This window comes from Macrotis lagotis, chromosome 4 (assembly GCF_037893015.1).
Source record: "Macrotis lagotis isolate mMagLag1 chromosome 4, bilby.v1.9.chrom.fasta, whole genome shotgun sequence".
Lineage (NCBI taxonomy): Eukaryota > Metazoa > Chordata > Mammalia > Peramelemorphia > Peramelidae > Macrotis > Macrotis lagotis.
In genome coordinates, this window is record NC_133661.1 from 31,850,066 (window position 1) to 32,136,477 (window position 286,412).

The 286,412-nt window shown below is 46.1% G+C and overlaps 5 protein-coding genes and 1 pseudogene across 9 annotated transcripts; 3 read left to right on the top strand and 3 right to left on the bottom strand.

The window, feature by feature from the left end:
• Positions 1 to 7,712: 7,712 nt before the first annotated feature.
• NPFFR1 (neuropeptide FF receptor 1) lies at positions 7,713 to 17,234 on the bottom strand. The gene is made up of 4 exons (XM_074236164.1): positions 17,198 to 17,234; positions 15,083 to 15,391; positions 9,418 to 9,517; positions 7,713 to 8,604 (listed from the first exon to the last, which is right to left on the bottom strand). The coding sequence occupies exons 1-4, from the start codon at positions 17,232 to 17,234 to the stop codon at positions 7,713 to 7,715; spliced, it is 1,338 nt and encodes a 445-aa protein (XP_074092265.1).
• A 17,304-nt stretch (positions 17,235 to 34,538) lies between these two features.
• Positions 34,539 to 102,795, bottom strand: LRRC20 (leucine rich repeat containing 20). 4 transcript variants are annotated; one of them, XM_074232454.1, is made up of 5 exons: positions 102,712 to 102,795; positions 96,963 to 97,121; positions 80,372 to 80,521; positions 57,590 to 57,757; positions 34,539 to 34,807 (listed from the first exon to the last, which is right to left on the bottom strand). In XM_074232454.1, the coding sequence occupies exons 2-5, from the start codon at positions 97,042 to 97,044 to the stop codon at positions 34,650 to 34,652; spliced, it is 558 nt and encodes a 185-aa protein (XP_074088555.1). In that variant the 5' UTR covers positions 97,045 to 97,121; positions 102,712 to 102,795; the 3' UTR covers positions 34,539 to 34,649. The 4 variants fall into 4 exon arrangements, with proteins under 4 accessions (XP_074088555.1, XP_074088554.1, XP_074088556.1 ...); XM_074232453.1 differs by having other exon boundaries at positions 96,963 to 97,124; XM_074232455.1 differs by lacking the exon at positions 102,712 to 102,795 and adding an exon at positions 101,485 to 102,182 and having other exon boundaries at positions 96,963 to 97,124.
• Positions 52,080 to 53,093, top strand: LOC141520696 (large ribosomal subunit protein uL10 pseudogene; annotated as a pseudogene).
• A 19,606-nt stretch (positions 102,796 to 122,401) lies between the features above and the next one.
• On the top strand, positions 122,402 to 146,929 carry EIF4EBP2 (eukaryotic translation initiation factor 4E binding protein 2). Its single transcript, XM_074232456.1, has 3 exons — positions 122,402 to 122,607; positions 139,539 to 139,715; positions 140,517 to 146,929. Exons 1-3 carry the CDS (start codon positions 122,436 to 122,438, stop codon positions 140,546 to 140,548), a joined length of 381 nt encoding a protein of 126 aa, XP_074088557.1. The 5' UTR covers positions 122,402 to 122,435; the 3' UTR covers positions 140,549 to 146,929.
• Positions 146,930 to 151,088: 4,159 nt separating this feature from the next.
• On the bottom strand, positions 151,089 to 158,457 carry NODAL (nodal growth differentiation factor). Its single transcript, XM_074236165.1, has 3 exons — positions 158,295 to 158,457; positions 153,962 to 154,653; positions 151,089 to 151,241 (listed from the first exon to the last, which is right to left on the bottom strand). The coding sequence occupies exons 1-3, from the start codon at positions 158,455 to 158,457 to the stop codon at positions 151,089 to 151,091; spliced, it is 1,008 nt and encodes a 335-aa protein (XP_074092266.1).
• A 28,373-nt stretch (positions 158,458 to 186,830) lies between these two features.
• PALD1 (phosphatase domain containing paladin 1) lies at positions 186,831 to 278,966 on the top strand. 2 transcript variants are annotated; one of them, XM_074232458.1, is made up of 20 exons: positions 186,831 to 186,895; positions 223,825 to 224,037; positions 226,965 to 227,067; positions 229,369 to 229,548; positions 230,775 to 230,939; positions 232,421 to 232,581; positions 234,494 to 234,569; positions 235,011 to 235,162; positions 235,885 to 235,984; positions 236,202 to 236,300; positions 240,147 to 240,242; positions 242,217 to 242,351; positions 243,172 to 243,288; positions 243,397 to 243,579; positions 243,936 to 244,118; positions 246,095 to 246,235; positions 246,569 to 246,640; positions 249,598 to 249,738; positions 271,546 to 271,701; positions 278,658 to 278,966. In XM_074232458.1, exons 2-20 carry the CDS (start codon positions 223,847 to 223,849, stop codon positions 278,805 to 278,807), a joined length of 2,601 nt encoding a protein of 866 aa, XP_074088559.1. In that variant the 5' UTR covers positions 186,831 to 186,895; positions 223,825 to 223,846; the 3' UTR covers positions 278,808 to 278,966. The 2 variants fall into 2 exon arrangements, with proteins under 2 accessions (XP_074088559.1, XP_074088558.1); XM_074232457.1 differs by lacking the exon at positions 186,831 to 186,895 and adding an exon at positions 187,375 to 190,647.
• The last annotated feature ends 7,446 nt before the right edge of the window (positions 278,967 to 286,412 follow it).

Sequence of the window (286,412 nt, forward strand, 5' to 3'; positions counted from 1 at the left end):
TTTTGTCAGACACTAGCACAAACATAATGAAAATGTCCTTCTTGGGGCAGGGGGAAACATATTTTTGAAAATCTCAAGTAAATCTTATCTTGTTTTCAAAACTACTAAACGATAGTTTTTTTTTTAACTTAACATGCATTGTACATAGGGCAAGGTGATGGGTACAGGGGTTGTAGGAGGTGGGAGGGGGGATATACAAAATTTAGATAAAACAGAGGATTTCTACTCCCTGACAGAGTTTTTGACATCAACACAGTCACAGTAATACGCACTATTGCACAATACTTACAACAGAGTGGTACAGAGCCAAGGGAAACACAAGGGGCAGAGTCCTTCCGTCCAGGTAACCAGGAAAAGCCTCATAGAAGAGGTGTCATTTGAAACAGATTTTAACGCTTAGGTAGGAATACCATAGTTAACCCGGGGAGAAAAGGTATTCGAGGCAGAGGGAATAGCAACAGAAGAACCACGGAAGCAGGATCACTAGATAGATTCAGGTGACAGTTTGCCAAGAGTGTTGGTAGAAAGAGAGTAGATCACCAGATTATAGAAGGCATTGAATGCCAGACAAAGGACAGGACTTTTCCTTTGTTGACAATAGAGGTCAGAAGAAAAAACAACAAATAAGACATAGGGAGAAGCAGATATAGGCTGAGTACAAGGAAGAATAGCATCAGACTGATCCACAGTTGGAACAGGCTGCCTCAAGGGATAGGGGACCACCATGCATTGTAGATTCCCCAAGCAGACGTTGGAAAATCACTTATCAGTATGAGCTGGTGCAGAGGGCTTCAGAATTCTTTGCCAGTTTTGAGATACTGTGACTCCCTAGGGAGCTTTGACCAATAGGCCTCAAGAGATACATTAGGGCTTTAGAGATGATGATGATGACAAGGAAGATAAATATGGTGTTGAGGAAAAGGAGTGGAGAAAGAATGGAACTTTCAACAGCCTTTTATAAAGGAAGCAATCTCTCCTCACCCAGAAAGACTTGAGAGGGTCATTGACTATTTGACAGACTAATTTACCCAAATCAGCAATATGTTGGGGGGGGGGGGTTCTGCCCACAACCATCCATTCATGGGCATCTGAGCAACTGCTATTTTTTTTTCTAAAATGTACGTTAAACATTAAGCCCCTGTCCTGGGTCCTAAACTTCTACCTTGGCAGGCTTGACAAGCTTCCATCTTACAATGACAAGTGCATGTAATGGAGAGCATTTTTTTTTTGATAGTTCAGCACTGTGTAGCAACAAGCCATTTACACCTTCCCCTGTTTCCTAGCAATTTAAAAGACCTAACATATGAGTCTCTGGGAAGTGAGTTCTATAAGAAGGTAATTTTAGGGAGGAAAATAATCCCTTTGGTGCCATGATTTATTAGGTTCTAATTTCAGTATTACAGGTGTCTGGCATTAGCAATCAGCCAACAAGAAGTTATCACCCACCAGCTATTCTGCTAGTCACCTGAGAGGTATTTGGCCTACAGAGACTAAAATGATCCAGTCCCTGCCCTCAAGGAGCTTCCATTCTCCCAGAGAAGACAATATAGACCCATAATGAATCAATATTATATAAATATATACAAGACAAATAAAAAGGTCCCACAAGGGCAATACTGGTTGAGGGTAAGGTAGCAATGTAGATCATCAAAGGGCTGGGTTCGATTCTTGCCTCTGAGATTAATCAGAGATGGGGTGGGGATGGGGGACTTTGCTTCTCTGAGCCAGTTTCCTTATCTGAAACAGGATAATCTGTAACCTAGAGAAACTTCCAGAAAAGGTGGTTGTGAGGAAAGTACTTTGCTAACTTCACTATGCCCTAGAAATGTGAATTATTATTGTTAACCTAATCTCTTTCCCTTCTCTGATCCTGTTTTTCTTATGTCCAAGGTAGAAGAGGGAACCATTATTACACCTGTCTAATTATTTATGAATTAATTTATCAAATTTGGAATTTCATTATTAAATTTGGAATTTCATTAACATTAAAAGCAACATGGTGGAACTCAGTTCAGTTCAGTTCAACAAACAGGTCTTAAGCATCTTTGGTGGACAAGGCATCCTAGGCCAGCCATCGAAAATACAAAGACAAAAACCAAACTGTTTCTGCCCTTGCGAAGCTTACTCTAAAAACCGTTGCACTTAGCATCATAAAGCCTGGGGTCAAATCCTAACTAGCTCACTTCCATGCTGCGTGACTCTGGACAAGTCTCTTTACTTCTCTAGGACTCGGACTCCTCTTCTGAAAAAGAAGATGCACCTCCAAGGTCCCTTCTACCTATAGATTTCATTATAGATAATATTAATTATACCTAAGGACAGGAAAAATGAGAAATGGAGGTGGAGGAGATGGCACTTATCCATAGAGCAGAATGTATAAAGTTGAATGAGGAAAATGAGAACTTGGGGAAGGGATGGGGGGATTGCTGTCACTAGCTATGGAGGATGAGGACTGGGAGAAGTTTCATTTAAAGAAGGAATGCAGGAAAAAGGTCTAGACCAAGGAACAGAGTTGAGTTTGGTTGGAACCCAGAGGATATGAAAAAGAGTTGTATGAAATAAAGGTTGGGCAGGGAGGCTGAACCCAGATAATGAAGGGCCAGAGCCAGAAGATGAATATCCTTGCCACCAACAAGCAACATCATATCTGATGTTGATTATATATGAGTTAACCTGTGACATACCTGAATCCTCCACTTAACTCTATGATATATACCTCCTGGAGAGATTTAACTTTGGGTTTTCAAAAGGATATAATCTCAGTTCAAAAAAGCTCTAGCAGGTCCAGGAAAGGCAATATGGCATGTTGATTAGAGTGTAGGACTTGGAGTTAGGAAAGACCTGGGTTCAAATTCTTCCTTCTTGTGTGATGGAGTGAGTCATAAAACTTTTCTAAACCTCAGGTTCTTCATCTGAAACATGGGTTGCTACTTTACAAGGATATTGTGAGGATCAAATGAGATAATGTCTAAAACATGCTTTGCAGACCTTAGAATGGCTCCCACCCGGGAGGTGTCTAATCAAGTTTGCCGATTGGTGGACTGTCTTTGTAACCCCAAAATTTAGCATAGTGGAGGTCTTGAATGATGCCTATTGAGTTGAAGTGAAATGAATGGCCAGGTAGCCTTGGCCTCCAAAGGATGAGTTCCTTCACTATGGTGGCTCCCATATACCCTTGCCACGACATAGAAAAGACTAGATCTGCATTGTTGGAAAGTCCCGAGTTGATGAAATCAATGCACTTGGACATATACAACAGCCTCTATTGGATTTACTATATTTGTCAAGCCCCAAACCTCAGAAGAGAGCTGAATAAATCCAAGGAGTTAAGACAGGGTGATCTGAGGCTCCATCCTTGATGACATGTCACTCCCTAAAGATAAATCACTCCATAGCAAGAGAAGCAGGTCAATATTTGGTTGTTCAACAATGAGCTCGTTATTATGAATTCAACATGGTTCTTCTATAATGGAGCCCATTCTAGTTGCCTTCTCATCTATCTTTATTGGTGTGGCTTCTGTTTGGGTGATTTAAGGAAAGAGATGTGAGATGCTACAGTTAAATAGGAAATGTTTTGTCCATAGGAACACTTGGTTTGGCTTGCTCTTTGCTTTGGAGATGAATGAACAGAAGTCGTGGTTGGGGTACTTCTGTCCACCTTGCCTGCTCCTCCCTCTAATCCAACTCCAAAGAAGCCATGTGGCTTTGCTTCCTGAAGAGAAAGATCTAAGCCCTTGGGTTGGGTGGACTGTGGTTTGTGGGGCTGGGATGACCTGGGGCCGGGAGGTCTGTCGCTAAACTACTTTGGGCCAGAATGGTTCTGTTTGTCCTGGGAGAAGCGGAGAAGGTCCTTCATTAGCCAACGCCCAGAACGAGAATGGCCATTTGTCCCAAATTAGATGTGGCCAGAATTTAGAGAAGCAATGAGGCCATGACCAGTGGAACTGGCTTGGGCCTGTGGCTTCCTTTTCCACATACCTCCTCAACTAGGGTTTCTGCCCATGAAGAATGTTACCTTAGGATACCTACCCCTACCCTATCCCCCTCTCCCCCCAGTCAGCTTCCCATCAACACTGTGCCTGGAGTGAAGCATATGGGGAAAAACTCACTCACAATGTTCATTCTTGGTTATCTTGTAGGGGCTTAGCACATAGTAGGCACTAAATAAATATTTGTTTCCTCCTGCCTTCCTCCCTCCCCCCTTTCCTTCCTTCCTTCTTCCTTCCTTCCTTCCTTCCTTCCTTCCTTCCTTCCTTCCTTCCTTCCTTCCTTCCTTCCTTCCTTCCTTCCTTCCTTCCTTCCAAATACAATAAAAGCTACCTTGGGCACACTCTAGGGAGCCAGCCCTGGGATAAGCTAGTCCCATATCTAACATCTGGTGCCAGAGCAGAAACATAGAGTCTCTTTTTGCCACGAGTCAGTTTAGATTGGTGGGGCAGACCCCCAAGGGCAGGGATAGTGAACCTTAGCCAGGAGTTCTTACAGTATTTATAACAGATCTTAGAATTCATCAAAGCTGGAGTTTTTAACCCTTTTTGTGTCATGGACTTCTTTGATATTCTGATAAAATCTCAGATTACTGCAGTTTGCAGCCTGAATTTCATTATTAGAGATTAGTGAAAAATAAAGATGTGATTTTTTTTCCCCATTCATAGGCTTCTGAAGTCATATGGGGTCTAATGATCCCTAAACCTCATTTTATAGAGAGGGAAATTGAGGCCCAGGTAAGGGCCATGCCTAAGGTCCCACAGTGGATAATGGAGCAGTTAGGACTGGAAGCCAGGCCTTCTGATTCTAAATGCACACTCTTCCCAGGGCTTCCGTTACCATCTCCTTTATTAAGATGGATGGGTCAGGGAGGAGGATCTGTTAAAAAAAAAAAGGTTAGTCCACAGCAAAGTAGATGGAGCCTCTGGCTGGGTCCCAGCCAGTCTGAGGGGACAGAGGGAGCCCTGAGGTGACTTTTCCTCTGACTTATTTTTAAAGCCCTGAACCAGAGGCCTATGAATAAACAGCCAGCTCCCAGCCCTCCACACATAAGCATGGCTGTGATGGAGTCAGGAAGAAGACTTCTGTATGTCAAAAATACACTTTCATGGAAAGGGTTGTATCCCCCCAGGGAAGCCAGAAACAGTGCACAAGAAACAAATGCACAGATATCTTTCCTCTTCCCCAGTGAGGACAGAATCACAGAACCCCAAATAAGAGACCTGACACAGAATATCCAGGCGTCCCCTGGCCTTTCAGTGAAGCTCTCCAGGGATGGGGACTCACTTCCCTCAGTAGCTGCCTCATCTTTAGGGACCCTTCAAAGCAGCTTATACCTACCCAGCAGTCCTGGCTCTGTTCTGGGCCGGGGGGACCAAACAGAACATGAGTGATTCCCCTTCCAATGATGCCCTCAGCTTAGGAAGCACCAGGACCCTCAGATTCATAGATATCATCCATATTAATGGTTCACATAAGAAATTAGTACCTCCAAACCTCCCCAAACCTAGAAGCTTAGAGAATGATGTTCTAATTCAGGGAGATTTTAGCCAAGCCAGAAAGACAAAATGGTTAAGAATCTTTCTCTGATGTCCATGCCACTTTCCTGCCTCTGGAAGCAAAGAATGAAGACTGTCCCAATTGTGCCCCTGGTGGCTGATGGAGACTGTTCTAAGGGTCCCATGGACACCAATCTGTACATCAACTAACCAGTCTCTGGGATTGCAGATGGAGAAATTGTGGGTGATCCTCTGAATTTGGATTACCCCAAGATACCCTATAGATATATTTTTTTTGATTAAATCTCTCTAGCTCCTGAAAAGTTCTGCTCTGAGAGTCTGCCCCCTCTGGTAGAGATGACTCACATAGTCCAAGGCTATGGATTATAAACCCAGAAGCTGAACCCATCTGAAGAAACTACCAAACTGGAAAAGCTTTGAATGTAGGCCCAGGTCCATGCTATTTGTCTGTTTTCTGAGGAACAGTCCAACTAAGTCCAGAGAAGGTCCAAACGAAATCAGTTCACCAGGTCCTAACCTTGGCAGCTCAGGTACATAGCAACTAAGTCCTGGAATAAGTATCTGGAAAAAGTAAAAAGTGACCCTGTGACCAAATCACAGGTCCTTGAAATATTCGCTTAGAATCTACTTCTCTAATTTTCAATTTTTTCTTATTTTCTCTTTCATAAAACTAAATGTCAATAAATGAAAACTTCTAGTTAACTGAGGCTTTATTCTATGATCCTTATTTTCTTCAAAAACAAGGGTTGGTATTCTCTATCCTGGAACTCTGTCTAGATAGAAGTCTAAATTCCTTGAGGCCAACACCCTTTTTTGTTTTTTAAACAAATCTTTATGTAACTCATTGCTGCATGCATGTCAGACAATCAATAAACATTAGTTCAGTTGACTAATAAATGTTTGTTGAATTGAAACCCAACAGTGAAACTCTCCTGGGAGAGAAGTCCCTTTAGAAATACAAACAGGATAGGATGTCTTAGCTCACATTCCAGGTCGAGGATGATGGGAGTAGGTGTAGACAAGGGAATTCCTGTGTTTTTCCTTTGAGCAGACTTTGGGTCTAATCCAGGATGAAATATTAGGTCATCAGTCCTTTAGGGACCAGGACAGAAATCTAAATGGCTGACATGTTGCCAAACCCCAGGGATTTTCAAGATAGGGCTCAGATTTCAGGAAATGACTGCAGTCCCAATGAGCTTCAGAGATTCTAAGGGAGTTAACAATTCCCTTTTCTTCTCAACCTCACATTTACAAGAATTAGCAGAAATCATACACGATTCCCAAGAGCAGCCTTTGTGCTGCCTTTCTCTTCTCATTGCGGGGTGTGGAGGAGGACAGGGCTGGGTGGCAAGGTCTGACAATAGCTGCCCCAGCTCTGGTAATGAGGGTCAGAACAGACCTAGGTCCCTCTTCCTTTCTCTGGCCTCAGCCCAACAACCTGGAAATCTCAGGACATTCTCTGGGTCCCCAAACCAGGTGTCACTGGTATGATAGAGGTAACTAAGACTACAGAGTTCCCTTTATTGGAGAGGAATTAAGCTTTGACCTTAACTCAGGAGACCTGGGCTTGAATCTCAGCTCCAATGCTGAGAGTGTATCTTTGGACAAAGCTATTCCCCTTGCCAAGACCCTCTGCCTCTGTCAAGATGAGATAGAATACTTTCATTATGAAGTTTGTTCTTCATTCCCAAAGAAGACCATGACATCAGGGAGGTGATGCCACAAAAAGCTCATGAATTGGATTTGAGTGTGGGGGGGGTACTCCCTCCGGATGCTTCCTCAGGAATCATCTAGGTCCAGTGACCAGATATGAAGCAGGATGACTGGAAAAGGCCCTGGATGCAAGGCAATCAGGGTGAAGTAGTTTGCGCAAGATCACACAGCTCCTAAGTGACAAGTGGCTGAGGCTGGATTCGAACTCCCATCCTACTGACTTTCATTATGAAGAGACCCAATGCCAAGGGTGGCATGTGAGGTGCTACCTAACCTGTAGCAAAAAAGGTCCAGGTCGTCCTCCAAGAAGATATAATCAGATCTCTCTTTTAGCTCGGTTTCAATGATGAAAATGACCTCACAGGTCAGTTGAGAGGAAAGCATTTTGTAAATCTTAAAGTGCAATGGAAAGCTGAGTAGTTTTGATGAACACATTTTCATTCAAGTACATCCAACCCAAAGAGTCTCTGCTGCCAGCTGCTGCCACCTACCTCAGCTGCCCCATGCTGGGATGCTAAGGGGTATGTGGGAACGGCCTTGACCCTCCAGGTCTTCCTTTACCAGCCGGGGATGGGCCATCCAAACGCTCCGCAGGGGGAAGCTTCCCATCCTCTGGACATCGCCACTCTGGCCCGACTCAGTGGGCAGGGCTGAATCACTGGGTTGTACCTCTACGAAGATTCGGTTGCGCAGGCCCCCGGCCAGGAGTCCACCAGGCCTCTCAGAGTAGGTTCCCCTGTGATTTCCCCACTTGAGGGAGCAAAGCTGTGTCTGGAAGGCAGCCCGGAAGCCTCTGCGGAAATTCCTATTGAAGTAGCCGTAGATGATGGGGTTGGCACTGCTGTTGAAGAAAGCCAGCCAATGAGCAAAGGGGAAGACATAAACACTGACCAGGTACAGCTGCTGCTCGCTGAGGTGGCCGTAGTCAGTGAGGAGCAGCAGGCACCACAGAGGGAGCCAGGAGAGGGTGAAGAAGAGCGCCACGATGATGAGCATGTGTACAACCTTGGCCTTCCGCTTGGACACGTGCTGCCTCTCCATGGAAGCCTCATCCGACTGGGGGTCCCGGGACTTGAAGAGCTTGAAAGCGATGCGGGCATACATGATGATGAGTAGGGCCAGGGGGGCCGCGTAGATGTGGGAGAAGAGCACCGTGGTGTAGATCTTCCTCATGCCCTTCTCAGGCCAGGCCTCCCAGCAGGAGAAGAGGGGGTAGGAGTGGTTCTGGGCATCTACCATGAAGTGGTGCTCCTCCCGTGTGACCGTGAGAGTGATGGCTGATGGGCACATGATGGTCAGTGCTAGGACCCAGATGATGGTGATAGTGACCAGGGCCTTCTTCAGGGTCAACTTCTGGCGGAAGGGATGAACGATGCAATGGAACCTGTGCAGGAGGAGAAACAGGAACTGTTGGTGGTGGCAAGCCCCAAAGAAAAATAGCAATAATGACAATTATAATTATCTGAGATCTTGATATCTGCCCTTCCAGCCTTACAAGGAGCTTTCCCCATGATAACACTGAAATGGGCTGGTTCTTTTAGCAGTTTGGTCATCCTTAAAGCACCAGCCAAATGTCAGCAAGATTGATGGTGGTGATGGTAGTAGTAGTAATGGTTGTCATCCCCATCTCCAACTCCATGCCTGCATCTCTCCCCTAAGCTCAAAGATTTGATTGCTCTTATACTCCTGTCCATTGAGAACTAGACTCAAATGCTCTTTACTCACCACCAGGAACAATAAAGATATTCTTACCATGAACCCAATTTTTAAATGGTTGTCTTTTTTTGTGCAATAGAACATTGGATTTGGGGTCTAAGAAGGCCAATCCAATTCCCATTTCTACCACTGATGTGTTTTTATTTTCCATTTCTCTTGGGTTTTGGGTTCTTATTTGTATCACAAGAGGGGTCTTTTCCAGTTCTAGAGCCCAGATCCTGCATTAATCATGAACTTCTTAGGGCCCCAGACAGTTCTCTAAGGTGGTAAATTGTGGAGGAAATGCCAAATTACATAAAAGAACCCCCCCCCCCAGATCAAGGGAATCACAGATCCTGATAAAACAACAGGATCTTATGAAGCTCAGCCTCTGGACCACAGTGACTCAGTCTTTCCTCCTGGGGGATTCATCAAGGGGCTCCCAATGATGGGAAATGGTTGCATCTCTGGGTCATAGTTATGGGTCACCAAACCTACTCACCTTTCCACAGCAATGGCCACCAGGGTGAAGACTGAAGCCGAAACCGACATGCCTTGGACCAGGCCGCTTATCTTGCACGTGACATTATCAAATGGCCAACCTGGAAGGGCAGAGATCCCAGGAGGATGGATCTGAGAGCTGGCGGGAGCCTCAGAAGCCATCTAGTCTAAGCTTCCCATTTCATAGAGAAGGAAATGGACTTAGGGAGGTCAAAAGAGTAGGAAGAAAATGGGAGAGATGGCTAACACACTGAACCACAGGACAGGGTGCTAATAAGGACTGATTCTGAGGTCAGTGGACTTGGGGTCAAGCTTATGACCTGGGTGATCTTATAGAAGATACTAAGCCTCATAGGCCTCAATTTCCTCATCTATAAAATGAGAAGATTGTACTAGATGGTCATTTCCAATTCTAGAGTTGGGGTGAATCAGTCATGATGATCTTTAATAGAGATCAATGGGGTTGCTAGATGGCTCTGTAGATAGCTCACAAGACTTGGAGTTGAGAAGACTGACTCATCTTTCTGAGTTCAAATCCATCCTCAGTCACTTACTAGCTATATGACTTTGGGCTGGTCATATGTAAAGTCCTACACTGGGGGGGGGTCACAAAAGGAATTAAACATATTTAGGAAAGATGGAATGTGGCTAAATAATAATTCATGAGAAAAAAGAGGAGGGGGGGTCTTAGTGACTGGCAAGTTCAATAGGAGTATAGTGTAACGTGGTGAACAAAAGCTAGAGTGAGCTAAATCACACTATAACAGAAGACGCTTTGTTCACAATGGGCTTAGTAAGGGTCATGGTTCATAGATTTAGAGGAACTTGAAAATCCTCTTTAACAACTTCCTCACTTTCTAGAAGAGGGAACCGAGATCTAGAAAGTGGTTTGGCGAGGATCACAGAGGCTCCAAATCCTAGGATGTTCCCATCTCATGGTTTTTCTTTGCCTGTTGTCTGAGCAGACCCTACCTGTGGATTGTGCTGAGTTCCAGGGCTGTGTTTTAGGGAGGGTATTGATTGGTGAACAGCAGAGCATCATGGTGAAGGGAATCAGGAGGGTCAGGCCAGGAAACCAGCATGGGAGGAAGGCTTGAAAGAACTGGGGAGACTGAACATGAAAAAGAGAAGACTTTGGGACTTCATGGTCCTATGATGGGCTTCCCAGGGTTAAGCTGGGACTGAAGCTGCAGAGAACAATTGAAGTTCAGTAAAAGGAAAGATTTCATAACAATTATGGTAAGTGAAAGTGAAAGAGGCTTCTGGGTATGGGTCATCGGAGAAGAATGAGGAGTGGTTTCCTTCACTGGAGAAGTTGAAAGAGAGGGCTTCCCATTTCAATGGAGATGAGAAAAATAGCAAGGAGCAATTACAAAAACCTGAAAAAGGCCTGCCTCCAAGTCTTCCACTATACTTGCTTTTGGTTCTGCCACCTTAGAGCCTGAATTGAGAGCCTGGTGACATCATTGGTCTGGTCTTCTTGGAAAAGGAAGAAGGAACAATAACCAAGTGAGATGATGGAGCTTTGCCAAAGACCAAATTAATTTCTCAGAAACTGAGAAAGAACTGAGGTTAACATTTGATTTGCACGGATGGTCATCTAGCAAACTTCCCAGAAGGCTCCCTTCCCTCTTGGCCTTCCTGTCAGCTTGAGAAGGTGCATTTTGGGCTTTTGGACATGGGCGGGTTTGTGTAACGTGCCTGGGGCACCAAACTCTCTAGTTCCTGCTCTGGTTCTACCCTAACTTTATGTGGGAAAGAGCAGAACAGGAACCCCACCCTGCATTGGCCTCTCCCCTCATTTGTGACTTCATTTTGTTTTCAAAGACAGCTAACCCTGAGTTAGTAAGATTTTACCAGGCTGAGCCAAATAGGTCAGGATGACACATAAGAGGGATAAATAAAACCAAAGCAAGCCCTGTCCTCAAGTTCTAAGGCAGAAGAACAAAGTTTCTTCACTGCTTAGTGCCCATAGAGCACGGTGGGAAAGGCTGGAGAAAGCCTCTTTAAGAGTGTATGGCCAGAATTTACAGATGAGGAGATCAAAGCAATCCATAGCCATATGAAAAAAATTCTCTAAATCATTAATTATTAGAGATATGCAAATTAAAGCTTCACTGAGGTATCACCTCACACCTCTCAGATTGGCCAGTATGACCAGGAAGGATAATGATCATTGTTGGAAGGGTTGTGGGAAATCTGGGACACTATTACACTGTTGGTGGAGCTGTGAACACATCCAACCCTTCTGGAGAGCTATTTGGAACTATGCCCAAAGGACAACAAAAATGTGCATACCCTTTGACCCAGCAATACCTATACCCAGGTCTATACCCTGAAGAGATGATGAAAAAGGGTAAAAACATTACTTGTACAAAAATATTTATAGCAGCCCTGTTTGTGGTGGCAAAGAATTGGAAATCAAGTAAATGTCCTTCAATTGGGGAGTGGCTTAGCAAACTGTGGTAATATGTATGTTATGGAACACTATTGTTCTATTAGAAACCAGGAGGGATGGGAATTCAGGGAAGCCTGGAGGGATTTGCATGAACTGATCCTCAGAAAAACACTGTATACCCTGACAGCAACATGGGAGTGATGTTCAGCCTTGAAGGACTCGCTCATTCCATCAGTGCAACAAGCAGGGACAATTTTGGGCTGTCTGCAAAAGAGAATACCATCTGTATCCAGATAAGGAGCTGTGGAGTTTGAACAAAGTGCAAGGACTATTCCCTTTAATTAAAAAAAAAACAGATATCTTATTATCTGATCTTGTTACCTCTTAGACTTCTCTTCTTTAAAGATATGATTTCTCTCTCATCACACCCAATTTGGATCAAGGTACAACATGGAAACAAAGTAAAGAATGACAGAGTGCTTTCCGTGGGGGTGGGGAGCAAGATTGGGGGGAAAATTGTAAAACTCAAATAATACCTTTAATAAAAATAAATTTTAAAAAAAGTGTATGGCCAGGGAAGCTGGGTGGCACAGTGGATAGAGCACTGGCCTTGGAGTCAGGAGTACCTGAGTTCAAACCCTCAGACACTTCATAATTACCTAGCTGTGTGGCTTTGGGCAAGCCACTTAACCCCATTGCCTTGAAAAAAAAAGAGTGTATGGCCTCCTAGGCAGGGCTGTTAGGTGATGCAGGATGAGGTCAGGAAGACCTCAGTTCAAATTCAGCTTTAGATACTCCCTAACTGTGTGACCTGAGCAAGTCATTTAACCCTGTTTGCCTCAGTTTCTTCAAAGGAGTGGAGAAGAAAATGGTAAATCACTCCAGCATCTTTGCTATAATAACCCCAAAATAGGCTCGAGAAGTCAGACACAACTGAACAAAAACAAAAGACCTCCAGGGGAATAAGTTACTTCTGTAGCTAACTAGATTGTAAGCACCTTGAGAGCAGGGACTATCTGGATTCTTTTTGTATCCCTCTCTTCAATCTCAGGCCAAAATAGGCACTTGAAGAAAGGGCTTCCTATGTCAATGGAGATGAGAAAAATAAGGAGCAATTACAAAAAACCTGAAAAAGGCCTGCCTCCAAGTCTGTTGATTGAGTAATTAGAGCCCAAAGTAACTCAAAGGATTATCAATTTAGAGCTGGAAAGGGTATTACATTAGATCCAACCCAATTAAATTTTTAATAATCGTTTTCAATTATATGTAAAGGCAATTTTTAAGATTTTTTTTTGAAATTTTGAGTTTTAAATTCTCTTCCTGCCTCCCACTCCTCTCACCTTCTTAAGACAGCAAACAGGGGACAGCTAGGTGGTGCAGTGAATAGAGTGCTGGTCATAGAGTCAGGAGGACCTGAGTTCAAATTTGACTCATACACTTAAAAATTACCTAGTTGTGTGACCTTGGGCAAGTCGCTTAACCCCATTGCCTTGCCAAAAAGTCCAAACAAAAAGGCATCAAGCAATTTTATATAAGTTATACATGTGCAGTCATGCAGAAAATAATCTCATATTATCCATGTTGTGAAAAAAAAAACAGATACATACAGACCACACACACACACACACACACACACACACACAAAATAAAGTAAAAACCAGGAGGCTTCAATCTGCATTCAGACCCCATCAGTTCTTTCTCTGGAAGTGGAGAGCACTTTACATCATAAGTTCCTACCCATTTATAGATGAATAAATTGAGATCCATAAAAGGGAAGGGACTTGTCTAATGCCTACAGCCAGGCCTGTGATTTGATTTCACTGATATAAAGAGCCCCTAATGAGGAAACGCCTCCCTCAATATAGATCACCGCCCCCTCCGTTTTGCAGTCTAAGAGTCAATCAAAGGTAGTGACTTTCCTAGGATCACATAGGTCTTACAGACAGTGGGTGATTCATGAATGCCTATCCCAGAGCCATCCCCTCCATGATGCGTTAACCTATCCCAGAGTCATCTCCTCCATGATGTGTTGGCCTGTCCTAAAGCCATCCCCTCCATGATGTGTTGGCCTGTCCCAAAGCCATCCCCTCCGTGATATGTTGTTCTATTCCAGGGAAATCCTGATGTGTTAGCCTGTCCCAAAGCCATCTCCTCCATGATGTGTTGGCCTGTCCCAAAGCCATCTCCTCCATGAAGCGTTGGCCTGGCTTAAAGTCATTCCCTCCATGGTGCATGGGCAGGCTGGTCAGAGCCCAACTCTGAAGCGTTCCATACTGGACCTCTAGGGGTCTCCATAATCCAGGCATCTTTTGGTCCATCACACTTGTTCAAAGAACCTCCACACGAGAGCCGCTCTGAGGCCAGACGGCCCCTCTTCTATGTCTTGTTCTGATTAAGGGGTGGGAGAGTGTGTGTGTGGGGGGAAGCTGGCTCAAGCTAGTCCACCACTCTCTCTTTAAAGAGGAAGGGAAAGGCTTTGCTAGTGTCAGAGACGGGACTCAATCCCAGGTCTCCTGATTCCAAGTCCTGCCTGTGTCAGTCAATGAGCATTTATTAAATACTTGCTGTATGCTAAGCTCCAGGAATGCAAAGAAAGTCAAAAACTGTCCCTGCCCTCAAGGAGCTCACAGTCTAACAGGAAACATGACCTGAGTGTGTGTGTGTATGTGTGTGTGTGTGTGTGCGCGTGTACAAGATACATGCAAGATAAATAAGGAGTAATCGCAGAGGGGAGGCATTAAAAAGGTGACTCTGAGAAGGAGGGAGGGCTTTCCACTGAGTCCTGAAGGCAACTGGGGTTCTAAAGGGCAGAGATAAGGGGAGAATATTCCAGAAATGTCAGGTACAAAGATGGAGGATGGAGGGTTGTAAGCAAGGAACAACAAACAGCTCCCTAGAACTGGATGATGGACTTTGTAAAGGGAATCAAGAGTAATAAAACTGGGAAGGCAGGAAGGAGTCAAGGTATAAAGAGTCAACAAAAAAGTTGATATTTGATTCTAGAGGTCATAGGGAGCTACTAGAGTTTATTGAGTGAGGGGTGGGTGAGGGGAAGAGAAATAGGATTCATCAGACCTGCACTTGAGTTGCATCATCTTTAAATGAAAGGATGGGTAAGATGGTCCCTAGGGCTCCTTGTGACTCCAAATCCTAAGGCTCTCTCTTCGCGTTCCCTAGCCATGGTCAAACGCTACAGCTTCTGATTCTCCTTCCTCACTATGCCCAGTCCTTCACCATGCCACCCTCCAGATCCCCCCACCTTACTCACCTGTGATCAAGTTGTCCACAAGGGTTGTGGGCATGCAGAAGACACCCACCAGTAGGTCACTGACAGCCAGGTTCAGGATGAACATGTTGGTGACTGTCCTCATCTGCCGGTTCTTCACCACAATAAAGCAAACTAGGCTATTTCCCACCAAGCACATGAGGAAGATGAGGATGTAGGCCACAATGAACATAGCTGCCACAGGCCACGAGTGCTGGTAGTAGGAGGAGAAGGTGAGGTTCCTAGAAGATGCTTGGGTGCCGCTCTCATTGTTGGCAAAGGATGAGTCATTGACAGGTTGTGTGGCTCCTTCTAGGTCCAAGGCAGCACATGAAAGTCAAGAGGTCAGACACATGAAAAGACCAGACCTAAGGGTATGTGATCTATGTGATTAGGTAGAGACATCTTATAACTCACTTTCTTCAAATAACTCTGACCATTTACTCAATCCTGATTATGCTCTGGGGATCCACCCTGACTCTGGTCATCTCCTCTAAACCACAGGCTCACAGACAAGTTGGAAAGTACTATAGAGGTCATCTTCTCCAACTGCATTATTTTACATATGAGGAAACTGAGTCTCAGAGAGATCACATAGTGAGGGACAGAGTAAAGGTTGAAACTATTTCTACAATTCTAATTTCACCCCCATTCCATTATGGATCACTGATGCCTTGTTTGCTAAATTGTCAACAATCATTTACAAAGTTCCTATTTATACTTCTGGGCACCACAGTGTAAAAAGGACAGTCATAAACTGAAGAGGGTAACCAGCCTAGTGAACAACCTTGAGTCCATGTCCTGTGAAGGAACTGGAGATATATAGCCAGAGAAGAGGAGACTCAGTGTGCTTAATCATCAGAACTCAAAATAGGGCAGACCTCCATCTCTGATCCCAAATTTGAGACAATAATGGCTAACATTTATATTTTTTTTAGTTGTTTTTTTTTTTGCAAGGCAATGGGGTTAAGTGGCTTGCCCAAGGCCACACAGCTAGGTAATTATTATGTGTCTGAGGCTGGATTTGAACTCAGGTACTCCTGACTCCAGGGCCGGTACTCTATCCACTGCACCACCTAGCTGCCCCTGGCTAACATTTATAGTGCACCTACTATTCGACCAGTACTGGGCTAAACACTTTACAATTATTATCTCTTCACAAGTCTGGGACATAGGTATTGTTTTCATACCCATTTTACAGATGAGAAAACTGAGGCAAACAAAGCTTAAGTGACTTGTCCAGAATCCTCCATGAGGTCCCTTCCAACTTTAAATCGATGATTCTTTGCACTAGACCATGTCCTCTCCTGGCCTGCTCTTCCTCCTGATCTCCCTAGCTCTCTTGTGCTCAGCTCCTGCATCATCACATCCTTTTCCTTCCTTCTACTTACCATTTCTCAGTATTTATTTTTTATTGACATCTCTGCACATGTTGTTTCCAGGCATTAGAAGAGAAAGTAGAGGCTCTTCTCTGTTTCCTCTTTCTATCTCTAATTGACAGTCTAGTGCCAGGCTCTTAATAATCTAATCAATTGAGTTCATATGGAAAGTGCTATGTAAATCCTAAAGTGTTTATTATCATCATTCATACTACTACTAATAATACCAATTCTGTTGAATTGAATTAAACTAGTTGGTAGGGCCTCCTCCCCTCCCCCCCCCTTGCACAGGAAGCATGGGGGTGGGGGGTGGACCTGGGAAAGGCTGCAAGATTCATTTGTGCTTGAATTGTAAGGGATGGGAGCTACAGGGAAGCTGCCAGTCATTTTGCAGCAATAAGGGACTTGAAAACTTTGGTTGGCTCTGTCTCTTTTATTCTGCTTACCTTCTTTCCCCAAAGCCCAGTGTCCTTCTGGTTAAGCCAATCTATCTTCTTAAGGGTAAAATAAGCTTGGCGGGGGGTAATGCTGGTTCTATCTTTGGGGCCTTTCTTTGGGTATTCAAATGAGAGTCAACCCCAGAGGCTGCAAAGGAAGCTCTGAGGTTGTTAGTGAAGGCCAGAGATGGAACAGGAATTTGTAAGCAGGTGGGAGGCATGGAGCAGGGGGTTGCAAGCAGGTGGTAGAGTTGGAAAGGCAGCAGGGAAAGATCCTAATGCCATTCCTGCCCCTGACTCACCCCATGGCAGGGAGCTGTCATCCTTCTGCTGTTCCATGACTCAGTTTCCTTATTCATGGAGAGAGAATTTCCCATCTGCAGGACACTGACCAGCCCAGTAAACTTCTCTCCTCTCTATAGTGTGGAAAGAGAAAAACAGTCTAACATAGTAAAATGGAAAAAACTGAGGACAGACATCTAGACCAGATCCTACCAGAGTAGCAAGAAGCTTCAAAGAAGGAATTCTTGGATTTCTGAGGGAACCTCATGTGAACATAACAGGTTAGAGCTGAGAAGGCACTTAGAGTTCATCAGGATTAAAATACCTGAGTGTACAGAGGAGGAAACTGAGGCTAAGAGAGACCTAAGAACATTGGTTGGTTATAGAATATCAAAGGGGAAAGGGACCTTAGACATCATCCCGTCCAACCCCTTCATTTTACAGAGGAATAAACAGACTCAGAAGACAGAAGGGTCTTACCCAAAGTCATACAGATTGTTAACAACTGAGAAAGAATTTGAACCCAGGTCCTTTGATGTCAAATACAGTGATCTTTTCACTAACTAATGAATCAATACTAATTAGGAAATCAATCAATAATCAAACATTAAGTTAACAGTTACTGTGCACTGGAAACTGTTAGATGTTAGGGATCCTTAGCCAAAAACAAAATAGTCCCTGCATGCAATAGAGGATACATACAAAGCAGTTATAAAGTAAGCCTGTGAGGGAGATGACTGTAGCTTGGGGGACCAGGAGAGACCAAGAGAATATCCTAGAATCTCAAGGCTGGAAAGGACCTCAAAGGTCATCTAGTCCTATCTCTGATTGGAAGCTGGATCAACAACATCCCCAATGGGTCATCTCTGTTTTGAGATGTCACCTCCAGTGGAACAGAGGACTCATCAGTCTCAAAGTGGTTCGTTCCATTTAGGTATAGTTCCAATGAGACCAAAATTATCCAATTGAATGAGGTACCATTCTCTACACGTGAATCTCTTAGCTCCTAATGTTTACACCCTACAGATGCCCAACTCTTGGCCATGCCTGTCATCTACCTTCTCCAGTTCAAGCTAAAAACTGTAGCAGGAAATGACAAAACCTTCCAGGCAGTATCTCCTACAGTTCATGTTCTCTCATCCCATTTAAAATCTTGGCATTTGAGACACTTAACCTTTTTTGCCTCAGTTTCCTCCTCTGTAAAAATGAACTGGAGAAGGAAATGGCAAAGCACTCCATTATCTCTGTCAAGAAAACCCCAAATGGAGTTGTGCAGAGTCAGACACAACTGAAAAATGATTCAACAACTACTTTTATTCTTCCCTGATTGATGTTGAATTGGATTTTTTAAAACCATCTCTTTCCTCCTGAAGTCCCCAAATCCACCCCCGCCTCTCACATCAAACGACATTCCCTGCTCCTTTACTGTGAAGACTGAAGCTATCTTCTCAGGCTTCCTTATCTCCCTCATCTTTACTTATTACCATCTTCTCCCCAGTCAGCTTCCCAGCCCAGCAGCTGGCCTCAGAACAAAAACCATTCCCTAGGGGATGTAGTCTTTCCTCCTGGAGAATTTCCCTGATTCCCTACCCTGTCCTTAATAGTGAGTGACTCACCTGGTTCACTGTATCTAAGTCAGTTGCAGTCCTGTTATATCCCTATTCATCTTCCTTAGTTTCCTCATCTGTAAAATGAACTGGAGAAGGAAACAGCAAACCCTTTGACAAGACCCCAAATGGGATCATGAAGAATCAGACATGACTGAAAAATGATTGACCACTACTGCCAACAAACCATCTCTACAGTTGTCTTGCTACACTGCAGGTATGTATGCCTTCTCTCCTCTACCCCTTGCCCATTTCCACTTCTAGATACATACTCAAATGAATATTGTCATTTTTCCTAGAAGGGGGCTGTCAAGTCACTCACCTGACCAATCCTGTAGCCTTCCGAATCAAATCTCTCTGGTTGTTACTTCCCTTTATAGCTTGTCTCCTCTGTCTTGTTTTTCATATTCATATCCACAGTTCTTAGGGAACTGGGAAGCATTTCCTAAATGCTTCTTTCCTTCACACAAATCCTCCATCCCGAACAACCTCCCTACAACTTCATTAGCCCTTTATTCTACCTTCAGGGGATGATGTGGTTCTCCTCTAGCCTTCTAATCCTGAGAGCAATCCCCTCCTCTTGCATTTCTCTTAGGAGCTTGTCCCATGAAGCATTCCTTTTCTCTCATTTTATTTTCAGTCTCTCCTCTTCTATCTGCTCTTGTCTGCTGTCTGAAAACTTGCTCAAGTGCCCCTTCGTTTTATAACCTTCCCTTTACCCTCGTACTACCAGCCCATTATACAGACAATATAAGCTCCTCGAATGCAGAGCATAGTTTTGGTTTTGGCTTTTGTGCCTCTTGTTTCTAGTGCAGAATTGGAATATCGTCATTGCTAGTCGATTGATTTAAAACCACTGATTGCAAGCTATTGTGGTTGAACTCTTAGGTCTCTTGATTCCTAGCTGAAGGATCTTTTTACTCCTTTTCACTGTCTATGAGAGGAAGTTGAGCCTGGATCTGGAGAAATGAGACAGTTTAGCTTTTTGTCGAGGATCCCTACAGTCTCTAGCCTCCTTTAGGGAAGGAAACTCTCCAGTTACCCAGATCAGGCATGTCAGTAAGTCTAAGAACCTCCATTTGATAAAAAAAAAAAAAAAAAGAAAAAAGATGTCTTGGAAATGATGTTGTGCCTTCTTGATCAGTTACATAATTCTTTTTTAAAATGTATTTTATTTATTTATTTTTTCAACCACATGTTAAGACAGTTTCCAATGATCATTTTTTGTAAGGTTTTGAGTTTCACATTTTTCTCCCTTCCTTCCCTTTCCCCTCCCCTTGACAAAAAGCAATCAAATATAGGTTATACGTGTATAACTATGTTAAACATATAGCAATATTAATCATGTTACATAATAATTTATTTCCCTCTACCCTGCTCCTCCTGCCAAAAAAAAACTGGAGAAACTGGATCTGTTATCCCCAGGACCATGCCTCCACACCCACCCAGGACACAGTGATGATAACTGTCTTTCAGAATGTCAGAGTTGAGGTGAAAGAACAGAGAACAGAGAACATACCAGGGCTCAAAAGGACCTTAGAAGAGAGAATATAATATGTCCGAGTTGGGAGAAAACTCAAGATCATCTAGTATCTTCCCTCATTTTACAGAAAAGAAACTGAGGCCCAGAGAGGGGCTGTGACTTGTCTAACCAGTAACAGAGGGGGATCTCAGGGTAGAAAAAAAGATCGGTTTCTTTAGTCAGAAGCTTCTGACTCTTACCAGCTCTGTGATTTTAAACTAGTATTTTGCTTTTCTGTACCTCAGTTTGCCTATGTGTAAAATGTAAAGATGGTATGATCTTCTTTGGACAACGCAAAGCCAGCTCTTCGGACTGTAAGCTGCAGGTATCTCCCCCCAGTTCCTCCTGGTTGGGCAGCACAATTTCTTTCTCCCCTTAGCCATTGCCCCACTTTGCCACCCACCCTCCACCTTTGCATCCTGAGTGCATCAGCTCGGGATGATGCCGGTTGGAATGGAAAGCCACTAACCTTTCATAGTATTCTGTCTGGGCTCCATCCTCCCATGCTCTGCGCTCTCCTCTCCAACAGATGTTGCTTGGGCAGAAGGATTTTTGGGGGTGGGGGAGAGGGGGTTCCTTTGAGAGGTAGGAATGAGCTTCCTTGAGGCGATTCTCTCGGGTTTTGAGGGGGGAAGGGGCAAGAAATGCCTCTCTCCTGAGACCCTCACTGATCTTCAGGTTGGGTTCAATCTTTGGCTTCTCTTTTCTCTGCCTCTCTAATTGGGTTACAGGCAGAATCCTACTGTAGATAAGCCAAAGTTTGGATCAGGTTGGGAGATCCCAGTTTAGCCTCTTGGGTGGCAAGTGTGTAGCCCCCCAACACTCCCCCCAAGCTCTTTGTGGATTCCTGAGTTTGGACGTACCTGGAGAAGAGAAAAGTCTCCCACTGTCCCCACTTCAAGGAACGGTTGGGCAGCTTTGGGCAGTTGTCGGGCAGCGTCGGGCAGCGGTTGGGCAGCCGGAGGGCACCGGGCGTCTGGACTCCGGATCACGCGTTGGCCCCTTGTCCTCATCCACCCATCTCCAAGGCGCCTCCTGTATCCTGAACCTCTCGGCCGCGGCTCCGGGGTGGTGGGGCGGCTGGAGCTGTCCAGCCTGCGCTCTGCCCGCCCGCAGAGCCCGGCCGACCCTCCCGGGCCTCCGGGGTTCCCTAGAGCTTGGCCGGGGCTCTCGGGGCGTGCGCTGGGTCAGACTCCGCCGCGCTCCAGGGTGCAGCCGGCGGTGCGCAGCGAGTCTCCTTTCTCCCGGATAAGTAGGGGCAGTCGTGGTACCCCGTCGTCATGGTTACCCGCGCACCTGGCCGCAGCCAGGCACGCCAACAACCGGAGGGCAGCTGGGGGCACCCGAAGGGTGGGCCAAACGCCCAGGACCCCCGAGAAGGCTGGAGGCTTTCCTCCCACTGCCTCCCCACATCCAATCAATCCAACAGAGTCCTGAAGATGAAGCGAAATTAAAGGCCACTTCCTCTCCAATCCTTCTCTGCTGGCTGCTGCTAGCTTCTCACTCTCTCAAGAGAGCTTTCCAAAGGCAGGAGTCAGAGTTACGCCACGGGGTCCAACCCCCTCATGGGGAAACTGAGACCCAGGCAGGAGGAAATGACTTGCCTAGTCTGGGTCTTTTGACTCCATGTCTAGGGCTCTTTCCTTTATAACACATTGCCTCACTTAAAACCATAAACACACACACACAAACACACACACACACACATACACACACACAAACAAACAGCTTTATTGATAGGGTTCAAGTACAGGGGATTGTGGATGTAGCAAAGAGAACACTTGTACGAATATAAAGCTTTGGTGTCAAATTAGCTGGGCTCAAATACTGGTTCTGTCACCTGGATGATTTTAAGTTTTGTTGGGTTTTTTTCTTTTGTTTTTTTCTAAGTGACTTGCCCAAGGTAACACAACTAAGTAATTATTAGGTATCTGAGGCTGCATTTGAACTCAGGTTCTTCTGACTCCAGGGCTGGTCCTCTATCTACTGTGCTACCTAGCTGTCCCACCTGTATGAGTTTAAATGAGTAATTTAACTTCCTTGAGTCTCAATCTCCTCATTTGTATATCATAATAGCATTGGATTAGGTGGCCCCTAAGCTTGCTTCCAACTCTAACATTGTGATTTTTTTCTTTCTTTTTTTTTGCATGGCTAGATTTAAGGGTGGTGGATTTCTGCTTAATAAAAAGGAAAGACTTTGTAATTATGAGAACTCTAGTCAAAAGTGGAAAGGGTTGGGCAATCAAATTGTGTATATACCTTTTGATCTAGCAATACCACTACTAGGTCTGTATCCCAAAGAGAGCATAAAAAAGAGAAAACGACCCATATGTGCATCAATATTCATAGTGGGTCTCTTTGTGGTGGCAAAATATTAGAAATAGAGGGGCTGCCTATCACTTGGGAAATGGCTGAACAAGTAGAGCAGGCAGACTTTAGAAAAATCCAAAAAGAATTGTAGGAACTGATGCAAAATAAGCAGAACCAGGAAAACAATGTATCCAGTATCAGCAATATCGTATGAATGACTTGGCTCTTCTCAGCCACACAAGGATACAAGGCAAGTAAAAAGGACTCACAAAGGGACATCCTATCTATATCCAGATAAAGAACTGATGGACCCTGAATGATGGCCCTTGAAGTATACTTTTTTCACCTATTTATTCTTTTTTTTCTCCCCTTTGATCTGTTTCTTCTTTGGTATAAACCAAACCAAATTGCCTACCATTTTAGGAAGTGGGGAGGGGAGCGAGGGAGAAAAATGTGGAATTAAAAAAATCTTATAAAAATGAATGCTAAAAATTATCTTGATATGTAATTGAAGGAAAAAATTAAAAAAATACAATTTTATTTATTTAAAAAAATTTTTTTTGCAAGGCAAATGGAGTTAAGTGGCTTGCCCAAGGCCACACAGCTAGGTCATTATTAAGTGTCTGAGACCGGATTTGAACCCAGGTACTCCTGACTCCAGGGCCGGTGCTTTATCCACTGTGCCACCTAGCCACCCCAAAAAATACAATTTTAAAAAGTGGGAAGGGATCCCTTGAGTGGTGAAAGGTGTGTCCTCCCTGGAGTTCTCAAAATTAATACTAGGTGATCACGTGTATAAAGGGGATTCTTGCTGCAGACATGAAGTAGACTATGATAAGAGGACACAAAGTGAAAACCATGCTGACTTTCAAGTCAGAAGGACAAGGTTCAAACCCCAGCTTTACCAAAAATTTCAAATCTCACCTACTTTTATGAGTTGGTACAGATCATGTTATCTGGACCTCTGTTTAATAACAGCCTTCTACATGAGTAATCCTTGGTAGCTTCAATGGCACTTCATCCAAAATGATTCCCAAGCCCTTCTCTTAGTCACCTTCCTCTGGGTTCTCTCTAGTGCTAATAGTCCTCTTCAAATGTGGTGCTTAATCTTCTATGATAGTTCTGCAGGTATGGACTGTCTGTGGTCAATGCTCCCTTCATTCTGGGCTTCTCGGAATTCTGTTAGTGAATAGCTTTTCTAGTAGCCACAACACACATTGCTGGCTCAAATTCATTTGTAGATAGATAAAAACCCAAGATCCTTCATGCGTGAATTGCTGGTTTTCATCCTTTTCTACTCTTTTCCTTCTCCTCTTTCCTTCTTTATCTCTCCTGTCTCTTCTTGGTCTTTTTCATCCATCTTTTCTTGCTCACTTGCCTGTTTCCTCTTCCCTCAATTTTTTCTTTCATCTTTTCCTTTTCTTCTTCCTCTTCATCTCCCTTATCCTCCATTTCCTTTTCCTCTTTATCTACTTTTCTCTTCCATTCCCTCCCCATCCTTCCTTTCTTTCCCCCTTCCTTCTCTCCTCCTTCATTTCCTATTCTTTCCTCCATTTCCTTCTCCCTTCCTTTTCTTCTCTTCTTCTACCTCCTCCTCCTCCTTTCTCTCTTCTGTCCTCTCCTAGTCCTCTTCTTCCTTCCTATATCTATTCTATTTACAACCATGAATCTCAGTTTCCTTCTCTGTAAACTGAGGAGGGTGGTCAACTCCAAATCCAAATTCTATAATCATATAGAATTTATGGGTTCAATTGTTGGGGGTCTGAGAAGCCAAGAAGAATTTGACTTTGATTCATACATAAGGGGAAAGATTAGAAGGTTAAAACTTAAGGTATATAGAAATGTCAATCATACCTTCCTTACTGTCTCAAAGCATTTTGACAAATATGATCTCATTCATCTTTATGGTAGCTCCACTGCAATAGGCAGTGTTTGGGCCTCTACTATGGGATAAGGCACAGTAATATAAAATAATCCACAAAAAACCAGTAAAAAAGTCCAGAATGGGGGCCAACTTTTCTTCCATACCAAAATGTATACATGTATATGTGCATATGTTTGAATTTATTTCTCAGTTCAGAGGATCACAGAATCTGAGACCAGAAATGTAAATCATTATCACTCTGAAGGCATCAGCTCAGTATTCTGGATAGAGATCTGGGAGTCCTGAGTGCAAACAGTTCAGAGCTTAAACATTGGCTGATTATTAATAGAGGAGCCAGAGTCCCATTCTGCAGGCCTTCTTGTTTTCCCAGATTTCATAATTGGTTGACATTTGTTTACTAGGAGGTTTGGGGGGGAGTGTTGGCCGCTTGCCCTGGAGAGATGCTGTATTCACTCCCAGCCCTGATCCACAAAAGCAACAGTAATGAACAGCAGGAGTGTCTTTCACTGTGAGCAGAATTACAAAAGGCCAGCCAGTGATAGCAGAGCTGTGGGAGCAGAATATCTACAGGGGGGGGGGGGGGGGACAGAGAAAACAACAGTTAATAACAGCTCTCGTTTCTAGGCTGCTCTAAGTACTGTAGCAGAGAAAGGAAGGAAGGAAGGAAGGAAGGAAGGAAGGAAGGAAGGAAGGAAGGAAGGAAGGAAGGAAGGAAGGGAGGGAGGGAGGGAGGGAGGAAGGGAGGAAGGAAGGAAGGAAGGAAGGGAGGAAGGAAGGAAGGAAGGAAGGAAGGGAGGGAGGGAGGGAGGAAGGAAGGGAAGGAGGGAGGGAGGAAGGAAGGAAGGAAGGAAGGAAGGGAGGGAGGGAGGGAGGGAGGAAGGAAGGAAGGGAGGGAGGGAGGAAGGAAGGAAGGAAGGAAGGAAGGAAGGAAGGAAGGAAGGGAGGGAGGGAGGGAGGGAGGAAGGGAGGAAGGAAGGAAGGAAGGAAGGAAGGGAGGGAGGGAGGGAGGAAGGGAGGGAGAGAGGAAGAAAGAAAGGAAGGAAGGAAGGAAGGGAGGGAGGGAGGGAGGGAGGGAGGGAGGAAGAAAGATAGGAAAGAAGGAAGAAAGCTAAGGGTTTTATCAACATTAGCTCATTTGACTTCACAACAAACCTGGAGGGGGTAGATGCTGTTATTATCCCCATTTTTTTACAGTTGAGGAAACTGAGGTAGATAGCAGTTAAGTGACCTGCCAGGGTCATACAACTAGAAAGTATCTAAGACCAAATGAGGAGCAGCAAAGACTTCCATGATTAGTCTCCTGGTGTAGAAGGAAATAACAGAGCTGAGGAGTGGAGAGAATTCCAAGATGATAAGCTGGCTCTGTATACATTAGGTGCTTAATAACTATTTGTTGAGTGGAATGAGTAAAACAGCAACCCTCTCCCTTGATAGCTAAGAGCTCTCATTGCCATGGCTCTTCCCAGAGTGAGGCTGTGAGAGAGGCTGTCCCAGTGTGAATGGCCATCCTCACTCTATAGAGGAGGAAATGAAGCTCCAAGTTCAAAGCCAGCTCCCTTGCTTCTAAATCTGAGGCTGTTCCCACTGTCCTCAGTCCCCTCCCTTCTCTGCAGCCCATCTAGGGTGGGGAATGCAGGTGTTTGACCAAGAGCTCTGGGCCTGCACAGTCACTGCAAATCCATGAACCTCATTCAACCTCCTAGCTGCACCCCTTCTCTGGAGGCTGGGTCTCAGTGAGTGTGCTCCATCACCCCTTGGGTGGCTCTCTTGTGCTCAGTCTGCCCTTTGTGGGGAGTCAGACCATAGGGTCTAGTCTACCATCTTGCTGCTCCTGTGACAAGACTTTGTAAATGGAAGAACCAAGTGGTTGGCTGGGGAGGGGAGATGAAACGTGGAGCAAGGGCCCCTCCCCATGGCTCCTAAGACTCCTGCTCTGCTCACGTAGAGGGCAGTTCAGGAAGGGAGAACAACCCGAAGTTGTTTTCAAGACCAACCTCTTAGTCATAGGCACAGACGAGGCCACACGAAAAGTGCCCCATAGATCTTAAAAGCATCTTAAAAGGATATCATTTACCAAGATTATCATCATCCTAGTCATCGCCACCATAGAGAGGCCTGTGGAGATAAACTAAGGCAAAAATTGAGGCTCAGCTCTTAAGTAACTCATTGCCTAATGACCCCTAGAGGAGAGTTGGTTTTCATTCCAAAATGCTAACAGCTTCCCTTACTGAGCTGAACCAGATAGGGAAAGAGGAGTTCTGGCAGGGAGGTGTCTTTGAAGAGGCAGAAAGGCAGAGCTTGGGGGAAAGGGTCTTACACAGGATGGGGTGCTCTCTCTCCAGGGGCAAATTGGGAGAAAGACAGCTTGGAATTTTAGAATGCTTTGTGGTTCCCAAACTACTTTTCTCACAGTAACTCTGAGAAATATCGCCAGTGATATTCTCCCCATTTTGCAAATGGGAACTTCCATGAGCCTCAGTTTCCTCTGCTGTCTAAAGATCATCTATGGTTCCTCTCAGATGGATAATCTGGGTTTCCCTTGTAGACTTCACAATTCCATCAAGGGTTGACCCCAGACCCCGACCAACAAATGGCCTCCTTGGCCTCCAGAAATTCCCATGTGCCCATTTCTTCAGCCCCCAAAGCTCTGATTTAGACTTTGCTGAGCTAATTGCTACATCTCTGAGCTCATCACGATTACTAGACATTAGTATAATTTTCTGAACTTTCAAAGCAGCACATCTTCACTGGAAGCATCCCTCGTCAGAATTTCAATTTCTCATTTTCAATCAAACTTCAGCATTGCTCATCACAGCCTCCAAGGACCCCTTAGAGGTTATTTAGCCTAACCCCCTCATTTGACAGAGGCCCCAAAGCTCCAAGAGGGGACAGAATTTGGCTGAGCAGAGAGCTTCAAAATGGGGTTTGAACCCAAGTCCTTGGAGTCTTCCTTCTGAACACAGACTCTTACACTCTGATTAGCTTCCATTTTCTCCTGGGAGACACGGTCTGGTCTTTCTCCCTTTTAATCTACTTCCTTCTCAGTGTATGTCCCATTTCTACATTTGTCCCATAATGGCCCTTAACTCACTTATTCATAGGCGTTCAGCATCCAAACCAGGAATATGTTGGTAAATATTTAACCACCAGCTCCTCAGAGGAAAACCTGTATGCATTTTAAAGCTGAATCTGCATCATTAGCATTTTCTCCATCACTTTCTCAGTCTAGACAATGAACAAAACAACAATTGTGTCCTGACTTATAGCGTTTGTTGATTTTCAAGGGATAAATGCTCCCAATGAATTTAAAATTTTTTTAGTTAGTTTTAATTTATGGTATAAAATAAGCATTTTCATTACATAGTAAAATTAAAAAAAGATAATTGCATTTGAAACTACAAATCTATTATGTACAGCTTGCTATTCCCTTTAAATGTATTAAGTTATCATATATATTTCTTTTTTTCTCTCCTTCCCCCCCCCACTCCATTAGCTGTTGACTTACAAAAAACCCAAAGACCTTATCTTGTGGTCTAGCCGAATCTCGCCCATCCCGTTCTTGTGAAGTGGGGAGTGTGAACCCAAGTGGACTTGGTTTTATACAATTGGAACAGAACTGTGCATAGTATGGAGATCTTGGTTTGATCCTTCATCCTGCTCCAGCCAGACCCCATGGAAGAGGTAAGCATGGTGGCAGCCCCTTACCTGCAGGGAGGTCCAATGAGCCAACCGTGCTCTCCACTGAGACACAGGTTGCAATGTTTCTTTGTCCTGCACAGCCTGTAGATATTAGTCCTGGGTAGTTCACCAGTCCCAGTGTCCTAGCTGTGTGACCTTGGGCAAGTCATGTCCACTCTCCAAATCCCCCTCAATTTCCTCTTTAAAATGCAGATGGTAGTTCTGCTGGGAGGCAAGCTTTGGAAAACATGCATCACTAAGAGACACAGGAATTGTCATTATTAGATAGAATGAGGTAGATGGGAATAGTTATCACTTCTTTTGTGGGGGATAAGCCTGGGAAAACTTCATGGAGGCTCTGAATTTCACTCAGAATCACTCAGACAATCCCAACTTGTACAACTCTCCTTGAATTTTCAGAAACCCAAGAATCTGCTTCATAACAAACTGAAATCCATATTTGCTTCCTGGGGTGAGGAATCAGTTTCATTTTTCTTTTTTTCTTTAGAAAAGAATCAGAGATTGATTGGGAAATGGCTAAACAAGCTGTGGTACGTGAATGTAATGGAAGATTATTGTGTTGTAAGAGATAATATGATGAATAGGGATTTTTTTTTTGAAAAGGAAGAAAAAATCAACAAAAGTAGATAATACATCAAAAGAGTGATTGTTATATGGAATATGGGCTCCCATGGGCCTCCATTTCTGCAAAGGAGCAGGGGTCAGGGAAGTGTCTTCTGTCTCTTTTTTGAGGCCCATGCTCAGTCATTAGACGTTCACAGAATTCATTTTTACCTCTCTGGAGCTGTTTCCTCAACAGTAAATTAGGGGATTAGCCTCAATGGCCTCTAAGGTTCTGAGACCTCCAAGTTCTAGGGCTAGGGAGTTAGAAGAGAGATCAAGACCTTCTCTGCAAATTAGACTCGTACCTAGGGGCTGGGGTCACACTGCCAGTAGGTATATCTTTAATACACCTGTTGTATTGAAGGTATATTGGTCTGGAGAGATATTCTTTGCCCTTCCTTCAGGAGCAGATTTCCAAAAACTGTCCATGATCAATGGGGTAACACCACTTCAGAGGGGCCTTCCTCCTTCTTACCTTCCTGGGGACTCTGAGTCTCCCATGAGGTTGCCAACAAGGAGAAGGTTGCTATGTTGGCTGGGAGGAACCAGTTCTGGGACTTGGGCAAGGGGCTCTGCTTCCAGTCCAATCTAAAGGCATGCCAGGGAGAAGCCCTTGTGGAAATGTTACCTGATTATTACTTCTTCAGGTGGTACAAACTCCTCCTCCTCTTCCTCCTCCCCTGCCCTCCTCTGCCACAGTTACTGATGACTCGGAAAGTTCTGACGACCAAAGTCAATGGCACTTTCCAATGGCTTAGGGTCAGAATGGTCACCATTTTATTACCATTGGGAGTAAAGATGCCCCATAGTCTCTTGTGCCACAGTCCCCTAAGGACCACCAGGCCTTTCCATCCACCCAGCAGCTTCACTCTCCTGTATCTGTTGCTTCCCGCTGTGAGAATGGAAGCACCAGGACAGCAGGGACTGTCCACTTTTGTTTTTATCTTCAGCTCATACAAAGAGCTTAATGAATCCCTATTTATTTCTCCTTCCCTTTGGTCTTTCCTTTCTTTCTCCCTTGCTTTCTTCTTTCCCTCCCTTTCTTCTCTCTCTTTCTTCTTCTTTCCCTATCAGGTCTGTACTGGCAGCTTTGGCAGCTTGGGTGGACCAGTCATGGCTTGACCCCCACAGATACAGCCCTTAAGAACTCAAAGGCCCTTCCCCATTACAATGCAGCACCCAAGGACTTTGGTGAAAGTATAAAAGCCAAGACATTGAAAAAAAACATTTAAAGGCATAATTGGCTTCATACGAATAGACCATTGGCACTAAGGCAGGACAGACAATATAGTAAAAAGCTACTAGATTTGTAATCAGATCACTGAGTTTGCTCCTCACTCTGTCTCTTCCTGCCTTGTGACCCTGGGTGAGTCACTCCCCTTCTCTCAGCCTCCTCTTCAGTAAAATGAAGGGTGCAGACTCCAGGGTCTCTTCAATGTCTTCCACTCTAAATCTCCCACAAGTAGGGTCTCAACATTCAAACTGTTCATGGAAGCTTTTTCTGGAAGTATCCAGAGCAAGAAAAGTCTGGTGAAGAAGTTGAGTCAGATCCCCCTGGACACAGAGGCTTTGGGGAAATGTACCATTCCATGAATTAGCCCTGGGAGCCAGGCTTTGCCATCGAGAGGGAAGTTGGAGACCTGAAGTCAGTACCTTCTGGATAGTCTTGTAATAGCTCTGGGTCCCCGGAGGGGCTACTAGTCACGTGGGTAGAGAGTCTGGGCCGGAGAGGGAGGACATCCTGGGCAGTGATGTCAACCCCACTCCCTATGAGGACCCATACTTTCACATTGCCTTATCTGTACTGGCAGGGAACAAGACTCATCTATGGAATTTTAATAGTTGTAAGTGGCCATAGAGATCATTTATTCTCATGTACCAAAAATCCAAAGGATATTACTTAGCCTAATCCCCTCATTTACAGTAGAGGAAACTGAGGCCCAAGAAAGGAAAAAGGGACTTGCCCAACTCACAAGCTAATTAAAGGTAGCATTTGAACCAAGGCTTCTGGACTCCCCAGCCACTCTTCTTTCCTTGGAGCATATTGCTTTTCTGATTTTAAAATGAATTCAATCTATGATTTTAGGGACTTTGTGCTTTATCCCTTCTGAGAGTTATTTTCATTTTATATTCTATGTTTATTTTGGTTATTTGCATTTAAAGAGAACTACAGAGAGAAGACAATGCTTAACCCAAAGGAATGAATCTCCAAATGGTGGAATATCAGGCTTTGGTAAAGGTTCTAATCATCCCCAGGCCTTGGGACCAACCCCTTCTTCTCTGACATAAAAAGTAGGGCATGCCTTCTTCTTCAGGTGACCTTCTGGGGTCTGGGCCAGTCAGCCAAGAAACATTTATTAAATATCTCCTACGTACTGACGTTGTAGCTAGGTGCTGGAGATACAGATAGGTAAAAGATGGTCTCTGTTCTTGAGGAGATTCCAGTCTATTGGACAGATTACTTCAGACTTTAGATGGGTCAAACAACCCCCCCCCCAAAAAAACCTACCCAGTGACTGCACAGGTGAAATCAAGATGTCCTTTATTGCAAACCCAAACTAATCAAGCACATTTCACACCACAAACCAAAGGTTTCTCTGGCCAAGTTTTCAGAAGTGAGCAAGGAAGGAATTTCATTTTCCACAGGTAAAACTTCCCAAGTGGCAGGTGGAAAACAAAGGTCACTCCTTGTAACAAGGCAAGGGTGCAAAGCAGGAAGCTTCTGCATGTGATTGGGTGGACTGCCTTTAGTCCGGAAGCCAAGATAGGATGGTGCAGTGGGGAAAAGGGTTCACACCTGGCCCTGTGGTTGGTCTTGGACGAGTATTTTCCCCTCGGCTCCTCTAGCTCTAGGCTGAGGGGCTGCTCCTTTTGCTTGAAATCTCAGGCTCTAAGCTTAGGTGGGGTAGAAATTGCACCAGGAGATGTGCTGACCAGCCCTGGTCCTGACTGACCTGAGCACCCGGAGGCCCGGCCCTGACTCCTGGCCCCGGAGTCCCTTCTTTACTGCACTCCTACCCCGTTGTCCTTTCGGCTGCACCTGCCTCCCCTCCAGTTAAGGATCCGAACTTTTCTTCCTGGCTGAAACCCTTGGCTTATTGCTCTGGACTCGAGTGTTCTTGCTTCAGACCCACCTAGTTAGTGAGGATGACAGCACTGATGGAGTTGGGGGTTGGAGATCGATACCCTCGAGTTACAGTGGACTAGCCTGAGGCCACAGAAATGGGATGTCACTGGACAGCCCTGGCCCCAGGCCTGCTGACTCCAAGTCTGCTGCCTTGTCTGTCAGAGCCTGGAGATGGAGGGAGGGGGAAGAATTGTGATCCAGAATGAGGGGAGGTAGGCAGGTGGTGTGCTAAAATGTATGGCTGGGGTAGAAACGCGAAGGTGGTCATCGGTCAATCCATGTGGACTGCAGTCAACAGTCAATCCACATGGACCAGATGCTAAGCACTAGGGATACAAGAAACAGCCTGGTTTCCGCCCTCGGGGAGTGTCCATACTAGGGGTCCAGGTACAAGGGAACTGTGGTGTGTTGGGATGGAAGGCCAGGATAAAGGTAGAAACAACAGAGGAGGGAGCTCAGGTGTGATTCCCCAATGATACTGAGGGGGTATCAGGAAGGGTGGAGTCTTGGCATTGATGGGAGAAAGTCTAGGGTTGGTGGGTTCTAAGGCTGGGGAGGGGAACCTTTTTTTTTCTGCCAAGGGTCATTTGGATATTTATTACATCAATCGCAGGCCACACAAAATTATCAACTTAAAAATTAGCCTAATTAACTCACTAATGTGAGTTGCCTGTGGTTGTTGTGGTAGTGTCAGACCCGTGATTTCTTCGGCCTTATGCCAGAGGACCCCTGCCCTAAGAAGAATGTGTGTGGGAGGGGCTCTGCAGAGAGCAGAGAGTTGGGACATGTCCTGGGTTCAGGGATGCCCTGGCACCACCTGGACCCCGTCCAATCAGATTCACATTACCAACGATGGGCACATTTCTGTAAAAGAGTGTCTGGTAAAGGGGGTGCACAAGTTGATGCAGAGCGTGGAAGGGTCAGAGAGGGCGTGTGTCAATATCCCAGGATGTTTTTCTCTTCCTGGGACACCAGGCTGTGCCCCCGAGCCAATGGTTTACAATGACCAGGATCCTGGAGTGGCCCTGCCAGTGGGCCCTGGTGGTCCAGGTCCACACAAGTTAATTCTCAGGGATGCCTCACTTCCAAATCTACTTGAAAAGCAGGTGGAAGGAGGCTAAGAGTTGGGGAGCAGCTCCCCCTTTTAGATCTCTTCAGAGTCCAAAGGTGTATATTTGAGGACCTCCATTTTACAGAGGGGGAAGCTAATGAGTGGTCTTTGGCACCAGAAGCATTTACAGAACAGCCCAGGGTCTCCCCTTACAGGGAGGGAGGGGGCCCCTACATTACAGGGGTGTTACTAGTCCGGGCTCCAAGGTGCAGGGATGGCCTCAGGAAGGAGGAGGATGTCATGCCAGCAGAGCTGATGGCTCCTCTTTGATCACCTCTGAGAACGTCTCATCATGGTGGAGAAGACACTGACTAACCAGTGACTTTATAGGGTGCCTCAGTGCTTATGACTTGTGCCTTTTCCTATTGCCAGGCCTTTGCACAGGCTGTGCCCCACACCAGAATCCCTCCTCCTCACCTGAGTCCTTTGTCTATGGTTTGAATCTCCCTCCCCAGGACTCCTGCAAGCCCCTCGAGGACAGGGGCTGGGGCTGAGATGGACAGGGCCTGGCATGCTGGTAGCCCCTCATCAATGCTCACCAACAGTCCTATTTGGGGTTCACCACAACCCTCTGAAAGGCTCCTCTTGGCCTAAGCAAGGCCAGATTCTGGCCCAGCTCCCCATGCTCCTCCTCCCGAGGCTGGGGGCAGCTGATCTGCCTGTGGTGCCACTTGCTATTGTTGAAACTGGAAGGGCCAGAGGGCGAGGGATGACCACCTGAGCAAGCTCGGCTCGCTCCTGAACCGCAGCAGTGACGTTCTGATGCAGCTTTTCTGGCCTGGTCTTTTCCGGGGGCTCTGGAGTTGGAGGTCCTGGACTCAAATGCTGACCTTGCTCACTGTGGGATTTCTTTGGCCTCGGTGTCCTCAAGTTGGACCCAAGGTCACCTTCTAGCCTCAGAGCCCAGGACCAGCCCCAGCCCAGTCACCCCCTCCTGGGTGGAAGGGTCAGACTCTTCCCTCTCTGGGCCTCAGTTTGGTCCTCTGTCAAGTGAGAGGCTGAGATCACCCCTCCTTTTCCCCAGTTCTACCAGCTTGGGTGTCTGAGCTTTGGCAGAACAAATGACTAGAGAAAGTGGTGAGAGGAGCAGACCCCCCACCCCCAAGGGGCCAAGGAGCCGAGAGGAAGAAAAACTGAAGTTCAAAAAAAGATTCCCAAGCCCCTTCCCCACAATAGCCCAGGGGGCAGACATGGGGCCTATAACCCCTTCCCACCAGCTGCTTCCTAGACTATACTGGCAGGAGAAGCCAACAAAGCCACTTCTCCCTTATAGCCAGATGAGGCTTGAGGTTCAGAGGGAGCAGGGTGCTACCCAGAGCCAGCCCCAACCTAGTGGCACCAGAGTCAGAGCCTGGCCTTCACACCTCTCCCTCCATCAAACCATCCTCCACCACTGCTTCTGGGGGTCTAGCTACAAGGCTAACACACCCATCTCATAAAGCTGCAACCCCCCCCACACACATCCTCCCCTCCCCAATCATGCCCACACCCCCTCCCCAATGACTCTATCCTGCCCCTCACTGGAGACTGCAGTGAAGGTGCCTGCTGCAGTGCCCACCAGGGTCTGCCTCTCTGGAAGCGGGTCCAGTTATGTCAACCCTGAGCTCCCTAGGGCGCTGAATCACTCAGGGCTCCTTCTGGGGACATCAGGAGATCAAACTTGATGAGCGGCTTGGCAATCACCCTCACCTCTGCATTCAGGGGGTTCAGTCGGAGGTTCACACTTTTCAGCGAGGGCATCATGGCCAGCTTCTCCACAGGGACATCTGTTGGGAGAGAGGAGACATGCTGCCCTGAGATCTTATGAACCCCAATATCCCTGGAAGCCCAAGGGGCTTCTCTCCAGCCACAGGTGGGGTCCAATCATTGTGGGGGGAACTGCACATGCGATCAGATGTGGTTATAATGGAATGACCTGGGTTCAAATCTCTCTTCATTTAGTGCCTTTAATGCTGCTGTCTCTCCCACCCACCCCCCAAGTCCCAGTTACACTGGGCTTCATTCATTCCCCCAAACCACCATATCCTTGAACTCTTGGAATTTACCCATTAGTTTTTATTGCTGACGCTACTTCAATGTAATTGGTTTCCTTTGTAATGCTATGGATTATATTTTAGGCATAAGCCAGATTTCCCGTGGAGTCTCTGATTCCCCTGAATTGAGGTCATGGGCAGGGGAAGAGCAGGGGGAGGGATGTGAACTCAAGTCTTAGGGAGGCAGAGCAGGGACGATGGCTCCCAGCCCTTTCTGCCAAGACCCAAAGAACAGGAACCAGGCCCGGGTGGCAGGAACATCCCTCATTGCCCAAACACCTAATCTAGATTCATCTGCCTGGACACGGCCAAGGATGCTCAGTCAGGGCTCTGCCACTTGGGTCTCACCAGTCCTGCTGGTGGCTGGCACCTCCTCCACTGTCCCCCTCCAGTTGACTCCCCACTCAATCTCTCAGAGCCAGACACTCAGACTCTATAACTACCTCCCTCCTGACTCAAGCGTGAGCTCTTTGTGGCCCCAATCCAAATCGGGGCATGGACGGTCAGGAAATGATGGAAATAATAGAGGCAGGAACCTGGGCAGCCAGAGGGCCTTCAAGACTTACTCAGGGCAGGTGGAGTGAGGGCACCCTTTCATTCAAGGTCTCCCGGGCTCTTTCCATTAGCCCAAGGCCTACCCGCAGGATTTCTGGGGCTCTTTTCATTTCCAATAATCTAGGATTAACACAATTATCACTGCTATTTGTGCTGTGGGTGGGGGAGAGGTGGGTGCTCTGTATTAATTAATGTATCTGGGGGACAATGGGGCCAACCTTGAACAAGCCAACCCTGCAGGGGCTGAGAGGGGGTAGAAGTGCCAGTGAACCAAAGGAAAAATAACTCTGAGTGTTGTTTGGTCTGCAACGAGAGAGACAATGAGAGGCTTTGCAAGAGCTGCCCACGTGTGGTTCCAAACCTCCTTGCCTCTTGTCAGCGGGGGCTCCAAGGGAAGTAACTCTGACCCCAGCAGGCAGTTGGAGGGGCCCCTCATTGGCAGAAGCCCCAGACAATGGGTGAGGGCTGAGTGGAGCTCAAAGATCTTTACTCCAGGATTTAGACCCTTGCCTTGGTCACCCAACTAGTCTTGATGCCCTGGCCCTCTTGTTAGGCAACTGCTCCCCCACTTTCTCTCTCTCTCTCTCTCTCTCTCTCTCTCTCTCTCTCTCTCTCTCTCTCTCTCTCTCTCTCTCTTTGTCTGTCTCCCTGTGTCTCTGTCTCTGTCTCTCTCAATTATTTTGTATAAACTTTATCTTGACTAATTTATACACATGCCCTGTCTTCCCAACAGAATACAAAGTCTTTGAGGGCAGAAATTCATGTCTGAATGGAAACTAACAAAATACCAAAATTCATTTTCATCTTTGACGGCTTAACCCAATAGCCCCTTGTGGCTGATGTGGAGTGGAAGACGACTTGAAGGCCGGATGGTCTCAGGTGGTGAAGTGACTTTCCCAGGGTCACTTATGCTGCTGCTAAGCATCCGAGGGGTGGCTGAATTGTGTTCTGGGGTGCTCCCCACCACCCGGACCCCTCCCGATGTGTGTGGCATCTAACACAGAAGGCTGAATGAGGTGCCAGCCCTTTTCAAGTCCGTCCCAGGCTTCCCTACATTTTTCCTCTTCTTCACAGAAGAGGAGTTGAGGGGAGAGAAAGGAAATGTAACTGGAAGAATGAAGATTATTAAAATTAAAAAAAACCCTAAAAACAATTTCTGAGCTAGATGGAGAATAAAGGGAGCACTAGGGAGAAGGTATTTACTGGTTATTCCCAACCGAGGGGCTCCAGCACAGTTCTCCAAGGGGCTAATCCAAAACCTTCTTATCATTAGCAGTTTTGTAATGGGCCACAATGGATGGACAGGGTCCCACATGGACCATGGAGCTGGGAGCCCCTGCTCTAAACTCAGCTCCCCCTGAATCCTATTTGTCTGGGGCCCAGGGTCCCAGGGTCCCAGGGTCCCAGGGTTGGGAGAGGCCTGAGCACCAAGGAGGCTCAAGGCAGGAACGAGCAGCAGAGTCTGAATGGCTCTCTCAGGTCTCCAGTGAAGCCACCAAAACGACCCACGGGGGCAGATGCTTGGCTCTGCTGCCTGGGCTCCTGAGACACCTCCCCATCATCATTCTTTACCAAATACAACAGGCCCCAGCGGATACCAGGTCAGTCTACTTCTGTGATTCTCCTCCCCCCTAGACTCGGCTGTCCCTGGGAAAAGAGACCTCTCTTTGCTTCCTTTCTTACCTAGCCTCCATCAGACTGAGACCTGGGAAGGACCCTGGCTTAAAAAGGCTACGGTCTCCCACTGCATCCAGGGCCATCTCTGGTTGCCCTGATTCCAATCTGGCCACTGGACTCCGATGGCTCCAGAGGAGAGAGGGAGGCTGATGACCTAACACAGTCCCTCCTGCACACACATCCCTACCTCACATCCAATTCACTTGCAATGAAGGACAAACAACCACTTCTCACTACAAAGTGTGGGGCGAGTAGTATTATCCTATTTTAAAGATAAGGATGTTGAGGCAGGCAAGGGTTAAATGACTTGCTCAGGGTCACACCAAACTCATCTGCTAACTCCAAGTCCAATACTTTATTTGCTGCCCACCCAGCTGTCAAGTGACATGTAAGGTCATGTAAATATGATTCTGTATCATCAGCCATGTTCAGTGCTATATCCTAACCCTGGAAGGTAGGAAGGACGACCACTGTTCCCCTATTTGACATATGAAGAAGCCGATGCCCAGAGACCTCACATGGACATCCTTAGAGGCGCCCAAGGTAGCATCTTATTCTAACTTAGCATCTTCCATGTCTCTTGCAGGTGTGAATTTACACCCAGAACTGTCTCTGGACCCTTGGATCTAGATTGGTCAGTCCTCTCTAGGTCCGTCAATGCCTTCCCCTAAAATGGGGCATCCAAGATTGATCACAATACTCCTCAGGTGACAGCTGGACTTGGGTGAGAAAGCCTTGCCTCTGACGGGGCCCACCTCTACAAATGGGTGCTTGTCCTGGATAACTTTTGAGGTATCTTCCAGTTCCAAAGCCAGGGATGCTGTTGAAGAGGCTTGGATGGCTCCACCCTGCCAGGGGAGAGCAGGAGGCAAGTCCACCCCTTGACCCTGCAAGGGATACCATGGGGCACTACCATTACAAATGAGGAAACTGAGGGGCAGAAGGAGAAGGAGTGTGCCCAGGGTCACAGGCAGCAGCACCACAAATCTCACTCCTTTCATTCCTCTTCTCTAAGAGTTCCCTGTGATAGGAAACACCACCCCCCACCTCCCAAAGTTGCCCAGTTCTGACCATTAAGAAGTTTTCTTGACATTGAACCTCAACCTGCCTCAGAAGCATCCAGGCATGTGCTCTGCATCTGGGTAGTTCTCCACTGTGGACCTCCAAGGGTGCCCCAGGAGGCTAAGAACTCCAAGTGGAATTCCCACCATCAAACAGTCCTTGACAAGGTGACTGTATCCTCCAAAGGCTTCTCTTCTCTCCTCAGTTTCCCTCTATGCTCAGGATCCATTACATCAACCCAAAGTGAACTGGTGGTTTTCCTGGTTAAATACCCTTGGGGACTCCCCCACCTCATCAGGGTCTCATGCCACAGGCTCTGCAATCCCGAGACACTTGGACCCTTCATTCCCCATGGGCCTTCATCTCTGGCTTTTTTTTTTTGCAAGGCAATGGTGCTTGCCCAAGGTCACACAGCTAGCTAGTTGTTAAGTGTCTGAGGCTGAATTTGAACTCAGGTCCTCCTGTCTCCAGGGCCAGTGCTCTATCCACTGCACTACCTAGCTGGCCCTCTGGCTTCTTTTTCATTCCAGATGAAGTCCAAGCCAATCCTCCTTAATATTAGAACTGTCCTACTGAGACCAGACCCAGTGGAACCTGGATTGATTGCCTTTGTGGCTGTCTCCCCCTTGCGCTGCAGGCTGCCTGAGAAAGGTCCTGGGCTCTGCCCTTCTCTGCAGAGACTGGCATAGCACAGGTCCTTCATGAATGTCAGCTGCTGGACTAAAACCAAGCATACTTACAGAGAGTTCTCAAAACATTAAAAATATATTCATGAACCCCCAAGTTGAGAAGGTCCAGACAAGGAGCTCACAAGTCCCTGCTTGCGTTTCCTCACCATCAACCAAGGGGTGGCCCCAGTGCCCTGCTTCTCCCAATCAGAACATCCAGAGAAGTCTTTGGCCTCCTCACTGTCCTCTTCACTGATTGCCTCTGGACACTCTCAGGGCGGAAAGATCATCCCTTCTACACCTGGTCTGACCCTCTGCTCCCCCCTCACTCATGTCATCACATTCCCAATCCCTCTGGCCTTCTGATGCCCAAGAGAGGGGTTTGAAACCCTTAAGAGGCTCTTCATGGTCAAAGGCCATAGCCTTTGACTTGGATTCCTTTCCTTCTCTGCTTGGGTTAACTAGGGATTCAGAGAGAGGGAGCCACTATGCTCCATGGGCAGGTGGCTTTGTGGATGTCCCTTACTGGCTACCCCAGCCCCAAATGGTGCTGAATGTTCTTTGGTCCTATGGGGTGGGGACATAAGCTAGGACTTCCTGCCACTTCCAGAGGTTGAAGTGACGAGCTGAGGAAGCCCCTCTCACCTCACACAGACCCCTGGAAAGTGGGATGTGGGAGAAAGATGGACCTGTTTTACTTATTCTTTCTCCTTTTCTTCCTTTTATCCCTGAATTCAGATTCAAGGGAGAGGAACAACTTCCTTCCACCATCTCAGCTCCCCCTTCTGCCCTCCTATTTCAGTGTGCCATCTAGGTTCTTTGCTTCTCTCTCCCCACCCCCTATCTCTTTATGTTGTTCATAACCTTTTGTGCGACAGGCTGGAGAAGCCTATAACCCCTTCATAGAATCAAATTTATGAAGACTGGAAGGAAATGCTAGATTTCAGTTAGAAGTTAGTGAAAAATCAACATGTTTTTTAAGAGTCCCTCTAAAATCTATCCCCAGCTGTCTGGGGTAAGCTAGATATCTACTGACCATAAGCTCCTCAACTCTCCAAGCCCCAAAGAAATCCATTGTCTTTCTCCCCAGATACCTCCAAACATCCCTGCTTCTGCCTAAGGCATACAGCAGCAGCCCAGATTTGTAACCTTGGAGACGTCCTTGACTTTGCCTCTCCCTCCCTCTCCATCCCACAGTCAATCACTTGCCAAGTCTGTTTTTATCTTTAAAAACCTCCCATAACTATTTTTTTCTTTCTACTCACAAGACCCCCCACCCTATTTCCTAGCTTTCATTGTCTTCCACCTGAACTATTATTATTTCCTAATTTTTCTCCTGCTTCTAAGTTAGTTTTAAGAGTCCAGATGACCTGGGTTCAAATTCTAATTCTAACACTGATTAGTTGTTTGCCCACAGACCTCTTAAGGCTCTTCACCCAAGGGCACAGTCTGCAGCTCCCTCATCTGTATTGCCTTTTGGGTCAACTTCAATTTTATTCTTCTATGATATCAGGAAATCCGGTGAACAGTAAGGTGTTAATATTTGTTTGGAACAAACAGATCTCATTCCACAAAACCACGCAAAGCTGACAACAGGGCCATACCAGCACCTTTGTTGAACAGACCCCAAAGAGGATGATGTCCAGGTGAAGCTTATGAAATGGCTGAGGTTCAAGAGTTGAATCAAAAGCCCCCCCCACAAGAGCACCATACAAATGGGTTGAGTGACACAGAGTTGTTTATAGAAATAGGGAGGCTTATTATAGCAATTTAGGATCAGATCATCATGGCCATCTGAAATTTCCAAATCCATCCTCTAAGAATCAGGATTTACCAATCAAGGCAGATTATACAATGAAATGGTGCAAACTGGACAAGAAACCGTGAAGGCCACAAAACTTGAGCATCTACTGGATAAGTGAGGAGCAGATAGAACGCCTCCCCTTCACCCTTTCAGAAATGTTAAGAACACACTTAAAATGCATCTAGTTTGAAGTCTTTGAACTAACCTGAAATCTTTATCTTGCTCCCCCTCTCATCATCAGCTGGTGACCCAACAAAGACAAGCACAAGGACCTCTCGACTGCTCCCCTTAAGACTCCCTCAAGGGGGTCAGATCATGCTTCCCCCTAAGAGGAAGAAGAGGTCTCTGCCTGGTGCAGATCACCTTCATCTGGAGTGAGGATAGGCTGGGGGAAGAGAGAACAGCCCCAGAAGAAAATGGTCATGGGGAGGGAGTTGATCAGTTTTAGGAAAATTATTCTTCAAGGTAAAATGATGATTTTTAGACTGATGAAGCAAAATTTATCTTTCAGACAGGATGAAACATGGAACTATGCTTTATTATTCTTTACTTTTTCCTTTATTCAGGATTCCTACAAATATGACTTCAAATAAGTCTTGTGTTGGAGACACATTATCTAGGACAGAGAGTCCTCTAATGCTTTGGACAAGTCTCTCAAGTAGAACAGTATTTGAAATAAGATCATTATGAGTGAATCAAAAGTGTTTGTGCTTAAAACCAAGAGTATGGTTCTGATGTTTTTTTCTTTGACAAAACCTAGAAAAAAACATGATCAAGTGGCTAGAATTGTATACCTGAAACTTCTACAATGGAGCAGAATGTGCAACAAAACCATATCTCAAGACATCCTTGAGAATTCAACAAAGAAAATGTTCTGAAATCAGAGAATCCTCAGAGACAGACCTTCTAGCCTCAAATATTTGGATACGAAATTCATCTGTATAAATAATCGAAGTAGCATCTTTTCAATGGGCAACTGTCATACTAAATACACATCACCTCCAAAACCCAGGGAATGAAAAGCCTTCAGGATGGAAGGACAAAAGTACTCCAGCACTTGTAGCCACACAAAGGAAATCGCCATCAATTTGGGCATAGGCTAAACCAATTATATAATCCATAAATGTAATGGAAAATTATTGTGCATGAATGCGATGGCTCTGGAGGAGCATGGGCTTGCATGGACCAATGCAAAAGGAAGTAGCCGGAGAGGTGCCAGCCCCATCAGAGCCTGTGCCTCCCTGGCACTATTTCCCTGGGTGGACTCTGAGCTCCTTGAGGTCAGGGGCTGTTTCCATCTGCTTAGCAGAGTGACCAGCAGATAGTAGGGACCAATAAAAACTCTTTACACTTTTAAGAAAATGAAGCTTAAAAATTGTCTTTGCATGGAATTGGGGGCGGGGGGAATGAACTATTATTAAAATATATATTTAATTTTTGGAGTAAAGAAAACCTCAAAACAATCAATACTGAATATTTCAAAATTACAAAGAACAAGGTTGGCTCTAGAGAAGAGACATATATGAGAAGACATTCCTCCCCTATCTGCTGCCTCTCAGACTTCTTTACAGAAGTGAGGGTCTATGGAGGCAGAACATTGCAGACCAAGTCCAATCTTGTTCCATGTGTAGATTAGTTTTGCTAATTTTTTCTTCTCTTCCCCTTGTAAAATTCTTTTAAAAATATATATACAATTATATATTATATAAAAATATTATAAAATTCTTATAAAACTCATTTTATAAGAGACAGCCTTCTGGGAAGGGGCAGGGGAAAGGACACTGGCCAATGTTGACTTTAGAAAAAGGAAAGATACCAATAAAAATATAGTAAAAACAGAGAGACCTCACAGAACGAATGAAAAATCCATGGGGATAGGAGCCAACACATGCCCTCCCTGGGGAGCTCTCAGGACTCGAGCTGACGCCTGCAATGGGCCCAAAGGACCACATATTCCCTATTCCTCAATCCTATGAGTGAGACAGCATTTATACCAATACTTTAATTCAGTGACAAAAAGGAGCTGTTGGATCCACCCCATACTAACCCACCCAATAGTAAATGTCACAGTATTAGGAGAGCACCCATTCAAGACAGATATAGGAGGTGGCAGACACCTGCCAAGTCAAACCCTCCATGTTGGTCATTGTTCCAGGACATAGTAAAGGGCCCTAGGTCAGATCCCATCCTCAATGCTCACGAGCTACGAGCCTCAGCACAAGTCACTGAACGTCTCTGAGCCTCAGTTTCTTCATTTGAATAAAAAGTATAACAACAATTTACTACCTGCTTCACTGAGTTTTTATGATCTTTGTCATTCCTGCTGCGACTTGTGTCCTAAAGGCAGAGGCCAAATGACTCTGGGCTCCTCAGGGGGCTCATGATTTGACAAGGATGAAGCCTGGGGAATGAAAAGAAGCCAAACATGCCAAAGGCTCTTAGCTTAGAGAAGTCGCAGGAGGAGTCTGGCTGGCAGCGGTGGCTCTGGATGCCCAAGTCATGGTTGCCATCATGCTCTCCTTCCTCCTGGCAGCCAGTCCTTTCTAATTCAGTCTCATTGCTGCTCTATGGCTGGGCACCAGGCACCGATTCCCCACTCTGGGGGCAGGCTGGAAGTCTTCCACTCCCCATGTCGCTTATCTTCCTGAAGGGCTAGTCTTCATGCCTAGGATGGCCATGGCCTCTACTGGGCATGTGAGCAAGAATGCAAGGGAAGGAGCTGCTGTGATGAACAGAGAGTGGAGAACCACCAGGGACATTAGAGTCCATCGAGTCCAATCTCTTCATTTTGAAGATGAGGAAGCTGAGGCTCAGAGAGGTCAAGGGACTTCTCAAGATCATTTGGTGAGAAGTAGCAGATCTGAATCTAAGTTTTCTGATTCCAAATTCACAGACCTCAGAGACCATCACCTGCCCTCTTCTTACACATAGGGAAACTGAGGTGCAGGGAGATTTAAGTAACTTGTCCAGGATCAAAAATGAGTAAGTGTCAAAGGTGAGATTTGATCCGAGTTCTTCCAGACTCCAAGGCCCAGCAGACTGTCCACCATACCAGGTGACCTGTCTTCAGAGTGGCACTGGGGGCACAGAGGATAATAACACCTATTTCCAAGGTAGTTGTGAAGATCAAAGGAGATAATAATTAGGAAGTATCTGGCCCATCGGATGTGCTCCAGAAATGGTGTTGTCCTAGTCATCGTCATAGCACTTAACACAAGGCCAGGGGAAAGGCTATTATTCCCTTTCGTCCTTCTTCCTCCCTCCTTCCTTTCTTCCTCTCTTTTTTTCTTTCCTTCTTTCTTCCCTTCCTTTCTTCCTTCCTTCCTCCTCCCTTCTCATCTTCCTTCCTTTTCCCCTTTCCTTCCTTTTATTTTCTCTCCTCTCTTCCTTTCCTCCCATCCACCTTTCTTCCCTTCCTTCTTCATTCCTCCCTCCCTCCCTTCTCTTTTCTCCCTTCCTTTCTTCTTTCCTCTTCCTTCTTTTCCCCCTTTCCCTTCATTCCTTCTTCCTTCTCTTCTCTTTTCCTCCCTCCATCTCCCTCCTTCCTTCCTTCTTTCTTTCCTCTCTCCCTCTCCTTCCCTCCTTCCTTTCTTCCTTTCTTCCTTCCTTCCTTCCCTCCCTCCCTCCTTCCTTCCTTCCTTCCTTCCTTCCTTCCTTCCTTCCTTCCTTCCTTCCTTCCTTCTCTTCCTCCCTCCCTTCCTTCCTCTTTGCCAGAAGAAGTTGTCCTTCAGTCACCTGCGAGGTGGGCATCCAGCTACTGATATTGCCCTTCTACAGAGGAGGAAGTGGCAAGTCTTGATGCTGCGGCGCCTCTAGGACAGAGTTGGCCCAGAGACCATTTATAGAGACAGATGCTGAGCGTAGACAAGCATAAATCTGTTCTCTTATGGTTGACAGAGGCATGAAGAAGACTTTGGGTTCTCAGGCTGATGATGACCTCTGTGCCTCCCCGAAGTGGGAAAGGGCCCAGGTCAGGAGGGAGGTCATTAGGTAGGAAACCATCTTGCAAGGCAGGACAGGCTCATGGAAAGTGCCCTGAACTTGTAGTGCTGGGACCCGAGTTCAAATATCAGCTGGGCAGTTTCTACCTATGTGACCCTGGGCAAGTCACTTCATGTCCCTGGGACTCAGTTTCCTTGAGAATAAAATCTTGGGGGGGTGGACTCGAAGTTTTCTTGGTTCCCTCCCAGCACCATATCTATGAGCCTGTGACCCTCTGTGGAGGAAGCAGTCCGAGGGCCCTTCTGGAGGCTTTCAGGGCATCATGGCAGAGCAGACGAAGGCCAGCCTGACATATCCTGGCTCTGGGACCCTGGGCAAGTCTCATCGGGCTGACAGTGCACGGTGTGGTGGGGGACAGGGTCTAGGGTGATGCCAGAACCACTTGCTCGGACTTCTGATCAGTCATGCATCCAGTGGCCAAGGAGTGAGTAGCCCCAGGGGTCACATCCTGCAGGGCCTCTGTGACGATGGCCAAAGTCCATCGCCTTTCGGAACCTGTCTCCTATAAAACAGGGAGAAGGACAGCACCCTGCCACTGACCTCTGGGATAATGCTCTACAGAAGAGTGAGAGCTGTGGTACAGTGGAAAAGTCTGAGGACCTGGGTTCAAAGCCCAGTTCTGCCCTGTTACCTATGTGACCTTACACAAGTCACTTTCTGTCTCAGTTGCTCCAACCATAAGATGACAGGTGTTGGTGTGGAGGACTCAGTTCTCAATCTATTACTACCATGAGGGGACACTGAGGGCAACAGGGGCGAGCCTTCTTTCTCCTTCCTGCCTCTATCAGGGGTTCAGAAAGGAAATTGGAGGTCCCGAGCTGTTCACCGGAGAGGGCTTTGCTCTCTCCAGACCCTGCCTCCTCCACTGGTCCGAGCTCCTGGCAGAAGAAGGCAAGAGCCCCCTAGAGTGACAAAACTGACCATTCATCCTTTGCCACAGCTCAGAGCTTTACCCTTCCCTCTCAGGCCAGTGGCCAGCCCAGCCCCCCAACGTCTACAGAGAGGATAAATGTAGAAAAGGGGAATCCTCACTTGGGGTGCCACCCTGCTACATGGGACTAAGAGATCTGATAAGCACCAGGTCCCTGTTGCCACCTCAGCTCTTCCATCCATACCCTCACGTCCAGTCAGGATGGACAAAGATCCTGACTCAAGGCCGGGACGCATACTTCACACTCCCTGGGATGAGCTAATTGGCGTTCTTTGAGCTGCTCCAAGCCCATATCATCAGTGGCCAGGGTGGAATGTGACTCCTAACTGCTGAACTGACATAGACTGTGTCGTTGAGGCAATGTGGTTTGGAAGACAGAGGACTACACTGGGGAGCAGGAGGCTGAAATTCGAATCCTAACGTACTTTGGGATCTTGGACAAGCCTTGTCCCTTTTCTGGGTCTCAGGTTGCTTGACCTATTTTAAAAAAAGAATAGAGGGGGAGGCTGGCCTAGTCCCCAAGTTCTTAACCTTTTTTGTACCATGGACCCCTTTGGCGATCTCCTGAAATCCATGGACCCCTTCTCAGAATGATGCTTTGAAATGTGTAAAAGAAAATTCATAGGAAACCCAAATTCAACAATCAAGATGTATTTTTTAAAAAATCATAGATGGGGCAGCTAGGTGGTGCAGTGGATAGAGCACCAGCCCTGGAGTCAGGAGGACCTGAGTTCAAATCCAACCTCAGACACTTAATAATTACCTAGCTGTGTGGCCTTGGGCAAGCCACTATACCCCATTGCCTAGCAAAAATCTTAAAAAAAAAATCAGAGCCCCTGACATCCCATAACTAAGAACCCATGGATGAAATGATCTTGAAGCTTTAAAAATCTATGGTTCAATCTTGTCCCCCTACAATTGAACTGTCTGGAAAAGGTCAAGAGAACCTGCCAGGCTGTGTCCAAAAGGGGTTTGTCCTATCCCCCAAGTGGAGAGAGGTCTGTCTTCCGGGGCCTCTGAAGGCAGGGAGGCGAAAAGTCACTGCCTTTCAAATAGTCCTTTGTGGCTGGCACAAAGATGGCTCTTGGATTACAGTGGGGGAAACTCAGGCTCTGTGAGGGGAATGACTGGCCCAGGCATCCAGCTCAGTGTTCTTGGGGACCCCTGCCTCTGGAGGGCACTAGCTGCTCAATCCATCCATCAAGAGACATGAAGTGTCTACACTGTGCCAGAACAATCCCTACCCTCTAGGAGCTTCTACTCTACCAAGAGAGACAATGCAAATGTGCCTATGATATGTGTGTGTGTATTCATACAGACATAAATATATATATGTGTGTGTGTGTCAATACACACACAAACACACACACACACACACACACAAACGAACACCCAAGAAATCTGAGGTCACTGGTCTCTAGGAGATAGCCCTTGGCCTGGGCTTTGGGAGAAGCCCAGAGATTCTGGGGGGACAGAGGAGAGGGCATAAGAGCATGGATTGTTTCATTTTGGGGGTCTTCTAACAGTGCATGGAACAGGGACCCTGAATACACTGGATTGGTTAATTCCAAGCAATGGGAGACAATCTGTGCAAGGATGAGGGAGGGTCCCCTGTGAAGAGAACCAGAGGCTCTGTCTATTTGATTAGAGGAGATGGGTATGGTCTGCCTCCCCGTCTCTACCAGGCTGTCCTCTCTCCTTGGGGAACATGAAGGATCAATAGGAGAAGCCTTCTATGTAACGCTGCTACAATGTGCACCAGCCAATATGCCAACTCAGGTTTAAGGAAAAAGGCTGCTTCATGGTTATCCCAGAATGACAGAACCTCAGAGTGGGAAGGGATGCTGGGGGACATCGTGTCCAGCTGTGACCTGGACCAGAATCCCAGATGAGAGGCCATCCAGCTCCTGGCTGAAGACCCTCAGTGGCGGGGGGCCTGCTCTCTCCCATGCCCAGCTTGTCTTTGGGGGGCCCTTCCTCTCAGATTGTCCTCCTCCCTCCTGGTTCTGCCTGCTGGGACCCATCTCACGCAGTCCAATGCCCCTTCCATCCTAGAGCCCTTCAGACACTTGAATTCAATTCTCTTGTTCTACCCCAAGTCTTGTCCAGACCAAACAGACTGAACGTTCCTTCCAGTCAGTTCTCACATGGCAGGATCTCAAGACCCCCTACTAACCTGGCTGCCTTCCTTTGGACCCTGTCTATCTAGAAGGAAAGACAGTTCTCTGGAAACAGAAGCAACATTGTCCACCTGGACTGAAACATGAATTAGATGAAGAGGATGGGAAATAGAACATGAGCCTGGTGCAGACACATGGTACGGTAGGGGTCTGCGCCTCAAGCTCTCCCTCTCCTCCTCTCCATCTACCTAGTCTGGTCACAGTGACAGGGTGGCTCCATCTACAAGTTACCCCGAACAAAGCTCACTGGCTTTTTTTAAACCAGCATTACTGGATGGGGAATCAGATGAATGTTATAAATGTACTTTGCCCAGATTTTCTCAAAGCCTTCATCTGTGCTCTGCTTTATTGGAGCCTAGAGGATCATCCATGGAGGTATGTTTGGGACTGGAGGGGTGGGCGGCACCCAAAAAGCAGACCTTCAGAGTACAGGCTGCTTGGGAACCCCGAGCACCCCAGGATCTCCATTTGTTCTGGTTCTGTTCCCAGTACTGATCAGTGATTTTGACAAATGCACAGGCAGCAAGCATATTTATCAAACCTGCCAATGACACAAAGTGCACACACTGAATGCTCAATACATTAAACTAACATTTAATCTTGCTGGGCCTCCCTTTTCTCACTTATATCATAAACTATGTCATTTCTGCGGCTCCTACCAACTAGAAATCCTAGGAACCCCTAGTTTCAGGGTGTCAAGTGAACGTGACGGTGACTTCCAGCTGCCAGCCTGGACAAGTCTGGTGTGTGCTCTGGGGCAGGGGGAGACGGCAGTTCGTTGCAATGTCCTCTCCCTCTTCCTGCCAAGTTGAACTCAGGTCTCTGAATTTGAGGGGGAAGTATTCCCTGAAGAACAGAGGCCTTTGGATATGATTTCTCTCTCATCACATTCAACTGAGATAAATGTATACCATGGAAACAATGTAAAGACTAGCAAACTGCCTTCTGTGGGGGGAAGCAAGAATGGGGAAAATATTGTAAAATTCAAAATAAATAAAACTTTTTTTTAAGGTTTTTGCAAGGCAAATAGGGTTAAGTGGCTTGCCCAAGGCTTTATCCACTGCACCACCCAGCCGCCCCCTAAATAAAACTTTCTAAAAAATAAAAAAAAATTAAAAAACAGAGGCCTTTGGTCAGGTTATTTTCTAGACTTAGGATGTTTCTCCATCCTTCATTCTTTCCTATTGACCTAATTCTACTCATCATTCATGGCCCAGGTCAAGTCTTTTCCTCCAGAAAGTCTTACCTACAAGTGAAATTTATCTTCACGCGGGGCCCTTCCTTGCCCCTATACAGGTTGTCTCCCATTCCCAGAATTAACTAGTCAAGTCTTGAGATCCTGCCATGTGAGAACCAACTGGAACTAGCTGTCATTCAGGGCCCAGCCAGAGTTGGAAGTGGGGACCCCAAAATGAAACAATCTCTGCTCTTGAGGACCTGATGCTGGTGTGGGAGGAGGGAGAGAGGGAGGGTCTGGCTCACAGCTTATGGCCTGTGAGTATGCAGCAGATTGCTTGACTTTGGGAACTATTTAGAAGAAGATGTCTTTCCCAAACATCTAATGTTCCTCAACTCTATAACTTCTCTGAAACACCAAGGCCCGAGTTGGTAAGTCAGCCAGGAGGTGATCCCCAGGCTTTGCTTTCTGTCTAAGCTTCCCACCAACCACGAGATCTCGGCTTCTTGCGCAGGCACCAGCAGAGGAAGCGGAAGGGCTTGGTGAGATAGCAAATGATCCCAGGGTCATCAATTTGGGATCCGAGTGGCCAAGATCATCCATGGTCAGCAGCAGTAGTGGCATTTCATCCCTGTCCTCTCCAGCGAGACTCAGGGCCCTTTCTGGGCTCCTGGTAGAATGGAAAGGGTGAGAGGTCCAAACTCTTTTTTTTTTTCTTTTGGTAAGGCAATGGGGTTAAGTGGCTTGTCCAAGGTCACACAGCTAGGTAATTATTAAGTGTCTGAGAGCGGATTTGAACCCAGGTACTCCTGACTCCAGAGCCAGTGTTCTACCCACTGTACCACCCAGCTGCCCCAGTCCAAACTCTCTTAAGACCCTTCCTGGGACTCTTCCTTCCCTTCACTCTGAGCCTTATCTCCTTCACTGGCAAAATGAAGTACATGATTACTTGGATTAGCTCCTCTGGGGGGAAAGTACTCTGAAAACCTTAAACTCTAACAAATGCCAGCTCTTAGCATTTTAGCTGGAATAACCTGGAGAGTCTCTGCCTCCAGGGTGACTCATCTCATTAATCAGCCAAGAGATTAATGAGAACACAGAGAGAACTGCGTTTGTGGTGGGCACAAATTATTTGTTCTTTTAGAAGAGGACCCAGACATCAGGAAGGCGATGTCATGACACAAGAGATGCAAGAGAATTGGATCTAAGTGGGGAGGAGCAGAGCTGGGCGGAGTCTCCAGCCTCATTCTCCCCTCCGGGGCCCTCTGGGACTGGTGGCCTGGGTAAGGGAGGTCCTTCTTTGCCTCATCTCTTACCTAGCTTTGATCACTGAATGGACGTGACCTCAGACAAACTGGTCACCAGAAGGGTTCCTCCTGTTACCACCCACCAGGAAGACATGAAGACCAAACTTCAGCATCCTCTGGTAGGAGAGTCTGGACAGAATGGTGGGAGATGGTCCTAGATGACCGAGACCAATTCCTGACTCTCCAGAGAGGGGAGGCACTTTCTGGTCATCAAGGCCATGTCCTTTTATAAATAGGATTCAGTTTGGCACTGGAGATATGGAAGTCCTTGCTCTACCACCATGAGGCAGGCCCAAGAGCTTCCTTGTCTCTGGATCCCCCTAGAGAAGCAGCAGCAGCCCCACCAGCACCCAAACACTGGGCTTCAAGGCTGGCAAAGGCCTTTGCAGACATTGTTTGGAGGCTCGTCTCCAATCCCAGGGCTGCCCCTATTACTCTCTGGCTTCTGTGTCCTCCTCTGTAAAATGAGGGGGTTGGACCAGCTGGGCCTTGGGGTCCCTTTTGGCTCTAGAACAATCATCATAGTTGTAGTCAATGCCTACAGACTATTTTAAGATTAGTATCTCTTTTGGATTCTGGGACCTTATGGTCAATCCTGTGAGGGGAAGCTCAGGCACAGGCAGCGCTACAGGGTGGAATCGGAGCCTGGCCCTGTTCCCGGGGGTCATGCTGGTTCCTGGGGTGCTAGTGGTGATGCCATCCTTCATGAGTCACATTTGTCCCTGTCACTGCATCAATTCCCCCGGTCTCACAGGCTGCCTCCATTTCAGAAGCTCTTTCATGCAGTCTGTCATCACTCAGCACCCCCTGCCTCCCCCCACCATGCACTACTGCCCTCTGGCTCTCCCACAGTTCTAACCTCGGCATGAAGGATTAATAGATGTGATCTAGACAACCTACAATCTGGCCCTGCACCTGGCGGGCACCTAATCTGTATATGGTGAATTTCTCTGACTTATAAAAGCAGGGGGGGCAGAGGTGGCTGAGGGCAGCTTTGGGAAACCCACTTAGAGGGGTGAGTTTTGGAAGGAGCCACCTGGGCTCCAGCCCAGTTCTGTCCCTACCTGTCTTGACCTTGAGTAAACACCATCTCTGTGCTTCCCCTACATAGGAGATGCTCCTCCTAGGGTGGCAGTAAGAAAAGAACTGAAATGGGGGGTTCTCCTTCACCTGGACAGAGCCAGCAATCCCTTCTGGCTACTCTGAGCTCCTCCCTCACAGAACTGCTTGTCATGCATGGAAAGCCTGGAGTAAAGACATCCACCATGATTCTATTCTTCCATCACTTCCCCTGGGGAAACAGGAAGGGGAAATAAGGTGTTTAAAATCAAAATGCCAGATGGGATTGTCCCATCTAGTAACTGCTGAGCTAAGGGGCATGAGTGGGGATGTAGATGCCAATGCCTCCTGGCAGCTCCCCTCATGCCAGCCCAGCCCTTCCCCTGGTTACCCAGATTCCTGGGATTCTAGACTCTGATTCAGGAGACCTGTCCCTTATCTTTCTCCAAATCCTCCCCTCCCTCTGCCATCCCATTCTCCAGGGTCCCCTGGGTCTTGTTTGGGTGGCTAGATTGAGAGGATGGATGGGAACAGGTGTTTCTAGCTTGGTTTAAAGAATAATTGGGCTCTCTCTCCAGGCGTCCTCGTGCGAGTGACATCGTCTTTAAACCCCAAGTGGCAATCCCTGAGGCACCTTCGAGATGCCCAGGGAAGACAGGGCTACCTGGAAATCCAATTATTTCCTCAAGATCATCTAACTTTTGGATGATTATCCAAAATGCTTCATTGTGGGAGCAGACAACGTGGGCCCCAAGCAGATGAAGCAGATCCGGATGTCCCTCCGTGGGAAGGCCGTAGTGCTGATGGGAAAAAACATTATGATGCGCAAAGCCATTCATGGGCATCTGGAAAATAACCCTGCCCTGGAGAAACTGCTGCCTCATATCCGCGGGAATGTGGGTTTTGTGTTCACCAAAGAAGATCTGACTGAGATTAGGGATATGCTTCTGGCCAATAAGGTACCAGCTGCTGCCCATGCTGGCGCCATCGCCCCATGTGATGTCACGGTGCCAGCCCAGAACACTGGTCTGGGTCCTGAGAAGACTTCCTTCTTCCAAGCTCTGGGTATCACCACCAAGATTTTCAGGGGCACCATTGAAATTTTGAGTGATGTGCAGCTGATTAAGACTGGAGACAAAGTGGGTGCCAGCAAGGCCACTTTGTTGAACATGCTGAATATCTCCCCGTTTTCCTTTGGGCTGATCATTCAGCAGGTGTTTGACAATGGCAGCATCTAATAACCCTGAAGTGCTGGACATCACAGAGGAGACCTTGTACCTTTGCTTCTTAGAGGGTGTCCGTAACGTTGCCAGCATCTGTCTGCAGATTGGCTACCCAACTGTTGCATCAGTGCCCCACTCTATCATCAATGGGTACAAGCGGGTCTTGGCTGTAGCTGTGGAGACTGAGTACAGTTTCCCGCTTGCTGAAAAGGTGAAGGCCTTTCTGGATGACCCTTCAGCCTTTGCAGTGGCTGCCCCTGTGACTGCAGCTCCAGCCAAAGTAGAAGCCAAGGAAGAGTCGGAAGAGTCCGATGAAAATATGGGATTTGGTCTGTTTGATTAGCCCATGGGATACAACTATTTTGCCAGTTCATTTGTGGAACAAAGAAATAAAAATGCTCATTATCTCTGAAGAAACAAAAAAGAATAATGGGCAAAAAAGCCAGAGCAGAGGTGGCAGACCTGGGGTTGACTCCTGGGAGGCTCTGCCCCTGATTAGCAGGGGGGGGGGCTAGGAAAGACCCCCAGGGATCATGGTCTGAAGGCTGGAAAGGAGCTCCCCACCAGCCCCAGGCCACCCATGCCCAAAGGAATCTGGGTCTGCCTGGGACCCTCTCGTGGTGAGTAGCTTGCTCCCCTGTAGACCCAAGTCTGTCTCTAAGGCCCTCCAGCCACTGCTCCTGGTCTGCCCATGGGGGCCAAGCTTCTCCCACATCAGACCCTTCCAGAGATCAGCTCCCCAGTTCTCCCTGTCCCCACCCCCCCAAAATGGGGCTGCTAATCTTGGCATCCCCACTAAGACCTCTGGGCTGGGGTCACCTGAATGGGCTCTGACCTGGGGCTTGAGAGCCGGTGTGCAGGTTGCTCTCTTGGCAGCAGGGCAGCTGGGCACAACCCAGGCTCTGCGTCCCAAAGTCAATGATGGCTGAGTTCTTGACCACCCTTTCTAGACTATTCTGGGGACTTTTTTTTCCTCTCACCTCAGCCAGGTCTGGGCCAGAGGTCTCAAGGATCCTGACTAATGGACACAAAGGGGAGGAAAAATGGCTTTTTTGCCTGGAGTCATTTTTTTCCTGACTTTTTAAAATTTTATTTATTTTGAGTTTTACAATTTTTCCCCTAATCTTACTTCACCCCCCCCCCCCAGAAGGCAGTCTGCTAGTCCTTACATTGTTTCCATGGTATACATTGATCTAAGTTGAATGTGATGAGAGAGAAACCATATGTTTAAGGAAAAAAACATAAAGTATTAGAGATAGCAGAATTACATAGTAAGATAACAGGGTTTCCCCCCTCTAAATTAAAGGGAATAGTCCTTGGTCTTTGTTCAAACTCCACAATTCTCTCTGGATACAGATGGTATTCTCCATTGCAGACAGCCCCAAATTGTCCGTTTGTTGCACTGATGGAATGAGCAGGTCCATCAAGGTTGATCATCGCCCCCATGTTGCTGTTAGGGTATACCTTGTTTTTCTGGTTCTGCTCATCTCATTCAGCATCAGTTCATGCAAATCCCTCCAGGCTTCCCTGAATTCCCATCCCTCCTGGTTTCTAATAGAACAACAGTGTTCCATGGCATACATATACCACAGTTTGCTAAGCCATCCCCCAATTGAAGGACATTCGCTCAATTTCCAATTCTTTGCCACAAACAGGGCAGCTATGAATATTTTTGTACAAGTGATGTTTTTACCCTTTTTCATTATCTCTTCAGGGTATAGACCCAGTAGTGGTATTGCTGGATCAAAGGGCATGCACATTTTTGTTGCCCTTTGGGCATAATGCCTGGAACCATTTAAAAAAATTACAAACAGTCCTTTAAGTGGAAGCTTGCAGCAAGTTGCTGAAATGCTGGCAAGTGTTAAAGTAGGCATCTGGTTCCTTTCCATCCCAAACCTCCCTTTAGAAACCTGGGGAAGGAGGGGGGTCCAAGTGAGACTGAGAGGGAAGTAAGAGGTATGTGGAAGGGGGTTCCAGAATCCATGTTAATCAGATCCCATTGGACTAAGGATGGGGAAGAGCTCAGCCTAAAGAACGGGGTGCAAGCTGGCATCTGGAGCTGGATGAGGCCGACAGCATGCCAGGGTCAGGAGGGGATTTCAGAGGTCATCGGGTGAACCTCAGGTTGTAGGCAAACTAATGGTAGATCAGAACCTGTCCTTACCCAAGAAAATATGAAGAGACTTTCCCAAGGTCAAGCTGGACTTAACTGAGATTAGTGGGACTACAGCCCAGGTTCCAGTATGCTACGTCTGATTATTCTCATTTCATGGAGGAAGACACTGAGCCTTAGAGGGCTAAAGCCATCTGCTCAGTCATCGGGGATGGAACCTGATCCCGATGGGTTCCTGACCCATTGTTCCTGCCCAGCGCACACACCTTGCTAGAACTAGCTCAGGATTGGGGAGGCTCTGAAAGAAAGCAGGGGAGAGAAGAGATATTAGACTGACGACCAGACTGAAGGCCGACAGAGGCATTGTGCTGACCTCATGGCTCCATGCCTGTGAGACCTGAACAGTCTACCAGTGCCATGTCAGGAAACTGAATCGCTTCCATTTAAATTGTCTTAGGAAGATTCTGAAGATCACCTGGCAGGAGAAGATCCCGACACCGAGGTCCTTTCTTGAGCTAAACTGTCTAGCATTCCAAGATGACTACAGAGAGCACAACTATGATGGGCTGGACACGTGATTAGAAGCCAGATGTATACTTGTCAAAAACCTATTTTATGGAGAACTCACCCAGGGCAAGCACTCACAAAGGGTCAGACAAAGCGACACTGAGACACCTGAAGGTCTCATTGAAGAACTTTAGAATTGACTGCACAGCATGGGAGACCCTGACACACGCCCAGCATGGTGTTACCTCAGCAGTGAGGGGGCTGCACTCTGTGAGGAGGGCAGAATTGAAGCAGCTCCAAGGAAACGTGACATACCTAGGTTTAGAATACCCACCCCAGGTGTTCATATGGACTACGGGGAACAACCTGTGGTAGAGCATTCTGAGCCGTGTATTGATCTAGTCCGTCACAGTCAGACACATTGAAATAATTTGTCTCAAATATAGTGATGTCATTTTAGACTTCTTTGATAACAAAGGACAAGAACCAGCCACCTGCACACACTACCCTGTCCAATACTAGCAAATGAAGACTCAGACACAGAGAAAGAACCCAGCAGACACCTGAGGAGGTGACGTGTTCACAGGGCAGGAATAGGCAAAGTCCTGCCAGCCCTGGGATCCCTCTGACCCCAACAACTTCCCAGGTTGCCAGTGTGCTCTCACCTCCCTCATTCCGCCATTAGGGTAGGGGTCCCAGAGCCTCTGCCAGGTCCTCTTCTCTATGTCTGTCTCAGGGACCTCCTCAGCACTCGTGGCTCAATGATCATCTCCAGGGAGATCCTTAGCCCTAAGCTCCAGGCTCATTTCTCCCATGGTCTTCTAGACATCTCCCATCTGACATCCACGAGCATGCCAGATGTCCAACTCAACATATCCCCGATGAAAATCATCCCCTTCCTCCCAAACTCGGGGTCCTTTGGATCACCCCTGTCCTTGGCGAGTCATCCTCGGCTTCCCCTGCCATGAGGGCCAGCTGTCCGGCTCTTTCTCTACCTCGGCCCCAGAAACCTTGCCTGAGCATAGTTGGCGAGCCACCCACCCAGCTGCCCGGCACCACTCTAAGCCTGCAGGAGCTGCAGCCTTTCTCTGGGCTCTTTACAAGCAGGGACTGTCCTGCTTCAAGCTTTCTCTCCAGAAGGACAAGCAGCAAAAATAACTGAATCAATACTTGTTCACTGACAATTTAAAAAAATGAGCATGCATTTCTTTTCTCCTCTTCTCACCTGCTGCCCCTTCCACTCCCACCTCAAACTGAGACAGACAAACAAAACCAAGTGACTTGCATATGGTCACAAAGCCAATCAGAGGCAGACTCAGAATTTGAATGCAGGTCCACTGGACCCTAAGTCCCATTCCCTGCTCCACTCCATCAGACAGCCCCCGAGGTCTGGCTCTCAGATCAGTACAGCAACACACTGCACCTCCCTACACTCCTCCAAAATTGGCAGTCCCCTTCGCCACAGATTTCAAGGTCACCTCAAGGCATCCTGGCAGGGCAGAATCACAAACATCAACAGCCCTGATGTTCAATGACCTCTGAGAGTTGTCCATCTGGCAAGCTGGCATTCCTGGCTGCCAAGTGGTGACAAATCCTGAAGACCTTGGTGGGGGAGCAGTGCCAAGAGAGAGTCCACCTGGGAGGCCCCAGAGTCCTGAGTTCTGGGCAGCTCTGGGTGATCTGGGGAGGGTCAGAGCCACTCCCCGGCCTCTGTATGCTCTCCACAAAATGAGCCCATGGATCAGACGATAAGGAAGAGGCATTGCTGTGGTCCCTTCTAGCACCGACACTGACATTCTGGTGGTTTTAATTTTTTGTACAATTAACATTCATCATTCTCCTAATGTTGGACCCTCTGTGAATCCCTGCGATAAATCTAACTGGGTCACAGTAACTCTGTTAATGTGTGTGTGTGTGTGTGTGTGTGTGTGTGTGTGTGTGTGTGTGTGTTGTGTGTGTGTGTTGTGTGTGAGAGAGAGAGAGCATGTGTGTGAGGTCTGCATCCTTTGGCAAAATGTCTGAATTGTTGCTCATTTATTAGTAATAATGGCCTATTGTTTTCTTTCTTTGTTCCATGCTTTCCTGTTTCAGGGACAAGGATTATACTTGTCTCCTAAAAGGAATATGGTAGAGTTTTCCTTCCTTTGTTTCTGAGATCACTTAGGCAAAGGTTTGACAGAATGTACCTGTACATCATCGGATGATCTATGATTCATCCATTCTCCAGCCCTCCAGTCCAGGGTCACTCACCCACAATTGCATTCTCCTCAAGGTTGATGGTCTCAAGGGCCTGAAGGGCAGTGAGCTTCTCAGGAAAGTCTTTGAACTGGTTGCGGGACAGATCAATGGCCTTGAGGTGCTGTAGGGTGCTGACCTCATCGGGGAGCCGGTGCAGGGCGTTTCCTTCCAGGCGGAGCTCTGGGAAAAGAAAGACCAGGTAAGGTGGAGGAAAAGGGAAAGAGAAACATTGAAGAGTTCCCCACACCTCCTCTAGTTTAGGGGTAAGAGCCTGGTTCTCAACCTGGTCTCAGATTCTGTTCACTTACTATCGCTGTGTCTTTGGGAGTCACCTCCCCTCTCTGGATCTCACTGGCCATCTGTCTAAGGACCCAAATTTAAATCCTGTTTGTGTGACCTCGGACAAGACACTTAACCTCTTTTCTTTATGTAGGCCTCAGTTTCCTTAACTAAAAAATAAGGCTCCTTCTAGCTCTAAACCCTGTGACTACCTAACTGCCTGCGTCCACAATAACCTAGTCCCCCCCACCCCCGCCATGGGGAGGACACATCACAACTAGGAGGTAGCTACTTCCAGATGTTTCTTTGGAGGTCAGAGCTCATCCTGGGCAGCACCAGTTCTTCTCATTTTCACTAGTTTTCAAATAATCAATAATCACTTATTTAGCTCTTCCCTAATATTTGCCAAGCCCTCTGTTAAGCACTAGAGATTTAAAAAAATAGTCACTACCGTCAAGAAGCTTATAATCTAAAGGATCTTACAAATGAGGATTGTCCACAAATCACTACTCATTTAGTGAATTTTGCTTTAACTTTTAAAAGCTTTAAAAAAATTAACTAGGGGAGGCTAGGTGGTGCAGTGGATAGAATGCCCTGGAGTCAGGAGGACCTCAGTTTAAATCCAGCCTCAGACACTTAATAATTGCCTAGCTGTGTGGCCTTGAATAAGTCACTTAACTCCATTACCTTAAATAAAATGACAAAAATAAAAATAAACTTTATTTCTATCATTTGTTTCAACATTTCCCAATATATCTCCTTTTCCCTTTACTTCTCAAACGATAGTCCAATGCTTGAAAACCCATAAATTCATAAGCATTTTAAGGGTTTTGAGATTTGATCTGGGAGTGGGGGAGCTAGGTGGTTCAGTGGATAGAGCACAGGCCCTGGAATCAGGAGGACCTGAGTTCAGATCTGACCTCAGACACATATTATTTACCTATGTGACCTTAGGCAAGTCATTTAACCCCATTGCTTTGCAAAAACCAAAAAAAAAAAAAAAAATAAGATAAAATAAAAAGTAAAAGAGAAAGAAGAGATTTGATGTGGGAAGAATGTTTGGAGACTGTATGAACAGCAGACCCACATCACTCTGGCATCAACAAATAATCCTTTCCTTGGGTACCTACCTAGTCCATACTGGGTCAAAGATGACTAGGTGACCTGGTTCCTTCTCTTCAAAAGGCTAGAGTCGAACTAGAGAGAATGCCCCCTCGAGACCTGGTTCCTTTAGCAATTTCCCCAGAGGAGTGCTGTTAAGTCAGTGGTGAAATCAAAATGATCCCATTTTACAGATGAAGAAACAGAGGCTCTGGTTGGGTGATTTGCCAAGGGTTACAAAGGTAAGAATTATCACTTGGTGAATTTGAATGGAAAGCCCAGGTTTCAAGGGCACCATATCCCAATGCCTTTTATAGGACATGTATTATCAGCATGTCATCATGGGGAAAGAATTTGACTTGGAGTTGGGAAGATGTGGGATAGAAACATTTCAGAGTTTAACGACCTCTGTGATTGGTCGGTCCCTGAACCTCTGTGCTCAGGGATGTTAATATTAATCCACCTCACAGGATCATTATGGGCTAAATAGTTATACACACTTTAAAGTGCTGTATCAATGAGAACACTTATTATTACCCTCAATTTTACAAATGAAGAAACAGAATCTCACTGAAGTAGTTTCACTAAAGACACTCAGCTAGGGTCAGAGGGGAGACAAGACCCAGCTTTTCTGACCCATGTCACAAACTCCCCATTTGATGAAGAAGCACTCCTAAGGAAGAAGGTAAGACTATCCTTGGTAGTCCATGGTGGCATCCACCTTAAGCCTGATCCTGCAGAGATGGCAGCATCCCCACTAACCTTCCAGGCAGGTCAGAAGCTGGACCTGCCATCTGACACAGTCACAAAGGAGAAGCTCCCCAAGAGGAGCAGGACCCTTAAGAATAATGCCTGGGTGGGGTGGCTAGGTGGCCCAGTGGATAGAGCACCGGCCCTGGAATCAGGAGTACCTGAGTTTAAATCCAGTCTCAAGACACTTCATAATTACCTGTGTGGCCTTAAGCAAGCCACTTAACCCCATTGCCTTGCAAAAAAAAAAAAAAACCTTAAAAAAAAAAGAATAATGTCTGGGCCTTGAAATGTGAGAGTTCCAAGAGGGATGAGCGTGATCCAGAATTCCAACTGCCATAGGAAAAGATGGTCTGGATCCAAGGACAGCAAGAGAGGGCCTGCTGAGTTTCCGGGGTCCTGAGCCTCTCCACAGGCACCTAGGCCTCTCTGCCTCCAGCTTTCTCCTGGAGAATGGGAGGGCTGGAAAGGACCAGAGCTGTCACCTAATCCAGTCCATTTCAGCCTGTGCTGACCCAAGGCTTTCTTCAGCAGGACCTCCAGGTTCTGCTCAAAATATCCAGTGATGGAGCCCATGACCAGACAGGGGAGCTCCCTGCCCTTTTGGCCAACTCAAAGTTTATGAGGCTTTTCTTTACTTCAAGCCTCAGTTTTCTTCTTTATGCTTTTTATCACCACTAGATCCCTCTCCTCCTTTCCCTCCTCCTCCTCCTCCTCCTCCTCTTCTTCCCTTTCTCCTCCTCCTCCTCCTTTTCCTCCCTAAGGCTGAGCAGGTCAAGACAAACTGCTCTTCAAAGCGCCAGTCTTACAAACACTAGAATGGAGCTCACAAATCCCCAGAATTCTCTTTGACAAGCAGAACGTGCCCACTGAGGTCATCCTACAAACAAACGGTCAGCCACAGTGTCCAAGGCCACAGAGTTCATCAGCTGATGGGCTTTGGGCTCTCTGCGCTTTCTTGAACTCTAGTGTCCAGGACCAGGAGGCTAAAGTTCATGAGTCCATGGTCTAATCAAGCCCCAGGAAATACAAAGACAGGATGGTCAAGAGGAGCCAGGTGACTGCCTTAAAAAACTCACCTCCCCAAAGGAGAAGCATAACCTTTCTCGTCCACATACTCTTTTTTTGGGGGTGGGGTGGGGTTGCAAGGCAATGAGGTTAAGTGGCTTGCCCAAGGCCACACAGCTAGGTCATTATTAAGTGTCTGAGGCCGGTTTTGGACTCAGGTCCTCCTGACTCCAGGGCTGGTGCTCTAAGTATGGACGCCTCACCATCTCTCATTCTACCCCCATCCCCCAGACCTGTCCATTCCACCTTTGCACCCTCTCTCAAACCCATCCCTTTCTTTCCTCTGCCATAGCCCCCACCCTGGTGAAGGCCCTCATCACCTCACTCTTGGACTAATTCAATAGCTGCCTCAAGTCTCTCTCCACTCCAAACCATTCTCTATTCAGCTGATAAAATGATTTTCTTAAAGCACAGCTCCAACAGGCCACTCCCTCTCTCCATAAACTCCAATGGCCCCTGGTACCTCCAGGAGCTCTTTTGGCATTCAGAGTCCTTTACCACTTGGCCCGCTCCTCCTTTTCCAGGATCCTCTCTCTTACTCTCTGACACACATCCTTCAGTCCAGTAATGCTGGCCTCCTGGCCATGAGGAGGGAGGAGAAGAGCATTAGGAGAGGGTGGAAGCATCCTTGATAGAATAGGGGAAACAGGGAGGTGCAGGTTTAGGGAGAAGAGAAGGGCTTCTGAATCAAATCAGTCAGCAAGCATTTATTGAACACCTACTGTGTCCCTGCAGGACTCGAGGTGGTGCATAAGAGAATGTGGTCTCATGGCAGGAGGACCCGAGTGCAAATACAGCCTCAGAAACTGAATGCCTGGGTCCCCCTGGGTGAATCACTTTACCCTGTTTGCCTCATTTTCCTCCTCTTTAACATGAGTTGGAGAAGTTGACAAACCCCTCCAGTGTCTGCTAAGAAAACTCTAAATGGGGGTCCCAGAGCGACAGACATGACTAAAACAACTGAACAACAATGGGCCAGGCAAGCATAGTGTTCAACTTTTTTAGGGACGAAAGAAGGAAAAGCCAGGCCCTGCCCCCAAGGAACCTTATGGGAAGATGACACAAACATATAAGCAAGGCAAACTATATACAGCATAAATAGAAAATAATTAATAGAGAGAAGGTTCTGGAATTAGGAGAGGCTAGGAAAGGCTTCTTATAGAAGTGAGATTTTAGATGGGACTTAAAGGAAGCCAGCAAGGTAGAAGAGGAAGAGGGAGAACATCCCTGGCCTGGAAGACATACAGAGAAAATGTCCAGAGCCAAGAGATGGAGGGTCTTGTTTGATCAGTAGTCAGGAGGCCAGTGCCACTGGAACGTCTGGAGACCACAAGAGCCTTCTCACAGGTCTCCCTGTGAGGTCAGTCTATTCTTTATATAAATGTCTTGTTAATATTCTTTTTTATGGTTTATTTTTTAATGTTACAAAGCAATGAGGTTAAGTGAGTTGCCCAAGGTCACACAGGTAATTAACTGTCTGAGACTGGATTGGAACTCAGGTCCTCCTGACTCCAGGGCTGGTGCTTTATCCACTGTGCCACCTAGCCGCCCCTCTAGTTAATATTCTTAAAGAACAGGTCTAGCCATATCATTGATCTGCTCAAGAGGCTTCCTCACACTCCTCATGGCCTCCAGGGTAAAAGGTCAATACAGTCTTCAGGGTTTCAATAGAAAAGACAGTTCTGCCTCTCCTTCTCTGACTTTACCCTCCCCCAAAGTGGCCTGCTGGCCTGGCCTGACTCCAGACCAGAACTCTCTTAGAAGCCTGATTTCTTTAAGCCTCAGCCCAGCCTCCCCCCCCATCTCCAATCACCACTCATCTACTGTGCACATTCAGTCCCCACAGGGGAGCTTGGATGGCTCTGCTTTCTCTTTGTATCTTCAGTGCTCAAATATGGAAGGCTCTTGTTTGTTTGATGATCGAAATCCAGGCACGACTCATAGGATTTAAAGTTGGAAGGAGCTGAGAGATCACACCATGGTACTTGCTGTATCAGATGGCTCAAAACTCAACATCAGCCAAGCCATCACACTTAATTCCCACCACTTCCTCTCAGGACGGTCCTAACAAAAAGGGGTTCTGTGCCAATTCTGGATATTAAATCAGGATCTTTTGGCTATATTTTCTTACCCACCATGGATGAGCCGTCTCTAACCTCTCTTCTCTCCCTGAATGGGCTCCGGGAGTCTAATTAGGCTGGCCTTTGGGGCCTTCTCCCTTCAGGCTGCGCCATGGGGTGCCTCTCCTTCTCACTGTTCCCATCACCATCTCACATCCCAAAGAGCAGGCCTCCCCAGTGATGGAGGACAACTGCTGCTGATTATTTCTAATAGCAGTCATTGGGAAGCCTAGGGTGTAGCTGTCCACCCTGCCCCCAGCTCCTGGACCAGAGCTCAGAGCTTGCAGAGGAAGAAACACCAGAATTCCCCATGCAACTGCTGAACCGATATTAAAACACAGGCCCTGTTTAAGAAACTTCAAAACTTGCTCTAAGATAGCATCTCTGGAGGGAAACATAAACTCCCCAGTTTGGGATTTCATGGATTTCTCAATGAAACATCAAAAGGACCTGAGGACTTTTTGGTGGGTTCTTGGGAAGCCATGATCAGAAGGGTGGTTGCAACAGGGGCCAATCTTGCATCAGGAATGGTTCCCCTGACTCCAAATATCACTCCTAAGAGCTCACCAATCCAAGAGTCATCTGGGTCAAGGAGCATCCTCTTTTATAATGGAAAAAGATAGGGCTAAGGGTGGCAATCCTCACCTTGGAAAGGCTAGGAATTAGTTTATGCGTCTTGCTCTCCCCAACATCTCAGTAAAAGGAACATTTTAATGATACAGAGCATTAGGGCTGGGTGGGAAGGACAGGTCTAAGTGTGGTATGGGAGCTGGAGGGGGGCTAACAGGCTGGTTTGTATGACCAGAAGGAAGGAGAAAGATGCTGGGAGCCTAGGCTGGAGCAGCAGAAGAGACCGAAAAGGGAGGGGTGAGGGTACCTGAGGGGCATTACAATAGAGAGGAAACACTGCTGGGTTTGCCTCTTGCCTCTGCCTCTGCCAAATCATTCCCTTACTCCCTCCTGCCCTGCCCTTCCTGGTCAGCTCTGGGGCTTCCTTCTCTCTAAGGCCCCTCCTGCCCCCTACCCCCTTTACTGTAGTTCACCTGATATGGATTTCCCACAGGAGAATGGGAGCACCAGGTCCGGGACCCTCCTCTTTCTATCCTAGAATATTGCCTTTCTTACCCGTAAGAGTCATCTCAGAGGGGCCAGCTGAGCTCATGACATGGTCACTTCTCCATCACTGTGGGTCTTTGAGTTGAAGCTGGGGGATGCAGACATGATATTGGGGGATACAAGCATGGGGATGCATGGGGACACACACGCACACGCACACTCACATACACAAAAATACTCGCACACTCTCACTACTGTAGGTCTATCAAGGTATAGACTGGCAAAAGGCCAGTCGGCTGAAGAGTTCTGAAGGGGGAATCCTGTGTAAGAAAGCTGGGAAGCTCAGGTGGGAAGAGGCTGGGAAGGTTCTGGAAGCCAAAGAGAGGAGCTGAGGGAGGGATGGTTTCGATGAGCTCAAGGTCCCTTCCAGCCTGAGGATCCCCAAGATACAAGCCTCAAAGCCCAGGCTTCTTTCCAAGACACATAATGTGACCCTTGGGCCAATTGTGGAAGAGGAGAGGATAGGTAAGGCTGAGATAATAATGACAAGTCCAGGGGAGAGTGGCACCCCTGCCCCCTCCCCATTTAGGCACCCCCCCTTCCTCTGGCTGGTGGCTCCTAGATGGCCAAGGCCAGGCAATGTGAATCAGAGAAGCTTCTTTTGCATGACAAAACAAGCCCCAGCTCCCTGACAGTCTTTGTAGTTTGTCCTTCATATTTATGTGAAGCTTTTTAATAATTGTACTGTCAGGTTTTTTCCCCCCAAAGCCTAAATGCAGAAGACTAAATAAATAAATAACAGACTGAGTCTGTCCCAGAGGCTGCACGAGGAGAATCATGGGCCTTGGGCTTCGGCTGCGGTCCCTAGGCAGAGCCAGCAATGCTGCCAAATTACTCTCTGTTCCCAATTAAGAATTGCTCCTGCCCACCCCGGCTCCTGCCTATCAATGAAGCCACTCTGGGGCCAGCGCGCAAGGGCAGCATGTTCTGTTCAGATCAGTAGCAGGTCTTGCTCCTCAGTCCCTGGGTCCTCTCTCCAGCTGGGGGGCTCACCCTTCCTTCCGGGCCACTCAAGCTCCATTACCATGGAACCATGGAAGGATTACTGTGAAATAAGACCCCAAGGAAGGTGGCCACCAAAAAAGCAGGAGTTTCAACCATATTACGTGTGCTCTGGGGATGGGCTTGTTGGTTTGGTTTTTTGGGGGACAATGCTCTTTGCTTCTTTTCTGCCTCAATCACTGAGAAGACTTGGGTCTTACCCTCCCAACACTTTTTCCTCTTCTTTTACTGGAAGTGGCCATTCTTGGCCCCTTGGCCTCCTCTCTTACCTAATCTTAATGGTGTTCCCTTGGTCAAACTGAGACCTGGCTCTAAAAAGCCAAGGTCTCCACTGCATCCAGGGCCAACTCCAGTCGTCGTGAGCCATCTCTGGCCACTGGATGTGAGGTGGTCAGGGGAAAGTGACTTGGCAGAGGTCACACAACTTGTGGGGGCCTCCTGACTTCTGGTTCTACCCTTTGCACATTCCAGCTGCAGTGGATTTATAGGAAGGAATACACTGGTTCAAATCCTGTCTCAGGCCTTTGCTGGGCAAGTCACTTAGCCCTGTTTGCCTCTGATGGGGAAGTGGCCTTATCTGCCCTTGATTCTCCCTTCTCCTTTTCTCCCAGAAGATTATCCTTCATCATCATGTCCTTCATCATTCTCCCCCCACCTTCAACCGCTCTTTATCAATTGGTTCCTTCTCTCCTGCCCTCAAATAAACCCAAGATTCCCCTATCCTTAAAAAGCCTCCACTGCCTCCTCCTGTCCTGTCTCCTTCCTGAGCCAGACTTCTTGACAAGCTGTTCTAATTCCCCTCCTCTCACTCACTTTTGGAGGCTAAGAGGTCCAAGTGAACCCAAGATTAAACGGGATTGTTTAGGTACTTTTGACTTACATTGGGACTGCCATCTACTAAAACCTCCAGGCCTTTTTCAGAGAAGACTCTGTCCTGACCATCTCTCCCATCCTGTGCTTGGGTTTAACAAATCAATCCTGCAAGTGCACGTCTCCACTCTTAAGCAGTAGTGCTGAGGATGGACCGGAAGGGGGCCAGATGGGAGGCGGGAGGACCCAGGAGCCTGAGCCATTTGTCTGAGTCTGAGGGGAGAGGAGCCAGGTGTGTGGGAGCTAGCATCGGGAGAGGATGGATGAGACCTGTCAGCTAAGTGACTGCAACAGGAAGGAGTGGCGAGGCTGAATCATGGACGCCTGGAGGATAGAAACGGGGGTGGTGTGAATTAGCTTGGGAGCGCCTGCAGCAGGCTCTGACCTTGGCCTTTCTTTGTACCCTGAACCACTGGCACACAGTAAGGGCTTCATAAATGCTGACTGACAGCAAGGTCCCAGAAGGTGGCTATCCTGACATTAGGCCACATCGTGTCTTCCTTCACAGTCACCAGGGCAGATTTCCTTAAATTTTTCGTCTGTCATCAGTGGACAAAGAGCAAGGAAGAAGGCTGGAATGCTCTGGAGGGGAGATCTCCTCACAGCCAGCCCCTGTCAACACATGGTCACAAGGTTCTGCCAAAAACCAAAGGGGGCTCTCCCCGTTTCAGCTTTAATTGGCCCCTCCCACTCCACTGGGAGGTCTAGGCAGGCCCTTGATGGAACAGGTAGTGACTCTGGAAGCAGGACGGGACACTGGACTTGACACTAGAAGGGACCTCAGTCACACAGATATGATCAGATAGGATTACATAGATATGATCAGAGACCCCCCATCCTCTGCTGGGGTGGGCACCAAAACTGGGCCTGGCTCAGGCACTGACAAGTCATCAACTGACATGGGTCTCAGTTTATTTATCTGTACAATAAGATGTTTGGCACGAATGACTTCTAAGATCCCCTCCAGTTAAGGCATGTCTTGTTCTTGAGACCCTTCCAATGTCCTAAGGGCTCTCCAAGCTCTGACCATCTCTGTGAACCCATACTTTTAGGAATGGTACAAATTCCCTCATTTTTAAAGATACATTGTCTAAGGTCCTCTTAGCAGTAAGTGTCAGAACCCCAGGAGGGTTCCTCTCCTCAGATTCAGCACACTCTGACCAAGCCACTTGCTCTAAGATGCCCTCCAGATCTGACATGATTAATGGTAATAATGATAATAACATTAAAGCATAATTGATGAATGACTGATATTACTGTACAATTGTCATCTTTTTTTCTCAGGGTACAGTAAGACATGGTCCTGGGACAGGTCACTCACTATACTGCTGCAGTCTGATGCTGAACGATCGATGTATAATGACAGTAGGAGCTGATGTTTACCAAGCCCTTTACTTCTATTGGCTCCTTAGATCCTCCACACAGTCCTGGGAGGTGGATGCTCTAATTGTCCTCCATTTTATAGATGAGGGAACTGAGGCTGGCAGAGCATAAGGGACTTGCCCAGGGTCCCACAGAGGAAGTGTCTGGGCTGAGTGGGCTCTGAGGCTGGGTCTTCCTGAGCCACTCTGCTTAAGGTCCTTCTCACTCTCTCGGCTCAAAACCTTAGGCCTCCCGACTGACATTTTAGGAGGCTGCCGCCATCTCTGATGCAAACTCTGATGCAGGCGGGTTGCCTGGCAACGATGCCCCCCCACCCCATCCACTCACAGTGGGCTGCTGCCTTTTTGAGCATCTCTCTCTCTCTCCTCATTACCACAAAGAGCAGATGGGCTTGCGCAGTTTCTGATGTTTACTTTTTTAGCATGTTGATCAAGGCAGACCCTGACCTCTAGGCAGAGTTTCACCAGGGCAGGAGGACTCAGACCACAGCATGATGTCCCAGCTCCTGGACTTGTGGGCACGATCAATCAATCACCATTCATTAAGCATCCACGTCCCAGGTCCACTAACTGCTCCGAGGCATTTCCAGTTCAGTAAAGGTCATCTCTGTTGATGCCTAAGGAACCAAGAATGACTCAGAAAGAAAACTTGGGATCCCCCTGGCTGGGTTAAAAGGCCCAACTTCAATGGCTTTGGTGTCATTCCCTAAGAAAGCTGGTCAGACAGAAATCAGAATCATGAAGCTCCTCTTTCTGTCAACAGTCAGTAGAATGACAGTTCTGGATGGCCAGGCACTGTTGGCTTTTCTGGTTCCTCTGAATCTGGAGCATGGAGAGGTTCCATGACTCAGCCAGGGTCTCACAGCTCCAAATGAACGATTCTCAACTATCCCCAGCCTGGCTCTCTTCTCACCACGCCAACCATAGCCTGGCAGCCTGGCCTTGTCAAACTCTCAGAAGAGCAGGTGAAATATCTTCTCCAGAAACTTCCCAAGGATGCTTCCAAGGTTTCCCACTTGTGCCGGGTTGGGAAACCATAATGGTTTTCATTAATGTGATCTCTTTGGATGCATGGGCTCTCTGTATCATTTACCATCTCCTCCCACATCACTCTGTGACTCAGAAGGCTCTATCGGGCTCCTTCCCAATGTGCCAGGGCAACAATGCACTTCTAGCAGGGCTGCTGGCCCTTCTTGGCATTTCCAGGGCTTGGCATAGAGCCTAGCTGATGGCAGGTACTTAACATTAGCTTCCTAGAAGACTGAAGAGCAGTCTCCTGAAGAAGGAAACCTGCCTTTAGTCAGAGCCTATGACCCTTCACACCATCAGGATCCAGGCGCTCTGCTTCTTTCCAGTTTACAGACTGAGACAGACAAACAGAGTTCCTAAGGGTCTGAGGCTGGATTGGAACTCAGATCTTCTTGACTCCAGTTGCCGAGCATCCAGTTGACTACAGTTGGGGCCTCGACTAGCTCTCCTCTCACTCTAATGAACTCCTGAAATCAGCTTCCAACCTTATCATTCCCTCCCCACCCCCTGCTGCTCTCTCCAAAGTTACTAATGGTCACTTAGGTGCCAAAGCCAAGGCCTTTCTCCCTCCTTATTCTCCTCAGCCCTTGACATGGTCGGTCACCCTCTCATACTTCATACTCTCTTCTCTCTTCTTTTCAGGTCACCACTCCCTCTCTCTCCTCTCCAGCAGCTTCTGCTCAGTCTCCTTTGCTGGGTTCTCATCCAGATAATACCCCCAAAACCCAAGGTGTAGGTGTCCCCCAGGGCTTTGTCCTGGCCCCTCCTCTCCTCTCCCCCTTCCCTCTTCTCCTCTCCTCTGCTCTTCCTCCTCTCCCCTCCCTGACTCTTCTGTCACTATTGCTTTCCTTGGTCACTCATCTCACCAGCTCTCATGGATTTAATGATTCTCAAGCCTGCCTTTCTTGCCCCACTCTCTCCACTGACCTCCAACTCCACACCTCTGGCTGCCTTTCAGACATCACAAATTCAATACACCCAAACCAGAACTTAGGAGCTTTCCCCCCTAAGCATCCCCATCACCTTCCCTATGACTGTGGAGGGCAGCACCATCTTGCCAGGCTCCCATGCTCCCAACCAAGAAGTCAGTCTAGACTCCTTACCATCTCTTGCCCCCACACACATCCAAGATTTGGCCAAGGGTTGAGGATTTCATCTTTGCACCCTGTCTCGAACCTATCCCTTACTCTTCTCTAACACAGGTCCCCACTCAGTGCAGACCCTTACCACCTCACTCTTAGATGACTGATCTCACCTTTGGGGAGTCTTTCCCCATTCCAATCCATCTTCCATTCAGCCTCCAAAGGGACAGAATCAACCCTCGGCTCTGACTGTGCCCTCCCCTCCTTAATAAGCTCCTAAGTCTGAGGCCCTCCTTAAGACCTCTGGGAACACATTCAAAATTATCTCACAGGGGTTTGAAACTTCACAACCTGGTCCCACCCTGTCTTTCCCTTTCCCGCTCTTGCACTCTGTCCACAGTCAAGGGCCATCTCTCTGGCCATCCCCCATGCTAGCAATGCCCACCCTTTTCTACTCCCATTACTGACCTCCCTGGCTTCCATTAAGTCCCAACTAAAACCTTACCTTCAACAGGAAGCTTTCCCCAGCCTCTCAACTCCAGCACCTTCCCTTTATTAATCATTTCTTATTTAGTGTGTGTTTGCTTGCCACCTCCATCAGATCATGAGTTCCATGAGGGAAGGGGTGGCCTTTTGTGCATTTTAGCGAATAAATACTTTCAAAGTGACTAAGTTTGAAAAGTTCCAATAAAGCCAGATTAAAGAGGCCCTTCAATGCTACAGTGGCAGGAATTTATCACTTATCCTTCAAGCAGGAGGCTGGGCTAACTAAGCTGGGTCAAGGAATTCACCTAAAGATTCCTCTTTGGAAGCCATCTATGGTGTCATAGCAAGAGTCACATATCTGGAAACCAGGATAGTTGGGCCCAAACCAGAGTTCTGAAGGGCTCACTGGCCCCTCCTTAGGGTCTCTACTGCTTACCATCTCTAGGAGTCCCAAACCCACTAGGCCTCAGTTTCCTTGTCTATAAAATGACAGGTTTGGACTGCATGACCTCCAGGAGCATTGAGTTGTTGAGGAGTCTTCACAGGAGTCTGTCTCTCACCTGCCATCTTCTAAAGCCCCCTTAGTGCTATGAGTGGGGGGAGTGACCAGGTCAGAGAGTCACTGGGTAGAGCGCTTGGGCCTCTGTGTGCAGGAAGGCTCAGCCACGGGGCAGTTGCTCCTGCCGTTCCCCAGGCTTCTTCCAGAGACTCTCATTTCCCATCCTTACTTTATCTTAATTGCCTCTCCACATCCTAATCGTGCTCCTTTGCAGAGATTTGTGCCTTCTCCCATCAGTCCCATGGGGCTGATTGGCATGTGCTCATGTGCTCTGTATTTGCATATATTTACCACACACCCCAGTGGATGGAAGTCTCCGTATTTTCCATGAATTCTAAAAGCCATCTGCAGTTTGAGAGGAGGAGACAGAAAGGCTCCTCCCACTCCCACAATGGCTGGATGATAGGACAAAGCTGTCCTCTCCTTCCTGAGTGACCTTGGTCAAGTTTCTATGGTCCTCTCCCACTCCTGAATTAGGGCGGCAGTTGGCACCACTGTGGCCAGAGGATCAGGCCCGGAGTCAGGAAGACTCATCCCCTTGAGTTTAATTCCGGTCTCAGGTTCTATTAGCTGGGTGTCCTTGGGCAAGTTGCTTCACCCTGTTTGCCTCAGTTTACTCATCTATAAAATGAGTGAGTGAAGAAAATGGCGGGGCGGCTAGGTGGCTAAAGCACTGGCCCTGGAGTCAGGAGTACCTGGGTTCAAATCCGTCCTCAGACACTTAATAATGACCTAGCTGTGTGGCCTTGGGCAAGTCACTTTAACCCCATTTGCCTTGTAAAAACCTAAAACAAAAGGAAATGGCAAGACCTCTGCCAAGAAAACCCCAAATGGGGGCAGAGAGAGTCAGATATGACTGAAAGGACTCAACCACAACCACTGCACTATTGTATAGATGGGTGATGAGCTAAGTGGAATGAACTTGCAGGACTTCCCATCCCTCCCACCAAGGAGAGGTGACAGGCCTCTGGAAGGGGAGGGGCTGCACAGGGATAGGAACAACTCTCCCTGAGGAGGTCTACAGTGGTGTTGAACCAAGAGCAGGGAAGAGAAGCCCCAAGCATGTTCTGATCCTTTTTTAGAAATGAGCATCCTCCTGGAGAGTAAACTCCACATAGATGCAAGCAATTGCCCACCCCTTGGAAATTTAAAGACAAAATTGTCTTTAAAATGGCAATAAAAAGGCCCAAAGGGCAGTAAAACTCTACAACCCTTGTGATCCGGCAATACCACTGCTAGGGCTGTATCCCAAAGAGATCACAAAAAAAGGGGAAGATTCACACATTCAGAATTATTCACAGCAGCTCCTTTTGTAGTGACAAAGACCTGGAAATTGAGGGGATGTCCATCCATTGGGGAATGGCTGAACAAACTGTCCCATAGGAATGCAATGGAGCACCACTGTTCTGTAAGAAACTAGGAGTGGGCGAACTTCAGAAAAGCCTGGATGGATGCTGGCTGAAGTCAGCAGAACCAGGAGAACATCATCCATAACAACAACACCACCAGAGGATGAACAATTATGGTAGACACAACTCCTCTCTAAAATTCAGTGATCAAGGATGATTTAAAAAAACTTGTAGGGCACCTAGGTGGTACAGTGGATAGAGCACTGGCCCCGGAGTCAGATGTACCTGAGCTCAAATGTGGCCTCAAACACTTAATAATGACCTAGCTGTGTGGCCTTGGGCAAGCCACTTAACCCCACTGCCTTGAAAAACCCCCCACTAAAAAACAAACAAGCAAACAAAAGACTTAGGATGGAAAATACCAGACACATTCAGAGATGCAGACCAAAGCAGACTATCTTCACTTTTTAAAACTTGTTTTATGTTTTTTTCTTTCTCAAGGGGTTTTTTTCCCTTTAGTTCTGATTCTTCTTTCACAACATGATCAAAATGGAAATATGTTAAACATGACTACCCATGTATAACTTATATCATCAGATTACTGGCTGTCATGGGGAGGGAGGAGGGAAGGGAGGGAGGTAGAAAAATGTGGAACTCAAAAGCTTAGAAAAAGAATATGTAAAGCTATCTTTGTATGAAATTGGAAAAAATGACATTAAAAAAACTTTAAAAAATAAATACACATATACGTAAAAGGTTGAGATCAATTTGAGTCAGAATTTTGGCCCATTCAATGACTATGCCGATAACTATACATAATGAGAAATTACCTTTTACCTCATTTTCCTGTGTCTGCCTGATTAGGATGAAGCTCTAACAAATATTTTCCTTTCAATACCTATGCTTTATTTTCCACTATTATAAAACCAGGACAATGGTATCTGAGCTACTTCCTTCACTCAGATTGTGAAGATGAAACAGACAGTCCTTTGATTATCTTGGTATTTATTAACTTTGTACCATAGAGACTTTCCATGGTCCCTCCCCAATCAGAAGGTATGTTCTTTAGGAGCAGGGATTGATTCCTTCTTTGTTTTTCTATCTCTAGACCCTGGCACCCTGCCTGGCAGCCAGCAGGGGTTCGGGTGCTCAATACTTGTTGATTGATTAATAGAAGACTGTTTTGCTTGGCTACATGTATTTAATAGGATTTTTCTTTTCTTTTTTTTCCCCAGTAAAGAAGGGATAGATGGGAGAGAAAAATAAGTGGTTGTTAATTAGAAAAAAAATCCACTTAATCAAAAAATAAAAAAAGAAGAGGCCTTTAGAAGAAAGACATAAGGTTACCTCAGGGCTATTCTCACTATATGAATCTGAGAAGTAATTGTAGCCCTGCTGAGAGAGGCAGCTTGGATTAGAGGAAAGAACACCGCCTAGGAAGCTGGAAGCCCAGAGCTCTCCACACACAATCACAACTTTACATGGAAAATAACCATGAATTTTCCAGTGTGAAGAGACAGTGTGTTGCTATGGGAAGATGATGGAGTTTGAGTCAAATTCTGCTTTTGTCACTTCCTGTGTGACCTTGGGCAAGTCACTTCCGGGGGTCTCATGGTTTACCAAGTCCTAAGGGTACAAAGAAAGGGAAAAAGAGTCCCTCATTTAAAGGAGTGTAGTGAGTGAATAGATCTGTACAAACAAGAGCTATCCACAGGATGAATCAAAGGCAAGCTTGAAGGAGGGCTTGAGCATAAGAGGAGTGCAGAAAGATTTCTCCCAAAGGTGGGGCTTGAGCTGAGACCTGAAGGAAGAGTTGGGGAAATCAAGTACAAATTAGGGACAGAAGTCAAACCAGACAAGGGCATCAGAACACCGTAAGAAGGCTAACGGACATGGCAGTGCCATCATTCGGCTCCAAGGGTTCCCCATGGTGAAAGCCATATCCGTGTGCTGCCTGGATATACACAAAGAAGTTGAGATGTGGGTCTGGCTCAACAAACTCCTAGGCATCCCATTTGGAATCAGGCCCTGTAAGCCAGATGAGGAAAGAGGGAAACCAAGACCATCTGGCTATCACTGATAGCCAACAACGAAGGTTCAAAACTAAGAGGTCATTGACACCAGCTCTTGATGACTGACATTACCCAGCCTTACTCAGTTCTGGCAATTAGATGGGCCTCCCCCACCTCCCCACCGGGTTTGGTCAATGAGTTGTGGCTCACTAGAACCAGAGTCAGTCAGCCACCTGACTTTTGCTTGGCCAGATGAAAGAGAAAGGTAGGGTCTGGAAGGAAGACTGTGGAAAGACTTGCATGAACTGATGCAGAGTAAGGTGAACAGAACCAGAATACTGTACACGCTAAGAACAACATTGTGAGAGGGTCATCTATGATGGACTTGCTCATCTCAGAAGTTCAACAAAGACAATTTTGAAGGACTTTTGATGGTAAATACCATGCACAGCCAGAGAAAGAACTGTGGAGTCTGAATACAGACCAAAGCTTACTATTTTCAATTTTCAAAATTTGTTTTATGTATTATGTTTTTTTCCCCCTCTCATAGCTTTTTCCTTCCCTTTTTGATTTGATTCTGTTTTCATGACTTCATTAAATAGGGATATATGTTTAACACAGTTATACATGTAAAACCTATATCAGGTTGTTTTCTGTCAGAGGGAGGGGAGAAGGAAGGGAGAGGAAGAAAAATGTGAAACTCAAAACCTTGCAAAAAATTGGTTTTTGAAAATTATCTTTGTATATAATTGGAAAAAATAAATAAAATTTAAACAATAAAGGAAAATTAAAAAATAAAAAAATGAAATAAAGGTCAGGTGAGCTGGGTAACCACTTCATGGAGAATTGCCAGTGGTGGCTAGGCCCATGCTATTAATGGTCCATCCTGTCTGAAAAAAAATCTATTTTGCATTTAGGAAAAGAAGTCAAAAATTAAATTTTTATTTCACAATGAGATTCTGGGGACATATGCACTCCCAACTGGAATCTAGACTCAGGCAATTCTACTATGGTGCCCACACACTAGAACACTGCCCACCAAGGCAGCACACTAGCATTAGGTCGTCTCCATGCCAGGCCTAGCTCAACACCTGATTAGCTGTGTGATCAAAGGTACATCATCATTTACCTGCCTGAGCCTCAGCTTCATCCTCTGTAAAATAGAGGGATGCCAATTTGTGCAAACCTACCCCACAAAACTGCTGTTCCTCCTAGGGCTTGACAAGCTTCAAGATCTGTAGAAATGGGTGGGATTATTTGGCCTATATCTTCCTACCATGGAAATGACATCTGTCCTTGCCAGGGTTCCCACCCATTCTTGTGCAGAGTAGGACTCACTTGCTTGAAGCTGAAATGGGGGAGCAGGTTCCTCTCTATGCTACCATTAGTATGGCATTCCTGGGGGACAGGAGAGACTGAACAAGGAGAGATACTATCCATCAAGCCCTTGCTATTCCCTTACATTGTGTGAGACCCTTCAGAGAAAGAAATAGAAACAAACACTCCCTGTGAGCAATAATAAGCCCATTTTGGGAGGAAACAAGAGCAGGTAGGGGAGACCCAATGGCTTCCTGCCAAAGGCCATGCCCAAGCAGAACCTCAAAGGCTCTGAGGCAGAGGACTTCAGGCCAGGGCTCAGAAGGCCAAACTGAGCATTTTTAGATTTGAGTCCTGGAGGTAACTGGGGGTCAGTGAAATGCACTGACTAGACAGTTGGGGGTGGGGAGTAGACACTATCATTACCATCATCCCCATCATACAGCTGAGGAAACTGAGGCCGAGAGAGCAGAAGCCTTGCCCACATCACACAGCTAGAAAGTATCTGGCGGGGGGGGGGGGGGGTTCTTTCTACTCCAGTTCGCAAAGGCCTTTATAAAGAAGAGGAAAGCCAAAGATCAAGTGATTTGTCCAGGGTCACCCAGTCGGTAAGGATCTCTGAACTGAGCAAGAATCAAAGATTTAGCAGAGGGTCTTAGAGGTCTTCCGGCATAAACCCCTCACTTTACAGATAAGGAGCCCAGAAAAGAGAGGTCACTTGTCCAAGGTCACAGAGTTGGCCAGGGGTAAAAACTCAGATTTAAACCAATGTCATCTGACTCTGTTGACTCTGAAGACAAAAAATTGAGGACCACAATCATTTCACAGTATCTGGACATTATTGTAGAAATTCCCCAGTCATCAGATGGCCTTGCAGTACAAAGTGAGGACGAATCACATGAATAATGAACTTTGTAGAGGAGATCCTTTCAGCCACTGTTTTAAAAACCCCTCATCCTTGGCTGGGAGAGATCTGCAGCCTGTTTGAAGGTGCTCCAAGTCCACTCTTGTCCACAAGGAGTTCGTTCACAGATGGAAAGGATTTGGCCACCTCTCCCTCCCTCTTGTCTTTGAACATAGAACATCCTCTCAGTCTGACAAACCCTGCTAGCTGCAAGGCAGAAATTCCTCCAGAAGATCCCACCTTCCATCTGGAACAAGTCTCTCCTCCTCCTCCTGTAGAAGGTCTGGCTTCACTCACCTAAGTTTCCAGAACATTGCCCATCAGCCCCATGCTCTGTGGCACCCTCAAAGTTAGACAAACCAACCTATACCCTAGGAAGCTGAAGTGTCTTTCTCTTTCCACTTTCTCAGCATTCAGATAGGATTCTCTGCTTCGGTCTGGTGTTCTTTCTTTGATCCACAGTTGTGGGACCCTGCTGAGGCTCTTCCCAGGAGCTGCCTTCTACTGGGGGAGAAGATTCCGGGACAACACCATGGTAATGCCATCCCTGGACAAGCTATAGGAACTCTTTCCTAAATGGAGGAGCTTAGAGGTTGTGCTCTTCCCTTCTCTGGGCCTGGGAGGGGGCCGGGGTGATACCATTACCATTAATCATCCTGCACTCTAACAATTTTTCTGGTCTAGACACTACCTTCTTTTTTTTTTTAATAGGAAGACTGAAAACTTTATGAATTGTCTTTGAGGGAGTCTTGTCAGTGAATTTAATTTTTCTTCTTTTTTAAAAAAATTATTTTTTCCAATTATAGGCAAAAACAATTTTAAAATTCATTTATCAATAACATCTCACAAATCACCCTAGCAGGTGGATGGTAGGTTTGTTCCTATTTTAAAGATGAGAAAACCAAGGCTGATAAGGGTGAAATTGCTTACTCAGCATTACACAGATAATTAACTAACTTATGATCCAAACTCAGGTCTTCCTTTTTTAGTTTATTTATTTTTGTGCAAGGCAATGGGGGTTAAGTGATTTGCCCAAGGTCACATAGCTAGGTAATTATTAAGTGTCTGAGGTCGGATTTGAACTCAGGTCCTCCTAACTCCAGGGCTGCTGCTCTATCCACTGTGCCACTTAGCTGCCCCAGAACTCAGGTCTCCCTAATACCAGGTCTTATGTTCCATCTACTGAAGCACCTACCTGCCTAAAAGAGAGACCATGCTCAAGATATAAAGCAATTTTAGTTGTCTCTGTGGTAGAGCACCAAGAACACTGCCAATGCAACAATTCAATGACCTAACAGTAAAGGAGGCTAATTTCCTAATCCTGAAAAACAGTGGGCACCCCCCCCCAGTGAATATAAGATGAAGCAGCAGGATTGCAGAGAACCACCAAAGGCTGGCCAAGAGATTCTACTCCACCTTCCCTCTCCCAGAGCCTTGGAAAACCAAGAGGCAGAAGGTGGTGGCTTCTACAACAGGACTCAGCTAGAGATCTGAGGAATGGAGGAGCTGGGGGACAGCAGGCAGGTGGGCAGGGGGAGGTGTTCCACTCGGTCTAAGGGAAGCCCCCAGCATCCAAAAGTCCCCTCAGGCATAGACTGAGGCTGGTCAGGAGAAGGGAAAGATAGCTTGTAGGTCTATCCACGCAAAACTCCTCTGAAAGGGAAAGAGTCAAAAGGGGAATGAAAAGGAGCCACCAAGGGGAGGAGGGGGGCACTGAAATAATCAAAGGCCTAACTACCAAACAAAAGATCAAACTACCAAAACGCTAAGTATGTGACTATTACTACCTCATGTGATCCTCACCACAACCCTGGGCAGCAGGTGCTGAGAGAAAGAAACAGGCAGGTAAAGCGTCGCCCAGCTAAGCGTGATTTGGCTCAATCTGTACTCCAGGCCCAGGGCTCAGGGCACTGTCACTGAGCTGCCTTGAAAAGCTTCTCTAATGGAGAAGGAGCACTCTTCCTTTCTTAAGCCAGCCCCTTGCACTCTTTCCTGGGGGGGGGGGGTGTCCTATACATATAATTTATACATATAGATGGAACCCTGCAGTTTCTATCATGACTTTCTTTTAAAATGGACTGGTTCCAATTAACAGCCTCTATCCCAAAGACCCCAGGCCCCAGAATAGGCTCCACATACGGGACTAGGCCCCTGCAGCCACCACAAGTGGATGACCCAACAGCCCCAAGTGATCAGGGGTGGAAAGCGTGCAATCCTCTCAGAGCATTTCCCCTGTACCACCGTCCAAACTGTCTCTCTGGAGAAAGAATCTGATCAATTCATTAATGTGAAGATAATGAGGCTTAAAGCTGCCTCTCTCTGGACCACTGACATTTACAAAGAGAACAGAGCCTAAAGTCAAGGGAATTAGCCATAATTAGGGTTTTCAGACATCAGGCAAAAATGAGGCAAATATGGAGAGAGCATTTGGGAAGAGGCAGACAGTCCTGGCACAAGGCCCATGATACAAGGCAGCTTTCACCGTCTCCTACTGCTATTCCAAATAGAGAGCCAGGTACAACTTCACCTATCTTGGCCTCTGCTTCCTCATCTAGAAAATGAAGTGTGTGTGTGGTGTATGTTTGTAATGTATGTGTGTATGTGATGTGTGTGTGTGGCATGCAGGCATGTGGTGCATGTGTATGGTGTGTGTATGTGTGTGTGGGGGTGTATGTATGTGTGTGACAGAACAACTTGGTACAAGGCAATAACCGCCACCCATGGTCTTGAGCTGTGGCTGTCTCCATGGACCCTATCAACTAATGCTGCTCATGGGGTTTTCATGAGTGGGGGGCCCTTTCCTCCTCTGGTAGGGTAAGGCAAACAGAAGTGAAGTGACTTGCCTAGGGTCCCCCAGCTCTTATGTATCTGGGACCAAATCTGGACTCAGGTCAGTCTGATTCCAGGCCCAGGTGCCCCTACAGACATTCTCTGTGAATTCCTTGAAGAAAGGGGTCATTTGACTCCTGCCACTGCATCCTGAGCATCCCACTCAGTGCTTGGAACATGTGTTCAGGCTGAACTGGACAGAGGCGACAGTGGTAGACTTGTAGGTAGAAGGACTCTGGCTCAAATCCTGCCTCTGACACTTCTTAGTTGGGCAGTCCTGGACACATCACCTCATCTGTCAAATCTATGCCCACTCTCAATCTGGGGTCCTCTGCATCCCAAGCAGCACCTGCCTTCTGGCTGCCTCATCCCTCCCTACAGAGCAATAAGCAAAGGCCTGAACAAGGGCCATGGATGGCCCAGCCGGAGGATGGAAACCCTGCAAGTGGAACTGAGGGCAGGGGTTGCAGTGAAGCCAAGGTCCAGGAGTCGGGACCCAGGTTCGAGTCCCAGCTTCTTGAACACCTACGTTCAGTGGCCACAGTAGAGAAAGGCTACATACAACCCCAGTCCCCCAACAGTGGTGGTGAATTCAAATGGGGCAGCAGAAGAACGACGCCAATTGGCAGAGACAGCAGGGTCCATGCCAGGCCTCCCAGTGCTAGGGCCATCCCCATCTAGGACATGACCTGAAGCTCCAAACCTTACATGGGCCAAGGCCCCTTCACAGAACAAGTTTGAATGGATGCTGTAGAGGAGCCTTGGCCTCCAGGGCTGACTCCAGAACAGAAGGGAGCACCCCCTGCCCCGGCAGCCCCTCCGGGCTGTCCCATGTTTAGTCTTGGGGAGCTTTTCCTAATCCCAGCAAAGCAGAATGAACTCTTCTAGGGGTCCAAGGCTGCCCCGGGACCCTGCGTGAGCCACATCCTCTAGTACACAGCAAGCAATGACGGGTCCACAGCGAGATCTGTGTGGATGCTGGCGTGTGGACACTGGGCTGGACTAAAGCCGGGGGGGCACCCACTTGAGGGCCCAGGGGTGGGGGGACAGCGGGCTCCCATGGTCTGTGCCATGCTCCTTCCTATCCTGTCCCCAAGGCTGGCCTGCCTAACCCACCCTTCTGCCCCCTGCTCTCCCCCAACTTTGTTCTGAAAATCATGACCACAGGAGCAGTTTGAAAGTCCAAAGGGACCCCCAGGCCTTGGAATCCAAGTCCCTCATTTGTCAGCCCAAGAAACTGGAGTTCAAGAGCTGATGGCTTGCCTTCTGAAGGAGGAGGAGGGGCTGAGGAAGGTCGAGACAGAACTTGGAACTCAAAATTTTAAGAAATGATTGTGAAAATGTGTTATGTGTGTTGGGAAACATTTAATGAAACAAAAATAATTTTTAAATTGTTGACTGACTAAAGTGATGCAGCCAAGCTCATGGAGCTGGAAGGTGGTGGAGGTAGGACTGGAGCCCTAGTCCTGAGATACTGGGGCACCCCACAAGCACCCTGGAAGGGGAGAACAGGATTCCCCCAACTGCCTGGGCACCTACCTTGGAGCTGGCTGAATGTGGTCATGAACCTGCTGGTGAGGGACTGGAGCTCGTTGTTGGCCAAGACGATGAGGCGAATGTGCTCAGCAACGTTCCGGAGGACTTTGTAGATGCCCACGGGGAAGGAGACGAGCTTGCACTCGGCCAAGTCTGCAGCAAGAGGACAGTGGGACCCGGAGTCACAGAGAGTGGGGGCAGAGCCCAGAGGGAGTCCCTCCCCTGCCCTGCCCCAAGCAGCAGCCGTCAGGGCCATGAGAAGAGCCCGGAGGCAGTGCCCAAACTGCAGGCCGGAGAGCTGGGGGCCGGGGAGCAAACTCAGCTTCAGGCATTGACCCTAGGCAGTTGCTTCACCTCTGTTTGCCTCATTTTTCTCATACATAAATGAGAGGGGCGGCTAGGTGGCGTAGTGGATAGAGCACCAGCCCTGGAGTCAGGAGGACCTGAGTTCAAATCTGACCTCAGACACTTAAGAATTACCTAGCCTTGGGCAAGCCACTTAACCCCATTCGACTTGCAAAAACCTAAAAAAAAAAAAAAAAGTAAATGAGAACCAAAACAGCTTTAAATGAGTTCATATGGGTGAAGGGCACAAGGGAGACAGTTAAGCCAGCCGGCCTTCCTCCCTTCCTTTCCTTTCCTTCCTTCCTCCCTCCTTCCCTTCCTTCATGTTACTGTATCAGTTATATCCAATTCTTTGTGATTCCATTTGGGGGTTCTTTTGGCAGAGACCCAGGAGCAATTGGCCCTTTACTCCAGGTTATTTTACAGATGAGGAAACTGAGGTAAACAAAGTGAAGTGACTTGCCCATGGTCACTCAGCTAGTAAGTGTCTGAGGCAGGATTTGAACTCAAGGAGTCCTCCTCCCTCCAGGCCAGCACTCTGTCCACCATGCGCTCTAGCTGCCCACCTTTCCAGTCCTGAGCTCCTTCCACTATACTAGGCAATCATCTTTAAAGAAAAACAAGAATGAGGGGAGGGAGGAGGAGAGGCGAGGGAGGAAAGGAAGTCCAAGAGGCTCAGAGTCCAAGCGCCCCTGTGTTTGGGGGGTTAGGGTCAGAGAAGACCTGGGAGGGGCACAGGCCTTTATAGTGCTCCCACTGCGTTCAGGTCTAGGTAACACATTTCAAGAAGCTTCACGACGAGGGTGATGAATCTAGAACAATGTCGAGAGAGGCACTGAGGCACAACGGACCAGGTTGGGTGGCACCTGAGAACACAAAATGTCAGCAGTAGAAGGGACTATGGAACACAGGATACAAATGGCAGGGTTGAAAGAGACTATCAGAAATGATATATTCCATACCCTTCAGTCTACAAAAGGGGAAACTAAGGCTCTGGAAATTAAATGATTTGCCCACAATGGTACAGGTAGCAAACCCAGAATTCAAACTCCAGTCCTTTGACTTTAAATCAAAGACTTTGCCCTCTATTCTTTTGTTGTTCAGTCATGGTCAATTCTGCATTGCGCCACTTGGGGTTTTCTTGGCAGAGATACTGGAGGCAAACAGGGTGAATGACCCACCCAGGTCACACAGCAAGGACACGTCCAGGGCCAGATTTGAACTCGGGAAGATGAGTCTTTCTGACTCCAGGTCTATTGGGCCACCTGGCTGCCCCTTCCCTCTAAAAGCATCACTTTTTTCTTTGCCACATTAGACTATGTGGTCCTTGGAGGCTGGCGCTAGTAGCACAAAGAATAGTTATCCTTGTAATCACGATTGTTACTATAAGACAGGCAAGAGGCACGACCTAACACCTTGAATAACGGCAGGCTTCGTATCATTAAAGGCATCCTTCGATGCAGAAGGGCAGGGAGGTTGGCAAACATTATCTTGGTAATCCCAATGAAGACCTAATTAGAAGTCACTGTTGGGCTGAGGCTCCACAGCAGTGGAGGGGAGAACCGGTTTAAACATGCCTGCTTCTCCAGTAAATGAGTCTCAGGCTCAATCTCTACAGAGAAGTAATGGAAAAGAGGATGGGTGGCCCGGCACCACGGCGAGCCTGGGTCGGGGGGTCATTAAGGGCAGACAGGACAGAGCACGCTTCCACTTAGCAATCTGGGCATATACCTCTGGGGTAGGTAGAGTCAAGGAAGAGTGGTGCCAGAATAACAAAACATTCCTTGGTGATTCTCCTGGCTGGATCGGAGAACTAGAAACAAGATGGTGTCTGCTGATTGGGATCTAAACATACTGGAATGTGCCTGCGACCTAAGAAACAATGACTACAAAGAAGAAGCACGGGAAAACCTGTTGGAGCCAACAAAGGGTAAAAGCAGGCAGAACCCACACCCCCAGCGACCACAGAGCAGAGCAAGCCTGAGCAATGGCCAATGTGTAGGAGAGAGGGAGGAAAGGAGGAAGAGGGGTGCCAGGTCCCACAGGAGGGGAAGGTGGAGACTACAGGTGGACAAAGTCCCATCCACTGTCACCTGAGGTCTCCTGCTTTGATATGGGGGGCCGGGAGGGTTGGAAATGACTGGCAGGAGCTCAGGGAGACAGGAAGGAGGGCAGAGGGGTGACTGGTCGATGGCAGCTTCCAGAGTCATTGTGTCTTCGGGGACCCGGGGTGCCAAGGACGTACCCTTCTATAAGCTATATTTCAGTAGCCCCCAAGAGGAGATGGAAGCTAGACTTCTCTCCCTGAGTTCAAATCCAGCCTCAGACACTTCTCACTTCACCCTGTTTGCCTCAGCTTCCTCATCTGTCCAATGAGCTGGAGAAGTGAATGGCAAACTGCTCCAGGATCTTTGCCAAGAAACCCCCCAGCGTGGTAGGAAGAGTCAGCCGTGCCTGAGAACGACTGGCCGACAACCACAACGTGAGCCAAGGTGTAGCCTCGCATTCAGCAGGGGCAAGCTCGACACCTTCCTCCTCAAGGAGGCTCAACAACCCCCATTTGTTAAGCTCCCAGGTGGGGCGAGGCCCTAGGCCCAGACCCCTGGAGCCCTTCTCCTTCCCCTCCTTCAGTGCACGGGGCGACACAAGCAGGCTGACAACAACAGCCATGGCCCAAACAATCAGAATAATCAAAGATCCCGACAGGGATGACTTCTGGTCTGTACCTGCCCCCCTCAACCAGAGGGGGGCTGGCCCAAAGTAGCCAGTAGATGGAGCTGTGATGGTCAAAGGCTTCTTGGACCCTGGGAAGATCAGGCCACACACACTGGTCCGTGGGCTCCCCTCTTTCAAGGGAAGGCAACCTCCCTGAATTGGCAGACATGGGGCAGGCGTGCCCTCTGGAGGGGCAGGGCTCGCCCCCCCAGGCTCTCCCTTCTCCCTCTCCTTCCCTTCACCTCAAGTCTACCTTCCCTTTGACTCCTCCCTGACCCCCCCACAGGTCCACACTGCCTCATCCTTTGGAAGGTGAGCGCCCAGAGGGCAGGAGGAGGAGGTGCTTAATAACACACTTCTCTCTTGGAAGGAAGGGAAGGGAAGGGGGGAGAAAATGGAGAGATTGGGGTCTGAATTCTTTAAGCAGCACTGGGGAAAAGAACTGAGCCCTGAGAAGCAGAGCGGGAACCTGAGCCCAATATCCAGGATTCAAATCAAGCCTCTTGCCAGCTGGAGACCTGGGCAGCTGTCACCGCTGGCCTAGATCCGGAATCACAGCTGCTCCACTGCCCTAGGCCAGGAGACTCTCACCTCGAAGCCTTGTCCAACTCAGATGGCAGGGAGATGATCTGCAGCCCCGGAGCCCCAGGAGGCGAGCTCCGATCCGAGCAAAGGAGACAAGAGCAAAGTCACAAGTTTTCTTTTTTTTTAGTTTTTACTAGGCAATGGGGTTAAGTGGCTTGCCCAAGGCCACACAGCCAGGTAATTATTAAGTGTCTGAGGCCGGATTTGAACCCAGGTCCTCCTGACTCCAGGGCCGGTGCTCTATCTACTGCACCACCTAGCTGCCCCTACAAGTTGTTTTCTTAAGGGGTCTGTAATATGATGAAGGAGAAAGGAGGCATTACGTGTTCAAAAACCCCTAAACCCTTAAGAATACATGGGAGGTCCTCAATTCATAAATGGTCAAAGGCTAAAAAATAAGCAGTTTCCTGGAAAGAAACCAAAGCTATCGAGAGTCAGATGGAAAAATACTCTAGATTACTACTTAGAGAAATGTAAATTAAAATAAATCTAAGGTACCACCTCCCATCCATCACAGGGAGGCTAATGTGACAAAAAGAGGAAAACATGGGATGCTGGAGAGGAGGTGGGAAAACTGGGACAGGACGCACTGTTGGTGGAGTTGTGAACTGATCCAGCGGCTCTGGAGAGCTATATGGACCTGAGTCCAAAGGACTATGAACTGCATACCCTTTGATCCAGCAAGACCACCAGAGAGAGGACAAAAAAAGGGAAAAGGGTCCATGTACAAACACATTTCTTTTTTGGTTGTTGGGTTTGGGTTTTTTTTGGGGGGGCAAGGTAATGGGGTTAAGTGACTTGCCCAAGGCCACACAGCTAGACAATTATTAAGTGTCTGAGGCCACATTTGAACTCAGGTCCTTCTAACTCCAGGGCTGGGGCTCTATCCACTGCACCACCTAGCTGCCCCTACAAATGCATTTCTTTGTGTGGTGGCAGAGCACTGGCATCAAAGGCTGCCAGTCAATGAGGGAGCAGCTAAACCGGCTGAAGGATGAGATTGTAATGGGATCCTATGGTGCTATAAGAAACAGCAAGCAGGACAACTTCAGAAAAAGCCTGGAAAGACAGGAACTGAGGCTGGTGAAGTGAACAGAATGGGAAACCCAACACACAGCGATACCGTTCCATGCCATCGTCAGTCCCTCAGGACTGGCTTGGGTCTTGTTTTGCTGAGGAGGCTGAGACGTTCACCAATACAAGACCCAAGAGCCCTGCCCCTCCAGAGGGCACGCCTGCCCCACATCTGCCAATTCTGGGAGGTTGCCTTCCCTGGAAAGGAGAGCCCGTGGCCCAGTGTTGTGACCTGATCTTCCCCAGAGGAGGGGCTCCCCCTCTGCCTGTGCATGTCTCAGCCTCCTCACCAATACAAGACCCAAGTCAATCCTGAGGGACTGACGATGGCACCTCCCATCCGCCACTGCTTCTTGGACAAAATGACCAACTGCACACATATAATCTCTATCTGGCTGCTTGCCACCTCAGGGAGTGGGAGGGAAAGGAGGGTAGAATTTAGAAATCAAAACTTTACGTAAAAAATGTTTAACAAAAAACACTGTGGAGGTGGCTAGGTGGACGGTGGATAGAGCACTGGCCCTGGAGTCAGGAGTACCTGGGTTCAAATCCAGCCTCAGACACTTAATGTGGCCTTGGGCAAGCCACTTAACCACATTGCCTTGCAAAACCCTAAAAAACAAAAAACAAACAAAAAAGAAACCACTGTGGTGGAGAGAGCACCCTGGAGTCAGGAGGACCTGAGTTCAAATCCTGTCTCAGACACTTAATTACCTAGCTGTGTGACATTAGGCAAGTCACTTAACCCATTGTCTTAAATAACATTTTTTTTAAAAAGAAAAAAGAACACATGGGACTACATGAAGGCAGTATTGATGGAATAGTAAATCGTACAACCATTGTGGAAAGCAATCAGGAATTAGACAAATGGCTAAAATGCCCTGAGGCTTCCCCTGCTAAACCCATATCCAAGAGGTCATTGATAAAAAGAAAGTCCTGAGGATACACAACTATTCAGAGCAGCATCGGTGGGGACAGCAAAGCTTTGGAAAGAGCTGGCACTACTCACTGGGTAAGGCAGAAGAAAACTCTGGCCTCTAGACACAGCAGCTCTGTGGAGTAAAAGCCATAAGCACGCTGACAGGAGAGGCGTGTGGAAGGACTTGCTGACCCCAAGCAATGAAGCAAGAAAGCAACAAGCCGGGCAAAGACAGCAATGTCAACAGAACCACCCCCGTGTCCCCGGGACCCGAGAACAAGCAGGGCCTGAAAGCGGACCAGAGGACGGCACCTCCCTCCGACACAACGGATGGGACATCACAGAATCTCCAGATTTTTATAATATGCTAATCAGGTTTTGTTTTGTTTTTTTAATTTTCTTTTTAAAAAGAAAAATCCTGTTATATGGGGTGAATCTCTGAGAAGGGTAAAGAAAAGGGATAAAGAGGGAAATGTAGGCAATGGCAAAAGAAAAGAGCCATAAAGATCTATTTTTTAAAAATGGCTGCAGGTTTTTCCTCTTTTTAATTATTTGTTCCCTTAGTGGGTTCAGTGAATGGGAGAGAAGTGTAGGTCACATGGTAGAGGGGGTGTGGGCTGGAGCCTGGGTCCAAGGATGGAAGGAGTCAGAGAAGACCCATCCTCTTAGTGACCAAACACTGGGGCCCAAGCTAGTCCCGGATGGGTCTGACCTCTTGCTGGAGGAGACGCCGCGCAGGTGAGCAAATGGGGAGGAGGCATCAGCAGCTGGGCAGTCAGGAGAAGGTCCAGGAGGAATTGGCCCTTCAGATCAACATCACTAGGACTCTGAGGTGGGAGAGCAGAGAGGGCATGCCAGGAGTCTGGGGCAGCCAGGCAAGGGCCCAGAGATGGGGGGTGCGCCTGCCCACCTGCACCACTAGAGAAGCCTGGCAGGGAGGCAAGTCTTTGTCACGTCCAGCTGAAGAGTCTGGACACCGATCCCAAGACAAGAGGGAACCACAGAGTCTTCTTGAGGAGGGGACTGACCCAGGACGGCCCCCCCGCCACAGACACACAGAATGGAGCTAAGCTGCTGGCCTGAAACTGAGCTCAGCCACAAGGTCCTCTTGGCCCCCCCAGGTGCCAGGCTCAGCCCTCGGGGCTAGGGGTCCCTAGAAGAGCTGACCCCCTCGGCAGGCAGAGAAGTGGTACAGCCTGGGTGCCCAAGGGTGGCTCCTGAGCAAGGCGCTGAGCTGCTCTCTGCCTCAGTTTTCTCAGCTGTAAAATGGGGATGACGTCTGCCTTCTGGGACCATAGAGAATTGTTCGGCAAACGCCCTTTAGCCATCGTTAGTCGCGGGGGCCCTTGAGAGCAGGGTCTGTCTCACTCCTCATGTCCCCAGCAATGAGAGCCTGGCATCTTCCATAGCCAGAGTTTCATGTCTACCTTCCCTTCCTTCACAACAAGCCATCGACTCAGGAATCTCACCATCAACTACATCCACTCTGACCAGAAATGCCAGTCTGGCCTGGGCGTCACTCAGGAGAAAGGGAGAGATGAGGGTGGGCATCAAATCTAGTTTGGGACATTAGTGTGGGAAGTAAGTTGATTTTCAAACTACAAAAACACCTCCTCTTGCCATGAGGTCCTTCACCAAAACCCCAACAACATGGCGAAGACGAGACTATTCTCCAAGACTGCACCAGGCCAAGCAAACCTCCAGCTGGCACCACTCACCACCCCCTCCCCCTGGTCCCATGCCACCTCCTAGTTGTCAGTGCCCTCCTTCTGTGACTCCCAGGTGGGGCTGCTGCAGGACCCTGGCACAGAGGAGTCCTAGCCAAGCAGAGTTGTAGGGGCCCCCAGGGGCAAGGAGGAGGGGTCCCATTTACAGATGAGGAAAACAAGGAGTGCGGACAGAGCAGGTTCAGGAGCTAGACCCCGAGTCTTTCTCAATCTACTGCCCCAACCTGGCAGGACAGTGCACAGTGTGCCAGATGTGGAGTCAGGCCTGGCTAGAGCTCTCTCTGCCTCAGTATCCTCACCTGTAGAATGGGGACAACCACAGCACCAAGGCTGTTCTGAGGATCAAAGGTGGCCCTCACTGGACAGGGCTTTGTGACCACGGCTAGCACTAATTGCTAGAGTTCATTCAGTTCCTAAAGGCAGGGATCACTGGCCTCCTGGGTGCCCTGGACCCCACCTCTGGCTGTCTGGGATAGCCAAGGGACCCTTCTCAAGAACATGTTTTCAAATGAATAAAATAAACACAGGATTCCCAAGGAAACCAATGATAGTGAAATGGAGTTATTAAAATAGTTTTTAAACAAGTTTGCAAATGCCAAATTTAAGAACTTCCCCCCAAGTAGAATCATCAGAATTCTTGCTCGTCTGGGACATAAGATCAGCCTGTAATTGGGGGGGGGTCCTATGGAAAGAGCAGCAGGGTCAGGGGCCTCTTGTGGTCCTCATGGCTGTATCCTCACCTGCCTGCCTTCCTCTCACAATCACCTCATGACTTGATCTTAAGAAGTCTTCTAAAAGACGTCTGAAGCCATCCCTGCTGGGCTGAACCCTCTCACTTTTCACCAACAGCTGCTTCTTTGATGACACCAAATTACGCCCTTGCTCCTTTCTCTCTCCGACAGAATATTTTCGTTCTGTGGCCGGTATGGGATTTTTTGATGTTAGAAAACTAGCTAATTATCTCCCTCGGAAGCAGAATACTCTCTCCTTCCCTCAACACACTGATGACTTCTCTATGATCACCTTGTCCTTAGCATCGAGTAGGGGTGCCAACCAAAGCTCACTGAAGGAGTCACAGCTGTGGGCTTCATGAGGTTCATGCTCCCCCTCCCAAGCTTCAAGTTCCAAAGGCTGGGGGAGAGGCAGGGAAGGCCCGCCAGCCGGACACCCTGATCTGGAAGTTGGGAGAGGCGCAGGCAGGTGGGGGTAGCCTTGCCAGCAAAGGGGAGTCAGTGGGAGGGGCTGAAGCTGGGGGAGCCATGCTAGAGGAGGACAAGCCTGGGGCAAATTCCCTCCTTAGGATGGCTCTCTAAGTGGACCAAGGTTCACTTCCTCCCTAGGAATCTCAGAGAATCAGAGGGTCCAGGGACTTATACAGAGGAGACTTAAGACAGAGCGAGGGGGACCACACAGGAAAGAGGCTCACTGCATCCTTGCTCTAAAACTGTCAGAATCTCAAAGGTCATCTGGTCTGACTCCCTCACTTGGCAGATGAAGAATCTGGGCTGAGGGCTTTGGATTTCCAATCTTGCAAGGGCACTGCAGAGCCTTCCAGGCCCCTCAGCGCAGGTGAGCAACCTGATAATTCTCAGCCCAGATCCAGGGAAGGGTTTTCAGGATGTGTGGCCGAAGCAGCAATGTGTCAAGCCCCAGTGAAAGCAGGATTCCCCACAGACGGGGAAGATGACATCCAGCCCCGGAACAACTGGGGAGCCTCCTAGGAGAGTTTGAGTTCATCTAATCATTCACACAAGAAATGCCAAGTGGATGAACAATGGTGTGTGTCCACACACAGAGCTGGTCCCTGAGCATCCCCTGGATGGGCACTGGAGAAGAGAAAGAAGAGGGCGGGTGAGCCCGCTGGGGAAAGCACAAGACTTTCCTAAAATAAAGGCCTATCTGGGGCGGCTAGGTGGTGTAGTGGATAAAGCACCGGCTCTGGAGTCAGGAGTACCTGGGTTCAAATCCGGTTTCAGACACTTAATAATTACCTAGCCGTGTGGCCTTGGGCAAGCCACTTAACCCCATTTGCTTTGCAAAAACCTAAAAAAACAAAACAAAACAAAATAAAGGCCTATCTTTCCACCATGGAAGCTCTTCAGTCAATCAAGACAGTCTCCAAAGAAGAAGAGGGTTTATTCACCAAAGGGAGACCCAATGGGGGAATGGCGAGCACGAGCAGATACACATCACCAAGGGAGAAGCAGCATAAGGCTTATCATCAAACAAAAGTTCTCGGGGGGGGGGGGGGGATTGGGCCAATAGCAAAGAGCGAGAGTGCCTCAACGGACAGGCCACAGATCCCACCGATAGCCTCTCAACATCCCCAAAGAGGAGGGAGCTCAGAATGGGGGGGGGGGGACAAGAGCCAAGAGGAGGCTCAGAATGTGAAGGGGGGGATAAGAGTCAAGGGGGGGGGCTCAGAATGTGGAGGGAGGGGCACAAGAGTCAAGCAGGGCGATCTGCTGCAGATGGGTAGAACCATCGTGACGGGGCCACAAAGCCACCATGGCAGACCCAGCTTAGTCATACTGGGTTTTTTTGTATTTTATAGAACCAGAGAATCTCAATTGGTTAAGATTCAAGCTGTTGGCAGGCATCCAAGCTAGGCCCCTGCCCTCTATCCACTGCCGATCCTCGGGCTCCCTCCCTGTCCTCTGATCTCCAACTTCTCTGGGAGTCTGACCACAACGGGCTGAGCCAGAGGACATCCTCGAGGCCCATGAGGACCCCTACTCCACCTATAGCCCCTGCTCCCGGGCAATGCTCTCAGGACAGCTCCTGGCCATCGCAGGCACTCTGTGGACACTGCCGGCCCTGGCACTCTTCCTGAGCATTAAAGCTTGAGTCAGCAGGGCAAGCCCTTCGACCCCTACAGCATCAGTGCCTCCCCCCTCCCCCTCTAAGGAACCTATGCCACAGCAGGAGAGATGCCATCCAGCCTCATCCCTCCTCCATCCTCCTCCTCTCCCCAGCCCCACTGACATCTGTGCCAAGCTCAGCCTCTGAGACCTGGAGAAGGCCGCCACCTGCTGGTCGTCTGCAGTCAAGACCCAGGAGGGCCGGGGAGAACTGGCCTCTGGTCCAACCCCAGCCCCTCCTTGGGGCCCAGGAGCCTTCCAGAGAGAGAAGCGACCCCCTCCCCAAGATCCCTGGGGCAGGAAGGGTCAGAAGCAGAACTGGGAACTGGGCTCGGGCCACAGAAAGGCCAGGGGGGCAGAGCTTGGACCCTGACCTTCCCGAGGGCCAGGCAACACTCATCCACCATGAGCTGCCCAGACGGAGCCGCTGCTTCATAAATGACTGTCGTTCCATTCCTAAAATTCTAACCCTAACCAACTGCAAATCACGAGGCTGTTTCCAAAAATGTTACAGGACTGAAGAGGCCGGCCAGGCCAGTGACGAGCCTCTACCGCGTGGGGCTGCTTCCTGTGGTCTCTGACCGCCTGGCATGCTGCTGTCAGAGCCTTCCTGCTCCTTCTTGTCTTCTGTCTCTTTTTTGGGGGGCGGAAGAGGGGAAAGGGGAAAAAATTAAGAAAAAGCCCTTATTACAAACTTGCCCCAAATCACCCAGGGAGGCTGCAGAGGGCAGGCCCTTCCCTGGGCAGGATCTCCCAATGTAGGCAACCACAACAATACCGAGCCCCAGAGCCCTGCCTGGATGGGGCCCAGAGGGCCAAGATGCCGCTCCATCCTAGGAGGTGGGAGAAGCGGCCCGAAGGCAACAGAGGCTGCCCTGTCTGGAGGGGGCACCCAGCCTCTCCCACTCTGGGGCCTCCTGGAGGTGGCCCACAAGAGCCAGAGCCAGAAGCCTGGGCCGGGCCGGGACACCGCCCCTGGGGCCGCGAGAAGCCAGAAGGCCTGGGGAGGTTCATGCAGGGGCAGCTGCCGGCTGGCACACACACACGTGCTCGCGCACACACACAGAGGGCCTGATTTCAGACCAGCCCAGAGACTCTTTACCTGCTCTGGGTCCTGGCCCCCTTGGGCAGGGGCTGGTGCAGCCCCTGGACACCCAGATTAAAAAGAAAATCAGTTCTTCTGAAATACAGTCATCAGGTGAAGCCCCTCCCTGTGTGGTGCTGAATTGGAGCCTCTCCCCAGTGAGGCTCAGCTTGCACCCACCCACACCAGCTCGCAGTGCACACACACCAGCTCACAGTGCACACACACACACAATTTACACACATACACACATAAGCTCGCAATGCACACGCACAAGCTTACACACACACGCAAGCTCACAGGGCGCACACACATTTATACACATGCACACACATAAGCTCACAGTAACCACACACAAGCACACAAGCTTGCAGTGCACACATATAAGCTTGCAATGCACAAGCACACCCACAAGCTCAGTGCGCACACACATTTACACCCACAAGCTTACAGTGCACACATTTACACACACGCACACAAGCTCACACATCCACACAAGCTAGCCATGCACACACATAAGCTCACAGTGCACATCCACACAAGCTCTCACACACATACACACGTACACTCAAGTTCACATGTGTATACATCATTTACATGCACACACATGCCCACACACACCAGACACAGCAGTCGGGGTCGCCTCACAGGACCTGGCAGAACACCAGACAGCGGAGCCCTAGGGAACTCTCAAAGACAAAGGAAGAGAAGGAAACCACCTCTGTCCTATAGGAACTGACTCCTTCCCAAGCCGGAGAGTCTGGGATTCTAGACTGGATCCATCCATTCATCCATCTGTGGCCCAGTCCCGGACCCTCTGTGGGCCTTGGCTTCCTCATCTATAGAATGGGAGGGGGACAGAAAGGCCTTGGGCTCCCTTCTGGCTGTAGAGCTCTGGCCATTCCACGTTTCAGTTTAATCCCACCAGCACTTAGGAGGGGCCTGGGAAGTGCCGGCACCTTGGGGGGCTCTGGGGCCACCAAGGCAGAATGACCAATGCTCCCTGCCTTCTGAGGGCTTCCATCCTATGTGTGGCCACCACACGTGAGCAGATGAGAAGATGAGAAGAGAATGAGACTAATGGGAAGGGGCTGCTGAGAAGCTTCCTGAAGGAGTTGCCCTGTGCTGAGGCCCAGGTGAGGAGGATGCTGCCCAGGCCTGCTGGGCACCTGGGCAAAGGCCCCGAGACCAGGAAGAAGGTCAAGTCCAGGGAGTGGCAAATCAGCCAATTGGGCCACAATGTGGGGGTGTGATAGGGAGCCCGGCACCAGACTACAGTTGGCTTTCAATGCCAGGCTATAATAATGTCTGTCCTTCATTTCTGAAGACTACATCTTGGAAGTGATGCCATGACAAGCACATGAGCTGATTTGAGGGCAGAGGGCTGTGCTAGGTCACCAGCCTCACTTTCTTCTCCGGAGCCATCTGGGTCCAGTGGTCAAAAATGAATCAGGACAACTGCAGATGGCCCTGGGTGTGAGGCAGTCAGGGTCAAGTGATTTGCCCATGGTCACACAACTAATCAGAGTTCAGTGTCTGGGGCACTCTGCCCACCTCCACCAGGCAGCCTTCAAGTGCTTAATAGGGAATAATCCCAACCCTCCCCCTTGGGTCCTTCCATGACATTGTGTCGGCCCTTATGGACCCCAGGATTGGACATTTGCAGTTTAAAAGAGTCCTGGGAGGCCACTGATCACATCCAATCTGAGAGTGTCTATTAATGATAAAGGTCAAAGGTTTTGATGGAAGAGATCCAAAGTGATCCACAACCACCTAAAAATGCTCCAAATCACTAATAATTCAAGAAATGCACGTTTTGAGGTTCCCCTGGTGCCCAATAAACTGGCAAACGAGACAAAAGAAGAGACAACACTCACTGGAGGGGCTGGAGGAAAACGGGCAGCAGAGGGGGCCAGGCTGGGCTCTGATTTAGCCAAGTCCGAAAGCATTGGCAGCCAAAATCTCCAGAGCCAAAGCCAGACAGAGGTGGTCAGGTGGGATCCCCACAACCACCCTGGGAGGGGGTTACCACTGTCACAAGGAGACGGGGGCAGCCAGAGCTTAAGGGACATACTCACCCAGATCCCACTATTAGGACAGGGGCCAAAGTGTAGTCCAGGCACAGCGCTGGACCCCCTGCACCCCTGGCTGCCCAAAGCAACCTGGAAGCACCAAACCTTAACTGTCACAGATGCCTGTGGGGCCCATGCCCCTGAGAGGTCAAAGGAAAAAAGCCCCCGCTACAAAGAGGTCATCTGGCTCTTTTCACACCAATCACTCTGGTAAGTCTAAGAGGCTCCTGGGGCAGCACCTTGGTAATGTTTGCATTACTGAGCTCCAAGAAAAGAGGGCATAGGGGTGGAGAGGAAACTGGGAGACTGGCTGACCCAAGGCAGGCTACAAAGCTCACTCAATTAAAGAGAAAAACATCAGGGCAAGACTCAAGAACTCTGATCCATGCAAGGATAAATCAGAGTCTGGGAAAGCCTGGCAGTCAGTGCCTCAGCACCCCGGTCCCTTCCTCCAGTCAGGCAAGGAATGGAGAGGAAGCCCCCCCCCCCCCCCGTTTACCTTGAGAGGGGATGGACTTGAGATGTCAGAATACATAAGGTCATATTAAGGACTTTTATTTTTCTGGATATTTTAAAATTTGCTCAATGGAAAGGGGAATGGTGTGTGTGTGTGTGTATGATGAAATAGTAAGTGACTGAGGCAAGATCTGAATCCAGGCCTTCCAGCTGCAAGTGCAGTCCCCACGCCCCATCTACTCTGCCACTATGTGGCGTTGGCAGGTCCTGCCCTTCTAGTCCACCCCATCTTGCCGAGGCCACGTGACAATCAGCACAGACCCTGACCCTCTGGATGTGGCCGCCCAGCACGGGACAACAGGCTGGGGGCTGCTCTGTGCCGCTGCTCACTGACCCACCCAGGGTCCAGCTGGCTTGGGCTAGCCCCTTGTCTCTTCTCCAAACAGACCCTCCCACTGATCCTTGTGCACTCCCCTCCCCGTGGCAGTCCATCAAGCTCACCCCCTCTTTCCATCACCCTTTCCTCTTCCTTGTTGGACCATCCAGTTCCCGTCCCCCCACCCCTCTCCATGACCTCCCCACCTTCACCCTGTTCATCACACTCCACCCTTGGTTCCTCCTCCTGTTCTGTTGACCCCCAACCCGGCGTCACTCCCACCATCTGGTGTCGCTGCTCCTTCTCCCACAATGAGGCCTCAAAAGGAAGTCCCAGGCTCTGCCGACTAGAGCACCAGAGGCTAGGTTACCTGACCCCTGGGCCCACCCTGCTGCCCAGCAAGGCTTCTCTTCCCTATTTCAGTGACTGCCCCAAACCTCCAGACTCTCCTCCTCGGCTGCCCCAAGGGCCCACTCACTCTCCCCCCACTCCTGCCAGTCATTTCTGAGCTGTCCACCCGTTTGCCCCATCCCTTGTCCCCCTACCACTCCAACCACAGCCGGCCCTAGCAGAGCTGGGGGAGCCTCCACCTGACCTTGCTCAAAGTGAAGATCTAGAGCTGCCAGGGGCCTAGGAGGCCCGGGGGTTACAAGGGAGCAAACTGAAAGGACTTGTCCCAAGCCACCCGGGCAGCAGGTCTGGGGGGAGGGGGAAGGGGGCTCTGACCCCAGGCCTTCCTCAAGAGCAGCCCCTCTGCTGCCTGCACAATGCATGGTACACAGTAAGTGCTTTATATGTGCTTTTTCATTTGAAAACTCACTCATTCACAGGGGAGGGCTTCCCTCTCGTCTCCTGTCTCCTGCCTCTCTCATGGGTTCCAGGGCTTGGTCCCTGGCCTCCCCAAGGCTGCTCCCCTCTTCCCCTGGGCTGGTCCCTTGGATCATGGCCCTTCGTCTCCCCACTGACTTCCTTCTTCCTCACTTACTTGTACTGGCACAGCAACTGCTTCTCCCTCGACTCTGCCCCCCCCTCCCTTCCCAGCTGAGCCCCAAGAGCCCATCTCTTCATGGTCTCAGCCCCCTCCCCACCTCTCGGGGGCTCCAGCTCCCCCAGCTCGGGCCTCAGCTGATGCTATTCTCTCCAAGGTTAGCGTAAACTCACAGCTGCTCAAGGCTCTGCCCAGTCCTTGCCATCCTGGACTATGGGGCACCTTAAATGAATTTCAAGCTCCCTCAGACACACCAGCCAAGAAAGAGTTTGGTCTGGCTAAAGGGCTCCAGTCCTGCCCCAATCCTCCTCAGATACTTCGGGGGCCTGTGCCTGTGGTCCATCTCCTCTTCATTCCTGAGGCTACCTCGTTCCCAGCTTTCAGGGCTCAGCCCTAAAGCCGTCTCCCAAATCCTCCCACTGCTAAGCGCCCCCCAATTCCTGCCCATCATCCCACTTCCCGGCAGGACATCTAAGGCGTTTCTGCTGAATTAAATTGGATGATTGTCCATCTTCCTGGAGAGCCTGTTCCTCCTGCTCCCTCTGCAGGCTCTGCCCCTCTGCTTGATGCCATACTCCCAAATAACTCCTCCTCAGGGTCACTGAGGACCAGGCCAGCTCCTACCAGCCCCTCCTCTAGAGACTCTCTCCAGGAGGCATATCCTGCATTACTCTAACTGGACTCCAACGTAGCGGATGCCCAACTCTGGGGGACTCCTTCCAGAACAAAGGTCAAACAACCGCAGCCCTCCAGAGACCTCCCCCATTCTCAGCCCAGACTCCCCAGTGAGTGTGTTCTAAGCAGGTCCTTACCCTGGAGATCTCAGATTACTAGAATGCAGGGGGAGCGAGAGACCCACAGGAAACCTTGATGGCAAAGCCAAACATCTCTGGAGCTCTGGCAACAGTCCCTGGGCACCCCCTCCCCTCCCCCAGAGAAATACCAGAGGCCTGCGGCACAAAAGATGCTCTGGACAAGGTCTCTAAGTCACAAGGTCACCCACAAATGCATCCTTAATAGCTCCTGAGTCCTTCCAGATCTTCACTGGCCTCAGTCAGAGCCTGGGAAAGCCTGGCAGTCAGTGCCTCAGGACCCCGGCCCCTTCCTACAGCCAGACTAGAATTCAGAACCTTCCATCAGATTCTATCAATAGGATCTCTCTGTTTCCATCAGGCAGACCCTCAAGCTGGTGGCTACTTATGCCAAAGAGGCCTTTTCCTTTCCTAAGGAAACACAGGGAGCGGGGATGGTGGGTTTATAGCAAAGATCAAATGGGACAACCTCTGTGAAAGCAGCCTGAAGAAGACGGAGCAGTTTCCCAGTTCTTTTTGTACACACTCTCTCTCTCTCTCTCTCTCACAAAACCCCCCTGACTCAGACTCCCTCACTCACCCAAAGTATCTGATTCATTCTCCACAGTCTCATTCACCTTCCTGGCAACTCTGGCAACGGCTTCACCCATTTTCTTCAGCATGCAGACAAAGTCCTCTCTGTTGGGGAAGCTTGGCCAGTCGGGCGGGCGTTCAGGGAGGGAGCCCTTGAGAGCACCTACTGCTGAGGAAAAAGGAGAAGGCCGTGAGGATTGATTGTCGATGCGGGCCCAAGCCTCTGAGGGCCAAGTCACCCACAGACACACAGACAGGGGTCTGGGGGGGGGGGTCTCCCAGGAGGGACTGGAGCCACCAGTGCCCACCCGCACCATCCCACTGCTTTCCCTTGGGAGAAGAGGAGGAGGTCGGGTCATACCAGTCTGCTGAGAAGACAACACTGTGATCTCACCAGCAGCCAGAGCCAGGGTGAAACCAGAGCCGGCAAGACGAGGGCAGGCGCTGCTGGCACCCTCGGGTGTGGCGGAGGAGTCCGGCTGCCTACCCCAGAGTTGGAGCCGGGCTGGCTGAGGCAGGGCACACCTCTGTGACTCCTCTGGGGTGTGGGCAGGAAAGCCATTAGGCTGAAATGGGATCCTAGCCCCCGGGCAGGACACCCAGATGCCCCTTGGGCACAACCCATTCCACTCTACCTTCTCACCCTATCTCTGGTACCACAGAAGCCTCTCCCTACCCAAATGAGACCAATTCCTTTGAAGTATCCAACTGTAAAATGAAAATATTTGGTGTGAACTTCAAGTTATTACTAGTCATTACCACTGTCAAATCTGCTTGGACACTTCCAGAAGTCCAGAGAATGAACCAGAGCTCCAGGGGTCAAAGGGGAAGGAGGAAGGAAGAAGGTTGGAGAAAGAAATGCTTCAGTATCTATCCTCCCAAGGGCAGCCAGGGCTGGGGCCTCAACCTAGGGATTAGAGAGGGAGGCCCCAGAGAAAAATTGCAGGAGCAGCATCCGAATTCTAACGCCCGGGAGGACTCAGCATCGTCCCTTTGCGATGAGCAGATTTGGGTCAATGGGGGGGGGGGGCGCGGGGGAATAAGCATTTCCATAGGAAGACTACAGAGATACCATGGATTTGGTTCCAGATCACTGCAATAAAAAAAGTCTCGGAAATTGTTTGGATTTCTGGTGCATTTTTAAAAGTATGTTTATACTACATTTAGGTTATTAAGTGTGCAACAGAATTAGGTCTAAAATACAATGTACACATCTTAATTTAAAGTAACTTTTTTGGTATTTTATTTTTCCATTTACATGCTATGAAAGTTTTTAACATTCGTTCATTTGCACAAATATGTCATACATCTTTCTACCACCCTCTCTTTTCACCCCCTTCCCATCAATGGCAAACAGTCTGGTAAAAGTTGTACATGTGCATTTGTGTTACACAGGTTCATATATTAGTCATTTTGTGTATGAGGAATTAGGATTAAAGGAAAAGAAAGAAAACCATGGGACAGGAAGGAAAAACCATAAGAGAAGTTTTAAAAAAGTGAACATAGTGTTCACTCAGATTCTGTTTTGTTTTCCCCTCTGGACCATAGCTGGTCTCCCAGGGTTGTCCCGCCTGGAGGAGCTGCATCCATCAAGGAGGATCATCTCACAATGTTGCTGTTAATGTGTACATTGTTCTCTTGGTTTCACACACTTAGCTCAGCATCAGTTCCTGTAATTCTTTCTACTTCTCTAGTGTCCGACTACTCAGGGTTTCTTATAGAACAATACTACTCTGTAACATTCATATAACCATAACCTCAATTGATGGGCATCCCCTCAATTTCTGATTCTTTGCCACTACAAAAAGAGCTGCTATAAATATTTTTTAACATGTGGAACTTTTCTATTGAAAAATACTTTTTGCTAAAAAATGCTCCCCATCAGACCCTCCAGAAAGTCATAATCTCTTTCCTGGGGAGGGTCTTGCCTCCATGCTTCTGGTTGCTGCCTCAGCAGGATGATGGTTGTTGAAGGTGGTGGTGGCTGTGGCAACTTCTTAAAGGTAACAATGAAACCTGCCAGAGTCTTCCTTTCACTGGCACAATTCAAAGTCATTGCAGAGTTATCAATTGCTTTAATTCCAATATTGCTGTTGTGTTTCAGGGAACAGTGGCCCAAAGAGTGGGCAGGAGGCCTGGAATGGCCAGTTATGGAGTTATCCAGAACACACCCAACTTTCTTTTTTTTTTAGGTTTTTGCAAGGCAAATGGGGTTAAGTGGCTTGCCCAAGGCCACACAGCTAGGTAATTTTTAAGTGTCTGAGAGACTGAATTTGAACCCAGGTACTCCTGACTCCAGGGCTGGTGCTCTATCCACTGCACCACCTAGCCACCCCTCACCCAACATTAAGTTTACCATCTAATATGGGCAAGTTTTATGGCTCTCCAAATTACAAATGGAACACTGAACATCACTGATCACAGATCACTATAACAGATATAATTATAATGTAATAGTTTGAAATATGGCAAGAATTACTAAAATGACAGGAGCTTGTGCTGGTGGAAAAATGGCGTTGTAAGACTTGTTCAATGCACGGCTGCTACAACTCATTTGTACAAAAAATTTCTCTGAGAATTGTGATAAAGCAAAGTGCAATAAAGTGAAGGATGTCTGTATTGGTTGTTCAGTTTATGGGACTTTTCCTCTTGGCTCAGTCTCTTGACCATTGAGGCCCAGCCCTGGCTGCCCTGGGGAGGGTTCCGAAGCATTTCTTTCAACAGTCTTGTCTTTTCCTTCCTCTTCCCCCTCTGCCCCTTGGAGATTTATCTGGACCCTTCTCTTTGGGCCTCTGGAGAGGCCTAGTGAAACAAAACCATCTGGGATTTTCTTGGCAGATGTTGGAGATATTGTTTGCCCTTTCCTTCTCCAGTTCATGTTACAGATGAGAGAACCGAGGCAAATGGGGTCAAGTGAGCTGGCCAGGATCACACAGCTAATGGAATCCTTACAAGATGGAATCCTTGCCTTTGGTGCCCAATGGGGTCCAATTGGTATAAGGCCAGAGCTCAAAATCTTTTAGGGGCTCCTTGCCAAAAATAGACTACTGCTCAGGATTCCTTTCCCCAGCACTCAAGGCCCTCCATACCTGGGCTCCACCCTACTGGTCAGTATTGTCCCACAGCAAACCTTCCAGGAACTCTCCATTCTAGTCAGACAAGATTCCTCTCCATCTGCCATACAAATTCCTCACGTCTCCACCTTAGTGCCTGTGTTCCTGCTGTTCCTATTAGTTCTTCTTCCCCCTCCTTTAAGTCTGGCTCTGAGGTCACAGCTCTCTGAGCCCCCCAAGAACAATGACCTTGCCCACTGCAGCTCACGTGGCTTGTTATTTCACTAGTCTACCACAAAAGGTACCATGGTAGAGCAGATGGGAGAGCTGGCCTCGGGATCAGGGCAGGCTCTGTGTCCCCCATCATCCAATTTCTCCCTCATGGTTCCTTGGCAACAGGCTTACGCGGGGGCCACTGTTACCCAATTATCCAACTGCAGCTGGGCCTTCCCTTTGGCTTTCTTCCCTGCAATGATCCTTTTGCCCCCAGCTCCAATTGGGGAACCTCCATTTTAAGGAAGTGCCTGGGCCATGTATGCTCCCTCCTTCCCTCTCCTGACATAGGTCGTGGACTTCCCCATCCCACCCCGACTTAGTCGAGGTCTTATCTATTGGGAATGTAATCCCCTTTGGACTTCAGAGAAGTCTGGAAAAACCTATGTGAACTGAGGCTGAGGAAAGGGAGTGGGACCAAAGGGAACACTGTCTACCCCAACAGAGCATGGGGAGATGGTCAATTATGATGGACATTGCTCCCCTCAGTTCAGGAACCAAGGACAAGCCTGAGAAACCTGGGAGAGAAACCACTCTGGAGGCTGATGGCAGAGCCAAACATACTATGTCCACGTTGAAAAATGTGTTTTATGCTTTATGGCTTATCCCTCTTGTGACTTTTTTCCCCCTTTTGTCCTGATTCTTCTATAATATGACTAATATAGAAATAAGTTTAACATAGCTGCACATATCTAACCTATATCAGATTACTCGCTGTCCAGGGGAAAGGGTAGGGAAGGAATAAAATGTAGAACATACAACCTTATCAAAAAAATGAACATTGAAAACTATCTTTGCACATAGTTGGAAAATATAAACAAATTTATTACAATTAAAAAAAAAAGAAAAAGCCCCTAGAGGGCAGGGACTATCTTTCTAATTGCTAGCGGTTTCCCAGTGACTAATACTATGACTGGCTGGTAGCAAGCCTTTAATGCAGGCTCATCACCTTGACTCACTCCCTAGTGATGACACTAGGATTGTCCCTGGACCACTCCCAAGGTGGACCCCCTCCCCCCCTTATTCCTGCTCCCCTCGAGCAGACCATCTCCCACTCTGAGCTCCCTCTTCTCTCCCCCATCCCGTCAGCTCACAGCCCCCCCTCCCCCATGACCAAAAGCCGATGGACTCGAGTCCCAGAGAGAGGCAAGGTCTGGCCGCGGGAGGGAGAGATTTTTATAAATTAAAGTAAATGACGTTTACCAAGTCTGAGTCTCTTTGCTCCTGTCTCAGAGGATGAGGCAGGTGTCCTTTTCCTTACAAAGGGCCCCCCCCACCGGGGCCTTGTCCCCTCCCATCAAGTCACCCGGCTTGCCCCTGGATCATGCCTCCGGCTCCCTGGGTTTCCATCTCTCCTCAGGCAGGGCCTCTTCCCCGCCTTTAAGAGCAAGAAGTCAATGAACTTCACCGCGAGGCGCCCAGAGCCGCCTCCGGGCTTCCTTTCTCACTTTCCTACTTCCCAGTGCAGAGAAGCCCGGCTCTACTGAATCCTGGTGTGATGCGGGCCCTGCCTCTGGGGGCCAGGCCATGAGTTCGAATCCCAGAGCTGACGCGGCCTAGCTGTCCTCGGGCCCAGCCTCGCTTCACCGGGATCTGCCGTCGAGTCGGAGGGTGGGCACAGCTCCCTGAGCCAGGGAGGGCTGGGGCTGGACTTGAACTCGGGGCTTCCCGGCCCCTCCTCCTCCCCTCCAGGAAGGCTCCCGGGGCGCCCTCAGGCCTGGGCCGGAGGGGCGGGGCGCTGAGAATGTTCTAGAACTCCACTTGGAAGATCCTCCTCGGTTAACCCGCCGATTCGGAGCCGGGCTCCGGGGGCCGCCCCAGCCCGGGCCAAGAGGGTCCCGCGCCCACAGACAACGCGGCCCCGGCCCAGCTCCAGCTCCGGCCCCGGCCCCAGCCCCGGTCCAGCCCCGGTCCCGGCCCCGGTCCCGGCCCCGGCCCCAGCCCCAGCCCCGGCCCAGCCCCGGCCCCGGCCGCCTCAGCTCCCCGGGCGGAAGGCCCCCAGGGCTCCATGCCGGAGCCGCCCAGCCCCACGCAGGCCCCGGGCCTCGGCTCCCTGGCGCGTCCTTCGGGCGGCGGAGGCGGGGCAGAGCGCGGCCCGGGCCGGGCGGGCGCAGGCGCGGACGGCTCTGGAGGGGGGGGCTGGCCCCGCCCCTCCCCAGCGCGTGGCCCCTCCCCTCCCCAGCACGTGGCCCCGCCCCTCCCCAGCACGTGGCCCCGCCCCCGAGCGGCGCGCCGGCCCGCAGAGCGGGGGGCGGGGCGGGGCCGGCCGGCGCTCCTCCTCCTCCTCCCGGCCTCCCTCCTCTTCCCCTCCCCCTCCCAGCTCTCCCCGCGCCGTTACGTCACGCGGCGCTTCCCTCTCCTCCCCGCCCCCTCCGCGTGGTTCGGTCTGTTCAGGCCAGGCCGCGGGCAGGGGCCGCCTTCTCCACTTACAGCGAGACCGGCTCCGGCCCCGGCGCAACCGCACTTCGGCTCCCGGCGCCCGCTGCCCCCGCCCCCGGCTGCGGGAGCGGCGGGCGGGCGGGGGAACGGTAAAGGGCACGCGCCCGCCCCGGCCAATCCGCGACCGCGAAAGACTCGGAAGGCCCGCCTTCAGTCCACTAACAGCCAATCGGCGCTCTCCAGCCCCTCGGGCCGGAGGAGAAAGGAATCGAGAGAGAACGGAGAGCGTGCTCCCCCTCCCCGCCCCCTCCGGGGCAGCCTCGAGCGCCCCCTGGCGGAGGGAGGGATGGTGACTATGGAATGATGGATGGATGGGTGGATGGTAGGTAGATGGATGGAAGGGTGGAGAAATGGAAATGGTGACTCTTTGGAATGATAGCTCCACCGATGGGTAAGTAGATGGATAGAGGGGTGGAGGAATGGAGGGAGGGAAGAATGGTGACTACAATGATGGATGGATGGATGAGTACGTGGAGGGATGGAGGAATGGTGACTGTATGAAATGATGGATGCATAACTGCCAGAAGGGAGGGAAGGAGAAAGGGAACGAGAGATAAATAGATTCCTGGGTAGATGAATGGATGACATGTATTATTAAGTGGTTTCTGTGTGTAAAGAACTGTGCAAAGCTGCTCTCAAGGAGCTGATATTCTAAAGGAGGGGACAACCCATATGGATCCATACTATAGGTTTAGCATTGTTATAATGGCCAGCATTTATAGAGCATTTTAAGTTTGGCGAAGCATTTTACATTAGTTATCTCATCTGATTGCAGTGAATATAACCATTTTACAGATGAGGAAACTGAGGTTGGGAGAGGTTAGTTAATATTGGAGTTTAAATTCAGATCTTCTTGACTTCTAGTACTGCTCTCTATCTACTTTGCCACCAAGGATTCAACTAAATAAAGAGCCAAGAGTGTGATTTGTTGGTATTATTCTCTCTGGAGCATCAGGGTTACACTGAACCATTCATTCTCCCTGCAATACCTTATATGAGTTAGACCACTCTAAGTTTTACAGAATGGCCCGGGAGAAGGGAATCCCACACTCTGGGATTCTGCCAAACTGACCTACTTATGATTTCTTTGAATTTTTGCTATTCCTGGATGATATTCCCTCCTCACTGCAACCTCTTCAAATCTGTACCTTCCTTCAAGAGACCATGTTCTGTAAAAGGTCTTTATTTTAATGACTAGTATTCCTCTTTCCCTTAAAAGCATCTTGGATAGAAAGGGATTCAGAGAAACATGGGGAAACTTGTATGAACTGATGTAGAGTGAAGTGAGCAGAACCAGGAGAGGTATGGTAACAGTGATATTGTAAAGACAAACAACTTTGAAAGATTTAAGAACTTTAAACAACAAAGAGAACTGATGATAGCAGAGAGGTGATGGTCTCATGGTGAAAAATAAGACCTACATTTTTTTTAATTTGACCAATGTAAGAAGTTTTTTGATTGACAATGCTTATTTTTTTTTTTTAACAAAGGTTTGTTTTTGCTCCTTTTTTTCAATCCGAATTTGGGGGAAGAGATGGTAAGGAGAGGAAAATAAATGGTTTACATTTTAAAATTATCTTGTATAGCGTTACCTATATATACAGGCCCTTCTGTAAGCCTCTCAAGGCCAAGTAATATTTTTCCTTTATTTCAGTATGTCCCAACCTCTAACATAGGATCATGGTTCAAGAGCTGGAAGAGATTGTACAGGTCATCTGGTAATATGGTACTTTGCACAACTACATGCCAGAGTGGGAAGGAGTCCTATGTGCTGTGTGTGCTGCAGACATACTGGACAGAGAAGGTCAGAGATGAGGGTTCTTTCCCACTGAAAGATTTCCCAAAGCTCAAATAAAATATCTATTTTTTCTTGGATTTCTTGGAGGCCAACATACACCTGAACAAGATTCCCCTCTGCACCATAATTCCCTGTCTACATCAAACCCACTAAGTTCTTTGGTCCTACTGGACACAGAAGCATCTAACTAGAGCTGGAAAAGACTTAGGCACTTCATGGATCTTCCTTATTTTACAGATGGGAAGTCTGAGGTGCTTAGATGTTAAATAGCTTACTTAGCATCACATAGGTAGTAAGTACTAGGTCTAGGATTTGAACCCAGACCCTCTGACTTCAAATTCTAGATGCTTCCCACTGAACCATCTTTAGAATGAAAACAAAACAGGAGACGTTCTCATTTGAGCCTAACCACTGTTCTTCATTTTCATTCTCTTTATCTTCTGACTACTAGTACACTGGAGCTGAAATAGACTCCACATGATCAGACTAGGAATTTTTATACCCGGACAATCTGCAGAAAGTTCTTTTGTAGGATCAGAGCTCTAGTGTTGCAAGGGATTTTGGAAGCCCTTCATTTTTTAGCTATGGAAAAGTAAGCCTAGAGAAGTTTCCCTGACCAAGATCACCCATGCAGGAAGTATCCTGGGTGGAATTTGATGCCTACAAGCCCCATGTTCTTTCTCCTCTACCATAATGCCACCATAGTGTGTTTTGAGCAGGACCATGTCCATGGGAGGGAGATCAATGCTTCTATTTAGACCTGACAAGGAAGAAGAAAAGAGAGAAGAGAATCTCAGCCCACCACTTGGTGGTTTCCTAATTAGTTATTCCTACTAAATGGATGTTCTACACCACTGAAGGACTACAAGTCTTTTCGTGGTTTAAATCTGGTGTCCTGGGCAAAGTCTCAGTTGCCCACCCTCTCATCTCCACCATGAGTCTTTCTGTTCCAGGTCACCTTTATATGGGATTGTGAAGACCAAAGGAAAGGATGCTGGCCCTCCCAAAACTGGGCATTCTCAGAAATCAGATATCTCGGTTCTTCTAGAAGAGAGAATCAATTCAATTCAACAAATGTCTTTTAAGAATACATGCACTAATGGGGCGGCTAGGTGGCGCAGTGGATAGAGCACTGGCCTTGGAGTCAGGAGTACCTGGGTTCAAATCTGAGCTCAGACACTTAATAATGACCTAGCAGTGTGGCCTTGGGCAAGCCACTTAACCCTATTGCCTTGAAAAATCTTAAAAAAAAAAAAAAGACATGCCAGGCACTGTGGGAGACACTAGGAATACACTGCTGGAACTGAAATGATCCCAGTTCACAAGGAAGAAGCCTGGACCAACTCCTCAGCAAGTATCAGTACCCTGGGCCTTTAGCTCTTGGGTCATGAATTTAGACCCAGAAGGGATCTGGGCCATCCAATCCAACCCCCTCGTTTTACTATAGAGGACAGGAGCAGAATGGGCCTCCTTTACAGTAAAGTGCTTAATGATTGTTGTGAGATGGGGGCGGCTAGGTGCCGTAGTGGATAATGCACCGGCCTTGGAGTCAGGAGTACCTGGGTTCAAATCCGGTCTCAGACACTTAATAATTACCTAGCTGTGTGGCCTTGGGCAAGCCACTTAACCCCATTTGCCTTGCAAAAAAAAACCCCTAAAAAAACCCGAAATAATTGTTGTGAGTTCTCTGACATTTTTTGTAAGTTGTTTTTTTTATTCTCTCTCTCCCTTCCCCCATGCAGTGAGAAAGCAAGAAAATCAAAACCTTTACAAATAGTCATGCAAAACCAATTCCTCTACTAGCCATGTTACCAACCACCCTACTGCCACCCCACAGCCCCATCCCCTAAAAGAAGAAAATACCTTTCAAGCTCCACTCTTGAATCCATCAGTTCTCTATCTGGGGGTGGGCAGTATGTTTTATCATGAGACCTTCAGAATTGTGGATGGTCCTGGTGCTCATCGCAGTTACTAAATATTTTAAAGTTGATTATCTTTACACTAATGCTATTGTGTACAGGCTTTCCTGTTTCTGTTCCTTTGACTTTGCATCAATTCAGACAGGTCTTCCCAAGTTTCTCTTCATCATTCTCTATTATTCTTTATATCTGCTAACATCCTTTATATCACTCTCCCTATCCATGTTGTAGGACCACAGATTTCATGCTGCACAGGATCTTCAGAAGCATCTGATCCAACCCCCTCATTTTATAGGAAGCACCTTCCCCAAGTCACACGGATAGTAACATAGCCAGGGTTTGAACCCAGAGTTGAGACTCTTTATGCCCATTGGATGGATCTTCCCATTGTCCTTTGGGGATCTCTAGCTTTACCCCTTTGGAGGTTCTGAGCCAAATGAGAGCAACAGAGGAATATTAATGTTATAAACCTGGGCAATGGGGTTAAGTGGCTTCCCCAAGGTCACACAGCTAGGTAATTATTAAGTATATGAGGTCAAATTTGAACTCAGGTCCTGCTGACTCCAAGGTCAGTGCTCTATCTAATGTGCCACCTAACTGCCCAACACAAGACTACATTACATGCCCTCATGGTGGGGCAGCTAGGTGGTGTAGTGGATAAAGCACCGGCCCTGGAGTTAGGAGTACCTGGGTTCAAATCCAGTCTCAGACACTTAATAATAACCTAGCTGTGTGGCCTTGGACAAGCCACTTAACCCCACTTGCCTTGCAAAAAAGCCCTAAAAACAAAACAAAACAAAACAAAACATGCCCTCATGGAACTGGGAAGTACATGCAATGAATGGAATGCTTGGAACAATATGTAACTGAACCGGCCTGTGAGGGCAGTGGCATCGTCCACTCCACATTCAGATGAGGACTATAACAGGACTTGAGTCCAATTTCCAGAGCCCAAGGCTGGGTGTGTTATAAGGTTAGGTCTTAAAGGCACACCTGTGGCAATTCTATCTCTGGTTCTCTGTGTTTGTTTCTCTCTTGGCTTCTGCCTCTGTCTCTGTCTCTCTTTTCCTTTCTCTCTCTCTCTCTCTCTCTCTCTCTCTCTCTCTCTCTCTCTCTCTCTCTATTTTTCTCTGATTTTCTGTCTCTGTCTCTATTTCCACTTTCTCTGTGTCTCTCTCTAGTTTCTTTCTCTGTGCTCTTGAATGATCTGAACTGGGAGAATGGAACAATTGGTTTGTTGAAAACCAGACTATGATAAAGGTCAAGGGAAGGGAAGAGAAGGAAAATATCAGAAGGAAAAGTTAACCTTAGATAGAACTGGAAATCTAGTGTAAATCTTTAGAGAATTAAGTTTATTGCCCAAAGGGCAGTTATGAGTAAGAGATGGAAATTTTAGAGAGACAAATTTCCCTAAAATCTGAGTTTCCTCAAATGGACCATGCTGCTTTGGAAGGGAGGGGGAGCCCTAGCATAAACTAGGCTAAAGAGACTTAACAGTTTTCACATCATAGGATCATGGAACTCAGATTTCAGAGTATTGAATCCAGGCCTTTAATTTGACAGATAATAATAATAATAATAGGCATTTATAGTGTTTTAAGGATTGCAAGGCATGTTACATAAGTTAACAGTCTATTTTACTACCTCTGTGAGGTAGATACCATTATTATCCCCCTTTTAGAGATTTAGGAAACACAAAGACTGCCCAGGGTCATAGGTAGAAAAATGTTTGGGCAGGATTTTAACCTAGGTCTTTCTGGCTCTAAGCTCAGTTCCCTTCCCACTGTACCATGTTTCCCCCTGTCTAATCCTCTCATTTTACAGTTAAGAAAACAGAAACCTAGGAAGTAGAAATGGTTTGCCCAAAGATACAACCCCAAGTTGGATGGATACCCACTCCTCAGATTTCAAATACAGAATCTTTTGCTTTCTTATAAATTTCTGTCCCAGTAATCTACAGCTAATTTTCCACTGCAAAAAAAAGTGAGCTTTTTTTTTATGGCCTCTCCCTACCATCAGAGGCCTTCAATAACTGAAAAGCTCCCCAATGGCCTATCAACTCACCATCTATTTGCACTTGAAGTCACTTGACTTCAAAGAGGATGCGAGCTTGGCTCTTCCTCCTCATCCCTCCCTTTTCCCTTCTTCCATCTTAGAATGAATAATGCATTATTCTGACAATCTCAAGAGAAAATCATTGGGGACCTTATCTCCAGAAGCCTTTCTGGGAGTTCCCAAGGAAACCATAGCATTGAGGAGAAAGCACCAGATTTAGAGTTAGGACACAAGGTCAGACTCTATCTTTACCACTTCAGTAGTTGTATGACTCAGAGTAAGCCATAAACACTCTCCATGTTCAAATTCAATCAAGAAGTATTTTGTTGATCATCTTTGCTTGACACTGTTCTATTTGAGGAAGCTACAAAGATGAAAACCCAAGCCATTCTCTGCCCTCAAGGAGCTTATGTTCTACCAAGGAGATACAGGTTTATAGATTGATGGACATGTAGGATAAATACATGTAGCCTATATACTGGATCCCAACTCCTACATGCACAGATAAGACAGCCTGGCCTCCAGAGTAAGACTGACTACATCTCTCCCTGAAGATTGTAGGATGACCTTTGAGGGGTTGAGAGTTTTTAAATTGATATTTTATTTTTCCAAATATGTTTTGAAAGATTTTCACCATTCATCCCTATGCATGTGCATAATTTTAAGTAACATAATTTCCTTCTACCCTCCCTTCTCACTGTTATACATCCCCATTTGTGTTTAAAATATTTACAGATTAGTCATTTTCTGTATGAGGAATTAGGATTAAGGGAAAAGAAAGAAAACCATGAAATAGGAAAAAAATACGAGAAATTTTTAAAAAGTGAATGTAGTGTTCATTCAGATTCTATCGGGTTTTTTGGTTTTTTTTTTCCTTCCTCTGGATTGGATAGCATTGTCCATAACACATCTTCCAGGGTTGTCCTAGCTCTTTGAACTGAGAGGAGCTGCCTCCATCAAGCTTGATCAATTCATAATTTTGTTGTGTACAATGTTCTTTCAGTTCTGGAGATTTAAAAAAAAACAAATTATTTCCAAATATTTTCAGTTCCAAATTATTTTTTTATTCTTCCCCATCCTTGAAAAGTCAAGGTAAAATACCCATTATAAATGTGTTGTTAGTTATGAAAAACAATTTTCTCAGGGCAGTTAGGTGGCACAGTGGATAGAGCACCGGCCCTGGAGTCAGGAGTACCTGAGTTCAAATCCGGCCTCAGACACTTAATAATTACCTAGCTGTGTGGCCTTGGGCAAGCCACTTAACCCCATTGCCTTAAATAAAAAAAAACAAATTTCTCCATTAGCCATGGACAAAATAAAAACAAAAACAAACAAGAAAGAAGAAAAGCATTCTTCACTTTGCTGAGTCAATCAGTTTTCTATGTGGAGGTAGATAGCATGTTTCATTATGAGTCTTCTGGAATTATGGTGGGTCATTGTCTTGATCAAAGTGCTTAAGTTGTTTATCCTTACAATTTTTTGTACTGAATATTATCTTCATCAATTTATTCAAGTTTTGCAAGGTTTCTCAGAAGTCATCATTTTAAAAATAAATTTAAATTTATTTATTATTCCAAATATATGTGAAGATAATTTTCAACTTTCATTTTTTATAAGATTTTGAGTTCCACATTTTTCTTCCACCCTCCTTTCTCTCCCCTCTCCCCTTGACAGAGAGTAATCTGATATAGATTAAATATGTATAACTATGTTAAATATATTTCCATAATAGTCATGATATGAAAGACTAATAAGAACAAAAGGGAACCAAAAAAATTAGAGGGTAAAAAAGCCCTGTGAAACTTAAAACAAAACTTTCTCTCTCTGGATGCGGATGATATTATCTATTACAAGAACTGTAGAATTGTCTTTGATTATTGATCTGCCTAGAGGAGCTAAGTTCATTATATTTGATCATCACACAATGCTGCTGTTAATGTGTTCAAAGGTTTTGCTCATTTCACTCAGCATCAGTTCATGTAAGTCTTTCCAGGTTTTTCTGAAGTCTATCCATTCATCATTTCTTATAGCATAATAATATTCCATAACATTCATAAACCACAAATTGTTTAGCTAATCCCCAATTGTTGGATACCCTTTTAGTTTCCAAATTTTTGTCACTGGGAAAAGAGCTGCTAAAAATAGTTTTGTACATTTGGATCCTTTTTCTCTTTATTTTATGTCTTTGAAGTATAGACCACAATGGTTAGATTAGATCATGGCTCTACCAAGAATGTATTAGTGCCTATTTTACCTATTTTCCCATGTTCTTTCAGCATTTGTCATTTTCTTTTTTTTGTCATCTTAGTCAATCTGATGGATAGGAGTTGGTATCTCTGAGTTGTTTTAATTTGCATTTCTCTAATTATTAGTGATTAAGAGCATTTTTTCATATAACAACTGATAACCTTGATTTCTTCCTCTGAAAACTCCCTATTCATATTCTTTGACCAATTACCAATTGGGGAATAATTCTTATTCTTGAAATTTTGACTCAATTTCCTATTTATCTTAGAGATGAGACCTTTATTAGAGAAACCTGCCACTAAGATTCTTGCATGCTCGCCTCCACTCCCAGTTTCTTGCTTTTTGCTTTTATTTTAACTGCATTGGTTTAGTTTTAGCAAAAACATTTTAATTGTTTGTAATCAAAATTATTCATTTTTACTTCCTGCAAACCTCTCCATCTCTTGATTAGTCATGAACTCTTCTTCCATTTATAATTTCTTTCACGCTCTGCTAATTTGTTTATGATAGTACTCTTTCCATCTAAATGATATACTCATTTTGAACTTATCTTGATATATAGGATGAATGTTGGTGTATGCCTATTTTCTACCAGATTGCTTTCTAGTTACCCAACAGTTTTTGTCAAACAGTGAGTTCTTGACCCAATACCTTGAATCTTCAGGGTTATCCAATAATAGGTTACTGTCATCACTTGCTTCTACATATTGTGTATCTAGTCAGTTCCCCGAATCAATTATTCTATTTCTTAGCCAGTACCAAACTGTTTTGATGATTACTATTTTGTAGTATAGTTTGATATCTGGTATTTTCTTTTACTTTTTTAAAATTGATTGCCTTTATATTCTTGATCTTTTGTTCTTTCAGATAAATTTTGTCATTATTTTTTCTAGTTCTGTAACATAATTTGGTAGTTTTATTGGCACATTACTGAATAAGTAAATTAATTTTGGTAGTATTGTTATTCTTATTATATTGGCTTGGTCTTCCTATATATAATTAACATTTGCCTAATTGTTTGGATCCATCTTTATTTCTATGAAGAATTTTTGCAGTTGTGTTCATAAAGTTCCTGTGTATATCTTGGTAGCTAGACTCCCCAATTTTTTAAAATGTCTGCAGTGGTTTTAAGTGGAATTTCTCTTTCTCTTTGGAATTGTCGGTAATATACAAAAATGAGTATTATTTATATGGGTTTTTTATGTCTTGCAACTTTGATGAAGTTTTAATTATTTCATTTAGTTTTTTTTAGCTGACTAAAATTCTTCAAGTACTGATTCTAAGATGATTTTGTACTGATTCTAAGATGATTTTCTTAGATGTTGTCTTTATGATAGTTCATCACATCATCTTCAAAAAGTGATAGTTTTGTTTCTTCTTTGCCTATTCTAATTCCTTCCATTTCTTTTTCTTGTCTTATTGCTATGCCTAGCATTTCTAATACAATATTAAACAATAGTGGTGATAATGGACATCCTTGCTTCACCAACCCTGCTCTTACTGGAAAGGCTTCCAGTTTAATCCCCATAGCATTTCTCCAGTATCCCCATTAGTGAGATAGTGCTCTCACGGTTTAGATAGATACTTCTTATTTTCAGAAAATTCCATTTATTCCTGTGCTTTTTAGTGGGTTTTTAAAAACATGAATGGTTATAATGTTTTGTTAAAAGCCTTTTCTGAATCTGTCTTATTTAATTATTTATATGATGCTCTTTCTGTTCTAGAAATTGTTCTATGTACTTTGCAATCATTATCTCATTTGGTGCTTACAGCACCCATATTAAATGAATGAACAGGATCCCACAGCTAGTAAACAAGTCTGGATTTGAATTTAGGTCCTCCTAATCCCAGCCCAGGACTCTATCCACCACACGACCAAACTGTTAAGGGAATCATTGGAAAGAGATCCTGGACATAGAGCTGGTCAGGACCTCAGAGGTCATTTAGTCCAAATCCCAATTATTTTACAGAAGAGACTGGATATCACAAATTGAGGCAGCTAAGTAGTCTAAAAGATTTTAGGTATAAAAGTCCATCAGGAAGACTTGACCAGGAAGACCACAAACCCATCCTGTCACTTAGCCTTCAGTTTCCTCATCTATGCCTCAGTTTCCTCATCTATGAAATGGAAATAATAATAGCCCCCATCACATAAAGCTGTTGCAAGGACCAGTAAGATGAAAGATGTAAAGATCCACATAAATGTTGGCCATCACTTTTCTCCCTGAGGAGATAGGGTGGTTTTTCCAAGCTCACATGGGCATAGATCAGAAGCAGGATGGAAGTGAATGGTCTGCCAGGGTTTTCTTTGGCAGCCTTGGGTTCCCTCCAAGAGGGGGCAAGGTTGCTGCCCAAGGATTCTTGGCAGATGCCTGCTCTTGGGGCTAGTCCACTGTACATGGTGTGCTCTGCCTTTGGGCACAGACTGGCATGGGGTGTGGCCCATCTGCCACTCTTATGATGACAGGATGTTTCTTTTTGCAAAGGGCTTTGCTCCAGTCTTGGAAAAAGTTCAGCTGAAGTGTTCTCTCCCTCCCCTCTAGCAATGTTAGCATTTGGGGTGGGGAGTGGGGGGGGGGGGAGTCAGAGGAAGAGGAGGGGAGAAGCTCCTTCTGGACTCCCAATTGCCCTGGCACTGCCCAGGCTAGGGAGCTTACCCCCCCCCCCTGGACTCCAGTTCCCAGGCCATTTTCCCCAGCTGCTCCTCTGGGTCCTTCTGGGTCATTTCCATTATCCTCACCTCTGCTTGGCCTTTGCAGTGATTCAGTAGTTAATCCTCAAAGCTCCCTTGGGTGTGTCTATATTGATGCATGGGCAACTCCCTTTCTGCCTGAGTACAAACTGTACCATCACCATCATCACCACAATAATAATCATAATCATAATAATAAAGATGAGGAAAAACACGATAACAATGATAACGATAAATGCTGGTCCATCAAGGATTGCCATCAGTGTCTATCACCACATCTCCACACCTTAGTAGACAGTTTTATGAGGTGTTGTAGCCAAAAACAACTCCTGCTCCGGTGGCCAGGATGCTGGGGGTGGATCAGCCTCTGCCCTCGATGGGGCAGGTCCCTCTATGAAGTGAACCAGCCACTGACTGGCCCATCCTCAAGTGTTGAAGGACCCGATGGAACTTGTACTCAGTAAGTCAATAAGCATCTATCAAATTCTACTAATGCATCAGACCCCGGGGGTTAAGGGGTGCAGGGGACCCCGAGAATGGCAAAGACAGTCTCTGCTCCAGAGGAGTTCACAATTTATTGGAGGAGACAACCCCACCTGCAGACAATACGATCCAAGCAAGGATTAATTGGAAATAACCATTGAGGGAAGACTGGCATTAGAGGGATCAGCAAATACCTCTTGTTGAAGGTGGGATTGAGGATCCATATTACATAGTGGGGGAAAATCCCAGCTCTGAAACTGGAGGATCTGGGTTCAAATGCTTGTCCCCTTGTTCCTATCTGAGCCTCTCTTTCCTCTTCTGGGAAATGAGGGGATTGGACTAAATAGATGATCCTCTCTAAGCCTGTGGGGTCCAAGATGACTCTAAGAGAACAGAACACTACTAACTCCCATATTTGTAGCTCATTAGTATTGTCCAAAGCATTTTCCTTGCCACAGTCATGGAATTGTAGAATTAGTGTAACTATTTCCACTTTACAGATGAGGAAACTGGTCCTTAGAGAGATGGAGTGACTCCCTTAGAGTTAAGTGTCGGAGCAAAGACTTCAATTCAGGCCTTCTGACCCCAAGTCCCCTACCCTCACAATAATTATAATAATTAACACCTTCCATCTTTATAATAATTTTAGATTCACTGCTATTATCTTATTTGCTCTCCACCACAATCTAGTTTCTTGTGTAAGAAGCATCTCTTTCCAATTGGATTGAAAGCTCCTTGAGGGTAGGTGTCCCAACCATGTCTGCATCCCCACTTTGAGTGCATCCTACTGTTGTATAGGATCAACGATTTAAAAGATTTAAAGGAATTCTGAGGAATTCCTCACAATTTGTAGATAAAAAAGCTGTAATCTGTGTCAGCTCACACATGAGTACAGTCGGGGGTGGGATTCAAATAAATTAACAACCAGTTCTCTGCCCTAATGATGATTTTAAGTATTCAAAAAATGTACTGAAAAGTAGTTTTGTTTTTCATGCATTTAATACTCAAATAAGAACAAAAAAGAGGTACACAAAACTAGATTATTTTATTTTACAGCAAGGAAATGTATCTCTTTTTGGCTGTACACATTTATTTATTCATAATTGTTATTTTACTTTTCAAAATACATGTTATGAAAGATTTTTCAGTGTCTTATCCATATGCATATGTATATTTTGAAGTTACATAATTTCCTTCCACCCTCCCTTCCCAACCCCCTCCCGTCAGCAGTGAACGGTCAGGTGAATATTGTAATATACATTTGTATTTAAACATGTTACAAATTAGTCATTTTTGGTATGAGGAATTAGGATAAAGGGAAAGACATACATAAGAGATAATTTTTAAAAAAGTGAATGTAGTGTTCATCAGATTCTGAAAGGTTTTTTGTTTGTTGTTTTGTTTTGTTTTGATTTTCTTCCTCTGGATGGGGATAGCATTGTCCATAACTGGTCTCCCAGGCTTATCTTAGCTTTCTGAACTGCTGAGAGGAGCTGCTTCCATTAAGGATGATCATCTCACAATGTTGTTGCTAATGTATACATTGTTCTCTTGGTTCTGCTCCCATCACTCTGCATCAGATCCTATAATTCATTCCATGCTTCTCTAGTCTGACCATTTATAATTTCCTTTAAACAATAATATTCCATAGTATTCATGTACCATAACTTGTTCAGCCATTCCTCAATTGATGGGTATCCCCTCAATTTCCAATTCTTTGCCACCACAAACAGAGCTGTTATGAATATTTTGGAACATGAGGGATTTTCCCCATTTTTTATGATTTCTTCTGGATATTAGTCTAAAATTGGAATTGCTGGGTCAAAGGGTATGATTTATTGCTCTTTGGGCAGAGTTTTATATTGCTCTCTGGAATGGTTGGATCACATCACAATTCCAGCAATAATAAATTAAAGTCCCAATCCTCCCACAACCTCTCCAACATTGATCATTTTCTCTTTTGGTCATCTTAACCAGTCTGATAGTTGTTTTTTGGGTTTTTTTTTTTTTTTAGGTTTTTTTGCAAGGCAAGTGGGGTTAAGTGGCTTGCCCAAGGTAATTATTAAGTGTCTGAGACTGGATTTGAACCCAGGTACTCCTGACTCCAAGGCCAGTGCTTTATCCACTATGCCACCTAGCCACCCTGATAGTTATTTTAATTAAGCAAATGTGTCCTTATGGAGAGAAAGCAGCCATGTGAGTACAGTTGGAACATATGCTGAACCCAAACTCATTCTACCTATTCTAAACCTTTTTTTTTCCCTTCTACTTCCATGGATTCTGAAATGGGTAATAAAATAAACTTTGAAATCTATATTTCCTTTGGTTCATTGTTTCCCAGCTTCCTATTGGTTTCACCAGTTAGGGAACACCAGCACACTTGTAGTATCTCAGGGGAATGTTGGGTATAGCACAAAGTAGAAACAAATGACAGTTTGTCACCCCCTGGTTGTTTGATACTTTTTCTCTTTACATTATTTGTTTGTTTACTAAAGTAAGAAAAACAAAGGAATTAAAATGTATTTCATCAAAGGTATAATGTGTTTTAAGAGATTAATAAAATAAATATTACTAGCACAGTTCCATCAATTTTTTTTCCACCTATGGATGAAATGAACATTACTACAGGAACTTAGAAAATGCTTTTGCACAGATGAAGTTTATAAAAGAATAAGGAATGCAAATTTGTGATTTCCACATTGGGCAGCTGCCCAGGCACCCACCTTAGAGAGAACCCTGATCACAAGTGCCATTTTAACAACTGGTTCACCAAACTCAACATAAGATTAGGTATCGGTTCTGCAGAACATGTGTGAATAAGCTGAATCCCACCACTGAGAATAGAGATAGGGACAGAATTTGAACTGAGATTCTTTGAATCCAGATCCTGAGCTCTGTTCACAGATGACCTATATAAAAGGTGCTCAAAACCCAAGTCAAGGCACAATGCACAAACAAAATAAGTAAAAAATTATTTTTTAAAAGAAAAAACACAATATAAAGTCCTTTCTGATCCCTCTAAACCCCAAGTTTTGCAATCTCTCCCTCCTGAAATCTCTTTAAATGACTGAGTCTTTTGAATTTGTACTCATCCGTGTACCTGTTGTTTCTGCCCTGCCCAAGTTGAATTGAAGCTGATATGGTTAGAATTATTACAGAAGTCTAGACACAGAGATGAATGACTTCAGTTCTCCAAAGCATCACATTTCAGTCAATTTGGAAGTTTTCTTCATTAGTTTATATTCTAAAGTGTAAATTTTCTTCTTTGCACCAACCATTCATTGTTCCCAATTCTGCCCTTTGGAGCCAAGAAGACCAAAGCTTATCCCTCTATTAAAAAGTTAATTTTTATTTTCAGTACCAAGTTCTCTTCTTTCCTCTACTCTCTATACTTATTGAAAAGGTAAGAAATATAATTATGTATAATTATAAAGTTCCCATATTTATACAACTAATTTCTCTTTTAGGTAACAGTTTTTCAAATACTTGAAGAAACTTAATTTATAACTCCTAATCCTTCTCTAAACCAGATCAAATATCTCCAGTCCCTTCCAAAGTGAGGGAGAGGATAATCAGAATACATACAGACACACACACACACACACACACACACACACACAACTCATTTCAACTGAATAATCACAATGATGAATTGGATAAAAGAATAAGGAATGAGAAGATGAAGTATTAATGTGTTAACAAGGTGTTCACACTGTTGTTCCTTTCTGTTGTACGAACATCTTTCTGACTCAGTCTAGAGGGAACAGCAATGATTTGCTCTACTCCAGAATGGAGAACTTTAAGATTTGATGTTCAGTTGTTCAGTCACATCCAACTCTTTTTGACTCCATGGACCATAGTACCTTCTTGTTATCCATGGGGGTTTTTCTGAACATAGATCTTGGAGTGGTTTTTGGTGTGTAGGAAGAGTCAGAGAAGGGAGGCAATAGTCTATCTTAGTCTCCATCCTGTCAAGTTATTGTGGAGTCTGTGTTTGATTCTGGGCACCTCATATGAAGAGAGACATGAAAAAAGAATGTTGAAGAGTCTGGAGATGAGAAAATAGGAGGATCCTTTGAAGGAATGAGGGCTCCTTCAAATGAAGACGAGACTTAAGGATCTCAGGACTTTGCCTTCATTATTCCTTTAATTACTGTCACCTGGAAGAGGGCTTAGACTCATTTTGCTTAATCCAAGATGGTGGAACCGGGAGAACAGATAGAAATCACAAAGGGGAGATTTAGGCTCCATCTCCTAACCTTTGGAGTTGTTCCAAAGTGGATTGTTCTGCCTTGGAAGACCATAATTGCTCTATTATTGGATGATGGCTGAATATTTGTCTGGGTTACATAAAAGGGATATCTGCTTTCCATGCTGGTTCAATTAGTTCCCATTTGAGGTCCCTGCCAGGTTTGAGATTCTGTGATACTTAAGACTCAGAGGGGTTTAGTGATTTGTTCACAGTCATATAACATATGTCTTGAACAAAATTCAAACCCAAATCACCCAGTTTGGACCTCTTTTCCTTATACCCGCTGCCCTCCTTACTTTGCCATTTATATACATTCTAAAATGCTCAGAGAACAAAGACCTCTCTTTGCTTCAGCTTTTTCACGCCCAAGTCTGACCTTCTATGGTTTGGCTTTCTGGAATGGGACTAGTCCACATTAACCCCTCCCTTCTCTAACTTCTATGGTGATTATTATCTCTACCTTATCAAAAACATGGCCATCCCATACTGCTTTCAGTGGTTCAGATACCAATCTATCTATGCTTTATTATCCCACGAAACTCTTGAGAAATTTCCTCAGTGTCCAGTCAAGGGTGATGGGGGGGTATTTGCCCAGCTCCTATCAGTGAGTACATACTAATAATATTAGCTAGTATTTCTATAGCACATTAAATTATACAAAACACTTTAAAATATTATTTCATTTGATTCCCAAAGGAGTGAGGATATATACTTGGTAGATAGGTGATCATTACTCTCATTTTCCAGAGAAGGAAACTAAGGCAGACAGAGGTTAAATGACTTTCCCAGAGTCATACATGCAAGAAATATCTCAAGGTGGATTTGAACTCAGATCTTTCTGACTTCAGATTCAGTCCTCTATCTTCTATGACACCTAGCAGGGTCTACCAGGAGATTGTACAGGTTGGCCACCTACTATCTTTAACTTGATACATGTACTCACTCACCTCCCTTTCTAGCTCTTTGATGATATCTTTCATGCCCACATCATTACCCTTCATTATATACTGTTCTGATCTCTAATTATCCACACTGCACAATTTAGCATTTTGGCTTATCAGTACATAATGCTGATCTAATTGTTTTTCATGTACACTAGTGAAACTGTAAGCTCTCTCTGGGGGAGGGTTCATGGTTGTCCTGACCTTCATAATGCCAGGCCCAAGGTGGGCACTAAATATTTTTAGATGATCTAATTCTGATCTTGGGTAAATTACACCCATTCTTTGTGGCTCAGTTTTCTCTTCTGTAAATGAAGGAATTGTGTGAAATAATTTAAGGATGAATAGGTGCCTTCCAGCTCTTGCTGTCTAGGGGACTGCCATGAGGAAGCATTCTATGTTCTCAAAACTCTTCCAGCTCTGAAATTTCTTGTTATAAAGGACCCATCCTGAGAAGCAGCATAGAAAATAATAGGAATGCTCAGAAGCTTAGGGAGACCTGGGCTTGTCTCCCTCTTGTGCTTCATACTGGTTGTGTGATCCTGGCCAAGTCATTTAATATCCCAGCGTGTTTCTCAACTCTTTCAGGGAGTCCTAGACAACAGAACAATTTTCATAACAATACTGACATTTTAATTTTTTAATATAGTAAACAGACAACTATAACCCCTATAAACAAAAGAGCTTTGAGAAACTCCCAGTAATTTTAAAAGTTTCTGAAACTCACAAGTTTCTCTAAACACACACACAGGAGGGTTGTCTTCTCTAAGAACTTAAACACTCAGAGGCAGGGACTGCTTCATTTCTCTCAACCTCATGGTGTCTAGGCTGTTCCCTAGGACAGTAAAAAAAGATATGTTATTGGAAATTCTAGATTATCTGTGGATAAGCTAGAAGCCTTTCTAATAAGATTAGAGGTGAAGCAAGGATGCCATTACTGTTGTTATTCAATAGCAATGAGACAAGAAAAAGAAACTGAAGGAAAATAAGGAAACAAAACTGTCACGTTTTGCAAATGATATAGTGGTTTAATTAGAGAATCTAAAAGAATCAACTAAAAAACTGGTTGAAACAACTTTAACAAAATAGCAGGATGTAAAATAAACAGCATTTCTATAAATTATGTTATATGAACTCAATTACAAAGTGCTTTTTACACAAATACAGATCTAAACAATTGGAGAAATATTTGTTGTTCATGGGTAGGCCAAGCCAATATAATAAAAACAATAATGCAACCAAATCAATTTATTTATTTAGTACCATATCATCAAGCTACTAAGAAATTTTCTTTATAGATTTGGAATAAATAATAACAAAATTTATTTGGAGGAAAAAAGACCAAGAATATCAAGGGAATCAATGAAAGAAAATGTGAAAGAAGAGATTACTAACAATATAAATCTCTGCATTGCAAAGTGGTAATTACCAATCCAGTTTGGTATTGGGCAAGAAATAGAGTTTGTAATTAAAGGATTAGATTTACAATATATAGAATAACCATTCCAACATGGTGGTTGATAACCCTAATTATTGGGGCAAGAATTCACTATTAGACAAAAGCTGCTGGGAAAACTGGGAAAGCAGTTTGGCAGAAACTAGGTAGAAATCAACATCTCTCTCCAAATGTTGGGATAAGCTCAAAATGGGTACATGACATAAAGCATGGTCTCATAAGCAAATTTGAGAAACACAGAGAAAAATTAACTTAAATTTTTGGATAAAGGAAGAGTTTATGATTGGAGATAAAAAAATCATGCTGATTTCATAAATTACAAAGGTTTTGTGGAAACAAACCAATGTGGCCAAAATTAGAAGACAAGCAGGAAACTAAGGAGGGTGATTTATAGCAAATACTTCCATAAAAGTCTAATTTCTCAAAAATATAGGGAAGGGGGTCAAATTTTGAAGAATAAGAGCCACTTCCCAGTTGATGAATAGTAAATGGCTATAAATAAGCAGTTTTCAGAAGAAATCAAAGCTAAGAAAAAAGCTCCAAGTCTTTAATGATTAGAGAAATGAGCATTAAAACAGCTCACACTTATCAGAAATGATAAATGCTAGAGGGGATGTGGAAGAATTGAGACACTAATTGTTTGGTGGAGTCATGATCTGGCCTGGAGGCCTTTAAAAGCGTGCATGCTCTTTGATCGGGATGGTCACTATTAGTTGTGTATCCCAGAGAAAGTATAGGAAAAAAGGGAAAGGATCATTATGCATGGAATAAGGAAACAAACCCATGTATGCCAAGGTGACTTGCCCGGTGTCAGACAACTAGGAAGTGTCCTGGGTCAGATGGGAACTCCAAGCCGCCTGGCTCCAGCCCCGGGCCTCCCGACGACCCTGGCAGCTAGGTGGCACGGTACCTGGGGCATTGGCACTGGAGTCGGGAGGATCGGAGGGCGCCTCCAGCAACACACTTGGCATGAGTAAGTGTGCGCCCTTGCTTGCCCACAGCCGGGGCGCCGGCACGGACGACCCTGGAGGAGAAAGTGAGGCTGGTTCGGGCCCCGTTCGGGTGCTGGTCACGGCCTGACCTCCCGCACGGCGGTGTCGGGAAGGGAAGGTGGGCATCCTTATTAGTATTGCTGTCATATATGTGTGTGCGCACAGATGCACGCCCATGCACAGGCATGCACACACACGGCACACGTGTGCCACACGGGACGGTCTCTGTCGGCAACACGCTTATACACACACATATCTAAGCTGCCTGTAGACGCGCACCTCCGCATGTCCGTGTGGACACACGTGCACACTCGTGGCCACAATGTTCAGGTGTGAAAGCGCACACGCACACCTCTGTGGACGTGCACGCGCGGGGCGCGCAGTCCGTGGGGCGTGCCTGCTAGGTGACGCACACCGCGCAGGCGCGCTCGCCCCCACGTGCACACACGAGCCCGTCTCTCCCCGCCCCCACGGCGGTCTAGGCTGTGACAGGCGGGGCGCATGCGCACACCCGCCCACGGCGGCCCTGTGTCCACGCACACACGCGTCCACATCCGTGGCTCCTGCGCCTCAGCTCCCCGGGGGGAGGGGCAGCCCGTCCCTCCCCCTCCCCCCCCCGCACGGCGGCCCCGCCTCTCGCGCTCTCGGGGCGGGGCCGCCAGCGTCACTTCCGGCCGCCCCCCCCCCGCTTCCGGTGGTGGCCGCTGCGCGGGCGCGGGGCGGAGGCGGCGGCGGCGGCGGCGGCCGAGGGGCGGAGCCGGGGCCGGGCGGGCGGAGGGAGGCGGAGGCAGCGGCGAGAGAGCGCAGCGAGCGCGGCGGCCCCGCCCGGCCCGGCCCGAGCCGCCCCAGCCGCCGCCGCCGCCGCCCGCCCGGCCCGAGCATGTCCGCCTCGGCCTCGGACAGCGGCCCCGGGCCCGGCCCCCAGCACAGCCAGAGCCGGAGCCAGAGCCGCGCCATCCCCACGCGCACCGTGGCCATCAGCGACGCCGCGCAGCTACCTCGCGACTACTGCACCACGCCCGGGGGGACGCTGTTCTCCACCACGCCGGGGGGTGAGCGCCCCGCGCCCCGCGCCCCCCGCCTCGGGCCTCGGTGGGACCCGAGGGGGCCGGGCGCCTCCCCACGGGACCGGGCCGCCCCGGGAGGCCGAGCTGCCCGAGCCCCCCGGCCCCGGCCCCTCTCGGCTGTCCGGGAAGCCCAGCCTGGGCCGGGGTGGGCCGGGCCGCCGCCGCCCGGCCTGGCCGCACCATTGTTTACATGGCCCGGATGCGTCCCGGTGGGGGCCGGTGGGGGCCGCGTAGCTCCGGGGGGCTGGGTGGGTGGCGGAGGGGCGCCGTGCCCTCCCTAGGGAGGCCTTGGGGGGACGCCGCCTGTGACTTTACAGAGATGGTCGCCGGACTGCCGTGTGTCCTGGGGAGACTTGCAGCCCCCGGGGGGGGACCTGGTCCCCTTTTCTGATTGTGTCTCCCGGACGGTCCTGGGTGCCCAGTCCTGGCACTGTCTCTTTGTACTCCAGCAGGGTGGGTGCGGTTGGATCCCAGGTCCAACCTAACATCCCAGAGCTGAGTAACAGACAGGGAAAGCTTTCTGGTTTGCAAAACTTTCCCCATTTTTAAGCTCCACCTATATTGTAAAGTCTTCTATGGGGGGACCATTGCAGGAGCTGAGGTTCTGGGGCAGTAAGCTGTAGAGCCAGCCGCCTCCGGCTTTAAAATGTCCCACGCATTGAGGGCTGGGGTTGAGGAAGTGCTGACTTTGAGCTATGCTGCAAGGGAAGCCGAGTTGTTTGCCGGGCCTGGCTCCTAGCTTTAATCCCTTCAAAAACTGCCTATTGACTGGATTGTCTGTTGTCAACGTTTTTGAAATCGGGAATCATTAGGAAATCAAAGTGATTTCCCTACCGACTTGATCTAATGATATCTGTTAAAACAATGGATATTGTTTTCTAAAGCTTGACCTTGATTTTACAGCTTCCTCTTTCATTATGTTCTAGTCTTTTCTAATATCTTTTCTTTCTAAACATAGAGGTACAGACCTTGTAGTTCTTGCTCTGTGATATGGTAATGGATTTGGGTAGAGAGAAAAATGCCATAGTTAAAATATTGGTCATGCTTCCATTTTGGAATCAGGACTAAAAGGACAAAAGCGGAAGACACTTTTAAAAAGTCAAGTTACTTTGTTTTTAAATACCCTTGAAGAGTTGCTTTTAAAGATGGAGGACCCTGTTCGTTCCTAAAATTCACTGACATTTTTTCTAGAATTGTTAACTCATTTTTCTCTTCCTTTGCTCAGTTGTGAGTTAAGATCACAGATTTAGAAATGGAAGGGATTTGGGAGATCAATTCCAACCTGTTCATGTTACAGATGAGTAAATTGTGGCTTATTGGTTGTCTTTCTGAGGTCATAAATCATGAATTGCACAGCTGGAATCTAAATACAGGTTTCCTGACTAGGGTTCTTTCTTACTATATCACCTGTATTTGGTATATCCTGCAACTCATTTGGTTTTGTTTTGTTTTTTTGTTTCAGGGTCAATTGTTTCTTAGTCTCTTGACATTTCTGGGTTTTTTGACAAAGGAATTGAGAATTGTGAATAGAATTCTGAACTCAGAATTGAGAAGATTGTAGATTCAAGACAACTTATTAGCTGTATGAACATGAGCAAATCTTAACTAATCTGTTCCTCAACTCCCTCATCTGTCAAATGAGACTTGTGTTTAATAGTCTTCTTAGGTCCATCTCTTCAAATGAAGGGAAGTCAGTAGTCAATTAACATTTATTAAGTGCCTACTCTCTTCAGGGCATTGTGTTAGGACTGTCTAGACCAGGAAAGATTTAAATTAAAAGTTTTATTTTATGGGAGAACTCCACATGCAAAAAAATATGAACAAATAAGCAATATATAGGATAAATTGGAAATATCAAGAAAGGCACTAGAATTAGAATGATCAGAAAAAGGCTTCTGGTAGAATATATGGGGTTTTTTTTAGGTTTTTTGCAAGGCAAATGGGGTCAAGTGGCTTGCCTAAAGGGAAACATTCCATGCATGAGGACTCCATGAAAATGAAGGGTCAGGGGAACAGCAAAGAGGTCAGTGTCATTGTATCGAGGAGTATTGGAGGACAGTGCATAAGAAAGTATAAGAAGACTGGAAATGTGGAGAGTCAGGTTACACAAGGCTTTGGATGCCTTTTTTTTCTGTTTGATCCCAGCAGACGATACAGAGCTATTAGAGTGTATTGAGTAGCAGGGAGGGACTTGGTCATACCTGAACTTTCGGAAGGTCACTGACAGTTGAGTGGAAGATGGAATGGAATAGAAAGAATTAGAAGCAGTTGAGTGGAAGATGGAATGGAATAGAAAGAATTAGAAGCAGACAGACCAACCAGAAGACTGTTGGAGTCATCTAGAGACCTGCTCCAGAGCAATATCAGAAGTAAGAGAGTATGTACCTGAGATGTAAAATAGGTTAGATATGGAGATGTGAAAAAGTGAGGAGGTCTGGTGAATGGGAAGATGGTAATGCCCTCAGCAGGAATAGGAAAGTTTGAAAGGGAGAAAAGATTTGAGGGGCAAAAATAATGAGTTCATTTTTGGAAAGTCTGACCTTAAGATGTCAAGTTCAAGATGTCCAAACAGCAGTTGATGTTAAAGTGGAGCTCAGTAGAGAGGTTCAAGCTACAAGTAAGGTGTTCATAAGAGTCAGTCACACTAAATTTAATCCAGAGAACCTTTCTACTTCAGTTAGCATAGTGAATTAAACACATCGAAATAAATACTTGTAGATATTATTTTCCTTCTTTGGAGGAATAACTCCGTTGGAGTTATTCATTTTAGATTGGAAGGCAAAAGTAGAGACTTAGATAGCTGCTACTGGTTTTTTTGATTAAAGAAAATACATAATCATTTTTTTTCTTATCCAGTCTGTCTATAGAATAGTTTTAAGGCAGCATGGATATTTTGCATGCTTTATAAAAATGTATTTGAATATTTTCTTTGTCTTTTCATTTCTTCCTTTTATCTTTCTGTCATTTCCCTACCACCCTTCCCCCAAAATTGAATTCAAGTCCATTATCATTGACTTCTGTATACATGTAGCACAGTGTACTACAGCCTAGAAAGGAGGAGAATGTATAATTTTGAGAACTTAACATTGAATAGAAAAAATATAAATAAAGTATCAGTTAATAATTCATAAAGTTAACTGATCTGTTGGATTTTTTCCTGAAAATAACGGCTTTGTGGGAAGGAAAGGGATAAGAATCTCCTGTTTCACTCTTTAGAAATGTCATACGGCCTACACATGGTAGAAAACATCTGAGAATTGATGAACTCTGTTTGCCAAAAAATCAAACAAGGCAAGGGTATTCACAACCTAGTCTGTTCATAATATTTTTTCCCTTTAGGGAGCCTTGATATGCCAGTGATCAGAGTAAAATATCCTGTTTTGGAAGTTTCACAAAATTACCCCCATAAGAATTGGGGGAGGAAAGATTGTCAAACATCTACTGTTCAAAACCTTATTTTTGAAATGGTTATGTACCCTAGGGAAAGTGTTACAATATAGCATCTATCCAATTTTGTAAAAATGTTTGGTTCCTTTAAATTTTTTTAATTGATTTTTTTTCTACATTGCTTTTATTTCTAAATATATCCCTACCCTGCCCTTCCCTAGCTAATCATTCCCAGATATAAAGAACAGAAGGGAGAGAAAAAGAAGCAGTTTTGGGAGAGAGCTGCCTTTTCTCATCTCTGCTCTAGCGCCATGCTTGGTCATCAGATTAAGACCTCTGTTTTTGGTGTTTTGTTCTTTGCAGTTACATTGTTGTAATTCTAAAGTAGTTTATTTGCCTGGTTGGGCTTCCCTCTGCATCAGTCCTTGGAAGTCTTCTCATTCTTCTCTGATAACTTCATGTTGAGTTGTTTCTTATGGAACAATAGTATTCCTTAGTGTTCATTTTGTTTTCAATTCTTTGCAAGATTGTTTCCTTCCTTTAGAAGGAATGGGATGAACCGTTCATTTGAAATAGAAAGTGGGACTATAAAAAAGATACTTGCTTACGCTTTCATCTCTCAGAGGAAGAAATTGAGGCCTAAAGGGAAACGAAGTGCCTTTCTTACCCAAAGTCACTTGGCCCTGGGGTCTTAAATTTTAAATATACTTTGGCATTTTCTGCATGTTGCCTGTTCCTTTTTACTCTGGAAGTGTTATCTTTAGGCCAAAGGATTATTACAAAGCCTTCTTTTTGAAAGGTGTTTTACTGACTGACTAAAATCATGTAAACCATTTCTGCTACCGTTAGTTCTCTCTTCATACCATAACAGCTATACAGTGTGACTCTGGTCCCGGTGTTCTGCCCCATTCTTAGTTATGACTTATGTATTTTAGGACCATTTAACACATTTGGAAATATTTTGTAGGACTAGTTCTAGGTTGGCACAGCTAATAAACAACAGCACTGGTACTCCAACCCAACTCTGAGTTTGGATCTGAGGCTGGTTTTCCATACTACCATGTTCTCCCCCCACAGCTATATTCCTATTTGTTTTTTCCTTTGGACAACCAATATTTAAAAACCCATGACTATTTGTCCCACCTAGGGTTGGCAGTGATTCTATGTGAGTTTATTTGGAAGGAGAAGGAATTGCATAAGAAACAGAAGGAAGGCATCACATTTCAATTCCACAAGCATTATTACATACATGTTCTGTGTGCGCAAGGCCCTCAGCACAGTTCTGGGATAAGGAGAGAGAGAAAAGGTTAAAACCACAACCTTTCTAGAGGATCTCTGTTTTGAATTTAGTTCCTTTCCTTGTAAAGAATTGGATTTTATGGATAGAAGAGAAGGAAAAATAGGACTCTTTTCCTTGCTCATCCATGAAGTTTGTGTATGACCTTGGATAAAGTCATTTAGTGTAAGTTTATATTATGCCAACTACTCTTCCAGAGCCAATGAACCTCAAGTCTCTAGCTCTGCTGTTCCTGTTGACAAAGGGAGTTCTTTTCCATGTTACACAAATTGCCTGAGGAATAAAACCAGGAACAGAAAGGAATTTGGTCACCTTCAATTGCTTTGGGTTAACTGCTGCCAGCCATTTCCTTAAACTTTCGTTAACCTCCTGTTGACCTTCTGGCTTTGAGACCATGTGTAAACTTTTTGACTTCTGGACTTGGGGTGTAGAGGTCACGGTTCCTCATAAACACTTCTATTTCCCACCTTTTCACTTTTGTACAGGTTTTCTCTCCAAGCCTGGAATACAGTTCCTCTCAGTATCTGCCTCAGGAAGTCCTTATCTTTGCTCAGGGTTCAACTCAGGTGCCAACTTGTATCATTTGGGTATATGTATATTGGAGGGAGATATATGTGTGTGTGTGTGTGTGTGTGTGTGTGTGTATGTGTATATACATATTTACACACATGTGCATATATATGTATATAAATATATGGGAAACTTTTTGGTCATTATATTGTGAGTAAATGGCACAGAATAGACCCTTAATAAAAGATTGTTTTTTTGACTAAATTTTTGAGATCTTTTTGTTCATTAGTACCAGAATTTCTCCCAACATCCCTACCCCCTTCAACTACCCTGGGAATCATTCCACACATAACAAAATATTTTTAATTTTTTTTAATGTCTTTGATTTCTTACCTCATACTGATTAACCTAAGTAGTCTTCACTCTCCTTCCTCAAAAGAACCATCCAATATAACAAATAGTATTTTTTTTAGAAAGGAAAACAGATTGTAACTGATCAAAACAGAAAAAATCTGAACCCTTGTATTGTATGTAACATCTGTGATCCTCTCATTTCCATGAAGGGGTAGAATGGTGTATCCTCTCCAGCTGGACCTTTTTGATTCCATTACTTACATTCACTTTGGAGTTTTTGGTATGCTGTACTTTCCCTTTACATTATTGTGATCACTATGCATATTGTTTTCTTGGCTCTGCTAACTTTACCTTGTATCAGTTTATAGAAATCTTTTTTTTTTTTTGCAAGGCAATGGGGTTAAGTGGCTTGCTCAAGACCACACAGCTAGGTCATTATTAAGTGTCTGAGACTGGATTTGAACTCAGGTACTCCTGACTCCAGGGCTTTATCCACTGCACCACCTAGCTGCCCCTGTAGAAATCCTTTTGTGCTTTGAATGTATCACATACATTGTTTCTTATAATGCAGTAATATTTCATTATAATCATTACCACAATTTGTTAGCTTCTCAAATTTATGGACTTCTGCTTTGTTCTGCACAATGGATACAGAATTAGAGTTGAAGGCAGGAAGATCAAGGTTCAGATTTGGCTTCAGACATTAAAAGCTATGTAACTTTTGTTTGCCTCAGTTTCCTCAGCTGGGTTCTTATGAGTATCAAATGAAATAATTTTGTAAAGTGTTTAGAACTGTTCCTAGTGTATAATATGTGCTTAATAAATTATTCTTCCTCTTCTCCCCCCCCCCCCCATTTGAACAGTCTGAAAATATATACAGGCTACCCCAACTACGGGCCACCTTCCTCTGCCAAGGAATAGTGTAGAGGTATTTTCTCAGTTCTCTTCTTTCAGGTCTTTGGTGATTCTTTACATTTATATTGTTGTAATTAATTTGTACACTATTTTCTTGGCTACACTTACTTCATTCTTTGTCAGATCATGTAACTCTTCTCTTTTGTGTCATTAATTGTCTTGCCTGACAGATTATAAATTCCTTAGGTGCAGGGATTGTTTCATTTTTGCCTTTGTAGCCTCAGGATCTAACATAGTGCCTCGTATATAGTAGAGTATGTTGTCATAAAGTGTTGCTGTTAATATTTTGATGTACATGAAGACTTTCTTCTTATCAGTGACCTCCTTAGGGTATAAACTTAGGAGGGAAATCTCTGGGTCAAAGGATGGGGACATTTGAGTCACATTAGCAAAATTCCAAATTGATTTCCAAGAAGGTTCTGCTAATTCACAGCTTCACCTCTGGCGCTCCAGTAAGTTTTATCTTCCCATCACCCCTGCAACATTGGCAAGTCCTATCATTTGTTATCTTTGCCAATTTGTTAGGTTGTTTTGATTTGCATTTGTCTTATTATTAGCTATTTGAAGCCTTCTTTCATGTGGTTGTTAAAAGAGTTTTTGGTGCTTTTAAGAACTTTTTGTTCATATCCTCTGACCACAATAAATGTTTGTAATTGATGTTTAAAGAAGTACAGTATAATGGGGGAAACTCTAAGGTGAAAGAAATATGTATTCTATGTATAGAGGATCAGAGAGGCCTCGATTGAGAGCTGGAAAGGTGCTTAAAGGTCAACTAGTCTTTCTAGAGGAGGAAATAGAAATGTAGTGACTTACCCAGAGCCTCACCTAAGCAGCCAGCTGGGTCCCCATGTCAGATGCTCCTCCTCTAGTCTTCTCTCCACATTACTGCCTTGCTTTTCCAGGCTGCCCAAAGCACTTATTTAAGAAGGCCTTTGCATATCTTTTGTGTCATGAATTGTCTTGCCTGACAGATTATAAATTCCTTAGGTGCAGGGATTGTTTCATTTTTGCCTTTGTAGCCTCAGGATCTTACAATAGTGCCTGTTATACAGTAGAGTATAAATAAGTCTTTTTTGGTTGTTTTTATAAACAACATTTTTTTGCAAGGTTGAGTTCTACATTTTTCTCCCTCTTCTCTCTCCCCTCCCCCTGACAGAAAGCAATCAATCTAATATAGGCTGTACGTGCGTAATCATGCTAAACGTAGGTCTAAATTATTTAGTTGTTTTTATTAAGGACTTACTTGTACTATGTTCCAGACCATTAAACTCAGGGAGCCTATAATATATGAGAAATATGATGTATTTAGCTAAGTATAGTACAAATTAGAACATGATAACCTTAGTACAGGTGAAGAGTATTAAGTGCTATGAGGTCATATGCAGGAAAAATCTCTTTGATCCTGGGAGATCAGGGAAAATGTGGGGAGGAGGTGAAAAATTAAGGTTAACCTTGAAGAGCAAATGGGATGTCTGTTGACCGTCAGAATCAGGAAAGCCTGGGGTCAGTTTGTGGGAATGGCAAACACAGTTGTGCCCTGACCAACAATGACAGTTAAGTTTATTCACACATATTAATATGGAAGGGAAGTTAAAGGGGCTGCTGGTTTCATAGGAACAGTATTTTTTAGTGGGTGAAAGTTGAACAAAAGTAGAGTTAGGTTTCAGGACTCTATGGTAAATTTCAGTAAAAGTACTACCAGTTTTCTTGTGGACTAACCTCCTGTCAAGATGCAAATAACCATTAATAAACTACTCTTCAGGACCAGCCTTGCATCATCAAGTTCTCAATTTACCTGACTATATTGACTTCTGATTCACATCTCTAATCATTTACAGAATAGCAGGAAAGCAGCATTTTGTGAAATGCTTTTCACAAATCTGGGCAAACTAATCTATAATTTATCAAATTTTCCTGAATGGCTAGACTCCAAAAAAGAAATAATGTTATTTGAAAGGACCTATTCTTGATGAACCAATCCTGGTTCTTTGTTTTTTGGATGCTCATAGACTTTAGCAATATATTTATTCCCTTTAGTTTTGTATTCTAGAATTTTCCAAGAATAGAAGTCAAGTTTATTGCAGGCTCTATCCTCTTCCCATTTCTTTTGAAAATCAGGAAAATACTTGTACCTCTCTAGGATCTTTTAATGATGATTGACAATGAATTGGCAGTCTCACCTGCCAATTTCAGTTCCCTGGGTTGTAGTGTGTGTGTGTTTGTATGTGTGTGTAAACACACACACACACACACACACACACACATATGTATATATATATATATACACATATATAATAGAATGCATTTGCTATCCATGTGTAATTTGAGAGTCTTTGAAAAGTTGGTTGGGGCCTTGCAGTCTTTACTCAGGAGGTAATAGGAAGCCATTGAAGACTTGAGCAAAGAAGCAATGTTTAGGACCTTAGTAGGTGTTTAATAAGATAGATTGGAAGGGGCAAGAGAAAGTATAGGAAAACCTGTGAAGGCTTGTGTGATTAATGTTGGCAGTGAGAATGGAAGGATGACTGGACTGAAGAGAGGTTAGAAAGGTGTCCTGGAGAACAGACTAGAAATTGGTGTCAGAGAACTGCTCCGTTGACAGGATCAGGTCATGGGTATGGAGGCATCTGTAGGAGAGAAGAATGAAGAGAGGGGCTGGAGATAGATCCCAGAGGACCTGGGAACAAGCCTCTCTGCCCTCTCCCACCAGGGGAGGCTCCTAGGATCTCCAGGAATAAGTATAAAACTGACTCTGTGGCCTCCATACCCCTGTGTGCCCCTGTCTCTGACCCCTGGCTCTGAGTGTCTTTCCTGGCTTCCTTCAGGTACCAACTCGAAGCTCCCTCCCTGTCTCCCTTAAAGCTAGTACTTTTTCTCTCCAGTTTCTCCTGGCAGTGTCTTGTATGTAGTTGTTTGCATGTTGTCAGATCCTGGAGGACAGGCTGGTTTTGCCTTTGGGGGGGGGGGGGCAGAGTAGGGTGGGGCTGGCAGCATAGTGAGTGCGTAATGAATGCTGTTCAGTTGGCTTAATTAGACAAGGGGAAACCAGGGAAGATTTTGGAGTAAAGGCAATCACATGATCACAGCAGTGCATGAGGGACATTTGGGCATCGGTGGGAAGATGTTTGGGAGTGGGAATACCCTGGATAGAGGACAGACAAGAGCTTATTGTGGTGTCTAGATGAGATGAGGACCTGAAAGAAGGTTGGAGTAGAGTCAGCAGAATCAGGAGAGCAAGGGACACAAAGACAACAACATTTAAAGACAAATGATGTATACTCTGATACTGCACTAACCAACCCCCCACTTCCTGTTGAGAGCTGACAGACTCAGGGTGCAAGATCAAGACATTTTGTGGACAAAGTCAATTTGGGAACTTGTTTTAGTTTAACTACACATATTTGTTATTAAAGGTTCTTTTCTTTCCTCAGTGAAGGGGAAGTGGGAAGGAGAAAGATTTTTGTTAAGTGAAAAAACATTCTAAATAAAACTAATAGAATTTAGGCAGCTGATTGGATGATGGAGGAGAGGATAGAGTAAAAGGTTAGAGGAAGATGGTTGAGAAGGAGGACTAGTGTGGATGACATTCCCAGAAGAGGATTTATGGAAGAAAAGAGAGGATCAAGGGAAGAGCCTCTTTCAGAACATTGTGGTTAAGAGGGAAGGATGAGCAAGACTCCAACCAAAGAGGTAGGTAGGGCTGACAGTTTGTACAGATAGGAGCAGCCCAGGATGAATGGACCACAGAGATGATGGAGGAGGGGAGACTGCTCAAGCTAAAATCACTTATTCTTGCTTCAAGTAAAGAGTTCTAAAAGACCTTGGAGAGCATGGGGCTTGAAAGGTTGTGGGGGCCTGAAAGAGGTTTATTTTTTAGTTCTTTTTCTAGGAGTACTAAACAAAAAGGGCTTAAGTTAGGATGAAGCTCTGAGTGAGAGAATTCACAGAGGATGGAAGCAAATTGCAAGAGAGTTTTATTGAGTAATTTCCTCAGACTAATCCTAATGATTCACTGTTAATAACTGATGGGATTGAGAATGCCTATAGCACCTCATCTGTGAAATCTAGCCCAGCCAAACAGATTCTGGGAGGCAGGCTGTCACCTGGCAACTCTAGACTGCCTTTTCTTGGAATCAGAGCCCAGGAATTTCTTGCCCTAGAGAAAGTTTCCCAGTCCAAAGTGAAGTGAGTACAGTTGATTGCTTTGCCCTGCTTTGGATTTTTTCAGTACGGAGGTGGGGTTAGCCTAGCCCTCCTTATTTATACTGCAACTATGAAATGCAGAATTGTAAGCTATTAGACAGGTTATTGTTGCCAAGTTCTCTTAATTCTGCACCATCTCTTGCATATCTTTTCCATCCTCCCCTACCCCCCCCCCCCCCTTGGTTCAAAGGAGGAATCTGAGTAACAGAGGTGAGTTTCCCTTCAGGCATCATCAGAGCCAAGCCCTGAACTAGACCTGAGTCTCCTGATTCTTCTCAATTCAGGGTCTCATCACTGCACTCCTTTGGTGTTGGATTATAATGAAAATCTCTCTTGAAACAAAGGCTCAAGTGTCTTTATAAATGCCCTGGATATTTGCTTATGAAAGTCATCCCAGGCAATAGTAACTGGAAACAGATAAAGTAAGATTCATCAGGAGGTCAATGATGGACTTCCCCCCAATCCTTGTTTTACCTTTGGAGTCATTCTTTTTGCATAAATGTGTGATGATCATAGGTGTGGAAATGATTTTTCCAAGATCAGAGAGCAAGCCCAGGCAAAGCTGACATTCGAACGCTTGATCCCTGAGGTTTTCAGTCTTATTCTTAACAGATGACTAACTAGCAGTTGAACTTGCTTCATTTTTACTGATCTTTAAATGGAATTAATTGCTCTACGAATGTATCTTTAGAGAAGCACTGTGCTCAGCAGTTCAGCAGTGATGGGGACATCCTTGGCTTTGCTATTAAAGCAGAAAATAACTTGTTATTGTGAATGAGGATGATTATGACAGAATCCCAGTCTTCTGATATCCTTGGCCACAGTGTTGATGAATGATCAGGGTAAGGATGGAACATAGTCAGTTGTTTTTCAGTCGTGTTTGATTCTTTGTGACCCCATTTGGGGTTTTCTTGGCAGAGATTCTGGGGTGGTCATTTCCTTCTCCAACTGAGGCAAACAGTGTTGAATGACTTGCTCAGGGTCATACAACTAGTAAGTGTCTGAGACTAGATTTGAACTCAAGGCCCAGTTCAAATCTAGCCTCAGACACTTACTAGCTGTGTGACCCTGAACAAGTCATTCATCATCCCATGGGTGCAGAATTTTCTTTGCCTTCCATCAAGTTTTCTTTTAATTGTGTCATCTTTTTGGACAATTGGACTTTACCTTTGGGGAAGAAAAGCCAATTCTTTTAAAAAGTAGGACAAGGAAGAAATTCTTAAAGTTTCTCTGGCAGCTGTTAACATGAAGCTAAATAGCTAATGACTCAATCTTTGATTTGAAAGTTTTTTCATCTGGTGTAGCAATTTGTTGATAAACACACAATTTGCTTTAATTTTACCCATTCCCTCCACGTTGCCTCCTGTTTTTTAGGAACCCGGATCATATATGACCGAAAATTCCACTGTATTCCTTCACTGACCAACTTTTTAAGACCAATTAGTAAATATTTCTTAAGTGTTTACTCTGTGTGTGGGAGGTGGCATGTGACATCCGTCTGGTTGGAACAACAAGATCACCATTCATGCCAAGCTTTAGTCTGGTTGGGGTTAGTAAGACCGTCCCAAATGAGTGGAATAGTTTTTGATAGAATCCTAAATTGTATAAGGTATGGGAAAAGGGCAAGGGGGGGGGGCTGAGAAGAAGACAGTTATGGTTGGACTTCAGTTTCATGAACCTAGATAATGGGAAATGGTCAGGATGGAGTTACATGATGGAGGTCAAAGAACTTGTTCTTTTTCTGGTCAGTTAGTAATTAGTCAGTAAACATTTGAGGATGATCTAAGCTTTGGGGATCCAAAAAGGTAGAAGACACACTATCATCTAAGAAAGGTAATTAGTGGTCACTAAGAGTGGCATGACTCCATCAGTTCTGAGCTGGTCACTGCCCTGCTGAAACCATCAAGAGCTGCCCAGTGCCACCTCAAGTGTCTACCAGTAGACAGTGAGCTCTCCCTCTGCAGCCTGCTCTAAACCAAGTGGTGGATTGAAAGGTGGGGCTTTGCTGCTTCCATCTTTTGTGACGTTGGGCAAGTCACTCTCCACCTCTCTGGATCTCAGTACAATGTGACCCTCTGAGGTCCCATTTAGCAGTAAATCTCTGAACCTCAGCATATTCCCAAGCAGAGCTTATTATTGTAGCCAATTTCTCTTGATTCTTTCCATGCCAGGTCTTGCATATCTTCTCACTGTTGTCACCTTGGAGCAGTCTAGTCTCAGGTTGCTATCCACTTAGACTACTGCAATGGCCTTCTTCTACTTTTTCCTCCTATTGTTCTTTCTTGCCAGAATAGTCTTCCTCACAGAATTTAGTCATCACCTTCTTTGATTCAGTATTCTTCAGGGATTTGCTGTTGCTGTCAAAATCAAGGTCAAATTCCTTTTCATGGACTTTAGGCTCTGGTTAAGTTGGATGACATAATATTCCCAGATAATTCCTTGTGCTTTCCCACCTACATATCTTTACTTATATTGATTCCTATAATATCCTTCTTTTTACCTGTTGAATTGGGATTTAAAGGATGGCTAGGAATTTAAGCACTGTATCTTCTATCTTGTCCCTTTCCAGTGTGTTGGGTTCCATTTTTAGATCACACCACTTATTGTTTTTGTCTTAATCTCGAGATTGACTTACCAAGATGGCTTATGAAAACTTGTTATCTACCCTGGCATTTCATAATAAGTTCTTAATTCTTGTTGGGTAAACTTGTAAGGACTAGCTGGACCTTGTCACCTGTTTTTCATGTTGGGTAGTTCCCCTATGGAGGGGAAATGTTGCATAACACCTGTTTTTTTTTTTCCAATTATTATCTTTCTTCTAATACTAGCAGACTTCAGATCAGCTCAATGTCTTTGGCTCCTTATCATTGACTGCTAGAATAATATAGTGGTTAGAAGAAATCCAGTTTAGCTTGCTTGATGTTTCTGTTCTTAGCATTTATCTGGACTGTGATGGGGGTGAGTTATTCCTTCCCTCTTATACTAAATTATTTGCTAAAATGAGCAAATGCTTAGGGTTAAGCATTAAGTTGTTTTTTGGGGGGGGGGTTAGGTTTTTTGCTAGACAAATGGGGTTAAGTGGCTTGCCCAAGGCCACACAGCTAGGTAATTATTAAGTGTCTGAGACCACATTTGAACCCAGGTACTCCTGACTCCAGGGCCGGTGCTTTATCCACTGCGCCACCTAGCCACACCAAGCATTAAGTTTTAATTGTAAAAAGATGTGGAAGGAAGAAGACTGCTTAGGAATATTTCCCAGTTAGATACTATAAAGGATAAATTATAAAAAGGAAGAAAAATCATAGCTGACACTTCCAGAAATTCACAGGAGTAAACCCCCCTAAAACCCCTGCCCTCAAATGTCTGTACACATGGGGTAGCAAGTGAGGGACTAGACCCTAGAACTACTTGGAATCTCTGAAACTTGTGGAGTGAAAACCATCCCTGGCTCCTGACTTTGAATGCTGGTCCTTTCTCAGAAGCAGTGATAGTGGAGGCTGAGGCAGGTAGGTGTGGACAGGCTGGAGCATTGAATTTCACATCCTGCCATGGGTGTCTGGCCAGATCATCTACGTCCACTTCAACTTCCTTTCTGTAAAATGGAGTCATAGTACCATCTTCACTAGTGAGGACACCTTAGAAGAGCTTTCAGTTCAGGAAACATTAAGGGCACAGGCCAAGTATTAGGCCTACCAAAAAAAGAGGCAAACTCTGGACCTGCCTTCTAGGAGCTTACAGTCTAATATTGTTATATATTTATACATAAGATTAAAGAGGGAAGGCAGTGGAATTAAGAAGGCTAGGTTTCTTGAAGAAGGTGGGTTTTAGTCGGGACTTTTAAAGGAAGCCAGGGAGGTCCATAGATGGAATAGAAGAAGGAGAGGATCACAGCACAGAAGACAGCCAGAGAGAATGCCCAGAACTGAGAGATGGAGGGTCCTGTTCATGGAACACACAGGAGGCTAGTAGCAGCAGGCTAGCTTAGAGTTCTGCCCTGATATCTTCTCTTCTCTCTTTATGCTACTACTTGGTGCTCTCATCAGCTCTTATAAAATTACTTACTTTCTTTATGCTGATGATTTTTTTTAGTTTTTTTTTTTTTTTTTTTTTTGCAAGGCAAATGGGGTTAAGTGGCTTGCCCAAGGCCACATAGCTAGGTAATTATTAAGTGTCTGAGACTGGATTTGAACCCAGGTACTCCTGACTCCAAGGCCGGTGCTTTATCCACTGTGCCACCTAGCTGCCCATATGCTGATGATTCTTAAATCTTCCTTTCCTGCCCCACTTTCTCTGCTGTCTCACATCTTCAGCTGCTTTTCAGATCTCTCAACTTGGATGTCCAGTTGACATTTTGAACTCAGTGTGTTGAAAATGGAATTAATGATCTACTTTGGTTGTTCATAGGGTCTGATAAAGGTCTTTAACTTTGCTTATTTGGCTCTATCTTCCATTATCTGCCCCTCTTCCCCCTATATTATCTAAACATCTTGCCATGTGTATAGTAGATTCATAAAATTTTTTTAAATCTAAACAAAAACTAATTTACTAGCATTTGTTTAAAAATAAAATTGTAGCATCATTATGATTTGTGTTGAATCAGTTACTTCCATATTACTTGGGTTAGTTTCATCCAGATGGTTTAGTTGATAGTATGGCTTGTCAGGAAGACCTGAGTTCAAATACTGTCCTGTGACTGTGGACAAGTCACTTGAACATATCTCAATCTCAGCCTCAGAGTTTCCATATCTTGAAATAAGGGGTTTGACTTGAATGCCCTTTAGGCTCTTTTCTAGCTCCAAATCTATGATCCTGTGATCAGTTGTATAGTTTGAGTTTTGTTTTTTAATTTTGCCTTTCAAAGTCTACAGTTTCCATTTCCTTCTCTAACAAATGCCTTCTAATTGGCTATGTAACTTCCTGTGTACTTTATAGTTATTCTGTCTACCCTTTGCACTCATCTGAAGAAATCTGGTTGAATCAAATTTTGTTTATACTCTTGATAGACTTTATCTTTATTGTCCTTTAATATTAAGGTATCTGTTATGTTTTTCATAGTATTTTATTATCCTGATCTTAGGTTTAGATACCTATCCTTTCAGGTTCTTTGCTACTGAACTACTTTCTTTGTTCTATTACCAGGACCCCTGTCACCTTCCTGACAGTGAGGTATGGAAATTTGAGGATAAGTTCTTGGTGTAGCACTGTATTTCATGTGTCTGACAAGAATATTTTGACCTGTTGTGCCTTTTTTCCTTTTGATCCAGTTTCCCACTTCTACTTTTTTTTTTAATTTAAGGTTAAGTGACTTGCCCCCAGTCACATAGCTAGGCAATTACTAAGCATCTGAGTCTGGATTTGGAGTCAGGAGGACAGGAGTTCAAATCCAGCCTCAGACACTTATTAGCTGGTTGACCTTGGGCAAGTCACTTAACCCTGATTGCCTCGAATCCAGGGCCATTTCCAGTCATCCTGATTCATTATCTGGCCCCTGTACCCAGATGACTCTGGGGGAGAAAGTGAGGCTGGTGACTTAGCACACTCCTCCTCACTAAAATCTAATTCATGTGCTTGTCATAATATCACCTTCCTGATGTTGTAGTCTTCTTTGAAAATAAAGGACATACACACACAAACAGAGACAGAGAGAGAGCGCAAGATCAAGAGCGCAGAGGGCCCTGATGAGACCATGATTCAGGAACTTCTTGTGAATCCTTTTTTGTATTACCTTTAGGGACTTGGGAGGGATGACTTCAGAAAAGCTATATAGTCACATCCCATGGGTGCAGAATTTTCTTTGCCTTCCATCAAATTTTCTTTTAATTGTATTTGTCATCTTTTTGGACAATTGGACTTTTACCTTTGGGGAAGAGAAGCCAATTCTTTTTGAAAGTAGGAAAAGGAAGAAATTCGTTTTTTTTTTTTTGTTTTTTTTTTTTTAGGTTTTTGTAAGGCAAACGGAGTTAAGTGGCTTGCCCAAGGCCACACAGCTAGGTAATTATTAAGTGTCTGAGACTGGATTTGAACCCAGGTACTCCTGACTCCAGAGCCAGTGCTTTATCCACTACGCCACCTAGCCACCCCAGAAGAAATTCTTAAAAGTTTCTCTGGCAGCTGGTAACATGAGGTTAAATAGCTAATGACTTAATCTTTGATTTGAAAGTTTTTTTCATCTGGTGTAGCAATTTGCTGATAAACACACAATTTGCTTTTAATTTACCCATTCCCTCCACTGTCACCTCCTGTTTTTTAGGAACCCGAATTATCTATGACCGAAAATTCCTGTTGGATCGTCGAAATTCTCCCATGGCTCAAACCCCGCCTTGCCACCTCCCCAATATTCCAGGAGTCACCAGTCCTGGTGCCTTGATTGAAGACTCCAAAGTAGAAGTGAACAATTTGAACAATCATGACAGGAAACCTACTGTAGGTAAGAGGAAAGGTGGGGGGGACATTTGGAAGATTAATAGGGTTAAAATGCAGTTAAATGTTAGGCAGCAGTGAAATACGATTTATTCTTTTAAGAGTTGATTATTGTACCTCTATTAGGTTTTTGGAAATGATCTTGAAAGTTTTTTTCCTTCAACCCTGTCCCTGAGGTGGCAGAATTGTCTATCCTTCAAGCTGATCACCTCTGAACTTTAGCCACCATTCTGACTCTAGGTTCCAAATTAGTTGTTAATGGACCAGAGTTAGAATTCTCAGCAGAGCCAGAGTTCAGAGCCTTGGGAGGAGCTTGTTGATGTGTGGGGTGTCTCAGTACTCCCTGGGCCCTGCCCAGCCTTTATTCCCAACCTGTGAACAAAGGGTCACTGAGAAAATTCTGGACTTGTGCTCCTCACTGTGGGGTAAGTGGGCTGCCAGGATATTTTCTGACCCATGCTATAAAGTGGCCTCTTGATCTTAACTTCAGTCAAAGCAAAGCAGAGTGGTTTGGGGAAAAGAGGTCAGAAGATATGTAGAGTCCAAGTCAGCTGGCTTTATAGTAGGACTCTGAGGCAGGAAGGCCAGGTGAAAGCTGACAGGATGTGTTAGGGGAGACTAAAGACAACATGCTTTATGTTTCCTTTCCCTCTTTTTGTTCAGTCTTCATTTGTCATTTGTTAGTTTTGAACAACGATCTGATGCCTGATTTGAAGTAGATGTTTCATTGCCCTTCAGGGGACAGAGAATTATCTTATTCCTGTGTGTATCTAGGGTAGACTGATTTTTTTGGTTTGTTCTGAACCAGGGGATGATGCTCAGTTTGAGATGGATATCTGATCAGGTTCCAGCCAACAGGAGAAGCATCAGCTGCGATACCTTCATGTACCTGATTTGACCACTAGAATTGAGAACGGAAAAGACAGAAGAGGCAGTAGCAGCATCCTCCATTGCAGTCTCCACCTCAGCCTCCAGGTGCCAAAGGATCCGAAGACTAGCTTCCCTTCATCAACCTCTCCTCTGTTCCGTGTCCCTTGCCCCAGTCTGACTGAATCAAGGCCCCTTGGAGATTCCTGCAGATGCAGAAGAGCCCACATAGGAAGGGAATTGAATCTTGGCTCTCCTTGTCATCTTTCCATCAAGCCAGAAAGCTCACTTCTGTCCCAAACTAGATGTCAGTGACCAGCCATTACAGGACTGGGGAGGGAAGGAGAGGGAGGTTTGTTGGATTCAGTGTTATCCATTATCCTTCTCCTTTGGCCTTCTGTCCCTTGTATGTCTCAGCACTGAAGAGTCAAAAGACAAGTTACCTGCCATTTGACTTTCAGAGTTGTCCAGGGTGAGAAGGGAGTTTCTTGTTACCTTGACCTTGGGTACCCCTCAGGGGAGGAGCTCTCTTTCAAATGCTTCTGTGAAATCTGGGTTCTGACTCTGCCTCCTCAAATGCTCCTTTGCCTCGTTCCTGTCCCTTCCTCTGTCCAGGACCCACCTCCAACCCACTCACCTTTGCCCTTCCCTACCTATTTGAGCTAAACTTTTTTAAACTTTGTATTTAGAGGGAGCCATTAGTCCACAGCTATTGTGCCTCTTCTCTTATTCCTTTCCCCTGAAATTCCTCTTTCCAGAAAATAATTTCCCTTGTTTTTCTCAAATGTCTTAAGTGAATCCATCAGTCAGAAGAACTGGTCAACCCCAAGGTAAAGGGCATCATTGGCATCTACTTTGTGGATGGATAACATTGTTGCTCTTTCATTGATCCTAGACTTAAACTTGAAAAATGACTTCATCCCATTTGGCTTGGGAGAGCCTCTCTCAGATTGGCAAATGAGCTTTCCATTCTCTCCATTGCCATGGTCTTGTATTCTGCAATTGAGAGGTGGGAGGAGAGTTTAAAACCAATCTTAAAATGGACCCAAAGTTCCTGGAGTCACTGCCCTCTGTGGCTGACTGAGGTAGAATTGGAGATCACCATGGCTTAGTTTCACCCTTGCCGTCTTCCTCTCCTGCTCCCAGTCTTCCCATTATACTCCGTTGTTGTCCTGTATTTTCTCGTTTCTCTGCCAGTCTGTTTTGCAGTCTGGCATCAAAGGTACCTTGATCTGAGTGGTATCTGATAACATCTGACCCTCTTAACTTAGGGGTGAATCTTTATTTTTAAGATGACTACAGACCTATTTTCTAGAAATGATTTCAGTCAAATTCTGAACAGCAACTTTTTCATTAAACATCTTCCACTATCAGGAAAGTGAGAGGTCTCTGTGGAACAGGTTTGTTGTTCTCATTCCATCATCTTCTGTTTTTAACCAATAGTTTTGACAGATAGTTTGGTTCCTTCCTTCATGACCGTGTGTTTGCATGTTTAGGGTTTGTAGTGGGTAATTCTGTGTAACCAGACCATTCTACCTTGCGCTTTGCCAAAGGCTAAAGCCTCCTTTGTCTTTCCCTTTTCCTTCTCTTCCTTGGCTCTAAGCAAACAGTTGGTTCCCCTTTGCATCCTAGACTCCTCTACTTACTGCCTGTTGCTGTCCTTGCCCATCCTTCTAAAGAATTCTTGGCTTGTGTGATTGAGTTTCTGGGAGTTATTTAGCTCTTGGGGCTCTGATACTAGGAGTGAGCTCCCTTTGTGAAAGTCACAAGCCTCTGCAGCTTTAAAAAAAAGTTGTTTGTTTTCATTTTGATCAATGAAAAGACCCTGATGGTGAATTTGTTTTCATATGGTAGGCAGAAAAAATTTCTTAGGAATTTGATTCTGTTTTCTACTACAAAATGTGAATAAAGGAGCAGAAAACTTTGGAAATTATTGGTGTTTCTCAGGAATAAGCTGCATCTGCAGCATTTAGGAAATGTTTGTGTATAGAAATTTGGAGATGAGAAAAGTGGCCATACCAAAAAAAATTATATCCCTCTCTTGGTTTTAATTAAACTCTAAAGTGTGATTTTCCATGTTAAAAATACTTTCTTAAGTTTCATACATAATGGGCCCTCTTGGGATCTCTTTGGTTCAAGAGAAAATTTGGTTCAATTCAGAAATTGGCATTGAGTGAACTATACCCAGGGAGCCAATCTTATTAATGAGTTTGAGCTTCATTGTTGATATGGGAAAACTTGATTAGAAATTCAATTTTGAAGCAAGGAGTTGTTGCAGTAATTTGTTTTCTCTGGGGGGTGGAAGTTGCAACCAATTCCTCTCTTAACCCTCCCCCTTCACTGAAGGTCTCCTCAAAACCATGTGAGACTGTGAGCAGTGCTCTTCTGATGCTGGTCCCAAGAAGTTTTTTGATCTGGCCAGCATTAAATGTTTTTAATTAAACAAGGCTAATTCACCAGCTTATATACTCTGCCATGACCAAGATCAGTATTCCCAGAGTGCATCGGGGAGGGGGCAGGAGAGGGGATTGGTGTTCAGATGTTGGGGGCTGATTTGTCCTTTTCCTGGCAGTTCCTTGGTTGCAAGTCCTTAAGGCAACATTTAAGAAACTTGTAGGGAGAGGGCCCTTGCAAACTTGGTGATCTGTCATTTGCATCTTCCTTTATATATTGTAGACCCTTCCTTTCTGTGCCTCTGGAGACAGCCTATATTTCTTGTTGTGGTCTTCTCCCTGTCGGTTCTGGCAGCAACATCTGGGGAGGGTCAAGAATCAAATTTCTTCCAAGAATCAAATTTCTTCCAAATCTGCTTCACTGGATCCAAAATGTAGTTTTAATGTTCTCGTTCATTGAGTAGATGATCCAGATGCTGAAGACCACTAGGATTAAGTGAAATGGCCATTTCAGGAACCTATTGTTAAGAATCTTGTGCTTTTTTTTTCATCCCATAAAGAATGAAATTAAGACCTAAAGCAGTGAACAAAAGCCATATCTCTCTGATTTATTGCTATTGAACATGATTGACTAACAAAAACTTAACGTGGAAAGAAGAAAGTTCTGAGTCTTAGAAAACTGTCTCTTCTCTAAGAGCATCTAGTGTCAAACATTTTTAAGGAAGGAATGAAAGAATGGGTGTTTAAGAAGGGGCTACCCCTTTATGAAGAAGGCAAGTGTGGATTTCTGCCTGACCCTTTTTTGAGCTATCCTAGTCATAGTGGCTTACATTTTTCTCCTCCTCATTTTCCCAAATTTCATATCTGATGCTTAAGTTAGAATCTTATCTCTTAACCTTCAGAAAGTCACTTAACTTCTCTTGGCCTCAGTTTCTTCATCTGTAAAAGAAAGTGCTAGACCAGATGACCTCTAATGTCCCTTCGAGTTCTAGATCTCATGACCATGACTCAGGAATTGCCAGGTCAAGGGCCTCAGGCCATTCCTTCTGAGGAGCTGTGGTAGGATTGGATTGAGGGAATAGTTCAGGGTCATACCAGAATCATTAAGCAATGACCCCAGTTGGGAGATGTGAGGTGATTTTTAACCAGAGATCAGGATCTGAGGAGAAGTAGACATGGCAAACAAGAAACCAGGTCAGAAATGTAGGAGACTGAGGCAAGAATATCTGAAATTAGAATGGGCAGAGATAGAGGAAGTCCCCAACTAGAATTCAGATTGAAATCAGGTAGGATTTGGGGCAGAAGAGCTATATTAGCCAAGAAGAGAGTAGAGTCCCTAAGAACTTGGCTATCTCTGAAGACCCCCTTCTGCCTTAGCCTGGTTTTCGAATAAAACTCCTCCATTGTTTTAGTAAGTATGCCTTTTTAAAGTGAGACCAGCCTCTTTACTGAGGTTGAATTTTATGAGGTACTTGCTTTTCTTAGTAGACAACCCCCCCATAGGTATTAGAGATCCCTGCCTTAAAAATGCAGTATTTTACATATTTTGGGTATCTTAATTACTAAAGGGTTGGAACAGGTGTTCTATGATTTCTAATTATTCCTTGCTTTCATCATTTGTAATCATATCTAGCATCTGCTGCCATTTATGGGAAAGAAGGCCTTAATAATATCAATTCCATGTTGCCCAATGACCCCCTTTAATGTTGTATTGGAAGAGGAGCCTTTTATTAGGCCTGGACCTAGGTCCCCTCTCTCTTCCCAGCAGGGCAGTTGGACTGAAACAGCATTTCCTTTGGAGGTTGCACCCTTGCCTGCTGCAGAGTTGCCTGGTTTCTGTCCCCAGAGTCAGTCGGTCAGTGGGTCAATCAGCCAGTAAGAGATTGATTTATTCACTGTCTGCTATATCCAAGAATTCCACTCATTTTAAATTCCAACGTGCTTCAGGAAGCAGTATCTTTGTGACTATTTAGATGGGAATCCTCTCTCAAATTCCTTCTTTTTTTTCCCCCAAGTTGGATGCTTAACTGTTAGAGTGATTGCTTTGGGGTTCCTTGTTTTTCAAATTTTTGTTGGCACTTTGCCTTGTGCTTTTAACTATAGAACTGGTAGGCACCTTGGTAGGCATTAGGAAGCACCTTGCAGGAACTTTGTCCTGTTGCCTGTGTTTTGCCTGCAGAGGGCAGTGTCTTACCCCCAATGCAGAGTTGGAATTGGCACCTCCCCTTCCTTTGGCAATCATCCTACAGAGTAAGGCAGAGCACTTCTGCCCCCTTCTTACTGGTTCAGAGCTTTCCCCACTTTGCACATCTCTGGACCATAGGTCTGTGGGCAGTTGGTGGGCTCTTTATTAATCTGCGTAACCCAATCACATTTATGGAAGGGTAGAAGAAATTCTTTGGAAACGAATGCTTCAGTCTTAGAAATCTGTTTGAATTTGGGATTGGAGGGGCTTTGACCATCCCTTTAACGTGTTGCTTTTCATTTTCCCTAAATGAAGATGGACTCAGAGCCAAGAGAAGATGAGCCCCACTTCCCAGGGACTTAAGTCTTGTCACTGTTTGGCTCATAGTTTTTGTCTCAGAATTAAGGTTCTTTTGACATTAGACTGGAGGCCAAGTCAAAATTGTATAATTTTTCCCAAAAAACTATGAGGATTTGGTTGGTACATGATTATTTATTTTCCCATTTATTCCTTTGGGGAATATTAACTGCTTTTAATGGGCTGGTCCTGGAAGTTGATTTCCTTTTGTTAAAGCTCAAATACAAGAAAGGTCTTTTGGTTCTCATGTGAATCTTGTTATACTTCCCCTTCCCTTAAACTCTGCAGACCTGGCAAACTGCATTTTATGTCTAGGATGCAGATGGAAAACCCAAGACCTTGGGGATTGTGACTAAGATGAAACAAGTTCTCTAAGGTGTTTAAACCCTTCCTAGCTATTGGAGCAGGTGGAGAGATGCCTGGAAGCTTGAGCATCATCAGGACCCCAAATGGGGTCCTTGAAAGGGAAGTCTCTTCTTCAGTATCAGAAAGCATTGGTTCTGGAAACTGAAGTCTCTTAACATCTCAGACTTGGAAAACTCCATGGAGCCAGCAAGTGTGGCATGCCCATTTCCAACACCCATGTTCTTTCCCTATTCTTTAGTCTTGATCTTAAAAGCAAAATAAACCCACTTGTGCCAAGAATAATTTACTTGAAACTATGGGACTAGCCCCATCCTATCTGTAGGATAGAGATCAGATTAGATGAGCAGGATGAATGGTCCATCCCACTGACTAACTTCCCCATGTCTGTATTATCACCGGGCATTGGTGGGCCAGTGCCTTTCCTTCACCTCAAGATGGAATCCATCTATTTTCTACCTTGATGAAGCCACTCTCTTCCTGAGGGGGGGTGAGGTAGGCCTTGAAGGTGTCATGGAGAACCCAAGGTTCACCCATGTTCTACCTTGAATCCATCTATTTTCTACCTTGATGAAGCCACTCTCTTCCTGAGGGGGGTGAGGTAGGCCTTGAAGATGTCTTGGAGAACCCAAAGGACACTTACATATTGGGTGTCCATTTTAACTGTCTTTTTAATAATGTTTTATAAAGAAATGCTCATTCACCTTGTCCAGCTGACCCCCTTGTCATTTTGTCCTTTTCTTTTCAGTGCCATTCTGAAACAATAAGCTATGGCTAGCTAGAAATTGTGTCCAGATCACCTTCTCCTGCCCCTGGCCACCTCCTTACCCACTCATCCTTCCCATTCCTTTCCCTTTCATTATCATTCTGGATGAAAATCAGAGGCTTCTAGCCAAGCCCTTTAGGCACTCTGTATAATTCTATGGTTTTGTGGGTTTTTTCTTTTGTTTTTGCTTTGGTTGTAATTGTTCTTCAAAACCAACAGGTATTTGGAAACATAGGAGAACTCTCACCAATGGTTGCTGTTAGATAGATCAATAAAGATCTTGACTAAAAGCTTGGCTTTGAATTTTTTTTTTCCTTTCTCACTATTAATTTTTAGCATCTTGGGATCCTTCATTAGAATGTGGAAGGTGTTTGGGGAAAAGTGACAACTTTCTTTGAGCCTATTGCTCAAAATAGTCACGTTAGCGGAGCCTTTAAATTTGCACTGTGGCTCCAGAGAAGCCAGCCAGGATTGGAGAATAAGCACAGGTCTTTGGGGTGAGGAGCCCTGGGTTCAAGAATCATCTCAAAATTTATTAACTGTCTGCTCATAAATGAACAAATTAATCCTTTTGCAACAGAACCTTGATGTTCTCATTTTAAAAACGGATAATATCACAGTACCTGTTGTGAGGAAGAGCACCTTGTAAAATTTAAATTGTCATCTTTTTGAGAAGTCAAGTGCAGGGGTGACTAGGTGGCACAGTGGATAGAACACCAGCCCTGGAATCAGGAGGACCTGAGTTCAAATCCGACCTCAAATACTTAATAATTATCTAGCTGTGTGGCCTTGGGCAAGCCACTTAACCCCATTGCCTTGCAAAAACCTAAAAAAAAAGTCAAGTGCCTCTTTACTGCAGGTGTTCCTCACTTGAACAGTTAGAGACTGAAACCTGATTTAGGGTTAATCCTAAAGCTGCCTCTGCCCTTCACACAAGTGTATGCTTGGGGACATCTCTGGAGGCTGGGGGAGGACTCCAGCTAACTCAGAATTCCCTTTAACATGGGCTTACTGTTGTCATATCCTATGATATTAGTATTGGGAATGAGGCTCGTCAGCAGGAGTTTTTTGGTTTAGCTAAGTCCAAATGATCCCATGGATCCCAGTAAAAGACCTGAATCATAGCCTTTGATTTCTGAGAATTTTCAATGAGGATCAGCACAATTATTTCACCTTGGTGTGCTTTATAGGACATTAAAATATAGTGGTGGATGGAGAGGGGTTTCAGATCTTTGTTCCCACCCTACTGTGAAGCTCAGCAAGCAGATGGTGCATTGGTGCATTGGACTTTGGACTCTGGAGACCTGGGTTTGAATCTGGGCCCTACCACAAGGCTATTTATTTTTGCTTCTAGGAACCTCTGGCCCCTTCCTGGAAATGAAGCTATTTCTGGCACTACCAATTTCTTAGGCTTGGTCATCAAGTGCTTTGTAAACCTTATAACTACTACGGAAATAATCATTAAATTTTGCACCAATGATTTAGAGCCAGAAAAGGAACCTTTGACATTTTTTATCTCATCTCTTATACTAATTTCCCCCAAATCACACAGTGGTAAAGGTGGGATTTGACCTCAGATCCTCCACATTTCTCAGGCTGCCAACCTGGTGGGTGGAGCAAATGCTTTCCTGATAACTGATATCCTCTGTCATTACCTCATTGAAGTTTACAACCCCCAGTGTCAGATTGTTAGATGTCCAGCAGGAGCATTCTAGAGGAGTAGCATTACCTGGGGCCTTGGGGCAGAATGGAATTTTATCGCTCCTCACCTTGGGTACCCCTTCTCTATGCCTTTTTGGTCCCATTCTCTTTCTTGCCTTCTTCCCATGTGCATGTTGCAGGCTTGCCAACAAGCACTCCGTGAGATTGCTTGGCTCCACCGGTGGTGCTTGGAACCAAGATTGTAGCTGATTGCCTCTAGGACTCTGCTAGCTGCTAATCACTAGCCAGTCTTGGCCTTGCTCTATGTCCAGTGGCCCTTTTGCTGCCCAGGTAAGACACGAAATGGCTCTTTGAGGCAGACCCTTAGCACCCATTACAGCTCCTTTGAGAAAGAACCTGAGAAGAACTAGGACAGCTTTGCTGGGAAGAGGATTCTTGATGTCTGGGCTCCCTCTCTGACCATCTCACCCAAGAGCAGGACATGACCCACTTCAAGGGTGAGTCTACCAGACAGCTTAGGTGGTGTCATCTTCAGCTAGGGTTTCAGTTTTTTATGAAAGTCTATCTCCTAAGTTTCCCTAAAGAGTAGATGTGCCGTCAGAACTGTTCAGTGTGGCTACAAATAGACTGACCTTTAACTTCCTCTGTTCTAGACCCTCAGCTGCTGCTAAATTATCCTCTCGCACAGTGTACTTCTCTGGAAGCGCTGTGAGTAGTGAAACCTTTTGGGGTGAGTTTCCTTCTCAACCCCATTATTTCATTTGAGTGCTGGGAATGAGTTCAAATGCATAATTTGGGCTCTTATTTATGAGAATAATCCAGATACCTGCATTCTTGACAGCAGGCCAGGCCAAAGCAGAGACGAAGGCTGACCTATGAGCTGAGTGGTATCAGATACAAAATCTTCTCTGGCCTTGGCCTCCATCTCCATCTAGTCCAGGTGGAAGCTGACTACATCAGATCTGCTTATGACTGGGGTATTGAGTTTCCCTCCAGCCAGACAGATGAAAATCCAATCTCCTTCTAGGCCCTACTTAGCTAGGGTTGCTGTCCTCCAGATCATTCCCACTGGGGCTGACACCTAATTAAGCTGGCCTCTTGAACACCCCAGGGGAAATTATTCTGTGGTTAGATTTTTTTTTCTTTTAGGTTTTTGCAAGGCAAATGGGGTTAAATGGCTTGCCCCAAGACCACACAGCTAGGTCATTATTAAGTGTCTGAGGCTGGATTTGAACTTGGATACTCCTGACTCCAGGGCCGGTGCTCTATCCACTATGCACCATCCCATGCACCACCCAGCCTCCCCTGCAGTTAGATTTAATTGAAGGTCCTGGACCCTCACACAAAGGGTTTATGGGATTTAGTTACCCCCCCCCCCAGGAGGAGCAGCTGCCCTTCCATGGAGCTAGTAGAAGGGTTGGGGTGGGAGTCTGGTGGAAGTGTTGGAGCCACTACCATATGGTGCCAATGTGAGAGAGTTCAACTGTGGTTTCATGAAGTTGGTCCAAACTGAGACCAACCATGATCTGGCAATGGGACTAAGGGAGAGGCAGGACCTAGGGTTTGCTTTTACAAACATACCTCCCATGGGAAGCAGTGGAAAAGAACAGAATAAGGTTGAAGGACCCAGGAAAAAGATAAAATAAAACTTATATAGTGGAAAGAGACTTGACCTTGGGAAGTCAGGAGGTCTGGGGCAATTATTGATTGTACCACTTATTGGCAATATTACCCTTCACCTCTGTTTCTTCATCTGTAAAATGGGGAAAATGCTTGATCTGTATACATATGTGTGTGTGTGTGTGTGTACCTCAAAGGATATGAGAAAAGAGCAGTTTGTAAATCTTTAAGGTCTTAGGAATGTAGGCTACCTTCAACTCACAAGGCAAGTTGCCCATTCTAGCTCCACTGGTGCTAAAAGTTCACATTGCACCTTTTTTTCCTTTTAGCTCTATAACATGGGGCAAATCATCTAACCTCTCTAGGCCTCCATTTCCATCCACAAAGTTAAAAAGAAGGGGTTATATTCCTTGGCCCATTAGGTCCTTTTCAGCCCTGCATTACAAACGTCACTTCTTTAGGCCACAGTACCAGAAAAGACCTGGGAAATAGTATGATCTAGCCCTATCATTTTATAAATGAGAAAATTGAGGCCTATAGGGAAAATGTGGCTAGTAAGTATCAGAGCTGATTGAACCTAGGACATCAGAACCTCAGGCCAGGGTTGTTTGACTTCTACCAGCTAGGAAACTTAGGAAACAAACTTACAGGATACAGTAAGAAATACTTAGACTGTTAGCTTTGTATAGGTATGGATTTTGTTTCTCAAGTAACCCCACACGATGAAGTTAGTGACAGGACTCGGATTTCTTCCAAAGTCTCCTGAGATACCCAAACTTCCTAGAAAACTTCCTTTCCTTTAAATGCCAAAGCCACCTGGGAAAAATGCAATAATTTTATTGATATATAATATATACAGTTCAGTAGCAGAGACCAGCTTCTGCTCACACACCTGCCTGCTGTAGCATCATTCTGGGGTACCAGCCTCAAAGATCAGAACAGTTCCATTTTACTAAGAAGCTGGAACTTAAACGTTCCATTCTCTCCCTCCAAACATTGTCTCTTAAGCCAGATTCAAATCATCTCAACTCTGGTGGGCATTGAATTCTTTTTGTGCTACTTCTTCCCACCTGGCCATCTCTGCAACTCAGCTGAACCCCACCAAGAGCAGAGAGTTGGGATTTGAATTGAACTGCCTTATAAACATAATGTCTCTGCATGGTCTTTTCATTGGCACCCACACTCCTCTACTATCATGTCCTTGTGATGATCCAGCAAGACTTTGCCATTCTCCAAATACAACATGCTGAGGGCCTTGGTCTTCACAGGAGCACAGCACGTGGATGGCACTAGATGGGGCTGGTAGAACTTCAGTAAACTCTGTAGAGGGAGAGGAAGGCAGGACAGGTCAGAATTATATATTGGTTTCATGGGAGGTAAGACAGAATATGGAGAAGGTGGGTAATAGTAATCATTACATTAGACCAAATAAACCCAAATGAGAAGTATAGAAGCAGGTAAAGCTACCAGATGTCACTTGCAGAAGCAGGAAGGGGGCAACCATCTAGATTTCAGGAGAATATCGACCCATTCAGATTGGCACCAGATACTCAAAGATCAGAATACTTCCATTTTACTAAGAAGGAACTAATATGTTTTCAAAGCCTGTGGACTTTGGTTTTCAGTTTTTTAAAATAACTTAAATTGTATTGATAAGTTTGATGGATATCAGAACTGGAAGGGACTTGTTTATCCCAAACAATTTCTGATGTGATCAGAACTAGGGACAGGGTTTGGATCTTTGATTTCATCCAGATAAGGGATTCCCAATTGAGAAAAGCTCCTTTCTAATAACACATATCAGTACCATTTCTGCATCTTACAGTCTTATCAGATTACCCTGAACCGTAAGTGGGGACTTGACTAGGGTCACACAGCCAGCATGTGTCAGTGGTCTTCCTGAGGTTAGCTAGTTTTCTCTTCATTATTCCACATTGCCAAAAATGCTTGTGATGGGGTTTGCATTTCCCTGGGAAGGGGAATATCAATTATCCGTCCATTTGGGGAGGTGTTGTTTTGTACTTGGTTCTTGAAGACGGCCATGACACCAGGGAGGTGAGGCCATGACAAGCAGGAGAATTGGATTTGAGAGAGGGGAAGGGGGTGTTGTATTAAGTCACAGCCTCACTTTCTCCTCCAGAGCCAGATATGACTCAAGGTGACTGGACATGCCCTGGAGGAGAGGTAATCAGGATTAAGTGACTTGGTCAAGGTCACATAGCCAGAAAGTGTCAGTTGTCTGAGGCTGGATTCAAACTCCTGTCCTCCTGACTCAGGACCAGTGCTCTATTCACTGCACCACCTAGTTGCTATTTGGGGAGGTGGAATGGGAAAGGAGTTCCATCCAGCCTATAGATAAACCCAACCAGTCTACTGAATGGCAATTTCCCTTTGGGTCATCACCCCAACAACCCTTTGAGGCAAATTTTAACAGTAATTTCATCCCCAAAAATTAATGAGGAAAGGGAAGCAGTGTGAATTGTGGGCCTGCCTCAGTCAATCTTGCACAGACTAGCTATGTAAGCCGGGTGAGTGATTCCTAGGTCACTTAAACTTTTAGTGCCCCAAGTTAACATTTGTTGAATTGTGTGACCTTGGACATTGTCTGAGTATGAATTTCTTTTTTTTTTTAAATTTTATTTATATAAGGCAATGGGGTTAAGTGACTTACCCAAGGTCACACAGCTAGGTAATTATTAAGTGTCTGAGGAAGGATTTGAACTTAGATCCTCCTGGCTCAAGGGCTGGTGCTCTATCCACTGGGCCGCCTAGCTGCCCCTTGAGTATGAGTTTCCTAATCTCTTATATAGGATAAAGAATGCTCCCTCTTATCTGCCTCATTAAGTTGTTGTTTGACAGCACTTTGTATGGAAATGTTAATGCACTATAAAAATGAGTGGTCCCATTTGACCTGATCATATTCATGGGGCAGCTAGGTGGCACAGTAAACAGAGTCCCCAGGTAGGCCTGGAGTTCAGGAGGACCTGAGTTCATATGTGGCCCAGACACTTACTAACTGTATTACTCTGGGCAAGTCATTTAACCTTGTTTGCCTATATTCTTGTCAAGAAACCCCCAAAGGAATTGCAGTTGGACACAACTGAAAACTAAAAACAAGCAAAAACTTTTGTCCCCTCGGTCCATCTTTCTTAACATTTCTTTACCTACTCTTTTCTGTTCTCTCCTCACGATAATTTAGATATTGGGGGGGGGGATGGCCATTGATCAGCTCTATTAACTATTTAGAACTCAAGGACTGATAATCCCCAATTTAAGAAGGAAAAGGAATGATTGTGGTCTCAAACAATGGCCTCCCACTCAGAAATATTCCCCCCATTTCTTTTTTTTTTAAATTTATTTAAGGCAATGGAGTTGTGACTTGCCCAGGGTCACACAGCTAGGTAATTATTAAGTGTCTGAGGTTGAATTTGAACTCAGATCCTTCTGACTCCAGGGCAGGTGCTCTATCCAGTGCCACTTAGCTGCCCCCCTTTCTTATTTCATTCCCTCCCCCCTCCCATCTCACCCCATTCACATATTCTCTTTTTAAAAAAAATTTTTTTGCAAGGCAAATGGGGTTAAGTGACTTGCCCAAGGCCACATAGCTAGGTAATTAGTAAGTGTCTGAGGTCAGATTTGAACTCAGGCCCTCCTGACTCCAGGGCCGGTGCTCTATCCACTGCCACTAGCCTCTCCCCACATACTCTCTTTGGGACTGTTCCACCCAGAACTCTCCCAGAATTTCTCACTCCACTGTAACCCTCTTCTTTGGAGTTATTCCACCTAGAACCCCGCCCCCCCCCCCCAGGTTTTCTTACTTTCATTCCCTCCCCCAACTCACTCCACTCTATACACTATCTCTTTGGGGTTATTCCCCCTAGAACCCCCAGGATTTCTTACTTTCATTTGTGCCCCCCCATCTCACTCCACTGCATACCCACTCTCCTTGGGGCTATTCCCCCTAGAAACCCCCTCCTCCCAAGGACTTCTTACTCTTCTCCTCTCCATCTCACTCCAGACACTCACACTCTCAGGTTTACCTGAATGTAGGCGTGGTTGGTGGGCTGAAACCTCTCCTCCATGGGGTTGGGACACTCTCCCTCGCAGCGGAAGGCTTCATATTGTTTGGGGTAGATGATCCAGGAGCCCCAGCCCAGCTGGTTGAAGTCCACTTGGAAGGTGACCTTCCTGCACTGCCGGTTCTCCACCCCGTTCCGGCGTCGGGGGAACTTCTTGGTCCTTTCCTGGGAGACCCTGCCCTCCCGGGCCCTCCACGAGCTCTCGGCCTCCCACAGCAACGTGGAGCTCCCCAGGCGCCTGGCCTCCTTGGAGTAGAGCATGAGCTGAACGTCGGAGACAGGCGGGTTCGGGGCCCGGCGCTGGCACTCCGGGCTTGGTCCGTCTGTCCCTTCCATGGGAGGGCCGCTCAGGGGCCTGAGCCCCTGGGCCAGGGCTTCGCTCACCTCCAGAACCATGCCGTCCGGGGAGAAGGTGACCTGGGAGGCGGTGACCACAAACAATGCCAGCCGACGGCGCTCCAGGCAGAGGGAGGGGTCGTTCTCATCCTCCCACCTTGGCTGGTGAAAGACCTCCAGGAGGATGGGAGCCTCGGCAGGAGCCTCTGCCAAGGGGGAGAGCTGGATTCGAAGTTCGGCTGTCTCCAACTCCTCATCTTGGTTCAAGAAGGAGAAATCGAAGGCAAAAGTCCAGTGCTGGCCCACCATGGCCACATCTAGGCAGAAAAGCAGAGAGAAGGGGATGCGGTGAGGGGGGAGGTCTCCTCCAGATTGAAGGAGGAAGGCTGAAGAGCCCACGGACACGCCTTTATTCATTGCAGATAGTATAACCAGGTGTGTAAAGGGGCAGTGGTACTATAATCCCCTGCCCCTTATTGGGGAAAAGCCACATTTGGTTGCGGAGTTGGAAGAACTCCAGTTTGAAATGTCGGATCATTGAAGGCAAGTCATAGCTCCTCTCTGCCTCAGTTTCTTCCTTTTTAAAATAAAGATGATAATGCTTGCATTACCTATATAGGGTTCATAGATTCAGAGCTGGAGAATCCACCAGCCTCTCCAACACCTTTTACATTTTTACAAATGGGGAAATATACCTGAAAGATGAAATGCTTTGTCCAGCCATATAGGTAGCCTAGGTGACTATCTTTGCAATGATATAGTCACTCCACTGGACTGCCTCTCCGTCTTGGTGAACAGATTTTGTAGCTCTTAAAATGATAGAAAAATATTTCAGAACTCTGAACCCCATGTGAGTTGGTACAATTTGGGCTTCAGTTCTGCCTCAGACTGCCCCCCCCATCAAGTGACAACTCCAGTTCCATGTCTATAAGATGGGGTCCAAGATAGCAGCTACCTCTGAGTTGTCGGAGGATCAAATGGAGGACTCTGTTAAACCAAGCCCTAAACACATATTAACTATTACCCAGATTATATTTCATAGAAGGCTAGAACTGCAAGGTGAGCTCAGGTTATAATCTCTGCACATTTTTCTTTTTCTGACTGATTTTTTTTTGTTTTGTTTTGTTTTGTTTTTGCAAGGCAAACGGGGTTAAGTGGCTTGCGCAAGGCCACATGACTAGGTAATTATTAAGTGTCTGAAACCGAATTTGAACCCAGGTCCTCCCGACTCCAGGGTGATCTATCCACTGTGCCACCTAGCCACCCCACCTTTTTTCTTTTTCAAACTGGAAATTCAAACTGGATTTGAACCAAGGACTCTTCGTTCCCAATCTTTCGGAGACACCATAGTCAAGACTTTGCATCCAAGTCACTGGCATTGTCCTTAAGCTGGGTGCAGGATGGAAAGGAATTGCCTCCTGCTTGGGACACTCCCTCATCAGAAGAAATCCCAGCAGCCCATCCCCAGATGAAAGAATATGAGACAAGTCCTCAGGGTCTGAGATAAATTGGTTAGGGAAATTGGGAAGCCTGAATTCTTTCCCTATCATTCTACTGACCCACAGCTGCTCTTCCTCTCCTCAACCCCATCCCTACTTAGAATTCCCCTTTCACTTAATCTCATTCCCTCCTTATTAGCACCTCCAGGAGTGATAATGATTTAAGTACCTGGGGAGAAGGTGCTTCCTAAGGGTGATAAAGTTATTAGTGAAATTAGATGAATTAGATAGTCATAGAATTTGAGAGTTCTAAGAGGATATATTAGAAGATAGATTAGATAGATAGACTTTCAGAATTGAAAAGGATTGTAGAGTCCAGTGCAATGCCTGTATTTTTTTCCTTTCTGTTTCTTTTTTTAAAGTTATTTTGATGCCTTTTATTTTTCACCATTTATTTCCAGAAATCTCCACCTCTGCCCCTACCCAATAAGCTTTTCTTTGTAACAAAGGAATAAAATGGGAAGCAAAATTGACACACCACATCTGACAGTGGTGCAGTACATCTGACAGCAATGCCCCCACCTCTCAAAAAAGGAAGGAAGCAATTTTACAAAGGAGGGAGAAGGCAGGCTCAGAGAAGGGCATCAGAGGGATCTCTGTTTAACTCCTCACCCAATGCCATTCATAGTGATTGGAACCTCAGCTTCCAGCGGGTTGCCTACTGTCTGCCACTTCATGGGCATGAAATGACTTGACTGGCCATGAACTAATGCTAATTCAGAGTTGGCTGTAGTAGAATTTGGAATCATCGGGGCTGGAAAGGATCAGCTTGTCCTACCTCCATGTTTTACAGGTGAGAAAACTGAGACCCAGGGTGATAAGCAGCACACCCAAGTTATCAGTTCCAGAGCCAATAGATTTTCTGTCATACCACATAGCCTCCCAAGGTTGACTCTGTGTGTGAGTGAAATTTTATGTTACTATGCATATATGTTCACATACATGCATACATATATGGTGTGTGTGGAGTCAGAAAACTGCTTGGAAATGCCATTCTAGTCCAACCCCTTAGTTTTACAGTTCAAGTCCCAGTGGGGGTCAAATGTCTTACCCCAAGATCAAACAGCAACTTAGAGATGGGTTCCCAGCCTTCCTGAACCCCCTTCTCCCAGCTCCTGAGGGTCTATAGAAAAGGCTGGCAAAAAGGTTCCCTGGGTACAGATGGGGCAGTTGGCCTCATGGGTTGGGACAGAAGGACTAGCCCAGGTCACAGTTGAACTGACTCCAAGTTTTCCAAAGGGAATAGTGGTTTTTGTTCTCCCCCCCGCCCCCCCATATCCCTGAACTCTTCCCCTGTATTGGTTGCCAAATACAGATGACCTTAGGAAAAGATCCTGGCATTCTCCGACCCAGGGAGCAGGATGACTGGGGAGAGGAAACGAGTTTTTCTCACCTTCTCCACCTCCCCCTTTCCAACCCTCCCTTACAAAGAGCCAAGCTGGGGGCCGTGACAGGAGGTATTGCTATCTCTCAGATTAGAGGATGTGGATTGTGTCTGGCCAAAGAGAAAGTCAGGGGGGGAAGGAAGGGCCTTTGGACAGTAATGGGCAGTGCCCCGCCCCCAGTGGCGGCAGGATGTGGATTGGGATCTTAGGACTGAAATAACTTTAGGGGATCCTGGACTGTGGGCATGGTGTGAGTCCTGGATTCCTGCCTTCAGCCATCACTTTCTCCCTGGGTACCTGTCAATGGACCCCCCCGCCCCAGGACTCTGCCCTCACTAAGGTTAACTCAGCCCATGCCACCTTGTCTGGGTTCCCTGTCTTTACCTTGAGCTGGCAAGCAGAGGTGGCAGGAGGTGGCCTATCTGGGGTATGCTCTTCTGTGAGGACCTGACCCCTGATCCCCTGCCATGCTTCACTTCAAACCTTGGACATTTCAAACCTTGGACATCACTCCAGTGATGCTCCCAATTTATAACGTTCCCCAAATTGTGCAACACCCCTAGAATATTCACCACAAATCTGAGGAGAGTCCTAATCCTATGTCATTGAATTTATCCCCTATCAGTGCAACACCCTTGTCCAAGGATCACTCCTGTCCCCAGGATCCCCCAGAAACCTAGGCACCCCCAAAGAAACATTCCCAAATTTCTGAGCTCTCAATGCTGGATCATTCTAAATCCTGGGATACCTTGATACTCAGAAGCCCTCCAACTCCAAGACATCCATCCCCATTCCTGAGACATCCTTGAAAAAGACACCTCCAAGTGCCCAGGCTCTTCAAGACCCTTTTCTTTATGCCACCTGATGCTCAAGGCTGCCATCAGACTCTAGGACCCTACACTCCTTAAACAAGCACCCCCATATCAGAGATGCCAAGGATGCTGATGCATGTCATTTCAGAGTCACCCCCCAAAATCCTGGGAGATCCCTCTAATGCTGAACACCCCCCCCAGGACCCTGCCCTCACTAAGGTTAGCCAACCCATGCCATTCTGCCTGGGTTCCTCGCTTTTACCTTGAGCCGGTAAGCTGCGGACAATATGGGCACGGGATTGGTGACCGTGGTAGAGCTTCAGCATGTACGCCAGAGGAGAAGGTGAAGAGGGCATGACCAGAGGTACTGCAGCCACCGCTGTCCCCCAGACCACCAGCACGAGACTAAGCTGGAACTCTCCCATCCTCCTGAGCTGGGTCAACTTTGGTTTAGCTCAGGCTGCAGGAGCTGGCTCTCCTCCACCCCTTATATGCTCTCCTTTCCCGCCCTTTCTCATCTTCCTAAAATTCCTCCCTCCCTCCCTCTCTTCTGCTTGGCAGGGCTAAGGTCACCAGAGCATGGGAGAGGAGACCTGCAGGGTGATGGGGGGGGGGGGTGGAGAGGGGAGGAGAGAAAAGCAAAGGGGAGGATCCAGAATTATAGATGGAAGCTGCATCATCTCTCATTCTCGGCAACATTCTTCTCTTCTCTTCTCTTCTCTTCTCTTCTCTTCTCTTCTCTTCTCTTCTCTTCTCTTCTCTTCTCTTCTCTTCTCTTCTCTTCTCTTCTCTTCTCTTCTCTTCTCTTCTCTTCTCTTCTCTTCTCTTCTCTTCTCTTCCTCCTTCTTCTTCTCTTCTCTTCTCTTCCTCCTCCTCTCCATCCCCTTCTCCTCCTTCTCCTCTTTCTTGTTCTTTTCTTCTTCTTCTTCTAATCCTCCTCCTCTTCTTCTTCATCTTCTTCCTCCTCCGCCCCCTCCACCAATCCTTCTACCACCATCATCACAATGGCTAGCACTTATGAAGTCTCTAAGGTTTGTAAAGTATTTTCTATTTGTTATGTCCTATTATCCTTAGAGAGACCCTGGGAAGCAGGAGCTGTTATCACTCCCCTGTTTACAGAGGAGAAAACTAAGACTGACAGTGACTTAAGTCCCTTAACTTCTCTGGGCCTTGGTTTCCTTGGTTTCCTCCTCTGTAAACCAAAGAGATTGAGCTCCAAATGACCTTTCTTGTATCACGGAACCCTTTGGCAGTCTGGGGATACCATTATTTGTTTCTACATTCATAACTGAAGGGAATATTTCAATGAAAAGTTACTGAAAATAAAGATGCAATTTTTTCACCACCCAAGTTCATAATCCCATTGAATTCTTTCTATGAACCCTTTGGAGATTCAAGGACCCTGGGTGTAGACCCCTGAACCAGCTGACTTCCATGTTTCCTTCTAGAATCCTTGACTTTCTCTAGTCCTTTTTTCTGAGGTTTAAGTGTTGCCTTCAAACAACTGTGTGAGGCGTGAGGGACAAAGACTGCCCCTACTTATGGAGGAAAGGGTGAGACTGAGAAGGGAGTCTCCTATCTCACTGGCATCAGTAGGGCAGCATCTTAGACATAGCATAACCAAAGGGAAGGAGGCAAGCCTGGGGATGAGGCAGGAGAGCCAGGGTTCAGAAATAAGGATCTCAGAGAGAACCCAGGTGTCCACCTTCCTCAAGGAGATACTTTCATTCTCTAAGACCAGTTCTCTTAGGATCTCAGAATTTGTAATTGGATGATTCAAACTTCTCAGACCAAATCTACACACTCAAATCTTTTCTACTAGCCTTCTGACTTTTTTCCTTAAGTTTTTACAAGGCAACGGGGTTAAGTGACTTGTCCAAGGACTCACAGCTAGGTCATTAAGTGTCTGAGGCTGGATTTGAACTCAGATCCTCCTGAACTCCAGGACCAGTGCTCTATCCACTTCGCCACCTAGCTATCCCTCTCCTGACTTCTTTTGCTGAGTTTTCTTTTCATTTCTCCCCCCACATCTTGTGCCTTTTATTCTTAACTTCCCTATTTTTCTGACTTTTCTTTTTCTTTTTTAAGAGACAATCTGTTGCAAATTAGTTGACTTCAAAGTAATTCTCCAGACCCTCAAACATTCAGACTGTGCATAAGGAACAACCTCAGCATGGAAGACAAAGGGATGAGAGCTTGACAGTGGGTGAGTTCTGCCATCTCAGACACTTTCCAGATGCTTTTGTTAACGTTTGAGCACCTATTTGACAAGCTTCTAATTGTGAGTATCCTGGAATCTGACTGGGGAGGCGGGACTCAGCAGGGCCTAGGGTGGGAAGAATGAAATGAAGAGAGAAGGTGAGGAAGGAATTAAGGAGGTGGTAGGTACAACATTGAAGGTGTAAAGTCAATGAAGAATCAGAGCTATGGGGAGGTATGAATATAAAGGAAGATACATTTCCTTTTCTAACTGGTCCCTTCCTACCTTTCCAGTCTTCTTACACCTTACTTCCCTAGGTGTACTCCACAATCCAGTGATGAGGGTGGAAACTCCTCCTGGACAAAGACTTTCTTTGAGTCCTCAGTCCATAGCACACAATAGGTGTTGAAAAATTGTTCTTGCCTAGCTTCTAGGAATAATCTCATTTTGTGATAACTCTTTATACTTATAATCTGAATAAACTGGAATGTCAATTTTCTTTTATTCTCTATTACAGTGGATTCAGCCCTGGACCTGAACTCAGGAGGACATCATATACCTATTTGCTCTGTGACCCTGGGCAAGTCACTTCACCCTGTTTGCCTCAGTTTCCTCATTTGTAGAATGAGCTGGAGAAAGAAATGCCAAACCATTCCCAAATGAAGTCAAGAAGAGTCAAACAAAAATGACTCCACAATAACAAGGGGAATAGCTGTATCTAACATTCAGGGATTGAATGAATGAAAAAAAATTAATTAATTATTATACTGTGCTAAAAATACTGGGGTGCAAAATATTCAAATTTGTTTCTTCTTTAAATTTATTTCCTTGTACTCATGTTGCTTATCTTCTAATTGGAAAGGATATTTTATAGAGGAATCATGACCAGAAAAGGGAACATTTTTTTCTGGAAGTAGGAAGGGGTGGAGCTGGTATCTACCCCTTGACAAGTGGATGATGAGATGGCACAGCTGGGTGACTGGATGGAATGTGAAGTCTCAAGCAGAGTCTCATGTCTAGGACCAGCTAGTAGAGACTGAAAGGGACCCTGGGTAGGGAATTAATAGATGATGTGCTATATTCATTTTCTCAAGGATTGGGTTGATGATTTATGGTTTATGTCTTATGGAAGGTCCAGCCAAAGTAAGGCTCCATACAACAAAAAACTTACATTGGAAGGATCAGAGCCATCCCAATGTGGAATGGTCCACCCCAGGAGATAGTGACTTTGAATCCTGGCAAGGATTTGTTTCTTAGGTTTTTGCAAGGCAAATGGGGTTAAGTATCTTGCCCAAAGCCACACAGCTAGGTAATTATTAAATGTCTGAGACCGGATTTGAACCCGGGTACTCCTGACTCCAAGGCCGGTGTTTTATCCACTACGCCACCTAGCCGCCCCTGGCAAGGATATTTAATTGTGACCTTGGGAAGGTCTACTTTTATCTCTGCATTTATGTTTCTTTATTTATAAAAATGGGACTTGAGCATTAAGCACCTTTCAACTATGAGACCTGCAGTAGAAATTGGGTTAGTTACTTTTTTATTTAAAATTATCTATTCTGAATTTAAACATAAAATTTGATGATTTCCATGTAGAAAGTAGAATATAAAAAAAAGAGGAAAAAAGTGAGACTATGAATTTCCATTATGTAACATCTTTTCGGTTAAAGTGACTTTCCCAAGATCACACAGTTAGGGTGGCTAGGTGGCACAGTGAATAGAGCATTGGCCTTGGAGTCAAGAGTACCCGAGTTCAAATCCAGCCTCAGACACTTAATAATTACCTAGCTGTGTGGCCTTGGGCAAGCCACTTAAACCCATTGCCTTGAAAAATCTTAAAAAAAAAAAAAGATCACACAGTTAGGTAATTATTAAGTGTCTGAGGCCACATTTGAACTCAGGTCCTCCTGACTCCAGGGCGGTGCTCTTATCAACTGTACCACTTAGCTGTCCCTATTACGGAACATCTTTCTTTTCCTTTCAACTCACAAGAACAAATGTAACTTTCAAGACTTTTCTGTGTTTTTTTTTTGTTCTCCTCTATAAGTATACTTTGAAATGCTTCATTGATTCCTTCCTTTCCTTGCCTTCCTTCCCTTCCCATCCTATCCTGTTTGATTACTCCTTGATGGTGCAGTGAATAGAGCACTGGTCTTGGAATTGGGAGGACAGGAGTTCAAATCCAGCTGCAGGCACTTGACACTAGCAAGTCACTTTGGGCAAGTCATTTAATCCTGATGGCTTCGCATCCAGGGATATCTCCAGTAGTCCTGATTCATATCTGGCTACTGGACCCGGAGTGGGAGAGAAAGTGAGGCTGGTGACTTAGCACAGCCTCACCTTCACTCAAATCCAATTCATGTGCTTATCTTGACATCACTTCCCTTGATATCTTGGTCCTCTTTGAGAACAAAGGACTAACTTCAGTCAACTCCTTGTCAAGGATATTAGAGAGCGTTTCTCTTCTCCAGGCTAGGCTCCATGGCTCTTAAGGTCTCTGACCCCTTTGAAATTCAATCATTCTAGATTCTACTCTTGTCTCAGTCATGACCCAGAGTATGAGACCTTGGCAAATGACTTGGCTTCTCTTCTTTCAGTTTGCTCATCTATAAAATAAGTATGTGAAGGAGATCAAAGGAAGGTGCGTGGAAGTTACTGTGGTTCAGGGAAAACTGTAGTCAAAGAATCTCTTGGCTTTGAATCTCACCTCTGTTTTCTTGGGTAGGGCTCACTTTCTCCAGACCTTCACTTTTTCCTCTATGAAAGGAGGAGGTATGATTAGTTCTCAGAGGTCACCAGTCGTCTTGAGCTATGTCTTGTCATTGGATTCCAATGACTCTGAAGGAGTGAGTGAGACTGACAACCTAACACAACCTTGCCTCATTCAAACACAATTCATATACAAGTCAAGCCATCTTCCTCCTGATGTCATTGGTTTCTTTAAGAACTAAGAATGAACAACAAAGGTCAGAATGTCTCTCTTAAGCAAGGTCTGGGCCTAGTTTTCCTCTCCCGCCTCCTTAGTCACATACCTGCCTTGTGTAACGGATATAGGCCTGGACTCAGAGTCAACAGTACCACACAATACTTTTATTGTAGCTCCATTTCTTCATCTGTGAAATGAAAATCTTTAACTCCAACTCCTTCCAAGTCCCTTCCAGTTTTACAGCTATGACCCATCAAAATAACCAAGAAACACATTCCAAGGGAAAATGAGTTTGAAAAAATGACCACCCTCACTGGGCTGAGTCCGTCCTCTATGCAAAGTAGACCTGCTCTCAAATGGAGGTAGGTAGTCTTCAATTCTGAATGGATCTGATGGAGGTGTCTTTGGGCCTCAGTGGCTCTTAGATACTTTCTAGGATTTCCACATTATATTTCATAATCCCTGCCCATTTCATAACTAAAATTCTGAAAAGTATTGGGAGAGTTCCTGGCTGGCCTAGATGTGAGCTTGGAATTCCCCCTTCCACCACGCTTTCCCACTAGCTGGTTGGTGGTCCAGGAGCCCTCAGAGGCAACATGCTGTAGCAGGGGCTAGGTTCAAATATGAGTTCAAATCCTGCCTCGGACATTTATTAGCCACATGACCCTGGTCAGATCTCTTAATCTTGCTGGGAGTCATATATCTTCTCTGTAAAATAAAAGGATTGAACTAGATGGCTTGTTCTCCTTCCACCTCAGGAATCTAGGATCACACAGATTTGAAATCTGAGACGTCCAGAAGGGACAGATAAAATGAATAGTAGTACATGGGTACAGGAACATGAGACATACAGGAATGCCCCTAATACAAAACAGGTATGCATGAGGTCAGTACAAAAATCTTGGTGACTCCCTTGAGCATTGTCCCTGAATACACTAGGGGTCTAATAAATATTTATTGAGTTCAGTAGAATGACTCATGAATGGATTGACAAGGGAGTAGAGAGAGGATGAGTGGAGACAAGTGAAAGATGGATTCCCCATTTGGAATTGGGGATAATGGGTTATTTACCAGCAGTTGGGTCCTTTTGTGTTGGGTTAAGGGCCTGCTGGAATGGAAATGATAGTAGTCTGAACCCCTGTAAACATTGTAGAGGATTTAGGGGGACTCTTCCCAGCTTTCTTGGTAGGTGTGGCCCAAACCTGGTTCACTGCTTCCCAACTCTGGAAGCCTTGGCTTCCCTGGTCCTCACAGAGGAGACTTATTCCTTACAGAGGAAAGAGCTAGGGAAAGTTTCTGAGGTGAGTTAATGCTATATGACCTATTTAAAGCAGGAACTCTCCAAACCATCAAAATCTAGGTATTGAGAAGAAACTCGGGAAAAGACACTATGTCTTTTCCAACCTCCCTCTACAACCAACCCATTCATTGTTTTCTAGCTGGGACCCTTCCAGGGAGAGGAGATGCCTTACTTTTCAAGGGGCCCCCTTCCACTTTTTGATAGCTCTGATTGTTAGGAGTTCTCCTGACTCTCAAGAGTCATCTTGATCTCTCTACTGGGGCCAAGCAGAGAAGGATAAGCCCTCTTCCCCCCAAAGGCCCCTCACCTCTTAAGTTAGTGCTCCTCCTTCTTTCTTGTTTGTCAGGGATGACTGGAATGAACCTTGTGGCTTACTACAGGATCCACTCCTGCAGGAGGTCTTTGATGATCTTCCTGCTCCTGCCTTCCCTCCGAGATTGTCTTTCACTTAAGCTGTTATGTATATTAAAGCATTTGTGGCTAGATGCCTGGCATCCACCCCTAGTGAACTTCGGGACCACAGAGTCTGGGCTTTTGCCTTGTATTAGATCTCAACACTTAATACTGCCCCATCTGAGTACATAGTAGGTGCTTAATAAATGCTTGTTGACCTTCTGACATCTCCATTTTTTTCCTCCAGTCCTTGGATGGCTTGATCCTGGGACTGTTCACAGTCTTGAACCCCTTGAACAAATCACTTCAACTCTCTGGGGCTTAGTGTCTTCCACTCTAAAGTGAAGGAGTGAGACTCTAGGGTCTCTCATCTGCCCCCTTACCACTATACACTTGGGGCTTATTCTAGCTTGTTGCTGCCCTTGCTCAAATGTGGTATCAGGGATGGAATCTGAGGCTCCAAAGAGGAGGGCCTGGCAGGCATCCTGGCCCTGGGATCATTCTCTTTGCTGCCCTCCTTGGGAATGAACAATTGTTCTTTCTGGTCCACACTCCTTTCCCCTTTCAGACTTCAAATGACCCTGGTGACTTCCTAATGCACATTTGAGGATAAGGATGTTGTTAGAAGCACAAGGGCAGCCCCGGCTCTGGACTGGTTTGAGCTCCGTTTCCAGGGGAGGATCAGTCATGGTGGCTCCAAGGTTCACCCCATGATCAGTTGCCTTGGGGCGGCTCAACCACTTCTGTCTCACTAATGAAGACAATATTTGATAGGCCAACCAGCCCATGGGCTGACTGACCAACTGAACGAGTACCTGGTCAGCTGACCCATTTACTGACCAGCTAACTAACTAGCCAGCTAACCAGGCTATCATGAATCTGGCAAAGTAGTCAACTAACTAATGAGCTCACTGACCAACTGATTGATGACTGTCTGGCTGATTGACTGAATGACTGATTGACTGACTGACTGACTGGAGGGCTGGCTGACTGTGATTGATGACTAATCAACTGACTGTTTATCCATCTGTCCAACTGACTGACTGACTGGATGACCTACTGGATGACTGTCTGACTGACAGACTGCCTGAATGACTTCTGGATGACTAGATGACTGGATGGCTGTGACTGACTGGATGACAATTTGGATGACTGGATGGCTGTATGACTGTGATTGACTGACTGACTGATCTGACTGTCCAACTGACTGACTGACTAACTGGCTGGCTGACTGACTGACTGACTGGATGACTGGGTGGCTGTGACTGGTTGGCTGACTGGGTGACTATTTGGATGACCGGATAGCTGGATGATTGTGATTGACTGAGTGACTGATTATCTGTCTGTCCAACTAACTGACTGACTAGCTGACCGACTGGATGACTGACTGACCGACTGACTGACCGACTGACTGTCTGTTTGTCTGTCTGCCTAAAACCTCCTCTTCTAGTCAGTTCATCAAGCAGAATGGAGTTGGGCTCAGGGCAGTTGACCAAAGGAACAAATAGGTGCCCTTCATTGATTTTGTTACTTCCTGCCTTGACCAGAACAGTTCTCCTCTTCCTCAAACTGCTTTGATTTGCCCTTGTGGTGGGGAGATAGATATGATGAGGTTCCCAAGGACCTACCCCTAGAGTGAGGGGTGTCAACTGCTCTAGGGAGGAGGATGTTTGATGAAGCCAATGGGGTTTCCAGTTGTCCTTCATTCATTCACTTGATCAATATTGACTGAGAGGCCACCAGGGCCATAGCCCTGTGTGGGGCATATTGAGAGATGCAGAGATGGCCAGTTTTTTTGCAGTCAAACAATGATCTAATGTGTTAGATGTCACAGAGGGCTTGTCGATGAGAGCCAAGAGAGCCTTTGCTCAGAGAGCACAGAATGCCCACTGAAAGGGACTATAGAATGCTGAGACTGAAGGAGACCTTCAGAAAAATCTTAGAATATCTGAGCTGGGGATATTTGACTACAATAGGACCCAGAATGGCTGGGCTGGAAGGAGCCCTTAAGGGATCAGAATCCTATTTATAGGGCATCTAGGTGGCACAGTGGATAGAGCACTGGCCCTGGAGTCAATAGGACCTGAGTTCAAATGTGACCTCAGACACTTAATAATTGCCTGTGTAACCTTGGGCAAGTCACTTAACCCTATTGCCTTAAATAAACTTTTTAAAAAAAGAATCTAGTTTATACTGAAGTCCATGAATGTGTTTTTGTTTTCATAGCTTGATTTCAGTATTTCATATTTCACTTTCACTGATTTCACTTGTCATTCTTGTATTTTTGTGAATTTAAAATAACTGATGGAGAAAAGGGATCCATGAGTTTCCCCCAAATTGCCAGGGATTTCATAACACATGAAAGATTTGGGAACCTTTACCTAGAATGTCAGAGCTGCAGGGGACCCTAGAACAGAGAACATCAGAAAGCGCAGAACAAAGCTGGGGAAGAGCCTTAATGATTAGTATCTGGCATAATCCCTCATTTAAAAATAATAGATTTATGTATAATTTATTTTAACATTGATTCTACATCCCCAGCCAACCAACTCAGTGATACACAGTAGTCACTTCATAAACCCTTCTTTTATTGATGGAATAATTCATTTCCTTATAACCTCCCCCGCCCCCAGAAGAACATAGTCAAGGGTGTACTGGTATATGTTTAACTACTGGCTGGGGGTAGAGCCGATGAGGAACAAAACAAAACCTAAGCTTGACACACTTTTTTAAAAAGTTTAATTAAATGCATTTATTTTTCCAACTACATATAAAGATAGTCTTCAACAATCCTTTTTTGGGTAAGATTTTGAGTTCCACATTTTTCTCCTCCCTCCCTCCCTCCCTTCCCTCTCCCCTCCTCTTGACAGAGAGCAATCTAATATAGGTTATACATATATAAAACTATGTTAACCATATTTTCATTTCAATCATGCTGTGAAAGAAGAAAACACAAGAGAGAAAAAATGCATAAAACCAATTTTTAAAATGGAAAAGAATAAGCTTGGGTCTGCATTCAAACTCCATAGTTCCTCCTCTGGGTATGGATAGTATTTTTCATCCCAATTCCTTTAGAATTATCTTTGATCATTGTACTGCTGAGTCCATTTTAGCCGGTCACTCAATATTTCTGATAATGAGCTTGGAGCTCATGAAGCTAAAGTTGCATTGCTAACATGTTCTCCATCACTTTCTTAAGACAAATCAGACAAATCAACAAAACAAATCGATCCATGATTTGGAGTATTTGTTGATTTCTGGGGTGCAAATGTTCACACAGAGAATTTAACAATCAGGTCTCCTGGTCTGAACTGTTTCTACTCCACCCCAGTAAACTGAACTATAACTAAACCAAACTGGGTTGCTGACCAGGCCTAGAAGTAATGTCTCAGGCCATGCCTATCAAGCTCTTTATTTTCTGGGTAAGGAAACTGGGACTTGGTTAATAGATCTAAATATATAGTTAGCTAATGGTCAGAGCTGTAACTTGAAGCAGGTCCAGGGCAGTCATTGATTGAGACTTTCAGTCCATTGAGTGGACCTGCCATCTATGGGAGGCCAAGGGGCAAAGGATGAACAGGACCAAATGGATTTGATCTACATAATTCCAATTGGTTGAAAAAATTCCATATCCAGTGGAATATTTCAATATTTTCCTCTCCTATGAAATTGTAAGCTCAAGGAGAGTGGGCCCGGGTGCTGTGTTTATATGATCTCCTCTATCTCCTAGCTTGATCTGGTACAATATCAGGGTCTAAGTAGTTATTGAAATGAAATGAAGCAAGGGCAGTTTCTCATATTCAGTTCTGAACAACTTTCCCAGTTCGGGTTTTAACCTGTGCAGGGAGGAACCTGAAGGATAAAATAGCCCAAATCCTGGAGAGAGAGAGAGAGAGAGAGAGAGAGAGAGAGAGAGAGAGAGAGAGAGAGAGAGAGATCCCTGGGCTGAGATCTTTAGAATCTTTATAATACTGAGCATCTTCCCTGGGCAAGGAAAATCTTACTTCCAGCCTCCCCAGGCAGATGTCACTTAATCTAAATCATTTTGGTTAGAGAAATGCAAAGTCAAACTAGTCTGGAGGTCCCACCTCAGATTCCCAGTGGATGCACAGACCAGGGCTCTCTCTTCTCTCCCTCCTCCCTTTGGTTGCACTGCTCCAAGCAGTGAAGAGGCCAGGCTTTTGTTATCAGGGAAGACTTTGCCAAAGACAGGGAGCTTTTAGGATGTTTCTCTATCAGTCCCTTGAAGCCAAAAGAATAGGATCTTTGTAAGATCAACTGAGACCACATAGAGAAAGTTCTTTGACACTTAAAAGCCCTCTATAAATGCCAGTTATTATTACTCTTACCATGATTATTTATTTGAATCTGGATAGTTGTAAAACTTTTCTTCTTTTCTGGCTTCCTCATCTAGAAACCAGATGCTCAGAGCTCAATGGGAGCTTAGAAGCCAGACTCTAGTTTAGTTTTTGTGGTCTGTCCTTTGTTCTGGAGGTAGGCCTTGCCATTGGAGGGTGATACCATGGCAAATACATGAATTGGGTTTGAGTGAGGGAGGCCTGTGATAAATCACCAGTCTCACTTTTCCCTCCAGAGACATCTGGGCTGGGGGCCAGATACAGATCAGGACAACCAAGTAGGGCTCTTTCTAACATGTGTTCACCTTTGGTGGTGGGAAACTCACTACCTCTTCTAGCATCCTAAATGGCTTGAAATAAAACAATTATTGAAACATAGACTTAGTTTTTTGTTCAGTCTTGGACCATAGCACACCAATAGTGGAATGATTGCTGTTTACTTCTCCAGTGGATTAAGGTACACAGAGTGACTTGCCCAGGGTCATACAGCTAGGGTCTGGGGCAGGATTGTATGCTCAGTCTTCTTGACTCCAGGCCCAGTTCTCTATCCTCTGAGCCAATCCAATCCTTAAACTGAGGAAAAAATTGAGACCCAGGGAGATTATGTCACTTGCCCCAAATCATTCAGATAGTAGAAGGCAGATTGCAGATTAGAACCCTTATATTAAATATTCTTTTGAAGAAGAATAAATTATTATTAAAATTATTAAATAATTATGCTATAGGCAGAAGGTGCTGCCAGTTATTTCCTACTTATGAATGGCAGTGGACCATACCCGTCTCATCTATCTAACCATGTTTTCACCATCTCCAGGAATCCTTCCTTGGTTAGCCCCACCTAATCATGTGTCTTATCCAAGGTATTTGGATTTTTAGACTCATTTGGTTTCCTCTCTAGCTCATTTTGTAGAGAAGTGTATCCTACCTCCCAACTCAAGACTGTTTCCAGAACTCTGAACAACAGTTCCCTGTAATTTTGCCCTTGCAATCTGCTCCCCTGGTATCTATCCCAAGTCTTTGCTGACTATAGGATTCTGGTGACCATATAGTTCTACTAATTTCTTCTCACAAAGGAGAAAAAGGGACTTGGCCAAGATCATACAGTATTAGTCAAGATTTGAATTTATATTCTCTGACTCCCAATCCAGGTCTCTTGGTTGTGAGCACAGGTTTTACTTCCCAATTGGGGTATAAGTTTACTGAGGACAGGACCCCACTGACCCTTCAGCCCAGGACTTGCTTATTTTTAGCCCAGGATTGAGCCAATATCCCCCATTCACATCAAAGGGGCTACTTCACAGCTTCTTGAGAACCATTCAAATGCTGTGTGTTGATAGAGGGGGTTCCTCAGAAGGACTAACATGATTAAGTGGCAGGATCTGGGAGGGCAGAAAGTTCTTGCCAATTATGTAAGAGCTGGGGTCTTGGAAGTAACTTTACCTATGAATTTTTCAGTGGGTTTCATAGTCTCCATTATTAGTAGAATCTCTAAGAGAGAAAACTGAGGAGATTCTGTGAGTCTATTTACAGATGGATAATATAGCTCATAGTGGAGAGGTCGCTTATCAGACAGAGGGAGTTTTAGAGTAGTAATCACAAATTGAGTAATAAAATTAAAGCCTTATCCCAGTCTCCTGACAGCCCTCTAAAATTGTGGGTCTCAAAGTTTCAAATTCACATTTTAGACTTTAAGGTTGAGAGATTAGATGATTTACCCAGAGTCACATAATATCATATAATACAAATGAGTCATATGTAAGATTTGAACCTAGTCTTTTCTGACTCCAGGGCAGTAGTCTATCTATTATAATTATGTAACATAATTATACAACATGATATATAATAGGTTAATATTAAATAGCATATCATTTTGTCAGTATAGTATAATATAGTATGAGAATATATATACTATATTTTATGATTTGATGATTATGGTATGTTAGAATAATTCCTCATATTCTTATTGTGTTTTAAAATATTTTAGTACAAAGTTAACATTATAAATGGAAATGGTTATCAATACAACCAATTTAGCATTGCTTAGTGCTGATTTTAAAATGACTAAATATTAATGCCTAAAGTATCACTCTTTTTTGATCCCTCCTACTGGAGGCCAGTATTCATCCTCATTCATTTTTCTGTTTCTATGATATAGTGAGTAGGTGTGTGTGTGTGTGTGTGTGTGTGTGTATGTGTGTGTGAATGCCTGGGTGGGGGGAGGAGGGTATAGTCTTGTCCTGATGTTCTTCACTTTGCATTCTGTGACCTTAAAGGTTCACAAAGCCCTTTCCTTCCAATTGTCCCCAGCAGTAGGTAGTGGAAGAATTACCATTCCCATTTTACATAGGAAGAAACTGAGGCTTAGTTCAGGAAAATGCTTTGATCAGGATCATGTAGAGGATTCATTGCCCTGCATGCAGACATCTGGGTGTCTTTGTTTTCTCCATCAGAATAGGAGATCTTGGTGGGGTGTAAGGACTGATTCATTCATATCAATCTGAATCCCCAGCACCTAATCATAGGAGGACCTTAATAAATCAAGTCCAACATCTTTATTCCATGGAAAAGGAAACTGAGTCCCATAGAGGAAAAAATGGAATCCTCCAAGGTCCCTTAAGTGGTAAATGGCAGAGATGAGACTCAGAAGCCCCTTTGTTATTCAGCCTACTCTTTATGATGCCATATGGGGTTTTCTTGGCAAAGATACTGAAGTGGTCTGCCATTTCCTTCTCCAGGGGATTAAGGAAAGCAGAGGCTAGGTGCCTTTCCCTGGATTGAACAGCTGGTGTGTGTCTGAGGCTGGATTTGAACTCCAGTCTTTCTGACTTCAAGCCCAGGAGTTTAAACCATTGAGTCACTCAGCTGTCTGAAGGCCCTATTTACCTATTCTATTTCTCTACATCTTGCCTCCTTCGACTTTGCAATTCTGATCTCCTGATACCCTGCCAGGATTGCTCATTCTCCTTCCTCCTGCTTTTAAGAGCCTTGTTTCTTTTGAAGCTCATGAACTCAGTGACCTTTCCTGACACCTCCCCCTCATCCCCTTTTGGGCTCTCTTCCCCTCCCCACTCCTTCCTACCTGCCCCCCCCCCCCAATCATGGTGCATTGGGATTTATCCTGTATATATTTACCTGGGAACAAACATGAACCCCTTGAGGGTCGACACTATTTCTCTTTTGTTGCTATGTCTTCATTGTTCGGTGCTCCCCATGTAATAGGAGATTAATAAAGAATATCAGTTGGAGCAGCAGAGCAGAGGGGAAGGAACTTAGGCTCTCGATGAAGAGGAGCCAGGTTCAAATTGGACCTCAGACATTTTTGCCCTAGGTGACCTTGTTCGAGTCACTTCACTTTGGCTGCTGTTTTCTTGTGTATAAAATGAGGGAGGTTGGATGAGATGGCCTCTGAGGTCTCTATCTTAGCAGTTTTTGTCAAATAGTGAGTTCCTATCCCAGAAGCTAGATTCTTTAGGTTTATCAAACAGTACATTACTATAGTCGTTTACTACTGTTTCTTTTGTACCTAATCTAGTCCAGTGATCCATGGCTCTATATCTTAGCCCAGTATCAGACAGCTTTGATGAGTGATCTTTATAATTCTTATTTCTCTAGCGCTTGTACGGGGTGGGGTGGGGGGCACTGGTGTTTTCTAAGGTTCCTCCCAGCTGTGACAGCCAAAGAGGCAGAATCTGGGAGCTTCAGTAAACTGAGGCAGACCCCAGGGGGCAGGATCTAGAGCCTGAGGGGCCATCACCCCTGGCCTTGTCCTTTTGGGGGAGTGACTGGAGTGATCTTCTGGGGTCAGGGTAGGCTTCCTGGAGGAGGTAGCTCTTTACCTGCAATCAGAAGGAAGAGGTGGAAGTAAGTGCATTGTAGGCATGGGGGCAGAGGTCCACAGTGAGAAATACTGACAAGTCTGGAGATCATGGCAATTGGGCTACATGGGTAAACTGTCGGTCACTGAAGCAATTAGTTTCTTGCTGACTGGGCAGGGCTGGCCATCATTGGAGAAGGAGGTGACCTTTGATGAGGACCCAAATGGTTTGCAGGTAGACCATAGCTTAAGGCTAGTCAAGACGGGGAAATAATACTTCTTTTAAAAATAATATTTTATTTTTTCCAATTATACATAAAACGATTTTTAACATTCATTTTTACAAAATTCTGAGTTCCAAGTTTTTCTCCCTCCCTTGCTGCCTGCCCTCCTCTCTTCCTAAAACAATCAGCAATTTGACATAGGTTATATATGTACAGTCTTGTAAAACATATTTCCATATTAATCATGTTGTTAAAGAAGAAACAGACAAAAATACACCATTAAAATAAAAATAGTAAAATTAGTATGCTTTGATAGGTACTCAGAGTCCATCAGTTCTTTCTCTGATTGTGCATAGCATTTTCCACAGGTGTCCTTTGTAATAGTCTCAAATCATTGTATTCCTGAGAATAGTTAAGTTCTTTAAGGCTGATCATCACACAATATTGCTTTTACTGTATACAATGTTCTCCTGATTCTGTTCACTTCACTTTGCATCAGTTCATATCTGAAGGAAAGATTTCCAGGAGGGACCTTTGGGTTTGGTCTTCTTTGAGGCTGTCCACCAACACTAATAAACTTTGGAGAGCTCCTGACCCCTCTCCCTGATCCTCCTGGAGTTGACAGATATTGAACCCTGACTTTGGAGTTTGAAGACTTAAGTTCTGGCTTTGCTACCTTTTGTGTGACTTTAACCAAGTCCCTTCCCAGCTCCTGGCCTCAGTTTCCCTGTCTTTAAAATGTGGGATTTGGACCAGTTGATATTGGCTGGTTGTACTCTTCCTCCTGGTTTCTTTCTTTCTTTTCTTTTTTTTTTTTAAAGTTTTTGCAAGGCAACGGGGTTAAGTGTCTTGCCCAAGGCCACAATGGCTAGGTGATTATTAAATGTCTGAGACCAGATCTGAACCCAGGTACTCCTGACTCCAGGGCCGGGGCTCTATCCACTGCGCCACCTCGCCTCCCCTCCTGGTTTCTTTCAAAGCTCAGTTCAAACCCCACCTTTTCCCGAGAAGCCTTTCTGGTCCCCTTTGTTGCTAGAACCTTCCCTCTTAAGATTGTCTTCCATTTATTCTGCATTATGTTGTTAGGTACCTGGTTACTTATACTGCCATGAAGGACATTGAGGACAGGGACTGGGTTTTTGTCTGTCTTTATTTCCTCAGCCCTTAGCACAAATGCTTGTTGACAGATTAGGTCTTATTTCTTGTCTGACCTCTTGGATAGGTCACTCACTGAATCTCAGTTTCTACCAATTCTAAAGTGAGGTTGATAATCCCCACCTTATAGGAAATGACCTAAAGTTGAAATTTAAAATAAGGGAGGAGTTGAGGGGTGACCAGGGTTTTTATGCTTTGTGACCACCAGGTGACAGTGTAGGACAACAGAGCCCCCTCAGGAAGGAAAGGAGCAGCCCCCAGAGTCTGCCATCTTCCTCCTGCTGGAAACAAGAAGAGGGGGATGTAAGAGAAGCCAAAAAGACTGTGTGAGTTGGGAGAGCTGGGAAGGCTGCCAGAGCACCAAATGTCGGAGCTGAAAAGGGTCTTTCACACCTAGAAATCATCTAGTCCTCATTTTATATAGGGGAAACTGAGGCTCAGAAGGAAGAAGGAAGAACTTGTCCTTGGTCATATCCATAATATCAGAGGCGTGACTTTGGGCAAGTCATTTCTCAGTGCCTCAGTTTTTATTTTATTTTACTTTATATTTTATTTTATTTTATATTTATTTTATTTTATGTTATTTTATTTTATTTTAGGTTTTTGCAAGACAAATGGGCTTAAGTGGCTTGCCCAAGGCCACGCAGCTAGATAATTATTAAATGTCTGAGACTAGCCTCAGTTTTTAGTTATGTAAAATGAAAAGGTTGGAGTCTGTCTCTAAGATATGATTCTGTGACTCATTTATTTTTTCACTGTCCCTCCCTTAAATATCAAGTCCACAAAGGGGTTCTTGATCTGGTTTTGTGGCACATATGTATAAATCAAGGGTTCTGGGAATACCATTGAGACCATGCCAAGGCATGCCCACTTCATACAAACCACTGGAACACATTGCCTTGGAAGCAGTCTGGGGCTGTAGTTGACCTTGGCTGGGACTCCAGGCTTTTCCAAGAGAGATAAGTTCCCACAGAGTGACCAGTAGTGACACCTGCCAAATGACAAGGCCCATCTTGAGGTCTCCCAATCAGTGACTGCTGGTGTCCATGATCTCTGGCCCAAGTGGAGCATGAGAGCAGGGACCTGCTCAGAGTGTGTGGTTGAGGATACAGATAATAGTCCTTAGTCGGCATGGTCTAGGTAGATCCCGGGTGGTCTTTGCGCCCAAGATTGGAGATGGTTTCTACAACCTGGTATATAATAATTTTTCCTAGGGCCTTACAACACAGGGACACTCTGCAAAACCTAGGACAGAGACCTATCACGTTTTGCTCCAATGAATCCTCATCTGGCTCTTTGCTTTCCCATGTGTCCAGATGTCCAGAGGTTTGTACTGACTCCAGGGATTTGAGTGCCTGGAAGATTAAAAATACTATATTATTATTATACATCAATATTATATAATTAAATAAATCTAGCAATTACAATTATATAACAAAAGTATTAATCTATGAGAATGAGTCGCAGTTTCCTCCTCTGTGAAGTAGGGATTGTACTACTTGTACTCCTTGTCACACAAGGATATTGTGAAGACTCTGCTTTGCAAACTTTAAACTGTTGTACAAATGGGAATTATTATTATTTCAAGATCCATAATTCTGTTCATGCCAGTGTCTTTGCCAACACAGGTCCTAATAGGATTAGTAGAATGATTAGATTTAAAACTGGAATGGAGCATACTGGACACAGAATTCAACTTTGCTATTTTACAAATGAAGAAACTGAAACCCATGGAAGTTAAATGACTTCTAGCATCATAGACTTAGACCAGGAGAGATTTGAATGGAAATTTATTTGTATTTTGGATTTGTATTTTGGAATGGAAATAGGGAATAGAAACATGGAGTTGGAAGGCACCCTAGAATGTAGGGGAGGAAGGAGGGAATAAGCACTTATATAGTGCCTACTGTATGCAAGCACTGGGTTAAACATCTTTACAAATATTATCTCATTTCATCTTCACAACAATTTTGGAAGTTAGGTGCTATTAGGATCATCATTTTGCAGACTGAGTCAAGTGACTTCCCCAGGGTCCCTCAGCTAGTCAGTGTCTGAGACTGGATTTGAACTCAGGTCTTCCTGGTTCCAGGTTTAGGGTTGCATTCACTACAGTGTCCCTTTGCTGCCTCAAAGTAGAAAGAGAATTCACTCTTGATTCAGAAGACCTTGGTTCAAATTCTACTTCTGGAACCATGCCACGACCTTGAGCAAGTCTCTTAATTTACATGGGTGTCAGCTTCCTTATCTTTAAAGGCGAGGACTGGGCAAGATGGTTTCTAAGGGTTCTTCCCATCCGACATATATGACCCCCAGGCTTCCTACTTGGAACAACTCTGAACCCTTGGTAAACCACCACGGCTAGCCCCATGAGGGTGGGGGCTGGATGTTGGGGGGCACAGGAGTAGCCAACATGATATGATGGTGGCATCATGGAGATATTTTGGTTTGAAAAACAAGAAGGTGGGAAAGGAAGAAGCAAGGAAAAGAGGCAGCGCTCCCAGGATTCTCCCGTGGGATTGTTTGAGTTTTCTAATTCCACACAGGGGTCATTCCCCAGTTGGCATCTTCTCAGCCTCTGCTATGTTTGAACTTTATCTGTTGATCTTTGGAGAGAAGGAGGAGAGAGGAAAGCACCCCCTTCCCACAAGGGATGGGGGAGAGAGAGAACAAAGGGCCATCTGAGGATTGAAAGACCTTGGAAATCCTCTAGTCTAATTTCCCCCCAAGCCCCAGTTTTTTTCATAATAACATCCTTGTGCAGCATCATGCCTCCAATCATTTGATTGGTTTGGGTGTATTCTACTTGTGTGTATTGCTCTTGAATACTGAAGGATTAGTAGTAGTAAGTCATGAATATATTTAACTTTCACATCACTCTCATTTCTAGACCTCACTTCCCTTTTCCCTCCCCCATTCCACATCAAATAATTATGCATGTAAACCATGGATCTATACCCTACCTGGTAACAAAGAAAGACAAACTAGCAAATATCATTGAGGGAGCACTGAGAGAGCAGGTCTACACAGTTCATCTGGTGTAAAGCTCCCATCCCCATCTCTCTGCTGAGCCGAGGAGATTCATCATTGTTTCTTCTCTGAGATATGGATGAATTTGAGGCTTCCTTTCAATCAATGATTGCATCTTTCCTCTGTTGTTCTCCTGGTTCTCCTGTCCTTGTTCTGTATCAATTCAAAGAGCTCCTCCTAACTTTCTTTCTTTCTTTCTTCTTCTTTTTTTTTTTTAGGTTTTTCCAAGGCAATGGGGTTAAGTGACTTGCCCAAGGCCACACAGCTAGGTCATTATTAAGTGTCTGAGACTGGATTTGAACCCAGGGACTCCTGACTCCAAGGCTGGTGCTCTATCCACTGCACCACCTAGCCTCCCCTCTTCCTAACTTTCCATGAATCCCTCCTAGTCATCATATCTTACTACCCAATAATATTCCATGTCACTCTCCATCATAGTCTTTCACCCATTCCTGATTGATGGGCACCCAAGCCTCATTCTCTCCACTATGTTATAAACAGCCTGGTATGATGACTAGGGTGCTAGACTTGTAGCTCAGAGATCTGGGTTTGAATCCTGCTTCAAACATTTGTGACTTTGAGCCAATCACTTAACCTCCCAGAGACTCAGTTTCCTCTTCTAGAAAAACAGACTAATAAAAATACATGCTTGAACCTTATCTTTCAGGGTGATTTGTGAAAAACACTTTATAAACCAGAGTGAGCCCTAAACAGGAGATTTTAAAAAAATATTTTATTACGTCCATAAAACTGGAATCTCAGAAATGATCTTCCATGAGACAGAGTTCTTCACAAGACAAACTCCACATTTCCCCCTTCTCTGTGTCTAGCCTAGTCTTTCTCTATCTCTGTCTCTTTGTGTCTGTCTCTCTATCTCTCTTTGTGACTATCTTTTTTTTAGGTTTTTGCAAGGCAAATGGGGTTAAGTGACTTGCCCAAGGCCACACAGCTAGGTCATTATTAAGTGTCTGAGACCGGATTTGAACCCAGGTACTCCTGACTCCAAGGCTGTGACTGTCTTTATCTCTTTCTGTCTCTATCTCTTTCTGTCTTTCTCTATCTGTCTCTTTTATTTTCCTGAGCAATCTCCCAGTCTTGATCTCTTCCCTCCCTAGGTCGTATTTCCCTAATTCACTGCCCGTGGGAATTCTGTAGGGGGGGTGGGGGTGGGGGTCTTGTGGATTTGACCACTCTACCTAGGAGGTAAGAGGGCAGGCACAGGAGGCATTCACAGGTTTTAGTGTGGGAAATATCATTTGTGTGTAAAACGAGACAGAAAGACTTACTGAGATGTAAGGAAAGGGGGGAGGCAGGGAAGAGAAAGAAAGGACTCATTCTGAAATTTTTCAGCCCCCTGGAATCTCAGAGTCAACAGAAGTTTCAGAAACCAACCTATCAAATTCCAAGCTGGCCATGAATCTTTGTCACAACTTCTGGACTAGTGGTTATCCTGTGATGTCCAAAGATCTCCAGTGGCAGGGAACTTGGACCCCCCAAAAGCCCATTCTACTTTTGGACATGTCTGAATTTTAAGAATCCTTTCTTCCTAATGGAGCAAAATCTGCTTTCTTGTAACTTCTACTTATTTTTTCTGGTCCTGTTTTCTGGGCCAAGCTGCTCAAACCTCTCAGTTACTTGAAGTTAAGGACTCTGGTCCAGTTAGCCCTTCCCTTCTTCAGGGTGATCATCCAGGACTCTTTCTTTCTTTTTTTTCCCTTTGCAAGGCAATGAGAATAAGTGACTTGCCCAGGTTCACACATCTAGATAATTATTAAGTGTCTGAGGATAGGTTCAAACTCAGGTTCTCCTGACTGCAGGGCTGGTGCTCTATGCACTGCACCACCTAGCTGCCCACCAGGACTCTTTCAAATGATGCTTGGGGATGGTTGAATCTCTTCTCTTGGGAGAAATAAGGACTCCTGATAAAATAAGGATCCTTGATAAAGATAAGGACCCAGGAATATTGAGCTTGAACTGAAGATGAATGGAAGGGAATCCTTGGAACAGGATATTTGTCTTCAGAATTTTAAGCATGGTTTCAGTGGACATGGCAAGAAGCAATAATGCAAAAAAACCCTATATACCCTTTATTTATTTTGTTATTTTAGCAACATAATTTGTATTTATTTTAATTATTTTTCTTATTTATGCGTAAATGAGTACATTTATCTCTTCTTATAGAATGTAAGTTCTTTGAGAACACAAGTTTTAATTTCTGCTTTTGTATTCCCAGGGCCTAATACAGTCATTGGCACACAGCAGGTGATTATTAAGTGTTTGTTGATGGACTTAAGGTCAACATGGAAAAATAGTGTCCTAACAACCAGAGCTGTTCCCCAAAGGGTGGGAGATAGAAAGCTTCTCATTCCTGAGAATCTTCCAGAAGAGACCACGAGGGGGTGCAGGGGAGTCAAGTTGTGGAGTCTTGGAAGACCTGAATTCAAATTAGTTGTGCAGGGCCTGGGCAAGGCCCTCAGCCTTCTTCAACCTCGGGTTCCTATTCATTGCTAAAATGAGGAGGGGGTGAAGCTGATGGGTTCTGAGATCTTATCCAACACTAAATAAGACTAAATGGTAGAGTTGTTTTGACTCTTCATGACCCCATTTGGGGTTTGCTTTGTAAAGATACTGGAGTGGTTTTAGCCATTTCCTTCCCTAGCTCATTTTACAGATAAGGAAACTGAGGCAAACAGGGCTAACTCACACAGTAAGTGTTTTTTTTTCTTTTAGGTTTTTTCAAGGCAAATGGGGTTAAGTGGCTTGCCCAAGGCCACACAGCTAGGTAATTATTAAGTGTCTGAGACCGGATTTGAACCCAGGTACTCCTGACTCCAGGGACGGTGCTTTATCCACTGCGCCACACACAGTAAGTGTTTGAGGCCACATTTGAACTCCAATTTCCCAGCTAGAGGCCCTCTGAACCATCTTGCTGCCTTTCAAGCCATGCTACAAAGGGGACTGCTGCTATTTGGGGGTGGGGCAAGTCTGTGAAACTCTTTCCAGCTTTGAGATTCTAGGATCTGATGGCCAGGGGGAGGGGGTATCAAAGATTTCTTAGTCCCCCTTCCCCTAGACTTTTAAAAAGCCCCCACTGAAGATTCTGAATGGCAGCTCATCTCCTTGGGCCAGATGTGACGGAGCCTGTGGACATCATAGGATGTCAGAGCTGGAAGGAGCTTCCTGGACTCACAACCCAACTCTGGCTTCTTTCAAAAGCCAGTTAAGATCCTGTCCTCTCCAAGGAACTTTTCTTTATCCCCCTTTGATTATTTTCAGTTTCTCTGTTCTATTGCTTGGTTGCTTGTGTACAGAAGTTTGTATATTGCCTGCAAAATCAGATTGTGAGCTGGAGGGCAGGGATTGTGTTTTACCTTTCTTTGCATCCCCAGATTCAGCAGGTGCTTAATTCATGCTCTCTGTGCTGGCACACAGCAGGTGCTTAATTCTTGATCATTGTGCTGGCACACAGCAGGTGGTTAATGCATGCTTTACTGTGTTGGCTGACTCCAGAGGAGTGTAAAAGAGGTCCCAGAGTTGGCCCAGAATCGGAAGCTGCGGGCTCTTCTTGGCAGCTTAGAGGTTGTACCATTTCTGACAAAGCCACTTCCTCTGTCTGGGCCTCAGCTTCCTCCTTTGGGAAGTGAGGAGGTTGGATGAGCAGGGCTCTAAGGGCTCTCCCTGCCAGTTCCTTGCCTAGGAGCCATCCCTTCTGGGTGGAGGGGTGGGAGGGCACGACTCACCTGCTTTCTAGTTGGGCATCCCCTGGCAGCTTGAAGAGACCCTTGGCCTCTGGCCTGCTCATGTTGGGTCTCTCCCAGGCGTCAGTGACATTGCTTTTCGTCACTTCTTGGTGTCTCCTGGTGACCCAGGTGTTCTCCTTGGACTCTGGGGCCGGCCCTGAGGAGGGACAACGGGGCGGGGGGGTCTTTGGCCTCAAAGTTTCCTCCACTAGAGGAGTCCTGGGGTGATGGCTTGGGAGGGTACGTGAGGGTGTTGGAGAGCTTATCTTAGGCACCCTGGGGTCCTGCCTGAGCCTGTCCTGATCTTCCCAGACCTCCTGCCCTCCACCAAATTACATTAATTAATCAACCAACAAACATTTATTAAAGGGGTTGCCATGTGCTAAAAAACAGCAGCTTGTTTACTTTTTCAAAATACATTTTTATTATCTTTTATTTCTACATCCCCTAAACTTGCCCCTGTATCCCTCCTCTCCCACTTCATTTTATTTGTTTTTTGTTTTTTAGGTTTTTGAAAGGCAAATGGGCTTAAGTGGCTTGCCCAAGGCCACACAGCTAGGTGATTATTAAGTGTCTGAGGCTGGGTTTGAACTCAGGTCCTCCTGACTCTAGGGCCAATGCTCTATCCACTGTGCCACCTAGCTGCCCTCCCTCTCACTTTAGAAAGCCTTCATTTACAACAGAAAATGAGTCTTAATAGTATTTTATTTATTTCATTTTGTAATATTTTGAGTTGCACATTTTTCTATATCCCTTCCCCAAGAGAGCAAGTAATCTGATAGAAGTTACACTTGTACAATCATGTCAAACCTATCAAAGAATTAATTTTGGGGGGGGGCAAGACGATGGAGTTAAGTGACTTGTCTAAGGTCACACAGCTAAGTAATTATTAAGTGTCTGAGGTAGGATTTAAACTCAGATGCTCTTGACTCTAGGGTCAGTGCTCTATCCACTGTGCCTAGCTGCCCCCTCCCAATTAATTTTAAAGAAAAAAGAAAAAAGAAAAAAATCAGTAAAACCAACCCAAGCTTTGGAAACATCTGTCTACAGATGCAGTTTCACCTTCTCTCCCCCCTGCTCCCACCCCCACCCACCCCAGACCTCTAGCTTCTGCAAAGGCATCTGATGAGGGTGGGGGGTCTCCAGGCTCTCCTTTGAAGCCAAGCTGTTCTTTGTAATTGTGTGACATTCCCTCTCAGTTGCTTTTCTTCCCATTTCCATTGTTGTGGATAACATAAACATGACCCACAGGACAGCAATCCCCATGTCCCCATGGTTCTCTTCCACAGTCTGCATCTTCTTCGGGATGCTTCTCTTAGTCATCATTTCTCAGAGCAGGATAGTAATTATTCATTCACCCCTCTCTCTGCTACAACTCCTTTCCCCTGGCCGGATAACGGATTTCTACTTTGTTTCTCATTCTTTGCTCCCCACAAAGGACTGCTATAAATATTTTGGTGTCCTTTTGTGACCTCGGTGGGCCTAGCTCAGAGTTGGGAGACTTCCCCAGGGACACACAGTCAGTCATTACCGGAGCAGGGAGGGGGTTCACAGCTCCCATTCCAAGGACAATATAAGGCTATATAAGCCTCATGGGCCTTTGGCATAAAGGAATAAATTGAGAGACCATGTGGTCCAGGACTTCTTTTGTTTTGTGTTGTTTTGTGTTGTCGATCCCTGGGACCATCTGGGGGAAGCCCTTCTCATAGCTGTGCTTTTAAATACAAAAAATAAAATACACTGGAAACAAATTAGAGACAGAGTTACCAAAATACCTTAAAAAAACAAGTTTCTGGGTCTCAGATTAAGAACCTTCGATCCAGTCCCTGTTTTACAGAGGGGGGAAACTGAGGCTCAGAAAGGTGCAGTGATTTGCCCAGAGCTTGGACTTGAACTCGATTCTTTTGGCTGTACCCTTCCATTTCTGAAGGCCTTTCCAGGGACACCTTCTCCCCTTCCCCCCCTCCTTCCCTGCCTTTAGCTCTCCCCTCTCTGGGCTGCCACAGCTCTGCCCTCTCCTCTCACCTTTATCCCGTTTGCCTCAGACAGAATTGGGTTCTGAGCTGGCGCTCCATCTCTGGCCTGCTCACTGGAGGCAGGGTTCACCTCTCTTCTCCTCCCTGTTCCATTCTGCCCAGAGCAGACCCTGGTTGATTGAGACACAGCTGCCTTAAGCCCTGCCTAAAGGTGCTTGAAGATCCAAGATCCAGTTTCCCCAATGTCTGGGATTCCAGAATGATCTCCAAGCTTGAGGGTGAGGGAGCCACTTTAAAGGAAAGGGTGTGTGAAGGCTGGATATTTCAGGGCTGGTTTTGGATGGAAGGATGGGCAGTTGAGGTCATTATGTCGATGATTAGACTGTAAGCTCCTTGAACTTGTTTTTTTTCCTTTTTTTGTCTCCCCAGCTCTTAGCACAATGTCTGATACTAATAAGTAGGCATCTACAATGTTTATTGAATGAATGAATGATGGCATTTAGTCACTCATATGAGTTCCCTCCACGGGGGTCCTATGTCTCCATTTCCCTCTGTGGGAGCCCAACCATGGGGAGTCACTCATCTTTCTGCTTCAGTATTCCTCCTGTGGATTCTCTATGAGCAGTTTGTGTCCTTCCTAAAGAACAGTCCATTGGAGCGGGGCACAGGGGACCTTCCATTGCAGCTCAGACTCAGTTGAGGGAAGAAGCCCTTTCCCATGAAGGGCTGGACAAGCACAGGAAGTGACTCAGTGATCGAAAACCAAATCAAGCTTGATCGTAGATCAAGCAGCACGAAAGAGAGACAAGCAGAAGAATGAATCTGAGTGTGTGGACATGACTGATGCGTAGGCAGGCATGTACAAACATTTGCTTATATGATCTGTGCATGCACATGGATGTAGACATGTACACAGTGTTCATGATGCATGCACATGTATGCATATGCCCACTCATGACCCTATGCAAATCTGCCCTACATAAGCATGTGCATGGGGTGGTATGGGTCTGGTGTGGATGCACATTCCTGAGGTGTAAGGGTGGTATATATGATATTGCATTTTTCCCCTCTGTTTCTCCAAGGCCTAGCAGGTCTTAAGGGTCTTTTTCAAAAATGAAGGACAAACACCAACCAAGCAACCTCAAACATATTTATGGATTGAAACCTCAGGGGCTTTTGGAGCTAAAGATCTTTTAGATAATGTGGTCTTGAGAGGAAAGGTGCTGGCCTAGGGTCGCTCAACTAATAAGGAGCTGAGTTGGTAGTTGAATCTGATCCCAAATCTGGAATTCTATAGTGTTGAGTCTGTGCTAAAAGGAAGAGGGATTGCAGACTGGATGCTAGACTGGCCTTGCTGTGGCCTCTGAGTATATTTTTGACTCCAGTCTAGTTTGGAGCAGGCAGACAGATGAAGTTCCCTGGTCCCAAGTGTGGCTCTCTCCTCCAGGGAGGTTCCTGTTGGCTGTTGGGAACCTTGGCTCTTGGCTGACTGTCCTTTCACCAAGGGGGTTGGGACAGCTGTCCTGTCTCCTTCTCTGGAATGGAAGGAATGTCTTCTTTTTTGTCATTGCCCCTTCTTCCTTTGGGGCTGAGAGATTTCCTGAACACCCAGTGAAATGAAAGTAAGAAAAGTTCCCATTTCTTTCTTTGAAATGAAAAAAAAACCCCAAACCTTTGTTTCCATTGCTAGGCACCTTCCCTTCTTGGGAGCCACTTTAAGGAAATGGAAAAAAGAAGGCAAATCCAGCAAAACTAGCCAACACACTAACTGAATCTAACATTTTCTGCAGCATTCTACCCTCACACTCTTTTATTTCTGCAAAGTTTGTGTGTGTGTGTGTGTGTGTGTGTGTGTGTGTGTGTGTGTGTGTGTGTGTGTGTTTCTCACACTGCTTCTTTTCCGAGTATTATAAACATATAGTATTGACTTTTTAGTTTTTGCCCTTCCCTGGGTTGGAGTATATTGCTTTTTCGGTTTGTATTTCCTTCAGTGCTATCAGCTCCTCTGTGACTCCCTATAGTTCTCGGTCATCACCCCAGTCATCATGCCAGTCCGTTCACAGACCACAGTTGGGTGAGGCCAGTTCCCAGTCAATGGCCCTCTACTCTGCTTCCAATGCTTGGCGATTCCAAAATGTAAATCGGTTCTTCCCGATTCAGTAGACTTTTGGAAGTGTTCACTATGCCCCAGGAATGGTGTTAAATGTCAACAAATAAAAAGAAAAGGCCCTGCTCTCAAGGAGCTCTTGGGAGGAAATAACAGAGCCAGATAAACACTACAAAGTCTTTAAAAAATGATACACAGAAATTTCAAAGAGGTGGAGATTGCATTTCTCTCATTCTTTTCCCACCAACACTGTGGAAGAAGGTCATAGGTTTAGAGCTAGAAGCAGCTCCTTGCTACAGAGGAAACTGAGGCCAAGGAGGGCCTGTGACTTGAGGAGGGACGAGCAGTTGATAAGAAGGAGATCTGGGATTTGAAACCAGGTCTCCTGGGGCCACTGGCTTTGTCGACCCAGCCAATCTCGTCATCCCAATTTCACCGAAATACAGTAACATTTGCAATTTACCAAGCTGGCACAATAAATGTGGTTCCTTTGATTGATAAGGAAAGTGAGGCCAAATGTGCCTCTGTCTCCACAAATCACATTTAAGAACCCATCTTTCTTTGCGGGATGGTCCTTAGTTCTATCAGAGTTCCCTCCATGCACCGTGGGGAACTGGGGGGCCAGAGAGGGTGGAGGGGCTTCCCTAGGGTCTCAGCGGCCAGCCTTGGGGGCCCGCGGGGGAAGAGGGAGTGGAGCCCGGGCCAGACTCCGGCCTCCCTTCTGAGGCCAAGTGGTGGGGAATGAACTGGCTTCCCAGAAAAGGGGGGAGGCCCGAGCTGGACTGGCGGAGGCCTGCCTCTCCTTTGGAGAGCCCATGTTGGCCCAAGACGGCTCTGCAAGGGGCGGCCGCCGGGGTGGGGTGGGAGGCCGGACCCTCCTGGGGCGGAGAGAAGCTTCCTTCTGCCTGCTGGCCTCCCGGGCAGGCTAGGGTCGGTCTGGCGACTCGGGTGGACCCCGGAGCTGGCAGAGCTGGGGCTGGGGGCGGCATGCACACACAGATTTCTCGTGTCTGGGCAATCTTTGGGAAACCCCCCCAAGCCCCAAACAAAAAACTCCTTACCCAGCAACGAGCCTCAGCAGGCCCTCCCTCCTGCCTCCCTCCCCCTCCTCCCCTCCTCCCCCTCCCCTTGGCCGCCTTCAACTTCCTCCTCCTCCTCTCCCTCCTACGTATCTCCGCATCCCCCTCTCCCCTCTCCGCCCTTCCTTCCTGCCTTCACCCCGTCTTTCCCGGAGGCGTCGGGGACCCGAGAGAGAGAGCAGCCGGAGCGGGGCTGGCGGGCGGGCTGCGGGGGCCGGCCCGGGCCGGGGAGGCGGGCCGGCGGTCAGTCCAGGGGCGGGGAGCGGGCGGGGACGGCCCGGGCGCTGCCCCCTCCCCGCGCGCCGGAGGTGCCGGACCCTGACCCGCCTCGGAGCCCCCGCGCCCAGGACGGGCTGTTGGCGGAGCCGAGCCCCGGGGAGAGAGAGCGGCCCCGGCCGTGCGCCCCCGCGCCCCGCGCACCGGGCAGCCCGGCCCATGGAGGGCCCCGGCCGGGGGGCAGCGGCCGGCGGCGCCAGGGGCTCCCCCGGGCCCAGCGGCCGCTGCTAGCGGGGCTCCTGGCCGGCCGGAGCCGTCCGCGCCGCGCGGAGCCGAGCCCACAGGCAGGTAGGAAAGTGGCCCTGCAACCCCTCCCAGCCTCAGTTTCCCCGTTTTCCTGGAGCGGACCGTGGGCCGGGGTGGGACTAGGGGCGGGCCGACCCGCTGCAGTGGAATCTGGCCGTCTGTGACTTTGAGGAAGCCGCCTTCCCTTTGGACCTCAGTTTTCCCTTCTGTGGCACAAGGTGGTTGGACTTCCTCCCTGGGGTCTCTTGGAGCCTCACATCCCGGCTACCCACGATTACCACCTTCTTCCTCGGTTTCCTTTTGCAGTAGGACCCTCTATGGCAGACCGTTTGTGGGGGGGGCACAGCGGCCTGGAACGCATTCTGCGACTCCTGCGAGGTGAAGTTTCATCGAAGGAAAGAAGGGGTGTTCAGCTGGCAGAAGGTTGGGGGGGGTGGACTGGAGTTCAGTCCCTGGAAAGGCCTTGTCCTGGCTCCTCCTGGCAGCACTGAGGTGGGCATGGGGGTGGGGGCGTGCAAGAGGCAGACTGTTTTGATATCAGGAAATACTTGGGCACTGGGAGATCTGACTGAGTGAAATGGGCCGTCTGGAGAGGCCTGGAGAGGCCGTGGGGTCCTGTCCTTGGTGCATTGCAGAAGGGAATTGTTGTGGAGCCGGGACCCAGACAAGTGGACTCAGAAAGCCGTTCTGGGGGGTCTTCTGTTCTGGGCGCAGAAAAGCACTGCCTATCAGAGAATGGCTTTGGATGAGCCGAGCTCTAGGATCGGAGCCCTTCTATAGAAGGGCCAGGAAACCATGGGGAGAGAAATCGCAGCATAAAGGGCTAGAATGACCCTTGGATGTCATCTAGGCCAGTTACTGGGAGGGAACTGAGGCCCAGAGAAGGGAAGGGACCTTGGCACCCAAAATGATTAGCTACTCAGTCGTAGCCCTAGGATTACTACTTCGAGCCCAGACCTTTTTCCTTTAAAAAAAATTATTGTGAACTAGAAACTCATCAATATGAGTTTTTCATAGAAAAAGGCCAGAAGATTTTGGTACATATTAAAGTTGTCTTAGTCCCAGCAACGTTGCCCTTCACGGGCTCTGCCCGGGTCTCTTTTCTTTGATAGCAGGAACTCTGTCCTTTCCAATTTGCTCTCTTAGTGAGATGGAAAAAATTGCTATGTCTTCCTCTGGAAGCTGAAGCATCATCTTCCCTGCCCCAAATGACTGCAGAAGGTCCCCCAGGAACCAGGGCATCTGCTATTCCCTCTGACATCTGGTTTGTCTGGGTTCATAAGATGATTGGATCAAGATTTAGAACTTGGAGGCCAAAGTCCAACCCTTTCATTTTACAGGTGAGGCAACTGAGGCATAAAGAGGTAAAGCCACTCAACCAAGCTAACTAATAAACATAAGGGATAGGATTTGATCTCAGATCTTCCTGACTTCATGCCTTGGGCTTTCTTCTCTAACTGCCACCTAGTTGCCTCGGTGGGCTTTCATAGAGTCATTTTATAACACACACAGACACAGACAGACAGATATACAGACACACACACACACACGCACACACACACATACCACACACCCTTGCACTTTATACATGAGGAATCTGAAGCTGAGATGGAGAAATGGAGGAGTAGGTACTAAGGAGACAAGCCCAGATTTCAGCCCACATTCTCTGTCTCACACTTTCCTGTCTCTTCTCTCCCATCTCCATCACGCTAAGGTGGCTTGTGGTTTGTCCTTGCCAAGAGGGGATGGTAAAGGATCTGGAAAGAAGGTGAGGGATCTGAGATGTAGAGAGAGAGAAGTCCAGACCAGGAGTGAGGAGGAAGCTGGTGTCTTTGCCCCAGTGCTGAGGATCCTCTCTTCTTCCCCTCTCCTGCAGTGTTTGGGGCGGGGAGAGGATTGAGGCAGAAGGGCCAGATTTGTACTTTTGGCTATCCCTTCCCTTTTTGAAAGCTTTATCCCATCCCTGAGCCTCAGCTTCCTCATTTATAAGAATAGTCATGGCTAACATTTGTATATCTCTTTAAGATGTACAGATTTCTTTGCTTGGTATTGCTATATCATTCCCATTTTGCAGGAAGGCCGAGGGAGGTTAGATGACTTGTTCCGAATCCCATGACTAGTAGATGTTTGTAGCTGGATTTGAACTCAGATTTTCCTTACTCCAGTCACTATTTGTTCTGATTTTTGAGCATTTACATGGTGTGCTGTAAGCCTGCCCCTCACTCATAACCTTGTTAGGAATGTTATCTCCTCAGGAGAATGCTGAGTCTTGTTTTACTAAGTGCTTTGAAATCTTCGCCAGCAGACTTTGTTTGCTGGACTGCTTCCAGCTCTGGCGGTTCCCTTGGACAGGCTGGAGGCTGACTTCATTCTCTAGGGAAGCCAGGGCCCTGGAGCTTTGTGACTACCAGCTGGCCAGGCCACAGGATGTGGACCAGTCTTGTGGCTTGTCTTCCTCCGGCTAAGCCCCCAGGGGAATGCTGTCAAATCAGTGACTGACTTTATACATTAATCTAGGCATGGTCCCATTGAGTGCCTCAGTTTCCTCTTCTGTGAAATAAAGGGGATGGACTAAATTTCTTTTATGGTCCCTTCCTACTCTAATTTAATACTCTCATCAGTGAGTTGGAAGTCTTACTAGTTGTTTGGGCAAGTCCCAAGTTCAGAGTCTTGGTTTCTCTGTCTGTAAAATCCATCTTTTCTCTAAGCTCTAAAATCTTGATGATTCTCTCATATTAGAAGGGTACCTTCTTAGCCACTCTGCTGGGTCTGATTTGGTCCTATAAATATTTATTAAGTCCTAGGTGGGCCTAGGTAAGAGTGAAAGAGGCCCTGCCCTCAAGGAGTTTACATTCTATTGGGCAAGGGGGTTGGAAGAGAATTTCTAAGTTCCTTCTGGACTTGGTTATCAGTTGGTCCACTCTGGGAGGTGAGACTCTGATGTAGTCATCTGACCTAGACTAGTCCTCTTCTTACCTGAGAGATGCCTCATTTGTTTTGGGGTGATTCCACAGAAGAGAGACTTGGGAGCGATGTTGGGGGTTGATGAAAGTTGGCATGAGACTGAAGGCTCAAATCTTTGACTTTTCCTCCCTGTGGGCCAGGATACTTCCATTTACTCTGTGACTCTTGACCATGGGGCTCCCTGTTTTTCAGCCTAGCAGCTGAAATGGGTCACTGTGGGATCTTGGGCAAGATCCTATATTTCAGCTTTTGCCACTTTCTAACTTGTGTGTTCCTTCTCTGGACTTCAGTTTCCCCTTTGGTAAAATGAGGGAGTTGGATTAGATGACCCTTCCAGCATCAGCATTAGATTGGGAGCTCTCTGAGGACAGGGATTGTCTTTTACCTTTCTTTCTACCCATCGATTAGGGCAGTACTTTAATAAATGTGTATTAACTTACAGATTGACATCCTATGATTTAGGATCATAATCCTTTCGCTCTTCCCAAGGATTGTTATTGGGGTGGGGCAGGAATTACCTTAGAAATAGTTCCTGCATATTCAGAGGGGGCCTAATTTTTTTACTGGGGTTCATTTCAAGTGAAATCAGTAGATGCCATCCACTGTGAGGTAATGCTTCTCCTTCATTCTCAAAGAACACCATGACATCAGGGAGGTGATGACATGACAAACACATGAATTGTGAAGAGGGTCTGTGCTAACTCCCCAGCCTCACTTTATCCCCCAGAGCCATCTGGGTCCAGTGGTGAGATATGGATTAGGACGACCACAGATGGCCCTGGATGGGAGGCAACCAGAGTTAAGTGACTTGCCCAAGGTCAAACAGCTAAGTAAGTGGCATGTGTCTGAGGCTGGTAGTTAGCCCTGGGATATACCTTCTTTAGGTCGTAAACAGTTGACTAACAAGCATTCATTTAGTACTGACTGTTTTCCTGGCCCTGTGTATGCACTGAAGAAGATAGATCTGGTCTCCAAGGAGCCCATATTGGATCAGGAGAGGACATTTAATATAGGTCTGGGATTTTATTTTTGGAGACTGGAGCTGTCATGGCCTCATCCTAACACTGATCAGCACAGAAGTTTTGATTGACTCCTTTTCTGACCTAGGCTAGTTTGGACCTCCTTAGGAAACCTCTCTGCTCCCATCCTGGGGTGTGCCTTATTGGTCCCAATCTTAGGGGGGACATCCAGTAGGCCCCACTCAGAACTCTGGAGCATCGGGGTTCACTGGTCTCAATTTCCCAAATAGATTGGCCTGGTACAAAGAGAAGTTTAAGACGTAGGCTGCCCTTGCTCTGAGACCACTTATATAATAGAGTCAGTCATCTTAACTGATCTCCAAGCTCTTCTTGGTCACTTCATCTCTGAAAAAACATTTTTGATAAATATTTTGTCCTTATAATCATTTCTGGGAAATCTCCTCACTCTCCCTCCCCCCTTTCCCCCACTTCTTCACTTGCCCCTCCCCCAATCTAGAAAAACTGTGAACATGGATCTCTTCAACTTTCTGGGACTGTTTCTTCATTTGTTGGATGGGGCTGGTATCCTCTAGACTTCCCACAGGGCTGTGGTAAGCCGAGGGCTCTGTCTACTTTTAATTATGATTAGAATTTCAGTTGTTATCTTTAGGATCATAGAGCTTGAAAGGAAATCAAACCCTTTCATTTTTACTAATGAGGAAACTGAGGGCTTGCTGTCTTGAACCTCAAGCTTCCTCTCACTCCATGTCCCTGGGGCGTTAGGAGATAAACACATCTCCAGTTCAAGAAGGATGGCTGAGGGAAAGAGACTGACAATGAAAGGAATGACATTTCAGATTTTTTTTTTTTAATATGGCCTTGCAGATAGTTCTACCAGCCTTCATGGTAGTCCCAACCCCAAGCCCAGGCTGGAAGCAATTCCTTTCTAGATTCCCAGGCCAGTGTCCTGATGGCCCCAAATAACTTGTTTTTTTGAGGGCCGTTTGATTTTTTTCAGGCCTAGGGCTCAGCTGCTGTGGCTCCCTTGGGTCTTGGCATAAAGGAGAGATTCTGGGGCAGGTGGTAAGGAAGTCTTCACTTCCCTTCTGAAGAGCCGGCCTGCAGTGGTGGGGGAAGTCTGGGAAACATTCTTCTAGACAGTTTCCGGTGAGTGAGGGCAGACCTAATTGTCTGAATGCTCTGTGATACCCTGGTGTGTGTGACTGGCCTCAGTGTCTCTGCATGGTGGCATTGAGGCAGCAGTGCTAGGCCCTGGGCAGGGGCGCTGAGCCTTGGGCCTTGGGTACTCTCCTCCCCTCCTGCCCTTCAGGTGTTTACTGATTTTCAGAAATGTTTCACCAGTTTCTGTTTTTCCTGACCCTGGCCCTGGGCTCTGTCTGGAGACCCGGAGTAGGCTCTTGACCCACACTGCTGTTGACCAGGAGTCTCTATCCAGAGCCGTCCCCACACTTACATTCAGGCCAGAGGTGCAGCTCTGTGGGTGACACTATTGCAGTCCTGAGAGTTTTGGGAAAGGTGAGCCCTTCTGGGGCCTGAGGAAGCTCCAGTGAGCCCCGGGACCAAGACCTCGGAGCATGTAGACCTGTGAGCTTGACTGACAAAATGTTTATGTTGGGGGCAGCTAGGTGGTGCAGTGGATAGGGCACTGGCCCTGGAGTCAGGAGGACCTCAGTTCAAATCTGGCCTCAGACACTTAATTAAATGCCTTTACCTTAAATAAATGAAAAATTGGAAAAAAATGTCTATGTTGGGAACCGTATTTCAGTGGAATGTGTTCTCCTTTGTAATCGCATGTATTTATTTTTAGAATTTAAAAATATCATTCTGGGAAGGGGCTCATAGACTTCATCAGATTGCCCAAGGCAAAGAACTGCTACTCTATTTTACAGAGAAGGAAATTGAGGCCCAGGGAAGGGAATGACCTAGGGTCACCCCTGTAGGCAGGGGCAGAGCTTGGATTAGAACACAGGTCTCCAGACTCCAAATCCAGGATTTTTTTTCATTTCCCACAACCAACAGTCATTCTCTCTCTCTCTCTGAGGCCACAAATTTGTTGCACTCCTTTCTCCAGGCCCCAGATGGAGATTCCAGGAAAAGGCGGCCATCCCACAAAATACTCTCCCTACCATGGGAGGGAGGAAAAGTTTCCAGGAATTCCTGCCATGTTGGATAACAGTGATAACTCAGGAGAAGGCTTGGAGGGTGTGTGTGTGTGTGTGTGTGTGTGTGTGTGTGTGTGTGTTATGTATATCCTGTGTATTTGGTGTGTGATATGGAGTATATGTACCTGTGAGTTGTATTGTGTGCTCATGTGATGTGTCTGTGTATGATGCATGCATGTATATTGCATGTTATTTCTATGTATGTGTTGGTATATATATGTCTATATATGTCTATGTGATGTATGTGCATGTGTCTGTGTCCTGATAGTCTCTCCAAGGGGTTAAAGATTGCTGGTCCATCTTCTCCTCTGTACCTTTGTCCAGTCCCAGGTCTCAATGTTTGTGTGCCTCTGCCCATGTGGATGAGTTTCATGGCTCAGGCCTTTGTTCTTGGGGTCCCCATGGGAGCCCTGGATTCTGAGAAGTGTGTGTCTCTGAGACTTCTTTGGGAAGACAGTTGAGTGGGTCCAGAGGGCTGGGTCTTCTTTGTAACCTTGGGAAAGTCCCTTCCTCTCTCTGAGCCTCAGTTTGACCCTGTGTAAAATTAGAGAGAGAGAGAGACCAGAAAACCTCTGGAGAGGCAACATAATGTGGTGAAGAATTTGTTTGATTTGGAGCAACAACCTGGGTTCAAATTGTGCCTTGGATGCTTACTACCTACATCACCTTGGGTTAGTCTGGACCTTGGCTTCTTTCTCTTTAAATATGGTGATTGGACAAGGTGACCTCAAGTCTCTAATGACTCTAAATTCATGCTCCTTAAAGCTCTCGACCCCGATTGCTAACCTGGGGTCTCCCATGTTCCACTGGCTTTCCCACTATGGCGGTGCATGGCATCGTCCTTCTGTAGCGGAGGAGATGAGGCTAACTCAGGAGACTAACTTGGAGACTAGCATCAGGACTGGAGGCTTTCTGAGAACAGGGTTAGGGGAGATGGCCACTTGTGTGATTCTGGGAAGCCTGGATGTCTCTGAGGAATTCTTCCTAGAACAGGTAGGCTTCAAAGAGACTGTTGAAAGACAGTCATGACTTTGGAGAGGATGAAGAGAGGGGAGGGACTTCCAAAGTACAGCGAGTAGTGGAGGTGAACACAGAGCTGGAAGAGATATTAGAAGTCATCTTGCCCCATGTCCCCATTTATAGAGGGGGAAATTGAGGCCCAGAGACCTAGAGGTTCCCTCAGGTGGCTAGAACAAAACCAGAGGGATTGGTGTGGGTTTGGGGATTCTGAAGATGCTGGGTGTCTCCTCCCTTCTCGAGTCCCCAGCTGGCAATCTGTCTTCCAGGTTACAGTGCCACTCCCTTGGTAGTATCTGGGCATTCTGGGCAGGGGTGTGGGAATGTAGGCCTGGCTTGGTATAGGGCCCTTTGGGAGGAGAACCAGAGGCTTACTAAGAATAGACCCCAAATCATAGCTCTAGTCTTGAAACAGGCAACCTCTGGCCTCACCAGAGCCCATCCTCTAACCAAGCCCTTCGGTGAAGCAGTTTTTAATGTTTCCTGTAACCATTGCTTAGTTCTGGGGCAGGGTCTAGCTATTTCCTTAGCCTTGATTTCTGGGAGCATCCCTTTCTGGCAGTAGAATTGGGGTGCTCCCTGCTGCAGAGGAAAGGGTCGAGTCTTTGACTGACCTCATGGACCTATGCTTCTGACCTTTCCCACCAGTGAGGGGTAGGCAGGGGTGGGGCCCACAAAACTGCTGCCATGGAAGCCAAGGGTTCCCTGTTGGCATGTTGGCCATCTAAACACTCTCCCTACCCTCAGTACATCTTCATTTAGTGCCTCTGTGACAAAGGGGAGCTTAGAGGGAACTGGCCCAACCTATACCTGAATGGAAATCTCCTCTCCTGATCTGGCTGGCCAGCATGGAGCTCAGTCACCCTGCCATCCTTGTGCTTTCCCATGGATGCTACCTAGCTAGCTTATCCAGGTGGCACCCAGATTCTAATTGAACGAGACTAACCGCAGCAAGTCTCTCTTGACACAGCCTGGGATCTGATTATTTCTTTTATTGGTTCATACTGTTGACTCGTTGAGCTTGTAGCCCATCAGAACCTCCAGATCTTTTTTCAGGTGCCAGAGTTTCCCTTGTATATATGTGTTCATATTGTCTCCTCTGGTAAGAATGTAAGCTTCTTGAGGGTAGCAACTGTTTCATTTTTGTCTTTATATCTTTGGAGTCTAGGACGGTCTTTGGAGAGGGGACAAGGGACCTCAAGTTGAAGAGCATTTCTTAAATCATGTCTGTGTTTCAAGCTCTGGGCATATAAAGACTAGGCAAGAAGGATCCCCTGCCTTCAAGGAGCTTCCATTCTATGGGGGACAGACCACATGAGATCTATTCTAGTTTTAGTCTGCTTATGAAACTATAGGTAGAATGTATACAAAATAGGGCAGCTAGGTGGTGCAGTGGATAAAGCACCAGCCTTGGAGTCAGGAGTACCTGGGTTCAAATCTGGTCTCAGACACTTAATAATTACCTAGCTGTGTGGCCTTGGGCCAGCCACTTAACCCCATTTGCCTTGCAAAAAACCTAAAAAAAAAGAATGTGTACAAAATAAAAACAGGTCTATTTTTTTGTGGGGGGAGGCAGGGAAGGGCATCAGCAGCCAGAAGGACTGGGAAAGACTTCCTGTAGAAGGTGGCCCTTGTGAATTTTGCAGGGAATTCTTGGGAATTCTTAGAGGTGAGTTTTGGGAAGGAGTTCAAGGAGGACAGCCAGGAGCAAGGGATGGAAATGAAAATGAAATAACCAGAGTGACTGGGCTGTAGAGAAAGTCAAAGGAATAATATAATCAGTAATGTAGCTGAAATAGGGTGATGCAATGGATAGAGAGCATCAGACCTTGAGGCAGGAAGATCTGAGTTCCAATTCAGTCTCTGGGTAAGTCATTGACCCTGTTTGGCCCAGTTCCTTCATCTATATGATGAGATGGAGAAGGAAATGGCAGACGTGCTGGTATCTTTGCCAAGAACACTCCAAATGGCATCATGAAGAGTTGGCCACAACTGAGCAACAGCAAGGCTGAAAAGGTAAGACAGGATCGGATTTGAGTCTCAAACAGAAGTGTGTATTGGATCGTTTTAAGTAATAGGGTGCTACTGTAGTTAATTGTTCTAGGAAATGACTGTGTCAGATTGTGTTATGGGAAAATTTTCTTTGGCTCTTGTGTGGAACTATCAAAAAAGGGACTTTGGTGGATTATTATTTAGTAACAACTGTAATCATAATAATAATAATAATGAGGCCTGTGCCCGGCTGCCGTTATCCTGAGTCTTTTTTTTTTTTTTTTGGCAATTCTAGATCAAAAAATGGAGGTCCTGGCAGAATTTCTGTCCTGCAGCTGGGACTCTCCAAGGATCAAGGCCTTTCTTTCCTGTTCCGTCCCCTTGTTCCCTGTTCCAGTGACTGGTGGGCAGGGGGGGAAGAGGATAGGGTGTCACCTCAAGTGACCCGGAGGCAGCCCCTTTTTGGAGAGGGGGAAGGGACCTCTGAGACTCTTCTTATCCCACATTCCACACTTTCCAAAGCCAACAGGGAAATACCTGTGTGGGGGACAACACGCGAAATTCCTGATCCTGGGCCACACACTTTGGCTCTTTCCCCAGGGCTGAGCTCCAGAGGAGAAACGGAGCCCAGCCGGAGGAGCTTTGAAGCCTTTGAAAATGAAAGAGGGGGGAGTTGAGGGGGAGAGTCTTTCCTTTTGGGTTGAGCCAGCAGATACCCCTCCCCCCTTCCTGAGGCAGAGGGGCAGAGAGCTGGAGCAGAGGATCTGGAGTAGAAGGCACCAGTGAGAGAGCCTAGGCCCAGGGAGCCCCATGAAGTCAGCCTCCCCCCACCAGGGATAAGCACAACTCCCTGCAGAGAAGTAGGTGCTCCCTTAGTGTTCAGTTCAGTGAAGGCTGAGGCTTTAAATGAGACACAGGACTCAGGTCTATGGATTCAGGAAGGACCTTGGATCTTTTTCAACTTTCTGTATTTTATGTAATGGGGAAACTGAGGCCCAGAGAGGGACAGCAACTTGCCCAAAGTCACACAGATATAGTAAGTAACAATCTGAGCTCCCTTCCTTCCGTCTTTCAAGTGGTCAGGGGTCTATTTCTTAAGTCCCAGACTCCTCCGAAGCATCCAGCCTTTTACTGATATAGGAAGTCTCCCCCATGGTGCTAGGTTGGCTCCAACACTTGTTGAGTGTCCCCTAAGACAAACTTCTATGATTCTCCAGTTATGCTCTGAACTCTTGACCCAGACAGACAAAAGGGAAGCAGGATGATGGAGCAAGAGCCAGATGGGACTTCAGAAACAATCTGGTCCAACCCTGCCGTTTTCAGATGAAGAAAAGGAGGTCCAGAGAGCAAGTGACTTCATTTGAACTCAGTCCAAAAATACCAAATCCAGTTCTCTTTTGAGGAGGAGGAGGAGGAGGAGGAGGAGGAAGGAGTGGAATTCCCCACATTTATGAGGGGGAGGTGGAAGTGCTTGAACTATTCCTCAGTGGTCAGCTTGCCTACAGAGAAGCTGATGCTTGCTTGTTATGTCTGGAATATTCGGAGGGGCTCTCTGCTTTGATGAGGAAGCTGGCCCCTTGGCCCCCAGGCTAGAGTAAGTTCTCCAACCCATTTTGTTGCCTCAGCATGGGTTTGAAAGGTCCAAGTCTCCCTATGGACAAGAGTTAGTGGAAGGAAAGTTTGGTGGGGGTTGGGTGGTCAGGGCCTTGGTCAAAATCGTGAAGCCTAGCATCTCTTGGTTTTGCCCCTTCTCATTTCCCATTGATGGCTCTAAATGAAAGGGATCCTTGAGGTCATCTATGTGTTTGGGCAGGCAACCCTTTTACTTAATTTCTGATTGATTGTTCCAGTAATGGGGAACTCTACCACACAGGATAACTAACTCATCTACCTTTGAGCAGCTGTAATTGTTAGATTTTTTTTGTTTTTTGTTTTTGCAAGCAATGGGGTTAAGGGACTTACCCAAGGTCACAAAACTAGGTAATTATTGAGTGTCTGAGTCTGGATTTGAACTCAGGTCCTCCTGACTTGTAGGGCTGTACCACCTAGCTGCCCCAACTGTTAGAATTTTTTTTTTAGTTTTTTTTTTTGCAAGGCAATGGGGTTAAGTGACTTGCCCAAGGCCACACAGCTAGGTCATTATTAAGTGTCTGAGGTGGGATTTGAACTCAGGTCCTCCTGACTCCAGGGCTGTGCTCCATCCACTTTGCCACCTAGCTGCCCTGTTAGAATTTTTTTTAAAGAAATTGATCAGAAATGCATTTCTCTACAACTTCCCACCATTTGTCCAGTCCAAGCAGAATGACTCAAACTTCTTGTGCACAGGAGCGATGGTCTAGCTAATTGAAAACAGCTCTCAGATTTTTCTTAGTCTTCTATAATCAAAGTCTTCCCAGGTCCTTCCATTGATTCTAGGAAGGTCTAGTCCTGTCTTCTTGACAATCTTGTCACCTTCATCTTAATCTTTCCAGTTAGTCCATGTCCTGTCTAAACTATGGCACCTCAGATTGCATACAGTATTCCTAATGAGGTCTAAGAAGGCAGAGAAGAAGGAAACTAGACCATGAAAACTCCCAGATCTTTGGCACACCAACTACTCTCAAGCCATTCTCTGGTCCTTAAGGAATTCTTTTCTAAACCCAATAAGTCTTACAAATAGCAAACAAAGACTTTCTGTGTCTCTGAATTGAATTTCCTGGACTTTGTGATATCCTGCTTTGATAGCTTGAAGTTTTAATTTTTTTAATTTAAATTTATTTTATTTAAGCCTTAACAGTTTAAAACTATCTAAGACTTTTGGGACACCCTGTAAATCATAAATTCAACATATAACTTACAAAGCTGTCCTGTTTGTATGGAATATTTCCATCCTCCTGTTCTCTTCTATACATTTAGAAAATGCTTCAGTGACTCAATTTCCTTTTTCTCCCTCTTTTCCTCCCTTTCTCCTTTCCTTCCTTGCCTTCCTCCCTTCTTCCATTCTTTCCTTCCTTCCTTCCTTCCTTCCTTCCTTCCTTCCTTCCTTCCTTCCTTCCTTCCTTCCTTCCTTCCTTCCTTTTCTTTCTTCCTTTTTCTTTCTTTACATCTTTCCTTTTTTCTTTCCTTTTTTCCTTCTACTACCTTGTTCCTTTCTTCCTTTCTCCACTGGGAAAAAAAGGAAAAGTAAAACAAAATTCATTTAAGAAATATGCATAGTCAAGCAAAACAGATTCCCATGTTGGCCATATCCAAAAATGTCCAAAAATTCCCCATCCTAATCTATCACCTTTCTATTGAGAAGTGGATAGTATACTTTATCCCTGGTTCTCCAGATCCTGAATGGTAGTCATTGCATCAGTAAGAGACTTGAGTCTTTCAAAGTTATTTGTCTTTACAATGTTGTTAGAGCTGTATAAATGGTTTTGCTTGGGTCTGCTCACTTTGCTGCCTCAGTTCATATAAGTCTTTCTAGGTTTCTCTAAAGTTATCTCTTTCGTCATTTCTTATAGCACAACAAGATATTTATTTACCAGAATTTTTTCAACTATTTCTCAATTGATGGATATCCCCTTAATTTCCACTTCTTTAAAAACTACAAAAAGAACTGCCATAAGTATTTTTGAGTATGGGGGTGTCTCCAAAAAAATCATGCAGAGTTATGGTTTAATGACTTAACTAAGACTTTGGGGTCTCCCTGCATATGGGCCATTTCCCCTTATTCTTTGATCTCTTTGGGCCATAGAGCCAGGAATGGGATAGCCGGGTGGACAGTTAGTAATTTTGGGGGCATAGTTCCAAATTGTTTTCCAGAGTGATCCTATGGCTATTTTTTAAAGTGGGTTCTGGAAGTTTTGGGGATGACTTCTTGGAGATTATAAGTGCCTGGCTAGAGCATGTATGAAGGACCTCAAGCTCCAGGAACTGATTTTGCAAGAAGAACGTGGGCTTACCTCTTCTTGTCCTTTAGAACATGATCTCCTTTTAGGGACTGTCTGGTTTGCCTGTATTTGGACCCATGCTTAGTTCAGTACTGGTTTAGTAAGTGTTAAATAAATGTTTTCTTGAATCATGGGGACTTTGGAAGTCATCTTTCTCATTCTGCAGATGAGAAACTGAGACCCAGAGAGGAAGTGACTTGCCGAAGGACATTTGGCCCAAGGTCATTGTAGCCAGATGCTGCTCCCATACTCCAGATGACCAGAGGCAGGGATTCTGACCTACAGTCAGACCCCTGAAGAACTTGGAGGTCTAGAGAAGCTGTGACAATAGCACCGTAGATTAACTGTACCGCTCATCCTTTAGTCATTTGGTAGATCACTTCCCCTCTCTTGGCCTCAGTTCTCAGTTTTCCCATTTGTCATATGAATCTCTTCACTGCCTGTCTCACCAGACCCATTGTGAGACGAAGCACTCATAACATGTTCTAGACATGGAAACTTATCTTGTATCATCCTCTCATTTGATAGTTGAGGAAACTGGGACTAATAATAAAAATAGCTAACATTTATATGAATCCTTTGATGTACTAGGCCCTGTGCCAATCACTTTATAATAAGTCACAACAGTCTGGTGAGTTGCTGTTATATTCCTCATTTTACAGATAGGGAAACTGAGGCAGATCGAAGTTAGGCAACTTGTTTCCGGTCAAACAACTAGTAAGTGTCTGAAGCTGAGTTTGAACTCAAGTCTTGCCAACTTTAGGCCCACTGGGTCTAGCCACCTACCTTAGAAAGTCATGCAATCAAGGAATGACAGAGCTGGGGCAAGACTCTAAGCCTATCAGCCATTCATTCTACTTCTCTTGCAATAGAAGATTCTCTTCTCACCCCAATCTCATGGGAATTAGGGGGATCCTTTGGGGCCTCCACCCTGGCAGCCTTGAGACTATGCTTTGGGGGAACCGTACGTTGGAGCAGCACTATAGAGGGTACATGTTGGTGCCAGTAAATATGGCAGAGAAACATCGGAAGACTTGTTTGAATAGATGTAGGTGGGAGAAGGTAGGACCAACAGAATGAAAGAACCAGCTTGGGTGCTGAGAAGGTGGTGCCAGGAAGACCTGAATTCAAATCCTGTTTCAACTCTTTTTTTCTTATTAAAGATTTTATTTATTTTGAGTTATACAATTTTTCCCCTAATCTTATTTCCCTCCCCCACTCCCCACAGAAGGCAATTTGTCAGTCTTTACATTGTTTCCATATTGTACATTGATCCAAATGAGTGTGATGAGAGAGAAATCACATCCTTAAGGAACAGACAAAAAGTCTGTTAGCAAGATAGCAAGATCAGACAATAGGATATCAGTCCCCCCCCCCCCCAAATTTAAGGGAATAGTCCTTGGTCTTTGTTCAAACTCCATAGTTCTTTCTCTGGATACAGATGATATTCTTCATTGCAGACAGCCCCAAATTGTCCCTGATTGTGGCACTGATGGAATGAGCAAGTCTATCAAGGTTGCCCCCATGTTGCTGTTAGGGTGAACAATGTTCTTCTGTTTCTGCTCATCTCACTCAGCATCAGTTCATGCAAATCCCTCCAGGCTTCCCTGAATTCCCATCCCTCCTGATTTCTAATAGAACAATAGTGTTCCATGACATACACCACAGTTTGCTAAGCCATTCCCCAATTGAAGGACATTTACTTAATTTCCAATTCTTTGCCACCACAAACCGGGCTGCTATGAATATTTTTGTACAAGTGATGTTTTTACCCTTTTTCATCATCTCTTCAGGGTACAGACCCAGTAGTGGTATTGCTAGATCAAAGGGTATGCTCATTTTTGTTGCCCTTGGGGCGTTGCCCTCTCCAGAAAGGTTGGATGAGTTCACAGCTCCACCAACAGTGTAATAGTGTCCCAGATTTCCCACAACCCTTCCAACAATGATCATTATCCTTTCTGGTCATATTGGCCAGTCTGAGAGGTGTGAGGTGGTATCTCAGAGACTGCTTCAACTCTTAAATGGTAGTAGGACCCCAGACGAGTCATTTAACCTATCAACTTCAGCTTTCTTATTTGTAAAAATGAAACAGTTGTAGTTAATGGTCTCTGAAGTCCCTTCTAGCTCGAAATTGAATGTTCTATGAATAAAAATTACAAAATGAAAAATGAAGAAAGTGGAAAGAGACCTAGTTATAAAGTTCTAGGAGTTCAAATCATGATTCTTCTAATTCCTAACTCAGTTTCCTCCCTGTATCTCAGTTTCTGGAATTTTAATAGAGGGAGTTGGAGTCAGGATGTATTTTAAGGCCCCTTTCAATCTTAAATCCTGACAAGTAGTCACCAAGGATCTTCTGGGACCTCATTCTTCTTTCTGATGCTGGGGGTATCTTGGACCTCTGACTCCTCTTCTGGTGGAGCCAGTGTCCAGGTTCTGCTCTGAGTTCCTGGGGAGGGCATTGGAGTCCATGCCCAAGGGATAGTTTGTGCTCTGTGGTTGTGAGGGAGATACATGATGCTCTCGTCCCTCTGTTTGCCCCCTGTGGCACTATGGCACTGTATTGAGGGCTGTCTCAGCTCCAGGCAGCCTGGGAAAGTGTTGAGCAGGTTGGGTTGGGCTGATTTGAGCCATGATGAAGGTGGAGGGGTGAGGAAGGGGAAGGGAGAAACACTCACAACTCTTCACACTCGCAGTGATCCTCTCCTGCTTTTTAACCTTATGCAAAAACCCATCAACTAGTTTTTTTTTTTATTTTTTTTTTTTTACTGTTTTTGTCTGTTGGAGCCCCTTGCTAGGCTTTGGGAATATAAAGACAGTCCCTATCCTTAAATGTCAAAGAGACAACATGTCCATTTGTGCAGAATGAAGACGAAGGAGCAGCCTGGGGGCCAGGAGAGACTCTGAAGAAGGTGATGGGAACCAAGCACCCTAGAGACTTAAAAAAAATTTATTAAAATATTTTTGTAATTTTTATTATAAATTTAGTCATCGACAAACATTTCAGTGTACAAAATAAGAACAAAAGAGTTCCTGTGAAACTGCAAGCCTTTATTATGTGTAGTTTTTTTTAAGCTTTCATTAAATTTAACAAGGTAGTAATACAATTGCCATCTGAAGCTGTCCCCTTCCTGTCTTCCTTTAATCACTTAATCAATTAAGTGTTTTTAAAAACACTTTGAGGTTCTCTCTCTCTCTCTCTCTCTCTCTCTCTCTCTCGCTCTCGCTCTCGCTCTCGCTCTCGCTCTCGCTCTCGCTCTCGCTCTCGCTCTCGCTCTCGCTCTCGCTCTCTCTCTCGCTCTATGTCTCTCTCCCCATTCTCTCTCTCTCCCCATTCTCTTTCTCTCTCCCTCCCTTTTTCTTTCCTTTCTCTTTCCTCTCTCATTTTCCTCACTTCTTTTCTCTCTTTTATCTTTTTCTCTATTTTTCTTTTTGTTTCTTCTTTGTTTCTCTCTCTTCTCCCTTCCTTTTTCTCTTTCTCCCTTTCTCTTTCTTTCCTTCATTTCTTTCACTCCTTTCTTTCTTACTCTCTCTTCTCCTTTCTTTCTTTTTCTTTCTTTCTTTCTTTCTTTCTTTCTTTCTTTCTTTCTTTCTTTCTTTCTTTCTTTCTTTCTTTCTTTTCCTCTTCCTTTTCTCATAGAGGTCTCTCCTAATAAATAGATATGGTTAAGCAAAATTAATCAACACATTGGCCACTAGGTCATTCTGCACCTCTGGTCTAGCTTTTCTGTGCCAAAAGGTGGCAACATGCTTCCTCATGAAACATCTTTGGAAGACATAATTGATCACCATGTTTATTAGAGCTCTGAAGTCTTTCAAGCTTTTTTTTTCAAACACTATTGTAAAATAAATTCTAAAGTCAAATTTTCTTTGGGATTTGCTCATGTCATTCTATCAGTTCATATAAATCTTCTCAAGTTTCTCTGAATTGTTTCTTACTGCTTAGTAATATTCTATTCAATGTACATACCATAGTTTGTTCATCTGTTGCCCAGGTGATAGATAACTTCTTTAGTTTCTAGTTTTTTGCTATAATAAAAAGTTTGTACTTTTGTACATATGGGTCCTTTCCCTTTGTTTCTGCCATTATTGGGGTACATTGATATAGTAGTGGATTGTTATATCGAAGAGTGTTCATAGTTCTGGTGACGTTTTTTGCTTTCCAAACCGATGGAACTGCTTCACCTGTAATGACTCATTAGTGTGCCTGTCCTCCTATGAAAGTCCATTTTCCTCTTTTATAGTCTTTATTTGTCTACCTGATGGGTATGAAATGGGACCTCAGACTTATTTCAGTTTTCAATTTCTTAGAATGTTTGTTCCTGTCTAGAAGGGGACATTTCATTCTTTGTACTTTATCCCCATGGTTCATTCTATATAGATCTTAATAAATGTTGTTGATTGATTATTAAGTTTTGAGAGTTTTTTCCCATATGCTTCTTGATGGTTTGCCTTTTTTTATTTGAATACTTTCTATTCATATCCTTTGATTATTTATATATGGGGAATGACTCTTATTCTTGCATATTTGTGTCGATTTCCACATCATGTTTTGGATACCAGTCTTTGATCAGAGAAACTGGCTGCAAAGGTTTTACCCCCCATTAATTGTTTCCTCATCTGTTTCTGATTTGATTTTGTTTGTACTTTTTAATTCGGTGTACTCTGATAGGTCCTTTTTATCTTCAACTATGGCCTCTGCCTCTTGCCTAGCTATGAGTTCTTCCAAAACCAAGGATCCAAAGGGGTCCTGTTTTGATCATACTCTAAGACTTAAAAACACACAACCTGGCGGGTGAGGTACATACCACAGCTATTATTATCTCCTTTTACAGATGGACAAACTGAATTTTATTGAGGATAGTGGCTTACCCCAGGCAAAGGCAAATAGCTAGACAGTTGCAATTATCTTTATGTTATTCTTATTATGTCTACCTCACAGGATAGTTTTGAGAATTTAATGAGATAATGGATGGATGGTACTTCCTTAGTTATTCTGTCAAAGTAAGATCCTATGTAAAACATTTTATTCATGTGTATATTGAGATGGGGGGGAAGATTGGACCTGTGATTCATTAGTCTAGGGAACTTCCAGGTGAGGAAACATCCTCCTCTAATGTAGGTAGGCACCTTTTCTGTCAATCATGCCTTAGATGCCCGATTTCTACAGATTTCTTACTCAAAGAACACATCTGCATGCACATAATAAAATAAATGCTAAAGGTGAGTGAAAACAGAGATGGGATTTTTTTTTCCAAATGCACAGACCTCCCAAAATCTATAGACCCCCAGGTGAAGAATCCCTGTATTAGGTGAGTTGCCTAAAGCAATTCTATTAGAACCAGACCCAAGAATCCTTGTTACTCTGTTAAAAAAAAAAAACACATATTAACATTATCTAGGTTTTATTGTATTTATATTTATTTTGGTAAATATTGTACAATGACAATTTAATCTGACTGTGTCATTGGGGTGTGTTTGACATTTCTGGGCTAGGACACTGAAAGGTTGAGTGATTTGCCCTGGCTCACAGAGCCAGCGTATCAGAGACATGATTTGAACCTAGGTCTTCCTGGCCAGTTTTCTATTGCCTTGGTGGCACTAGCTCTTATATGATAACCATTAACCATATGCATTTTTTCTTTGAGAGGCGGAGTGATGAAGTTGAGAAATGACCAGAGGACCCCAGGAGTGGGGGTAGCACATGACAATTCATTTCTTGGTGGGTGACTGACCACCCTCTTGATCAGGACTTGAATTGGTCCAGTGTGATTGAAGAGCCAGCCCAGCCCTCCTACTGATGACTAGCCCTTTTTATGTGGCAGAAGCCCCTTGGGACTGGACTTGGGGGGGGTGGCTGTCCATGGGGTTGGTGGGACCAAAGTGTGTCTCTCTCGACCTGGCTTGTCCCCTTAGCAAACAATCATCAGGAGTTTCTGGATCAGCTTGAGAGATAAACAGGAAGAGGGAGAAATATTTTATTTTCCTGTTCTTAAGACTCCTTCTTCCCTTTGCCGCTTTGAGGTTGGGGACACTGGAAAACGCCCCCTTTGCCAGGAAGCGTCCTCGAAGCATTGGCTGCCAAAGCTTCTCAACTGTGTTTTTTTGTTTTTTTTTTTCTAAATGGGAAAAGTGAATTTGGTTTGGAGTGACTGGGTGGGGCAGGAGAGGCTAGTTCTTTGATACCACATCTGTTCTCACTGAGGAGAGTCTCAAACATCTTTGAGAGCTGAGTCCTGAATTGATCCTGCGGGTTCTGATAACTTCCTTTGGTCCCCACATTTCTCAAAGTCACCCCTTACTTTTCCTTGATCCTATCTGTCATTCCAGAGGAAGCTTGGCCTTTCCAGATTTCTTAGTTCCTTACTAAGATAAAGACTAGGTGATACCCAAACATCTTTCCAGCTCTAAACCTGCAAATTTGATATTAGTGTTCTCTAAGGACTTTGGCCGGTGAATTATTAGAAAACATGAGCATTTGGCTTTTGTTTTATTGTCTGTTTTTATAATGTTTCAAATAATAATAATAACAGCAACAGCTAGTATTTATAATCCTTTAAAGTTTATACTTTATGTATGTTTGTCTTTGTCTATGTCTGTATATGCACATATAAGTATATAGATGTATATATGTATTCATATATAGTATATATAATTATATCTATCTTTATCTCTATCTCTATATCTATATATCTACATCTACATCTATATCTATGTCTATGTCTATGTCTGTGTCTATATCTATATATGTATATTTATATCTACATCTATCTGTATACATCTACATCTATATCTTTATATTTATATCTATGTCTATATCTATCTACATCTCTATCTCTATCTCTATGTCTATCTATATGCATACACACACACACACACACACAAATCCTAGAAGGTAGGTCTATTATTATTCCTATTTTATAGAAGAGGAAACTGAGGTTGGCAGAGCTTAAGTGACTTGCCCAGAGTCACCCAGTAAATGAGGCAGAATTCTAACTCTGGTCTTGTTGACTCCAAGCCCAGTACTTTCTCCACTAAGCTAGTAGCTGCTTGATACAGGACCTGGGGTCTGGGAGGACCCTTAGAGGCTTCATAGAACAAGGGGTCCTAGGCTGTTTTTGTCCTTGGGGATCTGCCAATTTGTTTTATGAACAAGAGGTTCAGGTTTTATTATCCAACTGTCTCCAGCTGAATTATCCTTAGAGGTCAGTGGGGCAGAGGATGGATACTAGAACCCAAAGTCAGGAGCATGGCCCTCAGCCGGACTTTGGGCTCCCTGCCCAGTAGATGGGCGGAGTGGCAGCCTCCACAGGGTTAACTGCTCCCTGTCCTGCGTAGGAAGCAAGGGAGGAAATGGCCAGAACAGAATGTGAGGTGAAGTCACTTCCCTCCCAGGTCTGCCGGCTGCTCCTCAGTTTCCACAATAAATCCGGCTTCCGCCGGACCATGAGGTCGTCCCCCTGCTCCTGCCCTCGCTAGTCTCCCATGACCCTCGGGGTCATCATCAGATGGGTGGCTCCTGATGGAATGTCGCTTTGTCTGCCCTTGAGCTCACTTCCTGTTGGGAAAGCTTTCCCCATCTCCTCCTGCCCTTCCTGTCGAGTTCCTTCACTGGGGGTTTCGGGGAAGGATAAGGTAGGATCCAGGTGCAGGGCCTATGAAGATTCCAAGATGATAAAGGAATTCAGAGTAAAGCCGAGCCAGCAGGAGAGCCAGAGGCTGGGCAGCCTTGGAGCCTGGTGTGCTGGGTGATCCTGAGGAAGCCGTTTGCCCTCTCTGAGCCTCCTTCTCTTCTATGGACCAGTTGATAGAAGGAGGGCCAGAGCTGTTAGAGGCTTGCCCAGGGTTAGATGGCTAGTAAGTGTCTGAGGCCAGATTTAAACTTGGGTCTTCCTGAATCCAGGCCCAGCACTCTCCACTGAGCCATCAGTTGGATCCCCAGAGCAGAACTGGAAGGGATATTGAGTCCAACTTCATCCCTTTTCAGAGCAGAAAATTGAGACCTAGTGTTGTTAGGAGTCATTATGCAAGTCCGGATCCCGACTGTGTGACCTGTAGTGTGACAGGATGTCACTGTCTTGGAGACTGGCTGTGAGGTGGTAGCCTGTGGACCCCAACTCTCAGGGGCAGCAATGGACCACGGGGCCACAAGGATACAGGTGTCTCTATCCATGTGCCCCCAAGGATACTGGTAATTGGTGCATTCTCTCTCCTTCTAGAATGAAAGGCATTGTTTTTTAGAAAAAGAATAGGGACGGCTAGGTGGTGCAGTGGATAGAGCACCAGCCCTGGAGTCAGGAGTACCTGAGTTCAAATCCAGCCTCAGACACTTAATAGTTACCTAGCTGTGTGGCCTTGGGCAAGCCACTTAACCCCATTGCCTTGTAAAAAAAAAAAAGAAAGGAAAAAGAATAGAAAATATAGAGGATGGTGGCAGAGCGGGCAGCACTCGTTTTTGCATTTTCGCAAGGCCAGATTTCTTCCTAAGGTCTGATTTCATCCCCACAGATTGGGCTCGGGTCTTGTGTCTCCCCAGCACAAAAGAATGTGATGAAGCTGGAATCCATCCTCTCAGTTTCAGTCCTCTGATTGTTTCTGACTCCACGTTGAGCCATGAGCCCACCAGGCAGGGCCCCCTCGGCGAGAGCAGGAAGCTCAGAGCCAGGATAGACATTCTGTTTTTTTGGCCAGCGACCACCCGTCCAAAGACAGCCCCTCCCTGCTACTTTCTGGGAGTCGGCCCTGGTTCAACAGCTGAGAATTAGGCCATGTTTACCAGTGTAACAGCTGCTGTCTTAAAAGAGGAAAAATTGTCCCTGTTTCTAGGGTCCTTCAAATTCAAATTACTTTTCTCATGCTCTGGGTCATTTGTAGTGAGTATCTACGCCAGTAAATAGCGTGGAAAATATGGGAAGATATATGACATGAACTTAGAGTAATAATAAGAATTTATATGGCACCTCAATGTTTCCAAAGCATTTTATTTGTTAACTCCATTGATTTTCATAATGACCATGGAAATAGGTGATATTATTATATTCATTTACAGATGGGGAAACTGAGGCAGACAGTGGTTCAGAGACTTGCCTAGGGTCACTCAGATTTTCCTGACTTTAAGACCTCTCTATCCACTGCTCCCCCATAATTGTGTGGTGGAGAAATCGACACAATGATGAAATGCTCCAAAGGAGAATTCTGATTGGATGGGTCCAGAGCGCCACTGCTGAGACACCCCTCTCAGCAGGGATGGGGTGGACCACAGAGATGGAGCCATCAGTTATCTCCTAATTCTAGTGTTTGGTTTAATTTTGCTAAGTTTTACTTTTCCATCATAAAGAGATGTTCTCAGAGAGTGGTGATGGGGTTAATGGGTTGGGAATGTGATGGAAAAACCAAAACATATTAATAAAATCTTTTTATGTTGATGGTTACAATTTCCTCTTATTATCAACATTTAAAAATATGTTAGAATTATGGAAAGGATCACACCATGACTAATATGGAAACACAATTGTACATCATACAATCTGATACATGATATCAGAGTATTTGATGCCATGGGGAGCGGGGAGGGCAGGAAGGGTGGTAGAAAAATGTGGAACTGAAAAGCTTGCAAAAGGATGAATGTTGAAAACTTCCTTTGCATGTAACTGGAAAAAATAAAATAAAATATTAAAAAAAGAATTATGGAAAAAATAATGAACTAGGTTTCAAAGAATTAAGAGAAAGAATCCCAGCCCTGTTCTTTACCACTTGATCAAGACAGGGTCTGGGTCTGTTTCCCATTTGTACAATGAACATAATAATATTCAATCTCTTACCTTGAAAATCACATCAGGGCATGAATGGGGAAAGTGGTTTTTGACTCAGTGTCCCTCAATTCCAGAATGAAATCATAGACTTGAAGTCAAACTTCTAGCATGTGCTAACTGTATGACTGTGGGGAAATCAATGGCTTGCTTCATCTTTCTGAGCCAATTTTCTCTAAACTGAGGTCTGTGGCCTTTGATTCTATCAGACATATGTCTAATGTTCTGCAGCCCCTCTTAGTCTGGCTGCCTATTCAGTGAACTTATTTCAACCATTCTTCAGCCCCTCTCCCTAATCTTCCTCTGGCATTCCTATCTCCTGGCTGCTTCCTTACTACTTATCAATATGCTTTAATGTTGTTTTTCCCTTAAAATTTCCCTGCCATCCCCTCAAGCTATCTTCCTCCATCTTTCCTCTCATCTGTCAGTTATCTGCACTATTCAGTTTTCTCTCTACCACTGTGCACTCTGCCCCTTCCAGTGTGACTTCTGACCCCAATGCTCCACTGATGGTTGTGCGTGAGTGATCTAATTGCTTAATCCAATGTCCTTTTCTAGGTCCTCATTTTTCTTGAGCTCTCTCCTCTTACCTACTCTGTTGGCTACGTCCATCTTTCCCCTCCAGGTTTTTGTAGAATCTTTTCTCATTTCATTTTCTATCTCTCTTATTTTAGTTTCCCTTGGTCTTCTGCCTCCTCATCAAGAGGTCCCCTACCTCTCCAGCCCCTCTCTCTGCTCTTCTTTTCATGTCTTCTTTGCTCAGATCATTGACTCCTATTTCTTTTTCCTTTTTTTTTTTTTTAGGGTTTTGCAAGGCAGATGGGGTTAAGTGGCTTGCCCAAGGCCACACAGCTAGGTAATTATTAAGTGTCTGAGGCTGGATTGAACCCAGGTACTCCTGATTCCAGGGCCGGTGCTTCATCCACTGTGCCACCTAGCCGCCCCCTATTGACTCCTATTTCTTCAATTATTGTTTATTTTGAACTCCAGATACTAGACTTCTCTGTTGTGACATTCAAACTCACCATATCTAAAATAGCATCTGCTCTTCTGGTTTCAATCTTTCCAGTCTTCAATCCATTGTTTGCACAGCTACCAAAGTAAGGCACAGATCTGACCATGGTCTGGATGATCTCATGTTGGCTCTAGGGTGGTGCTGGAACCAGCTCATACCAGCTCAAAAGATTGTTAAGTTTTCAGTGTGAGCATTTTTATTTGGAAAATCTTGAAAAAACCAAACAACTTGGGACTTGACTTATTGTTTTGTTGATTGTTTAGATTTGAGAAGGTGATGGAAAAGATTAAACCTAAAAGAGTTGGTTGTTAAATGTTTACTAGCATCCTCAGGGTTATTTTTTATCAGGGATTCTTTTTGTTGTTAGGGTTGTTGGATTAGATAGTAGCTGAGATCACTTCAAGATCTCAAATACTGGGAATCTTACTAGGACTCCTACTCGAACACCAGAATCAGCTTTCCATGGCTCCTGGGGTTCTAAGTCTCTTCCCTACCCTGATTGCATCTTACCTTTCCAACCATATTCATATCCCGTGGCATGTTCAGAGACAGAGGTAAATGTTCTACTACTTGTCCCTCATCATCCTCAGCATCCCACCTCCTGTCTTCCTATTTCTGCTCCAAGAATTTCTCATGTTGGGAATGTAAACCCTGCTCCCCCTTTCATTTCAGAACTTGGATCCTTTTAAGGCACAGTTCGTAGGTACATCTTTGAGAGCTCAGCTAAATTTCCTCTTTTCTCAAGAATTCCTAGGGCATTTTGCTGGAATCTCCCCTTTGACCCTATCATTTTTTAACATAGTATTATCTTCTATTGTATTCCTTTTCTGGATCAGTGCCTTATTCTATCTCTCCCCTTCCCCCCAAGAGAGTGGAAGATTCCCCAAGGCCACTGTCTTGGCAGAAATGTAGCATTTGTTTCTGTGGATCCACAAATGCCTAGCAATATGCTTGGCACAATATTTGACAAATGCATTTTTAACAAATTGAATTCTTTTTTTCTAATGTCCCTTCCAGCAACAACATTCAATGTCTGAAGGTCTTTTTCATTTTGGCATTTTGTACTGCAAAATTTCTCCCAGCTCCGACTTTCTGCTTTCTAAAGATCCCTCTAGCTCTGATAATGAGGGTTTTAAGGCCCCTTTTAGTTTTCACATCCTGCATGAGTCTGAGCCCTGTGGGATTTTTTTTTGACGAGTATTTTTTTGTCAAGGAGGTAGGAATCAAGTGATGTGTACCTCTAGGGTATGGTCTAGCCCAGGAATTCTTAATTTGAGGTCCTTGACCATTTAAAAAAACTATTTTAACAATTGCATTTTAATGAAATTGTTTGCCCTTGTAATCCTGTGTATTTTGTGTTATGTATTTAAAAACAGGATTCTGAGAACAGTCCATGGGCTTTATCAGATACTTCCTAAGGGGTCCAGGACACAGAAAAGGAGGAAACTATGGTCTGGAGTTTGTGATCATCCCCAGTCCTTCTAGTTGGAATAAATTCCTTCCCTTTGAGGGCTAAGGAAGGATCTGGATGGGCCTCCATCTGTTGTCCATATGCAGCTCAGGGGGTGTGGATGGAGCTGCCATTCTTAGCTCCGCAGCTCACTCGGGGGATTTCCTACCCCCAACTCCTTAGCTTGGGGGCTCAGGGTTCCCCCAGAAGGAGATGAGGAGGAGGAGGGCACCCCTCGACTCCTGGGCTCCATACAGCTGTTGCTGTTTATCCACCCAGTTGTCCAAGGCTGTAGCACAGTTGAGAAGGATTCAATGAGCATCCTAGGAGTCATCTGATCCAGCCTCCTGCCTTGAGGCAGATCATGAAGAATTCAAATTTCCTCACTTTACCTTAGTACTCTAAGCATTTTTAAAATCAGTAGAGAAACTTGGTGTGGGCTAATGGATAGGATGCTAAGACTTGGGGTCATGAGGGCCTGGGTTGGAGTCCCACCTTAGGCATCAGATGTATGAGCCTGAGAAAGTCACTTAACTAAGATAGGACCTCAGTTTCCTCATCTGTAAAATGAATGGTTTGGACTTTTGTTCTAATTTTTTTTGGACTTTTTCTTTTTTGTATGGTGATCAAGATTAAATGACTTGCCCAGGTTCACATAGCTATTAAGTGTAGAGTGTCTGACGTTGGATTTGAACTCAGGTCTTCTTGACTTGGGAGTTACCTAGCCAAGCCAGGGTTTGGACTTGTTGAACTTAACTACTGTATACAGGCAGATAAGTAAGTGGTGGAGAGAGGAGGTCATGGTCTTGGAAGTTCAAGTCTTGATAATTGCTCCCTGGGTGTCTTTGAAAAAGTCAATCTCTGTGGGCCTCAGTTTCTTCATTTGTCCAGAACATTGAATTAAATGATTTTAGAGAGTGATAGTCCTAGATTCTGGTGCCAGACTGATGATTTCTTTGTCAAACAGGAGCCTGAATTGGAAGCTCCCTCTACACTTGCAGAATCCACTCTGCCTGGCATTTCCTAGTGTTAGGGAGTCATCTGGGGGTTCTGTGACTTGCTCAGGACCACACAGCCAGGATGTGTCTCAGCCCGGTCTAGAATGTTTGAAGGCTTCTTACCCAAGGTCAGATTTCTATCTGAGAGAGAGAGAGAGAGAGAGAGAGAGAGAGAGAGAGAGAGAGAGTGTGTGTGTGTGTGTGTGTGTGTGTGTGTGTGTGTATGATAGCACCAACAATGCATGGGACCAAGAAAGACCTCCTGGAATAGGGATGCCTCTTCTGCTGAACCTTGAGGGGACCATGAGTTGGAGGAGGGACTGGGGGTGCTCATAGGGGACTAGCTGTCTGCCCTGTCTGTTCACTTGGGCTCTTGAAGATGGTATCTGTGGCGGGGCTGACCAACTCTCTTTGGCTTGGCTGGGCTACTTGGGGAGTGAGAGCTTGGAACCTTCTAGGCCTGCTGTCTGCCAACTTGAAAGTACTCTGTAACTGTTTAGAGACAGACCATTGCTGGGCCCTTCTCCTGGGCATCTCCCACTTGGAATGGACCAGTCAGAGTTTGAGGCCTTTGGCTCAAGGTCAAGGCCAATAATGGGTGGTAGAACCAAAACTGGAACCCAGGACTTTTTGCTGCCCCTGTTCGGCTGGTGGGCTTGACCTCTCTGAGACTCCCTAATAGGAAGGGAGATGTTGCTTCAAAGTGTGGAAATTCTTCCCCTTGAACCACTTCTCTTCAATCCTTGGGAACTATTGCCAACCACTATTTGCACTCATCCTAAGCCATTTGCCTCACTTAAATCCAATTCATGGCCCAGTCAAGACATCATGAATCTTCTACCAGCTGTCCAACCCATCCCAACTAAGACTGACCCACAGTTACTAGGTGTCCTCTGAATGAGGGCTCCGAGTACATTTACTGACTTTGGTGAGTGGAGGTAACGGAAAGGAAGGGAGGGCACATACCCGTTAGCTGTGTGACCTTGACCAAGAAGCATCCTTTCTCTGGGCCTCAGTTTCCACATCTTTCAAACAAAGAGTTTGCATTAGATCCCTTTTAGTGTTTAGTTTTAATCTTGCCTAGACATTTACCTTTCTGATCCTCAGTTTCTCCATCTGTAAAGTGGGGAGAATAATATAACAACACTATGTTGCAGGACTGTCGTGAGGATCAAATAGAGAGAAGAGGTAACAAGGGCTTTGTGAGCCTTAAAGGGTTCTATGAAACAATATTGGTAATTAGGAGGAGAGTGAACATTCATGCTGTGGCACAGAAGGGCCGGCCTTACTCCCCTCGGTGGGGTACCGTCCCAGAGAGGTTTACAGTTCTCCCGGCAACACAATAGGAGAGGGAGCCATGCTTGTGTTTCCTCTTAATTGGTGGCTGCCCAAGACAGATGTATCCTGCAGCTGGAGACCTCTTCCTCTCCCACTCCTGAGCTGACACCCTGCCCTATTTTTAGCCCTATTGTGAAGGGGCCCTGGGCACCCTGCCATCCTGGCCTCCTCCTGCCCAGAGGGGCATGCAAATGAGAGCTGAGTGAGTGGCTGGGGACTCAGGGAGCCTGGGGCCCTGTGCTTGGCTTGGCCAGGCCAGAAGACTTCCCTCATTCTCCCCAGTTTTTGAAGCTGGGAAGCTCCTTCCTGGGGGGGTCCTGAATTTGTAGTCAAGTGGAGGGTAAGGGAAAAGTGTAATGGAAAGGACCCTGGCCTGGGAGTGGAGGACAGAATTCTAGTCTGGCCCCTGGCCCTGTGTGACCTGTACGCAGGCTTCTTCTGCCTCTGAGCCTTAGTTTCTTTATCTAGAAAAGGAGGGACTTGGCAGTAGGGGGAAGGCAAAAAAACACTGGATTTAGAGTTTGAGAAGCAGTATTCAAGTCCATTTGTGCCTCTTGCTTATTGTTTGGGCGAGTAATTTTATCTGTCTACCAAGCCTCAGTCTCCTTTTTTTGTAAAATGGGTGATGGTAATATTTGTTCCAACACCTCAGAAGTCTGTGGTGAGGGAAAGCCTTGTAAATCTTAAAGGGTGATGGAAATGAGGCAGCTCATTGAATGGAATGTTGGTCTTGGAATCAGGAAGACCTGGGTTCAAATCTTGGGCAAGTCACTTGACCCTCTCTTAGCCTCAGTTTCCTCTTCTGTTAAAAGGTCATCTCCTTGCCAGGGTCATTGTGAGAATCAAGTAAGATAAGGTATTTTGATTTTTAAAGTCTGTATTGATTATTCTGGGATGGGTTTTTATTATATATATTCTGCACAAGGGAGGGATTAGAGGCCAAGGTCTTCCATGAAGACCCCAAGGAGGGCTTTAGATTGGTCTGGCTGCCTTGGTTCTGAGGTTCTTGAGCATTGTAGGTGGGAGGCACATGGAACCTTGGATGTCCTCTCCTTTCTGGAGTTTGCAGGGATGCTGGAACCTTAAACCTGGATTCCTAGAACTCAGTCAATCTATGGTTTTGGAGTATCCACTATGATAGGTGCTGTACTAAGTACTGATTGTCTAATTTCAGCCCCTTGTTTTAACAGAAGAGGAAACAGGCCCCCCCCTCCAATGGAAGTAACAAGTAATAATAATAGTAATAACTGATATTTATGTAGGACTTAAAGGTTTGTGGGGCACTGTGTGTGTGTGTGTGTGTGTGTGTGTGTGTTTTGAGTCTCACAGAAACTCTAGGAGAGTTGATGTTATAAGGATCCTTCTCTCCATTTTATAGATGGTAGACGAAATCATAGGGGTCTGTGACCTCAAAGGCCATCGAGTCCATCCCCATCGTTTTACAGATGAGGAAATTGAACCCCAGAGAGGGGAAGGGCGACCATATAGGCTCATGCTGCTGCGGGGCATGCTGCCTGGGACTTTTATTTTCTCGTCTTCCTCTGGCAAAGAGAAGACTGAGATTTGTTGGAATCTTCCTAGTTTTGGAAGTCATCTTCTTGGGCAATTTGAGGGAGTGAAAAGAGCTTGGGCTCCGATGGATCTGGGCTGTGATTTCCCCATTGTCCAGCGAGGGCATAGGCCAAGGTGACCTGGAAGTGCTCCAGCTCTAGAATCTTATTATTTCTCTGCTTCTATAAGCACAACTAACTTTTCCTTGGAGTCCTTTGGGAAGGAAACTGGAGGGGTGGGATTGTCCTTCCATCCCCCTTCTACCCTTCCCGAATTCCATCAGGGCCTCATTGCTTGGATTTAGAGTTGACCATGATGCATTGCAGCCCACCAAGATGAACCTGACCTGGGAAAGAGGGGGTGGTCCTCATTCTGACTCCTTCAGCAATTTGCCCTGGGTCAGACAGATGTGAGCCAACAGGGTGACATGAGAGCTATAGGGAGAGGCATGAGAATTCTGCTGACTTCTGCCCTGCCTGGTCAGCCCTGTCCGTGGTGCTGGACTCTGGTCTAAGATGTGCTCTGTAGGTCAACAAGGGTTTAATTAAACACCCAACCAGTATGGCGAGGTGGAGAGACTATGCCAGGAGTTGGCTTCTGAACCCTCTGTGTCTCTGTAGCCTGGGAGACGGCACAACTTCTCAGCCTCAGTTTGCTCATCTGTGAAATGGGTTAAATAGCTGCTTCTACTTCCTAGGGTTGTGAGGTTCAAATGAGATATTTGCAAAGTGCTCACAAAATACTAGCTATTCATTATAATTCTGTGAAGCTGCCAATCTTTTCTGCCTCTGGTTTTCTCTAAAGGTACAAGTTTCGGATTCAGTTCCCACATCGCCCGGGAATTTCAGGGGTCTGACAGGTGGCATCTGACTGGTCACCCTCAGGGTCTCTGGCTTCCTGCCAGCCCCCACTCCCTCCCTCATCTGCAGGCCAGGCACATCCCCCGCCTCTGCCTCCTTTGTGTCCTTTGAGAAGGGAAGTGGCTGCCGGGATGACAGGTTGGCAAGGGATGGGGCTGGAGGCGGAGGGGGTGGAGGGCTCTTTCTTGACACGGTCCCTTTATCCTCTGGAATTCCATGGGTGGGAGGGGGACTGAAGGGAGGGATTGGGACAGCTGAGCCTTTCTTTTCACTCATCATCCTGGGCCCCTCAGGTTGAACTGGGAGCTCCCTTGTTTCTCAGAGGATGAGGCCTCCTCTCTGAGTTCCCCTCAAAGCCTGGGGGCCCCTTGATTTCTCTGCCCTGGATTCTGGTGTTCTCGCTGTCCTTTTTCTTATGCAAATGTCTTCCTCTCCCCCTTCCCCTCCCTTCTCTCTCTCTCTCTCTCTCTCTCCCTGCTCCCCCCTCCTTTCTCCCCAGTCTTCTCTCCTCCCCTTCCTCCTCTTGTTTCTTTTTTTTTTTTAGTTTTTTTTTTGAAAGGCAAATGGGGTTAAGTGTCTTGCCCAAGGCCACACAGCTAGCTAATTATTAAGTGTCTGAGGCCGGATTTGAACTCAGGTACTCCTGACTCCAGGGCCAGTGTGCTACCTAGCTGCCCCCCCCCCTCCTCTTATTTCTCTCTCTTCTCCCTTCCTTTTCCTTTCTCCCTTATCTTCTCTCCATTTCACCTCCTATGTCTTGTTTTTCTTTCTCTCTTCCTTTCCTCCTTCCTCCTCAATCTTCTCTCTTCCTCACCTCTCTTCTCTTGTTTTCCTCTGCTCCCTCCTCCCTCTCCGACCTTCTCTCCTCACCTCCCTTCTCTTATTTCTCTCTTTCTTCTTCCCTTCCTCCTCTTCTTCCTCTCCCTCGCCCTGTCTTGCCCCTTCCTTATCTTTTCTTTCCTTTCTCTGCCTCATCTTTTTTCCCTCCCTTGGCCTGCAGCGTCTCCATTCTTTCTGGATCTTGCACTCTTGTCTTGGATATTGTGCCCTTCCCCCCCTACTACTCTTCCAAATAAGACTTAGATTGTCTTCCCCATGAGGTTGTGGAGGCCGTGAACACCTTTCCCAGAACACTCCCTGCAGACTCAGCCTCTCCCACCCCTTCTCCCACCCCCTTGCTAAGGCAGCTAAGTGGTGCCCTGTTGGATTGAGAAAGACCCGAGTTCAGATCCTGCCTCAGACATTTATGAGTTGGTGAATCACATAGTTTCTGTTTGCCTCAATTTCCTTATCTGTAAAATGAGGATAATAATAACACCCGCCTTCCAGGGTTAGTGTAAGACTCCACTGAGACATTTCTAAATCCTAAGGCTCTAGGCAAATATTTTTCTTATTCTTGTTATCATATAACACCTCTTAGTTCTGACTTTGTTATACAGTAAGCATTAGCAAATTCTTGTTCTCTCTCTATTTCTTATTGGTCTCTAAGGAAGCCCAGTTTGGATGGTAACCAGGACCCTAGAGACCACTCTTTCCCTTAGGCCTTGATTGGTTCATGGAACAGAAGCTATTTTACCTCTCCCATTTTACAGATGAGCCAGTTGAGTCTCATGAACTGTCCACAGTCATCCAGCGATGTGGTGGAAGAGTCTTGTCTTCCAGCTCAGGCTTCTCTTTTGCTGCCTTTTGGCCCTCCCCATTCTTGAGGCATGTCTTCCTGCTCTCCAGTGTCTGGTTGACATTTCGAATCATCCCAGGGGTAGTAGAAGGTCTTTTAGAGCACTTAGACCCTCTGGATCTAAGTCTCTCCCACAACATATGATCATCAGCCTTCTCTTGAGGACCTCTTCTGGGAGGGAATCAGAACTTCCTTCCCTCCCTCCTGGTTCTGTTCTCTGCAGTCAAACAGAGGGAGGGAGGACCTTCCCTCCTCCCTCAAGTCTTTTCTTCCCTTGGCCCAAGTCACACAGCTCAGAGACGTATCTTGAAGTCTGAGCTCTGGTCTCTTGAGTCTTCAGACTGTACTGAGCTATCTTTCTTTTCAATCTGGTGGACTGGTATTTGAGGTTTGGTCAGTGGCTGGGGAGCAGAGAGAGAGAGCTAAGCTACCTAGACCATTTGTATACAAAATCTCTCTGGCTTTGGACTCCTAAGTCCTGAATATGCTCCTCCAGGGGTCACAAACTCATCAATTAGAGCTGAAAGAACCTGGGGCACTTAATCCACTCCCCTTTTTGTGCAGAGGCTAGTAAGCCTCTTGAGGCTTGAGATGATCTTCGGTCTTTCTAGCATCTCCTGTACTCCCTCATTCTTGTAGATAACACCTGGGATTCCGAAATTCAGTGAATCTGATGGCTAGCATCTGAGCAAAGAACCCTATCTGACATGGACTGAAACCGGGGAGGTTTCCCTGAAACCTGAATTGGACTATGACCTAACCTTCTGAGATTGCACCAATGTGAGGAAGGCAAGGTAGGGGGGTTACAGGTGTGGCGGCCAGAGCAGCAGCCATTGAGCCCCTCGAGCCCCTGCCATTGGGTCCAGTGAGCATAGACCCAGCGAACAGTTACCATTGGGCCCAGCAAGCAGCCAACACTGGACCCAGCAAGTAGTTGCCATCGGAGCCAACAAATGGCCACCATAGGGCCCAGCACGCAGCTGCCACTGGGCTCAGCGAGCAGTTGGCATTGGACCCAGGAAGTGACTGACTTTGGGCCCAGGGAGCAGGCCTGCTGTTCTCTTCGGCATAGTCGGAACTAAGATTGTCCAGGAACCCGGAGTTGCCAGGACAGGCCCCTGGCCCCTTCCCTGGCCCCGGGTGACTGATTCTGGAACAGATTATCCAGGAGTTTGACCTACAAGACTACAGGTGTGGAGAAGCCAAGGTCTAACTCCAGGCCCTGGTTAGGAAGAGGTTGAGACCCATTGACTCTGGCTGACTTACCTAAGGTCATTCAGTAGAGACAGGATTAGAACCTTCTCTCCAAATCCATTTTTGCCTTTATCTAGTAATATCTTTGGCTTCTTTGACTTGGTAGCTTTTTCACAGCTTTTTAGGGAAGGAAGGAGATTTTATACCATATTGTTACAATATTATTAGGGTCTTAAAAGTTGGTTGATAACCCTTATTTTTTTCCTTTATAAGGGGCATGTGTGTGTGTGTGTGTGTGTGTGTGTGTGTGTGTGTGTCTGTGTCTGTGTCTGTGGTGTCTGTGTGTGTGTTTGTTAGCAGTTATTGGGAATCAGGGTTTATTGACATCTGATGGGCAGTCATGGTTTTAAAGACTGGCCTGAGGCACCAGGACAAGAAGTGACTTTCCCAGGGTCTCACAGAGAGTGTCTCCCTGTTAGGGCAGGCCTTGAATCCTGACTTTGAGGCAGGCTCTCTGACTATTCTCCATGCTATCTATCTTTCCCTCTCTTCCTTTCCCTTCTTTTGTCTCTCTCCCTCTCTCTCACACCTTCTTAAAAATTCCATGAGTTAGACAAGGCAAGTATTATTATTTCCATTTTACAGATGGAGAAATTGAGACATAGAGAGAAACCTAACGTCTGTCCATGATCACGCAAGCCAGACCTTCTGAACTCTCTAACCCCTCTGTTCCCTATTAGTTCCTGCTGGGGTGGTGGTGATCTCTACTTGGTGAGCTAAGTCTTGTCCTTCTATAGGTCAAGGATTGCCTGGAGGTATTTCAGAATCTCAAAATTGAGAGTGACCTTGAGGCCTGCTTGCCACCTTGAGCGGCACCCTGACAAGTGGCTCAGATTCAGACCTCTATAAGGTCTTTTCTAGTCCATTCTGCCCTGAGGCACAGAGAGGATGAGTGTCTTGTGTTGGGCTATTAAGGCAGAAGGTAGAAATGGATATAAATTTGACTTGATGACTGAAAACTCACTCATCAGCTTCTTCCACAGCCTGGCCTGCCTTGGGGTTAATGGTAGAGAAGATTTCCCTTCTCCTGAACTGAAATCTGCTTGCAATTTCTGCCCCTGCTCTCTGGGGCCAAGCAGAAATGGGCTGAGCCCTTCTCCACACCTCAGCCCTTCTCCATGCTGTTGAATTCCCTTTAAATGTCCTCTTCTCTAGAAGGCACGGCTTCATTTTCTCCATCTGGTTCTCCTATGGCTAGGTATTCATGAGCTAGTTACTGGCCTTCCTAAAATACGGCTCCCCATAACATGTAGCATGGGCATATGTATAGAGGTGTATATGTGTATTATGTCTGCCTATTTAGAGGCAACTGGTGGCTCAGTGGATAGGGCACCGGGCCTAAAGTTAGGAAGATCTGATTTCAAATCTAGCCTTAGTCACTTCCTAACTGTGTGACCCTGGGCAACTCACTTAACCTCTGATCCCTCTGACAAAATAGATCCAGTGGAGAAGGACTTGGCTAAACACTTTGCCAGGAGAATCCCAAATGGGTGACAAAGAGTTGGATAAGACTCCCAACCACTGCATAGCTATTGTGTGCCCATCTCCTTCTATGATCTCATGATGGGGTTTCCTGCTGTGTATGTCTGGTTGAGCTGGCCACCAAAGTCTCTCCCAATTCTCCGTTGCTTTGCTTCTGGGCGATAATTCCCTCCTGTCTATTGCATGGGGTTGGTATGAGGCAATCTTTCTGGGCCATAAAACAGAAAAGAAATGGGAGTTGTCAGCAGTATTGTTTGGTGAGGTCTGGAAGAGACTGAAGCCATTGATAGGGAGCCCTGGAGGCCTTGAGAACGGGCCTCCCCTGCAGAGCAGGAGGAGGAGGAGGAGGAGGAGGAGGAGGAAGAGGAGGAGGAGGAGGAGGAGGAGGAGGAGGAGGAGGAGGAGGAGGAGCTACAGGGAGATTTCAGGAAAGGAGTCTGGTTTCCTTCCAGACGGAGGGCACTGGGGCCATGGGGTCAGACTTGGGGCATTGCCGAGCTGTTCTATTTAGAAACTATCTTTCTAGTGGGTCTGATTTCCTCAAGCCAGCCTTGGGGCCACAGCTGCAAACATCTGGGTTCCCCCTCTGAGTGGCTGGCTGCCAGTTGTGGGGGTCCAGCCAAGGCCCCGGCAGGAGAAGCAGGTGGCGGGAGTGGGGGAGAGACTGAGATTCTTCTCTCTTAGTTCAGAGAAAGAGACTGAGTCTGCCAGGGAGCAGCTGTGGCCAGCTGTAGTTTCCAGAAACTTCCTCTGGACAGTCTTCCTCCTTGCCTTCCCTCCTCCATCCTCTTCCCTGTCCCCTGTGGTACTGAGGCTTTCCTCTGGGACTCTCTCTCTCTCTCTCTCTCTCTCTCTCTCTCTCTCTCTCTCTCTCTCAGTGCTCACCCTTCTGCCTGGCAATGCTTTCTCTTGCCTATTTTCTTGGTTTTTGCCAGGTGTTAGGGGGCTGGGAAGCCCAAGGAGGCAGATTATCAGCACTTTGGATGTCCTGGCCTGGGAAGCAGAGGACTTAGTGTTTGCCCCAACACTGTCATCGGGGATGACTGAGATAGTGACCAGCCTAGAGGCCTGGACAAGCCCATGCCACATGGGAATGGTTGAATTTACGGTTATGTTTAGTCTGCAGGAGAGCCTGGGCGTGGGGGTGGGGCTTGATGGCTGTCTTTGAGATATTCTAGGACCTGTCATGGGGGGAGAGGAATGAATGTTGGGGTCAGACTAGGTGATCTGTTAGCACTCAGTCTGTGACCCTATGATCTTTGCTGTTCTTGACCCCAGAGACCACAGTTAGGAGTCCTGGAGAGGGGGGAGAGGGAGGAATCAGAAGAAGGCCAGGGTGGATTGTGTGGTCTCTGCAGGTAGTGAGCTCCCTGTTACTGGAGGGCTTCAAGCAGAGACTGGAGAAGCCCATGTAGGTTACATTATTGAGGCGATCCCTTGTTCAGGTATAGCTTGGACTTGTTCAGTCTCTGGGGGTCCCATTCATTTAGATATTCAGGGATACCATGATGATTTTTTTACAAGATCATTCAGTTCAGTGTTGTCCCTTAGAACATGTATAGTGTCCTACACACCTCATTTTACAGATGAGGAAACTGAGGCTTAGGGGAGGGAGCAAGTGTCCTTGGCCATGATAACTCTAGTAAGTGGCTGATCTAGGATTAAACCTGAATCCTTTGATAGCTTCTCTCCCACTGTGCCACGGTTGTCCCCATCTAACTCCTGCACTTCCTGCTTGTGGAGACTCATCTCTTCTGCCTTTACCCTGAAAGAGAGAGAGAGAGCTTGGCTAGGGTTTGGAGTCCCTTGGAGATGGGGCTTTCATAAACACAAGGTGTGGGTGTATTAACAAAGCTGTCTTTGGAAGGCTCTGGAAGTTGTCAGCTCTGACAGGGACCCAAGGAAGAGGGCTGGAGAAGAAACTGGCTGAGGTTTTGGGGAGGTGTGGGGAGGGAGCCAGATGAATTATGGTCACAGCCCCCCCCCCCCAGCCTGCCTTTGGCTAAAGGAGACTTTGCAAGGCAGAACCCAGAGCCCAGGAGCTGATGAACCCGGCTTACGGTTCTGGAAAGGAGGCTGAACTCTCTGACTTGATCATGTGGGGGCCCTTTAGCTTGGGGTAGTGGACAGGTGGTTGATTTTAGACTCAGGAAGATGTGGGTTTAGATTTTTCCTCTGATACCTGGGTACCTTTCTGAGACTATAAGTTGCCCAAATATATCATCATTATCATCATCATCATTATTATTATTATTTTAGGCTCCCTTCTAGCCTATCTGTGATCCCATAAGACTGCAACTGGGTGTCAGAAGAGTTCTAGACTAGACCTGGGTTCAAATCTAGCTTTGGACACTTCATTGTCTTGACCCCTCTCAGTCTTGGTTTCTTCATGTATAAGATGAAGGCCTTGGTGGGCTCTTTCAGCTCTAACCCCTTTGACGCTAGCTTCCATTGAACTTCAGACTGTTGGTTTTCTCCATCTCCCTTTTCCATTTCCTTCTTGACAGATCACTTCGTAAGCCTTGGATTATGGGTACGACAGCCAGTACCGCCCAGCAGACGGTGTCGGCGGTGACGGGCCCTCCATTTGAAGGCCTCCAGGGTTGCGGCGGTATGGAAGACCGCCACTCACTCAGCATCCACTCTTTCCAGACCGCTGGCCCTCATAATAGTCGGGCCAAGTCCATCATCACCAACAAAGTAGCTCCAGTTGTGATCACGTGAGTGACCCTTTCACCTGACAGCCTCTGGCAATGCTTGTCCCTAACTCTGAGCAAATGCTACCTGACATCAATGGATGGAGCCAAGGTAGAAGACTTGGAAAAGACTTTTAGGGTCTTAGAGAGGGGACAGTCAGTATGAAGACCCAGACTGAGGTGGTTAGACTTGTCTCTTGAGGAACCTATCCTTGGGCAGACCACTCCCCGTTTGTGGGCCTCTGTTTCTAAAATATGATGGTAGTTGATTATAGATCTCTGTGTTCTGTCTGAATTCTCAAATCCCAGAATCCTAGGTGAGGTAAATGGCAGCCCCCCTTCCAGGGCAAGATTTCCCAGTGACCCAGCAGATTCACCTTAGACCAGTCGCTTTCCCTGAGCCTTTACTACAAACATTGTAATGGAAATTTTTGTTAACCTCATATAGGAAATCGAAGCTTTGGATCAATGGAACTGGTAGAACATGTTTTCTGTATTTAAGACAGAGCTAGGTGTCATAGTGGATAGAGTGCAAGACTTGAATTCATAACCTGAGTTCAAATCCTGTTCAAATAACTGGCATTGATTTGCTCCTTCCCCTCTACTGAAAAGAATTTTGATATTTCAGAGGATCTTGCAGAGACTGCTTCTGAAAAGGGAATAGCTAAGCAGGCTGTGAGCCCACTGAGGGCAGAGAGGGAAGTCCTGCTCCTAATCCCTTCTGGTTTCTCCTGTGGAACCAACCATAGGAACTTTTCCACTGCTGGTGGTGGTGGTGGGCAGTCAGCAGATTCAATACTTTACAAGATTTGTGAAACTAGCCTTGAGGGAAGCTGCTTCCAGGCCCCTCCAAGTCTTGAGATCTGTTTTCCTGATCTAATTTGGCCAAAAACTTCATGTGCTTATAGACAAGCTGGTGTTGGATGACCTCATATTAGTTAGGCTCATCACCAAAAGAGTCGCATCCTCATCTACCCTGTGTCTGCACTTTAGCAGAAGTGGGATCCTCATAGTAGCCTCTAGGTTAGTGAAGCTTTTGAGAACCTGAGGCATTGGTGGGGGAAGAGACCCTCAGCAAAGGGCTGGTGGACCAGATATCCAGGTCCCTTCCTTATGGAACTGCTGTGACTCCTGGGTGTTCATCCATCTGGTTATCCTTAAAGTGGACCAGTTCCTGATGATCAACCTTAATTGACATGCTCATTCCATCAGTGCAACATTCAGGCACAATTTTGGGGTATCTTCGATGGAGAATCCCATCTGTATCCAGAGAAAGAATGGTGGAGTTTGAACAAAGACCATGTACTATTACCTTTAATAAAAAAACTTGTTATATTATGTAATTTTGCTGTCTCTTATACTTTATGTTTCTTCCTTAAGGATATGATTTCTCTCTCATCACATTCAACTGAGATCAATTTATATCATGGAAACAATGTAAAGAGTAATAGACTGCCTTCTGTCGGGGGTGGGGGGTGGGGGGAGGGAAGTGAGATTAGGGGGAAAATTGTAAAATACAAAAATAAATAAAATCTTTCTTTTATAAAAAAAATAAAGTGGACCAGTTCTAACAATCATTGGAGGTTAGTCCCCTTCTCTTGCCTGTACCTTCCCCTTGTCTCTCTTCCTCTTCCCTTTTCTGTCTATTCCTCTACTTTCTTTTATCTCTCTTCTTCTTTCCCTTCTTTTTCCTCCTCTCTTTTCCCTTTATTCTCCTCTATTTGTTAAAGACATTTAGACAGATAGGGGAACACCAGAGCTACTGTTACCCACACTCAGTGAGGGGCCTAAGCAGGATGGAAGTGCTGGTAGTAGTAGTAGTAGTGAGTCAACTCAAATCCCACCTTGTGAGGAGGCCTTTCCCTGTCCTCTAGCTGCTGTTGCCTTTCATTCTATGCTCATCTTCCACTGCTTTTTTTCACTTATTATAAAGATTTTATTTATTTTGAGTTTTACAATTTTTTCCTAACCTTACTTCCCTCCTCCCACCTCCCACAGAAGGCAGTTTGTTTCCATGGTATACATTGATCCAAATTCAATGTAATGAGAGAGAAAAATCATATCCTTAAGGATCTTCCACATACTTCTATAGATCTTGCATATTCCTATTTCTGTCCCTTAATTAAATTAAATTTCAAATAAAAAATAAAAACTGGATGTAATGTTTTTGCCACCTCTTTTCTCTGCTTCCCCTTCCTTACTCCTTGCCAAAAAAGAAAACCCTTGTAATAATATTCAGAGCCAAGCAAACTAAAGTAGGTGTGTCATTTTGCCTCTGAGTCTGCCAGCCGGTAAAAGATGGGCCATCGGAATGTAAGCTCCTTGAGGACAAGGCTTGGTTTTGATTTTTCTTTTCTTTAAATACCAAGCCTAGGACATAAGTGGTCCCTTTACAAATGCTTGTTGAAGGGTTGTTGTCCCATTTCTTTAGAGCAGGTGTAAAAGTCATTCATGTGGCATCATTACATTTTATTATTATGCTCATTGGTAATATGGGTTACATTGTAGTCAGAAGTAAATGCTAAAGTCTATACATGGGGGCAACTAGGTGGCATAGTAAATAAAACACCAACCTTGGAGTCAGGAGGACCTGAGTTCAAATCCACCCTCAAACACTTAAAAATTGCTTAGTTGTGTGACCCTGGGAAAGTCACTCTTAACCTTATTGCCTTATATAAATAAAAAATTAAAAAAATAAAGTTTATACATGGTCCAGATAGGTCTGCCATCCATCCCTAACAGTCTTGAGAGGTAGGAAGTACAAGTTTCGTAACAGGAAGCAGCAGCCCCCCTCTCAGATTAGGGTTTCTGTATTGATAAATTAAAGGGTTGGAGGAGAAGGGAAGAGGGGATGTCCGAGTATCAGGGGTACATCGACTCTTGGGAATGGCTTGAGGCAGCTTGGGGCAATGGGGGACTTTGCCCTTGACTCTTTCTGCTCCCTGGGACAGGTACAACTGCAGAGAAGAGTTCCAGATCCATGATGAGGTACTCAAGGCCCATTACACAGTGGGCCGGATCTCAGAGGCCACCCAGGAGCACTACCTGGTCCAGGTGAGTCCTCTATCCTCCCACATCACCTGAACCTCTCCTTTCTCTTTCTTTCCCCCTCATCTAGCTTACTCTCCCCCTTTCTCCTTCTCTTTCCCCTTTACCTTCTCCTTCATCTCTCAGAACCTCTTCCCTTCTCCCCCTTCCTCTACCCTCTTCTTTCTCTTTGTCTCTCTTCTTTTTTCTCCTCTTTTTCTTACCCTTCATCCCATTGACTTTTTGCTCTCTTTCCCCTCTTGCTATTTTTTTTCTATCTCCTTTAAAGTCTCCCTAGTAAGGGGAACTCTTATCTTTTTTCTCTCCTCCCCTTCCCTCTTCCTATTTCTTCCTCCTTCTGCTTTCTTTTCCTTCCCCTCTTTTTCCTCTAGGTCCTCTGCCCCCTTTCCCCTTGGATTCTCACGTGAGCCATCTGAGATCTCTAGCTTCTTGTGGCCTTGTTCCATCTTGGGTCCTTGATGCAAGTTATAATGCAGGGAGTGAATTGTCGGACTGTTTCTTTACTCATTTCTATCTTCTGACCCAATCATTTAGGATTAACCAGGATGAGAGACTATTTAATAGATTGTCACAACTCACAAAGGACCTTAAAGTCCCTAGAAGCAATCCCTTTTTATATAGATGACCACTTTTGGGCAAAGAGAAGTTAGGCCATTTGCCAAAGATCACACAGCTCTACAGGGGCCAGACTGAGACTAGCCATGTGTCCCCCTAGGGAGATGCATTGATTCTTCCCCAATCTTTCCACGCCCTTATCCTCCAGTCCTTTCTGTTCTTCAGGTGTCTGGGGAATCTCACTGTCCAATTGTCCTTCTGGCTACCCTCTCTGTGACGGAGCTTGTTCTGTTAATTTTTTAAAAAATGATCACAGTTGGGAATTTTCCTAACCTTTTACCCTCATGGAGATCTGGAAAGGAACAAACTTTGTCCATCCATGGGGAGGGGGGGATGGAGGAGATAACCTTTCAATGTTTCTTCCAGCCTGAGAATGATCTGATGTTCCCGGTCCCTGAGGGTCCCCAGATAGAGGTTAAGTTGGTTGAATGCCCGCTGACACTTTCCTCTCTTCCCTGGCTCACTGACCATTTTCCTGTGGGAGTGTCCATCTACCTCTGCTGTTAGAGATGGGACAAATGGGTGGGTCCAGCCTGCCCGGCTCTAATTGACCCTCAGACTGTCCCCTTTTCATTCTGCTTTTATGGCTCCAGCTCCCCTTTCTTTTTGTTTGTTTCCTTTCCTTTGTTTCTGTTCACCTTCCTTTACTAATCCTAGTTTTGAATCAGCTCGCTCCCTGATCTTCTTGCCCCTTCAGGTCTTGATGAATTAGACTCTGTCATCTCCCATGCCTGGATTGCCATCTTCCTTATCTCTGTCTCTTGACTTCAAGGCCCAGCTCAGAGCTATCGCCTCTATCGGACTCCTGTCTCCTAGCCCAGTTCCCTACTCCACCCGCACTCCCTCTTGCCTCATATTTTCCTCCAGTGTCTCCTTCTTTCCTTATCATCTGCTCTGGATTATACTTACTTGTCTACAGGCTCATTCTCAGAATGGAAGAGGACCCCTGGTGAACCATCCTTTTTCCTCTTTCCTCCTCTTCCTATTTTTTTTCCTATCTCCTTTCTCTTTGTCTCTCTTCTTTTTTCTCCTCCCTTTTTTCTCCTCTTTTTCTTACCCTTCATCCCATTGACTTTTTCCTCTTTCCCCTCTTGCTATTTTTTTCTATCTCCTTTAAAATCTCCCTAGTAAGGGGAACTCTTATCTTCTTTCTCCCCTCCCCCTGCCTCTTCCTCTTTCTTCCTCCTTCTCCTTTCTTTTTCTTCTCCTTCCCCTCTTTTTCCTCTAGGTCCCCTGCCCCCTTTCCTCTTGGATGCTCACGTGAGCCATCTGAGATCCCTAGCTTCTCGTGGCCGTGTTCCATCTTGGGCCCTTGATCCAGGTTATGACCCAGGGGGCCAATTGTTGGGTTCCTTATTCCTAAGAACTGTCCATTTTCATAGGGGCTCCAAGTTGTGGAAATAGAGCTGAATCTACAATCAGAAGACTCAGATTCGAATTTTGTTCTTTTACTTAAACATTGAGTGACTTTGGGCAAGTTATTTGCCTTTCTGGGCTTCATCTGTAAACTGAAAGGTGGATCTCTCAGCCTTCATTCCACCTTGATCCCCTTGAAACTATAAGTCATAGCTGATATATGGTGTTCTTGGTGAAGCTTGTGTCCTGACATGAATGGGAAATTGTGGGGGGGTAGGATGAAGGGGCTCTGACCTCTTTCCCCAAGACTCTACCCCCTCCCTCTTATTTTCCTAGGGACGCTACTTCATGGTTCGGGATGTATCGGGGAAAATGGACATCTTGAACACTACAGGGAGCTGTGGGGCCCCCAACTTCCGCCAGGCCCGAGGTGGGCATGCTGTGTTTGGTATGGGACAACCCAGTCTTGTGGGCTTCAAGAGAGTTCTCCAGAAACTCCAGAGCGATGGCCATAAGGTGGGTGGAAACTGACTCCCTTGCTCCATATAAGAAATTGATTTCAGGGTTGGATATGAGGAAAGAACCAAAAAGAGGGAAGGATGGAGGCAAATTTTTGGAGCAGAGAGGAGTGGGTGATGCTCAGGGGAGGATAGAGGAAACTGATGTGGTCAAGGGTTAAGTGTCTGTGATGTGGATTATTGTGGGATGATGATGATAGTGATGGGGGAGGGGTTGGAGGGGTAGGCAAGACCAGATTGTGGATGGTCTTGGAAGCTGAACCAGGGTCTTTGGGCTTTAACTCCTTGACAATGGAATATCATAGGGCCTCCTAGATTGTTAGCTCCTAGAAGGCAGGGCCCTTGTCTTCTTTATCACCCCTAGTTCTTAGTATAGCTCTCTAGACACAGTAGATACTTAATGTTTATTAAATGATAAGACTGTGTCAGCAGCCCAAGGCTAGGTATTTTCTACACATGAGCTAGAATTATATTGGGGACTTGCCCAGTCATCATGGGAGACCCCTACATGAAGAACCTAGGAATTAGAGGGGAAGGAGGATAGGGATTGGGAAGGAAGGAGAAGGAGGGGAGTTGAGATCCTAAGGGAAAGGCAGGGGACAGGAGATGGGAATGGATTTCAAATCTGTGGTATGGCTCTGCCTCATCTTCCTGCTTAGATTGTTAGCTTCTGGAAGTATAGATTGTGGCTCATCCATCTTTAGACTCCCCCATGGTACAGAACCTTGCATGTAAGATATTCAGTAAATATCTATTTTAATGAATCCATGATAAAGGCAATGATAGTTTAGTCTTATGGTAATATTGTGTAGGTGGCTAATGACTGAGCTGGTGAGAGTGATGATTGATGGTAGAAAGATCATGATGACAATGGCATTTATTGTGTATGTCATTGATGGAGGTAGAATGATGACATTTAAGATGGTGATGATAATGCTAGTGATAGTGACAATGGTAGGGGTGATGCTTATGGTGATAAGATTATAGGGTGAGGGATGGGTGATGGCTGTGGTGGTAGGATGATGATGATGATGATAGTGATAGTGATTATGGCAGGCGTGATGTTCATGCTGATAGGATGATTAAGCGGGTAGGGGTGGAGCCATCATGATAGGGTGATGGTGATGAGAGTGATAATGGCAGGGATGATGGCCATCATGGTAGGGTGATAGTAATGGTGTTGATGATGATAGTAATGAGTCCCTCCTCTTGGGCTCTCCACAGGAGTGCATCTTCTTCTGTGTCCGTGAGGAGCCTGTCTTGTTTTTGCGCATGGATGATGATTTTGTGTCTTACACGCCTCGGGACAAACAGAACCTATGTGAGAATCTCCATGGACAGGGCCCAGGTGACCAGGTGGAGAGCTTGGAGCTGGCAATTCGGAAAGAGGTGATGGTAGGGGCAGGGGAGGGAGTCTGTGGTGGGGTGGTGGCTGCCTTGTTGTTGGGTAGATAATCAACTAAGAATATCCCTGGGGACCTGTGGAAATAGAATGCTTAGTGCAAGGGTCATCGATTCATCGAATTGAATCCTTAGAAGTCACTGAACCCAATTCTTTCATTTTACAGATGAGAAAACTGAGACCCATCGAGGTTAAACAACTTGTCCCAGGCTGTACAACTAGTAAATGTACCAGGCAGGATTTGAACCTGGTTCTTTATGACTCCCAAATGTATCCACTTTTCCACCAAGGGCTTTGAAGTCAGGAAGATCTGGGTGTGAATCTAGCCTCACATACTCACAAGCTGTGTGACCCTGGGCAAGTCCCTTAACTTTCTGTTAGCCAGGCAGGATTTTTTTCATCTGAAGCATCAGAGGATGGTGGATTTAATGGGGATTTATTTAGTTCCTACTATGGGCCAAGCATATTTTTTAAAAAAAGTATTTATTTATTTTCACATCACTACAGTAGTCTTATAGAAATAAACATAACCCCCATGCCCCCACAAAGATAGAGAACTTAAGAAAAATAAAGTGAGAGAAAAAAAAGTTTACTTCAATGTGTGTTCACATACCATGGACTCTGTCTTTGGGATGGATTGCATTCTTTATCATAACTCCATCAGAGAAGTTGCTTCAGTGTTTTTTTCCACAGTTGCTATTTTCTAGCTATATTTCCCTACATCCTATCCCTCCCCACCTCCATTTATTCTGTTCACTCTCTCCTTTTTCCCTGTCCCTCCTCAAAAGTGTGTTATATCTGACTCCCCTCTCCTATGATCTTCCCTCTCTTCTATCACCTATACCCTCCTCCCCCCATCCCTTTTCTCCCATTCCTTTCCTCTCCTATTTTCCTCAAAAGTAAGATAGATTTCTATGCCCAGTGGAGTGTGTATGTTATTCCCTTTCTGAGCCACTTCCAATGAGAATGAAGGCTCACTCACTCCTCCTCACCTTCCACTCCACTGCAAAAGCTTTTTCTTGACCATTTTAACTTCACCCATCCTTCCTCTCCTTTCCCTTGCTCCCAGTATATTCCTTTCTCTCCCATTAACTCCATCTTTATACTATATTATACCTCCAGTTCTTTCCTGAGCCTTGTCTATACATGCTCTTTCTAACTGCTCTAATAAATGAGGTTCATGAGTATTATCAGTATCATCTTCCCGTGCATCATTAAACCCCTCTAAGTACAAGTACAAATATATTTTTTTTTACAAATTTTATCTCATTTATCCTCACAATAAGTCTTGGAGGTGGTTTCTATTATTATCTCCATCTTATCATCATGGATGAAACTGGGGCAAATAAGAGGTCAATTTGAACTCGTGTTGCCCTGACTCCGGACTTAGAGCTCTGTCCGCTGGCTGCCCGCTGGCTCTAAGCTGCCCCTCTCAAAGGTGATGCTCTTCTGACCCTCTCTGGTTCAGATCCATGACTTTGCCCAGCTGAGTGATAACACGTACCACGTCTACCATGATGTTGAGCACTTCCAGGGGGAGCCGCACTTGGTCCAGGTCCAGAACGAGGATGACATCCACGTGACGGAGGAGGTGTATAAGCGTCCCATCTTTCTGCTCCCATCCTACAGGTAACAATTCAGAGGTAACAGCCTCAGGGGTTGCTGCTCCAGACTGGGTTCTGGCCATTGACCTTTACCTGAGTTCTACCTCTGATTCACTGGGAAAGACCCTTAGGCAGGGTCTTTTCCTATCCAAGGCCTCAGTTTCCCTACCTGTATATTGGGTGGATTTATTTCTGCCTTCTCCTTTATGATGGTATGGGGACACACATGGGGTCATATTGCTGGAAAATATCCTAGACATATGGGGAATTGATGGTGTCTTCCTCCTCTCTTCATATAAGATTTTTATTGATTCTTTTTATTTTTATAGCTATTCTTTTCTTTTATTATTTATTTATTTGACTGTCACCATGGGCATCCCCCTACCATTATCACCATCTCTAGCATTATCAGCACCATCTTCAGAGCCATTATTCTACTTCCAACTCATTTTTTAAGTTTCTGCTTGCTCCAAGATCCTAGGAAATCTATAAAATTTAGATGAGACTCCGTTTCTGCCTTCAGGAGCTTACAGTCTAGGAGGGGGATAAAAGAGACAGAGAATGGAATATTCTTTAGCACCTGATGCTTTCAGAATTCTGAAAAATCTTAATACATTCTTTTTTCAAATATATCTATCCTCCCTTCTCCTACCAAGTGATTCTGTCTTGTCTTTTTTTTTTTTAAAGGCTTTTGCAAGGCAATGGGGTTGAGTGGCTTGCCCAAGGCCACACAGCTGGGTAATTATTGTCTGAGACTGGATTTGAACTCAGATCCTCCTGATTCCAGGGCCAGTGCTCTATCCACTGTGCCACCTAGCTGCCCCTCGTCTTGTCTTTCTTAAAGGTGTCCCTGTCCCCTTCCATCCCCATTGGGGAATAAATGAAGGAAGAGAATGATTGCAGTCAAAACTCTCAGTGTGTTGATTGTATGAATCTCACTGAGTTTCTCCTCTCCCCATTCACGGGATTTTCCACAGGATTTGGATTTGCTGCTGTCTATCCCATAGGATGACAGGCAAGCCAGGCCCTTCTGTTTAGGGATGGCCTTACCTCCTTGAGAAGCAGGAACATTGGGTGGAGAGCCAGAGGACTGGTGCTAGTCAGTTATAGACTGTGTGACCTTGGACACATTACTTCTCTGGGTTTCAGTCTTCTCCTCTGTAAAATGGTGGTGGGGGAGTTGATTTGATGGTTTCCGAGATCACTTTTGTCCCTAGTTCTGCTAACTGATTGAGGTCTAAAGGGAAGGACTGGGTGGGGCTTCAGTTCAATATGATCTCGGTCCCCTCTTCTCTCCCAGCGGGGTCTTTACCTTGAGCCCTTTTCTCTGTCTCTCTTTTTTTAAAAAATATTTTTATTTCAGTCAAAATTTCCCAATTACATGAAAAATCATTTTAAAGAATCATTTCTTTTCATTTTGAGTTCCAAATTCTCTTCCTCACCAACACCCCCTCCCCTCCTGAGGAGACAATTAATTTGATTTTGATGATAGTGTGAAAACATGCCAAATACATTTCTGTATTAGCCATGTTGCAAAAGAAAACATGGACAAAATAAAACAACAAAAATAAAAACAAAAGATGTGCTTCATTTTGTATTTAAAGTTCATCAGATCCATCTCTGTATGTGGGTAACTTTTTTTTTTTTTTTGCGAGGCAAATGGGGTTAAGTGTTTTGCCCAAGGCCACACAGCTAGGTAATTATTAAGTGTCTGAGGCCGGATTTGAACTCAGGTACTCCTGACTCCAGGGTTGGTGCTCTATCACCTGTGCCACCCAGCTGCCCCTGTGGGTAATGTTTTTCAGCGTGGGTCCAGTTTTTCATAGTTGATCATCTTAACAATCTTGCTGTTATGGTGTACAATGTTCTGGTTCCACTAACACCTTTTCTCCCCACCTTTGGGGTCTCCTACTGATGAGCCATTGTTGACTTACCAGGTACCACCGACTGCCCCTGCCAGAGGATGGGGCACCCCTGGAAGCCCAGTTTGATGCTTTCATCAAGTTCCTCCGGGTAAGCAAGAGTGGTGGGATGGATGGGGGTTGGGGCAGCCATTTTGGGGGGCCTGAACCTCAGAAGTTCCTCCTCAAGTCTCCATTTCTTTATGAAAGGTCAGAGTGGGTGCTGTGGGTTCTGCCTTTGGCTTTGGCTTTGAGCTGAGTCCACCCTTGGTTATGGACTTACCTCTGACCATGGTCAGCTTTCTCCCAAATTCATGCCTTTCTTACTGACACAGACTAGTGAGAGGTTGTGGATGGCACCACAGACCCATCCCCACTAACCAGGCCATAGCTCAGGGCCCTTTACCCTGCTACTGTGTTGACTTGTTCTGTTATGAAGGATGGTGGGTGATAGTTGGGTCATCTGCCTGGTCCATCAAGCCCAGGATGGGGTCCTGCTTCCCTGGGCTGCTCAGACCATAGCGTTGCATGATTGACAGTGTCTTACCTCCAGGAGAGCCCAAGTCTGCTGCCACTCCGGGACCCCTTGGGTTCACCCCCGGCCCTTCTCTTCAGCTGCCAGACTGGAATCGGCAGGACCAATCTGGGCATGGTCCTGGGTACCTTAGTGCTTTCTCACCTCAGGAAGATGACCAAGAAACCAGAGTACGTGAACTTGTCACAAGGGACCTGTGGGATGAGGGCAGGATGGGGTTGGGAGTTGCCTACCAGCAATCCTAATGAGTCAGGGGTCTGGCAAAGGAAATATGGAAAGAGGGCATTGGATTAGTGTCTGGGGGATCTGGCCCTACCATCACCTATCTGTGGGACCCTGAAAGTTCCCCCTGGCTTTCAGGCCTGGTCCTAGTGGGAACTTAGGCTGGGAAGCAAGATGCCTGGCATTAGTGCATCAAACTGCAATAAGACTTTTGGGACCCTTGCTATTTTTTGTGTATAATCATATCGGATCATACTGGCCTAAATAAAGGCTGCTCCTGAACATGTCATATTGCTACCATAGGATCCCTTTGACAGGTCATACATATTCTCTCTCTTACAGATAGTAGTAAAGTCTTAGAGAAGCTCTGTTTTTTGGGGGGAAAGAAACTGCTGGTCTCTGGAGCAGTTTAGTATTTGTAGTATGAGCTTGGGTAGAGGGTTTCAGGAACCTCCTGCTGAGATTATCCAGCTTGGGGGCCAGTCACCAGTTTCCCCTTCACTGGCATTGTCTGTGAGAGCTGGGGATCACTTTGATGGTGTGAGGAAGCCTCAGGCTTAATTAGCTAGACTTCACCCCTTTCATGACTACATGAAAAGGAGAAATTGGGCATGAACCCAACATCTCTGCTGTGTGTGTATCACCTTGACTTTTCCCCTCCTCCTGGCAGGGCAGCACCCCCACAAACTGACTCCCGGCTCTCGGAGCACTTGGAGGTGGTGCAGAGCTTCATCCGCATGGTACCCAAGGGGAGGCAGATTGTGGAGGAGGTAAGGGAACCCTGAAGGCTGAGGGGTTGGGAGGGAAGGACCATGGACCATGGAAAGTGGGGGGCCATGGACCATGGAAGCTAGGGGCATGGCCCCTCTCACTTTGTTGAAGGTGGGAGTAAGGAGTGGTTTTCCCTTCTCTCTTCTCTCTCTCTCCCTCACTGTTGGCCTCAATTGCTTCTTTTCTCTCCATTTCCTCCAACCCCTTCCTTTCTAGGTGGACCACACCTTAGAGGCTTGCTCAGAATTACATAATCTGAAGGAGAACTTTGAAAACCAGAAGAAGTTGGAAGGGCTCAGGCAGGATCATTGGCAGGTGAGGGCGTGATGGGATCTCTCAGAAAGGTTGGGCCCTCCCTGTGTGGAGCAGGGGGAGGACAGGGCGAGGGCCCAGGAGGGTAGGGAGCCTGCTCCTAGGATCCTGCAGTCAACATTTTGACCTGGAAATTCACTAACCGCCTGACTCCCATGGGCTCTCGAAGGTATCGTTGTTGGCCACCCCTCCGTCCCAGCTCATCTGGGCTGCTGCTTTGGAGCCGGTGCCCAGACCATCACTAGGCTGAGTCCAAGCTTGCTAGCTTGGTAGAGATCCAAGCTGAGTCTTGTGATCCACCTGACATGGTCTTCCATGCCCTGGAGAGGACTGCATGAGACATCAAGGAAATGCTGATTACTGAGAGTTATGAGGCTAAGAGTTCTGTTAGGACGCTGACTGGAGAAGGGCTTGGATAAGAAGTCGATAAGGCCCCTTCTTCCTCTGACATTTTGTATACTTTGGTCTCTATATCAATTCTGTCATTCTGTGTTTAGGGTTCCTCTTAGCTCAGGTATTCTATGGTTTATTTAAATTTTTTTTTAAATTTATTTAAGGCAATGGGGTTAAGTGACTTGCCCAAGGTCACACAGCTAGGCAATTATTAAGTGTATGAGGTCAGATTTGAACTCAGGTCCTCCTGACTCTGGGCCGGTACTCTATTCACTGCACCACCTAGCTGCCCTGTTGTCTATTTTTATAAAACTCTCGGTTTCATATTCAGTGTTCTAAGGTCCCCAAAAGGTGTGACCTTCTATGTTCTAGGATTCCTTCTACTCAGATATCCTTTGGTCTATTTTTATAAAACTCTTTCTCTAGGTCTGACATTCTATGTTCTAAGGCTCCCATCAATTTTGACACTCATTTCTAGGATTCCTTCTAGCTTGGATGGTCTGGCTCTATTTTGTAAGGTTCCCTTGTGGCACATACATTTTATGTCCTAAGGTTTCTTTTGGGTCTAAGGCTCTCTCATTCTTTGAGGCAGTGAAAGGAGGACTATCTCTGGAGTCAGAGGACCTGGACTTAAATCTATACCAAATTTATACTTGTGTGACCTCAGACAAGTCAGTGAACCTCCCTGGGCCTCGGTTTCTTCATCTGTAAAATGAGAGTTGGACCAGGTAGTCTCCGTTTTAGCTCCAGGTCTATGACTATACAGTCCTGTAGAGGCTGAGGCCATAGGGTGGACTTGACTTGTGTAAGTCCTTAAAGATTGGTCAGAGAGGTTTGGACCCATCAGGGTTAGGATTATCCCCATCTAGACATGCCTCTCTGGTATAAGCCCAACCAACAGGAGGAGAATTAAAGTTCCTTTCCCATCTCTCTGGTCTGTTGTTGGTTGTTGGAGGGGCTTCTACTTGGGCTCTGGTGTATGGGAGAAGGTCCACTTTGTCTCAGCTGTCTCTGCCCTCCTGCCTCCCATCAGCGATCTCTTCTGACAATGTGAATGCTAACAGGTCCTGGAGGAAGGACAGGAACAGGGACAGGAAAGGGCGGATGAGGAGAAGGAAGTTTATTTTTCTCAGTCGGGTCTTCTGGCCTTATGACATAAACAGGATGGAAGAAGGTATCCCCGAGATAGCGGGGAAAGGTAGAAAGTGGGACAGGCAGTCAGCTCTGATGGATGGTGTTAAAATCCAGACCCTTCCTGGATAGACTCCAGACCCCTCTCTTGCTGCTCTGCCTTCCCCCCAATTCCGGCCCCCTAACCAGTCAGTGTTTATTCTAGATACTGCATCTGCTTTCTGATAGGTGCTTTTGGACCAAAATGATCCTCAGTGGGTCTCTTATCTATGGAAATATCAGAACTTTGGTGGTCAAATGGGTGGCCCAAATAGTCATCGAAGGATTTATTGTTTTTTTAAATTTATTTTTATTTTATTTTTTTACAAGGCAGTGGGGTGAAGTGACTTGTCCAAGGTCACACAGCTAGGTCATGATTATGTCTTTGAGGCTGGATTTGAACTCAGATCCTCCCGACTCCAGGGCTGGTACCCTATCCACTGTGCCACCTAGCTGCCCCTTTTATTTTAAAATAAAGAGAGGTATTGTTGAGAGTAGCATATTGAGAGTCCTTCTCAAATCTAGGAAGACCTGAGTTCAAATCTGTCTCACGTAGGCTGTGTGATCCTGAGTGTGCCACTTAATCTCTAGACCAGAGGTTTCAAACACGCGGTCCATGGCTGGCAGACAGCCCACAGCACTCCCAGTGTGATTCAAACCAGATTTCAATGTAATTTGGTACATACTTAGCAAAACAAACAAAAAGGCAATAAAACATAGATAATATTAATATATCATTTTCTAAGTTAATATATGACCTCCAGCAATCTTGAACTGTTAGCGGCCTGTTTCTATTTGAGTTGGACACCATTACTCCTGATAATTGTAAGTTGTAGAGATGGTTCCAACCCGTATTAATAGAGGTGGCTTCCACCCCGGAGTGAGCTGTACTAATAAAATCACAGGTCCCTACCTTATTCCTATTATTAAAATAAGTTTCATTGAGGCCTTCTGTTTTCAAATGTTTTATGACAGCTCATGTTTTTATCTCACTTCTCCCAATGTCTCCCTTCCTGCTAAGAGTCTTTCCCCACTAATACTTGGCAGAGTGCCTGGGACACTGGAGACTCAGTGCCTAAGAATAAAATAGGGAGAGAGAAAAATAGTTCAGCAGAACTGATCAGCATATTGCAAAGAAGTGAGGCGGGGGAGCATCTCGGATCACCCCTTTGTGGCCATTCCATTTTCTCCAAATTCAGTTTGGGAGGGTCTGTCGGCATTAAGCTCTGTTAAATTGTTGCAGTTGGAGGAACATTGGGAAATTGTCTTTCTGTGCTGTGGCTTCCTCCTATTCCCCATCCCCTGGCCAGGAATGGAGCCTTGCAAAATGACCCCACCAATGTGGCAATGCAGGTTGAGAGCCTGCCGCATTGCCAAGCTCTCCGAGGAGATGAGGGAGCTGGATGTTGGGAGCCCTTGTTTCTTGGTCCTTTCTTTGGATTTTTGTTTTCATGGGGTTCACCTATTGCTGTCTGTCATGATGTCTGTTACGATGTTTGCCCCTTATTTGGTCCTGTTTTCTTCCCTCTGCATCAGTTTCTAGAAATCTTCCTTTGTTTCTCCAAATTTCTCTTATTTTGCATTTCTGATTATTGTAGGATTAAGAATGTCAGGACCCCTTAGAGATCACCTGGCTTCTCCTTTTATGTGTGGGGGAAACTAAGACAGTTAAAATGTCTCTCCATCTCAGACAATGTGTAAATTGCAGAACAGATTTGAACCCGGATCCTTCTCCTCCCTCCCCATTTTGCTTTTGGAGAAGGGTTGGGAACTGATGTTGAGAACTGATGTATCTTTGTCGCTCCCTGTCTCTTGACTCTTCAAGACTACTGGGAGGGGTTTGGAGTCTGCAGAGTTGATCCAAAGAAATCCCACTCCCCTTATCCCCTGGGGGTGGTCCCTCCCAACCCTGATATCCCATGTTCTAAGATCCCTCTCATCTTTGATGTTCTTTATCCTAAGGTCCCTCCCAGTCCTGATGTCCCAGGTTCTAAGATCCCTCTCATGTTTGTGGCCTAAGTGTCCTCCCAGCCCTGATGCCCATGTTCAAAGATTTCTCTCATCTTTGATGTTCTATGCATCCTAAGGTCTCTCCCAGCCCTGATATCCCATGTCATAAGATCCCTCTCATCTTTGATGTTCTGTATCCTAAGTTCCCTCTCAACTCTGATGTTCTATGTTCTAAGCTTCCAGTCCTGATGTTCAGTGTTCCAAGGGTTCTTGCAGACCTGATATTCGTCATCCCATGACTGCCACTTAATTCCCTTTAGTTCTCCTCCCCTCCAGGGAAATGGTGACCAAGAATCCCGGCAACAGAAGACTCTGCAGAGCTTGGAACGCTACTTCTACCTGATTGCCTTCAACTACTATCTTCACGAGCAGGTGGGTCGGCCTTTGGGGCCCTTTGTGTCCGCTTTTGGGCATCAGCTTTGCTCCCACTCAACCCTGGTGACCTTGGCAGGATCTGCTGGAGGACAGCTAGAATGTGGACTGGCTGGGCAAGCTTTGGGTGTGGGGGGCTGAGTGAGTGTGTGTCGGGGGTTGGGAGTGGGCAGCTCTGCTGCTCTTGATGGTTGGTTCCCTTCCCTTTATGGAGCCTTGGGCTTCTCCTCTGAAGTGGGCACAAATCGGCGTGGCTCTCTCCCTTCCGGGGCTGTTGGGAGACCTGGCTTGGGTCGGTGGTGCCAACTCTACTTCTGAGACTCTCTCACTGTTCTTGACCTCTGTTTTCTTGTCCATAAAATGACGAGGCTGGGCCCGAGGGCCTTTGGGCTTCTATGTGTGTGTGCACGCAAAAAGAAATGATGGATTGTATTGGGTAGAGAGCTGGGCTTGGATGCAGGAAGTGCTGGGTTCCAGTCCATCTCTCCTGTTTGAGACCACAGGTTCCAGGTAACACCTTAGATTCATAGGGTTCACAGGGAGATGGAGTAGGGTGCTTGGAGCTCCTCATTTTACAGTGAGAGTAGGCCGAGGTGCAGAGAATTCAAGTGACTTTAAGATTACACAACTATAAATGGCTGAGTCAGGACTTGAATCCAGGTCCTCCAAGCTAGGGGATCTATGTTGGTGGAAGAAGTCACTGTGCGGAATATTCCCCAACAGATGAGGTTACAGATCCTTGTGTATGTCTCTGACTTTGGATAAATCAGTGACACTCTCTGGGTTTTCCTCATCTGCAAACTGGGCCAATTTGGCCAAATCAAACAGCTGGAAACATTATTTGTGTGAGCATTGAGTTTGGAAAGAAAAAGCAGAAACACTCCCTACCCTCAGAGAACTTATGTTCTAGTGGAGGAACCAGCATCTATGGACACAATAAATGCACAGTGTTTATACAGAGTAGCTTTGGGGGGAGGTGCTTCTGGCAGGGGGTGAGGTCCCCTGGAAAGGCTCCTTTGGGGTGGCTGGATGACCTCCGATGAGCTCCCATTCAGCGCTCGATCCTTTGGTTGGTATTTGTGTTGTGTATGGCCATTGTGAGTGGATATCTACAGTGCAGATGGGGCAGAGCTAGGACTAGGGCTAGGCAAGATGGACTGTGACCTGGGGCACAGCATGCCCTTGGGGACCATGGGGCTCCAATGTTTATTGTTTGTGTCAATCTGTATATGGTGCTGACTAGAGGAGGGGCCTGCTCTTTTAAGACCTATCCTGAGGGTGCCCCCATGCTTTGTCCATCTCTGATGGGGGCTGGGGGACTCAGATCCAGGGGGAGTGGGGGAGACCACGCAGGTCATTACCGTAGATCGCAGGTCATTACCGTGGATCGTCATTGAAGGTTTGTGAATTGAAAAGGTTCAAGAACTATTGCCCTGGGCCCCCTTCCCCAACCTTTCCTTTCTTTGCATCCTGGCTTAGGTCCGGGACCTAAGGCTCGCCTCTACCTTGCTTTATTTGCCTATGATCTCCTTGATGGCTCCAGTGGGGGTGGGCGGCTACCTTGTGGAGTGGAAGAGGTGACAGTGGGGACTGGAGGCTGGGGGAGTAGTTCCAGTTTCCAGAGGGAAGGATCCCCAGGCCACGGGGCTGAGAGATGTGGACAGACGGATGGTAAACAGAGTCAGAGGACCATGGCCTCACTGGAAAGAGTGTTTCCCCTGTGGCTCCAAAGGTGTGACTCCTGGCTTTTCTACTTATTATCTGAGTGAATTGGATCATTCCAGGCCTCAGTTTCCTAACTTGTAAAATTAGAACGTTGGACTCATTATCCTCTTCTGGCTCTGATTATGTATTGGTCCTGTAGTCCTCCTGGGGTGACCAGGAGCCGACCAAGGGGAGACCCCAAGGGGAGTGGGTTGCATGCCCACTCACCTCACCCCTGAACGCAGTGTCTCTCTGTCTCATGGCCGCCAGTACCCCCTGGCTTTTGCCCTCAGTTTCAGCCGCTGGCTGTGTGGGCACCCGGAGCTGTACCGGCTGCAGGTGAAGGTGAACTTGATGGAACCCGTGGTGACTGGGGAGCTGGCTGCCAAGGAAGCGTGGGTGCTGGTAAGATGCCATCTCTGCCCACCTGGTCCTGATCACTTCCCTCCTCCCTTCGGTGGCACAGTCCTTCCTTGGAGCTTTCCACTTCCTCCTACCTCCTTTCCTGCCCATGTGCACTGGGTCAGGAGTCAGATGATGTGGTTTCAACACCTGGCTCTGCCTCCATCGTGTATCCTTAAACTTGACCTTGCTGGGCCTCAGTTTCCTCCTCTGTAGCTTGATGAGGCTGGGCTAGATGAGCTCTGAAGCACCTTAAGATGAGCTCTGAATCCCCTGCACCTCCCTCCCAGAGGAGACCCTGTCCTGTTTCATCCCAAGGCAACCACTGGCACCCAGGGGAAAAAGCCTTGAACCGACCTGTCGGGGAGGTGGGGTTTGGAGCTACCCACAATCCCATTTTAGTGGGATCCTGGCCATTTAGGACTTCTCTGGGAATCTCCCTTCAATACCTTTAAAAATGGGGCCTTTTTTGTTTTAGTTATTTTAAAAAAATTATTTGTTTTTCCAACCACATGCAAAGATAGTTTTTAGCATTCATTTTTTGATAAGTTTTTTTTTTTTTTGGCAAGACTGGAGTTAATTGGCTTGCCCAAGGTCACACAGATAGGTAATTAAGTGTCTGAGACTGGATTTGAACTCAGGTCCTCCTGACTACAGGGCCGGTGCTCTATCCACTGCGTCCTTGGCAAGCTTTTGAATTCCACATTTTCTGCCTCCTTTCCTACCCTTCCCTTTTGACAGCCAGTAATCTGACATAGGTTAAACATGTGTAATTATGTTAAACATTTCCATAATGATTAAAATTTTACATGTATCCTTCCAGGTGTCAGATGAACCCTTCTCTCCTGATGTGCTCAGCACCGCCCGAGAGATGAATGTGGCCAACTTCCGGAGGGTTGCCAAGATGCCCATTTATGGCATGGCCCAGCCTAATGCCAAGGTGACTGGTTGGGTTTGGGAGGGAAGGGCTCCCCATGTCGGGGGGTCCATAGGGGTGGGTCTCAGGCCCCAAGGCCCCCTGCCTACCTGTCTCTCCTCCCTCCCCCAGGCTATGGGAAGTGTCCTCAGCTACCTGACAGACTCCAAGAGGAAGCATCGGCAGGTGAGCTGGATCAACCTTCGGGAAGAGGCGGTTGTGGAGTGTGATGGGCAGACCTACACCCTGCGGGAGCGGGGAAACCTGAAGGAGCCCATTCCCGGACCTGCGGCCCTCTCCCCCGAGCAGCTGGAGGTGAGCTCCCCAGACTCTGCCTTTGGTGCGCTCACCAAGATTTACGGTAGCCTTGCCCTTGTCCTTGCCCATCCGGGAGTAGCGATGGGCTTGTGACCTGGGGAAGTGGCCCCTCTGCTCCCCTGTCCTTCGGGGGGAAGGGTCCCCTTGACTCTCTACTCCTGGGCTCCGTGGCCAGCCGGCCTGAGGGTGGGGCTCAATGAGTCTATACACTCTTGACCTCCCTCTTCCTCAGTTTCCCCATCTGTAAAATGAGGGGGCTGTTCCGGATGGTCTCTCAGGCTCCCATCAGCTCCACACCTCCCTAGGATCCCCGCCTCCTGCCTCCTAACATCCTCTTGCTGTCTCTCCTGCAGAAACTGGAGGCCCAGCTGAAGACCAGAATCCTGGCTTCCCCCAAGCGGTTTGAGGTGCGCCCTGAGCGGGACAAGCGGGCACCCTTCCAGACGTGCCTGACCATGCGGGACATTATCAGCCAGAGCCGGGACCTCTCCTACCAACGCGTCCCCATCCCAGACTTCTGTGCCCCTAGGGAGCAGGTAACATGGGGGTGTGGAAGGCTCAGCTGTGGAACCGGGGATGGCCCGGCCTGGAGTCTGGGCTCTGCCACTGGCTCGGGCATTTCTCTTGGGGTCTGACTTGTGGCTCCATCTGGAGGGTTCTTGGCAAGGGCACATTTCCTTCTCCAGCTTATTTTACAGAAGAGGAAACTGAGGCAGACAGGGTCTGAAGCCAGATTTGAACTCAGAAAGTGGAGTCTTCTGACCCCAGTCTGCTACCCCATGGCAGCCCCTCAGCTCCTATGTGGAGAGAGCGTTGCCTTTGGGGTAAAGGGTCCCCGTTCTGCTACTTTGTACCTGTGACGGCAAACGGGAATGTGTTGGTGCTGACTCAGACCAAACCGGTCGTTAAACATGCGGTTGTTTAGGCTGAGAAGCGGCTCCATTTCCCACCCCCTCCCCATTTACTAGCATCCCCCAGCCCTCATCCAGGTCTTCTGGTCCTTGCTCTCGGACCTGTCCAGATCTATGGAGGGATGTGAGGGGGCGCGTAACCAGGGCCTGAGATTTGGGGACCCCTGCCTGTGCTGTGTTTAGGGTTCAGCCGATGCTCCCCATGACTTTGACGCTTAGCTTGATGCTTCTCTTTGATTCTGATACACTTTCTAAAAAGAAGTTGCAGAAAAGGGCCTCTCGGGCATTGGGGGAGGGAGCTCCCGCCCCGGGGAGCCCCCTCCCCAGCCCCAGAGTACCACTGAGCCTGGAGCCTGCCCTAGGTCTGGGTGCCGCATGGCCCTAGTGTGGGCTTGCTGCCCCCTGGTGGGCTCTGGGCACCATGTCCGAGCCCCGGCGCCTAGGGAAAGGAGCTGGGTGCAGCAGTGGAGGGGACGTGGCCCCCGGCCGGGACTCTGCTGGAAGGGCCCCCCGACTCCGGGGCTGCCATGGCTGGGGGCAGGGCTCGATGAGTCTGTCTGAGGAGAAGAACTCAGGTTTGGGGGTACCCTGGGCCTGGAGTCACGAAGACCTGAGTTCAAGTGTGGCCTCAGACATTTACTAGCTGTGTGGCCTTGGGCCAGTCATTTAACCCCTTTTGCCTCAGTTTCCTCATCTGTAAGACTGGAGAAGAAAATGCAAACTAGTCCAGTTTTCTTGGCCAAGAAAACCCCAAACGTGGTCGGACCTAACTGAAAACAACAGAGCAATAACATACGGGGTGTAGTGCTTTAAGGTTGCCAGGAGAGAAGGTGGTGCAGTGGTTAGAGAGGCAGCCTTGAGCTTAGAAGATCCGGGGTTAGGTCCACCTCTGACAGGTCCTGCACAAATCCCCAAAGCTCTTGGGCTGGCGCTCTAAGATGAAGAAAAGGGGGTGCAGCTCCCCTGGAGAAACTGTTGCAGTGAAATCACAACCCTTATCCCTCTCCTTGTCCCTCCCCCTTTTTTCAGACAAAGATTTCTTCCCACCAGTCCTTTAGGAGAGGAGGCTGCTTGACTAGAGTCACACTGCATTACTTTGGATAGTCAAGATTCAGACCCGGGTCTCCCGACTCTGATGACCCACTTCCTATGCTTTTGAAGGTTTCCTGTAGAATGCGGGCTCTGCCGCAGTTTGGGCTTTGCAGTTCTGGGGCTCTTCACCATCGATGCTTGTGGAATTGAATCTCCTCATGATAACTTTATAGGGAATTGTCCATGGACTTTTCCAGATGAGTGGCTCATCCTTAGCACTTTGGGGTTAAAAAACATTTCCCTCCGCCGTAGCCCTCTGAGATCTCCAGGACAAAGGTGATGATGCCCGTTCTGCAGATGAGCCGGAGGGAGGGCTGGGACTTGGACCCTGGCCTCCTGGTCCCAAGACCCAAGCTTGCTCCTCTCTCTCCGTGTGTGTGTGTGTGTGTGTGTGTGTGTGTGTGTGTGTGTGTGTGCACATGTGCATGCACCAGAGCCTAGGTGTTTGGGGCAGAGCCGCCAGTCTTCTGCCCCCTCTCAGCTCGGTCTGTTGTCCATCTTCTCCCCAGGACTTTGACCGGCTTCTGGAGACGACAAGGGGGGCGCTGGCCAAGGACCCCAGCACCAGCTTAGTGTTCAGTTGCCTGAGCGGCCAGGGCCGGACCACAACAGCCATGGTGGTTGGTGTCCTCACCCTGTGGCACGTGAATGTGAGTCCTGCCTCTGTCTGGGGGTGGCCTGTGGGGTCCTGGAGGAGTGGGGCTGGGGGCCTCTGGGGTCTGTCCCTGCCTGTGGCAGCCGATGACTCTCGAATGTTTGATCAACAATTATTTAATAATAGTGACAGGACGGTGAGGCTGAGTGTGGCCCACCAGGGGGGGCTCTGGCCTCAAAGCCAGGAGGAACTGGGTTCAAGTCTCACTTTTGACCCTTCCAAGATGTGTGATCTTGTTGATCTTGTTTGGAGAGAAGAGTGTCCTCAGTTGGGGGGGGTCCTAGTGGACCAAGGAAAACCCTCTGAAAGTCTCCTCTGACCCCCACAGGGCTTCCCTGAGATGGGGGAGGAGGAGATCGTGAGTGTGCCCGATGCCAAGTACACCAAGGGAGAGTTTGAGGTGAGTCACTCCTAGTGCCCATCGTCTCTGCTGTGGTGCCCCAGAGCAGCGGAGTCTATGGCCACGTCAAGGGAATTGATTAAGCTCCTACTGCATCCAGCCTCACAATGTGCTGAGTGCTGGCTGTACAAACATGAGGAAAGGAAAGACGGCCCTGCCCTTCAGAAGCTTGCATTCCAGGGGAAGACAAAGCCAAAAGGGGAGGTGGGGGACGAGGTCCCTGTGCCCGCCTGGGGCTCTGCCCGGAAAGTCTGGGGGCCCCAGCCAGGAAGCTGTGCATTTCATTTCAGAATGGGAGGAGAATTCTGGGTAAATCTGGTTCAACCTGTGCCCCCAAGAGCATCCCCAGACCCTCAGCGCATGGTCATCGGCCCTCGGGCCTCCTGGGGGAACCCTCTCCCTCCTTCTGATCATCATTAGAGAAAGGTTTTCATTAAAAAGGTCAAGGCAGGATCCACCCCTCAGTCCCGTTGCTCCTGGTCCAGCTCGGGCCTCCTTAGGCCAAAGCCCTCAGTGTCTTCAGCCGCTACATTCTAAGACCCAGACTCCAGGACGCACTCCAGCTTATCGATCCCAGAACCAAGCACCAGGGCCAGGGCAGGCGGGGGGCAGTGGGACAGCTGCCTCCTTCCTCCCCAGAGAGCCGGGAGGGCACTGGTAAACGGCTGAGTGGTAGGGCAGCTCCACCAAGGCCCAGAGCTCTGGCCATCTTCCTAAGCTCAGATTTGACCTCAGACCTTTGCTCACTGCGACTCTGGCTCACACATGTCACCCTGTCTGCCTCAGTTTCCTCTTCTGTAAAATGAGCCAGAGAAGGAAATGGCAAGCCCCTCCCTTATCTTTGCCAGGAAAACCCCAAAGGGCTCACAAAGAGTCAGACTGAAACAACTCAATAAGATGTTAACAGTGCTCATTGATTCATTCATTGATTGTCAGGATTTGAACCCAAGTCTAACTGACTCCAGGCTTCCCACTGCACCACACGGCCCCCCTTATTGTTTGTAGTCAGAAGATCTAAGCTGGGGGGGGGTGTTGCCTCTTTCAGCCTCCTGTGTGACTTGTGTTAAATCTACCGGCCTTACAAAAGCCATCCCTGCCCCCAGCCAGCTTCCCTTCTAATAGGGAGAGAATCAATGCCTGTCCAGCTATGGAAGGATGCCTCCGTTTATACAGTGTGCACGTAATATAAAAGTCACATGTGTAGACATTTTATGCTAAGTGTATGTATTTATGTCTCTTGATTTACATATTTGTTTAGTGTATTTATATATCTGCTTATTGCATAGTTATACACATTTACATGTAAGAGTGCAGAAAACATTTACATAGACAGACATGGATATAAAAGTAGATTTGGCATATTTATATATGCAGATGTAAGTAAATATGCATTTACACACATTTATATCTAAAACAAATACAAGGAAATTTTGGAGAGAAAATACTTTTTCCAGAGGAGATCAAGAAAAGCCTCAGCTAGCAGGGGACCCTGGAGTGGAGGTGAGGAGAGAACTGGGGATTCTAAGAAGTGATATCCCAGGCAGGGGGCACTGCCAAGGCAAGAGTGTGGAGATGGGAGATGGAATGTTGTAGTTGAGGAAATTTGAAGTCCAGTTTGGCTGAACTGATGAAGGAGTCGTGTGTAATAAGCCTGGAGGCTGCTTGGGTTAAAGAGAAGGTTTCTGTTTTATATTGGATGAATTTTAGATACCTGGGGGAGTTTGATATGGCCAGTGGGATCATAGCATGGGAACAATGTCAAGAGTAGCAGACTTGGGGGCGGCTAGGTGGCGCAGTGGATAATGCACCGGCCTTGGAGTCAGGAGTACCTGGGTTCAAATCCGGTCTCAGACACTTAAGAATTACCTAGCTGTGTGGCCTTGGGCAAGCCACTTAACCCCATTTACCTTGCAAAAACCTATAAAACAAAAACCAAAAACAAAACAAAAAACCAAAGAAGAGTAGCAGACTGCCTTCTGGGGGGCAACGTGTAACACTCAAAATCTCACCAAAAAATGATAGGTAGAAACTACTATTGCATGTAAGTGGAAAAGAAAGAAAATACTTCCATAATGAAATATCCAGTAGGGCGTGAACTAAGCAGGACTAGAGATCAGGAGAGGAGCCAGAGCAGGATCTACATAGATCTGAGAGTCCGTAGCGGAGAACTGATCATCAGACCTAGTGGGTTATTGGCCAGAGACCGAAGATCTGGGTTCAAGCTGCCGCCAGCACTTAGGATACTCGCACCCTGGCGAGTGACCCCTCTTCCTTAGATCTGAATTGTCTTCTCTGTTAGGTGGGGATAACAACAGCAGCAACAACAACAGTAATTAGTGTTTCACATTGTTTCACAAATATCTCTTTCCACAAAGACTGTAGTTCATTCATTTCGGTCCCACCTGACTCTTCAGGACCCCATTTGGGGTTTTCTTGGCAAAGATACTGGAGTGGTTTGCTATTTCCTTTTTACAGTTCATTTTACAGATGAGGAAATTGAGTCAAACAGGGTGAAGAGACTTGTCTAGGACCACACTGCTCAGAAATGTCTGCGGTCAGATGTGAACTCAGAAGGATGAGTTTTTCTGACCCTAACCCTTGGCACTATGGCGCCTCGCTTAGGAGAGCACAAAGACCAAACCCTCAAAAACACAAGTGGTGCTTGTTCCTGTGCCCGTTAGCTCCCTTCCACCCCTTGCAGGTGATGCACTGACTGGGTGTAGAACTGGTGGGCAGCCTTTTGAAAAACTTTTTTTATTTATTTAAGCCAATGGGGCTAAGTGACTTGCTCAAGGTCACACAACTAGGCAATTATTAAATGTCTGAGGCCAAATTTGAACTCAGTCCTCCTGACACCAGGGCTGGTTCTCTGTTCACTGTACCACCTAGCTGCCCCACAGGGAAAGCCTCTCTGGCATCAAAGTTCCTCTGTCCATCTCTCTCTTTCTTTACCCCAGGTGGTGATGAAAGTGGTCCAACTATTGCCTGACGGGCACCGGATGAAGAAGGAGGTGGACATGGCCCTGGACATGGTGAGCGAGACCATGACTCCAATGCACTACCACCTTAGGGAGATCATCATCTGCACCTACCGCCAGGTGAGCCTCCTCAACCTTCCTGCCCCTTTGCTGGACTGGACCCCCTGGGCTCTGCTCCGAACCTCGGCTTTGGTGGGGGATCAGCTCTTGATGATCCCAAATGGGCTCAGGTTGGCACTGTGGCATCTGACCATTTTAGATAAAAGCATGGGTGGCCTGCTCATCAGATGGGCGACTCTCACTGGGAAGGACTACTAGTGGATCCTGGAGGATGGGCCAGGGTTGAAAAGGAGCTTTTTTGGCAAGGGTCTCGACCTGAATCAAATATGATGAAATTCAGTAGGGATGTGAGTCATGATCTATGTTGGGGTCCAACCAACCAATCGCAGAAGAACAAGATGGCAGATGCTTGACTAGAAAAATCATTGTCTGAGGCCAGGATAGCGTCGGTCATCTTGGGCTGCATTAAGAGAGCCCCAGCTTCCAGGAGGAGGGAGGCTCAGGGTGGGGATGGTCCCACCACGCTCTGCCCCCTTCGCACAGCAGCTGGAGGACTGTGCCAGTTCTGAGCTCCAAAGTTGAAGAAGGTTACGGATAGACTGGAGTGTGCCCAAGGAAGGTAACTGGGACCGTGAGGCTTTGAGTCAGATCAATGAAAGGAACTGAGGCAGAGGAGACCCAAGAGAGGACATGAGAAGGACTATCTTATGGAGGAAGGATTTGCTTTGTTTGCCGTGGCTTCAGAGGGCAGACCTAGCTGGGCGTGGGACAGCTAGATGGTGCAGTGGAGTCAGCAGGGCAGGAGTTCAAATCCAACCTCAATCGCCAAGTGACCTTGGGCAAGTCACTTAACCCCATTGCCATGCAAAAAACAAAAAAGAAAAAAGAAATGGGAGAGAATTTCTTCACAGAGAGGGCTGTCTCAGTGGAAGGGGCCTCCTTGAGAGGCAGTGGGCAAGCCCTCCTTGGAGATCTTCGGGTCAAGACGGAACGGCCCCATATTGGGTTTGGCATAGTGGGATTGCCTTAGTAGATGCGCTGACATGAGATGCTCATTAAGAATCCTCCAATTACTGACCCTTTCTGCTATCCTCCCTCCAAACGGAGGTAGATTGGAAAGGCAGACAATGCCTGGGCCTATCCTGCTCCTCCACTGGGCCTGGGATCTCCTGTATTTGAAAATCCCCGGCCACTGGTGGAGCTTCTGGACCCTCCGGCAGAGGCTGCCGGTCTGCTCGTGACTGTGTCTTCCCATAGATGGCCACGAGGGGGCTCCCTTATGCATGGTAGCACAGATGAGAAGACCATGCCAGGTGGAACCTGATCATTACTGTTGGGCTCTCCCCTTGGAGCCCACCGACCTGGGGGCCACAGAGGCTTCCTAAGGCAGTGCCGATGTACAGATAGCAAAGTCAGGGAAGGCCCATCTTTTCCTAATGAGTGTGACTTTGTCAGGGCCCAACCCTTACTGGCAACGAGGTCACTGGAAGCAGATATTCTGCCTATGCCAATGCCGTTAGCATAGGAACTACAGGCAACCCAGGCTAGAGAATGTTAGAATCCTATTGGGGTGTAGGCGATGCTGATGACTGAGCCTGGGTCCTTGCACCCTTGGAGGTCCTGCGGTAGATGGGGATGGGGCATGATCATAGAGTGATGATTTGAGCAGATGCTGGTCTGAAGCTGTATGGGGAGAGACTTTCCGGAGCTCCCTCTTGCTGGCCAGGATGCCCACCCAGGCCATTCACCCCCCCACATACCCTCTGTTTGCTCTTAATGATTTTTTTTTTAAGATTTTTAAGGCAATGGGGTTAAGGGGCTTGCCCAAGGCCTCACAGCTAGGTAATTATTAAGTGTCTGAGGTCGGATTTGAACTCAAGTACTCCTGACTCTAGGGCGGGTGCTCTATCCACTACACCACCTAGCCACCCCCCTTAATGATTTTTAATAAAACTGAGGAATTCAGTTCCTTCCCCATCCTGACTCTGGGCTGAACTTTTTCTAGCTCTGGGCTTGAAAAGTCATCTCGTGGCCCTCTGAGGGACCTGGGACATGCCTACCTCCCTCTCTCCTTCTGCCCTCTCACCTAGATGTTCATTTGCCCATGAGACATCTGGACAGAAAACCCCATGACCCCAACTTCTCTCCCAGTCAAGTTAGGGTCCCTTAGCTACCCTGATCCATGCCCATACCCCAGTGAGACCACCAGGCTGTACTAAAGATAGTCACATCTTTCTGGAAACAGAGTCTGAGATGATACCTTTGACTCCTGGCACTGCTGGTGGCACAGTGGCCAGAGTTTGGAGCCTGGATTCAGAAGGACTTGAGTTCAAATCCATCCTAGCTGTGTGACCCTGGACAAGTCCCTTAACCTCTGTCAGCTTCAGGTTCCTCAACTCCAAAATGGGAATAATCTAGAGTACCTTCCCCCCTCGGGGTTGTTCTTGCTGTGAGGGTTGAATAATGTTTAATATAGTGTCTGAAAATCAGTAGGGGCTTAATAAAGTTGATCGATCCAGAGGTCCCGTGTCTCCCCCAGGGACCCCTGCCCTCGTAGCAGAGCTGTACTGCTCAGTCTCAGGGGAGGCCTGCTAGGTCCTGGGAGGCTGGTAGCTACCATCCTCACCCCTCTGAAGCTTATCCTGGGCTCTGATTCCTTGGGGCTCAGTGGATGGGGCAGGGGGTGAGGAGGAGACATTTCTGAATGCCCAAGGTACGGGGGTGGACTTGGGTATCAAGGGGATTTGGGATGCTGTGTTCTTATTGTTTTCTGGGAGATACTTAAATGGGAGGGTGGCATGGAGAAGCCGCTGGACAAACTTGGGCTCAACTCCCTCTCCGCAGGTGGTCCGCTGCAGATATCTGTCCTCGGGTTAGCAGAATTCACAGAGCCACAGAATGGCAGAGCTCGAAGGCCCTTAGAATGTAGAATGTAGGGTTATGGGTTCATAGTCATAGATTTAGAGCTGGAAGGATCTGAGGTGTCATGGGATCCCTCCCCCTCCATTTTACAAATGAAGAAATTGAGGTTCTTTGATGTTGAAGTGACTTGGCCAAGGTCACACAGGATTTGAGTCCAGGTCTTGCTGCCTCCAGGTCCAACCTGCTCTCTTACCTCATGGATTCTGGAATGCCAGAACTGGGAGGGGCCTTGTATCACAGAATGCCAGAGCTGGCTAGGACCTGAGGATGGAGAACGCTGGAATACAGAACACAGAATGTCAGAGCTGTCAGAGATCTTGGAATTTTGAGGCTTAGCATATAGAAATGACAGTGTCTTTCTGGGAACATCAAGCATCAAAGCAGGGAGGGTGCCTGGAGAGCCTTTCTCTAGCCTGACCTCGCTTTAGGATATAAGGGACCTGAGGGAAGTGACTTGCCCAGGGTCACATGTTTATCCAGCGACCCCTCCTGTGAAGCCACAAGAAACCCCTGCCACCACAGCATTTGCCACCCTGGGTTGGAGGGAAGCGGGATGTCCATTTTTTCATTCCCAACATAAGCTCTTGTCCAGTGACTCTGTAGAACAGATGCCTGAGGAGGGTCCTTTGAGGTCAGCTGGCCGTTTGGCACCGGCAGCCGAGGCCGGGCAGCAGTCGGAACTGGAGCACGCTTCCCCAGGCTCCAGGGCTGGGCCCCTCGGCTCCCTCTCCACCCCTTTGCTCCTTTCCCCTAATTGATAACACATGCGCCTACTTCTGGGTGGATCCCACGCCAGCCTCCCTGCACTGGGGCCTCATAGCTCACAAGAGATACCCAGGCCTGGGCTTCCTGAACTGCCCTTTTGGCATGAGGAGCTGGGGGAAGGGAGAGAGATGGGAGGGGGATACCCTTCCAAGACCCTCCAGGGAATTTTCATTTTCAGCCCCAGTCCTGGGTGCAGTGTGAGGATCTGGCATTCCAAGAAGGGCAGTGGAAGGAGCATTATCAGTCTTGGAGGACTTGGGTTTTAGTTTTCCATCTGTCACTCTGTGTCACTTCACTTCTCCAAGCCTCAGTTTCTCCATCTGTATAATGGGGAAAACTCATGTATTCCCATGGTTGTTTCCAGGGAAGCTCATTGTAAACTGCAAAGTCCTATAGATGTTAGAACAATACGTTTAGAGCTGTAAGGGGCCAGCAAGTTGGATTTCTTCATCTTACAAAGGAGGAAACGGAGGGTGAGTGGTGTGAGGTGCCCCATGTCCCTGCCTGGTAAACACCAGGGTTAGGCTCTCAGCCCACATCCTCTGACTGGTGGCAATAATTTTTACACCACCTGGGTCGAGGCCCCCAGCTCTGCCACTGGCTGGCTCGGTGACCTTGAGTCAGTCACTTCCCAGCCTCATTGTCTGTTAAATGTGTATATGTGGGGTGGGAGGAGGAGGGTTAGGTGGCTACAGCGGTGTGAGTTAATGCTTTTCCTGGGTGACCTGCTCTGTACAGAGCCCTTTCTCCTGCCCATGCCGTGAATGTAGCCATCACCCTTCCCATCTTTGCCATCCCTCCCCCCACAGGCTTATACTTGCCAAAACAAAGCACATTTTAAGAGGCTAGTTATTTAATTTAAGGGGAGAAAATGATTTTAACAGGTCTGGGGTTCCCTGTGTTTCTCAAATAATTCAGAGACAGAGGGGCCATTCTGAGAGGAGAAGAAGGCTTGGTGGCTAGCAGAGGTTTTGGTGGGCACAGCTCAAGGTAGCACAGTCTGGGGCAAAGTTGGAGTGAGGGTTTCATGGTGTCCCCCGGCTGTCAGGGCTCAGAGAGGCCTTAGGGCAGCCTCATTAGCCAACAGTGTTAACTAAGGCCCCAAGAGGGAAAGGTCATGTGGCTAGTTCATCACAAGAGTCATGGGGTGGGGAAGGACTCAACGAAGCTTGGGTTCTAAGCCTTGTCTCCTGCCAGAGCTTAGTTTTTAACCCCTCATTCAGAGGTTCCTTGAATGTCATATTTACAGCCACATTTAATCCACTTCTGAGTTAGAAATGACTCCGGAGGCCATTCTGGATAAATACAAGTGAGCTGATAAGGGTCATCCAGGTTTCATCAGAAGATGGTGATAGTGTTGGATGAGTAGCCACTGCTGTGAATTAGGGGGTGTCCATCCCAAGCATGGAATGGGTGAATGAGAACCATTTGTTCTGAGGACCATAAGGTGGCTGAAGCAGGCGATGGAGTCCTGAGAGCTTGGCCAGCCATTGAATGTGCCAGTCATCCTTGGCATCTCAGGCCATGACCAGCATTGACTTTTGTCCTTCCTCCAGACTTGGATGACTCTGGAAGAGAGAGTGAGGCCAATGACTCTGCCTCACTTAAATTCACTTTACCCACAAGTCAAGACATCCCCCCATGATGTCATTGATTCTCTTCAAAAATGAAGGATAAATGACAATTCTTTTATAATGATTAGGACATTTTCTTCTTATTTTGTAGAGCCTAAGTCTGCCTTTTGTCAGCTTCCCTTCAAGGGACTGCTTCTGCCCTGGTGGGGGGGAGGGCAAGCAGACCAAGACCATTCTTCCTTCCTTGGGATGACTCCTGGGGCCTCTTGTTATCTCCTGGGTCACAGAGCTGCCTCAAAGAAGGAGAACATGGAATAGTGCCAAGTCCAGAGTCAGAGACCCTGTGTTCTAATCCCATTTCTGCCACCGACTTGCTTGTAATCTTGGGCAAGTCATTGACTCTGCATCGCCATTTCCTCATCTTTAATATGGGGGAGGGGTTGGACTCAATCTGTGCTCCTAAGAGACTGACAGAGAGTTCATGAGACCCTAGATTTGGGGTTGGGGAATGCTGTCTGGATTCCTGGCTTGGGTACTTACTAACAAGACCTCTGGACTCTCTGTGCCTCAGTTTCCTCCCTTGTCAAAGGAAAAAACCTTGGTCTTAGAAGCTCCCAGCTCTCTTCCAGCTGACAGTCTCTGAGATTCAAAGATCCAAGGCCCTGCCTGGGTTGCAGCCAATTTGGGCGTCAGACTTTGGAGGGTCTGTGTGGGAAACATGGGCAGGGCCCCTGAAAAGCCATGCCCCGGTTATCCTTGCCCTTGGGGCCCTGTGTTTAAATCCATTTAGAGCTCAGGAGGAGGTGCCCTGGACACCGTAGGCCTAGATGCTGGGGTATTATTATCTGCTTGACAAACCCACCATGCAATTTGACCTCCCAGGCTGTCTGGGCCAGAGGACCCTTGGCTGGTGACACCAAAGGGAGGGAGGGACCTGGGTGGGAGATGGAAAGCGGCTGAGGCCTCCAGGGGCCCCACCTGCTTCTTTGGATCCAGACTCCTCAAAGAAAGGAGAGCTATTTACATTGTCAAGGAACTTTTCTTTTAGATGTTTTTAAAAAAGATTGCTTGGCTAGGGATATTCAAGCCACCGTAGGGTGAAGAAAAGTCCGCAGACAGGGATCCTACCCCCAGTGATGCTGCTAATTTGCTAGGTGACCTTGGTTAGTCTCTTCCAGTTCTGCAAATCTATATTCCATGTCTCCAGGTCCTATCTAGTTCTAATATTCCAGATTCTAAGGTCCCTTCAAGCTTTGAAATTATATGTTCCAAGGTTCCTTCTAGCTCTGATATTCTAGGTTCTGGGTTCAAGGTTTTCTTCCAGTTCTAAAATTCTGTGTTCCATGTTCCAAGGTCCCTTCTAATTCTTAAGCTCCCTTTAAGTTTTGAAATTATATGTTCCAAGATTCCTTTTAGTTCTGACATTTTAGGTTCTAAGGTCCTTTCAAGCTTTGAAATTAGATTTTCAAGTTCCTTTCCAGTTCTGCCATTCTAGGTTTTAGATTCAAAGTTCTCTTCCAGTTCTGAAATTTCATGTTCCATGTTCCAAGATCCCTTCTAGTTCTAACATTCCAGGTTTCAAGGTCTCTTCAAACTTTGAAATTATATGTTCCAAATTTCCCTTCTAGTTCTGGCATTTTAGGATTTAAGGTCCATTCCAGGTTTGAAATTCTATGTTCTATGTTCCACATTTTCTTCTAGTTTTGACTTTCTAGGGTCTGTTTCCTTCCAGTTTTGAAATTCTCTGTTTCACATTCCAAGGTTCCTTCTAATTTTGACATCATCTCTTCCAAACTCCATTCTAGTTTTGACATTCTAGACTCTAGGTTTTAAGGTACCTTCCATTTGAAATTCTCTCTTCCATGTTCCAAGGCTCTTTCTAATTTTGACATTCTAGCTTCCAAGCTTCCTTCTAGTTCTGACATTTTAGCTTCTAGATTCTAAGATACCTTCCAGTTTTGAAACTGTCTGTTCCATGTTCCAAGGTCTCTTATAATCCCAGTATTTTAGGTTCTTGTTTCTGCAATCCCTTTTAACCTTGAAATTCTTTGTTCTGTGGTCCAAGGTTCCTTCAGGTTCAAATATTCTAGATTCTAGGTTCTGAGCTCCCTTTCAGTTCTGAATTTTATGTTCAATGTTCCAAGATCCCCCCCTCCAGCTCTGATATTGTAGATTTTGTGTTCTAAGGTACCTTCTGGTTCTGACATTCCATGTCCTCCTACGTTCTCAGGTTTTCTCAGTTCTGGCATTCTATATATTTCATTCCTAGTGTTTTCGATCTGGAGCTAGAAGGGACTGTAGAGGCCTAGTTGAGCCTCTTCATTTTACTGATGAGGAAACTGAGTCCCAGAAGCCCCTTTCAGCTTTGATAATTGATAACTCTCTTTGTCACTGGTGAAATTCTTGGGCATGGAATTGAATGGGCCCTGGAAGAGAGTGTGACTTTTGGTCTTGGGTTCACGGGATATCAGAGCTTTAGGGGTTCCTGGGCCAGCTCCCTCAGTGGACAGAGTCTTTTCCCCCAGGTACTTGTCCATGGACATAGATGAAGTCTCCTGACTCCAGCCTTGTCTTCCTCCCTACTCCCAACCATACTTGCCAGTGGCAAGGGGGCTCCAGGGGCAAGTTTGTCTATTGATGAGTTGGGGCAGAGGGGTGAGTTGAGAATTTCACATCTCTGTATGGGGTCACGGTTGGTCTCTGACTCTCCAGCATGATGCCTAGCCCTTAGCAGAGGCTGAATCTCAGTTACTGAGTTCTATTTAGTATTCATCTCAAGTGATCCCAAGTGTTGGAGAATGACATTTCTGAGGAGGGCAGTCTCAGAGACGGCCCAACTTGCCTCCTTCTCCACTCGGTTTCTCTAATTGACTCCCGTGGGTCTTGTGGAACTTCCTTGCCTGCTGTGCCTGAAGGCTGACTTAAATCCTTGCCCTCCTGGGCTATGCAAACTAGACAGGTTTGACTTGCTTTGCATGATGGCAAGAATGTTGGCCCAGAGACTGGGCAGCCTAGTGGAAGGAGTCAACAGAGGCCCTGGCTCCACTTTCCACTGGCACTCTTAGTAACAAAACTTCAAGGAAATTCTTGGGCATTGAATTGAATGGGTCTCAGTTTCCTCATCTGTAAAATGGGGAAAACTGTGATGTAGTTTTTCTTCATAGGAATATAATGAGGAAAGTAGCATATAAACGTTCAAACTCTGTGGCCATGGGAAGGTTATTGGGGGGATGGGTTAAAGATGACCTCAAAGCCAGCTCAGAGAATGGCACAAGTCTCACTTTAGGTACAGGATAATAGCTCGTGCTCGCTTGGGCCACACAGTTTGCTGAGGGCTTTACAAAGAGTGTCTTATTTGAACCTCAACAATCTTGACAGGTGCATGTTTTGTTGTGTTCATTTTACAATCAAGTAAACTGAGGCAAGCTGAGTTAAGTGACTTGTCCAAGGTCATAAAGCTGGTAAATATCTAAGGCTTGAATTGGTCTTTCTGACTTCAGGGTTGGTACTCTATACACCCCACCGCCCAGCTGCCCACATCCTGGCTGTGTTATCTAGGGCAGATCACTTCCTTCTTAGTGTTTTGAGTAATAGCCTAAGACCAGAAACTGCAGGACGTGACAATCTGTACGCCAGTTTTTTCTAAATCAGCAGAATGACAGGCCATTCCTTAGCCCTATCCTATCCATTATTACTGCTGTCCTTGGTGTTTGGAAACTTCCTGATTCCAATTCTGGCATCTCCTGGGTCAGTGGATGACTTGTTCCACCCTCTGAGCCTTAGTTTCCCCCTCTGAAAAAAGGAAATAATTTTTCTTTCCTCAGTTTTGCTACACAGTGCTCTTCTCTCTCCTCCCCATTTTGGGTAGAACAAGATGCTGCCTTTCTGGGCATCTCCAGCTCTTGGCATGCCTGGCATGGGAGGGGGGCTCAAGAAACACTCTCCGACCTTCGATTGACAGTCCTTTACAAGCTTGGGACACAAAACAATCCCTGCCCTCAAGGAAGTTATCTTCTATCAGGAATGAAAACCCATCCACTTGCCTCATCTTTATATCTACAGTCAGCCGGCATTTATTCCTTAGGTGCATCTGGGGGTCCAGGCATTATGCTCTAAGGGGCAAAGTCAAAAGTGATGTAGCCCATGTCCTTAAGGAGCTGTAGGGTGTGTATGACCAAAACAGATCCAAGGGGATTGTGTGTGTTTGTGCTTATACAGACATACAATAGATACAGGTGATTTTGTTGGGGGGTGGCGCACCATGGAGGTTGTTGAAGGGGCTCTATTGAAGTGGGACCTCGTATTCTCAGATCAGAATCTGTTGTCCTTTCTGGTGGGGCTTGTCCTGGGTTTCCCCAGACAGAGGCCCAGGCCCCCTGGGGAAGGGCTAGTCGGGTCCAGCTGGGGCGGCCTCCCGCCTCGTCTGGGATCTGCAGCTCCCGTCATCCCGTCTGGCCAGGACCGTCCTGAGCCGAGCCTCACATTCCTTGTCTGAAAGTTTCCTTCCCGAGTCCTGGATTCTGAGATGGCCGGCACTTGTTCATTTCTTGGCAGGTGCAGGGATGGATCGCAGCATTCATTCCCTCCTGGGCTGCCTCCCAGCTTCCCCTTGTCCCCAGCAGCCTCTTCTCCTCTTCCTCCTGCCATATGATGTTTAATTCCAATGTGCTTGGCCCAGCTCCACAAAGGGCAGTCAAATTATGCTTTAGTAATAAGCAATTAGGGAAAAATACTTCCTGGGATTCAGAATTTTTATTCTCTCCAAGCATCCAGAATATTCTGAGACTGTCAGTAAGAGAGTTCCGGGGCTTTTTGGAGATCTCTCCTCTGCCATAAATCAGGAGAGAGCCTCTGGAAGTCTAGGAAATTATACTTCATCCAGGGGAGATGGGCTGGGGCCCACTAATTTCTTGAGCTGTCCGATGGCGTCATTCAGTTGGGCAAGAGAAAGAACTCTTCCTGTTGTTGGCTAGGCTCGGGGGCACTTCAGGGCAGACAGACAATTATAAGAGAATAGCTGGAAGAGACTATATAGGGATGATCTGGTCTAGGAGTTCCTAATCTGGAATCTGTAAATTTGAGTTTTAGAGTTTTTTTTTAAAATTTCAATAAAATTGGTCTCTTTTGTAATCTTATATAGTTTTCTTAGGCATTTAAAAGTTGTATTCTGAGAAGAGGTCTTCATCAGACTGCCCCAGAGGTCCTTAACAGAAAAAGAAGCAGCCCCAGTCTGATCCAATCCCATTTTTCAGAGAAAGAAACCAACTTAGAAAGGGGAAATCACTTGCCCAAGGCCACATAAATATTGCAGAAATATTTTATTTGTTTTTCCCAACCACACACAATGGTAGTTTTTCCCAATCATTTTTTGGGCAAGGTTTTGAGTTTTACAATTTCTCTCCCCCTTTCCCTGCCTCCCCACAGAAAGCAATCTGATTTAGACTCCACATTTGTAGCCATGCTAAACAGAGATCAAAACTCAATGTGTTGAGAGAAGAATCAGATCCAAAGAAAGAAAATATTGGAGACAACAAATTTACATAATACCTGAAACAACTTTTAAAAATTGAAGATAATAAGTTTCGGTCTTCCTTTAAACCCCATAGTTCCCTCTCTGGATAGGGATGGTATTTTCCATCACAAGTCCCTTAAAATTGTCCTTGATTATGGTACTTCTGAAATGAAGTCCATCGTGGTTGATCATCTTCCCATGCTGTTGTCAGCCTGTGCAGCGTTCCTCTGAAGACCATAATGACATTTATATAATCATGGTGGTGCAAGCAATAGAGTCCTGGGACTGGAGTCAGGAAGACCTGAGGTCAAATCCAGACTCAGACACCAGCTCTGTGACCCTGGGCAAGTCATTGAATCTCATTGCCTCAGTTTTCTCATCTGTAAAATGAACTGGGGAAGGAAATGGCAAACCACTCCAAGTATCTTTGACATGGAATCCCAAATGGGATCACACACACACCAGACAGGATTGAAACGACTGAATAGCAGAGACAGAATTCTTGAGAAGAGATCAATAGTTTCACTAAGTTGCCAAAGAGGGCCATAATATGAAAAAGTATTTAAGAGGACCCTCCCAGTTATTATCTCCATGCATTTTCTCACTTGGCTCCCCAATGGGGATGCCTTCCCTTCATGCCAATGGATCTCTTGAACTCACTCGCTTAGCTACAGGACAAGAGTGTCTGATGAGTCCCACTGGAATATATGTATCAACTGGAACTGTGTCTGAAGGATAGATTTTCCCTTAACTCAGTGAAAGCACATTAAGGTGGTGCAGCGGATAGAGCACTGGCCCTGAAGTCAGGAGGACCTGAGTTCGAATCCAGCCTCAGACACTTACTAATTACCTAGTTGTGGGACCTTGGGCAAGTCACTTAACCCCATTTGCCTTGTTAAAAAAAAGAAAGCACATTAAGAAACCCAAATCAAATAAAGGCAAAACAAGAGCCACAATAATAATAATAACCAGCTCTCAGAGTGCTTTCAAGTTCGCAAAGCTCTTTAGAAATTGCATCTCACAGCAACCCTGGGAGGTAGGTGATATTATTGTCCCTATTTTACAGGTGGGGAAACTGAGGGCCACCAGGTTGAGTGATTTGCCTGGAGTCACCCAAGTAGTAAGGGTCTGAGGCAAGATTTGAACTTGTTCACTCAAATTCAGCACTGTACTTAGGCCAGCCGTGGAGTTAGGAAGACTTGCATTCAAATCCTGCCTCTTATACTGATACTAGGACCCTAAGCACATCACTTAACTTCTGAGACTGTAAATTATGATTGATCTGTGAATCTACATGAACAGAGGCAATTTCCATACTAGGAATTTCCCATGAGAGAAATCATAACTTTAGACAATGAATGAATGAATGAAGGAAGGAAGGAAGGAATGAAAGAGTGAAAGAAATTCAGATTTTCTCACTTCTATTTCTTATTTTGTTTTCATGGGAAAACACTTAAAAATACAGCTAAAGAGGCTTCAGTGGCCCACTGATACCTCTGGGGCTTTTCAAAAACCCTTAGAAGCTGTGACTGGGGCTGCCAAGTCAGGAAGGTTTTTGAGAAGAGGGCCAGCCCTGGGCTCTGCCTCTCTGAGGTCCAGCCTCCTCATCAGTTTGGAGAGGTTCATCTTCAGAGCACTGGCCATCATGGAGTGAATGAGGTGGCGGGCCACTAACTCCTTTCAAAGATGATCAATTAAGCTCAGTGGGATTGAGATCTACAGTAGGGGAGAGAGCACTTACACCAGGGAGATGATATATTCTGGTAACTCCTTTCAAAGGTCATCAATTAAAGCTCAAAGGGGTTGAGACCTGCAGTAGAGAAAGGAGTACCCCCACCAGGGAGATGATATATTCTAGAAGTCATGAAGGATAAGAGTGTCTCTAGTCAATGATTATTCCCATAGAATGGTGAGCCTGGCGATCAGGAAAACCAGGCGTTTTCTCTTAAGAGACCAGCTCAGGTGTGTAACCTTGGGCAAGGCCAGAAACATGGTACCATGGAAAAGGACCTGGATCTGAAATTTGAGGACCTGAGTTACCACTCAGAACTTGCCCAGGGCCACCCAATCAATAAGTGTCTGAGACTGGATCTGAACCCAGGAAGGTGAGTCTTCCTGATTCTCAGGTTGGCACTGTATATACTATGGCACACCTAGCTGCCCTATATTATCTACCCCACCAGGCCAGATAATAGCACAAGGGGGTCTTGGGGGTAGGGGAAAGTAGGTGATGGGATTTCCCTTCCCCTCCCTTTTTTCCATCTGCCAGTCAGGCCCACAGACTCAGAAGGAGTCACATCCCCAGTGGTGGCAGCTGGCCTCATTAGAGGATCTCAGGGACACGGTTGAGCCAGCCCTCCCGGTGTGGTGCGTTCCTTTCAGTCCAGGGTTCTGATGTAAGTTAGACTTGTTCTCTCTAGCCCGTGTCCCAGAATACAATGATAAGTCCTGAATTGAGAACAGCTTCTGATGGGGCCTTTCTGGTTCGTCCAGCTGTGATTGCATTCCTTGCCTGTCCCAAGAGAACAAATCCTAGGCCAAGCTTGTAATCCAAACTGCTGCTTCTCCTTTTGGGTCAGGCTGTTGATGATTCAGCATTCAGTGGATCTGCCCCAGAAGGGATGGCGTTTCATTGCATGGGAGCATCCATGGAGCCCCAGCCAAAGTTAATATTATTTTTATTTTTATTTATTTAAGGCAGTGGGGTTAAGTGACTTGTCCAAGGCAATTATTATGTGTCTGAGGTCAGATTTGAACTCAGATCCTCCTGACTCCAGGGCTGGTGCTCTATCCACTGTACCACCTAGCTGTCCCCCAAAGTTAATATTATTAATAATAATATTTGAAAAGCTCTTTGTAGATATTTAGAGATGGGAGGACTTAATGGACACAGACTGGGTCTCTGAGCTAGAAAAGAGTTGCATTTAAGTCCTGCCTCTGACACATACACACACACACACACACACACACACACACACACACACACACAATGCTGGGTGATTCTGAGTGAATCACTTCATCTGCTAGTGCTCTGGGAAGCTATTGGAGACTCTCTTAAGTTGCAGAAAAATGTGCTGACTACATTGTACCCTACAGCCACCTTTCAAGGCTGTTATCTTGACAAAGATATCAGAGTGGTTGGCCATTTCTTTCTCCAGCTCATTTTACAGATGAGGAAACTGAGGTCCCTTAGGGTTAAGTGACTTGTCCAGGGTCATACTAGATTTGAACACAGTTCCTCCTGATTCGAGGTCCAGTGTTCCATCCACTGAATCATGTAGCTGCCCATCTTTCAAAGTGGGTTCTGTTATTATCATCCCCATTTTATAGGTGAGGAAACTGAGGCCAAGAAAATGGAGTGACTTGCCCAAGGTCAATCTGCCAGTCAAAAGTCAACATTTATTAAACACCTATTATCTTCTGGTTATTGTGTTGAACCCTGGAGGTAAAAAAGAAAGCAAGAAACAGTCCCCGTCCTCAAGGAGCTAACAGTCTATGTCCAAACAAGCTACCTAGAACCTGGATTGGCAGTAATCAGCAGAAATAAGACAGTAGCTTTAAAAGGAATCAGAAAAGGCAGATTTTAACTGGGACTGGAGGGAAAAAGTCAGGAGCCAGAGATGAGAGAGGAATACATTTGGAGGAAGCCCTTTCAACTGAATGATGAGAGAAGGGAGAGAGAAAAAAGGGGATAGAAGCTAAAAATTTGTGTTTTCCTAACTCACTTATTAGGATGAACCTATCCCCAGTAAGCTGACTTGGGCCTTGGAAAGGATCATTGGTCTATCACATAGCCTTTATTCTAAGACTGGCCAAATTAGAACCACCAGTTCTTGTGTGGATGTGTGGTATAGTAAATAGGGTATTGGGTTTAAATCCTGCCTTAGTTACTTATTAGCTGTGTGACTGGGGACAATTCATTTAAATCTCCCCTCGGTGTCCTCAGGAGGCATCCAAAGAGGATGTTAGCTAAGAATATTTCTCTAAAAAGATGAAAATTAGAGAAGATGAGCTTGTCCCCAACCCATGACCAGTCTCTCAACCAGGGGCCTGCCAGACTTGTCCATCTAGGGCCTCCTTCCAACAGGTAATGTGTCTTGAAGGCCCTGGCCTGTGTAATTAGAGTGGCCTGGAATGCTGGGACCTGTCATATTAAAAATGATGGAGGGGAAGTAGCGTTTTCCAAAACCATTTAACACCCAGCCCAAAATAGATCCAGCGGGCTATCCTGCTGGCGAGGCTGTAGCGGCTGCGGTTGTGGTGATGGGAGGTGGAATTCCATTGAGATACTAGGAAGGGGTTCATGGAAGGATGTTTCCTCCTGGCAGTTCTGCTGCTCCCCCCTCCCCCAAGATTCTTGACCTTGTATTATTAATAATAACAAAAATAAATGATGATACTAATATTTATATAGAACTTTGTATATTTCCCCATTGTGCTCCAGGGTGGTGGCCATTGATGAGCAGAGTCCGCAGGACCAGAGTGTCCATTGGATGGTGGTAGCACCTTAGAGGTCATCTGGTCAAGGGGGCTAATCAGGTTAGAGCACCAGCTCTGAAGATGGGAGGACCTGAGTTCAAATCTGACCTCAGACACTTAATACTTACTTGGCTGTGTGACCTTAGGCAAGTCACTTAACCCCATTGTCTTGGTAAAATCCCCCCCCCCCCAAACCCCAACCCAACAACAACAACCAATGAAACAAACATAGAAGTTATCTAGTCTAGCTCTCTCTTTTTTTTAACCTTTGAGGAAACTGAGGGCAGGAGAGGTTAAATGATTGACTCAAGGCCACTCTGGTAAGAGGCAGAGACAGGATTTGAACCCAGGACCACTGACTCCAACTCTAGTTTTCCATAGGAAAGCAGCTATGTGGCACAGTGGGTAGTACACTAGAAGGGGAGTCAGGAAGACATGAGTTCCAGTCCAGCCTCAGCTACTTATTAGTTGTGTGACCCTAGGCAAGTTATTAAACCTCTGTCTATCTCTAGCCATCTGTTAAATGGAGATAATAATACCAGAATCTGCCCCCTAAGGTGGTTGTGACAATAAATTGAGAGAATAGTCCTTAAAACCTCAAGGTGTTATATACATATTATAATTATTATAGTAATTACATGTAGCTTGGGGAGGGACTCTTCTCCCCCATCCCCTCTTCATTTATTTCATGCAGAGGGTGGAGAGTGGGGAAGGTGGGAGGTTGGGGCCAGAGACCACCACTTTCCACTCTTTGGAGAGAGGGTACTGGCCTAGAATGATCTCTATCTGCTCCCTTAAATATTCATATTGTTTCAAGGATGTGATTTTCAGGTCCAAGTTAACTTCTGATCCATGTTCATAAATGTACAAAGGAGAGTATCCAGGAGAGGGTGACTCACGGTAGCCGCTGCTGCAGAGATTAGGAAGGGTGATTGGAAAAAGGCCTTGGATCTGGGAGTGAAGAGTTTATTGTTAGCTTGGAACTGAATGATGAGGTCTTAAGCCAGATTAGAAGGAGTTAGAAGAAAGTGAAAGGAAAGAAAATGATTGTGGACAGTGTCTTGCTTGATGATTTTGGGGGAAAAGACATGGAACTATGGGTAATGTGCAAGAGAAAGATTTCTTTTTGTCTTTATATTTTTTTATATTTTTCCAATTACAAAATTCATTTTTGTAAGATTTTGAATTCCAATTTTTTCTCTCTACCTCCTTTTCTTACCACCTCTCTAAAATAACAAGCAGTCTGATATATTTCCATATTAGTCCATAATAATCATATTGTGAAAGAAGCATCAGAATAAAAGGGGAAAACCATGAGAAAGAAAAAAAATTTTGATATGTATTCAGATTCCATAGTCCTTTCTCTGAATGTGGATGGTATTTTCCATCACAAGTCTTTTAGAATTGTCTGATAACTTTATTGATGAGAAGAGCTAAGTCTATCATAGTTGATCATCACATAATGTTGTTCTCCTGGTTCTGCTTACTTTACTTAGGGTCAGTTCAGGTTTTTTCTGAAATCTATCCACTCATCTTTTTTTTTGATGTTATTTTATTTTTTCTAATTACATGTAAAGGTAGTTTTCAACATTCATCTTTTTGTAAGCTTTTGAGACCCACATTTTCCTTCCTCCCTCCCTTCCCTTCTCCCTCCTCATGACAATGAGTCATCTGATATAGGTTGAAGATGGTCAATCATGTTTAACATATTTCCATATTGTTCATGTTGTGAAGGATGAATCAGAACTAAATGGGAAAAATGAGAAAAAAAACACTTAAAACAAGTTTTTAAAAAGTATAAATAAGTCTGTTTTTAAATGGTATTCAGACTCCATCGTTTTCCCTCTGGATGTGGATGGCATTTTTTTTTTTATCATAAATCTTTTAGAACTGTCTTTGCTCATTGAACTGCTGAGAGGAGCTAAGTCCACCATAGTTGATTATCTCACAATGTTGCTATTAAGGCACACAATGTTCTTTGGTTTTGCTCACTTCACTCAGCATCAGTTCATATAAGTCTTTCTAGGGTTTTTGAAATTTGCCTGCTCATGCTTTCTTATAGAACAATAGTGCTCCATCATATCCATATGCCATGATTTGTTCAGCCATTCCCCAATTGATGGGCATCCTCTCAATTTCCAATTCCTTGCCATCACAAAGAGAGCCTCTATAAATATTTTTGTAGAGGTGGATCCTTTTCCCTTTTTATGATATCTTTGGGATAACAGTAATGTTATTGCTGGATATAGTTCCATCAGTTCACAACTCCACCAACATTGCATGTGATGCATTTTAGCTTAGTTGGGGTGACTTGGCACACACATCTTGTTGGGGGTAAAAGACAATGACCTTTTTGTCCAGGTGGTCTTTGGTTTCTTAAACTTTACCCAAATTACGCACAACTAAGAGGACAGGGGTTGAGAGCTGTCCTTCTGCTGCTGCTAAAAATAACCCAGCTGTTTTTAATCAGCTGTCCTGATTTTCCCACATCTCTTCCAACATTTATAATTTTCCTTTTCTATAATATTAGTCAATTTGATAGGTGTGAGTTTCTACTTGAAAGAGCATTTCTCTAATCAATAATGATTTAGAGCATTTTTTCATATGACTATGATAGTTTTAATTTTTTTATCTGAATACTGCCTGTTCATATCCTTTGACCAATTATCAATTGGGGAATGACTCACATTCTTATAAATTTGACTCAGTTCTCTATGTATTTTAGGCCTTTATCAGAAATATTGGCTGTAAAAATTGTTTCCCAGCTTTCTGCTTTCCTTTTAATCTTGGTTGCATTGTTTTTATTTGTGCAAATTTTTTAAAATTTAATGTAATCAAAATTATCCACTATGCATTTTATAATGTTCTCTGAGTCTTGTTTGGTCATAAATTCTTCCCTTCTCGTTGGATCTGATTATTTCTTGATCTCCTAATTGACTTATGGTAAAAGAGAAAGATTTCTAAGGATGAGGAAGACATGATTATGTTTATAGAATTCAGTAAAGGAGGGAGAAGATGGTGGGAGATTGAAAATAAAAGAGAGAGAGATGCTGGTGAGGCAGATCTGCTGGCAAGGGAAGGGGAAGTTTGGATTAGAGGTGCTTGCCTTGGCAAATACCATTTCTTAATGAGTAACAGAAATGAGGGCGATAATGGGGCAGGATGTCTCAATGGTGTGAGGCAAGGAAGATGAGAGGATTTGGAGGTCAGGGCAAACATGTCTTTTGGTGAAGTGCAAGGCCATCTTCATCTGAGAGGGGAGAGAGAGAGAGAGAGAGAGAGAGAGAGAGAGAGAGAGAGAGAGAGAGAGAGAGAGAGAGAGAGAGGCCACGGGAAACTTAGGGAGAGAAAGCTTAGGGTTTGGAAAAGCTATTGTGAAAAGTAGGCTAATAAATCAACGGAGTCATGAAAAATTGACTTGCTATAGTTAGATTAAATAGCATAAATATGTGACACTCCAAATGGGATTTTCCCATTTTCCCCTCCTCTGCCAGCAAAGACTGGGGCTTCTTCCCCTGTGCCAGACTGGCTACCTTAGTCCTGCTTTGCTTCTACCTTTCATTATGTGACCTTGGGCAAGTCACTTAAGCACTGTGGACTTCCTTTCCTCCTCTGTGAAATAACAGGATTGGACCAGAGGATCCCTAAGGTTCTAGCCTCAGTTATTGAGTGACCGCCCAGTCACGCCAGGGCCAGGACAGCTGATTAAAAACAGCTGGGTTATTTTTAGCAGCAGCAGAAGGCCAGATCTTGTCCCCTTGCCCTCTAAGTTGTGCGTAATTTGGGTGAAGTTAAGAAACCAAAGACCCCCTTTAGGACAAAAAGGTCATTGTCTTTTACCTCCAACAAGAAGATGTGTGTGCCAAGCCATCCCAGCTAAACTAAAAAAAAAAAAAAAAACCAGATAAAAATGAAATCTTCCGCTTTTAAACCATATCCTGAATTTAGAAGTGAATTGCAGCTTGCTGATCAGGTCAAAGCAATCCAGATGTTGCCCAGGCCTTTCTCTACTCCCCCGTGACAGAGGGATGAGGCAAGTGATGGCAGGAAGTGGGGCCATCCAGAGGGTAAGAGCTGGCATGTGCGGTCATGGGCTTGATGTGTGTGGTGTTGGAATGTGATGGGGGATGACACTGAGCTCAGGAACTTTTAAAATGCAGGCGTGGATTTTAGAGGCCATCTAGACCTGACCCCTCATTCTACAAAGGAGGAAACTGAGACCTTGGGAGTTTGTGACTTGTTCAGGGTCACTTGGATGATAAGTGTCCAAGATGAGATTTGAATTCATCCTTTCTGACCAGAACCATCCTTTCTGAACCCCAAATTTGGAGGGAAAAGCTCTGGGTTTGAATTGGATCTCTGCCCCTTCTTGTCTGTTGGTTATTGGGCAGGTCAGGTCAGTCCAGCAAATGCAGTAAATGGGCATCATGTGCTCGGTGTTGATACAACCCAACCCTTGCCTTCCAGGAGATTACTATCTAATGGAAAGGAGAACAAATTCCTAAATAATTATAACATCAAGGAAGAACAGGATAAACAAATGCAGAGGGAAGAGACCCTGACCAGATTCTCAGAGAAATTAAAAGAGGGGTGAATCATTTTTCCTTGCAGACATCCAGGAAGGCCACAGAGAGAACAGACATCTAATCTGGTCTTTGAAGAGTAGGTAGAAAAGTTTGTCCAGGTTATCTTCCCTAATAGAAAATAAGCTTCTTGAGGGCAAGGACAAGTTTTATTCTTTTTCTTTGTGGTTCTGTAGTAGGTGACAAATAAATGCTTGCCCAATGGATAGAAGGGAATTGATCTCTTCTTCTTTGGACTCAATTCATATATATATATATATATAATATATATTATATATATATATATATATATATATACATAACGTAATGGATTAGATAGTCCTTAATATCCCCTCCCGTTCTAGGCACTATGGATTCTTCTGGGCTATACAATTAGAAGGGTTTTGATTGTCTCCAGGCCCTGGAGCAGGTTTGTGAGGAGGGAATAGTGAGGAATGCTAAGGAATAGGAGGAAGGTCATGAATGGTAGAACTTTGAGCTTCAAGGTCTATGGGAAGAATGCATGGAAAGGTGGAGTTGGTTGGTGGGGGAGGTTGAGTTTTTGCCAAAATGCTTCCCTTCCCTTCCCCAGCTCAGTTTCTATTTAAGTTCCTTTGGATTGATTTAAATCCAGATGCCTGATCAAGGAACCAAAGCAAAGTACATCTAGGTTTTCTTGGTTTCCTAGAGTGGAGAAATGTCTGTCTTTTGCCCTGATTCCTCCCTGCTCTGGGTTGGGAGGTTCTGCCCTCTTCCAGATGGATCTTGAGAGTTCTTGAGGTCCTTTGGAGCCAGAGCCTGCCCGTCCGCTCCCTGGCTTGCTCCAGGGGGCAGGGACTGGGCTGTCTTTTTCCTTTGTTAACAGCTGGAGAGAATTTGGAGAAAGAAGTAGGGGAATGATTGGCTCATCCTAGGATATGTCTGATGCCTGAGGGGTGAAGCTGTCATTGTGGACTACAAGTGGCCCCTTCTCCTGTCCAGGTCTCAGGTTCTTCATTTGTGGAATCTAGAACATCAATGGTCCATTCCAGTTCCAAGATCCTATCTGGTTGGGGACAGGAAGGAGGTGGGAAGGGGTGGGGTGGGATAAGCAGGAACCTTCTTCCAGAAGCCAAATGGAAGAAACAGAATGTGCTCAGATGTCCTGGGCCGAGGCCGGCCTGTTAAAGGCTTCCAGCTGCAGCCCATTGTTGGAGGAGATCAACCCTCCCTTGCTGTTCAGAGCCAAGAGAGCTTTGTATTCCTTAATAGATGGTAGGCCCTGGGGACTGGGACCAAGAGCCACGGCCTCTCTCTTCCTGAAGAACATACCTCTTGTGGTGTTGAGTGCATGAAATTGGGTTTTGTAGGAGGGAGAGGCTGGAGGAGATGCTTCCCTGCTTCATCCTGGGGGGATGAAGATGAACAGAGGGTAGGTCCTGTCCAGGGTGCTGCTCTGCAGTTAATGCTTTGGGGACTGAGTGTTAAGTGACTTGCCTAGGGTCACACAACCAGTAAGAAGGAAGACTTAAACCTCAGTCTTTCTGCCTCCAAGCATGGGTCTCTCTCCACCTCTCTCTGTTTTCTCTGCCATTTGGCTTAGATCTTGATAATAATATCAGTTTCCTTTAAAACATATAATGCTGTTTTGCTCACAACAGCCTTGCAAAGTAGGTTGTACAAAAATACCTTCATTTTACAGGTGAGGAAACTGGAGCAGTGACTAGTCCAAGGTCACACAGCCAGTACATAGAACTGGGACTTCAAACCAGGCCTTCTCTGACTCTTAAGTCCAGTTCTCTTTTATAGTGTGCTGTTTTCGATGGGCAGGGATCCCCAGGGAAGCGTCAGAGCTGGGATTTGAATCTGGCTCTTCTCCCTCCATACCCAGCATTCATTTCCCTGTACTGTGACTCTGCAGAAATAATAAGCCTGACTCTCTCCATCATTTCAGGCTGCCTACCTGGCCCTTCAGGAGATAGATGCAGATATGAGGGTCCTAGTGGACCACTTCCTCCTCCATTCTTCCCCTCCCCCCAATTCCACTCCCCAAATTCTCATTTTCTTCTTCTAGGGAAAAACAGCCAAGGAAGAGCAGGAGACCCAGATGTTGCATCTCAGAAGCCTGCAGTATCTGGAGCGATACATCTTCCTGATCCTTTTCAACGCTTACCTTCACTTGGAGAAGACAGATTCCTGGCACCGGCCCTTTAGTGTCTGGATGCTGGAGGTGAGTTATGGATTTGGAAATTATAAGCATAGTTTTGGTGATCCCAGGAAACCCATCCCCTTGCCCCCAGGCCCCCACTTTTCCTTTCTTTTTAAGGGATATGAGTTTTGCCTGTCGAGATGATATAGTATGTCCTTAAGGAGGAGCCATGCAAACATCTTTGATATTGAATAATTGTAGCTAATATTAATTTATATATATATGTATATATTGCTTTAAGTTTGGCTGTTGTTCAGGTGTTTTTGAGTCTTCACAAGCCCATTTGGAGTTTTCTTGACAGAGGTCCTGGAAGGATTTGCCATTTCCTTCTCTACCTCTTTTTATTACTGAGGAAACCAAAGCAAACAGGCTAAATGATTTGCCCAGAGTCACACAGCTAGTAAGTGTCTGAAACTAGATTTGAACTCAGATCTTCATGACTCCAGGGCCAACTCTCTATTCACTGTATCACCTAGCTGCTTATCATTTCATATATTAGTAACCCTGGAAGGCAGATGCTTTTATGATTCCCTTTTCCCGAGAGGAAACTGAGGCACAGAATTGCCCAGGGTCACACGGCTTGTGTCTCAAGGTAGGGTTCAAACTCAGGACTTCTTGACTCCCCAGTCCATCACTCTCCCCACAGTGCCACCTGGAACACTTCAGAATTTCCAGCTTGTTCTCTTCAGAGTCGTGTTGGGAGGTAGGAATGGAAGGTGGAATTATCTTCATTTTCCAGATGAAGAAATTGGAGTCTTAGCGAGTTGCCCAAGAGTCACATAGCTAGAATGTGCAGGGCTGTCATTCACACAGGTGGAACATGCCAGACTAGAATTTGAATCCAGGTCCCAACTTCATACTGGCCTCCCAAGGCCAGTTTGCCTCTGGATCCAAATATAAAAAGTGCCCCCTTGAAAGCCCTGCAGACAATACTTGAAGATAGCTGCCATGTCCCACCTGGAGCCTTCTCTCCTCTGGACAGTGTTGGGGCTGCTGCCGCTGCTCTCCCGGCATGGGGCTCTTGATTCTCCTCCTGCTGATCTGATTCTCTCCCTTTGCCCAGTCCTCTCCCAGTAGTTATCTTTGTTTCCTTTTTTCATCCATTCTCATGTCATGTCCTTCCCCTATTGGATGACAAGCTGTTCCTTGGTCTCTGGTGCTGAGTGTGGGGCCTGGCAAGCCTCAGGCACTTTCTCCTAGAGAGTTTTGAGTCAGGAAGACCTGATTTCTCCCAATACCCACAGTACCTGCTTTTCTATAGTCTCTGCCTCGTGTTACCCTTGGGGTGGTCTGATCCTGGGCTGCCATGGTGTCTAAAGAGGGTCATAGATTGAGAGCCAGACACTCTCGACAGTGCATCCAATTTGTCCACGGAGACCCAGGTCATCACTTGACTCACCCAAGGTCTCAGATGATCAAAAGCCACAGGCTTCCAAGCTGGTAGTCTCGTCTTTGGGCAGGACTGCTTGAAGTTGGCTTCGGCCAAGCATTTGATAGACTGTCTTATGGGGTCCTCAGAATGTTGGCAAAACACTCTCTGCACAACTGCAAGTATTATTATCCCCATTTTACAGATGAAGAAACAGACTCAGAGAAACCAAGGGATTTGCCCAGGGTCAGAGAGCCAAGCCTCTTGTCCATAAGTGCACTTCCCTGTTACATTTAGGGTTTCATAGCTGACAGGAATCTTTGTGATCCTTTAATTCATCCTTTCCTTTTGATACACAAGGAAACTGAGGTCTACGGAAGGGAAGAAACTACTCCAAGTGAACAGTAGGATCTGAATTCTTCACAGGGCAAGGCCTCTGACTTTAAATTAGGTGGGGAGACAGTCTTCCGGACATTTGGTTTCCTTCAGCCTATTCAGAGCCACCACTGCTGCTGAAATAGCCACACTGTGGGTAGGAGGGAGGTCCCTGGGGGCCCTTGCCTCCTGGAATGACCTCCATACCCTATAATGCTGGCTCCCCCGAGGGCCTGGCCTCCGCTAATTAACCCATCTACAGGAAGGTCGGTCAGCCCTCCCCCCATTTTTCAAGCTCATGCTACCCCTGACTCTGCCAGCCTTGGTTCATGGCCCAGCGCTGGAATTAGCTTCAGCCAATGAAGGGTGAGGTCCCAGGACAGGCAGGAAAGATGGCATCACTAAGTGTAGGAGCTAGAGAAAAAAGAGAGACTTTCCCTGGAGAGGACTCTGGGCGGATAAGCGCCCCGGCCTCCCCGGCCTCCAGGTGCCAGGGATAGACTGGAGCCAGTTCACATGTAGGGTGTGGTCAGCGTGGTCACATCAGCCACGTTAGCCCTTGGTATGTGTTACGGTATTGAGTACAAGGGTCCTCAGACCTTGAAGGGAGGTCTGAGGACTGGAATTCAAAGGCTGAATCTGGGGATAAGCAAAGTATGGTGGTTTCAGGGGTCAGCCAACATTTATTAAGGGCCTACTGTATACAGAGAGCTCTGTGCGAGCCATTGGGGGACTTGGAAGGGACCTTAGATCAATTAATTAGTTCATCAGCAAGAGTTACTTATTATGTATATTCTATGTTCCAGTCACTGTTCTAAGGGACAGGAAATCAGAGAAAGGCAGAATACTAGAAACAATCCCTGCCAGGTAAGGAGGAGCCTTTGTTGCCAAAAGCAGCATTTTATATTGAATCCTGAGGCAATAGGCAACCAAGAGGTTAACTTAGTTGGGAGATGCCGTGTCAGACCTTGGATTTAGGAAGGTCTCTTTGGAGACTGAGAGCAGGGCAGAGAGCAAGGGCTGAGACTCATGAGACCAACTGGTCTTTGGATCGAGACCAGTTAGAAGGCTTTGACAGCAGTCTTAAGTAAGACGTCTCTGGGGATGAAGGCCAGAAATAGGGGTGTGGCTGGGAGTGGAGAGAAAGGGATGGGGAAAAGAGATTACTGTGTATAAGAGATACATACACACACACACATACACACACACACACACACGAGATCCTCATAGAGTAGAGATCCTTGTGTAGAAGAGATCCCCATGTAGAAGAGATCACTGTGTAGAAAGAGATCACCAAACAGGAGAAATAACTTTGTAGAAGAGATCACTCATTGTACAGAAGAGATCACTGCATAGACGAGATCCCCATATAGAAGAGGTCACTATATAAAAGAGAAGAGATCCCCATATAGAATAAATCACTGTAGAGAAGAGATCCCCATGCAGGAAAAAGTCCTCATATAGAAGAGATCCTCATTTAGAAGAGATCACGATATCGGTAAGAGATCGTGGTATAGAAGAAAACACCATACACGAGAGATCATATGTAGAATGTAGAAGAGATCCCCATATAGAAGAGAGCACTATATAGGAAAGATCATCAAATGGAAGAAATCACTCTTTGTACAGAAGAGATCCCCATATTAAAGAGATCAGCATGTAGAAGAGATCCCTCTATAGAAGAGATCAGCATATAGAATTTCAGAAGAGGAAAACTGAGTCAGAGTCACCCAGGTAGTAAGATTCCATTGCCCATCTCCGTGTCGTTACCCAGCTCAATCCCCCTACCTAAATCGCACTCCCTGCCCCCTTGTAGAATTTTCATCCACCTTCAGGACTCAGCACCTCTTCTGGGAAGACTTCCTGGGTGCCCCCCGATTCTGGAGCTCCTCTCCTCTTCAGACTACCTTGCCTGAGGTTTCCCCAGAGTCTGACTATGGACATTGGACTTAGGACAATTTTCTGCTTCTATTTCTAAGGACTCTAAGACTTTGGGGAGACTCTGAATTTCCTTTTCTGCATTGGTAGTGACTCCTTCCAGGAGACTGTATTTCATTGGGGCTCCCTCTCCCAGGACAACATCTTGCACATTTGTAGGTGCTTCATCAATAATGTTGGATTGACTTGACTTGACGTGGTCACACTTCAGTGGGTCTGGACTTCTGTCCTCTGGGCTCCAAACATAGTCGTCTCACTGCAAAATGTAGAGAAAATGCACCCCAAAGTCCATCCATGACCTCCATGTCCTCTCTGGATTTTGGCGAAGCTTTTGCCCTGGTCCCCCCTGGACAAGCCTCATACTCATACTGAAGCCTTGTCTTTTGGGGAGCCCTGCCCCAGATTTCCCTCTCTCCCTAAAGGTCCAGTGTAATAGAAAGGGCCAATCTTTGATCTCAGTCTACTTCATATCACATTACACATCAAGGTTGGAAGTAGACACCCTTTTTCTGCCTCCCCTTCCCCTTCGGACCAGGCCTCTTTTCCATTCTATTTGTTCTCTTCCTTTCTATGGAAAGGGCAGAAGGAGGTCAGAAATGGATTTGGGGAGGAGGATATTAGCAGCCCCTGGAGTCATGATTTCATATTGAGGCCCCAAGGGGAGGCAAGTTTGGATTGGGTAAAGACCTGAAACCCCCTCTGTTTTCTGTCCCTCTCTTTAAAAACAGCCAATGTGTGTGAGGGGCTGGGTCTGCTTTCCTTCTTCCCGGCTCCCCTCCCACTCTCCCAGGGTGGGGATGGGGAGAAGGGGGCCTGAACCCATGGACGGGCTCAAGTCTGGATTGGCCTGGCATGGCAACCCCAGTCATTCAGACAGACAAAGCTGCATTGTGAGCTGGGAGGGCAGTGCCAAAGCTAATAGACCTGCTTAGGTTAACTCCAACAGGTACAGAAGGGCCTGTAAGGGTTGTCGGAACCATATGGGCAGAGGGAGTGACCAGACCTCTTTTCTTCTCTCTTCTCCTCTCTGTCTGGAGTTCTGAAGGGACAGGCAGGACTTGTGTTAGTCTGAGGGAAGGACGGGAGGGAGGGGGACAAAGTGGGGGGAACAGGAGAGGAAGAGGAAGAGGCAAGAAATGGGTAGGGGGAGAATGGAAGTAGAAGGGGCAGGGGACAGGGGTGGGGAAAAATGAAAAGTGTAAAATCATAAAATCACACATTGAATTCGGTTTTTAGAGCCAGAAGGACCACAGGGATTTATGATGTTAGGAGAGGTCCATGAATCTGGCGGGAAAATACTCAGTTAAACTCTATTTTCATAAAACTGACTATCTTAAAAAATTTTTTTTTTTTAGTTTTTTGCAAGGCAATGGGGTTAAGTGGCTTGCCCAAGGCCACACAGCTAGGTCATTATTAAGTATCTGAGGCCAGCTTTGAACTCAGGTACTCCTGACTCCAGGGCCGGTACTCTATCCACTGTGCCACCTAGCCGCCCCTAAAATCTCTCATTTTAGAAGTTTAAAAACATGATTCTAGGGAAGAACCTCTAGGCTGCCCAAGGAGTCTGTGACCAAAAAAAAGGCCAACGCCTTTCATTTTATATATGAGAAACCTGCCACAAGCAGAGAGGAGAGTCTATTACTACTCAGTACATCTAGGTGGCACCACCTACCTGATTCTGGAGTCAAAGCCCTGAGTTCAAATCCAGTCCTAGATTCATCCTAGCTGTGTGACCTTGGGCAAATCATTTAACCTCTCTCTACCACAGTTTCTTCATTTGTGTGAATCCTGAACACAGCAATTAGTGTCTCAGTTTACTTCTGTGTACGTTATAGTTTCTGAAGTCCTGTTTCTCAAGATAACCCTGGAAAGTAGGCTAAATAGGTGGTATAATTCCCATTGTAGAAGAGAGGAAACTGAGGCTGAGGGAGATGGGTGGTTTGCTGAATGGTATAGTCGAAAAAGCCTCAGTCCTTCCCTCCTTTCATTGGCCAGGTAAGGGACTGTGGATTTGGACTTGCATATTTACCAAAGGCCAAAGTGTCAGCTGGTGTTCTTACCTGTTTTTTTTATTCCTTTATTTCAAAGGGAATGCACCCTAGGGGTTGGAGGGGGCTTGTCCAGAGTCACGGTCGCACTCACGCCTGCATCCCCAGCTGCATATATTCATGATGTAGATGCCCTATATGTAAAACAGAGTTCTGTATGAACAAATCTCTATAAACCATATAAAACCATCTTCATAAACCTTATAAACAAAAGGCATCTTTAAAGACCAAGAAAGATTTATTTATTTCTTAAAAAACCATTGCACTTGGATCAGACACGTGGTCTGACTGGTGGCTTTGCCAGGACCTGGCTTACCACCTACATTTCCACAGCAACCTCCTAAGCCTCCTGGTCTACAAACTGAGGATGCTGGCAGCGTCTCCTTCCCAGGGCTGCTGTGGGGACAGGGCTTTGTAGTTTATGGAAATGGCAGCCAGGTTTCCTGTTGGTAAGTGGTGGGACCAAGACCTGAACCTTGGTCTTCGTGCTCCCCGCCCTTTCCTCCAGACCATACGCCTCTCTTCTGAAAACCAACTTCAGAGAGGCCTCCTCCCAGGGCTGAGTGGCCTCATCTCTCAGTCTTCTCCCTGAACTTATTAATTTTTCCAAAGGACCAAGATGCCTTTCTTGGAAGTCTTCAGTGCAAGTCACCTGGATCTGTGCCTCAGTTTCTCATTCTGGAGAAAGAGAATTTGATAAGAGTAACTGAGCCCTCACTCATGAGTGGACTCCTCTGTCCTTCCCACCTGGAATTCTGGGCCTGACAGGGAAGGGAAGGGAGGATAGGGAATAAGCATTTATTAAGCATCTACTGTATGCGAGCATTAAGCTAAGTGCTTTACAAATATCGTCTCATTTGATGGAGTTGCTGATGGATGTGATCTGTGAGAGCTTCTTTAGCAGCATTATACATTGTAGATCTCCATTTAGCCAGCCTCCTGGAGGACAGGGACTTTGCTTGCTTCCCTAATGTCCTGCCTAAGTTATTTGTTCAGAGATTTGGATAGATGATTAAATGGATGAATGAATAAAGGAGATTGAAGGAGATTGAGTCAAGAGATGGGATATGGGGGGGTGGAATGAGATGATGTGAATAAGGAATGAGTGAGATGGGATGAGATGGGTGAATGGTTGACCAAGCCAGCTGCTAAGGAAATGGCTTACCCTTTGTCCCTCACCCCTTGTCCTTGCCTGTCCCTGTGCCCCCTGATACCCTCCCTTCCTATCACATTCTCTTTCTTCTCAGGTGGCCGCCAAAGCCGGCATCTATGAGATTCTCAACCAGCTGGGCTTCTCTGAGTTTGAGACCACTGAAGACAAGCCCCTGTCAAGGTTACGCTACCGATGGCAAGAACAGACCCTCGGCCCTGGACCCTTCCTGGAGGACTTCCCCTAGAAGGAAGAGAGCAGCAGCCCACCAATCACACCCTCCAGAATGGTTCTGGGATGGGTGGTGGGCTCCTTTCCCCTTCTCCGTTCTCTCTCTTCCTTTCAACCGGAGAAAGAGGGGGATGGGCCATGGCCTGATGGAAAAGGCTTCTCCCTTTTCAGGAGAACTGGGTGGGGGGTGGGGTGGGGTGGGGAAACCTTATAAAAGAAGCTTTGAGAGGGACCTTTTTCGACACAATAAACCATATTGTAAATGAAAGGATTCCATTGGATGGGCGCCTTGTGGAATGGCCTAAGCTGTGTTGCTCCCGTGGAGGATCAGGTGGGCATGGGGCCTCTGGAAGACCCCCTCCCCCATCAGAGCTTTCTTTCTCTCCTGGCCCCCCCTTTCCCAGCGTCAGTCTATCTATCTGTCAGCACACTGCCCAGTACCCCGTGTTCTTGGCTCCAGCTCCTGGTGTGTGTTTACTCCTGTGCCTTTGATGGCCCCTGGCCTTCCCTGCCCCCATTTAAAGGCTCTATGAAGCCTGGAGAGTGAGGATTCCTTCCAAGCAGCCTTCATTCAGTCCAGGGCTATCAACAGGTATTGCAGACCTACTGTGTGCAAAAGGCCTGGGGTTGTGGGGGGAGCTATGAGACTAGGGTCTTTTCTGTGTCCCTGCCCACTATGGAAAGCCCAGGAGGGCTACTTATCCAGAGGGCCAACCCTCTCATTTTACAGATGGGGAAACCGAGGCCCAGCTTGGCTGTGGTCACATTTGTAGTGAGTAGCAGGCTTGATTCAAACTTGGGACCTCTGACTCCCCTCTGGTCCTGGCTGGAATGGAGAAGGAGGAGGAAATGTCCAAAGTGCAGCCACCAAAGAAAGGGGTCCCAGATGGAGGGGGGGTGAGATGGGGAGGCTGCCTCCCTCATGGAGGCAGCAAGCCGGAGTCCAGGAGCTGCTTATTTAAACATGGTTTGAGAACTGTATTTTATTTTTTCATTTAATGTCTTTTTTCTGGCAAAGATTCAAATGAAATACTATCTACTTGTAGATTTTCAAGTGCTGTAGAGCTGTGAGCTATGGTAGGTCGTAGCTTCCCCTGAAAGGGAGCAGCAGAGTAGAGAACTTGGAGAATCAGATGCAAAGCCAGACTTGGTGGGAGAGGATTAAAAACAGGGAAGGAACAAATCCCACAGATGGAGGAATACCAGTGACCCCTTCTCTCCATTCTGCATCTGTGCACTTGACCTGGAGACATTTGATCCACTGGTGTGAATCTCCCAGGGCGGAGGTGATATGGGGGGATTCAGGGAGCACCAGGGCGGAGGTGATGGGGGGATTCAGGGAGCACCAGGGTGAAGGTGATGTGGGAGGGATTCAGGGAGCACCAGGGTGGAGGTGATGGGGGGATTCAGGGAGCACCAGGGTGAAGGTGATGTGGGAGGGATTCAGGGAGCACCAGGGCGGAGGTGATGGGGGGATTCAGGGAGCACCAGGGTGAAGGTGATGTGGGAGGGATTCAGGGAGCACCAGGGCGGAGGTGATGAGGGGATTCAGGGAGCACCAGGGTGAAGGTGATGTGGGAGGGATTCAGGGAGCACCAGGGCGGAGGTGATGGGGGGATTCAGGGAAGGCTTCTTTGGCTATAGAGAACTGGGGAGATTTGGAGGCCAATGAGGAGGCCATTCTCCCTGGACAGGAACTTTCATTGAGGGGGAAATGCCACAGTTGCTCCTGGAGTGTTCTGCAAAATAAACAATTATATCTTTGGGAAATATTAAGGAGATGACAGGGGATTACTTGCTTGGACTGGGATTTGACCAATTCGGGACCATCATTGCTAAGCTCAGTTTTTCATTGTCTTTTTATGTGCTGAAGCAACCCTGCTAAACCCTGACCCTGGTGCTGAACTGACCTGGTTTATGTGACCTCATTGCCTCAGTTTCCCAACTGTAAAATAATGCTTTCCCACATCATGGGAGTGTTTGGAAGACTTGCTCACTCATGCTTTGGGTTTGGGTCCTTGTCCCACTGGAAGCTTCCCAGTCCTCAGTCCTCCCTGCAGCATTGCCCTGAGCTGGAACCTTCCTCTCTGGTGTGGGGGGGGGGGGGTCCAGGAAAGCTGAATGTAAAACTTTGCCTTTCCCCCTTCCTTCTCCTTTACCTCTTCCTCCGTGTTCCTTTCCTCCCCTTTCTGGTCTCCTCTTTGGCTCCCTTCTCCCTCTCCTTGAGCCACCTCCTCTCCTGTCCCTATAATTGGTCCTTTCCCCTCCTTGGACTTAGCGTCAGTGGACCTGGACTCAGCCATCTAATATTTGTGCAAGCATATCCTTCACCAGATCTCCTATGTTACTATGTAAAGGGGATTGGACAAAGTTAGACTTCTGGGGGCCCTTCCAGCTTAGAAAGCCAACGGGCTGCTTCTCCTTTCCCTCCCTTCGCTCTCCTCTCCCTTCTTTGGTCTCTTCATTACTGAATGAATAGACCCATTTATTCCAGTTACTGGAGGCTTTGAAAAGGGAAAGGCCCCAGAGACAGTGTGGAGCCCCAAAGTTGGAGGCTTGGGTTTCAAGGCAGTATGATGGGCCCTGGCAGGCAGTGGGGTAGGGGCCTGGTTTTATTTTTTGGACCGGAGTGAGAGTGAGACCAACTCCAAGTCAACACTTAGGGACAATAATAAGTTTTGTGTTTCTCATGGAGAACAGTGATGATGATGATGATGATGATGATGATGATGATGATGATGATGATGATGATGATAACTGATATTTCAGTAGAGATTTGACTTGCAAAGCACTCTATAAATATTATGTTTGTGTCTCATGTCAACTCTGTGAGGTTGGTACCATTAGCCTGATTTTGCAAACTGAGGTTCACAAAATTTAGGTTGCTTAGGGTTCTCAGACCTTCAAAATAGAACCCAGGGATTCTAAAAGGGGAGTCTAGGGACTCTAGGCCAGGCTGGGGCTCTTTCAAGGGGTCCAAACTGTTTTCACAGAAACACTAAGAGGCTTTGATTTCTAGTAAGTAAATATTGATGGACCTAACTCACAGAAACTGAAACTCTTTGGGATCTTCAGTAACTTGTAAGACTGAAGAGTCCAGAGGCCAGACAGCCTCTTTGAGAACAGTATATGATGATTCACTCCTTGCAGTGGGCCAGGGTGGGGCTCTACCCCAGCTCCATGGTGTCTGCAGCCTCTTCCTCCCCCTCCGTGAGCACCAACGGGTGGGCTTAGATCCCAGGGGCCTGATGGAGGACAGACAGCAGAGACCAGAACTGGGAAGGGCAAGTTTTCATCCAGTGATGGAAATTCAGATCACGGCAAAGCTAGGCCCCATTGGAGTGTAAACACGCTGAGCTTGTAAACCATATCCACATTTTACCATGAACTCTCAAGTAGCTGAAAGTTGAAAATGAGTCAAATACAGATTCTAGGTTTTTTCAGTTTGGCCAGACGGTTTACCGCATAAAAGATCCATCCTAGGTGCTGGGATTACAAAGATGATATCCTAAGTAAACTCTAACTTAAAAGCTGGATAATATTACATTTATTTAAAATGCCAAAAGCTGGGCCTGGGGCTGCGAAGGAGGCTGGAGCCCAGGGCTATATAAGTAGCTTTCATTTCTCTAGATCCCCATTTTACAGCCAAGGAAACTGAATCTCAGAGACATCACACCGTCAGCAGTTGGGTGAGAACTCTCACCCTGTTCTTTCTGAATCCAAGACCCTTCCATGGTGCTGCTTTGCTAACAGGGCCCCGCAGCTAGTGTGTATCAGAGACAAGACTGGGTCTTCATGGTCAAGGTGTCTGTCCACTGGATCACACCACCTTCTCTGCACCCAAGTCCTTGCAGAGGCTTCTTTGGGCTCATTTCATTTGATCATAGAGCCTCTAGTCTAACCCCTTCATTTCACAAGAAAGCAGCTGAGGCACAGTCACACAGGGGGTGTGAACAGATAAGTTGGGATTTGAATTCAAGTCCTCTGACTTCAGAGCCAGGGCCTGATTCTTGCCACGTTGCAAGTCTTCTTCCTCCAGTCCTTCTTGGCCCCAGCTGGGCCCTTCCAAATCCAAAGCCTTCCTAAGGCCCTTACTCTGCATCAGGACACTTGCTCCCTATTCTTTTAGGAGGGTAGGACTGGTCTTTGGGGGTCAGAAAGGGAACTTCCTGCCCTAGCAGTAAAGTGTTTAGTTGTGAGACCAAAGACCCCCACAGACCCTTCCCATAGTGCCTGATACATGATCACACTTGTTGATGGATTGAGAGAGTTTTGTCCTAAATAGAGAGGTGTGTGTGTGTGTGTGTGTGTGTGTGTGTGTGTGTGTGTGTGTGTTGGGTGTATGCCTGTGTTTGAGTGAGTGTGTGAGTGTATGTGAGTGTGAGTGTGTATTGGGTGTATGCCTGAGTTTGAATGTGTGAGTGTGAGTGTGTATTGGGTGTATTCATAAGTGTGAGTGAGTGTGTGTGAGTGTGATTGTATTGAATTCGAGTGCATATTGGGTGTATGCCTGAGTGTGAGCAAATGTGTGAGAGTGTATGTGAATGTCAGTGTCTACTGAGTGGATTCATGAGTGTGGGGGGGTAGGTGAGTGTGAGTGTGTTTGATAGAGGACAGAAAAGCAACTTTGGGATGGAAGGATTAGCTTTGTTGTGCTTGTCTTCAGAGGCCTGAATGGGAGAGTTGTGCAGGCAAATTTCAGCATATTTAGAGGTACTCCCAAATAGAATGTCCCCCTGGGAGGCGGTGGGTTAGCAGTCTTCAGACGATGACTGGGTGCCCACCTGTGTCGCCTACTGTAGAAGGGATCCTCAGACAGGTTGGCCTGGATCAGAAGGTTTCTGAGCTTCTTCTAACTGGGATCTAAGGGCAGCTAGATGGATAGAGCACTGACCTTGATTCAGGAGGACAGGAGTTTGAATCCAGCCTCAGATACTTGACTCCCTAGCTGTGTGACCTTGGACAAGTCACTTCACCCCTGATTGCCTCACATCCAGGGCCATCCAGTCATCCTGATTCCTATCTGACCCCTGGACCTAGATGACTGGAAGAGGAAGTGGAGCAGGTGACTTACTACAGCACTCCCTCACCCCAAATCCAATTCACGTGCCTAGCATGGCATCACCTCCCTGATGGCATGATTTTCTCTGAAAATGAAGGACAAGGGGTGTCTAGGTGGTGTAGTGGATAAAGCACTGGCCCTGGAGTTAGGAGGACCTGGGTTCAAATCTGGCCTCAGACACTTAATAATTACCTAGCTGTGTGGCCTTGGGCAAGCCACTTAACCCCATTGCCTTGTAAAACCTAAAAAAAGAAAAGAAAAAAGAAAAGAAAAAAGAAAATAAAATGAAGAACAAACGTCAACTGGGATCCAATGGTTCTCTGGCCCAACCAGAGTGTCCTGAGCACTGGAGCATTGTGGTGAGTGATTCAGTCACTTGCCATTGACCAAACAGCTGGTGTAATTTTTACAATCCTAACTGTGGGGGAAGGGGGGTGAGGAGGGGAAGGGGAGGGTTTGTTGACCTGCCTTATTTTTCCAAGAAAACCAACATCTGGGAGAACGTCATCCTGGTTGGCAGCACTTCCCTCCACCATCAGGCTTTTACCTGTAGAATGGAGCCCAAGTATTTTCAAGAGCATCTGCCCTGGCTGCTGTTTCCAAAGACGGCTTGGACCTTGTCACTCTGGCCCTCTCCAAGTCATTCTGCTTCTCATTTGCTCAGGAATGGATGAGTCAGGATGCCTGGGGTCTGGTTCTAATGCAGCTGGCTTCCCCTTGAGATCCAGGTCAGTCCCCTGACCTCTGAGGCCACTTGGTCCTTGGAGAAATGGGAAGGACAATCTCCATGGCTCCCTCTTGACCTATATCCCTCCTTCCCTAGTTTCCTTTCACTCTTGTCTTTTCCTTCTCAGTCTTCACTGTAGGATCCTAGGGGTTAGAAGACTCAGACATCCCCCAGGCCTTTTACAGAGGCAGGGAGCTGAAGTCTTGGGAGTTGAAGTGACCAGCCCAGGACTACTTAGCTAGAGCCTTAGCGAATGTCTCATCTCCAGATCTGGGCTACTCTTCAGTGTTTTTTTTCTTGCTGAGGTCTGAAACCAGTTAGGATTCCAATAGATGGCATATTCCTGGCCATTAATAAGGAGAACCATTACCTGGTCCTTATTTGGTTTTTCAGTTGTGTCTGACTCTCTGTGACCCCATTTGGAGTTTTCTTGGCAAAGATCCTGGAGTGGTTTGTCATTTCCTTCTCCAGTTCATTTGACAGATGAGAAAACTGAGGCAGGGTGAAGTGACTTGCCCAGGGTCACAACAGCTAATGTCTGAGACATTATGTCTTCCTGACTACAGACCCAGCACCTTTTATGCATGAGGACATTGAGGCAAACAGGGTGAAGTGACTTGCCCAGGAGGTCTTCCTGACTCCAGGCCCAACATTAACCACTCTGTCACCTAGCTGCAGTACTATCCAAGTAATCATTTAGTGGCAGTGAATACCTAGAGCCTGAGGAAAACTTAGCAGTGACATTGCTCCAGCATAAAGGTCATAACCAGTCAGAACCCAACATCAACGTGGGCTAAAGGTCACAAAGGAAATCCATTTCTTTATAGCAATAGGAGGAATACAAAAGGCTTTGAGATCACATAAGAGGATGCTTATGTTAGTGTTGAGGGGTCTGAGAGGACATCCTTGAAGAAGTGGCATCTTAACTTGGTCCTGAAGAAGGCAGCACATTGAAATGTAATGGAGGGGCAGCTAGGTGGCACAGCGGATAAAGCACCAGCCCTGGAGTCAGGAGTACCTGGGTTCAAATCTGGCCTCAGACACTTAATAATTACTTAGCCATGTGGCCTTGGGCAAGCCACTTAACCCTATTTGCCTTGCAAAAACCTAAAAAAAAGAAATGTAATGGAAATGTAGATTTGGGGATAGAGGATCTGGGTTCAGATCATGACCTTAGGCAAGTCTCTTCCCTCTACTCTGTAAAAGGCAATTAAGGACTTGATTTCTTCAGTCTAGATCTTATGAGCCATGGTTAATACAATATCAATGTAGACATTGGGTAGAGGGAAGGTGGTAAGACTGGCTTGATTCATATGTGCTGGTGGTAAAGCATGATGGAAGGAGCAATAGGAAAGACAATGCATACACAACTGCAGTTAAGAAAATGATTTTATTTGGTTTGAGGATGCAACCAAACCCATCATTCTCTCCATGCATTTTCTCTTTTAGACCCCCCCCCCCCATTCTTCTTCTTCCCTGATAATTGGGCAAAAATTCCTCAGATAACTCTACTAGGATTTTGATTCATCCACCTCTAATTCTTCCTGGAAAGGAATTCTTGGAGGTAGAATTTCTTCTGACTCTCTCTCCCCTCATTTTACCAAAAAAGGAGACAGCGTCAGGAGAGATTCTACCTCCAAGAGTTACTTTCCATGTTCTAAGGCCTCTTGCTGCTTCAGTATCCCACATTTTATGTTTTATGTTCTAACTCCAACTGACGTTATGTCTATTGTTTTGATCATGAAATTTTTCCAATTCATTGTATTCTTTTAAAAAAATTAACAAGCATCTATTTTCACCTGCCCTTTCCTGGAATTATTTTTTAAAAAGAA

Coding starts and splice junctions, on each gene's coding strand:
- NPFFR1 (XM_074236164.1), bottom strand. CDS start 17,234: ATGGAACAGCAGAAGGATGACAGCTCCCTGCCATGGG. Junction 15,392..17,197: donor TGACAGCTCCCTGCCATGGG/GTGAGTCAGGGG, acceptor CCTTGGACCTAG/AAGGAGCCACACAACCTGTC. Junction 8,605..9,417: donor GTGGCCATTGCTGTGGAAAG/GTGAGTAGGTTT, acceptor CCTCCTGCACAG/GTTCCATTGCATCGTTCATC.
- LRRC20 (XM_074232452.1), bottom strand. CDS start 97,314: ATGACCCGACCTCCTCCTCTTCTCCCAAGGGAAAGCAGTGGGATGGTG. Junction 57,758..80,371: donor CACATTCAGCCAGCTCCAAG/GTAGGTGCCCAG, acceptor TTCTTTTCCCAG/AGCTCCGCCTGGAAGGAAAC. Junction 34,808..57,589: donor TGAGGAGAATGCAATTGTGG/GTGAGTGACCCT, acceptor CTCTCCCAACAG/ATGTCCCTGTGGAGAAGCTG.
- EIF4EBP2 (XM_074232456.1), top strand. CDS start 122,436: ATGTCCGCCTCGGCCTCGGACAGCGGCCCCGGGCCCGGCCCCCAGCAC. Junction 122,608..139,538: donor GTTCTCCACCACGCCGGGGG/GTGAGCGCCCCG, acceptor CCTGTTTTTTAG/GAACCCGAATTATCTATGAC. Junction 139,716..140,516: donor TGACAGGAAACCTACTGTAG/GTAAGAGGAAAG, acceptor GTTCTGAACCAG/GGGATGATGCTCAGTTTGAG.
- NODAL (XM_074236165.1), bottom strand. CDS start 158,457: ATGGGAGAGTTCCAGCTTAGTCTCGTGCTGGTGGTCTGGGGGACAGCG. Junction 154,654..158,294: donor CCGCAGCTTACCGGCTCAAG/GTAAAAGCGAGG, acceptor TTTTCTGCCTAG/ATGTGGCCATGGTGGGCCAG. Junction 151,242..153,961: donor CCAACCACGCCTACATTCAG/GTAAACCTGAGA, acceptor CTCCCTCTACAG/AGTTTACTGAAGTTCTACCA.
- PALD1 (XM_074232458.1), top strand. CDS start 223,847: ATGGGTACGACAGCCAGTACCGCCCAGCAGACGGTGTCGGCGGTGACG. Junction 234,570..235,010: donor CTTTCATCAAGTTCCTCCGG/GTAAGCAAGAGT, acceptor TCTTACCTCCAG/GAGAGCCCAAGTCTGCTGCC. Junction 240,243..242,216: donor ACTACTATCTTCACGAGCAG/GTGGGTCGGCCT, acceptor CATGGCCGCCAG/TACCCCCTGGCTTTTGCCCT.